Consider the following 288,358-nt stretch of genomic DNA (forward strand, 5'->3'; position numbering starts at 1 on the left):
TGTACTCCAAGCAGCTTTCGGGTATGTTTGAATCTTTTTCTTGCCCTTCCTTTCATCTTCCTGCTATTTATTTTTATATGTATTAATACCTCTGATGAAGAGGGATAGATTATAATCTTCGAAACGTTGTGTTATACCTTTTGCAACATATAATAATGGCAAATGTTCGAAACCTTGTTTTCCTTTTTAACCTTCATCGTCAATAACAAATTTCTAATAAAATATTAGAAATTTGATAATTTGATATCATGTATTGTGATAATGTAGCGTAATGTTACTTTATTATTGTCATTTGGATTTTATAGTCATTCTTCTCTTACATGTATTGTCGGCTACATTCATGTTTGTGACAACATGAGAGTCAAGGTACAGTAAGCCTTAGCGGAATGTAATTATAACCAGATTGCATTCCACTTACAGTTGGTACTGAGCTGAATTGCGATGTACATGTATCAAATACTCTACACAATCCGTTACTATATATACTGAGAACGGATAAAGTCAATTATAAATTAGTTATATTCACATAATTGAAAAAAAACAGCATATAATTTTATTATGTGGTCGCTGGATGTAAATGTCACCACAAGAATAAATGAAACGAATTATGTTTTGACAAAATGACAAAGATAAAGAAACATGAGTTATGTTTGATACGTTATTGTTTAATAGTGATGTAAAGTATTTCGATCATCCAATGATGATGTGGAAGCGGGTTTTTCATTAACCAGAGGCAGCGTGGCAGAGTTAACTAATCAAAAGCCGATGGCGGGGCAGGAGAATCCCTGACAAATGAGGTGTCAGGTTAAATGCGATCCCTACTCCCAGTGGGAGACGGGAGGGATCTGTGTAACCCTTCACTACCTGTCAGAGTAATGAGGACGACTGACATAATGAGTGTAGACAGCGTGGTTCAGCGGCCGTATTAATAACAGGTTGTAAATAACCACACCTGGGATCTGTCAGACCCTAGGCTTCTGCTGAGCGTTAAAAATATAAACTATATATAGTTTATAAACAATTAACTTCATTGATTTTTGGGAAGGTACTGTTTTAGAATTATAGTAAAAAATGAAATAATGCGGAAAAAGCGTATTTCACCTTATAGTGTATAATAGACGTAAATAGAATAGATTAGATTTCAAGTAATTACGAGTATGTGAAAAAGTGGACAACCTTATAGTGGATAATGGACGTGTAGAACAGGTAGGCCTACTTGCTCCAAAAATTATAAACCTAAACATTTTTGATGCAAATAAAACACAACGGAACTGCAATTAATTCTGTTCTGTTTATTAGGATTGACATTAGAACTAGTTTAATGGTATTCACTATCGTCAGAGTTTGTTTCGAGTACGGATACTACTTACTAAATAAGACAATTCCGGAGATTAATGGACCCCCGGAACGGCAATTATCTGCTGAGATTACAGCAGAGATGCTGTATGTATCAGGCCACGACGGTCTCCTGGGTCCTGTGTGTTTCAGAGTTTAATATGCAAGTTACGTGCCCAAGATATAAAGCACGTCTGCTTAGTCCCAGTTTTTCTAGAAAGTCTATAATCAACCTTAGGTAAATTTCGATAGTGCGATTTTTAATCGTTTTTGTAACAATCATTGTTGTTGAAGTATTTTAGTCCGTTACAATGACATGGCTTCTGTACCGATTATAACGGTATTGTAAGTCAGTGAGAGAATAGAATAAACAATAACATCTGTTAAGGTTCCAATTCCTTTCAGTAAAACATGTATGTAACTACTTTGGGTAGGGAAGGAGGGAAAACATATATTTCTGAATAATCTAAAGATCTTACTAAGTATTTATTTTTATTATCCGAACAGTTAAGTTGTCAATGATTGGCTGATCATTTAGCGAAGATCCTCAAACCAGTTATGACGAGAAATCCCATTTCTGTTTGCCTGTACGCACGATAATTGCCAAACGGGGTTACATAAATAGTTTAAATTCGGTTTAAAGATTTATTTTTACTATATCTCCAATGGTATAGTACACATCGATAATTCGGGAGTTTCAATTTCTGCCTGCAACAAAGTAACCTAATTCTTTCTCCAAAAAACCTCCACGAGTTCACATTCATTAAGTTAATTAAGAGATTAGTTCCATCTAATTGTTTATTTAAGCTTAAAGGGCACATATATGTATATGCATGTATGTGTTGTGTATATATATATATATATATATACCTGGGACTAAGCTGACGTGCCATATGTCTGGGGCTAGTAACTTGCATATTAAACTCTGAAACACACGGGCCCCAGGAGGCCGTCGCGGCCTGATACGTACAGCAGAGATCTGAGGGGGTAATTGCCGTTCCGGGGGTCCATTAATCTCTGGAATTATCTTGTTTAGTATCCGTACTCGACACAAACTCTAACGTTAGTAAGTATCGTTACATTAGTTTTAATGTCAATTCTAATAAACAGAACAGAATTAATTGAAGTTTCGTGGTATTTCACTTGCATAACCAATGTTCAGGATTTTAATTTTTAGAGCAAGTAGGCCTACCTGTTCTACACGTCCATTATCCACTATAAGGTTATCCACTTTTTCAAATAATTACTTTCTTTGACTATATAAGAATAAAATTATTTTATTTTAAGAAGGAAAATAGTAACTGAACATGAAATACTCATTGTCCTTCTTACAGAACACAAAGGCATATTTCATTGTATTTCACTTGGATCACAATGTTTCTATCTGTCATTAGAATATTAATAAATAATAAATTAAAAATTTCAAAAATTATTCTGATTTTAATTTTTGAAGTAAAAAAATATTTTACATACACATATTCTACACTATAAGTGAAATACCCTTTTCCACCTCGTTTCTTTCCTTGACTATAATTCTAAAACAGTACCTTCCTAAACATCAATGAAGTTAATTGTGTATGAACTGTACTGTCAACGCTTAGCAGAAGCCGTGGGTCTGACCAGTCGCGTAGTGAGGATTTTGGCGCCATGGAGCGGACTCAGTCCCTGGCGCCCCTCCCCCAACTTTTTTTACCTACATGATCAATCAGTGCCGACAGTTCACCTCACTACCGTAACAAACGTTTCTTGGCCATAATTTTATCAGCAATGTAAGGCGTCTTTTGACCAAAACATCATTTTTTTATAATAACTTACAGTCTACTATTCTTTATAAAGTTTTGTTACTTGTAAGAGACCTAGTTTACGTGTATAGCAATATGTATTTAAATCTCAATTCAATTCCATAGGGTTTAGAATGAAAGTACAAAATTTCAATATATTTAATAAATATGTATTGAAAACCCTAGTTTAAATTTGAGTACATTATCTAAAAACGTGAACATAGTAGTTAAGTAGTTACAAAACCAACTCGCATATTATATTACTATCTTAACTAATCTTCTTTCGTGACTTCATGCTAGCAAACTGTGTTATTGTGTCGTCCAAGTTGATGTGCCTGGCTCTGCTGCGCTCTATAAATATGGTTGCTAAGGCACTCAGACGTTCTTGGGACATGGTGCTGCGAAGATAGTTCTTTATCAGTTTAAGTTTTGAAAATGATCTCTCTGCACTTGCAGTTGTAACAGGTAGTGTCAAAAAAATCAAAGAAGCATTCACAACATCTGGAAAGCTGAAACCAACTTGAGCACGCACTATTAAAGTATCTGCAAGATCCCTTATACTTTTGTGTTTTTCCACGTGACTTAAAAAACAAGTTTTTAGCCTTACAAGCTGTGGACCTAAGTTAAGGGAGACGTCATCTTGGTAGTTTAATATCAAAATTTTGCTTGATTTCTAAGATTTCTTCATCACTTGCTCCAACTAAAAAAAGAAGGCTTCAGACATTGGAAACTACTAGTAATGTGAGTAATAGCCTCAAAACGCTCTGTCAGCTGTGTTGTGATTATGTCAAGGCTACGGGTTGAACACCTCAACCCGGAAACGTTTCTCATTGTCTTTAATAGGGTCATCAACTTGCACTTCATCAAACATTCTTGCCTTCTTTTTTGTTTCTTGAGTCAGTGAAATGTGGTACAACTTTCCATTGCAAACATAGCTTAGTTGCATCTGCTTTAACTGTTTGCCACTCATTCCTAAGTTTGTTAATTTTGTTTTAAGATTTAAGAGCATTTTTGTTGCGTGTTCCAAGTCTTCCAGCGTGTTCCAGCCGCCCACCTGTCACCCCCGCCCTGGAGCGGTCGCTCCACTCGCTCCTCTGTCGCTACGCCACTGGGTCTGACATATCCCAGGTGTGGTTATTTTCAGCTTGTTATTAATACGGCCGCTGAACCTCGCTGCCTACACTCATTGTATCAGTCGTCCTCATTTCTCTGACAGGCAGTGAAGGGTTACACAGATCCCTCCCATCTCCCACTGGGAGTAGGGATCGCATTTAACCTGACACCTCATTTGTCAGGGATTTTCCCGCCCTGCCAAAGGGGTTTAATTAGTTAACTCTGCCGCGCTGCCTCTGGTTCATGAAACACCCGCTTCTACATCATCAGTTAATGATCTTTCGATATTATCTCTGAAATATTTTATTTCGCTATTAAACAATAACATATCAATCATCAATCATTTACATCCGGCGACCGCAGAATAACATTCAAAAGACTTACATAACAGAAGAAAGTAAGTTTAACTTAATTAACTTGGATACTTCAAATCTGAATATCCTGTTACTCCAGAAGCAGGCGCTAAGGTTCTTTTATGACGAGTAAAAATATCTTGCTATATTTTTGGCTGGCGATGATTACCTCCGCTAAACAGCTATGCATTTAACCAATCATGTTGAAACTTCTAACAAAACAAAGATATGAGAAAATCTACGAGTACAAAGTTAACGAGGCCTTATAAATATAAAAAACACAATAACTTTCACTTGTATAAGACAGTATTTGTATTACTTTTGACTATAGTTTAACTTACAACACAAAATGGATATTTTCTGTAATCACAGTACTTTCTACTTTCAATACAAAATATAGTGTTTGCCTCTTTCACGATTACTTCCATTGACAACACAGTTTTTCTACCTTCCCAATAATTTCATACGCATTTCATACAGTTAATGTCAAATTTTCAGTTGCAATACAACTTTTGTTTGTCGTACGTCACTTGCAACGTCCAGCCTATACCTCAGTGTACTTCCTTTAGGCAAGTAAAATAACCCATTATTAAAGGGGAGCGTAAAATATTCAACGGTGTTGAGATTAGCGTGTATTTATGTATTCCAAATAAACGTAAATAGGTAATATAACTTACACAAGATTCCTAAAAGTATGATATATATGTATATATATATATATATATATATATATATATATATATATATATATATGTGTATATATATATATATAGTGTGTTGTATATATATATATATATATAAAAACAAATAATTATTATGTTTATAAAGATACTAGCTGTTTCCCACGACTGCACACTCTATTCGTAAGCTTTGCTCTTGCCAACGGCAATGTACAGTTTGCTTTGTTGCCACGATCAAGACAGTCTCTCAAAAGTGTATGTTTATAGACATTTTACACATTCATTAACTTTATTTTAAAGTGGTCTAGTACTCAAGCTTTAAGTTCAACAAGAAATTTATTTTAAAGACAAATATACATTATAACTTAGAGCCTTGAAATAGTGTTTGGCTATTTAATAATTACAATTCAATACTTTCCTGCTCAAAATAATTACAAGAACTTCAATTATAATAAAATAAATGTGAATCATAACAAGAGTTTTCTATATTGTACATGATATTTTTCACTCGTTTCTATTAATGTTGTATCAGTCCTGAAGCCAAAAAGTATACTAATACTACAGCAACAATAACCGTCTCGTAATTGCAGTTTATAATGTGTAGACGCTTTCAAGGCTTTTATCTTTTGCAGGGCCGCCTGGTAGCGAGTTACATAAATGGGAATAGCATGAAATATATATATATATATATATATATATATATATATATACATAAAACAGGATATTTTTATATATGACATTGATAGACTCAGAAAATATTTGACCGTTCATCATGAACATTTGTATGAACGTTGGCAGATATTAGAGCAAAAAAAGTTGCTACAATAATATAGACCTTCCCCCCTAAGGCACTGCTAGAGTAAAATTTTTTAATATTGTAGCATTTTACTTTATAATAATAATAATAATAATATTCTTTATTGCGTGAAACCATTACAATATTGCATGGCATGCGTCAACGTAACTACATAAAGTAAATAAGTACATCAGATAAATGATGTTGGTCAAGGTAAATACATACAATGTAATATAATTCTTGTATGTATCAGAACCGGGGATTCGTGGTTGTTGTTAATTTCAAAAATTTTCATCCCAGCGGCCCATCATGAACTCATCAGTTTAGTAAAATGCCTTTGACATAAGAAAATGTTTTAGTCGAGTTTTGAATTGTTTTGTTTCATTGAGTTGTTTGGTGCCCTCAGGGAGCCTATTGATTAGTCTGACTCCAACTTGAGATGGTAAGTGTTCGAAAGCTGCCATTCTGTGCTGTTCGACTCGAAAGTTATTCCTGCCTCTAGTCCCATATTGGTGGACATTCCTGCCCCGTACCAACTCGCATTTAAGTCGGCAGTACAAGGCCACCTCGAGAATATAGAGACAGGGAAGGGTCAGCAATCCAAGCTCCCTAAAGGCATATTTGCACGACTCTCTGGGGTTTAATTTTGAAAGAATTCTTACGGCTTTCTATTGAGATCTGAAAACTCTTTCAAATCTGTACTTGGAACAGCTTCCCCACAATCTCAAGCCATATGCCAAATGTGGATGTATCAGACCAAAATAGGCCATTTTTAATACATCCACCGAACAAAATTTTGCAAGATTGCGCAGGACATAAATTCCCGAAGCAATCTTAGAGCAAACGTTTTCAATGTGATCGTCCCATGTCAGCCCCCGTTCAAGGTACATTCCAAGGAACTTAATGGAGTCTGTTTCTTCCAGAAGGAAATCGTCCACCATCACCGCGGGTCGGAGCTCTTGTCCTTGTTGCCGAAGGCAAAAATGTATGACGTTTGATTTTGAACTGTTTGTTTTCAGATTGATTCTGGAGAAATATTCGATGCATGAATTCAAACCAATGAATGACTCCATTGCAAGTTCGTTTTTTGATTTTGATCTGATGCAGAGAGTCGTATCGTCAGCATATTGAATAAATTTTCCATTCTGGATTGCAGAATTCAATCTGTTGACGTAAATTAGAAAAAGGGCTGGCCCTAATATTGATCCCTGTGGGACACCGTAGGGCATTTTGACCTTGCCTGACAAGACACTCGCAATCTGCACGCACTGCTCTCTATCCTTTAAATAAGACGAGATCCAATCGTGCGGCAGTCCCCGAATACCACTTGACCACAACTGGTGCAACAGTGTTGCATGATGCACACAGTCAAAAGCTTTAGAGAGGTCGAGGAATATGCTTAGCACGTGCTCTCGCCTCTCTAGGCCCTCGACAACATTGTAAATTAGATTCGTTACAGCATCGATTGTCGACTTGTTTTTCCTGAACCCAAATTGTTCGGGACATAGAATCTCGTAACGATCAAGAAATTGTTCAAATTGTTTGAGGAAAGCTTTTTCGAAAATTTTGCTGAAAACTGGGAGTATAGAAATTGGACGATATTTGCTTGGAATGCAAGCATCGTCCTTTTTGAAAATTGGTATAACTTTAGCAATCTTCAATACCGACGGGAATACGCCTTGAGCAAATGAAAGATTGATCAGTCGGGTGATTGGAGTCAAGAGGTATTTGAAGCACCCCCTGAGCAACCACACAGACATGCCATTGGTGTCACTGGATTTTTTCGGTCTTAAATCCCGCACGATACGGGCCGCCTCCACCTCACTCACAGGAATAAGAACCATAGACGAGATCGGTCTCGTCAATGGATTATCGCGAGGGCTATCCGAAAATGAGTCGTCTGGTTCAGCCACAGTTGAAAAAAATTTGTTAAATTCGCTTGCCACTTCAAACGGATCATCAATTATTTTATTTGTTATTTTAAGTTTCGGAGTTGAAAATTTGGAAAAATTTTGTTGTTTTGTGCTATTTTTTATAATGTTCCAAGCGCTTTTTGAAAAATTGTCTGATTGTCTCAGTTTGGTTTCGAAATCTCGTGCCTTGGCCATCCTTATTTTTTTACGATAATATTGCTTGAAATTTCGAAAAAAAGTTTTGAATTGTTCGTTTTCGGTCCCTACATATATCGAATGATAAAACTTGAGCCTTTCTCTTGATTTGAGAATATCTTGAGTAATCCAGGTATCTCTTCTCCTTTGAAAACGTTCTTTGAAATTTTTGAATGGACAAGTGACATTTAAATGAAAAATTACTCGCTTTAAAAATATTTATAAAAATAGAATCCAGGAATGACCACGACTCCTTCCTGAGACAATTGTTGAAAAGATCAACGTTTGCAGACTTTACATCTCGTTTTATTTTCACGGAGGGAGGTTCAAATTTTGGTTTGGAGTAGGTAATTACGGCTTCCTGGGCGAAGTGATCCGATATGGCCGCGTTCAGAACAGAGACCGAAACGTCTGGGATGTTTGTGATGACGTTGTCGATGGCCGTACTCGACGCGGCAGAGACTCGTGTTGGTGAGTTCACGGACCATGTTAAACAGAAAGAAGATAAGATATCACTAAGCCGCTGGGCCAGGGGGTTAGCGTAGTCCAGAACGTCGATGTTGAAGTCACCAATGATGATGAACTTCAATAATTTTGAATGAAACAAATTTAGAAGTGTTTCAAAGTTTTCAAAAAATGTGGTGCTGCACCCATTTGGAGATCTATATAAGCCAATTACTGTGAATTTTCCAATGGATTTTTGATCAAATTTTACCCCAGCCATTTCAAAGTTTAGATCACTCCTATAATCCACTTTTAATGGCTGGTAATTTAGTCGGTATTTGACAAAGATTGCCACGCCACCCCCTTTGTAGTTAGTTCGGTTATAAACGCTAGCCAATTCGTAATTATTGATTCTGAACATTGCAACAGTATCAGCCGTGAAGCCATGCTCAGAAACAACAAATATGTCAGGATGCAGCTCTTCTGCCATGAGCATCAGCTCGTCGACTTTATTTGTGGTAGACTGTGCATTCTGGTGGACAACAGAAAATGCTTAAATTGAATTTTGAATTTTGTGAATTTGATTTGGGTTTTCTTGAGACTGTTTGGTTGCGTAATTCCCCGATTCTGATATTTTTATGTCAGATTCACACAATTGAAAGAGTTTTTTTGCTGATTCATGGCATTAATAAAGGTTGAATCAGGCTTTCTTACCGATGATCCGCTTTTTAGTGCCTCTGCGAATGAGTCATAGGGAAGCACGTGGGGATAAACAGCGACTGGCAGTTCCAAGGTAGTCAGCATTGGGGTAGTTGAAGACCTCTGTGGCCGTGTCGGTAGTGGCTCGGCAGCGGTTACAGGAAACCGGGATGAAGTTCGAGGATTGGAGCGATTCAACCTCCGCAGACAATCAATCAGCAGGTCCGCCAGAAGATGCTTGCTGCTCTGCTTCAAGTGCATCCCATGAGACGTGAAAGCACTTCTGCTTATTTGGTTGAAATCCAACACCACCGCCCCACGGTATCATGCGCATAGTTCCTCAATATATGCGTTTAATAGTGCGACCTCTTGATTAATTTGATGACACGGTGGTAAGTCGTGTCTGTGAGGCAGGGTGGAGACAACAACGCCGGAGGTCAGTAGCCTAGTCACAATGCGCTGTTCAAGGTGTCGGTAGACATTGCATTGCTGACCGGAGGCGACATCATTGGTCCCGGCGACGATAACACAGCAGCTACCAGGTGGAGGCACGTCGGACGTCGCATCCAGCAGCTTGGCTCCAGGTTTACACAAGCCATCCACCTTCGTCCTCCGGGCCACCTTCGGCCGCACATGGCCAACCAAACCACAGACGTGGCTGTCCCCTTCAATAAAAATTGAAGAAAGAGGCAGATTGGTTTTATGGTTGTTCTTATTTTTCTTCTTCTTGTTCTTCTGGTCTTCTATGGGGGTTCTGTGCATTGCAGGGGATTTCCATGGAGGTGATGCATGCCGTAGGCTTGAAAGTACTTGATATTTATTATCAGTTTTAGTCGGAAGATGTCTTCTTTTGTCGCTCACCACCGACCACTCGGAAGGCTGCTCACGCGTACATTAACCACTCCCCTTCTCCCTCAAGCTATTCAGCTCGCCTCCAGAACCTCAATTGTAGTCTTGAGGCCAGCCACGAGGTCCCTAGTATCCGCACAACGCTGATCTCCGCAGTCAGTAGGCAGGTCACACTGCATAGCGCAGTCCGCCACGGAAGCGCAAAGTGGTGGGTCGCACTGCACGGCGCAGTCAGCCACGGAAGCGCGCACGGGCGACTCAACCAACGATGTGGCCGCCACGAACACCTGGTTGGTATACTGCATGAGACGAGTGTCCGACTCAATAGAGTGGTCAAGGACGTGCTTGTATTGTTCTTCAAGCTGCAGTAAACGATGTTTCAGTTGTTGATTTTCAGCAACCAGGTCAGCCATCTCCATTGCCAACAAACACCGCGCAATGGATAACCTAGTCTAATAAAATTTCACACAATGCCTTAGAATGAAACCATATAAGTGGTAGTTACAAAATAGAAAAATATGAAGATTAATATAAACGTTTTATTTGTTGATATACTGTTCATTGTTTTTGTTGCTGACACTGTGTTCAATGATTGCAAGTTAGAAATAAAACTCCACTAGTACAATATAGCTACTTATTTAACTGACGAATTAATTTCCTCTTCTAGTGCTTACATTTTTTATATTGTTTCCTTAAGTAAAGTTCTCTTTTTACATGATCATTCATTAAGTACCTTCTTTCAGTAGCTCTTTTAACAGCTCTGTTAAGATAGGAAGAATATAAAAGTTAAACTAGAATTCAGAGGCTAACAATAAAAGATAAATGTTTTAATAATTAAATACAATTAATGAAAGCTTTAAAAACTATTTACACTCATAAAAAAGTACGCTAGTTCTTCCTTTCCTGCTTAAAATAATTACAAGAACTTCAATTTTCATAAAATAAATGTGAATCATAACAAGGGTTTTCTATATTTTATATAATATTTTTCACTTGTTTCTATTAACGTTGACTCAGTCCAGAAGCCATAATAGTATATTGAAATACTAATACCACAGCAACAAATTTAGTTATAAAAACACGAAAACACAGTTTATTTCATAAAATGAGTGTTGTATTCTTGGTGATTTAGATAAATTGTAGAAATTTACCTCAGGTTGATTATACAGGCTTGCTAGCAAAGCTGTGACTAAAGTGCGATATATCTTGGAAGCACGTAACTTGCATATTAAACTCTGAAACACACAGGCCCCAGGAGACCGTCGTGGCCTGATACATACAGCAGAGATCTGAACAGGTAATTTTCCTTCCCTGGAGCCCATTGTGCCCTGAGTTATCTTGTTTAACGGTGTGATTACATAAAAGAAACCCTATCATTATTGTTACTATTATTTTACTTGAACAAATGAAGTAGGAAAGTTAGCTACGTTACTTACAAACAAACTAGTAGAGGTACAATACTGGGAGATACATTAACACTTCATGTTTTATTATGCATTTAGAAGTCAAAGAGAATTATTTTAAACAATACATTCCAGTGTTCTAGGTTTACGGCACCTTCCAACTCAACTGCAGCTTTTAAAGTATCTAACTTAACTCGGAAACATGAGATCCGATTAAGACAAAATGTTATAAAAGATAAGCACTTATTACATTATTATCTTACTTTTATTCTTCATCGGGCGATCTAAAAAAATTCGGCATTAGTTACGTTATGGAGCTTTTATAGTCTTTATGTTGAAGTTTACTTTTGAGAACACTGTTTGAAATGTTTGATTTTAACACAGATCAAGCGGAACAGGTATTTTTATTTCCGCAGCCGTTACAAGGTCATTTTAACGCGCACCCTGCTATTAAATATATAATAAAACTTTTTTTAATGAATCGGATTCTTAGTTTTGGAAAAGCTTAAAAATACTAACTATAAGTATTCACAATAAGGTGTTACTTGCCTTCTTAGCAAGAAACAGAATCGCTTACAGTTACAATACAACAAGTATAGTTCGAAAGGAATGAAATGTCAAATAATACATGAAAGCACGAAGAGCAAGGTAGCCCTGGGCGACCCGGGTGTCAGTAAGCTGACACGGTCTCCGGGTGCGATATTTCCTAAGGCAAACTTTCAGTTGTTCAACTTTTCGCCTTTGTTTATTGCTGCTTGATGATATGTAAAAACTCTGTTGTTTTGATCATTTAAGACTCTTTTATGAATTAAATAAATTATTGGATTCGTTGCACTTACTATCTTAGTTAGTAACATCTCAGTAACAAAAACAGATTGAATATATCTATATTTGATACTTAAAATATTAAAAACTGAGACACATTGTATACATTTTGAGAGGATGACCAGTCTCTCATAGTAAATATGTTATTGAAAACAGCTAGTGGCTGTGTGTCAATAAGTCAGTGACTGTTACCAGTGCCTCTGCAGTATCTCTATATCACTACAACAACTCAATAACAACAGAAGCCGAGGGTGTGACAGATCCCAGGTGTGGTTATTTACAGCTTGTTAGTAATACAGCCGCTGAGCCGCGCTGCCTACACTCATTATGTCAGTCGTCCTCATTTCTGTGACAGGCGGTGAAAGGGAATTTTCGATTCCCAACCCCCTCCCACTCCCCGCTGTGAGCAGGGATCACATTAGTACCGACACCTCATTTGTCAGGGATCCTCCCGCCACCGGAGTTTAATTAGTGAACTCTCCCGCGCCGCTTCTGACTGATGAAACGCCCGCTTCTACGTCATCTAGCTGCAAATATTATGGCATTATATAAGAATGTTTATTATCGTTATAAAAGCCTGTACCAGGCAATTTACACTTTTTGCTGCTATATTATTTTACTCAATTGTATTTATTCTTGTGGTATTGTCATTTCCATCTAAGTGATAATAAATTTACAGTCCCTACTTCTACACCTGAAAAAGGTATACTACCTATGCTTTTATTGAGACATTCAGTAGTTTGCATTACAGGGCAGCTCCACACTGCTCTCATCTGCCTCATATATTATGATCAAGAAGCATGTGCCTATGTTTCGAGAAGAAAAGCATACACCCTACCTGAACCCGCTCCCTCCACCACACTCTGAACCTATAGGAATTCAATTTCTGGTTCTCTAATTCTGGGTAATTGTGGTTCGGATTTTGAGATTTTTTAGAAATAAGGTGTAATATTTGTGTCCAAATGGAAAATAGCATTATAAAAATTAACATAGTTTTCGTTATCGATTTGTGATTAAATCAATTAAAAATACTTAGATAATTAGTGACTACTACTATCTATTGCTAACTATACAAAAGAAAAGATAACCTAATGAGTTATATTGCTTGTGATGGACAAGCAAACTAGTCATAAGGTTCAATTCAAAACTTTTAACTTCTTTTATCACAATATATAGGAATAAGTATATGATTAGTGCTACCTTCCTAACAATTAATATTACCGAAAAGTAAAAGACGCTAATAGTAGCGTCTTTTATCATGTCTGCTATCAATAAGTATAATGTGTTACAATAAAGATAAAACGTATGTAAGAACAATAACTAAAAGTATAATTGGGAAGATTTAAAGCAATGCAAAGGATACAATTAATCAAGTGTAAAACACAAACGATAAATGCCAGATACCTGGACATCTCCTCGTCCCATGAGCAGCCAGTCACACCCAAGCTCGTTGTCAGCCTGCAGCAAGTAGCGTCCATCAGTCCAGAGAGCGGCCTTGGTCTCAGTGATCACGGCAACCCCGTAGCTGCCACTGAACCCCGAGATGTACTTCAATCTCTCGTCGTGCTCTGCTACGAACTCGCTCTGAAAAAATGTATTCAAAATTTAAAATTTCTATGGCGAGAATGTCGAATTACTTCAAAATGGAAGTATTGAAAATAATTCAAAAAGCACAAGGGAAGTTTTACAGTAAGATAATTAATTACGTTGATCTTTTAGGGTACCTTAATATTCTCTCGGACAGTGGTAGAGAACTCGTTGTGACCGTACAACAGTACTGAAGACGCTTTAGGTATCGACAGTTAAAATGTATTTGGATAGTGACAATAAACGATATGTTTTGTAAGTTTATTTTATACCTTGCTTATCATAAAACTAGTTAATGAACACCCAACTAGTGGAGCCCTAAAAAAGTATTGAAGCCCAGTCATGTATTACATTTTAAAAATGAGCCGTAATTATACAAGTGAATGGGAGAACAACACTTATATTATTAGGTAGTTTTTAAGTTTCTTAATAACAACAAAGTAATTTTGTAGAATTAAATTTGTAAAGTATTTTAAGATTCTACGACCATCTAATTATACAGAGCGTAATTCAAATACCTAGGGGACATTAGTTTTGGAGTTTCCTGAAGCGCCAATGTTGGACTTCATATTCTAACATATCAGTTAAAGTTCTAGAGCACTACTGTATTTTACTTATATGAACCGAAGGACTTTACAAGCCGGCGGCAAATATCAGTATTTCCTTGTTACTCCAATATTGAAACCATGGGCATATCTGCAGAAACACAGGTTTATAAAGCGAAAGGTATATCCCGAAAGTTGGAAAACTTTCGGCGTTAGTTGTATGTACTACTGGTCAATCTGATCTTGCAGAATAAAAAGGGGAAACAGGAAAGCTGAGGGCATTTTCGAACATCTTTAACCAGTCCAGTAAACCTTCAGACTCCCTCACCTCGTCTGGCGTGTGCAGGTGTATTATTTAGTGCATCGTTTAAGGAGTGAAATGTTGTTACTTCTCTAGTCACTCTGCACGCTCAGGTTGTTTTTGACGAACTACTTTTTGTACGTGGTTCCGGTGAGTTTATCACCACAAATTGACTAGTTTATAGTTTTTGAGTTTGCTTTATCTTCGAAAAGTAGTGTTATATTTTTGTAACATATAACGACACCAAATTTACGAAACTTGTTATCTTTCAATACCTATTCACCAAACAGAAGTCAAAACAACAAATAATTTCTCGTGCACTACTTTTGTTATGACGGCTTCCCACGATCTGTTATTGTCCCGATTTGTCTATTCTGTCCTCATTTTTACAAATGACTAACTAGGATGATGTTTAACGGACACTCAACGTTGTGTCACTAATGTTTTTATTAATTTCTCCTAAAGTTGCGGACTTGGATTAAAAATAGACTCCAAAATTTTACAATGGTTTATAAAACTATAGCTAAAGATGTTGTGTATGTTACACCATTAATGGAAAAGCACTGAGACGATGTATAACAAAAGTAATTAATCGTCAACACTTGTTACTTTCCTTGTCTTTGTTTCTAGTAAATACCTATTGACTGTAATTTCTAATCTCCATTCCACTTTAATATAGGTAATGGTTCTATATAAAGGTTATCTTTAATATGGAGTAAGGTTAAACAGTACAGCCATTTGAATATTTTGGTGGATGTATCAAAGTATCAAAGTTATGCTTTTAGATTATAATTGATGTTTTACTTAGCCTCTGTACTTTTAATTTATACCTTGAACGAGTATCTTTAAAATCAAATCGGTGTCGAACCAGATACGAGTATTCCGTGAAATAAAAGTAGAATATTTGCTTCTCATATATACAACTTTGTTAACACCCATTTAATGAACCTCGAAATAACGTGGGCTCAAATACGTGAACTGTCGCTCTATTACTGGCCTTTTCAGATTTTGCTCTTCCTTTTCAGCTTAAATAAGTAATCAGTTATGAATGGTTGAACTTAGTGAAAAGTGATTTTAGCATGTGGAAATAAATGCATAAAGCAACTTTAAAATTGTTTAGAAAATATAGTATGGAAATTGTGATGTATATTGGGTATATCGGCCATTGGAAGTTTTAAATGTGTGCTACGCAATTTTGAACAGGCTGCTTTCGAAATTTCCATCTTACAACGTAAACGTGACTACTGCTTGCGTACGGCACATAAAAGTTTATTTATTTCTATTCAATATTAAAAGAACAAATGTACAGAAGTACATATTTATTTTCCGCTTTGTCAAGCATAATTGTTAAATAAATAAAAATGCTTTCCCAAAAAATAAAACAAATTTACAGGTAAAAATATTTTTACCTAATCTCACATAGGGCGAAAAAAATGTTGTACTCCAGTTGTTTGATGGTTGTAGGGTAGAAGTATTACCATACAGTTAATCTTTATCAGGATAAATGTCAAAAATAAATGAACAAATAATAAATATATTCAGCTCCACAATAAAACATACTCGTAACATCCAAAAAGTTCCTTTAAAAAGAAACTCACGCATTATAGATGTTACTTTATTGGAAGAAATAGCGCAAATCAGAACTTGTTTTTCATTTATCTAAACCTACGATAATTAAAACAAAGTCTGCAAGATGCTTTTGGAAGCATCCAAGAGAAATATTTTTTTAAAGTGTGGAATATAAAATATTATAAAGCTAAAGAGCAGTACATATTGATAAAAATTGAGTTTTTATTTACCCGAAAATAATGATGTAGCAAATTTTATATGGATATGTAGCGTTTTTAAAGCTACATTGATTTATTTTTTTTATGAAAACTTAAATTAAATAAAAATTTTGGGATCGAAATATTGGGACTTAATTTTAGATTAGATTGTGAAATGTCAGGGTAAAAACGAACATGTAATCCTTTGGCAAGTTAGTACTGGTAGTTGTAAATTGTTAGGAAGGCAGGTTGACTGCCTTGAATTGATTAGAACTTGTCTTGTTGCGAGAATTGTTCTCCTGGTTTGATACAGCTGGACCAATGAGAGAGCACCACGGATGTCCTGCAAAGTTGATTAGAAAGGGAAGTATTTAAGCGCCCGCTCATAATTTTCGCCCTTCTTTTGGTTTTTTTCGTGAGTAAAGTTAATTGCAGTGCGCCGTATTTCTTAAAATTTTCCGCGAGTGATTTTGAGGTAAGCACCAAATTTATTGTACGTTTTATTGAAATAGTCATCCTGATCGGATTTTAAATGAATTCTGTTGTCTTTTTTATAGGAAAAAATTAAATTCAAAGAAACTACAGAGCATTCTGAATAACTTATTCTCGAAGAACAATAGATCATAATAGAATGATACAGGTTACATTTGGTTCATGCTTGCAAGAGAAGTTAATTAAAATTGAACTTTGTTAATAACTTTAATTGAGATTTGGAAAAGTAGTAATTTATTAATATTTAACTGGAACTGTTTTATTGTGAATTATTAATTGAAAATTAATTGAACTTTAATAATTGTTAGAGAGAGAGTTGTAATCTGAATTGCAGAGACTTGAAAGTTATGGTTCAAATAGTGTAAAGAGAAGTTTAAATTTTTATTTTGAATTTTGAGTGAACTTAGAAGTGAACATTTTTATTTTAGTTATTTCCAAGTGGTATTTCATTTTTATTTTCAAACTTTATTATTTTATTTTAAAAGAGAGCTCTGATTTTTATTTTGATATATTTAATTAATATTTTTATTTCTTGCCAAAGGAATTTTTAAATTTACTAAACGGTTTGTCACTTCTTTGTGGAGAATAGAGTGATAAAAATTCTGAAACGTTGAACTTATTAATTTGCCAGTTAAAAATAAATCCATTGTTTTTATTTAGAACTGTGATTTTTATTTTAGACAAACCAGATAATATTTAATAGTTAACAAATTTAGTAATACATTGTACTTAATATTCACTAGGATCTTTACTAATAAAAAAATATTTTATATCGTCTTGGATGTATTATTGATGATTTAAATATTAATACTCTGGAATATTAATATCAACAATCCAAGTCGTTATAGGATATTTCTTATAAAAATATCTGTAGACCAATATAAGCTAAGTAATTTTAAAAAGTGGGTTTGACGTATTGTAAAGTGAAAGGACATATTGTTAAATATTTCACTTATTTGGCAGAGAATAACCGTGTGGTTCTTTTTCCAAAACTGTCCTCGATGCCTCATAACATGTCTGGTGACACTCATATAGAGCAATGTGTACACCATTATTGGTGTAATATGGGTTTAATAAACGTAATACACATATTACAAATAAACATATTATTATTAAAATAAACATATTGCAGTCCACCTTCTAGTCGAGCTGGACCTGCTGAACGCCAGTCTCCTTGTTAAGGTACTAATTAGAATGTTGTAGATGAAGTACTAATTATAATAAGACATGTTACTAAACCCTCAATTACCATTAACAGATTAAAGGTCAATGTTACCAGGGAGAAATTGTAGCCCTGATGAAAGTACACGACTTAAAATATTCAAGAGCTCAAGTAACAACAGTTCTGAAATAGTACAGAAATGTTAATGAATAGTTCAAGATTGCCAAGGCATTTACCTCAAGGTAGATTCGAAGCAGGCTTAAAACGCGGAAGGCAACTATTATCTCGGTGACGGAAACCGTCTCGTTCCGTGTCACTTCGACGTCCATTTGTCTTTCTGGCTTGGTTTTTACGGTTTACTGATCTAACCTGAGAATGCTTCATGCGGTGTTATAAGCATTCAAGTGTACTATTTAAATTTAAGTTGAACAATTGTTATATCTACGAATAACATAAAAAGTGTTTACATGTGTATTTGATATATGAATGGGTGAGGCTCGTGTGGTAAAAAATGACTGTAACGGAACTCCAACTCTATTATTTATAGGTTCACTACCATAAGTTTCATTTCCGATTTTGGTGTATTACGAAAGCCTATTTCTCTTCGAGTACTAGGCTATCTCTTTTTAATTAACGTACTAAAACTTTGCAAAACTAATAGTAATAGTTTGAAACATTACGATACACACAGTTTTCATACACACGGCTTAGGACCTCTTCATAATACGTCACTAATTAAATCCTCTTAATTCTGAGATGTGCCATGACCGTCATATAAGATTTTCTAATGATGGTTTTATATACTATACGTAAAATAAAGAGTAATTAATTTACACTTTAGGTTAGCTTATAGGGTTTTGATTTCATATGTTTAACTAATAAATACCAACAAAACTTGAAGTTTCAGACATCCTTTATATAATGTAGCTGTTCACGCGCAATTTCAAAATCGAGACCCTTATTAACATACTACTTATTAGTAATACTAATCAGTAAAATCACTTATGATATAATAAGATGTAGTCGTTTCAAATTTTTTAAAAGGTACTTCCTTATATCAGGTACATATTATTGCAATTTTTATGATTAAGAGCATCAAAGTTTAACCTTAATATTGTATCCTTTGAGGATTTCTGATTCGCACTAGTTATATTTTCAACGCCACAGCTGAGTCGTTAGTTTCCTGTTCAAAAATAGAAACATATAAGTCTCGGAAACCTACTTCGGTAAAAATAGTTTACTTCTTGTACTTGTCAAGTAATTACGTTCTATTATATTTCCAGTGTCATGGTAGAGTTTGCCTTATTGACAGTGAAATATATGTACATAAGTAGGTCTGAGAAGCCTAATTAAATAAACCTTCGATTAAAATATAAACTTTGTTCGACCATATAAAATCATGCACGTTCCCACAGTTGATTTTGTCTTAATTCCCGAAGAAGAAAATATACATACATAAATAGAACTGAGAAGCTTATTACAGTCTAGGGGGAAATCCTACCTTCTTCTTACCTTTTTCCGGTATAAAGTTGAACTTATTAAGTTCATACAAAATAATCGTTTATAAGGATCTGAGTTCTGAGGTCTTGTTGTTTTTCTGACTATAGTCTGGGAAAGAATATATCTTTAAGGCATGTTAATGTCCATCGTACATTTATCTGCCTTAAGTCACTGTTTTAAAAGGCCATATTGCAATGTTAAGGAAGCCCACATATTTCGAGTACCGTATGTGAAAACATTCATGGCTTTGGTTATTAGATTTGGTTTTATAGAAGTGTTTAAATGATATCTACAGTGCATTATAATATGTTTTAAATTCGTCACTGGTACAGTTTGACGTAAAATATAGATATTATCTTTGTATTTTCTGTCTGCATCACACACCTGATCAAGCTCTGGACAATGAATATTTTTTAATAACTTTTAAACGTAAACAGGTGTTTCAACCAATTTGCCAACTTAAGCTGAAAGTGGTAACAGCTGTTAAGTTGCAATTAAATTTGAATTATGAAACATAAATAATACATTTCTCAAAATTATAAAATGTTCCTGGTAGCGTTTTTCATATCTTAATCTTCATATAAAAATTCCTCGGGTCGATCGAATTAGTCCAGCCGTTCTCAATATTTGCGCTTACCAACGTATTATGTATAATATAACTCATATTACTTAATATTAAAATTAATTACTTTGTAATTTAATGTAGATAATTTATGTATGTGTTGAAAAAGATAAACTACTGTATTTGTAATGAGTACGCTATTTTGTAGGAAAGATTTTTCATTTTTACAATAGATAAACTAATTAAATAAATTATATTAATATAGTATATTTTTGATTCATTTCGTCAATATTCAGAGTTAATTTGTTGCTTTCTATCCATATATATATAATGTGTTGAATAATTTATATGGTTTCAAGGTAACATAAATGATTTATGTGTAAGACTCAAACCTAAAATTAAAAGTTCTAAAATAGATTAAATTAATTTTTAATTCCAATTTTAAAATATCTTGAGAGATTAAAAGTCCTTACAGCATGACTTACTAAACATTTATGTAATTTTAGAAATGTTCAAACATTGATTACGACAGTGAAAATGTGGCGTGTGAGAACATTAATGAAACAAGGGTTAGACATTAAACTTTGTAAGATAAACGAAATTATGAAAAACTAATGATTATGTTCGAATCTTTAACGAATAAACCATTTCATTAATGAACACAATTATATTTACAAGTTCATATTCCCACTTGAACGCATATAAGATTAACCAGCGTCTCTGCCCGCATCGTGACCCATCGTCGGCTCGCTGTACTTGTTTCCTCGCCTTTGTCGTTGGAAAGTTCATGATAAATACTATATCTTCAATTTAATATTTCAAGATGGCGGTCACTCATAAAATCTTCCTTTCTTTAGATTGTGAGGGAAGGAATATTTAAATTTAAAGTTCATGAACATTATAAAAACAGACCGATTACACTTTATAGATGTTAATTTCTTGATTTACGACGAAAATACGTCGTAAGTTTTAAGTTATGAATGCTGCGTTTGGATCTATTTCACCTTTCACTTATTAAAGCGTTTGAAATGTGACGCTGACAGAAAATTGATTTCTGAAATCTGGAGTCCACGTCGGCCTGAAAGGATAAAAAAGTCGGCGACGGAGAGAAGAACGTCTCTTCGTCTATATTACACTTGAATTAATAGTGTAGGTGTCTTTGATGTAAAACGATGTAGAGTTCAATTTTAAGCTTCTTAGTCACCGAATTATTTGTTCAATTCAGACAGACGTGACTCCATATTTCAGGAGTCAAGTCTGTGACAGCGTTAAATTTCAGATCATGGACTGAGCAAAAGGTGAAATTGATCTAACTAAACCTTCGCATTGAATAAGCCCTTCTCGTCGGAATCTCGGAATCTAGTTGTCCAGTAAGAATGTTTTTAATGAATTATAACCTCAAATTCCTAATTAACACTCTTGTTTAAATTTAATTTTCTAATTGCAACTGAACCATTATATTTATAATGGTTGGACTTATCATGCTCTTTAATTCGATTATTCGTGTCCGATTCTCAAGGTAGTGATGTATTATTACAATGTATACTTATGTTTCATATTTCGTTCGGTAAGTATGTGGCCAAGGCTGTAATCGAGCTAAAATTGAGAGAACTTAGTTCAGTAAATAGTATTCTTCATTCGTTACATCAGAAGATTAATTTATGAATTCCATAAACAAACTATTATTCCAGAAATCGCAACTCACGTAAGATTCCACTATATTTACAGGAAATATTTATCCACTAGCCTACGATAGGCCCAAACTGCGACAAATATCCGTAAAATTGCATAAAATCAATGAAAAAGTTCAAAAGATTCGTTTCACCTTACATTACCGATAATGTAATTAATTTGGATATTCAACTTTATAAAATAAACTAATTTTATGGTTCACAATTATATGAATGGACGCAATACATGCAGACTAACTGAATATTCCAATAAATTCAATACTTCCCAGCGAGGGTCCCCGTGAGAGCTGCAAAGACAAATTAAACTCTACTCTTCATTAAATAACATACAAAACTTATGGTATTACATTCAGTTGTATTTGAAAAATTCATTTATATAAAAACATATGGTCGTTCATCATCTATTTAATGTATTATTACAATTCAACAGTCTTTTAAAAATTTAGAATAAAAATAAAATATAGTATGCTATAAGGTTCATATGCACTTTTTGTTCATAAATGTTGAGTGACAGATGTGCCCACTTACACAATAGAGTACGCACAAGTTTATGATGTCTTTAGATGACAGTAGAAAAAATGAAAAACCATTTTAAAATTTACACATTGTGCAACGACATATTTTCTAAGATTTCGACATTCAATTGATTTACTTTTTTACTTTAGGAAGGTTAATTTTCTCCGAAGGCATTGGTGGAATTAAAACTACAAGCTTGTATAAGTTCGTATACGAGAGATAAGGTGCCCTAAACTATATTAAGACAACGGTTAGAGTTATAACAAAGAAAAAAATACATCCCTCTTAATTACAGGAAATGAATTAAAAATAATGTTATCTCATTTAAGGGACAATATGTGCCAACAATGTAGGGTTTCATAGTTCAAATCTAAAAATAGATTCGATTTTAATTCAGATGTCAACTTACGACATACGGCACATTGTTTTAAAGCTCACATAATTTGTCAAAAAGATTATAGTGAAGTTTGTTTTCAAAAATATGTTACCGTTTCAAAATGGTGGTCCAGAACAGAACAGAATTGGAAAGGTCTGGGCGTTATTGTCTATGTATAGCTCTAATTATTGTCTTAATTACATTTTTGACACCTTCTCTGACTCAAGATGTTTAAATGTACATACCCAGAATATCCTGTTTTACCACTGAATTTTATTGACCACTGAAATAAGAAAAAGTAGTTTTGTTAGTTATCTGAAATTTTGAGGGGGGCGCTCTTTTAGTCGATTTTTGTTATTGAGTTAATAGAATAGTAACGACAGAATAAACTGTAATAATAGAAATGTTTTTAGAAATGGGCAGTGACTTCGATTACACATGTTCCAGTTACTGTTCTCCAAACAGTGTTACGGAGTTGATAAAAGATTCATATCCAAGTGCTTGGGGACTAAACGCTTTGCCAGTTGGCTGAGTAGGCTATATTAACGGCCGGGACGGTAGTCTCAGTGTGTTTGTAGTAGCTGCTACCTCTGTTGACTGGATTTGTGTGTCAAAGCTTGCTTGTGTGTCAACCAACTAATTATGCTCCCTCTGCTGTGTGCTCGAATATTAATTGAAACAGTTACGACTAATATCGGAGAGTGGAAATTTCAAAGACGTTGCAAAAATGACTTAAATACTGATAAAGCCAAGTTCAGTGTTCGGGATTAATTGCAATTTAGAAGCATTTAAAAGATATTCTACTTTAATAAACTGGTTTATTAGTCAGCTTTGAGGGTTTATTTATCGGTATACTTTTAATGACCTTATTTGTCATATTTTTACTCGATCCAACTACTGTTATTCTTTTTAAAGGAATGAGGAGGGAAGTTCTTGAAAGTGCACAATCAAAACTAAGTTGACTTTCAAATTTGTTAGTTAAGCCTAAAAGTAACTAAATTAATGAGTTACTTGTCCTGCCGTAATATCTAACAAGTTAATTAAAGGAAAAAAACAGTACACCAACATAAAGGACTTAAAAAAGATAGGTATTATTAAACATTTGACGTACAATAATTTTTTAAGTCAGTTAACATAATAGCACGTACGATTTTGGAACGTAAACAGTATTTATTGTTATCAGCAGTCTCCTCCTGATATATTAAGTACACTATTCCAGTTGTAGTTCTAGTTAACCTGGTATGTGTTCAGTGTGCACTAACTCAAGAAACCACAGTAACTGTGTTGAATGTAGGTTAAACTCCACATTAATATTGTTGTGTCACTGAGAGAACTAAGCTATAAATTTGTCTAGTCTCAGAAGTCTTGTGCTGAAATATCACAGTGCAATGTTTGTTCTGTTAACTGTGTAATGTGCAAAACTACAAATATACGATTAGATTCAGTTCAGTAATGTAGTTGGAATTGTGTTAAATGCCTCTACAATAATCAAATGCCATCCAAAAGACTGTGATTTATATGTTTTTATGTATATTTATACATAAGGTAGGAGAAGGCAACAACGTGTCATGTAGCAGGTTCAATGCAGCGTGTCAAGTATTATGCTCATTTCATTATTGCCTGATAGAATAATAAATAATCATACGGAAAACATTTTTCCATCCCTCGTCTCGTCAAACGAGGAGACACTGTGTCAATGACAGGCTTCAATGATTCTTAGTCAAATTCCAAGGCCCAGCACAAAATACCACAGAACACACATTCTTGTCTATATAGAATAAACTTTCAAACAAAATTTTAAGTATACAGATAAATACTTTCTCGATACATCTTACTACATAATGAATACAAATGTTTGTCCATTAAATAATGTTTCATGTAAATAATAAATATGAAGTCACTATAAACTTCTGTTGCATGTGTTTGGACAGTTAGGTTAACACGTTATATGTCACATTGTTAAATCACTTATTGGTATATTGTGTTTGTTTACTAATTTATTTATTCTGCTATTATCTGGTTAAGACCAATGCAAAATTATCCGTTAACACGCAAAATCCCATGTATATCAGGCACCCCAGGAATTACTTGTGTTCCTCTTACAGAAATGAAACTTCATAACAATTTCAAGTCTCTAGGCCAATTCGTTTTAGAGATATCATGCGGACAGACAGATAAGAAATACATTTATTTCTATCTCCAGGTACTGTGTGGTATTGGTATTTTGAGAGTGATTTTGGTACGTATAGCACCCACATAGTATGATTACTTGTTTTTATGTACCTTAACAGTGTGGTTTTATGAGTGGACATTATTAAAATGCACATGTACCTTTACAGGCTTTGCTGAGGTTACGTGCCAAATTTAAAGCATCTACCTATTTATTTTTTTGCTACATGTGTTACTACACCATAATATATTAAATGTCATGATTCAAACATTCCTGCGCTCTTCTCGTGCTGTAATGGTCAGTTCTTTCTCGAGGTATTCTGAAGACATACAGTCATTCATATAGATAGATGGGCTGATAAAACATATTTAATATTTCACACACACACAAACAAACACACTTTTCTTATTTTGTTTGTTAAGTTTGAGCAATTGATTTACTAGTTAGCTAAAAGCGCGGACTTTAATTTTAAATGAATGAGTTAAGATCGAAAATAGAATTGGGTTATCCGGATGTATTAGAACATATTAGTCTGAAAGTCTAGTCACACGTTGGTCTCAATCAATTTTATGTAAGGGGTTAGAGTTTGAACAATTAACAATCTTAAAAAATTACTATAAGGAATGACTGATGGGAATTCGTAACCATTTCTGTTCAAAACTTAAAACGGAGGTGGGGATGCGGTTTTCTTCCCTGTATTGTAAATCAAAACCCATTCAATGTCATTTACTCATAGCTGCAAGTCTGGACTTTTAGAAAGGTAAATAATGTTCTGTTTATAGAAAAAATGCATCCATGACATATTTTCAATAACATGTGTTGATTATACTTATGATAGAACATAAGTTCTACATTGGTATTCAATGAGTTTAACAACTGTATGTTGCATACTTTTATATAAATACGTATTTGTTTGGAAAGAAAGCCGTGTATCAAGGAAGCCACGTTATTAGTTTATTATCATTGATTGATTTATATTCAAGAATTTAATAATTTTATAAGATTTTTGGTGACGGTTTGTTTGGATTTGACTGATGTTATTGCAATATGTATAAAAATAGAAATTTGAAATCTGAATTTGCAGTGTATCCTCCAACTGAAGGAAACAGTTAATCTGAAACATTAATGTATCACGTACATATGTAGTAAATTATTTTGAATTCAAAACATTATCAGTAAGATTTTAACTAATTGTCAATGAGCTTCTACTCGTATTTTGACTCGTAGTTTCGTTGCATAAAATATAAATTACATAAATATGAAAAACTAGAAGTTACCCGCGTATGTTGCATCTGTATTAGCAATTTTGGTTCTTGTGAATTACATTTCCGACGCCAATTTTAATTTGCCACGATCAAGAAAATAATCCGGTATTGGTATTTCTTGTTGAAAATCTGGTTTAGCCACTCTCCCGAATCAAGAAATCAAGAGAATATATATACATACACAGCTCTGAGAAGCATACGTTTGTTAAAAGACAACTTAGATAGGTTTCACAACAGTCTTTTAATGTATAGTAACAGTTATACTACATTGTCTCTTATACCTGAACTGGTAGCAGTTACACGCTGCTTTGTACGCTATGTAGTAGGCGTTTCGCGTTGATGACCACTGCTGGTTCGAGTGAATTATATATCCAACGCCAATTTAGGATTTGCGTTCTTGCCAGGATCAATACAATACGTCAAAAAGTTCATAATTATGGGCACTGTAATTTATTTCGTTATTAGAATATTTTATTGTTCCATAGGCTTTTTTGTCTTGTTTCCCAATCAAGAAAATATACAACACAAATAGTAGAAGGCTACTTATGTCAAAAGAGAACTAAGATGAGTTTTATATCAATATTTACATTTACAGTAAAAGTTTTAAAATATTTTACAACATTTAGAGCTGGAATTGGTAAATTAGTTCAAAAGAACAGTCCAGCGAAATTTCAACTAGTATACGAGTAGTTCTTGTCGCATGCTTTCATAGTAGTCTTCGGATGTCAAATTCTGACCTTCTTATATTTTAGGACTTTTAGGATTTCCCGAGACATTAGTACCTACCTAATCGCTAAAATCTAAAACGGTGTTAAACTTATGGTTACTTATAATATAAACAAATTGAAAATAATAAGCAATGTTTACACAGAAAATTTATTACATTTTACAGGCTCATTCAATTAATATAACACAAATTTAGAGACCAAAATGCGATTTTTCACTGTGTTGAAGACCAGTAGGGCCTAGCCCGGAGGAATTTTTGAAATAAGAATAAATACATCTCAGGAACCACAAGAATGTCCGTACAGTTGCAGTACAGTCCATTGAGTAGTTTACAAGTGAAAACAATTTAAAAAAACAAAGGCATTTTGCATTCATAATATTATTAGGATGATTTTGATTTATCTGTCGAGAATTGCAACATACACCCTATGTTGGTAACAATCACTTAATGGGGCTGGAAATCACCCAATTTACAATTATGACCGGAACGCAAGAGATTAACAGCTACAAACTGAGGCATTTATCAATCAGAGTGCCACGGCTCGGGAGATAAATCACCGCCACGTGAGGTGCCAATGGACAGTTGATGTAACACATGTTTCTGGCGTGAATCCTCTCACTCCCTCTTCTTTCTACTCTTTAAGTTGTAGGGTGCTACATTCACGTACTGACACTGTTATTTCTTTAAGACTTCTAACCTTACCCATCGGTAATTTTTAAAAGCTAACATCCTTTTATGAATTTAAGCTGAATTATGAATCATTGGGATAAGAAATGAACAAACCACGAAGTAAGGTAAAAGTAAGGTAAAGTGGTTAAAGATGTAAGTTGAAGTGACTGTCAAAGAATTACGTCCGATATCTAAATAGTGTCCCTAAAAATATAAAATTGAAGAGGGTATAAGGTCGATCTCACTCTTGCAGAGTTATTACCTTAACTTTCACAATTTTACATAAAATTGAAACCTTTCAATAGGGCGTCCCTTTTTACATTCATCACTAAATCTATAATACCTGAGTAGCATACATAAAAACTATTGTTCCAATTGAGCAATTGGCGTGTATATAATGTTCTTTACAATTTCACTGTTTATTTTGTAAATTTTTATTGTATTTTTAATGTGCTAAAATATATTTATATTTCTGGGTTATGTTTTACGCTTGTTGTATTGTGAGATAACTGATGTTAGACAACTTATGTTTGTGTTAATTTCATGAATTAATAATTTTGTTATTTACTTTTTACTTGAAACAGTGCTTGTAGGGTCAAATATATAGTGTCTGGGAAAGTAAATGAAGATAGAAAGAACTATTAGAATTTTTCGTATGATTATTAAAAGTCAAAATAGTTAAGGTAAGATTTAAGGATAATCTTTTCTTAAGATTTACCGACATTTATGTTTAAGCCTATTTGTAATTTGAAAATTTCTAAGGAGTAGAGATCTGTTTTCAGAATATATGTTTTAGCATAAAAACTCTCTTCTTTAAAACATGTATTTATTATTAGTTAGAGGTTCAAAGTAAAATCTGAATATTAGAACTTAATTAACACGGACTTCTATAAGTCTATGAAGTTGGCTGAGCATTATTGAAGATTATCACGTGAGAGGCTGAAGAAATTTCATTTCTGCTTATCCACACGATATCTCGCAAACGGAATGATATACAAACTTGACATTTTTCATATGTCCTCAACTGCTTTTTGATATGAGGAACGTTGAATTTAATGATGGTACATATTATAAAATCTGGCTAAGTATTAGCGGATATGACAGCCGTATGATTAACCATGATGGCAAAGAGAAAATAGCAGAAAAATAAATTTGTAGACAAACTGAGTACACTAATATGAGACCTGAATAATAATACGTATCCACCTCAGCGAAACCTGTCACGTGATACGTGGAACGTAGTAACCGTAAATTGTTATTAAAATGGTTTATGAGTCGTTAGCTGAGGAAATCGTGATTAATCAACTTTTGGTAATGTTATAACTTTCTGAACAGGAACACAATAGTGTTTTCTTACCCAGTTAATTCTTCTTTTATAAATTTAAATTTAAGTCAATTTATTACACACGTGTCAGAGCCTTGGTTGTGAGAGTATAGAGGCAACTATTGTAGGGAAGCTACTCACAGGAAGGATCACTGAGATATTAAAAAAAAGTTTTACATGAATTGCGAAAACTACCAATAATAGAACAAAAGGAATGTCCTATACTGAATTCCAATCCCCAGAGCTTATTAACGGTTTGGCTTCCTCCAAGACCCACGATTAAAACATTAAAAAACGAAAAATAATAATATATGTCATCAGCATACTGTGTATGTTAATATAATATTTGGATTTACGTCGAACCTATAACAATACCCGTGTATATACTACGGCACTTCCAGTGAAGTGAGGAACACAATGAGTTATGGCAGATATAACTGGAAAATATTAAGGTAATTTGTGACTCAGACATACTGCAATAGCGTTTCATAGCCATGAATGGAAATATATTTTTTTTGCATTTGTTTTTGTACTAGACCTACACACACGCATCCCAAATAAAACTTGGCATCAGAAAATCATACGTTATATAACAGATAGTGCAAGACTATTCTGGTACATTGTATGTATGGCTTGGCCGCGACCCAGGAGACGTATTGAAGCGTTGATTGATACAAGCGTGTCTCACAGTGGGGGGGAAAGGAGTGGTAAGTTTTTGGTAATTATTGCGGTAATAAAGATTATCTTTTGAGAGATAAGAGTACTTAAATACTTTCCAACAACTGTGATTACTATTTGGTAGCCTTTGTAAAAAGAAGAGTTGTTGGTAGCATTTTAGATTTCAGGTACACTAACGACCAGAATCGTGTATTTATTTAGATATTGGATACAGAAAACTCTTCCTATTCAAGAAGTTCTCAACTAACTACATTTATTGCAGTTATACAGGTACTTTACAATCTTATTGAACGGTTTATCTGAAATGTTTAAGATACGATATATCGCAACAATAACAATATGTATGTGTCGATTGACTACCATAAATTTCCCTCGCATATAGCACGGGCCTTTGCTGAGGAAAAATGGGTTACATTATGACCAAAATAATACAAAAAAAGAAAATCTGCTGTCAAAAATAATAAGAAATAGAAAGGTAACAATCGCCAATTATAAACCTAAAACATATTACAAGTAGTGTACTTCCTTAAGAGATTATTATCACTTCTCAGGCCTAAAGAGTCTTTTCTCTTAACAGATGGGCTTCTTGGATATTGCTCTATTAAGCGTTGCTCGAGTACTGGCACAGTGATTGTTCAGCCAAAGGGGAATTAGAACGTTGAATTCGTCTTACTCAGGGATGTAAAACTGCAATAAGAACTCAGCAGTCAGAATTAAAAATATAAAAAAACTGCAAGACATGGAAATAAACTATACATTTTTAAGTAGAAAATGTAATATTAATATTAATTTCACATATCTGTTTTAAACTGAAAAATCGAATGCTCCTTAACACTTAATTAAATTAATTTTCTTTTTTTGGAAATATTTTAATAGAAATTATTTTAATAGAGAGACTATCTGGAAATAATACATGAAAATGTCTGGGACTGAATACTCTCTAGTCTCAGAAATTTACGTCAGTAAACAAGAACTTGTTGAACATGAAATTGTGTACATGATATTTGTACTTACTTAATGGTTTCTAATAATGAACGTATAAGTTGGTCATTAACTCAGTTTAAAATTATAGGCCGAAAAACTCCGTGCAAAATTACTTAATTTTTCCACTTTCAGTATTCAGAAAGGTGGGATGTGTGGACCGATGGCGTTCACAGTTTCTCCTTAACGGACTGTATCAACATAAATAAGAAAGGTAATGAAAGCTCCACGTTTCGTATTATATACCTTCAAGAGTATTTGACAGCTGTACGAGATACTTGGCTGCCGTTTAATAAATAATAACACTAAATAAGTTTGGATTACATAGAAACTTAAATCTTTAAGGGTTTAAAAAGCAATGTATTCATTGTAATGAAATATTAAAAATTAATATTTTATAATGTTTTACGGGGGAAAAGTATTTGTACTGCCTGAGCTCGAACCTGGATCTCCCTCTTGAATACTACCATAACTCCACAGAATACTTATTATTTTTCCATATTGTAACTAGTTGTTTCTGTCACACTTGTTTTTAAATTACAAAAACTAGCATGTGAACAGAAAAATAAATGTACTTTTTAAACTACCTTAAAATAAATTCAACCCTAACTTATTGAGGCTTGGATAAGATTCCGTAAAACCTCTATGTACAAAGGGCAAAGCCGCTTTTCACTCACTTATCACTAATACTCAAACTTCCCGATATGTTACAAAATTTAATTATGGAACTTTTATGCTCCATGACTTAAATAGAAAAAGTAAAGAATTTTAAGAATATAAAGCACCCCTATGGGCTTAATGGTTTGTAAACAACGAAAAAGCGTATGCGATATAGATAATGAAACAATACTGAGACAGTTACAAATGTAATCAATCGTGGCAGCTTGTTAATTTCTCCTATCGCATCGTTTCCAGTAAACACCCACTGTAGTTTTAAATCTCCATTCAAGTCCAATCCGCGTAATGCTTCTGTCGGAAGAGTTATGTGTTGCGCCATGGTTATGGAGTAGAGTTGAAAAATAAATGTTATTGATTGTGTCACAATAATTTAGGTTTATCTAAACGGTTGTTTTACATTATATTTATTTTATACGTAATATATGTGGTTATTGGATGGTAAATTGAAAGCGGAATCGTCGCAACCCATTTATAACCTGTGAAACCCGGGCGATATTAGCATAACCAATCGGTTATGAAAGGTTGAGTTTTTGCGATTTAACTTGTATAATTAAGGTCTTGCTTGGATTAATTACAGCAACACGGAAAATATAGCTAAATGGCTACTACAAATAGGTTAGGAAAATGTTTTTTTAATGATTTTTTTAATGTTTAGAACATCGTATTGTTTAATAGGAACCCATGACTCTGAGTCTATGATAACATAATAAAATACTATGTAAATAAACATTCAACAATATGTCTAACAGAATAAAACGTCCTTTGGAGTAACCAATATATAATGAATAAATTATAATTTCATTATGTTAATGAGGATTTAATATAGTTCAATTTATGACCTTGGAAGTATTGGGCAAAGAAACTAAGCGTTGATTTAGCATGGGTTGCGACTAATACTTTCGATCTAGTGACAACTTAACTTACACAGTTTTCCATTGCACTGTACACAAATAAAACAAGTTTTTAATGCAATTGATTTCAGAACAGTACAAACAACAATAGAAATATAGGTGTGCAATAGTTGATACGTCTTACTGATACTTAAAATATTCTACGTGTACTGTGCAAGAGGAACATTTAAAAAGTGTTAAAGATGAAGTGTTGAAGGCCAGCTGGTAGTAATTATTATTAAAAATGTCACTTATAAACAATAAATATTTACACAAATATAGTTTTTTATTTGTGTCATAAAAATACTTACCTCTGATCTGCTAATTGAACAGAGCATATACTAGTAAATTATTGCCTTATATTGTAATCAGTGCCTAAAACTGAAACAAACCATTTTACGCCCCTCTTTGGATGTCGGTAACAAAACGTTAGCATCTTAAATATTCCATTCTGGTCAATAATCGTACTGGCTTTATTCATGGCCGTCAACATTCATATTCAACAATAGTTATCACAGTTCTAAGTGTTACTCCTAAACATATATTTTACTATTGGGATGATTTAAAACAAAATATTTACTATTTACCTCTCCCTCTTACCACCCACTGAGAGATGAGATACACGTTCATCAATCAGCACTTCAATACGGCTCCTGGGTCGACGCCAAGCCATACATACAGTGTATCAGAATAGTCTTGCACTATCTGTAGCATAACGTATGATTTGCTGATGCCAAGTTTTATTTGGGATGCGATTGTTTAGTTCTAAGATTTCGCAAACTATATGTAATATATTGTACCCGTTGTTGCGAAATGATATTGCAGTATAATTAAAGCAGAAATGATTTTCGTTTCTGTTATGTCGTTTAAATCTGATTCGTTGTGAACTTAATTTAAAGTGTCTATAAAGGGTATCCTTCGTATCTAAAGAATTATGTCAAGGTCCTACCTATAGAAGTCTAAATATAGAAAAATTGTTTTTTACAATAACAACTATTTTGGTTTATGCTGATATTTCTAGAACTGGTGTATATTTTTACCACATTTCGTACCCAGATAACTCAATGATAATTAGTTTAAAATATTGGAATGTTTGATAGCTGAGGTAGGCTATAAATTTAACCTCATGTGTTCGAACTTCCGTACGTTACTGCGTAACAGAGGTAATCATTAATATTACAATGCAGATTTGTGTTCGCATTTCATCTTCGCTACATGATGTCAAAACGATATTATTATAACGTTTTCAGAGATTTGTTGACCGTTTTAAAGAATAATTATTGAGATAACTTAACTAATATTTGTTTTGTTTATGTTACGTTAGTTTTATCTAAATTATCATTAAGTTTTTATTTTTACTATACACAGTTTAAAATGTAATAATTATTTAAACCTAATTTATATTCCTCCTGAAAAATGTTGAACATTGGTTGAAAATATACGTAACTCCTTTGTAATGTTGTACTATCAACATTGGCTTCAACCAGAATATATATGAATGTTAAGAATGAAAGAAGACCCATGTAATTCACATGCAGAGAATCAATTCAAAGATATTTAATCCAATATAACAATATGTGCTAAAACTGGAGGTTCCTATTTTACGCTATTTTACGATCTATTTTACAAAACCATTCTTGTGATTTTGTTTCCAAAATAATTTTTCAATTTTAAAAAAGGGACCCAAAAATAACATAATTCAGATTCAAATTGATTCTAGGTTACAGTTGTAATCATTGTTCTGATATAGGTTTAGAACAACTTATCTCACTTATTCTGTATAAAAGAATTGGCCGGAATATCCCATTTGTAATTTTTTTACCCTTAAAAAAAAAAGAAAACGTACTCAAATTTTGGTTATCTGAGATGTTATAAGGGCTCCTTTCAGTCTATCTGTGTTATCGGCATAATAAAATAATAACGAAAGATTCAAAGTGTTATCATAGAAATGATTAACAAATGCTCAATTACCTCAATTACACGTGTTCCAGTTACTGTTCCCCAAACAGTGTTACGGAGTTGATAAAATATTCATATCCAAGTGCTTGGGGACTAAACGCTTTGCCAGTTGGCTGAGTAGGCTATATTAACGGCCGGGACGGTAGTCTCAGTGTGTTTGTAGTAGCTGCTACCTCTGTTGACTGGATTTGTGTGTCAAAGCTCGCTTGTGTGTCAACCAACTAATTATGCTCCCTCTGCTGTGTGCTCGAATATTAATTGAAGCAGTTACGACTAATATCGGAGAGGTGAAATTTCAAAGACGTAGCAGAGATGACTTAAATACCGATAAAGCCAAGTTCAGTGTTCGGGATTAATTGCAATTTAGAAGCATTTTAAAGGTATTACAGTTTAATCAACCGGTTTATTAGTCAGCTTTGAGGTTTACTTTATTAGTATAAATTTATGACCTTATTTGTCACATTTTTACTCAATCCAACAGCTGTTATTCTTTTAAAAGGGTTGGGGAGGGAAGTTCTTGGAAGTGCACAATCAAAACTAAGGTTGACTTTCAGCGTTGACAGTTAAACATAAAGGTAACTAAATGAATGTGTTACTTACCCTATCGTAATACTTAACGAGTTTAATAAAAGAAAAAAAATAGAGCAACATAAAGGACTTACAAAAGATAAGTATTATTAAACAATTGACGTACATATAATTTATTAAGTCAGTTAATAACATAATAGCACGTATGATTTTGGAACGTAGTATTTATTGTTATCAGCTGTCTCCTCTTGATATATTAAGTACACTACTCCAGTTGTATTTCTTGTCAACCTGGTATGTGTTCAGTGTGCACTAACTCAAGAAACCACAGTAACTGTGCTGAATGTAGGTTAAACTCCACATTAATATTGTTGTGTCACTGAGAGAACTAAGCTATAAATTTGTCTAGTCTCAGAAGTCTTGTGCTGAAATATCACAGTGCAATGTTTGTTCTGTTAACTGTGTAATGTGCAAGAGTACAAATATACGATTAGATTCAGTTCAGTAATGTAGTTGGAATTGTGTTAAATGTATCTACAATAATCTAGTGTCATTAAAAAAACTGGGTTGTATTTATTTATTGGCATAGGACAAATTCAATACCACACTATAATACTTTCAGGACTAATTTATAGAAATAAAAGACAGTTTCGTATTATTATATTAATATTAAATAAACACATTTCGATGCAATGTGTAAGATATCATAGTAAATAGTGAATTATTCTATCTTTTTGCAAAGATATATACGTACAAGAATGTCGGTTTATCTGGGTTCTTTATGCTATCTAAAATGTCGTCACTGGGATTGATTGCGATCGTCTAAATTCAAAACGCAGTTCTAATCCAGGTTAAGTTTAACTTAAACAGAGCGTTTTCTAAAACTGAAATATTCAATTACGTAATTTTCGAGAGCCATATGGATAAATAATCAAGGGATAATTTTTATATACAGTATATTTAAGATTTTTCTAAAGTAAAGTGTAAGGTTGACTGAAGTCCTCTATAGAAACCAGGGAAAATAAAAATAAAACAAAAATACTAAGCGCCTATACCCGTCTTTACTGAGTTATTTGCCCTGCCGTAATATTTAACGAGTTAATTAAAGGAAAAATACAAATACAAATGGTTGTTGTACGTTCCCAAGTTTTATGTGAATATCTTAAAGCTGGTAAGGATGTCAAAGATGAAATATATGTGTACTGAAAATAATAAAGAATATTCACATGTTTAGGTAGCGATCGTGTAAACACACACAGACCGTTTGCCACGGCTTCACACGCTTTTCGTAAGCTTTGTCCGTGTATGAGCACTTCAGGTTTAAGAGAATTATATTTCCAACGCCGATATAGTGTTTTCCTTGTTGTCACGATGAATAAAACCTGTCAAAAGTGTATGTTTATAGCCATTGTACACGTACATGTACTTTATTATCAAGTGGTCTAACAATCAAGCTTTAAGTTTAACCGTAAATTTAATTTTAAGACAAATATACATCACAACTTAGCCCCTTCAAATAGTGTTTGGCTATGTAATATACGTAACTGTCTCGTAATTGCAGTTTATAGTGTGCAGGCGCTTTGAAACCTATTATCTTTTGCAGCGCCGCTTGGTGGTGAGTTACATCAATGGGCATAGCTTATAAACCTTCTCCGTGGAAGAATACGTATACATACAAATTTTCATAATGGTCTGTCTAATATTTTGTGATTCCATAAAGGACAAACACACAAACATTCATTTTTATATTTATAGATATGATGACATCATGAAAATGCCAATAAAAATTGCTATGGAAAATACAGAACGTATGTATTATTTCATGGCCGGGAACCAACCGAGCATATAAAGGCGGACGTGCAGTGATAAACATATAACAGCCAACAACATCCAGGAAACATTTCCATGATACGTGGAGTCTGATTTATGTTAGACCTATGCTGTGGATCCAAGTACCATTTGGTATCAGTATTTTGAGAGTCCTGGTACGTATAGCGTATAGCACCCACACAGCATTATTAGTTGTATTCACATATGTTTACGGTATTTTTCTGGGACTACTATGGACATATTATTACATTATATGACACGTTTCGCTTAGCAGGCTTCGCTGAGGTTGCATGCTAAAATTTCAATTTAAGTTTATCACACAACTTGTGTTACTACACCAAAACATCTCAAAATAGCTTATGAATTTATTGAATTTGTGTAAAAATATATATATTGCGATCTTCTTATTATTATCATGTTACCAATAAGACCAATGTAAAAATGTTCGCAAACTCCAAAACCAATTGATTGACATTCAACATCATAACACTCGATATTGCTTACATATAATACAAATTTCATTCAAAATTTCAAGTCTGTAGGTCGGTTCTTTCTCGAGATATCGTGCGTGTAGAGGGAAAGACATACGGACAGATAGACATAAATGACAGTTTCTTTGTCTTTTGGGTGATAGGATTTTAGAGTTTATTTGATCGGAAATAATTAAATAAAAATGTACAAACCACAACCGAAGTTTTGACTTACTATTCTGAAACATAAAATTTAAATGATAAAATATGTTCAACACCTGAGATATAATAACTTCTGTAAAAACAATATGGTCACTTTAAAAATATATTATTTATTTATTTTAAAAGTGCTTGTTTTGTTTTAAATGTAGAATGAATATATAAAACGTTTATGACTGAAATGCTCAAAATATCTTCAGTAAAGAGTACTTCCTGAGAGTGGATTTCTGTAAATTGTCATACTTTCAACCACATTATGCTTGAACGTAAACATATTTATGATATCACGTGTTCCTTATATGTGATACCTGAAACCATGAAAAATGTCTTGATTCATGCAAAGGCTATAATTATTCCCAATAACTTTCAAGACATTTAACAATTTGAATGACAACCTACACTGGCATTCATCAAAGATAAATTGCATAAGGTCTTGTGCCTGCAATCGCGTGATAAAACTTTCGAACTGGAGCTTTTTAGGATTAAGTTTTGTAAAATTTGTGTTTCCAGTGCATTGGATATTTAAAAGTGTTTCAGATAGTAATTAAATATTATACAAAATAAACCTTCCAAATACAAATATTGAAGGCTGAACCAGAGTATGTAGGAAGGAATTGTCCAATAGACTATCTTCATAACTAATATTAGGTATTAGTGTTATTGGACCACGTCTGTGCTCATACATCTTCAAATATTCCTTTTAAATCTTCGTAATTGACTACAGATAATTTAAAGGATGTTAGGGTTCCCGTTACGTAACAATGGGAAATGATCTTAATCCTATCAAGGTGGCTTCGAAATGCTAGTTTCTAAATGTAAGAAAAAAATATTATTTTTAAAAGTGTTAATGTTTTTCCAATAAAATATTTCAAAACACACGTTGTAAACGACATTTTTCCTTTCTTCTCACGATTTTATAAGTATAATTTTTATACTTATAAAAAATTATTGTATATATTGTATTATTATTTCATATACTTTCAGCCAGTTTGTATTATGAAAAAGTTAAACATAAGATTTTGTGTATTGTTCCTAGTTTAACAATAATACTAGAGTAATTTGCCCTGTTCAGTTTGCATGTGAGTCACAACAGGAATAGATAGACAAAGGTGATGGCAGAGTCACAAGTTGCCACGAGAGTGCGAAGTGACTCACGTAATTGCCCTTTACTGAGGCGATTGACCGCAGAACTCCGGACCACTGGCTGGACTGAGGCCAACAGCGGCGGTTCACTATTGTTTGTGTTCTGAGAGTCTTTACTCTTTTCTAACCTGGGCTTGAACTTTTGTGGCTTTGACCTAACAGAGAAAGCTTGGATTATATTAATGTTTGTAGGATTTGTTGTTTATGTAGCCCGAAAACTAAAATAATCATCTGTAGCAGCTGTCGATGTTTTTAAATATTCACTTTTACTTCTTGTAACGTACTGTTGCAGATCTCATGGTAGAACGGTTCAGTGGAATTTATTAATTTGATATGACCTTTAGAAATGACTTCGTCATAAAAGAACTATGATCCTATATTGTAATGTGGTTAATGTATTAAGAAAAATAAATATGCATTTGTATAAATACATAAACATCATTACAAATTTAAACTCAGCCACTTTATTTGTTGAGAAAATATGAATTATTTAGTACAAAGTGGAGAATAACTTAATGGCAAAGTCGTTCCCTTCCTTTGGGTTTTACACATGTACCTTTTGATATGACGAAAAAAATTATTGAAAAGTCAAATATCCCTTCTCTCACTTATGACTTTATTAATGTTTATTATGTTGCAGTCTTTCTTAACTTGGCTGTTATCTTTGTACCCGGAGCAGTAATGAAAGCACATGTTAATTTCAATTACGAAAAATAAACAATGAATGATAAAAAATTATTAGTTAAACGTTAAATAATTTTCAGTTATATTTCGTATTAAACATTGGAGGATGCCACCGTCGTGATATACAATCGAGAAGGCATTAAGCCCCTTCGTAATTGCCGGAGATGTATATAATTTATATTGTGAACTTAAGCTTGTGAAGTATAGGAACTTACATTTCAAAACTGTAACGATGATTGTAAAATGATGATTAATAAATGATTGAAACAACCAAACGTATGGAACAAAACGTGCGGCGATAAACTACCCTTATCTGTTATCAACATCCAGGAACCGTTTCCACATGGGCAGTGATTTATAGTTGGTAGGTCTTTGTTTTGATCCAGAGATCATATGGTAAGCGTTTTTAAACTATACAGCATTATGATAGACATTATTAATTCATGTACCACTTCTTACCGTATGTACTTTTTTGTTCCATCTTATAGTGTCTATTTAACTTTTTATGTGATAAATTTTCGTTTAGTTTCTCAGTGAAGTTAATAAAGACTTTTTCCGGACATTGTTCAGTGATATAAGCAATTATTTATATTACGTTTCGAGATATATAATCTGATCTCTTCTTGAGGTAAATACTAACCTAATATATAATTAAAATCTAGGGTAAAATATACAAATCATACCAGAGTGTTGTGACACGCGTAAGTCAGGAATCACAACCACCACGTTGTGTATCAACTTCACTAACTCACAAACATGCACATCATAAAATTAAAACAGAACATTAATTGTTAAAACTGAACTACAGAATATAGGTCACATTAGGCCTGCATCCGCAAAACACCCACGACTGTGGTTTTTTCCTGAAGAAGAGTTCATATTCCAGATCGAACTGTTACTGATTTTTTGTATCACTGAACGATGGCAAATGCCCAGAAAAATCCTGTTCACTTCACAACCCTTCCATCGTCAAAAACAAACTTCTAACAAGGAAAGTTAATTATGTATTGAAAATGGCCAGAATATATGTAAGAGAAGATTATTAAGGTTTTTATTTAACCAAACATTGGTAAACTGTTTATGGTAAATAGCATAATTACCTGAAAAAGAATGTAATAACACACTGCAAAAAATTTAAATCCATGTATTTTGCTTGTATGTATTAAAAATTTATATTATTATAATCATTATTTGCGATATAAAAATGTTATAATAATAATATTGTAAATACATATATGCTTTTATTTGTTTGTTTTGCTTTCAGGCATAAACAGTTTAACTGATTGTACTGAACATATTGCATATTGTATGACATGTACATACTTATGCTTGCTGGAATAAATATAGGCCTATTTTCATTTCGAAAATCCTTCTGGGCTACCCCCAGTGGTCTCTAAAGCAATGAAAATCCCATCTTGAACTCTAAATTTCTGTAATATGATTTGAAAGAGCCTGATAAATCTAATCAACTTTTATGTGTATTTATTGTATTATGATATCTCGTCCATATGTTTAATTAATGTAACCACAATTTTCAATTTGTTTACATGTATAGAGTGAAAGCATAACAAAATTAACTACACTTCTTATTTTAACATCATGGCAAAAAGGTAAACCAATTCATCCAATGTATTGAATTTAATTTCCTTAGACATTGTGGGAAGGCATATTTACAGTACCTTACCAAACAAAATTGGAGGGTCTGCGCATTATCTTGATTCAACAAACCATTCGCTCAATGACTAAAATTTGAGAAAACAATCGAGCCCAGTGAGTCCGTTATTATAGCAAGTGGAATCACAAAGCAACACACTAGACATTAAATTCAATTTTTAGGGCAGAAAATCATCGAGGAGACACCCATTTTTCACTGATAAGGTATATGATACTGATAAGTTATATAAATACTGATGTAATTCCTACACTGGACCGAGAAAATAGTGCAATGTAGCGTACATGGATTGAGAGGCTAAAACATGTACTTGACTTTATCATGCATCATTTTAAATATGAATAACAACTGTCAGAATGTAAGTATTGAAATGTGTTAGTATTATTGATGTTGATTTCAGTTTTATATTTTCAATAATAATATCTATATCCATACAATTTAGAAAACTGTACTGTTTTGAATCCAACCACTTTAAAAAATTATGTGCAGGTATATTTATATTGTTTTAAATAGCAACTTCCAATTTTGCACATAAAGTATAATTAATTTAAACTAGAAGAGCAAAAAACTGACATAGAAATTACTCATAATTTTGTTTTATCTCTGATCTTCTGAATAACACAACAGAGGAAATTAGGAGGATAGTATTATACCACAAGTGCTTTCACTAAGAACTTAGGCTTTGGAGTTCCTCTACATTCGTATTAAATAGTTCGATTGTTGAAATTGGGGGAGCTGTTTAAATAATAAACGGAATGTTGCATAGAAATTGCAGGCGAAGACGCGTGATGTGCTAGTAATATATATATAAAATGTCGTCTACCCTACCAACAAGACGACATGTCCATAAATTTCAACGTACCGCTATTTTCCCACAACTATAGGGTAGCAGGACACGCAGTTAAAAAAGGTTAACTATATTCATTCTTTCCACTTCTGTTTAGTACACACATTTTCTGTATTATAAATGTCATAATTTTAGTATTTAAAAATATATATTTGCAAAGTTTTAAAATATTCAAAGTTTTCAATGTTTCACTCTGTTTCGTAAAAAATACTATTGAGATATGTTTATTTTAATGTGACTATTAAACGTAATACTAGTTTTGAAAAATGTATAAATGTTGTAGGATAAGTGAATCTATTTTTAAGTAAACACTAAGTAAATTACGTTTGTCACAACTTTCTCTTGTACACGAGTATATAATATTCACTATACATTTTATTAATAAAGTTTCACGAAAAATTGAGACATAGGTTTTAGGCTTCTATTAAGATTTGATATAAGTATAGATTACTTCCAAGTGTATTAATAAAAGTAGTAAAAACTGATAAAACCAACAAATAAAGTGAACTAATAAAAATAATTAAGGTAATTGGATATTTAAAACGATAATATCGAAGCAGAACAGATTTAGGATTCCAAATCTCGATGTTTGGATACTTGCCATTTGGAGCACCAGCGAGCCGTAAAAATCTCCCTAATGATATTCGTTAATTGTGATAATTATCAATATATTTTATCATAGTAAACTATACCTTATACTTTATAATAAACTAAAATAAAGTTCTAATAATATACAACCTAAATTCAATATTGTAATCAAGAAATCTTTAGCAAGGTTTTATATATAACTAGTTCCTAGTAAAGAGTTAATATGTGAAATTAGAAAAAACTTGAAGTTCACTTTATGTCCAAATTGTATGAAATCCAGGATGATAATGAATTTTAATTTAGGTCGATATACCCATATCGGTATTTGACGATAGTATAATGTAGTAACTTTATTTCCGTGTTAAACTTAGGTATAAGAGATATTTGCATGTCAGCAGGATCGCCAGTTGGGCTTCAGCTGATATGGGAAAGGAGTTTGTTGTTGAATCAGTTAATACGTTAGAGGGTAATGTACATTTAAGTAATTAAGTTTAAGAGCTAGTGAAAACTCGGACGTACATTAGTTTTCTGAAATTATACATACATATTGTCACTTTGTAAATAATCGTTGGATATTTTGTAAAAGTTAAAAGTTAAAAGGATACTTAAAAGTTCACCTCAATTCCTCAATTTCAAATGTTAAAAGACGTGAGTTAAAATACCTTTGCGGTATTATTCATTACCCACTTTCAATTATTTAAGATTTGTTTCAAAATTTCCTTACAGTTCTGAAAGAAAATGGTGAACCCTCAAATAAAAAAAGAGTACATTAAAAACATATCCATCGCCTTGATCAGGCATTTTATATTTTACGCGTAAAGTAATACCTTTAAAAAAATATTTACTAGACACCTGCTGTTCAGTAAAAATGTAATAATTTTGGTTTTGTTGCTCTCTTGTTTATACCTCATTCAAGATCTTTAACGACTCAGTGCTTACTGACAAGAACATATGCTTAGGCTGGATCATTCTGTAACTATACAATTGTAACTACATTTCATCTCGAACTGTCCTATCAATTTCCTGATTTTGTTTGTTAAGTTTGAACAATTGTTGCAAAAACTAACGGATCTTTAGTTTCAAAAGATCGAAATGGAGTATATTCTCCTGATGTCTTAGAACGTGTCCATAGAACGATTGAGGTTGTCCACAGTCACCCGTCTTTACGTGAGGAGTTAGAGCTTTCAACAGTTCAATTAAAGATATGTTATAAAATATGAATAATTTTATAACATGGAAAAAGTTGGAATACTTAACCTTTTCTTTTCAAACCTTAATACGGAGGTGGGGAGTTGTTTTTCTACCCTGTATTATGGATCAAAACCCATTCAATGATGTATGATGCACATTTACTCATAGCTGAAAGTTTGAACTTGTAGGGGGGTGGATGATCTATTTACAGAACAAATTTCATCTATGACATATATTACCAATAACACGTGTTTATGATACTTATGACAGAAAAAATATTGTCATTTAATGCTGACAGGAATTAGCTTTGTTATTAAATTATTTTAACTGTATGTTGCGTACTTTTTTATTAATACGTATTTTTGGAAAGAAACTGTTATTATTTTGAAAGAAAGCCAGGTTATTATTTCATTATCTATGTTATAAGTTCTTTTTTGTTACTGTTTGAATTCGACTGATTTTATCCGAAATATTTATAACATACAATTTGATATCTGAATTGCAGTTAATGCAACTTAATCGAACACAGTTAACCTGAAACATTCATCTATTACAAACATATTTAGTAAATTATTTTGAACTAAAATCATTATCAGTAAGATTCTAGCTCATTGTCAATGAGGTTCTACTGGTATGTTTACCAAAGGTTTGTAGCATAACAAAACAAAACAACACAAAACAAATAAGCAAACCTAACATGAACAACGAACAATAAATTACACCATTTTGATTTATCTGTCGAGACTTGCTACATACACCATAAGTTGGTAACAATCACTAAACGGGGTTGGAAATCACCCAATTTACAATTATGACCAGAACGTGAGAGATTAACAGCTACAAACAGAGGTATTTATCAATCAGAGTGCCACGGCTCGGGGAGATAAATCACCGCCACGTGAGGTGCCAATGGACAGTTGGTGTAACACATGTTTCTGGCGTGAATCCTCTCACTCTCTCTTCTTTCTACTCTTAAGTTGTTGGATGCAACATGCACGTACTGGCACAATTATTTGTATAAGACTTCTAACTTTACCCTCGTTGTGATTATCGGTTAGAGGCCTTGTCAATTTCAAAACCCAACATACTTTACTATGAATTTTAAGCCGAATTCCCAGTGTTTATTGTATGAAGAAATATTATATCCTGGGCCTCGGTAAACTGTCCGAAAAAGTCCGGCTTGAATACGGGCCTGCCGTATACTATATACTAGAATATTGAAGCTAATAAAATAAACAGGTACTCTGGGTTGGTTTGCTTTACAATGGTTGATGAATATTTTCATTTCATTTTATTTTTGATAGGTAATTATAATAAATTTGATTAGACATATAAAATTGAAAATTAAAATGTACAATGAAATGTGAATATGATGGTACAATATTGAAATTTGCAAATTGAGAACTGTAGTTGTGTAAATTAATCTTTCAATGATTGTCGTTCCAGCTTGTAGGTTGAAGAGCAAGCTCTTTACTCAGGTGGTGGTTGGTCTTACCGGCTTCTTTGTATAGTGTAATAAATTTATCATGCAGATTAAGAAATTTTGTTAAGAATTTGTTAAGAAATTTTATAAATTAAAAAAATCAATTAGTAAAAAGTCTCTCCAAAAGTCATATTTGGGTTAAGAAACGGTAGTGTTCTTGGACCATTAGAATTGGAAAAGCTGAAAGTCTTTGTGTTTAAAGTTGTGATGAAATAGTAAAGGTTGTTAGGTTTCACCAGAAAATATATACTCTTAACCACAGAGATTTTATTGTAAGTTTGTTCACTAGCTCACCCCAATTGAGAAGAAGGAAAATGTGGCAGGCAATTATTTATCTATACATTCACCTCTATGTTTATTAGTTGAAAAGTGTTGGTAGTAAAATATTGAAAAGGAGTTATTAATAATTTTCTTAAGAAGTAAATTAGGAAAGTTCGAAAATATGTAACCAAATTTATAGCCTACCTCAGCTATCCCACATTCAATTGTTTTTCACTAATTATCGTTGAGTTACCATTATATACAGTTTTGACGATAAGCTTTGAAAATATCTGCAAAATAAAATTACTTTTTATGGGCATAACATGTATGAAAAACATTGTTCTATATTTAGACTTAGATAGGACCGTGAAATAATTCTAAAAAATAAGAGGGACATCCTGTAGAGGCTATGACACGTCCATTGCAATGTAGAACACAAAGAACAATACTAGATTGAAATGAGAAAACAGAAAATTTCTGCCTTAAGTATACTATAATAGAGTTTCGCAACAACTGGTACAAAATATTACATATAGTGGTCGATATATATATGAGCTAAACAATAGCATCCCAAATAAAGCTTGGCATCAGACAATCATACGTTATGCTACAGATAGTGCAAGACTATTCTGGTACACTGTATGTATGGCTTGGCCACGACCCAGGAGACGTATTGAAGCGTTGATTGATGAACGTGTGTCTCATCTCTTAGTTGGTGGTAAGGGGGAGAAGTAAATAGTAAATATTTTGTTTTAAATTATTCCAATAGTAAAATATATGTTTAGTATTATAAAGTAACGCTTAGAACTATGATAACTATTGGATGGCCATTGTGGAAACCAGTTAGCAGAATCGACAGAATCAACAGAAAAGCCGCGATGTTTTCCAATTCCAAAGACCGATTTCAAATAACGGCCCTGTGTCTCGTCATTCTTTTAGACTTCGGACGCAATACAGTAAATTATATAAGATATTAAGAAGTATATCTTCCTGGATTTTTTAATGCTAGTTTGAAGAATTCATATTCAACCGTTGTGAGATATTTGACTGACGCAAGATGTTACAATGTACAATGAAATGTGAATATGATTACTTTGTGATAAAGTTGTAACTGTCGCAAGAACAAGAAATAAGGAGTGTTCGACTACCGTAGATTACCCTCGAACAGTAAATATGTAAATTTAAAAAAATAATACAACGAACAGAAAATCTGAAATTAATCAAATCAGATTAAGAACTTTTTTAAAGGTTAGTTTGAAAAACACTCTAAATTCAACATTGCGAAAAAACACAACTAAACGGACAAAAAACTAATAATTTTAATAAATTATTCTGTATTTTGATGTGCAACTATTTTATAAAATTTGGCCCCTGTTTAAAAATCACCATTATTGAGCTTATAGTGCAAATGAGTAATGTCTATGACATTAAAAAACAAATCATTAACCATTGAGTACAGTATATGTAACGTACTATCAATGGCAAAGAGAAAACAGTCAATAGTGTAGATTTTAAAGCACCTGCAGGGTTAGGTATGCACAACGGCAAATAAACTGTTAAAATTAAGTTAATGAAAATTAAAAGTACTGTTTGAACAAAAAAAAGTAATAATTTCATTTGTTAAATATTTTTAAAAACCTACATGTTCATCACTTCGCAAGCAGACTTTGTTCAACATGTAGTAGGATGGTGCAGTGTTGTCATTTTCAGCCAATGTCAAACATAATGGCCTGCGACCCTAACTTCTTAGTTAAATTTAGTACTAGATGTATTACGCCAGTCATTGTTCTCAAATACCTCACAACCGTATCTCTAAGATATTTTGTGGTTACATAATAAAATAAAATGTGATTACTTTGAAGTAACATTGCTAGGAATTGCATTTTAGGTATCATAATTAAAATATTTATAATTATAATTATTTTATTAGAACATAACATATAAGAATGCATTACTAAATAATGCCCAAGCGTTAAACCTACTCGAGGCACTGAAAAATTTGTATTTCTCTGTACTTTGTTATCCGCTCGATATCTAGAGAACAAACACTGACCTACAGACTTGATATTTTTCACGAAGCTTCAGTTCTATCATACAGAAGTACAAAGGTGTGTACAACAATAAATACATTTTTTCTATTAGAGTTGACAATAGTAATTTATTTGAACACTCTGTATTACAGACCGAGATTTGTCTGGGATGAAGTGCTAACTAACCCTAAAATTACAGGGTTAAAACATAGTCCTACATCTGTGAACATTTTCTTAATGTCAACTCAAAGTTTCGGAATAAATTTCCTAATCAAATTACTTTTGTACAACTGGACGATCGCATATCTTGCCTTCTCGAAGTAAAGATGGTTTCAATGAATGTTGTCGACAACGAAATAATGGTACAATGACTGTTGACCACGAACTTCCCCCCACTACAACCTACAACTTCAGCAGCCCCAAACTTAAAAGCTGAGGCATTTGCTAATATAATATAAACCAGAAGTTTTAAGCACGTACAACTTAATTGTTGGCTTGAATCTTCAAAATAGAAATGTAAGAACTTAATATCTTAGATAATTTATTGTATTATTCATATAGTGTTATATTTACAAGAAGCTCTTGGCTGCGTAACTAATATTAAACGCAAAATATTATTACTTACGGACAACGCTCGCGGCAATTTGTCTCCGTGGATGGGACTAGTTATTGTGTCTAATGGATAACCCCACACTTGTATCGGAAATGGAAATGTGTTATAACCCAGCCACGTATACAAACATTGGAGGTGTTCAGTTGTGATCGTTTTCCCGAAATGTACCATATTCAGGTAGACTATTTAGGCAAGATCAAGTCGATGATGGTACAATGTCCCTCCATGGGATTTGGCTGATCGTTAGTGAATATATTTACATTGATCTTATGGGTAACCACGGTGGCTACTAGTAAATAACAGAATAAATACATATGTAAATAATCTGAGTGTAATTATAAGAGATTTTAACATAAGCTATAGCAGTACGTTTTGCAATACACATGGACTTGAAATTTTACATGGAATATCAAAAAAGCCTGTTACGCGTCATGTGGTTTAGCGCGTTTAGGTCATAAAACATGTCGCGTCAGTAGGTGAAAAACGTAATTCCCGAGTGGTCTACACAAAGGTATGTCAACTTCCTAAACTTTAAGTTATAATAAGATTTACAATTTTATTTGTAGTGCGCAGATATATAAGACCAATGGCTCGATAGTTTTTCATGGAAACGATGACTGGAAAATTAATTATATGTTCGATCCTTTTCATTTGTCACAGAGCAACGTTTCAGCTTTTTGTGATTGGTTTCACACCACTCACTGTTTTTGCCTCTATCAATGTTTCTAGATGTTTATATATATTCTCTCGATGAGCACGTATTATTTGTTCAGTTATAAAAGCTTATCAGGAGTTTAAGAGATGATTTCAGAAAATTGTAGGGTCTTTACCATTTTAGTGCAATTAGAGACCCCCAGATCTTTGCACCGTAGAATTATTTCTCGTGTTTCCAGCATTTTTACGGATAAATCCCACTTTGTGAGAACTGTGAAAACAGAAAAAAATGTTATAGAGATATACATCATTTCTTAAATATTGTATTTTTCTAAAAGCTGTAAGTGAATATTTTAAGACCTACTTATCGAAGTTTAAATAATCAAGTTTACGTAATTTTATTTGTAATAAAAATATTAAAGCTTAAGCTGTACAATCCAACTTGGAATCATAGCAATATCGGATAATAATGCAGTTTTAAAAACAAAAACTATCACAAGCAGAATTCCAGTTTAGAAGCCTCCTCCCCGTACCACAATATACAAGTAATATTTAAGTAAGCATAATTTCATGTTGACCGTATATTTATGTAATAGCAAACTTAGTAAAACAGTTGAAATAAAAATGAAAATACATTTGTAGGTGAGGAATGTTTAAAATTCAAGGCAGGAAAGACAAATGGACGCTGAACAGAACAGAACGTGACGATCTCCGTCAACGAGATAATAGTACCGCAACAACAATCTGCTACGTGTCTGCCTTTTAATGAATGGCTTGGCTGTTGTCAACAATGAATTAATCTTCAACATTTCAGAACAGTTGGCACGTGAACCTTTGAATGTTTTAACTCATGGAAGAACCCTCCCCGCTACACCTGCGGTAATTCGAGCTAATAATGGCGTACTCGAGGTTTTGTAACATTCCATATTTTAATTAGTACGGCACGTAATTAGTGCCTTAACGAGGAAAACTGTTGTTCAGCGAAACCCGCTCGACTGAGGCTTAGACTGGAGTATTTAAGATGCAAACTTTGTTACCAACATTCAGAGAGGGGCGTAGAACTGTTGGTTCCAGTTTTAGGCGCTGAATACAATATCATTTCCTAGTATATGCTCTGTTCATTAGGCGGATAAACAATGTCGTAGATAAGTTTTATTTTTAACGGCCACAAATAAAACTATGCTTTTGTAAATATTATTCTTGAAGAGTCACAAATCGTGCAATTTTTAATTATCTCTTCTAAATAAATCTTGAAGAATTTTGTTCGATTAAAGGCAACACTTGCTTTTTACAGCTTTTTCCAGCCAAATAAACATGACACTTTGAATAATAAGTACTACCTGTGAACCTTCAACACCTCATCTAACACGATTTCAAAATGTTTCTCTTGCGTAGCATCCGTAGGCTATTTTAACTGTCGGCAAAACCTTTGATTAACCTATGCACAGCTATATTTATATTTTTGTTTGTACGGTTTAAAATAAATTGCAACTAAAAGCCTTTTTTATTTCCATGCAGAGCAATGGAAAACGTTGTAAGTTAATGTGTTACTAGACCGGAAGAATCTGTTGCACTCCTATGACAAATTCACGCTCGACTTATTTTCGCGGTCCAGTACTTCCAGATCTTTTCATTGAACTATATCAAATCCTCATTAACAGAATATACAAGTAATTAATATTTATTTATTACATATCGGTCAATTCAAAGAACGTTTTCTTTTGTTAGATGGATGTTTGTTTATCTTGTATTTAATTATAGTGTTTCCATCAACTCGGACTCATGGATTTCTATCGGAGAATAAGATATTCTAAATATTAGAAATCAATTAATATAGTCAATACAGATGTATCCAATCACAATTGTAGTGGGAATTTCTCTTACATTTTTTGTAATACAAACATTTATTTATGTACAACTTGACGTCCACAAGTTAAAATCGCAAAAACTCATACTATTCATAACTTTAATTATAATTTTGAGGTTTGAGGGATTATGGATGAGTTGTGTCATCACTCCGCGTTCAATTTTTTTTTAAATTTTTTTAAACTATCACTAATCGCTGATTTATGAGTCATAATGATAACTATTGATTAACGTACTAGGTTTTAAGTTAATACTATACATTTTACGTGAATGTAATAAATAAACTTTTAGATAAACCTAAAACTATTCTAAAAAAATTCAAGAGCATTTATTTTTCAACTTTACTCCATAAAGATGGAATAACACATAACTCTTCCGGCAGAAGCATTACGTGGATTGGGCTGGAATGGAGATTTAAAACTACAGTGGGTGTTTACTGGAAACGACGCTATGGGAGAAACTAACGAGCTGTAACGATGAATTTGTAACTCTATATCAGTATTGATCTATTATCTGTACCACACACTCTGAAATTGTTTACATCCATGTAAACAATGACAAAAATTCAGATATAAAGTAAATTAAATTATTTATTCCTGATCCTCACTCTTGAGTGCTAAAACTAGTACAATGACACATTTTAATATAGCCCGCACACAGTATTGACAATCTGTTGAATTTTAATAATACTTATATGAATTCAAAACTTTTCAGAGTTGACGTTCCCCTACTATGCCTGTCTTCTTTCTTTATATTTAAAGTATTATTTGATTACATAGCATAAAGTATAAAAGAAAAAAAATAAATAGTAAACTTTCATGTAAACCTTCATATATTTAGGATTGTATGTAATCAAAAGTTATTTAAAATTTTTAATAGTAATAAATAGTTATTAAACGTTAGCCAAACATTTCTTTCCTCTTTAAAATACTCTTTAAGTCAATAATACGAAACTTGTAGTTTTCATACATTTCTTATTTAAGTTGGTCCAGTCCTTTAATGAGTAACCAGAAACGCCTACGATCAACACATTCCATCTTTTCGAATACTTAGAGTGGAAAGAGTGTTTTGGCCTATAATTTTAAAACTGACTTAATGATCAAATTGTACGGTTTTATTAGAAAATTTAAATAAGTAAAAGAAACTATGCGTTGTACTAGTTTGTGTTCACCAATGTTCAAGGTCTTTAGTATTCAGATGAATTTCTGATATTAGAGATTTAGTTCCAAATATTTTATATCATTTCCAGATAATCTTGTCTCTCGTTATGAGATTTGTATATTTTTTGTAAAATCTAATTTGTTCGATCAAGCTTTCATTGCGAAATTCTATGTAAAACGAATATTTTATTAACATCATATTCACAGCTTCTCAACTTTCAACCCTTTGATTCTAAGGCTGAACAGCTACTATACCCATACCTGAGCAACAAGGACGGCTGATAAAGCGATGTCTAATAACCACATTGTTAAGAGACAACATCATTCCATTATTCATCAGTTCTGGAAGTTATCTTATCAGGAAGGCCACTTCTTGTAATATAGTTGAAGTTAAATGGTTGGCGATGGTGACCTTTCTATTTATTATTAGTTTTGACCTAACAGTAATATTTCTATCATTAGTATTATTTTGGTGATTTGACCTATATTGTCTTTAGCAAATATATGTGCTATGTTTGAGGGTAATCTATCTTAGTCGATACTTAAATTTTGTTTTTGTGGTGATCTTCCATATTTCACACAGGTCGGATAAACTGTTGAATAGAATTGCTGTAAACTACTGTACAATAATTTTATGGCTATAATTCGTGCCGTGCATTTAAGTGAAAAATTCTTGAACAGGAAGAGTTATCTGGAAAAAAAATAATACAAGACTCTGGTCTTTAGTGTAGTTAAAAAAGGAAAATGCTCCTTTCTGTTGTGTCTGGTGCTACTAATAACTCTTTTACAAAGGCTATCCCTAATTTTGTTGATATTTAAGTATTAACGGATAATATTTATTACTTAAATAATTTAAACAAACATAATAATTGTTTCTCCCACTGTGAGACACGCTTGTATCAATCAGCACTTCAATACGTCTCCTGGGACGCTGCCAAGCCATACATACAGTGTACCAGAATAGTCTTGCACTATCTGCAGCATAACGTATGATTTGCTTATGCCAAGTTTTATTTGGGATGCGTGTGTGTAGTTCTAATACATAGCAAACAATGATATTTCCTCTCGTAGCTGCGAAATGCTATTGTAGTATATCTGAGTCAAAAAACCTTACAATATTCCAGTTTAATTCTGCCATACGTCATTGTCTCCCTCATTTCATTGGAAGTTTACTTCATTGTTACTGCATTTAAAAATTGAGTTACCACTCTACTGATAAGGCCAATGAAAAAATATGCCTATGGTGTGACATGTTGCCTACCATTTTATATATATATATATATAATATATATATATATATGAAATTTATATATATATATATATATGAAATTTATATATATATATATATATATATGAAATTTATATATATATATATATATATATATATATAAATTCACTTCGGGTGTATAAAAGCTCTATTATATCAATTATTAGACTTCTTGATATAAAGTTCCTTTAATATTTCGGCTTTGCCGTTTTCAAAAAGGTATAATAAAAAATAACAACACAGCAACAAAATTTACAAAAGTAAATAAATAAAAATTGACATAAATAAATAAACAGGAATTTTTGAACATGTGATTAACACCAAAGGGAAATAAATAATATCATGAACATAGAAAGAATTTAGAAAAATAATGTAGACAAAATAATACATAATAAAAACAATTTATCATTTCATCTTTTATTCAGACCAAAGGGTACTTTTGATTTTAATATTAACTGATGTGCCCGTTCTAAATTTTCTAAGTCAATTTTGTTTCCATCTTCGGATACTTTGCAAATACCTTTCAGTGAATAACATTGTTCAAAATTTTGTTGGTGGCCTAATGCGTGTTGTGAAACCAATTTTTCATCCTGTTTTTTAGACGAACAACGATGATTATTCATTCTTATGTGCAATGGATTTGTTGTCAATCCAACATAATCCATTGCACAATTTTTACACGATAAATTACATTTTTACTTTTGTATGTATATATATTCATGAAGGTTCATGCAAGCCTGTAGGTCTGTTCGTTTTCGAGATATCGTGTGGACAGACATACAGACAGAAATGAAATTTCTCCACCCTCTCGCGTGATAGGCTTCGCTAATGCTCAGCCAACTTATGAGCGTAGAGATAGAAAATAGAAATGGATACGAATGGTCCCGAGGTGACTGCTCATAGGACTACCATTGTTTATATGAATACTTTTGAAATTTTCATCGGTAACCTTATGGACACATCATTCCCTACCCTAAAAGGGGCATTTTATATGCACACCCGACATGTATCATTTCAAACTTAGGTGAACACAGAGAAAAACCTAATATTTTAAGTTTCTAACGCTTAACGTTGATGTGATTCTAATGTGTCAAGAAGGAATCTTAAAAACACTATACTTTATCACAATTCTTAAGAATTCCCGGATCAATTTCTACCATCAAATCCCCTTTACCAATTCTCATTTGGAAAACAATCTTTTTAGTATAGTTTGTACCAGTTGTCATAAAACCCTTTTTTTACCAGTAGTCTCGGTATAAGCCCTTTTTTAGAAGTAATGTATTACATTCAACACTAAAAATGCAAAAGAAATTTCAGCGTTAATTTAGTTTTTGAAAACATCTAAATCCAAATAAATTTTCCTATCTATTTCTAAATAAATAAAAATCATTTATGAAATTTCCCTATATATTTCCTATGGACCTATAATATTCAAACATTCCATTGAATCCCTGACAGATAAGTGATACGTTTTTATATAAATAAGAAAGTTTTTATACATTGTTCTTAAACAGGCGTGTGACGGTCAGCCGTCACAGGCCTTGAAATATGAAATATAAAAATATAAAATCTTACCTTGACTATGTTTATATTTACAAATCATGCTTAAAAAATGCTTAAAGGTTTCTAATTAAAAGTCAATAACTAAATTATTAATTGGTAAAATTAAAATTCACTTGTCTAACATCAGGTATCTCACAATACAACAAACGTATAACGGAACTGAGTAATATAATATAATATAGCATATTAAAATTACAATAAATATCAACGTCACATGTGAAATAATAAAAAAAATAATGTACGTTTGCTCATTTGTAAAAATTGTGTTTTGAACATGCTACGCATGTACAAAAGATTTATTGATAAATCTAGAAACTGACGACCTTCTAACCAAGTTTTAAATTTTGTGTAAAATTGAGATTTATGTGTTCAATATAATAATAATAGTATAGAGTAATAGTATGCAAGAGCAAGTTCGAGAGTCTGCTGTATTGTCATTATCTAATCATCAGATGTAATTCTTTGATTGTCTTCATCTTTCGTTAACTTCACCTTCAGTTCCCCATACGCCATGGTTTATGAATTTCTTATCTCAATCACTCTTAATTCAGCTTGAATCCATAACCAGGTATGTTGGATACCTGTGCCAGTACGTGAATGAAGCACCCAACAACTTGTGAGTAGAAAGAAGAGAGAGTGAGAGGATTCACGCCAGAAACATGTGTTACACCAACTGTCCATTGGCACCTCACGTGGCGGTGATTTATCTCCCCGAGCCGTGGCACTCTGATTGATAAATACCTCAGTTTGTAGCTGTTAATCTCTCGTGTTCCGGTCATAATAGTAAATTGGGTGATTTCCAGCCCCATTTAGTGATTGCTACCAACATATGGTGTATGCTATAATTCTCGCCATATTCCAACTCCAAATAATTATTTATATTACATTAAATTTATTATTTAACCAGTTTTGAATACCTTTACAAAAGATTTCTTACTAGAAGATAGAAATAATATAGTGGCTTAGAACTCTTTAGATAGTGAGTTCAAAACGTGTGTTCAATATGTTACGTATGTTACAAAAAAGTCAATAGCTTCAAATATATACTCTAATAATATTTGTGTCTCAATGCGGCTTTAGCAAAAACAAAAATACTAGTACTAGTCACAATAATAAATATATCTGATGCTTATAGTAATAATAATAAGTGCTTCTTTTCATTGGTCCTGAAAAACTGTTGGTATCATCTAAAAAATCTTGCTGTTTGGACAAGTAGAAACAGTTCTAGTTAAAATTCACGGTCTAAAATAGAATTGGTTCATAAGCTAAATAAATATAAGAAATTAATCATTTCCATTAATCCAGAAGTAAATTTATTGTTATTTGACATGTATTATTACATTCTCAATCACATCTAAAACTTGATCGAATTACCTAATCATGGTCCCATTCCAGTATAACATAAAACTTGCTTATAATTATATCGTAGACTTAAATGTCCAAAGTGGTTCATGTTTTGGATTGCACACCATTTGAACATTAAGGGAACTTGGAGTTTTCTACATTTCATTTCAACTCTTTATTGGGAACTTGTTTAATAAAACTTACGGTATATCGAATACTATATCAAATTACAATGGGTTTATTAATGATATAACTATACTTGCATTGTACATTATAAGACAGTATTTTCATTGATTTTTAAGGGGGAAAATTACACCAAAAACAGCAAAAACTCACATTTTAAAAATTTAATTATATGTTCTTATTTTACATTAAAATATGAACATTAAATAGTTAAAAAAACTGTGATTTAATGTTTTTTGCAAAGATAAAATCTTTTAAAAATAGAAGTTTATACTAAAATTTACTACATTTGAGAGCCGTGTCATTATTCTGTTTGCCCTTGCTATATTTCATATTTTACTAATTACAGTGTGTAAATTATATGACATAATTATACTAGTAAGGTATATTATAAGACAATATTTGAAATGTTTATTTATAGTACAAAGTTTAGCTTAGTATACTATGATTAATTATCACCATTAATGAATCTCATTAGGTTAGTAATCAGCGTCTCTGAGATGGAGGTTTTACGGTTCGCTGCTGCTACAAATGGCGAGTATCCAACGTCGCGCATCAACTCGAGACGAGATCCTAAATCCGTTCTGTGTCGATATTATCGTATGAAATATCTAATTATGTTCATTATTACTACTCGTTAAGACATAATCCACGATAGTGCTTATGTTAATAACTAGCAGTTACCGGCGGCGTCAGACAATAAGTAATTTTTTATTGTCTGAGAGGAACGTTATATTTCTCTGTAATATTACATAATATTTGAATAAACAGCGTCAACAATTTCAGTTTCATTTAAACACGTGTAGCTATAAAAGAAAAAAGTATTTTAACTTTTACTATACATTTAAAGACAGTTATTCTATCTGTCTTAGTTGTCTTTTGACAGAAGGAGGCTTCTCAGAACTGTGTGTGTGTAAGAATATAAATTATAATGCCAAAATACGCAGTTTATACATATTTTCTCGGTCGTGCCAAGAAAGCAAATTCAACATTGGCGTCCAACATGTAATTCACCCGAATCAGAAGTGCTCATACAGGTGCAAAGCCTACACAATTGCGTGCGAAGCCTCGGATAAGTGCTAGTATTTATATATTTTGTAGTCTACCTGTCTCTGATGTCGAAATGCGCCTGCTCATTTTGCGCTTCTCGTCACCGATTTTTTTTATTTCTTCAGACGAACATAACTCCAGATTCCAGGATTCAAGTCTGTGACAGCGTCAGATTTCAGACACTGCACTAAGAGGAAGGTGATTTAAGGCTAAATTCAACATTCTCATTGAATCAACCCTTCCCACCATAGGTAAGTTATAAAAAATGTTTTCACACGTGTATAGAATGTCATCTTTCTAGGACATTTGGTTGGGTAAACAAAATACAGTTCTCCTAGTGGTCACACTTCATTTCAACTCTCATGGGTGGTTAATCTGTAAGACAATATTTATTCTTTATTTTTGTGAGCATTAAACACGCTGTATACAATTTAATCGTTGTAGGACATTGAAGTATTGAAAAACAAATATATTGGTTTTCTAGGGGTGCAACCCTATATCAACTCTTATGGGTAGTATCGCACAGTTATTCTAAGGCTTACAACCCCATTTAATATCCTAAGGTTGTTTGATCACTATGAAAATGCTTTGATTTTTCTATATAACGTATGTGTCAGAGTCATAAGTTTACTAAATTTCAGGAAGTAATAGAAAACTTGGAGAATGAGTTTTGAATATTTCAGAACTTCTATATTATACATTCTATAAGTAGGACATCTACAACACATAAAAGATGCGTCTTAACAGTAACAGAACGAACGGGGTGATGAAAGATACCATAGTTAAACCTTTCCTCCCCTGTTTTAACTCCGTATCCTGCCACCTGGTAGAAGTGGGACAGGGCGGGGCCAGAGGCCAGGGGCGGTACATTGACATTTACGTAGATCTACACGTGACGAGAGGTTTGGGTTGATAAGGGGGGGGGGCAAAGTTGATATTTAGTACAATTTTTATATATTCCTAACATGTATAACATTTGTAGTATTATACATCAAGAAGTTAAAATATCTTTGGATTTAATTGTTACTGTTGTATTTTTTATCTCAACTTATAACTGTATTAAAATTAATTGAAACTAATAAATAATTCTTAAGGATTCATAGTTTTGATTTGCTGAGATAGATACAGACAGACCCCATCGAGGGAACAGTGGGTTCGTATTTTAACGACGATTGTTCATATACCAAAAACGATACTGATTTGGTATTTATTAATTAATTTAATTTCTAGACTATACTAAGAAATAGGGATTGTATAGCTAACAGAGAATGGAAAGCAAGGGAATACGGTGTACCGTATCAGGTTTCATTCATATTTTTGAAAATTGAGTGAGAATGTGGAGCTGTAATTATAGAAATACTATTAATGTCAAACTTTGTGAAAATATTCTATCAAATATCATGGACAGTTGCAAGAAAGTCGATTTATTTCATTGCTACTTATAAAAACCGTCTCGCTCTCCGACTCCAGAGCGTCAAAATACTGCTGTAACCTTCAGGATACTGCTCACTTGAAATGAATGGATCAGGAGATTGGAATATATTCCAATGACCATCACTTATGACAGGGGTGTTTGGTATGCTATTTAAAATGGATATATCCAACTATGACGTTTGTTATGCTATTTAAATGGATATATCCAACTATAACGTTCCAGTCGTTTAGCACAACATTGCGTACGAAAGCGCTGATAACTGTTAGTATCATATAAACATGAAACAGGTGTTACATACTTCATTTTTAATAAAATTCCTAAGGAACTTTAAAATATTTTAATTTATTTAAGTGGTGAATACCCAACACATTAAATTGCCAAAGAAAACCATAGAAGTATATCATTTTTTACTAGAATAATAAATCGTAAACTAAAACCTTATGGAGTTCATAACATAACATTTTTTTACTAATAACATAATTCTTAAGATTATGTTTTGTCTAGTCAATGCCCTTGTCTATAATTTACAAGATTCTTTATTTTTACTCTAATAATTTCTTAAATTTATGGTATGGTAGTGTTACCACTCGTTTATTGAACTGTCTCTTTATCAAACTTTAAATAGAAGTTAATTAAACAACACAATTATTAATTTAACAAATTATTATTAACTCAGAAATATTTGAGTATTCAATATTAAATTGTTATCCTATTAGTTCGACTTATTTTAGTAAGTAACTGATAATCCAACAACACTGTTAAACTGTAACTCCAAACGCTAAGGAAACACTTGAGAACTTTACTGTCAATAAATGCTTTAGTTTGTAATGAAGGGCATTAAAGCACAACTGGCTGATGTTCCATTACACATTCCTGAACACAGAACCACCACACATCATTAGTCTCTTCTGCATGCCGTGCATAGAATCCTCAAACAAATTACACACACTGGTCTGGTCTACTACGGTTTGTGGTCGAGTTGAAGATAAGTTTTCGAAGTCAGGAAAGTTGTTGCAGTCAACATGAGCCTCTCCATGTGAATACATTTGCATCCTCACTCAGATTTCAAACATTAGTTTTCGTTACTGATCAACAACAACAATCTTCATTACAATATATACACACTATGATCAAATTTCTTGGAGTAATTTATTTAATTTGGATGAAATAATTTTTTTTAACCTCAATATTGTTTTTGCTTTTGACCAATTTATTTATTTTAGTTTTGATAATGCATTAACATTCACTTTACATACTTGTATATTAAGCTACTTTATGCCTTCTTTTCATATTCTGGATCATATGCCTTGTAGGATAGATTAAATTTATAATAATTTACATGAACTAATGATTAGATATTTGTGCAGTTTGTTGTTTTTTCTTATTAAGGGGTTTAGCAAAAAGAAGCTTTTATTTGATAAATTTAAAAAAAGTAAAGTAAATTTTTATTACACATATTTTGGTAATTTTAATATTGAATGATACACGATAGAGATCTTAAATTTAATAAGAACAATATTAAAATTTAAAAGACAATATATGATGCGTCTTAGAAGTGTATACTGTTATAGAGGATATACAAATTAATACTGCACGTTACAACCTTTTATTGTAAAAATTGTTTACCATATGAAACAAACACAAAGACCTTCCAACTATAAATCAATGCCCACATATACAGCCCGTGGAAACGGTTCCTGGATGTTGATGACAGATAAGGGTAGTTTATCGCCGCACGTCCTGTTCCATACGTTCGGTTGTCTCCAGATCATTTTACAATCATCGTTACAGTTTTGTAACGTGTTGGTATATTTAAAAAACTCAAGCATACAAGATAAATCAGTTATACTGAACGTTCGTAACTAAGCCTTAACGATTTAGTTGTAAATATTTGTATAGATCATTCTTAGAAAAGATTGCAATTAGTTGTCTAATTTCTTTATTTAAAATAAAAATATTTTGTATAACAGTATATCTATACTGTAATACAAAATATCTATACTGTTGCTTAGTACTAATCTTAGTACTTGCCAAAATGTTCCCATATTCAAATTATAACGAATTCTAATGTTTTTGAATTGAAACAATTTACTTTAGATAAAGAATAAATAACTAGTTTATATGTGGAAATTTCACTAGCTATAGTATACAATTTCATAATTAAACACTACTCTAGCTATTGTATACAATTTTATATGTAGACGTAACGCTGGCTATAGTATACAATTTTATATGTGAACATTGCTCTAGCTATAGTATACAATTTCATGATTAAGTAATACTCTAGGTATAGCATACAATGTTATAAATGCAACTACTCCAGATAGAATACAATTTTATATGTGAACATTGCTCTAGGTATAGTATACAATTTTATATGTGAACATTGCTCTAGCTATAGTATACAATTTCATGATTAAGTACTACTCTAGGTATAGTATACAATGTTATAAATGCAACTACTCAAAATAGAATACAATTTTATATGTGAACACTATCATAGGTGTAGTATATACTTTTAAAACTTTGACTAACAAGCAACACAGTGTCTATAGTTAGCAATAAATGTTCCTCTGAACTTTGGTAGCGAACGTGTTAGGAGACCATCTCTAAATTATGGCAATGCTCATAAGTTTCTCACGCATGACACACAAGCAAATAAACCCAGGAGCACAACTCTGTGACAGCTTATCAGTGACAAGTGAATCATATTAGTGTCACTGTCACAAGCCAGAGGCGGCGTGGCGTGACGCTTTATATGTTGATAAGACTGTAATAGTGACTACCTAGGATTACATTCCTACATCACATTACCTCACCTCTATTTATCATAATGCCGAACAGCAATGAAAACTGAGTGACAATTGGATTACATTAGTGTCACTTTTACAAGGCAGAGGCGGCGCGGCGTGACGCTTTATATGTTGATAAGACTGTAATAGTGACTACTTAGGATTACATTCCTACATCACATTACCTAACCTCTATTTATCGTAATGCCGAAAAGCAATGAAAACTGAGTGACAATTGGATTCGCATTAGTGTCACTTTTACAAGGCAGAGGCGGCGCGCGGCGTGACGATTTATATGTTGATAAGACTGTAATAGTGACTACCTAGGATTACATTCCTACATCACATTACCTCACCTCTATTTATCATAATGCCGAACAGCAATGAAAACTGAGTGACAATTGGATTACATTAGTGTCACTGTTTACAAGGCAGAGGCGGCGCGGCGTGACGCTTTATATGTTGATAAGACTGTAATAGTGACTACCTAGGATTACATTCCTACATCACATTACCTCACCTCTATTTATCATAATGCCGAACAGCAATGAAAACTGAGTGACAATTGGATTACATTAGTGTCACTTTTACAAGGCAGAGGCGGCGCGGCGTGACGCTTTATATGTTGATAAGACTGTAATAGTGACTACCTAGGATTACATTCCTACATCACATTACCTCACCTCTATTTATCATAATAATAGCAATGAAAACTGAGTGACAATTGGATTACATTAGTGTCACTTTTACAAGGCAGAGGCGGCGCGGCGTGACGCTTTATATGTTGATAAGACTGTAATAGTGACTACTTAGGATTACATTCCTACATCAGCCTTATCACATTACCTAACCTCTATTTATCGTACTGACAAAAAGCAATTACAACTCAGTGACAAGTGGATCGCATTAGTGTCACTGTCACAAGCAAGAGGCGGCGTGGCGTGACGATTTATATGTTGATAAGACTGTAATAGTGACTACCTAGGAACCTCACCTCTATTTATCATAATGCCGAACAGCAATGAAAACTGAGTGACAATTGGCATTAGTGTCACTGTCACAAGCCAGAGCGTGGCGCGACGCTTTATATGTTGATAAGACTGTAATAGTGACTACTTAGGATTACATTCCTACATCAGCCTTATCACATTACCTAACCTCTATTTATCGTAATGACAAAAAAGCAATTACAACTCAGTGACAATTGGATTACATTAGTGTCACTTTACAAGGCAGAGGCGGCGCAGCGTGACGCTTTATATATGTTGATAAGACTGCAATAGTGACTACTTAGGAGTACATTCCTACATCAGCCTTATCACATTACCTAACCTCTATTTATCGTAATGACAAAAAGCAATGACAACTCAGTGACAAGTGGATCGCATTAGTGTCACTGTCACAAGCCAGTCGCGGCTTGGCGTGACGCTTTATTTGTTGATAAGCCTGCAATAGTGACTACTTAGGATTACATTTTTAAATTAGTCTTAACAGTTTGCAACACTCATAATGGCCGTTAGGACGAACGGCAATAGAAACTCAATGACAAGTACAGACTACCTAAATACATTATAAAAGCTTCCTTACTTTTAATATTATATTTAATCGGAGGATATTCTATATTATGAATGTAAGGTTTGTAAGGTTGGTTTAGTTTATATTAAGGTTGTGAAATATTATAATGTATTGTGAGCAAGGGCTGCTGTGAGAGGATTTAATAATAGGTTAGATTGGCAATACAACACCCTCAAATGAACCAACACATATTTTATTCGTAATAGCATCTCCTTATATTGATTCAAATTTTAATTAACAATTGATAACGTCAACCGACATATTAAGCACAAATTTTAATACCTTAATACTTTGAACACATGTTTAACATTAAATTATTCATTACAATTTATGTTTAATTTAATTAACTATAACATTTACTAGTAATTTTTGTAGTGTAGGAATAAATATGTGTTCATGGACTAACGTGAGAAACTTTCTTTTAAAATATCTAAACATTTACATAACTTTACATGATTAAAACAAATGAGTGACTTTTCGACATTTAAATTAAATATATGAAATAAGAAAATATGAATTCCAATATTAAACTATTAATTTGATTTCTACACATTATAATCCTTTCTTTTCATTATTTAGGTTGGAATTGTAAATGATTAATGAAACCTAATATATATATATATATATATATATATATATATATATATATATATATATATATATATATATATATATATATATATATATATATATATATATATATATATATAATACTACGTCCCTAAAATTACTTAAATTTTATTGCACTTCACACTTATTACGCCTAAAAGACTTTTCCCCGCACACGAACACAAGCACTGACACTCCCGAACGTCGCTTTTCGAATCCCGTCCTCGACTTCCTCCTCTCCCTCGTTGTGGCGGTTTTTGATGTTGCCCCCGCCAGCTCATGACCACGCCTCTGCCAAATCTCTCCATCATAATTGGTGAGTACCTTACATCGTCGCACGGTTTTTAGAAATAAGCATTTCCGCTGCTTAAACAAGCATTTCCTGTTTGTTCATCATCGGTGTCTGGGCGGATGTGCGTATCCACTTACATCCGGAGGTTGTTTGTCTCGAATTGTAATACAAGACTTCCTTTCCAGCAACCATCTGTACATTGATTCTATGAATTTTATTATACTAATAATTACGTATGTCTTACATGAATAAACTATAGAAAACTTGGGAGACTGTAGTTTGATTGACAGTTTAATTTATTGAATGTCGCTGAATCCTTAGCGTACGTGTATAACTGTTGCTAATGAAACTTAACTGTAAAGCTGATATTTAATACTAATCAGACAATTAATTGGTTTAATAATACTGTTAATGATAATCTTATTTAAAAATAAAAGTCTAATGAACAATTCTGGAAATGGAGTTACATATTAAGCTTTGAAATGTAGCAAACCAATACCGATTCTTCAAGCTAGGTGTCAACATGTGTTACTGAAGCAAGAGAGATGTTGTTCGCTTTTGTAGCAAAAAGCCCTAAGCAACACGTGCTCCTACATGGTTGGTGCTGAACGAACTGTCACAACTTGTGATCCTTCAGCTATAGCAGCTACCGAACAGAATGTAATCGGTCCTTTTCATATAATGTCAAACATAAAGGTTCATTATAAAATTTATCTCATTTCAATACTGAGGTTGAGGTTCTAATCAGGTACAAGTTATATTGTTGTTGAAAAATGCTATTCCGGAATGAGCAGCTGTTGACGGCAATGGGGACAAGATTTAATATTTTGACTTTTATTAGGTATAAAACCAATTTGGTATATATCACACTCCCAAAAATTAATCCCAAGCCTTTATCATTATTTTAGTGATTTTAATATTCATCATTGTAGGGATATTTGTCTAATGATAGCAATAGCATGGATTTATTGAGCTGGGCTGAGATCAAAATTGTTTTACATTTTAATGAGAAACGTTTGGCATATATACTCTGTGAATGCCGATTTTAATTGCCACAGTTTTACTTTGATCAGGTGTCGAAACACACAGCTTTCTGCAGGGACCACTCCTGGACTGCAGGCAGATTCCTGGGGTCTTCACAGTTACAAAACAGGCGTGATCTTATATCAGTAAGGGTACATTTCTGTAAATAATATTTTTATGTAACCTTAAATAGCACTTTCATATAAAGATGATTTGGAGGTTTGTTTTTGTACGGTTTGTAGTGACATAAGATTAATACCTCCTGCAGTGGAGGAAATTAGGCTGATTTAGGAAGATACTTCTATATGCTGCTAAGGTGTGACTCAGAGTATTTCAGAGTTAAATACATACCTGGTTGGAGTAAGTAACTGAAATATAACTGATGCACTTCTTAATTCCTTCGAAAACGCTGATAGTAAGAAATGTATGAATAGCAAGGGAATGGGTGTTTAAAAGCAACTTAAAAATAGCTTCAGACAAGCTCGGTTGCTTCTGAAGAACTCTCTAACAACTCCACCCGCAATGTATGAACATTAGAGATCTACAAACTATAAATAATAGCTAGATGTCATTGCTCTCATCATCCGGGAAGACATATCGACTATTCGATTTTTCCAAATGTATAAAAAAAATATTACTAATACAGTTATAAACAAGATTCTAACAGTGTTCAGTAAAATCATTGACCCTGATGACCTGAGATGTGAATGAGATAAAGATGTACATGTTCGCACCTTCTGAAGACTGCTTTGAGTGTGTAGAGAGGCTGTTCCGAAACATAATCTTCCCCACAATCAAAGCAAGAATTCCTGTCAAGCTGGTTGGTGCCTGCAGTTATAATCTTCACTGATAATAGGTTTGAGAATAATTTGAAGGATTAATTTAAGGAAAAATCTATCTCACTTGGTCCTAGTAAAAGAATATCTACTCCTCCCTAACAAGGTTACCACTCTTGCTCACGTTGGTAGCTTATAGAAAAACCAGTGTGATCTGTAAGTTCCTGTGCTCTGATCTTCAAGGTGCTCAAGAAGAACACGTAAGCGCTGGGGCTCTTTTCCTTGTTTGTTGTCCACCACTCCTTTATGTGCTCCCCTCTTAATCTGCTTCTCCACAGATTCATCAGACTGGCTTGTATTTCGACCGTTACATGTTTACCGGAGCCAGCAGTGTCTTGTCGCTAATCGTAGTGCTATACGTATAATATAATATCTGGGAAGAAGTCTCTTTATGAAATTCTATAATCTTATTCCAAGGCCCATTCTTGCTGAGTCTCCATTCTCTAGTCTGTTGGCCAAAGTCTACATGGGTCATAGGACACAATATATGTACTTATGAGTACCTTAATTTTGTTTTCTGCCATTTGTAATTGTTTGCTTTTTGTAGTTATTTTATACACTGCCGAAGTTAAAAAAAACGTAGGAAATGGATATTTGTGTACTTGTATAATGGTTCTACACAAATAATTGTCAGTTTATTCTTTGTGTTGTACTCTGATGACGTATTATGTAAAAGGCTACAAAACATACATGTAATAGTTTTTGTACCTGTTAACAATTTCCCAATATAAAAAACCAATCTGGATCCCTCAGATTCTACTGCTACCATTGGCCGTAAGTGTTAGTAGTACTACTAAACGAATTAAAATCAAAACAAATTTTGAGTTGGAAAATAGTTAAAAACGCATTTAATACAACTGCAAAACTTGTATGGGAAAATTTCGATAAAATATGATTTATATGTTAAACAGTTTATTTATTTTACGTAATGATTATTAAAGCTTTATATAAATGAAATGTTACATTAGTATAGCTGCAACTAGTTTGAAATTGGCAGGAAGTCACAGTGCACTTCACCTCTCCAACTATTATTCTCGAAATAGTGCTACAGAGCTGATCTCAGACTCATATCCAAGTGCAAGCTGACTAATCGCAATGCCAGTTGGCTGAGTATGCTGAAGACCATATCGGTTTTAATGTCTATGACGTAGCTTCTGCCCCTGTTGATTTAAGTGCCGTTAAAAACTCATTCGAAACAATTTTTGAATGTAATGTGTGATTAATTCGTGATTACTATTGAGGCTGAGGAAAATTATCTCTGAATTAGCAGGGATGAGCTGCAATGTATAAACCTACGTTTTATGTACAGAAAGTGAGAAATCATTATTAAATGAATAAACGTTTTAATTATTCATTTACACATTTATCAGATTTTATATCCCTAAAATACACTTATTTGTGGATTTGAAATAACAAAAAATACAATTTTATAGATTGAGTTTTTACATTTCATTGCAATTTTACCAACTGGCATACTAATTAACTTACAGGTTTGCTTTCAGTAAAGGTATATACGAAATGAAACTATCGTTGTTTCAGTATGTTTCTTTTATTCATTCTCAGTGAATCTCTAACAAATGTTTAGTTTCTGACTAAACTAAAAGCAGATACTCATACTAAATTGAGTCGATTTTAAGTTTACAATTTTTAAGAAGCAACTATTTTCAAAATAAAACTTTGTATTTTGTTGTATTAAAATTTATTTTTTCTTTAGTTAGACCTTTAAAGTATAAAGCTGTATATAAAATTAAAATTTATTGCAACAAATCGTTCTCAAATTAAAAATATTGCAAATGAAGAATACACAATGGTGAGTGTAATGTAATCATTGAGTTTCAAAAGTTTAAATATAATATTTTGGTTCTTTTCTACCTAAACATTTCTATAGAGAGTTCTGGGATATCTTGTATAATATTCCAAACTTACTGTGAATTATAAGATCAATAACGTTTTTAGAACAAAATTATTTAAAGCCTATTACAACGATTCCTTCGAAACAAATTAGTGTTTCTGAACCCTAACCTATTCTTTCTATTGTCGTGAATAAAATTAATATTGAATGATTAAGAGAACGCTGTTCTTGAAAATAAGTGTTCATAAACAACCGTTATAGTTTGTCATTTCGGTAATCGTCTATGCCACACATCGATGTTTCGGTCACTTCACAAGACACATTTTCAAAACACAAGGAATACAACTATTTCTAAAATTTAGTTTACTATACAGTAAATAATTCTAAAAGAGAAGTATTGACATCCATTTTTATTCCGTAGTGTGAAAATAAAGAAAATAACACTTTTCGGAAAATGAAATGAAAGGTCTATCATTAACAGAAACTTAAGATAGTTTACACATATTGTGTGTTGCGCTAATGATGGTATACTATTTCATATGAAGCAATATTATATTATTATGTTACAAGTAATTTAAATAATAATTTATTGTTATAGCCTATAAAAATCTAGGAAGAGGACACTGGTAAATTATTGTTATTACCTTCCGATAACTTAACTGTCAGAACCAAACATTAATAGTTGGGTTTTGATTGGCAGAAATTTATAAAGAAGAACGCAGTTTATTTGGAAAGGATTCTATTACTATTAGATCATTAGTAGTGGGTTTTCAAATATGATGTTTCAATTCGGAATTCCTATGTTTCAATTCTGGAGCAATGCAGTTCCTATAATTCAACTGACATTGCATAGTATATATTTACACGACTATTTAATAGGGCAGTTGAGGACTCTTCCTTAATAGCCACTGGAATTACATCTGTAATAAACAAAAATGTTCTGAATAACTAACAATCACTAGAAGTTTGATATCGATTTTTATTATTTTACTCTACATTGCATTGAAAGGCTACTCTGATGAGCAAACACAATGAGTCTTCGCTGAAACCTATTCAATCGTTTATTATGAAAGACTGACAGGTAAATAATAAATTAGTCTTGCAAGTTTATCAAATTACAAGTACAAAAACGTTGTTCTTTATTCGTTACCTGTTTTAAATAAGTAAAATGTCAGCAAATATTTCAACTTTACACAAAATTAAGTAAAATGGGAACATTTTCGGACGTAAACTATACACTATTCTTCCAGACTAATATATTGGATCTATTATTATGCTTTGCGTTCTGATTTAAAAGAAATGTGTGATTATACGTTTCAAAATCTATAGTCCGATATCTACCTTAGGTGGATAACTAATGAGAGACTTTTTGTAATGGGCAGAATTATTAGTATAGAATTAAATTAAGAAATTAGTATTGGATACAATGAATGCACGCTTGCAAATACAACTATTTAATTCAATGTGTATGAATATTGAGAATTTTAAATAACATTAAAATTCTTCAGTAAGTGGTGTGTTAAATGTTTAGTGTAGAACTATATAACTTGTACAGTGTAATAAGTGGTTGAATACATGGTTAACTTCCCTTTACAAATGTTGTGTCACTGAGAGAACCAAGTTGTAAATTTGTCTCGTCTCAGAAGTCTTGCGCTGAAATATTACAATTCTGTTTTTGGTGTGTAAACTGTTTAGTGTGGAACGTCGTAACTAGATAAAGTGTAACAACTGTGTTGAATGTATAATTAACTTTCCCTTTACAAATGTTGTGTCACTGAGAGAATCGAGTTGTAAGTTTGTCTGATTGTCTCATCTCAGAAATCTAGGAACTAATTTATAAACATGGCATGTCTTTAACGTATCATGCCTAAATGATACTTCGCTAGAACAACTATGTAGCTATAGATAATACAGTGACTGTCTCGCAGCCACAACACGTGTGATGTAACAAGCGTCATTGAGGTTGCATGTAACATTTAAACTCTGTAACTCATTTCATTCTTGAGATGTCCTGCGGACAGATAGATAAATGCTCAATCAAACACAAAAGAAACTTTCACATTTCCAGAAAAAGAGCCATTGTGGCAGTCTACTGATTGACGGCACTGAGCCAAATCTCATGGTAAGACATGTTCCATAATATACCTATGCACAAATGAAGTTTAAAGCCAAATTTAAAGTCTATACACGAAATCCTTTACGAGACATCTTGCTACTAGTACACTTAACGTTTATGTTTATTAAGTTACAATAGTGTAAGTAACATCCCAAATTACCAAGAGATAATGTTTGTGTTGGGATAGTTGATGGATGTTTCTTATAAAAAGTTAATTGTTAAACTCTAATATGATTGTACTTTGTTTGTCTCAAATTTTTTAAACTACTTATCTTATCATACTACTATAAATAGTTTATCATATCATATCAAATCATTGCCTTTATGGCTGCGGATAGGAGCAGTTTAAATTTAAAAACGTTCGTTAACGATCTTCCAAATCTCAGCAATGTCATACGCCATCATCAAAATCAACTTTGTCTATCATAGACAGATAGAAATAAAACTTCATGCATACTTTCAAGTTTTATGTCAGTTCTTTTACGAGATATCTTGCGAACAGACAGACAGAAGTATGTTTTGGAGTCCCTCGAGTGATAGTCTTCGCTAATGCTCAATCAACAAGCAGGTCTTGCATTATGTCGTAATAAATATGTAATACTCTTTATTGATTATATAAATACTGTATGTGCAGCAAAGAACAGTATCGAGTCTTATATGTACAGGTATTACTTACTCCACTGTACATTAATGCTGATAACTCGTGATCTGAGCCATAAACTAAGCTCACCTCGGAAACTTCGTGTTACACTATGTTTACACTGGTGCAGGCAGAAGTGCAACTAGTGTAACCACTAGAGACAGTACAGTATGAGTTGCTTACATATACTAACTCATGAACTGTGCATCTGTGTTGTCTACGATGCCTTGTCCAGTATATTACTAACCTATGTCTGGGTTATTAGTTGCCAAAGTGCAACTAATGTAACCACTAGAGACAGTACAGTATGAGTTGCTTACATATACTAACTCATGAACTGTGCATCTGTGTTGTCTACGATGCCTTGTCCAGTATATTACTAACCTATGTCTGGGTTATTAGTTGCCAAAGTGCAACTAATGTAACCACTAGAGACAGTACAGTATGAGTTGCTTACATATACTAACTCATGAACTGTGCATCTGTGTTGTCTACGATGCCTTGTCCAGTATATTACTAACCTATGTCTGGGTTATTAGTTGCCAAAGTGCAACTAATGTAACCACTAGAGACAGTACAGTATGAGTTGCTTACATATACTAACTCATGAACTGTGCATCTGTGTTGTCTACGATGTCTTGTCCAGGATATTACTAACCTATGTCTGGGTTATTAGTTGCCAAAGTGCAACTAATGTAACCACTAGAGACAGTACAGTATGAGTTGCTTACATATACTAACTCATGAACTGTGCATCTGTGTTGTCTACGATGCCTTGTCCAGTATATTACTAACCTATGTCTGGGTTATTAGTTGCCAAAGTGCAACTACATAGCTAGTTACAACCCTGTAATTGTGTTGAATAACAACTATTATCTCATCTATAACGATGTTGCTATAAAGATATTATATCAATGGTCGTATTTATTATTTTTCAATCTCATTGGTAATTTGATGTGCGATATCGAAAATTGCCATGTAACATTTACCCTCTAAAAAAAGTCTAAATATCCACTTAAAACCTACATAGTGTGGGAATGGACTGTCAGAAATATGTATCACACCTGTCAGTAACATGACATAAGATTTAATCATTATGATCTATACTGAACCGGTTTGTCTATCCGTGTCCCTTGAAGATGTTTGCATTTTTCAACACCAGTCAGATAAGTAGATGACCTTACAGCAAATTTTATAAATGTATTAATAACTTTATAATCATATTCAAAAATTAACTTTAAAATTTGGAAGTTTATATCTAAAGTAGAAACAAAATATCGGGTGCCGGCAAAAATGCTTAGTTAAACTGCAACAATATTGTACTCTCCAAGTATTATTCTTTTCGATATTTGAATAATTATTGTTTCTATTCTACAGGGTTCCCTTATAAAAATGTTTCAATAGGCACTACGTTTATGGTATATTAAATAAATGAAAAACAACAATAAATATAAAAATATATAGTTATGTTTAAATAATCGTCGTTTTATCGCTAGTATTAATATTTATAATAGTATAAATATTTTGGTTGTAGATTTTTTTATATATTTCTAAAGTTTATTACAAAAACAGTCAATAACATTGACTGACGTATATGCTACATATGTGATAGCTGTCCAAAAACGAAAAAAACCTTCTAGGAACACAAAGTGTATTTGGAGTACAAATACGAAGGTAAATATAAATTTATAGGTTTCATGTCCATATAATAGTATTTTTCTTAATATTTCTCAAGATTAAATGATAGTATTTGATGATCAATATTAACCAAAATACTCAAATAAAGTTAAAATTTTACCTTATTGGGATATAATTTAAATTGGACATGCATGGTCAGAAAAAAACTTTTCAGATCATGAATTCAAGTTGTCGTCATATTTAATATGTAAAGTTTTATTGGAGTTTTTCTTACAAAATTTCTGTAAAAACTTATCAGTCCCTTCTTCTGATTGTGTAGGAAGGGCATTTACATTTGTTATAATAATGAAATAATATACATTCTCACTCGCATCACTTATGTTCTATATTATCAAAAGGATTTCTTGAAGATGCCAACAATCAGATATTAGTTTTATCAACGTCTATGCATTAATTTCCTAACATTTCAAACTTTACATTTATTTTTATTTAAATACGTACAAATAACATTCAATAATTAAAAATAAATTATAGTTTAATTTTTATATTTAACAATATTACTGGAGTAATTTATCCTGTTCAGTTTGCATGTGAGTCACAACAGGAATAGATAGACAAAGGTGAAGGCAGAGTCACACGTTCTCACGAGAGTGCGAAGTGACTCACGTAATTGCCCTTTACTGAGGCGATTGACCGCAGAACTCCGGACCACTGGCTGGACTGAGGCCAACAGCGGCGGTTCACTATTGTTTGTGTACTGAGACAGTCTTTACTCTCTACTTGAACTCTTTGGTTGAAATTTTGTTGTTTCGAATGAATTGATAATAAGTTTAGAAGATACGAAATAACAGCCGGACATCATTGCAAGATTTAAGTGTAGGAAATTCTTTCATAAAAATGGAAGCGATGAAATGAGACGTAGGAATTAAAGTGGAATGAAGGGAAGGTCTTTGAAACGCACAAAATTGACCTTTTCTAATTTACCCTCCCGCGGGTGTTTTAGTTAAATGGACCCTAACCTATATAGCACTTACAACTCTGGCCATCGGGTCATCTTGAGACACTGATCTGGATGTCTCGGAGATAAGTGTAAGGGATTTGTAGACAGTCAAGTCTATTTTCACAAATGAGACAGAGTATGAGATCCAAATTAATAAGTACACTGCAATTTGAGATGACTTGGTTCTGTGTATTGTAATTGCGGTTTTAATACCCAAAATAGTATTTCAGTATAGAGTCAGCCTCAATGACCGGTTATTCAGATACTTGGCTACTTTACTGGCGTGAAACACGCAATGGATTTTTGACTATCTTACTGTCGATTACACACAGGTAGTTAACTCGTACACGTCTGTTAAGGTTGCTCTCTCCTAATTCCCATCAACGCCCCGTAGTAAAAAGAACATTCCTTTCGTTTAGATGATGTTGCCTCCATCATAGTCCTCTTCTGTGACCCAGCCACCCTATATTTAGGCGAATCAGATTGGCTCTCTAAATATGTTTAACTCTACAAAGCCAGTCCTTCCCTCATTCAAATAATTCCCAAAAACTATTCTAATAGGTTCACATTACAAACTTCAAAACAAAGCCCTGTTTTATCCATTAATTCTAAATTCTAATGTTGAGTATTGTGCCGCTTCCTGCCTCGTCCAGGAACATTGTTAAGCTTACAAATCTGACCTTCCTTTTCATAATAAATATCTTGAACTAGTAAATACTCTGAACCTTATGGCATCCTTCTTTAGTGTCAACCGCTCTTTTTTCCACCAATCTCAGACAACATTGCAGAGAGAATGTCACGTATATTAACACTACTTGATGCGATCACTCAGAATTCAGTATTACGTATAAGACACAGACTTACTGACTAGTTATCGTAATACTTGGCAAAATCTACATGCAGATCACTGAACTGTCCACGTGAGTATCAAAATCACAAGTCGGCTCCACGTTTGCTGGTTAGAGTGAGCTTATGGCGTGCCTCAGCAACGTTCAGTAACTATCCTGTAATCCTCAGCTCTGTTAGAAAGTTCACAACTGCTTCGGCGTATAAAACATGTAAAAGCAATGCATTTGCTATTGTTTCCGTAGGGACTTTTAATGAATTAAAACTGTATTTTCGTGTCTGTATCTGTAATATTTTTGGTATGGTGCAAATTCAACACAATCTCCAAAATAAACGAAGTCCACCCAAGCAAGTGATATCATTTGGACTCTCTTTGAATTTAAGTCGGTCCGTAGAATTATGAAGTTCTATGGCCTAACAGAATCGTTGTAACTTATGACACTTCCTATATGATTATCAATTTCTCATTTTTACTTTCAACTAGTTTCTGAGTCAAATGGCACTTGCAGGAGATTCAAGGTTCTCACTAAACGTGTTGCACCCCTAACTCTAGCAAAACGTTAAAAATAAGAAAATTATTCACACTGCTAAACTCTAACTTGTAATATTTAGAAATGAAATGGAAACCTGATACAAATTTAAATATTCTTGACGATATACAAATGAGATTTGTATAACCGTAGCCAACGTAGGACTGGAGTAAAATAAATTCCCTTAAAAAGCGTTTAATAAAGATCAAGCTAAACTCGTGTCGCGTCGTTTTGACTGGCTAAACAAGATAGGACTTTTCAGTAATTAAACTATATTATTGATCAAATAGATTGTTAAACAAGTCATAAATGCCAAGGATGACAGGTGCTGGAATGTAATTTAATGCCTAGAAAACACCAGTTGAGGCAAATAATATTAGCAGGCAATCAGTTAGATATTACTTAATTCGATTCCATTTCAATTTAAAATAAAGGTTGCCCAGTTGGTAAGGATTCGAAGACAAGAAGTCAATAAGCTCTAAGTGTTGAATAGCCTTGCTTTGTCATACGTAGCATCTTGTAAATAATTCCTCATAAAATACACAAACATAAATATATGTGTGAAAACCAAACATTTTAATGACATGATTAGCAAAGAGCAAGCATACGCAGTAGGACATACAGCATAACCTCATACCAGCCATGTACATTCAGGAAACATTTGCACGAGCTTCATACGTAGACTTTGATTTATGTTTGGTTGGTCTTTGTTGAAAATCCAGGAACCATGCAGTACGCGTTCGTTTTAACAAAGTATTATAGTTTGAATTTTATTTGTATAAATAATGCTTTCCAAAGACATCTATCTCTTTATATGATATTCTACTTATATTAAATGACCAGTAAGTCAATACTCCATTGAAAATGAGCAAACTTTGTGAAAGTGGATTAGTCTAATGTTTACTAAATTTCGGACAAATCTGCCAATTCCAACCCTCATGAAAGAATTTCCAAAAACATAACCTGAGCTCGAAAACATTATAATTTTATTAATTTGTGACTGATTTAGACCGAATTTATTTGAATAAAAGTCACATACGCTTTGAATAAGGCCATTAGCAAATGTCATTAGATAAACAGTTTTAAGATGGTGGCCGTTCACATTTGTGCAGTCTTAAATTATATAGTACACTCCACAACTTAGTTGGGAACTTTGAACAATTAAATATATTTTTTACTTTTTTATACATATTCTTTGAAACAATTCTTTTTAAGTTAAAAGAGGTTGTCTTATCAAATTTTATATGGTATCAGTTATATTTCAGTTATCACGTACTAAGGAATAAATAACAAGTCTTAGAAATATCAGGTAATTTATAACAAAAACTTGTATTCATATACCTTTTTGGATCTCATATGACGGCAATATCTTGGCAGTGTAAAGAATATAAAGCATTTTGTCCAAAGTGATAGTATTATTTTTGGGTGGTTCCAGCTAAACGATTTTATTGAACATTTCCTGAACGAATTTTGTAAGCTATATCCACGTAATATACAGTTTCGGACGTCTTTCTGGGTTATTTCATGATACAGGTTCAATTAAATTGACGTATAATCATAGACAAAACAATAATACAACAGTTTTAATCATATACAGAACAAATATAATACGTTTAAAATAAAAAATAATTATATATTTTTGTTTAAAGATCGGATGAATACAAATAAACAATAGTCAACCGTTTAAAGAAATCGTCATAGAACATATTATAAATATGACGTTAAAAATAGGAATACAGTTTAGACCGGAAATCCAAATGAAATCGTATGGGATGGGATACTTTTATTTATTTAACCAATGAAACACGACATAAGCCAGGTCAAGTGACAAACTACAGCGCTCTTTCAGTAAAATATTTCTCGCTTGCACATGGTCACTATTTTACATGTTATCTATTGCGACAGACTTTCGGCCATTTGCCATCGTTATATTTTACCAGAAATTTTGCAACATATAACGATGCCAAATGTCCGAAATCCTGTTGTAATTAATAATAACATTAAATTTAAGAATAATTTTAAACAAAAATCTATAAATTGCGTTATACAAGCATGAAAACAATTTGTGCACAGCTTATGAAACATAACATTAAACGAATATAAAAATCTTTGGAAGTGAATTTGGAATTTAAATTTGGCTCAGACATCTATTTTTTAATCCTGATATAAATTTCCTTATTTTGTAATTGTTATTAATGACTTGCCACAAAAGTGATTTTCTGATATTTCAAACGCTGACGACATCGCTCATTTTTACTCCGGAAAGAAACATTCACCAACAGTGGACAAACATTTCATAACAGTTAGGTATTCTTAAAAGCTGGTGTGTTCAGAACAGAATGAAGATCAACACATATAAATCCAAATATATGAATTTCGATGCAGAGGTTTCAGATTTAAAAAAAGTTCAAACTTCACACCTCCAGTTGCCAAAAGAGAAACTGTGACTGTCCTATAATCGAAAAGTAAGCAAGTGTCAATATCTAAATTTACATAGGGAAAATAAACTACAGCCCTGAACACAAATTAGGAATCTTCAAAAGAACATTTATTTTATGAATAATATTTAACGAACACTTTGTAGATTAAGTAGATTACAATATTCTACTCTGTGTTGGAGGAGGGGGATTTTAAGTATAATATTGATAAATTACGAGTTACACAGAATTACTATATACTTTATGAGAACTATATTACTAAAAATAGACGAGAAAGTTTCTTTCCACTATTTAAAAAATAGTTTTTGTTTGCCAATTTAACACCTGTTTATTTTTAAAGTAGGCCATCATGAATATTTTACGTAATAAACAGAAATACTGGTACAAAAAAGCTGGTTTGCAGTACTAGGCTGATATGTCGTAATACCTTTCGCACACCTAAAGTAGAAAAATCATTTTTAGATTATCTAATTATGGTGGACTTAAATACTTGAATGAAATAAAAAATAGCACTAAATTTAAGCTATTGCTTAAAAAAGAGAAAGTTTGTTTATTTTTAAACGGAAGTGTTGAGTTTAGTAATTACACAAGCTATAACCATAAGATGAATACCTAATCTTTTATAGGGAGAAATAGAAGATATTGTTTTACTTTACTACTTTAATTTTATTACAATTTTTTAAATTTATTTATGTGAAGGATAACATACCCCAGGACGACACAGGCAGTAAGTGACCTTAGATTGAGATAAGGACTGGATCCAATTACAATAGTATTATTATTATCTAATCACACTGCCAACGCCTGTCCAGAATTGTTTTTGAATCGACGTCTTTTGGCGGGCCGTGGATGTATGTTTTGCACGGGGAAAACTCTCGTTTCCCGTCACGTCACGCATCACGCATGTTCGCTTTGTAGCCGCTAGGGGCGGGGCTATTGCTGCCATTTAGATGTTAGTGAGTTTCGCCGTTCCTATCCAGTTTCAATGACTATCCAGCCGTGCTAGTGAGAGTTTACTGTCGCTCCTTGTTGAAGTGATAACTTATTTTGGTGGACCAAGGATTTAAAGGATCTGAAAGAAATTAATTACATCTTTTCTATCAAAAAAAGCCGTAGTATAATTTGTCGTAGATGAAAAGTATTCTTTGTTTTGACTATAACTATAACTTTTACTCAATTATATTGGACCTTATCATACATTCACTTAAAAAGTAAATTACATAAAACAGATTTTAATAAAAATTTCGCTGAAGAAACGTCAAAACCATTAATTGGCTTTTTAAAGATAAAGTAAACAATGTCAAACAACAGAAACATAAGAACGAGATAGGGAACAACAATATATGCTGGGTTTTCAAAATCTTATTCCACATTCGTTATTTTTTATTTCAGTTATCATAAACCCATAATTTCATTTTTAGTATATAATGATAATGAAAATTAAGTAATTATTTCAGAAATACAAGATTGTAGTGAAAATGGTACTGACAAGATTATAAAAACTAATACAAACTGTAGTAAGGAAAATCTATAAAGATTTGTTAATTTAATATTTAGAAGTCAAAATTATCGTTGTAATATGTATACAAATAATAGAAAATATAAAACAAGTGTCTCATATTACTTTAAAATACAAAAAATAACCATTTCATAATTAGGAAACGTACTTTATCAATATATATATATTCACAGCCCGTTATAAGAAGTAGTCGCTTCTGTCGGCCAGTCCCGTGACTGCCCTTCCATTTAGATTTTTTATATGTTATTGTGTTTTTAAATGTTAAATAAATCTCGCTATCATTATTATTAAAATATAGACAATAATAATCTGAAATTATAACGTTGTGTTTTATATGTATAAACAAGTTCGTGTATAGTCAGTCACAACGTGGTATATATTGACTGTTGGAAATGAGTATTTTAGAAGGCTCTAGGTACAGGGGAGATAAATTATTTGTGTTATGTGCTTCCATGTTCTGGAATGTGGAAATGAGTTGTATCTGCGTCAGTTACACTTTGTGTCAGTTGAATGCTTCATTACGCTAACTTTTTATGCGCGTTTCCCGTAGTTCACAGTAATTACTTACAAATTAGGCATAATTTAAGTAAATGTATCAAATAAAAACTAAATATATTGAATATTCTCAATATAAAATTACAACATAGTGTATTATAATAATGTTATAAATGTAAAAGTAAGGATATATGGATGCTACTATCCGACAGCAGTTAGGGTTCCATCTACTAGCAAGTAATTTTTGCATTTAATTGAATAGGAATGTTGAAAATGGTCAAAAATTCTGAAAGTTTTTATTCATATTCCAAAATTTAGTAACACTTCTTACTTCAAAACATTACAATATTCATTACTGTTGTGTAAAATTGGGAATCCAGCTTGAGAGGAAATGTTTAATCCGAGTCCAATGGGCTGAACGTTACAGAAGCCTATCATCACTCGTTTAGAGTGCTAGAAAAATTCATTTACGGTTTGTCTGCCTCTGTCCACATGACATAATAATGTTCTCATAAATAAATATATACACTTGTAATTGTATACAAAGCATCATTTCTACATCACGAACACTAAGTTAGCGTAGTTGAAGCCCATCACTCAGTGTGTTGTTTTGACACAATTTTTTCATTTGTTTTCCGGGAGGATGTAGTTGTCGGTATGATTGCCTGTCGTTGTAACTGTCAAACATTAAAGAGCTAAGCACTTGAAATTTACATTGGACTTAAGGAAAACCTGTTACGTTACACGTAGTGCGGTGTACTCCTACATTGCACTGTAATAACTACAAAAACACACACAGTGCTTGATTAAAGTTTACCGCCAAACAGATGAAAGGAAGATCGTTTGAGAAATTTACAAAGTAATCGATCCCAGTCTGTGTGATTTGATGGGGGTCAGAATGAGAGGCTAATAAAAGGATTAAACATAAACAAATTATAATTCTTTATAGATGATATTTTTGGCGAAACACATTTTAACACCTACCAGCAGACACGTATATAGTAAAATTATATAGGCCATCGGAAAAAAGAATTAAAAGTCACCTTTTCGAGATAATTAATTCTTTGTATCTCGTTGGCTGATGGTGAGATGTGACCTATAGATAAAGTTATCTTTTTGTATTTTCAACTCGTTACCTGTTTACCACATTTCAACTCTGACCAAAATTGGTGTGTTAGGAGACTGACTCCTTTTCAATTAAAAATGCTCCATCTATTTCAAAAGATAAATTGCGCTTTTATAATGTGCAAATTAGTTATTGCTCAAAAAAGCAGTGAACTTAGGGGTAGAAAAGTAAGGACACACATATCAATCACACACCTTCAAACATTATGGGTTGTACTTTTAGAAAATGTAGGATACTTTTTTACTATACCGACTAAGCCCTGACAGTAAAGGCCTGGTGAGATTTTAGTTTATCTGCTTACTATAGTACAGTAGTATAGAAGAATCTTTAGTCGATAAATATCTTAAATTGTCTTATCAAAAACCCCTCCTCTCAGCAATGCTTGGCCAAGGTCGAGCAGTAAATTACTTTCCATTGATGCTACGTTGTATTGATGGTGTGTCGCCGTTATAGTGTACTTCGTGTCAATGGTGGTCCTGTGCTGTTAATGATGAGCTGAGCTCGGGAGAGTACCGATCAGAATTGACCGTGTCCATCAGTGCGGGCTTCGGTGGGCACTTCTGGAAGATAAAGAAAAACTTCCCTCAAGGTAGTACCTAAATTTTACCTCAAATCACATAACTGAAAGGTCGAAAATTGAAGAAGATATAGTTGTAGAGGATTATTTACAGAACACTTTCTTTTTCCCCAATAGGGTCGTGAAATGTATAATATAAATGAACCAAAAGTAAAGGTTTGAATATTTGTGCTTCTATCGCACAATTACCTCTATAAAAAATTTGTATTAAACTTTGTATGATCTTAGTTTAAATACTGAACTAATTTTTAAGTTTTAAATGTTTATATTTACGTTTAAAAATTATTATAATAACGCTCTAGTATATTATATAAAACGTGTTCAGTAAGAAAAGGCTGTTAACTATGATTTAAAAGCTTCTTTCTACTGGCTGTAATTGATCAATTAGAAACTTACTTACATATATTCAACCAAATACCATGCAATATTGCATATAAATTTAATCCATTACGTTAGTGTTATGGAATCTGTTTTGCTGTTTGACCTTAGCGCTCCGACATTCAGTAGTGAGTGACCTTTGGCCTTAAATATCTAATTACTCGAAAGTGGATAGGGAGATGGGAACATGTTTCAATGACCATCACCAACAAAATATGTCACTGGTGTGCCTTTTAAAAGAGAAATGGCGACCCTGTTATACTGCAATGATCGCGTGTATGAGCGCAGCTAATGTAAAATATAAAAATTATAATGACACATCGACCGTCCTTTTACCCCCCCCCCCCCGGCAAAACCTCTCGGCACGTGGTTGCTGATCGTAAATGTCAATGTACCGCACCCCTATCGGTGACAGGACACGCAGTTAAATAAATGGGGAGGAAAGGTTAAGCTCTGGTGTCTTTCATCGCTCCTTACATTCCAGTCTTTCTGTTTAGAAAGACAACCCTTATAAAATTCAAAATTCTAAACTTTTGAATATTTGGAAATACAATTTTGAAAATTCACTTCAAAGGCAACCCAAAGGTAGAATATTGTTTTCAATTACAATAATGCTACCTCAGTTCTGAATTATTGTTAATGGCTAATTGTTAATAAAACTTCTTTTTTTATTTATTTCATAGTAGTTTTTTTAGTAAAACATGAGGTCAATAAAGTCTGTATTGTTTTTGATACGTACATTCATTTTTTAATTTCGTCATGTTAAGGATAATTTTGAATTTTGAGGAATACCTTTTAGTTTTATATAATGGAAGATTAATATAAATAAGGTTGGAGTACACAACAATACGTATCGCGTAACTAGTTTTACTGTTTCACATGTAAATGTCAATGATTGTACACAGTATGTTTACAAATTCTTCTACTTCTTTTTTCTCGTTGCCCTCGTGTCATCGTTACCCGTAGACCAATGTGGAAATGTTTGCTAAAGCTCAGCCAAATCTCAAGAAGTGATATGCGCCGTGATCGATTTCGATGTTGCCTGTATATAAATTAATCTTCATGTAAAATTTCATGTCAAAATATCGAGTTGGCGCTGCAAAATATAAAAGTTTTCAAAGCGCCTGCACATTATAAACTGCAATTACGAGACAGTTACGTATATTAATTTGCCAAAGACTACTTGAAGGCACTAAGTTAGAATACACTGAGGTGCAAAAAAAGTAGGACACTCTATTTTCGTTTAATATCTTTTATTTTCTTAGTTTAAACCAAACTTGAACACAATATTACTCTCAAGAAATAACCTAAAACACAAAAAATCAAATCAGTTACTTAAAATGTATTATATTTTAATTAAAAAAAAGAAAAATAATGTTTTCATACCCAACAAAAATCCACACAATTGAGTAATAGTGTTCTTTTCAAGGAGTTCTTTAAAACACTTGGGGGGTTTTATGTTTTCCGTTTCAGAAAGTTCAGTACCTCGTATTTCCTCCCCGAGATCTGATGACAGCTTCCAGCCGCCTAGGCATGCTGTCAGTCACGTTCTGCATGTTCTGTTGACCAATATTGTTCCATTCTGCCTGTACAGCCTGTCGAAGTTGATCCAAAGTTAGCAGCTCGCCACGTTGACATCTAATTGCTCTCCCAATCTGGTCCCAGATATTTTCTATTGGATTTAGATTTAGGCTACGTGCTGGCCACTCCATCGTACTAATTTGCACATCCTGAAGATAGTTTTGCACCACTCTTGCGCATATCGCTCACCTCGCCTTCTCCACACCCTTTGCCGACCATCAGGTGATCTGAGAGAGAATCTGGACTCGTCAGAGAATAATACTCGATTCCACTGGTCAATAGTCCAGTTTAAGTGGTTTCTTGCAAATCGCAAACGAGCTTGCCGATGACGTGCGGTCAGTCTTGGGCCAGTGGCAGGCCGACAAGCATTTAATTGTCTTTCCTGCAACCTTCTTCTTACAGTCCATCTGCTAATATTCACTTCCCGAACCCTCCGAAGTTCATTTGCCAGTTCAACAGAAGTTGAAAACCGATTTCGTAGACTCAATGAAACAATAAACCGATCATCCCTAGCACTAGTTGCTCGGTTAGACCGGATCCGGGCCTTCTACCATAACTACCAGTTAACCTGAATCGAATAACAGCTCTATTTATGCTTGAACGTGAAAATCCTGCTATCTCAGCCACCTGACGCACGCTATTGCCATTTTCAACTAATGCCACCACTCTAGCCGCATTCACTGGTGAAAGAGGCATTTTAAAAGTAAAAAATGAACTGCAACTTAACAACTACAACTGTATTAAGTTACAATCAGAAACAGGAATGAGGATATGGTGGCCAACAGTGATATACAAAGGTCAAGATTTGGCTTGATAAGAATAGACAAGTACATTATTACAATAACAGACATGCAGAATGAGACTAATGAACAGGTTTGTGAAATTTTTATAGGGCAATTAGCGGTTTTCACTTAGAACTGGAACTCATACACTATATTTATTTACGTAAACACGATTCATGCCCAACAAGTTGATTTAAGCTAAAGGCATTTAAGAAAAACAGCGCGTCCCACTTTTTTGCACCTCAGTGTATATGTTTGTCTTTATGATAAATATATGGTTGAACTTAAAGCTTGACTGTTAGACTGCTTTATAATAAAATACATGTACGTGTATAATGGCTATATAATAAGCATACACAGATTTTCTTGATCATGACAAGGCAAACTCTACATCGGTGTTAGAAATATAATGCACTTGAACCAGAAGTGCAAATACACGGCCAAGGCTTACGTAAAGTGTGCGAAGCCACGGGAAACAGCTAGGTTTAAAATAAATAAGTAAGTAATTATTCTATACAGAATAATTATAACGAGTGTATTTCAAATTTATTTCGTTTTTCAATCGAGAATTTTATTAATATAAGGAAAGATTTCAATAGTTCATGATAGATGTATTTCAATTGTAATATGGTTACGTGTAAATGTCCGCATTCTATTCCCGATGGAATAGAAAATCAGAGAGGTACCTAGATAAGTAGGAATGTGATTTTGGCTTCAGGTAACTTGATAAATGACATTTGAAATTGTCAATTATCTAATGATAATGCAATAAATCAACGTTTAAGAAATTACAGCTCATGATAAATTTGGGTTACCTCCTAAAGTTAATTACTGTATATACTATTACTCTTTTAATCGTTCATAAGGTGATTAAAAGTACGTCTTAAATCTTAAGTTACTTCATGAATGACAATAGTCCATATTCTCAACCGTTAGGAACTTATTGGACATTACTTTTTTTGAATGTTCCAAAATCATCCTAACCGCCTTGAGATGAAAGGATACAACTGACAAAGTGAGTTCTATGTAAGGATAAGATCCAACGCGATAAATTCAAGAACAAGTGCTTGGTATTTGTATACTAGAGAACACTATAGCTGCAATTTAGTCACGATTTGGTTCTTAATACCGTTATTACTGGTACCGTATAATAAACATTTAAAGCACTTGAGGAAACCTGAGCTGGGTTTTAGAGGTAATGGACATTCTAATCCTTTTTGTTTAGTATCTTGTTACTGTTCATTGCGTTCTGGGGCTCTTTCTTGCTGAGTTCTCAGTACGTATCGAGAAATTTTCGGGAATGAAGCAGAGGGAACGGCTTTTCCTGTTGTCTAAAATATGCACCACACAATAAGTCTTATTAATTACTAGTAGTGCGCTCATTCGTCTCGTAATAGCAAAGTTAAGTCATTGATTGGGAAATTAATAAACTTGAGACCGATGCTCATTTCCGGTGTTCTGGGCTTAGGAGCATTTCTAGTCACCATAGTTTAGTTTGCTTCTTGCCCCGATCAAGAAGATATATACATATATAAATAAATTCACATAGATATATGAAGCTTACTTCGGTCAAAAAGAGTTTACTTCCGTACCTTGTAATCTGCTTCCGGTCTAAGGAGTAGAATGCAAAACCCAACTTCCGGCTGTGCCTTACTATTTAACGCTGAAGCTAAGTGTCTCGGGCCTTCATCAGGCCGTAATAGAGATATGTATGAAACACACACGCGCACACACACTGACATACACACAGACCAGAACCATTCAGATCGGCCCTATTTACTTAAAAGTAGATATTCCCAAACACTACATCATTGTTAAGAGCAGGTAATTTTGAACCCCATTAAATTAAAAATAGATATAAATAACTGAAATGGATTTTAAAGTGTTTATCATTCCCTCAGACTGGTATTTGTCGGTGCATTGGTGCATAGGAACCCTGGTCAATTATATAATCAGTCCTCCATATTCATTCATTGGCAAAAGTCTGAGATTTTTAAAAATACGCAAAATCTTTGAATATCCATACATAAAATGTCATCTTTCAAATATATCGTGCAATACCATGTATTGGGAAGACTTATAACAGATGAAAGACTGGCATTCAATCAATTCCTCAGCTCCCCTTACGACGTATTCGTCGGATGTTTCCTTTATATGACGAATACGTGTTACTTAAAATTGTGTCAAAGAAAACGTGATACATCATTTCAGATCTCATCAATGGACATGTTTTCAAAAAGCTTTGATTGGTAGCAAAAGAATAAAGTGTTAATCATAAGTTATATTGACAGTATGTCTGTGTGTATGTACATTCCTTTTTTTAGTTCCTTCTCAATGGCCTATGTAAAGTTGTATATGTAGATCGTATATTTTATATTGAACAGTTAAAAATATAATAACTCTAAAATAAATTATAAAATATTTGGGGCATAGTTTAAAGACAACATGAAACAAAGGTGTGCGGTTAAAATAAAAAAAAACATGTTTTATTAATATTTTTACTTTTAATACTTCATGTCTAAATTTATATTCTTTTTAATCATCGTATGCTTATCAAAGCTCTTGTAATTTTGTATTAGTACTAAATCTATGAGACTACTTCTACTAAAATCTATTATCAAGCAAATTGTAAAACTTGTCGTTGAACATAGCTATTGTAGTACGTTATGTACATTGACCTACAAATAGTAGGACAAAACCTGTAAACTAAGTCTGTCAAACATAAAACTGGCCAGTTATAAAAATACATCTTGGTACATGCTAGTAAAAGATAATGGTTTAAATAAGATTCCATTAGAAATTACCAATGCAAATTTTGTCGCGCGGAAATCACAAGATGACACATGCTGAAGGGAATAAAAACCAACCTTATTAAGTTTTTGCGCAGTCCACGAAGGATTAACAGCTTCAAAATGAAACAAAATAATATAAAACAACGTACCACGGCAAAGGAAGTTAGACACCCTCCGCGTGCGAATGGTCAGTTGTTGTAATACACATTTCTGCCACAAATCCTCTCTATTATCTCTGAGATGATGTGTGCTACATGCTTTATTCACAATGTTTCATGATGAATATTTATTTTATTCTATTTTCAACAGTTAGAAATGTTACATGTTAACTGTGAGGCGTGTTTTTCACGAAAGTATTCTTTGCTTCGTTTGTATTGCTTTAATCAGAAGTTGACTAAAATAAAACTATAGACAGCATTGAAATCATATTTTTGATACCAATACTTCAACCACTGGAATTAATGTTGCAGATGTCCTAAAATAATATACATGTGCATATATATATATATATATATATATATATATATATATATATATACATTAAACTGTATGAATGGAAATAGCCTTATTTAATTTCAATAAACATTGAATCACAAAAAGTACTTGCTCCGCAGGGATTCGAACCCGGATCTCTCACTCGCCGGGTGAATGTGCTACCATTACACATATATTATATATATATATATATATATATATATATATATATATATATATATATATATATATATATAATAGCAGTTGTAAGCTCCAAGTTTCTGGAAAAGTGTTAAAATAATTTATTATAGGAATGACTTTTATTTATTTGTGACTAGGTACATAAAAGACAGATATGACTGTGATGATAATAACTATCCGTAGTAAATGAGATGTTTGAACTTTTAGAGTAATTTGTAACATCATTAAAATTTCAAATATAACATTATGTGTTCATTCATACCTTCTGTGAAGGCTGCATAACTTGTGCTCATTTTGTTCGTAGTTAATTTTATATCCTTGTTGTTACTGAAACTTTAAATACCGGCGACTTACAATACTGTTAAAACAAACATTGGTAGCTCAAGAAACTGAAATGGCATTTCTCCACTATTTGCACTTATATCAATGGTTGTGGAATGCTGGAACTAGACAATCGTAATCTACACCATTCTTAGCATCAGACAATCATACGTTATGCTACAGATAGTGCAAGACTATTCTGGTACACTGTATGTATGGCTTGGCCGCGACCCAGGAGCCGTATTGAAGTGCTGATTGATGAACGTGTCTCGCAGTGGGAGAAAAGCTGGACGGGTTTTGGACTGGGCTGAATGATTGGATTGATAAATTATTCTAGTAATGAAAAATGGTTTAAAGATTTTCTTTATCTTAAATTTGATATAAACAAAATGGGTGTATGTGCTTGTACCAACATATTTTTAAATTAAAGTTTCTGCGTATAGTACACATCTGTAGGAAGATTCATATACATCTTTATTAATCGACTTTCTACTTTACATCTATTCATACCGTCGTTCTGTAATACACTTACTTTAGGTATATTTTGTTCAAATTTATGGGCAGAATAATTATCACTCTCAATCGACATGGTCACTATCGATTGAGAAAATCTCTATCATGGACAATCCGATTTATCTCTTGGTTATGAAGCATGATAATGAGGAAGTCATGTAGCTTTGCAGTGAAAATTTATCATTGTTGCCCTTTAAAGTAACATAATTATTTCATACACTTTTTATCAGCAATCGATATAAAAATCCAGTTACACGATGCGACGTTTCGAGATATGTTATATGTTCTCTTTCTCAGGCAGATACCTAAGCTTTCATATTACTATAATTTAGGTTAAAATATATTAACCATTCCTGAGCGTTTTGTGACGTATATTTCAAGACCATCAACGAGCAACATTGAATAAATTCATGCACACTGGTATCTCTCATAAACAAAAAAACTAATTATCAATTGAACTCAAGAATACAGGTTAAAAAAGGGCGTTTAATGATAAACCACTAACTTACTAATTAAATGGCCGTTAAAGAAGGACCAACAGAAACTCTGAAAAGGGTGGTAGGCCTTATTACTGGTTAATTTTAGATGATGATAAGCCGTAATTTTGTATTGGGTTAGTTATCCACCTGAAGAAGAAACCAGATTACACATCTCAGGTCATAGTGTTATTGTTTCACTAAAATATTTCCTGCAATACTAAATGGTAGGATTGGAAACAATTCCGTTACGTTCCAAACAGATAACTGTTGCTTTCTCGATAAAATAAAACAATTCCCCGTGAATTTTAATGGATGAATGATATAACGCCACAGTTCTTAATATGCGTCATGTACCATTAGAGTTTTAATAAAACTAGGCTATTAGCATTTTTTTACATATTATTTTAAAAGAAACCATTAAAAACGCCCAATTTTTGTCCATTCATATACACTAACGATGACTAATTTGATAATAATTTTCTATTTTCATTATCAAAGGGGCCTTTAAAGACATTCAATTCCAGACATTATTTTATTTATTTTGGGTTTCATAAATTAATTTTAGACAGTTTTGTTTCAGACCTATTATATTATTATTTTTTGGCAAGTGGAAATAGAATTCGCGACAAATTATATTTTCTACTTCATGACATCAATGTTTATTGTGTATTAACGTTTCATTCTAAATGAGCAAGTAGGCATGTCTTAAATTTCATGCGGTCATTTTTTTAAAGATTTATTTCGTGGATGTATTTAACATATTGAAAACCAAAATGTTGTGACAATGTGTCAAACAACCTCAAACACCTGAAATTGTCAAAGAGTTGAGAGCCTCAGCTCTTGGACTATAATGGGCTCTTGTTTTTGTCGCGAATGAGCCCGTTATTATTAAACTTATGTATTTTTGAATTGTTAACATACATTCATGATTAACCAAAACAGTATAGCTTTTAACAATAAACCCTATTGACCATGTCTGCCATAACCTTAGCTGTATGACCTATAACGATCATGACCGTTTTTATTTTTAGGTTATATTTTTTAATGTACTATACACTATTAAAAATAAGTCTGTGCCTACCGTTTAACCTTCAGGAAACATTTAACCGTGAGTATGTTAATGATAAAAATAAATGAAAATTGCTATGAGGATCATGATAAATATATTTTAAGCTTTAAACAATATTTAGTAGTCAAAATATATTCCTTAATATGAGATTTGTTATATCATCACGCCCTTTAAAATAATGTACAACGAGTCTGTGATATTTATTTCAAATTCTCCAAAAGCTTGAAGATTCCAAAAATTTTATTGCATATTAATATTACAATTATTTGACAGTAATTTAGGGAGGAGGCTCTTGTTGAAAAGTCCTCACTCTTCACAATCACGGCCTGGGCTCGGAACGGAGGGAGCGGAAAGAGTTATTCGCTACCATTCACTCTCAAGAGTCTTGTCAACACTTATACTGCACTCCCCGCCTAGCCTTTCAACCACTTCGCTCCTCACTATTGTACATCGTACCCTCTGCCTCAACCTGCATTTAAGTTCAAGAAGCTGTATTTTACATTTTAAATTACCGGTCCTGTGTACATCTCAGGTTATCTGCATAGTTGTAATCTATCGGTTATCTGTCCTCCTGCAGTCTCTGGTACAGTGTACACTATCTATATGAAAATAATTATAAGGTATATATATATATATATATATATATATCAGTATATATATATATATATATATATATATATATATGTATATATATACATATATACTGTATATAGATCTACGCAATGTAAAGATCTGAGTTCTTTTTTTTTCATTACATCAGTGTTTTTTTTTTCTGTGTCACTATCTTTACCTGTCACCTTTTTTCATGGAGTAAAAGCAGTCATATTGTATACAGAAAGAATATGTACATTACAATTGAAAGGGAAAATGTATTCTGTAGTGATAAACTACTGGTATGTAACTAACTTAACTTTTGCTCGGCGAAGTTAGGACTAAGAAGCGCGCTCTATCACTTAATCTGGGGATAACGGCCTAAAGCTGACTTCCCAACCACCACCAATAGATAAGTAAGCGGACCGCTTTCTACGTGATCACTCAGCGGTCACCCATGCAGGCTGTACCTGCTGCATTGCGACATTGGCAAACAATCTACACGTCTCCATTAAATATGTTTTATCTCTCTATGATATCTCTCTACCCTAATAATTAATATACTTAAAAAATAGAAATAATGAACGAATTTAAACATTTTATATTATACTTTCCAAATAAAGTCCCAGGTAAAGTTACATATACATAAATGAGGCTTCATGCAAAGGGTCAAGTCTCTAGGTTAGTCCTTTCTCTAGATATGGTGCGGACAAACACACAAGAGACACACAGAGAGACTGAAATAAAAAAATGTATTTCCTATAATAATAGGTTTCGCTAACGCTTAGTCAATAAAATATAAGTGATTTAAAAGCTTTTACGTAAAATATATGCCTGCATTTTAATTTATAATAGCTTTTATGAACTAAAATAGCTATTTTTAAAATCAAAGAACTAAGTTGCTCGGTCATTCGATTTTGTTTTAGATTTCCTGAGTGCAAAATACGTATTTAAGTACTTTAATAGCGTACTTTAACTTAATTTACTATAGTTTACATAAAGTTTATTTTTTTTGGGGCTAAATTCGTTATATGAGTTAGAACGCGATTTCATGGAGAACCATAAATTTTAATTGTGAAGCTATCACCTTTACTTGTATATTTAACTTATCAATACATACAAATTCATACTATTAATTAGTATTTTAGCCTAGACGTTATTCAATTTCTAGGTATACAAATGTTATTTGTAATTTAATTGATTACACATTGCCGAACAAAATTGTTTCCTTTAATCAAAATTATTTTAGTCAAATGTTTATTGTATTTTAAACTAGAGTTTGATAGACAATATTGTCCTAGGTTAGGACAGCTTTAAGCGTGTCGGGGCATTAACTCGTCCGCGTGTAAACCTACAAATCACCGCGGTCCAGATGGAAATAACCGTCAACAAAGAAAGAGCAGCTGCGCCTCGTCTCGTCGTCTCCTATCAGCTGGTAGCTGGATTCCCGCCAAACCCTCGTATGAGTCGCTGAATTGAATTTCATGGACGATTTGACCACTCAACACAGTTGAATATTCATTAGGAAAATGAATGATAGGAACTCATTAGTCTAGGATATTTTATTAGATCGTCAGTTAACTTAATTGCCATGTTGTCATATTCATGTAAGAAAGTAACGTTTAGCGTGAACGCGTTTAGTGTTTCTAATAATATTTCTCTTCTATACTGTAGTAAGGTAATAGGAACATACGCTCGGTCACTAGGTACGTAAAGTAATAGTACCTTTGAATACTAACTGTAGTGGAAACCTTTGATACATCACAAATAGAAAAGAAACTATATATAATACAATGGTGCTATTGTTAAGAAAAATGTATATTAGTACATGTCTTTAAAGATTTAAAAATAAATAGAAGAATACATTGATATTTAATTATAGTACGAAGCGAAAGTTCTTCATAATGATTTAATAAATGCATGAAAATTAAGAGTTGAATATCATACATTCTTTGTTCAATCCAAGAAAGCTTCAACTATCAATAGCCTAACCAGTTTCGAACGGATTTAAATTTAAAGCACTTAACCAGTAAATATTATCAAACGCATCTATACAGATAGAAACCTATCAATTATTATATTATAAATTAGTACGAACGCTTTAAAATTTTTTAATCTGTGGAAGCTCTGCAACAGTGGAGCATGATCAGATTTATAACAAAATTCTTTCTCATTCATATTTAAATTATGGATATATTTATAGAATGTATAGAATAATCGATATAAATATATCGATTATATATTATATATATGTATGTGTGTATATATATATATATATATATATATATATATATATATATATAGATTATATTTTTCATTATTATCTTTCTCGTTTATACTTGAATTATTGATATATTTATGGAATGTATTGAGTAATCGATATTATATATATAATGTTCATGTGGAAAATGGTCTTCTCATGCATAGAAAAAAATAAAATCTTGTTAATCGTATTCATCAAAAGACCGAAATACTGCGTATAGAAATATTAACATATCCTGTTACGCCCATCACCCCTCTATTTCTTATATGTGTAATCTATATTATTGGTATTAGTATAATTGAATATTTCATGTAAAACGTTAGATGTTTATTATATTTATTTATTTATATTGTAATAATTACATATATTACTGAAGTATATCTGAAAAGTTAAAATTATAAGGAAAGAAGGTAGTGAACTTGTTCTTTCATATTAATTACTAGTAATGTTGGACTAGAGTATAGACAAGCTATGAAGTGAAAACGTTTGACTTTACATTACTTAAAGCTTCAACATGGAAAATGCGTGTGAACAAAATTAGAAAAAGTAAACAATAGGCAACAAACATTAAACATCTCACTATTAATAACACATGGTTAAACATTATATTACATTCTTCACCTTCAGAAATGTTATCTTGAAATTCTTGTTTTTCTCCGGGTGTACCCTCATTCAAAAGGTGGATATTTCCTCTTGGAGCAATGCGAAGCAGATATATAGTTGTTTCACTGCCATCCTTCTTCCTAAAAAATTCATATTTGGGATTGGCTCTTATTCCTTCTGCTTCTTCTACCCAATAATCGTATTTGCTAAGCCGGACAGTCTTCTTTATAAGAACATTTCCTTGATAGAAGAGCGAAGAGCGTAAGTTATTTAAAGTGTGACGTAGTGAAGGCAAGGAATCGGTCGTGAGGTGTACGGTTGGTAGAAGCATATAACAAGGATCAAATGGCTTGCAGAGCTTCTCCATGGACAGATTCCCACTGAGCGCTAGGGCGCTGTTTATTTTTCACTGCACAGGTCACGGTCTTCCAAACTACTCATTGTACCCGTCAACTTGACCATTCCCTCTCGGGTTGTAAGGAGACGTAAGGTTTGTAGCAATTTCTTTTAAAAAAAAGAAAGCGTTCATGAGATAGGAAAGGAGGACCCTCTGTCTGAATGAATAAAAAAAGTTGGGAGGGCGAAGATGGTGAACAATTCAGTGAGACATTTTATAACTGAAGCAGAATTAACATCGGGAAAGGGAAAAACAAAATTTTACATGCTTATCGACTACAGTGATAATGTAATGATTACGAGAACTGAAGGGACCTTTGAAGTCGATAATAAGGCGTTCCATAGGTGCTGTTACTTGAAAAATACGACCTTGATGTTTTAAAATCCGCGGCTTAACCTAACCACAGACGGAACGATCTGATATCATCCTTCTGACTTCCTCCAGGGATTAGGCCAGGCATATTGTTTCGTGGAGGTAGTATAACTTACTTGAACTGGTTATAGCTCCAGACGCAAATTCTCAGATCCTGACCGGTAAATTATTTCAAAGCCTTCTGCAAGATAATTATAAAGTGGCGTCTGACACAGAAATCTCCATGTTGATCAGAATTTACGTTCCCAAAGTTACATTATTTGCTCAACGTATGCAAGAGTTCAAGTATCATATGACTGACTCACCATTTTGTTGTTATCGAATGGCTAACTGGTACCTAGCGAATATCTCACACGTCTTAGGAACATAAATCTAGACCAATACAGTCAAAGTCTCTTGAAAAGTTGTGCATTCACCTATTCGTTTGTAAACATCGGCTGAAACGTTACTTTCCAAGATTTTAGCAGGTCATCGTCCTCCATGTTATAAAAATCGATAAAAAACTTTCTCTAATGTGTTTTCATTTCTTATCATCGTTATGTAAGTTGTGATCAATTTCGTTCGAAACATTTTAGCGTGATTTACTTGCCCATCAAACAAATAGAAATAATTAGAATTGTGGTAAAAAAAATATAAACCGTAAAAGTTAGACTTTTCATTATTGAACGTAAAAAATAGGTGTTAAAAAATATGTTAATGTAAATAAAGATGACAAAAAGTAAACTTACAAATATTACAGAAACATGATTCAACATAATCTCACATATATAACCAAAACAGATTTTTATATAAGAATATCAAAAAAGATGGTTTGAATAATTTTAGTGAAAATCAGGGAGTTTGTTCACAATCCTAAATAATTTTCTGATCGTTAGCAATTATTTACACTGATCCTTCGTGTAACCATGATAGCAACGAGAAAATCGCAGGATAAATACTATATTTGTTAACAAACTGAATACATTTTTATATGGAAAAGAAACATGTGAAATAGCAACACATGTAATCTAATGAAATGAAATGTTGGGTTTAAATTCGGCGGGTAATCTCAGCGAAGCCTGTTATCAACCCGTGAACCCGTGGTGTGGCGTACTTCTTCCTTGCAATATATAAATATATATATATATATATATATATATATATATATAATTTTAGCGAAAACGATTTATAAATTTTTTTCTAGATGTTAGTTTTGAGCTGTCATGATTTCGTTTTGTATGAAATTGTTTCTAAAGGCATTCTGAAAAAAAGTTGTAGTGTGTTGCGTAGTCCCTAGGTATATGTTCTCAGTTTCTATGAATTGAGACCAAACGAAGAGCAAAGGTTTCGCCATCTTAGGCCTGCATTGTTTTGATAATTGATGATATTGGGATAACCTACAGAAAGAGTGGCCGAAATCAGAACTCTGATTCTTTACTTATGGTTACTTACTGGCTCCATTTTATGGTACTTACGATTGTCGCTACGGTATTTTATTGGCTGCTAATTTTCAGCGAGATTAAAAAACTACATTTTTATTTAACTATTATTTATTAATAACACACGTACTAATACATACTATTATGTACATAGTGAATACCATAGGTCGAGTTCTCTTACTTAATTTTACTGTAAAATACAATAAATATATGGGGGTTGTGAAATCAGAGGTTGTAAAACATTGTTTGGAATAATGTTACTGTCAATAAAATAATAACAGTTCAATAGCACTAAGTTTTCTCTAAACAATGTACGTAATTATAGTGTATTTACTCAAAATGCAGAAAAGTTCGGATTTCAAATTTTTTAACAAAATAAACCTAAAATTATAAATTTATAAAATGTGTTTTATTAACTCTTTGTATAATACATCAAATTGTATGAAAGAAATCATAATGTTTAATATATAAACCCGTAAGGTAAAGTGATTTAAAACAGAAATCAAATGAAAGGACCAAGCGCTATTCGATCACACCCTACAACAATAAACACCATTAAGGGGTTGTGTGTAATGGAAATTGATGGTTCATTATTGAAATGGACATTACAACATCCAGCGCTGTTTGTTCACGCTGACAAATGATCCAGTAGCGGTCCTGCAGAATTGGCCTCGGTTCAAAAACACATTTGCTATTAAATTATGTCATAAACTATTAAAAGAGTTCATATGATTTAAAACTCAATTTATTAAGTGGCCGGAAACGTTGCTTAGTCACTTAGTTATGAATAGTTAAGTATAATAAAATTCTGATTGTAATTAAGAAATATATTAAATTAGTGCCTAGTAAAGTTATGGATTATTTTTTAAAGAAATTTACAATACACAATGACAACAATAATGTGCTTTTCAAATTCATCTAAAACATAATATTTTTTATGAAATAAAAATGCATTGACTTAGAACAAATATCTGGCAATAAAACTCAGAGTGCGTATTAGAAAATAATTTTTAAACTCTCTCAAAGCCCAATCTCTTATGGTGTCATACGAAATATTATATTATTTATGTACTCAGAGACTATGTCCCTACTAGATAATGAGTTATAACTCAAATAACCCTACTGAGAACAGATTTAATAAGCTTAACACGTTGACTTCGATGGACGCAGCTTATTATTAACCCGTCTAACCTTAAAGTCAGTACATGACTCGTGTCGCAGTGAAGCTATTAACAACGTAGGCTATTCTGTAGATACTTTTTTTCATACTTGTATTTCTTTTTATTTAACTTATTGCATAATGTTCTCTTTCATGCAATTAGTTTTGTTACATAATTTATTGTAGGGCTATTGAGTATTAGGATGATTTTATGTTGTTTAAATTCCTGATATTTTTTATTTTTTTTTACTTCACTGTTAGTGTTATTTTTCAGCCATCCTCATGCTTTCTTGTAGAAATTCTTGTTCAGGTTAAGTTGTTCATAAGTTAATAATTAACTATAATTATTGAATTATTGAATATAATTATTATATTCACGTTGAATATAAAACGGAGAAGTGTATCCGTTGGAAATAAATAAATAGAGATCTATAATATTTTAACGCAGCTTAAAAAATAAAGAATATCAGACTCTGATGCTATCCCAATGAAGGATGAACAAACATCAGTATACAGGCAACAACGGCATGCCACTAAATATATGCCCAGTAACTAAAATGTGCACTTTCCATAATACTCACTAACGATAGCACAACTCCGTATGCAAGAATGTGCTTTCAGACATTTTTACCACGAATCAGTTCAGTAAACATGACAACCGTAAATATCCGTAATAATAACCAATTGTTATTTCATCATAACAAAATGGTGAAAACCCTCAAAGTAATTTTCCAGCTTATATTTAGTTTTGTATTAAGTGTTTATTTAATATTAATTAATTGCAAAGTTACGGTTATAGATAAAAAGGTAACAAGGCTCGGATAGCAAGAGTGAAATAATTCTGAATTTCGATCTTAAATCTTGATTATTGTACAGTTTTTGTAAATCTAGTATAATTGATCGAATTGTAACGTTTTCTATTCACTAACATAATTAATGAATACGGTCAGGTTACATGAGCACAGCATTAAACTAATTATTGTGTGAAAATATCACACAATATTCATATAAGTATCATAATTTATTTCATCGCGTATTGAAAAAAGCTGATATAAACTTTAAATTCTTGTAGTCGATCAATAAATTTAATAAGATTTTTATGCTATCAATGAGACGGTTAGAGCGTTATTGAGTAAATTACACATGTTCCTGTTGCTCCTGTTGCAATGTTCCAAATTCATAATTAATTCTACCAGGGTTGGGTTAAATGGTAGGAATTTGTTGTCAGAATTTCACTTTTACTCTGTGGAAAGGTCTACAGATTTTCATGATCCGATATCGCCAATGTATTCCGATCCAATAGATTATATCAACGCATTCGAGAGCAAATGTGTAATTAGCCAGGCAGCGGTCGCACTGAGTTGGCTTTGTTGAAACTGTACCGGAGACAAATCGGATTAATTCCTTCCGAGGCTTATTCGAAATAATGTGTTTGTTGCTATGATAGTGAGGCGTTATTCGAGATATTTGACAGTTAAAAAGATAAAGAACATATCTATTGAAATTCCTAACCTAATGCGACATTTAACAATAATAAACTTTTTATTACAGTTGTATGATACATTTTTCTACTGCAAAGTTTCCTCAATAGGAATAGCTCATTGTACTGTGACGAGCTATTTAATTAACTTATAATAATTATGAAAACTAATGATTTTGGAACAATTATTAAGATAATACGTTCTATTAGAACATTCCAGACAGATAGATTACTTTAAAAGCGCCGAATGCAACAACAATATTTATGTTACTAGACAACAATGCAAGTCTGGATTGTGCAAACAGTGTTGTTTATCAGCGTATAATACAATATCTGTAGATGTATCATAGTTTAATGTACATAGCCCTGAGAAATATTTAAATTACGCATAAGTATACAAGATCAATTTCTTACGATAGCACAATATTAAAATTATTCTTTTTAACTATTCATTGCAATTATTCTTTACATAAAGTATTAATAGATAATAAATCTAAACGGCCAGGCTTGCAATAATATGTCTCGTAATATATTATTTTTTCATAAGCCAAATCCATACTTTCTACGAACATAACTAGAGATTACATAGAGTAAAATCTGATTATATGGAACTAATTTCTTCCGTAAAGCTATTAAAAACCCCTAGTTAAAATAATTATCGGCATTGATGCAAGCAATGAAGTGTGTACGATTATTAAAAGTAAATTAAATTTATGACTGTATTGTAAATTATTCCCTGAGTGTTAGGAAAGCCTATCACTTGAGGGATGTAAAAAAATTGATTTCTGTCTGTCTTTCGAACAAGACATTTCAAGAACAAACTAACCTCTAGGCTTTAAATTTTTCATGATCCTTCAATTATATCAGTATATAGCCAATATCAAGTTTCGTGAAGGTGCATATCACTCAATGTGATGTGGCTGAGCGTTAGCGAACCATTTTAGTTTTATCGGTAGCCATCCATGATAATAGTAGTAGCAGTAAATAGTTGTAAAATAAATAAATTTGTAAATAAACTAAGTACAGTCATACGACATTTTATCATTTGTGGACCTAAGCATCCACAAAATAGCTCAAGAAAAATTAATCTTTAAACTCTGAATATTATTGTTACAATAATGTAGTTTACATATATCGTACTTAAATATTTGAAAGTATGTAACAATCTAAGTTTACTGCTCTCTTCTATCTCTTAAATGATTTCCTCGGAGATGGGCATTATTTTAGCAGCATTACTGAACTGGCGATGATACACATGCATGCTTCGGTTATCTCTCGGACCCAGTAAATCATGGACAAATTACGCTAAATTTCGATTTATTGACAAATACAGTGAGAGATAAAAATACAAATCAAAATTCAAACATATTCGTGAAAAACTAGCAGTTGATATTTGAACAGACGTTTCATAATAACAAGGGGACAATTGATTTATTTATCGTCAATGGACAGTGTCTGGAAGATAATTAAGACTCCACCTAATAAACTGGTTTGATTGTAGAACAAAGGACAACGATAAAGATGACATCTTGACACTTCCCCGGGGTTGTGTCGTGTAATTGAGTGAGGTGATTGACCGTATAACTCAACGGTAGACCACTGCCCCTGGCAGCCGTCCACGCTCAACAGCTGATTTAGTAGATAAAGTGCACACTGCGCTGCTCTCCTTGTCTTGATCTTTAGTCTTTGCTCCTGTTCAGCTGTAACAACCACTATTCTATTTGTGGGCACCCCTTTGAAGATTATTTCAAATATGTTAATGTGAATATACTAATGTACGGAGAAAAAGTTCCTTCTGTAGTATCACCAAATAGGGACTGTTTCTAAAATGCCAGTCTACTATCTATATAGGATACAGGATAACGTTACAAATAAAAAAGTCTGGTTATGGTTTTATAAGTGCACTAGATGACTAACAGGGTTGATATGCGGTAGGTTCTAATCCTCAACACTAACGCGCGCGCGCGCGGGTGTGTGTGTGTGTGTGTGTGTGTGTGTGTGTGTGTGAGTGAGTGGGATTTGCGTGCGAGTGGCTGTTAACTACCTGGAACTAACCACAGTCCCGGTTTGGTAACACTTTAAGCCTTATTTAAACCATTTATTAAAACAACTAAAAAGGTCTTTTAATGTATAAGTGCATTTGTGTATAATTTCAATAATGTGAGTAATGCATGTGTCAATAAGTCGTTCTGTCTACCCTGGCTCCAAGAACCAAATTTCATAGCTTACTCGGTCCTAATTAGAGGTTAGAATTGGCATGTTGAGCTATTTATGATTTTGATCTATAATCTATAAATATTGACCATAGAAATGATCTATATTTTATGATTTTTATGATAGATATTCAGATAGTGCACTGTGTACTGTTGATAAATGCCACGTGGGTTTGTAATACTGGGTAGTTGTGTTAGCTACTCTGGTGTAACTTACTATATTTACACTGTCGCGTATACTGAGTGTAAATTAAGTAAGGGACATGCTTAATTGTTTAGCACTGTAGCAATACAATGTAGGACTTTTACTAGAAACTACAAACCTAGTATTACCCTATTAAATATTCTTCTCCTCCTCCAAGACGTGACGACAACATGTTCGTCAATTATTAAGCAGAATAATTGAGCAAAATATTAAGCGTTCAATATTAAGCAGAATACCGTTTAAGTTTGTTTTAAGAAGTTGAAAAAATACATAACTAAAATAGTTTATATCATTTTCTAAGCCGGGATTAATATATTAGTTAAACAATTAAAAAACATTATAGTGTCACAAATAAATGCCCGAAAGTACATGCTTTGCCAAACGCTTTGTGGGATCCAAGGTAAAATAAATTGCTTATTAAGGAAACTGTACTTGTGACATATAATTTATTAACCCTCTTAATATAAAACTGGGAGAAAAATACTTCAACTGCCGTATTTTATTCATTTGTTTTATTCGGAAGAAATTATATCTTGACTTATTGTGAATTATCTACTATGTACAAGATTATTATAATAGAAAGATTCATTATTTATGTTAGTTAAAAATATTTTTTAGATTGTGAGGCATTACAAATAGATAAAAATTAATTTCCAACCACGCGTATTTCTGCGAATCACGATATATTCCGCTTAGAACGTTTATAGTTAGATTTAGTCAGCGAGATATTACGTTTACAGCGTACGCAGGGTTAAGTAGTTTTATTTCTTGTTATATTATCAGTTAGGGGTAGGGTACGATAAGCGGACCCGGTTTTTTTATATCGAAGAATTTAATCATCGATACCTAATATTCGCATCTCAAATCCTAGACTATCAATCGATATAAAAGTATCTACAGTCCTCAATAACAATCATAAGTTTTAAATTTAAATATGAATTTAATATTTACAGTAATTAAACAAATTATTATAACCAAAATTATGAAAACTGAAGACGACCATTTGCTCCTCTCACAGTTACAGTTGTTTCTTTCCCACAAATTTCACATAATGGGTTATTCGGTACGAGTCCAACATGTTGAAGCCACTAAAAACATGTATTATCATCTTTCAAAGCAATGTCGTGTAGTTTTATAAAATTGACTGCCATTTTTAATAATAAATGTTACTTATGTAAAATTTAAATTACCGAACGTGTATTATTTGAAAGTGTTTACAGCTGTTGATATAGATTTTTTAAGTTAATGGTTCAAATCAATTAATCAGTATCGATTGATTATATTGATGGTTGTGATTAAGTAATATCGTTTTCCAATTTCGATATAAAAAACCGGGTCCATTTATCGTACCCTACCCTCAGTTAGAACAAAGGCCTTATAAGGTAAATTACGAGAAAGGGAAATACAGCGGATATAGACATGAAGGTACAGTGAGGGCGTGTATTTGTGCTTGACATCATTCGCTTTGTTTGTAATAAGATTTATTTGTCTCAGGACAGTAACATGTCGATACAAAATTGCTTGTAGACAGTATCCCGATTAATTTATAGGATATTCGGTTTTATTTACTTCGTTTTATATAATTATTATATTACTATCTCAAAGATCCCAATTTGATGTTTTGCAATCGACATGTATTAGGACCGTCTTTAACTGGGAGTGAACTGTATTACATACTTATGTAATGAACAAATTAAAGCCCTTCATTTTAAATTAAGTCAAAAGTAAAAACTATGCAGAATGAGACAATATTCTGTAAATTCTAAAGAATTAAAACATATGGTATGAATATTAGATGATCATATGACATCAACCTAACCTCTTTGGAGGTTGGAGGCACATTACGTTACGATCAAATTCGAGGTAGGCATTTGAATAAAACTTTAATTGGCCAAGTGAGTTGTTTTGTACATTATTCTTAAATATCTTTTGACGTGATTATAAACTAGTATGATAAATGCAGAATTTACAAAATTAGAATTGAAGTCCATTTCATATTCTTCATCTTCAATGTTATAGTATACAACCTATGATTCATTATATTGAATAAAACAAGGTAGAGGTATGCCACACGTAACAGGCTTCGCTGAAAAACTTCATATCTATAGCTTATTTCATCCTCAAGATGTCTTGCGAACAGATACACGGACAGATAACCATTCAATAAAGAAGTTTACACGAAAATGACGCAAAAGTGTCTTGCAAATTTATAGTTTACATCTGAAATCGTTCTCGATATATATTTACATGACACATTAAGATTTATGTCTACTCACCAAGTCACTATAGAATGATGTGTTGGGATAGTTTAGGCTACATGTGTTAATATGTCACATGTTTAAACCTTTTTTGGGCGTATTATTTCATTAGAACAGTATTTATTCTGCTATTATAAAACCAAGGTAAAAATATACGCTAGCGCTCAGCCCAATCCCAAGGAGAGGCATATATCATCACCGAACTCATTGTTCCCCATATATAAATTAAGCTTCAAATCTATAGGTCAGTTCGTTTTCGAGATATCTTGCCAACAGACATGCAGATAGAAATATATATTTTAATACACTGAGTTACGAACGTTCTAAATTAGGGGTTTCCTTGCAAAAGTAACATTTTCAAATGTTGAGATGGGGCAACATTAGGAAAAAAGTAATGTATTTACTCTCCGAAGCATGCTAGAAATTAGTTGACAGCAAAATAAGACATTTAAAAAATCTAAAATAGTTTCAGATTTGGAAATTAAAAAAAGAAACACCAAGTATTTAAGACAAAGAGAGGATGGTCTGAGTACCTGAAGCTGCGCAGTTAGTTGCAGGATACAAACCCAGCCCGACACTGGACATCTAACATCCAATATCAGACAAAGCCACAGTCACTACGTCGCATACAGAACCGTGACATCTGACGAGTTCAGTGGCTACTCTGAGTCATTGAACCTACGCGGATAGTTGCAGGACAAGACAAGACAACCAGCCCGACACTGGACATCTAACATCCAATATCAGACAAAGCCGCAGTCACTACGTCGCATACAGAACCATGACATCTGACGAGTTTAGTGGCTACTCTGAGTCATTGAACCTACGCGGATAGTTGCAGGACAAGACAAGACAACCAGCCCGACACTGGACATCTAACATCCAATATCAGACAAAGCCGCAGTCACTACGTCGCATACAGAACCGTGACATCTGACGAGTTCAGTGGCTACTCTGAGTCATTGAACCTACGCGGTTAGTTGCAGGACAAGACAAGACAACCAGCCCGACACTGGACATCTAACATCCAATATCAGACAAAGCCGCAGTCACTACGTCGCATACAGAACCGTGACATCTGACGAGTTTAGTGGCTACTCTGAGTCACTGAACCTACGCGGTTAGTTGCAGGACAAGACAAGACAACCAGCCCGACACTGGACATCTAACATCCAATATCAGACAAAGCCGCAGTCACTACGTCGCATACAGAACCGTGACATCTGACGAGTTCAGTGGCTACTCTGAGTAACAGAACCTACGCGGTTAGTTGCAGGACAAGACAAGACAACCAGCCCGACACTGGACATCTAACATCCAATATCAGACAAAGCCGCAGTCACTACGTCGCATACAGAACCGTGACATCTGACGAGTTTAGTGGCTACTCTGAGTAACAGAACCTACGCGGTTAGTTGCAGGACAAGACAAGACAACCAGCCCGACACTGGACATCTAACATCCAATATCAGACAAAGCCGCAGTCACTACGTCGCATACAGAACCGTGACATCTGACGAGTTCAGTGGCTACTCTGAGTAACAGAACCTACGCGGTTAGTTGCAGGACAAGACAAGACAACCAGCCCGACACTGGACATCTAACATCCAATATCAGACAAAGCCGCAGTCACTACGTCGCATACAGAACCGTGACATCTGACGAGTTTAGTGGCTACTCTGAGTCACTGAACCTACGCGGTTAGTTGCAGGACAAGACAAGACAACCAGCCCGACACTGGACATCTAACATCCAATATCAGACAAAGCCGCAGTCACTACGTCGCATACAGAACCGTGACATCTGACGAGTTCAGTGGCTACTTTGAGTCACTGAACCTACGCGGATAGTTGCAGGACAAGACAAGACAACCAGCCCGACACTGGACATCTAACATCCAATATCAGACAAAGCCGCAGTCACTACGTCGCATACAGAACCGTGACATCTGACGAGTTCAGTGGCTACTCTGAGTAACAGAACCTACGCGGTTAGTTGCAGGACAAGACAAGACAACCAGCCCGACACTGGACATCTAACATCCAATATCAGACAAAGCCGCAGTCACTACGTCGCATACAGAACCGTGACATCTGACGAGTTCAGTGGCTACTCTGAGTCATTGAACCTACGCGGTTAGTTGCAGGACAAGACAAGACAACCAGCCCGACACTGGACATCTAACATCCAATATCAGACAAAGCCGCAGTCACTACGTCGCATACAGAACCGTGACATCTGACGAGTTCAGTGGCTACTCTGAGTAACAGAACCTACGCGGTTAGTTGCAGGACAAGACAAGACAACCAGCCCGACACTGGACATCTAACATCCAATATCAGACAAAGCCGCAGTCACTACGTCGCATACAGAACCGTGACATCTGACGAGTTCAGTGGCTACTCTGAGTCATTGAACCTACGCGGTTAGTTGCAGGACAAGACAAGACAACCAGCCCGACACTGGACATCTAACATCCAATATCAGACAAAGCCGCAGTCACTACGTCGCATACAGAACCGTGACATCTGACGAGTTCAGTGGCTACTCTGAGTAACAGAACCTACGCGGTTAGTTGCAGGACAAGACAAGACAACCAGCCCGACACTGGACATCTAACATCCAATATCAGACAAAGCCGCAGTCACTACGTCGCATACAGAACCGTGACATCTGACGAGTTCAGTGGCTACTCTGAGTCACTGAACCTACGCGGTTAGTTGCAGGACAAGACAAGACAACCAGCCCGATACTGGATATTTAACATACAATATCAGACAAAGCCGCAGTCACTACGTCGCATACAGAACCGTGACATCTGACGAGTTTAGTGGCTACTCTGAGTAACAGAACCTACGCGGATAGTTGCAGGACAAGACAAGACAACCAGCCCGACACTGGACATCTAACATCCAATATCAGACAAAGCCGCAGTCACTACGTCGCATACAGAACCGTGACATCTGACGAGTTCAGTGGCTACTCTGAGTAACAGAACCTACGCGGTTAGTTGCAGGACAAGACAAGACAACCAGCCCGATACTGGATATTTAAACATCCAATATCAGACAAAGCCGCAGTCACTACGTCGCATACAGAACCGTGACATCTGACGAGTTTCAGTGGTACTTTGAGTCACTGAACCTACGCGGATAGTTGCAGGACAAGACAAGACAACCAGCCCGACACTGGACATCTAACATCCAATATCAGACAAAGCCGCAGTCACTACGTCGCATACAGAACCGTGACATCTGACGAGTTCAGTGGCTACTCTGAGTAACAGAACCTACGCGGTTAGTTGCAGGACAAGACAAGACAACCAGCCCGACACTGGATATCTAACATCTAGATTTGCCAGCCTCTTACTTATTGGGCAGATGAATCACGGACCTTAATTTCAATCAAAATTCACTTATGACTAAGGCAGAGGACAACCATATTTCAATGGTTGTAATTGTAAGTAGGGTTGGCTTAGCACAACTTTTATTAAGTACGAGTATACCACGTACAACTATTTTCACCGTACTATAATCATTATTTTTTCTGTGAATAATGGTCTGAATTGAACCCTCGTAGACCGCTTTGGCACATCTACTCACAGCTTTATTGTTCGGACCACTTTTAAGTTATCGAGAGTATTCCCTAAGTGTACTGATCAGTTTTATCCATTTTTATTAATGCCGTTAATGTTATTATGCACGTCCTCTTCACATAAAATAACGATAATGAGTCCAGATATGATGTGCTTATGAAACGGTAATGCTACCATTTAAATATAAAGGGTCAAAAATTCAAATCATATCCAATACTATAAGTTGCCCTTATCCAGAATTGAGACCTATGTTTCGTGCATATAATATATTTCGTAAAGTTATTTCGAGTCAGGGACAGACAAGTAGAGGAGTTACAACGGCTAGCTGTTTTAAGGCCCCTTTTTCTTCGGACAGAAAATAATTTGTTTTTTAAATCCTTTTAATCCTTGTGAATTAAAAAGTCAAACTGTATGTCACTTCCGTCCAATAGTTTTATAATATCTTTCTTTATGACCTTTAAATTACATATAATTACAAATATTATTACATGTTTGTATACTGATTTCCTTGTGAGCTCTCACCTTAGTGTAAGTGTTCAGATAGTTTGTTGCCCATTTCCATCTAAAATAGATTTTAAGAAGTCTCGTCTTCAATTTTCACATATGAAATGTAATTATGAGCTAACCAGATCAATGATTTATATTTAAAATCATGGAAATTCAATAACACTTTTTGGATAACAAGAAACAGTACTCAGGAATGAGTTAAGGGCTTTTCCTCACTGGCCAAACATTTCGATATAACGGAATGGAAAAAAAGCGTAACCCATCCAAGTCAACACATACGAATTGAAATGATCATATCGACCATTTTAAATTCTACAGTTCAGTTTCTATTTTACTGTTACTAAAAGTGTAAATTTTAAACTGAACTAAGCTATAAAAAAGGTATATTGATTTATATAAAAGATGTAAGTGAGTAATTGAAATGAAATTTTAACCTTTTGTATTGTCTAGAATACGGAAACCAATGCTCTTTGTCTGCTCAGTTTTATTCTCAGTAACTCTCAGATACATACATTGTCTGTGTGAATGTGCCGGCCACAGCGGTAAAACTGGCAGAGTTGTGGTTTGACAAACATATAAGGTGCCAGCTGGTGGCGGACCGTGGCCGCAAGCCAATGTGGGATATCGGCTCACTCATAACTCTCCCTGGATTTATGTCATGCTTTGACGTTGGCTGTTCGTCTTTTTGTCGGCAAAAACCATCCATGTAAAAACAGCCGAAATGAAATGATCATATCGGGCGTTTTAAATTTTACAGTGCAGTTTCTGATTGACTGATAATAACAATGTACATTCACTCTGAACGAAACTATAAGAAAGCTTCAAACGTACATTATTTTAATCTTATTCTTATTTTTGTGGGTTTGAAACAAAATAAACGGAAACAAAATTCCGTTCATATAAATTAATTCCGAGCTTAACCACTTGGATGGAATGAGCTTAACTAAAAACGTTTTATAGTTGGCCAGTTCCAAAATGAGTCTTGTCCACAAAAAATCGAAAATGAGATTTTAAATGAGATGGCTTTGGATTCAGAATTTTAAGCTTCTTTGATTGGTTAATAGATTTTGTTCCAAACAAAATCCTGTCCCAGTAATAATAAGGGTATAACTTTGTGGTTATTTCCAAGATGAGTCTTGTCCATGAACAACTTTTTCAAAGTAAATCATGTCCACTTTATCCACATACACGTTTCAAACGAAGTCTTGTCCCATGAATACAGTTGTGACTTTAATATTTTTCCTGATTGCACTGAATAAGACCGGCTGTTTGACTTTATTACAGCACATAACGTGTTTAATTCTTAGTAAGAATTATTTTTACGCGTTGGCTAGCTTGCTGCTTGAGTATTAAAACATCTGATGCTGAAAACCTCCCATTTTTGGCTCTTCTTGTTTACTTTGCGAATAAATCTACGCTAATTAACATCATCTACTTATAAGATGGAACAAGTGGAAATAATTAGTGATTCATTTATTATATAAATGAATATAAACCGTGAACCACACGTAGAAGAAGATGATGTACCAATGCTAACACACATTTCTAACATTATTTAATTTTTAATATTGTTGCAGCTTTAATATTTTTAAGTATCACGTACTGTTTGCTCATTAATGAAGGCTACCATTTAGTACACCAAACATTTTAAAGCTAAAACTAATTAAATGCTGATGGCAACATTTTACATTGTAGAATAAAAGAATATTCCTTATGTTGACTATTTTTATTTTTCTGTATTTAATATGATTTGTTTCCATAGTAAGTCTTGTCCATAGCCAGCTGTTTCAAAACGAGTCTTGTCCAAAGTGACGTTCCAAAACGAATCTTGTCCAACATACAATTCGCTATAACTGCTTTATCTATATATGTAGGCCACTGAAAATTTATATAAAATGTTCAGATCATGCATACAAATATTTTAGTAAATAATTCAAAAAAACTTTTATCGTAGAATTAATTTTAAACGTTTTTTTTCGTTTACCGAAAGTTTTGGAAAGTGGACAAGACTCATAATAACTATTCTTTGGGCTTTAAATTGGTTGAAAACGTCAGTGTCTTTTCACATGTTTACAGGATAGCAACTAAAATGGTTTAAAATTACGAAGATTATGCTTTGAACTAGGAGATCGAGTTTCTTAGTGATCTATAAAGTAACAGAGACGTCGATGAAAACTTGTTCCTGATATTTGGTTGTCCTTTCATAGAAATTTAACAAAGTGGCGTACCAAATAAGCCATATGCGTTTAATGGAGTATGGTGCCTTGCGTGGTGATAGTATGAGTATTGTATGATCACGATTTTCAGTACTAATTCAATACTAAGCACTACATATTCTTCTTCATTTTCACGCACACACACTAACACACACACACACAATATGTATTTCCATATATACAGGCCTATGTAAGCCGCATAACAACTAATACGATTTAATCAGGCTGCATCAAAAATGTTAAATCCTTAGCTGCATGTCCTAACCTTAAATAAATACAAAAATGTCAAGTCTACAGATCTCTTCTTGATATATCGTGTGGACATACAGACAGGTAAAAGTAAAATTTTTCTAGGTTTGCTAGTGATAACACTCATATAATATTTTGATACTGGCAATGGTGTTATACTTTGATAATAGTAAAATGAGTGCTAGTACACTTTGTTTATACTGTTTTATATATATATATATATATATATATATATATATATATATATATATATATATATTATAATTTCAATAAACATTGCATCACACAAAGTACTTGCTCCGCCGGGACTTGAACCCGGATCACTCACTTGCGGGGTGAATGTGCTACCATTACACCACAGAGCCCTTACTTTTTCCGATTCAATTATTTTGTATTTGGCCGTATCTGTCACATATGCGTTTAAATAAGCAAACTAACAAACATATGATCGGATGACCAAATACCTGTCAAACGACTTTTGTTTACGTTAATAAAATTGGTGCAAATGGAATGTAAATTAAATTTACAATCTGAAATTAATTTTTTGAATTAAATTTTAATACATTTTATAAACAATCAAGGCTCTTTAATTGAAAATTTGATTAATAATTAATCATAACAGAGTTTTAGGTAGGACTCAGCAATACCAGATGTTAAATGACGATGTAACTCTTTTGTATTTTAATTTTCCTTTTTAATGGTATTTAATATTGTCTTAATTTTACAAAATGATTTTATATTCTAAAAAAACTAACATTGTGAATTTTCAAGATATTTATCGTGGCTATAAACAAGGCATCGTAATATGAGGCTGTATTGTTTTGAGTGCAAACATATATTATGCTACGTAAGCTAACAATAAACTTCCGTTCAATTATATTCAATATTTAATGCATTCATGTACTAACCAGTTTGTGGGTATTGGGCCGTGGGTTGGGGGATATTAACTGTATTAATAAACTACCCTACTAATTGTTGTTAAAACACTATTTATTCAATTATACCTTTGTTAATGTTGACTTTAGCTTCAGTTCACCTTCGTCTTGGTGCAGCGTCTGCAATCTAACCCTGCCATAGACAGGGAATCTGGCTGGAGTCATGTTTGTCTGAAGAGATCCAAAATGGTAGATGATGAAGATGAACGTCAAAGCGTTTGACGTCAGAGACACGTAAGACTACAAAGTATACTGTAATCTAGGTTAAGAGGTATTCTCATTGTCTCATCAGGTACACAATTGAGTGCACTACAATGTTTTAGGCAAGATCTAAAAGCACGGTGAACTAACCTAGTTTTCTACACATAAGGTATATATAGTGAGAGGAAGCAATAAGTAGGATGCACTAACTGGAGCTAAAACCAACATTCACATTCTATCAACCCTTCATATTACACCACTGTTGGCTGAGCATTAGCAAAGTCCACGATTTGAGGACAAATTTTATTTTTGTCTTTATCTCTGTCCGACCAATATTTAGAAAACTAGTCTATACATTTGAAAACTTAACATTTTGCTATTTATTCACTTTTCAAAATCACAATTCGTCTTTTCTGTCATTATAATTATTTTAGTTAAATACATATCACCAGTCTAAACATGAGTAGCATTAAGAGTTAGGTAATGTTAGAATTTTGTTATGTTTGGGTAATTACTGGAGCTTTTAAAAATAAGTGAATGTTAAATTATCATAACTGTGGAATCAGGTTGACACTCACCAGTATTATCGCAAAACGAAGAAAAATTGTGCGAATATTGAGTGCGAGAAATCACTCAAGTATGTTAGCCATCAATTATAAATATAAATTCAGGATTTAATTTATTTCTGAGCTATCCTCATTATATGAGTTTGAAGTAAATTGCTTAACTGTAGGATTGAGGGCAAATTGCCCCACTTTTATAATTTCTTATGAATTAAATATTTAAGAGTATTACTGTACTGTAATTTACACCGCTCGCATTGATTCTATTCCCATTTAACCAAGACACATTTTTAAACAGTAAATTCCATTTTAAAATATGTTACAGTACTTTAATTTAAATTAGTGTTTTTTTTTTTGTAATTTAAATCAGTATTCACCATTACATTTTGAATTAAAATAACAGTAAAAGTTTGGTGGAAAACATTGTCATAGGTTAGGATGGTGTATGCATCCCTGTCGAGGAATTAACTCTTACGCGTGTAAACCTACAAATCACTGAGGTCCAGATGGAAATAACCGTCAACAAAGAAAAAACAGCTGCGCCTCATCTCGTCGTCTGCTATCAGCTGTTGGTTGGATTCCCGCCAAACCGTCCTCTTACTTATCATCCACTGAATTCAATTTCACGGACGATTTGACCACTCAACAACTCGGGACCTGAATACTCGCTGAGAAAATTAATTAGCGATAAATTTACTTGGCTAAAAGTTTTATTTTCCTAAGTTAGCAATACACTTTAATGGTATGTATGAAAAGTTTGATTAAATAGAAAGCGAGTAAAGCCTAACTTTTAATATTATTTCAAACGTTTTGTATTAAAAAAGGGTAAAGAAGTTGATAATTAATCACTCATTAATAACTAATGAGAAGTTTAGATATTCTACAGATTAAACTTTAATCATATAATACATTACTGCACGCATGAAATTTTAATAACTCATACAATAACATTCCACGTATCGAATTATAAGTATGGAATTATTACAACGCCAAAGTAAATATATTCAGTATGCCCTTGAATATGAAAGGACAGCACTAACTTCAAGCTAAAGAATTGTATTCTAATATTTCAATTAGTATTAACATCAGAATATCATAATGAATGATAAAAAAATTATTTAACATTTCATTAATACATTAAAATAGAATTGTATACTTTTATATTACTGTTTGTTTTACTATTTCGATAAATGTGCTATTTATAAAATTATAATCAATCACCGTTCCAAAAGTACGTAACATGGAGAACTAGATCGAACCGATTTCACTTCTTTCGGTGGCATTTCTTTCACTTCTCAGCACATCGTATAGTCTTTAACAGTGGAAGATATTCTTTAGAACAAATTATTTTCGTTTTAAATACTTTGGATGCGAATGTAAACAAAATATGTTGTTTTCATGACTACTGAGTCTTATTTCCGATACTGAAAAAGATCAAAGGAGATGTTGAAGATGTTATTTGGAACATGACCTTTATAAAATGCCGTAGAAATAAAAATAAAAATTGTTTTTAACAAATGACATGGTCATAAAATTGATGCGATATTGATTTTTTGTTACTAACATTTTGATCAGTAATCCAACAAATTGATAAATCGTTGATACAATTCAGGTTGTCTTATTTATTAGTTTATTATTAATGTACATATTACTAAGACAAGGTTTTTTTTATTGCAAAATGTTTTTTTCCAACTTCAAAAATCTATTGTTTTACGTTAGTTATATTAAAATGAGTCCCAGTTTATAGAACAAAGTGTAGATATCAGTCTATGTATTATATAAAATTTAAATTAAATATAAAATATAGCACTTATAACGTTTAATCGGGTCAGGGATAGTTTATAAAAATATATAACCCTAAGACACCGGATAGAACAGTCGAGAGGGGTAAAATCCAGGGTTCGAAAGGGAGAGGTAGTTTCCAAGTTCAGCTCAGAACCGAATTAATGTGAAACCAAAAGCCGAAGCAAATACAGCACCGATGATCAACGGATCAACATGCTTTCATCATCGCAGACTCGGAAACGAAAGGGAATAAAGGGAAGGCGTCAGCATTTGCTTTAGGATGACTGTTCCACTACCTAAACGTCCCCGAATACGACAGTTGTTGGTTCAACTGAAGCTCGAAAACGAGGAACGCTGGAGCCAACTTACGACAAGCGACCCAGCGGCCAAAAAAGAGAAATGATAACTAAATAAATCTAAATGCGAACACTAGTTCGCTCGAAATCACACATAGCTCGACTCGAGCTCGAAACTAAGGAACGCTGGTGCCAACGTACGTCAAGCAACCCAGCGGCCTCGAAAAGAAACGATAAACTAAATAAAAACTAAATGTAAACACTAGTTCACTCAAATTCGCGCCTAGCTCGACTCGAGCTCGAAACTAAGGAACGCTGGTGCCAACGTACGTCAAGCGACCCAGCGGCCTCGAAAAGAAACGATAAACTAAATAAAAACTAAATGTAAACACTAGCTCGCTCGAAATCGCGCCTAGCTCGCCTAGAGCTCGAAACTAAGGAACGCTGGTGCCAACGTACGTCAAGCGATCCAGCGGCCTCGAACAGAGACGATAAACTAAATAAAAGCTAAATGTAAACACTAGCTCGCTCGAAATCGCGCCTAGCTCGCCTAGAGCTCGAAACTAAGGAACGCTGGTGCCAACGTACGTCAAGCGACCCAGCGGCCTCGAAAAGAAACGATAAACTAAATAAAAGCTTAACTAAATCAAAGCTTAACTAAATTACGTCCTGCCCGATGCTAAGGAACGCCGGTGCCAACGTACGTCAAGCGACCCAGCGGCCTCGAAAAGATACGATAAACTAAATAAAAACTAAATGTAAACACGAGCTCGCTTGGAATCGCGCCTATCTCACCTAGAGCTCGAAGCTAAGGAACGCCGGTGCCAACGTACGTCAAGCGACCCAGCGGCCTCGAAAAGGAACGATAAATTAAGTAAAACTAAATTAGATTACTCTTAGGCTGAAGCTCAGGAGCGCTGGTGCCAACGTACGTACGTCAAGCGACCCAGCGGCCTCGAAAAGAAACGATAAATTAAGTAAAACTTAATTCAAACTCTTTTTTACTAGTAATAGGATCTAATCCTATTCGTACTGATCTATTTTCTTGATACACTTTATATCTATAATTATATTCTGTTAGCAGCTTAAGTACGTAATGTCATGTACTTATCCTATCGTTAGTGACTAGGCAAGTTCAGGTAAAACCGTGTTTTGGCAGGTAAATAAGTACCTACTTACTTGCACCTTATCGTGGCGTGTATGGGGGCGGCGGCTCCGACTCGACGACTTCGACTGCTAGACACCGACCGAAAGACAGCGACCGAGAGAGCGAGGAAACCAGGCACAGCGTACTTACGTACTGTAGTTTATTTATTTATTTATTTCCAACGGACACACTCCATTTTTACATTCAAGATCAATAATTACAATAATTACAACTTAACCTAAACAAAAAATTTCCACAACAAAAACATGTGAAAGACTGAAAGGAAATATTACAAAATACTCTATTGCAAGGCATGACATATGCTAGAATAAATACGTATATAAATGTTTTAAAACTATAACAATACCATAATGAAAGAACGCAACAATAAATAAACTATAACAATAGAAATAACATAATAACAGAAATAACATAATAACAGTAATAACAGAAAAAACATAATAAACTATAAAATAATATAACAGGGATATTCATAACAGTGTTTCAAAACAGCAAACAGTAAAAATAACAATAGTAAATAGACAAACTATGACATACAATTAACAGAGAAAATGAACAAACATAGACATTAAGTGGAGGCATTTACGTTGGCAGCACTGCACCTTTCACTTTCCACTTCAATGTTCTCACGCCATCATGGAACAGGTCGACAGTTATAGGCAGTTTGTTGCCGGCCCTCTGCAGGCGTGCCACCGTGCTGTATGCTGCATAGTTTGTGCCATAGTGTTGCCTGATGAAGAGGTCATTGGAACGAGTGCTGGATGGTGTCTTGAAATTGAGGAGTTGAAGGACGTCCGGGCAAACCATCTCACCGTTCACCAACTTATGGAGAACCACTAAGTCGGCTACAGTCCTGCGAGTATCAAGATGTTCCAGTTCAAGTCTGGCGTACATATCATCAATTGGTACTTGTTGGTACTGGTATCCATTTCTGACGCCCACCAAACGGATGAAACGACGCTGAACTCGTTCAAGATCATCACAAAGGTACTTTTGGTGTGGATTCCAAACAGTCGATCCATATTCCAGAATCTGGCGTACCAGGGCACAGTATATAGTCCTCAGGGCTACCATATTTGTTATATGTTTAAAAAAACGGGAGATAAAACCAAGCATTCTGTTTGCCTTCGAGCAAATATTATGAACGTGAGCCTCAGGGCTAAAATTCTGTGTCAGAGTAATTCCCAAATCTCTCACCTCATTTACTCTAGCGATGGTTTCTCCCTGCAACAAATAATTGTACATTATAGGCGAAGTGCAACGGTAAAATGATATGGCTTGACATTTCTTGGCGTTTAGTGACATTTTGTTTATTAAGCACCATTCATATACGCCATGAAGACTATCTTGAAGTGATTCACAGTCCGCAACATGAGTAATTTGTGAGTATAACTTTACATCGTCCGCAAACATTAGGCAGTCACTGTTGATATTCAGAGGAAGATCGTTTATGAAGAGTGCGAAGAGATAAGGTCCAATGATAGAGCCCTGGGGAACACCGGAAAGTGAGATAAACTCAGAGGATATTGACCCAGCAAACTTCACTGCAAGCCTGCGCTCAGAAAGGTAACTCGACAGCCAACGAATTGAAATGTTATCGAAACCAAGTGCAGAGTTTTTTTTGAGTAATAAGGCATGGTCAACAGTGTCAAAGGCCTTGGAAAAGTCTAAATATATTGTATCTAGCTGTTTGCCATTAGCAAAAGCATTCTGCACCTGAGTCTGAAGTAACATTAAGTTTGATAAAGTCGACCTTCCTGGTGAGAAACCGTGTTGCTGAGGACAGGTTAACTGAGCAATCCCAAATCTTATTCGATCAAGAAATAGATCCTCAAAAACTTTGGATAAAGCTGAGAGGATGGAAATGGGCCTGTAATTTGAGGCGATGTCAGTAGGTCCTGATTTATGAATGGGGACCACGTAGGCTGCTTTGAACGCCTCAGGAAAAATTCCCATCGCAAGTGAGGTATTAAATATGTGGCAAACTGGAATGGCCAAGATGCTTCTACTGTACTTGAGTACACCTGGTGGAATCCCATCAGGGCCCCAGCCCTTTTTGTCATCAAGGTTTCTAAGCTTCTCCAATACTTCTTCAGGGGTGAACTCATAAGCAACTCCGTCTCCGAGATGGTAATATCCGCTTGGAACAAAGACCCCCGTAGGCTTCGTGAAAACCGAGGAGAAGAAGTCCTTGAATGCTTCACACATCGCAAGAGGCTCCTCAGCAACGACTCCATTGTGAACAATCTGAGAGGGCACAGACGAAGATTTTCTTGTGGAATTGACATGACTCCAAAATAAACGGAAATTGTTGGGGATTCCAGCTTCAACCCTTTGTATATGCTGGCGATAATCCCAGGCAGCCAAGACCTTGCTCTTATGTTAGCGAATCTGGAATAATTAGATGCTGACGGAAAGTGCTTGTATTTTTTATGTAAACATTTTTTTGTTATTATTAAGTTTTTTAAATAAGGTGAAAACCATTTAGGAAACGGAGAATAGCCAATTCTTCTTACTGGCGAGTTAGCCTTTACTATGTTGGAAATAGTAGAGATAAAGGAATTTGTTGCCCTGTTAAGGTCTGAGTTGGACAGTATTGCATGAAAGTCAGTAGTTAACAACGAGCGATGAACATTCATAAGGTTACACCTTTTCAGATCATATATGTGTCTTTTGAGTAAATGAGATTGGTTGATATGTCGGTAGTGGATCTCAAAGGATAAGGGTGGGTGGTGTCTCTCCTCAACCGGCAACAGATTATCACTCTCCAGTGATACATTAATATCTTTATTTGAACTCAGAATCAGGTCCAGTACTCCAGTGTAGTACTGGAGTTGTCCGCTGTAAGGCGCTTCAGCCCTTGAAGCGAACTCCGGCGGATGTATCCTGAAACTCCGCGTCTTACCCGGTCGAGCCGGACCCCGCCAGCTGACGTCTCCCGCGATGGCGTTGAGGTATTGGAGTATAATTGTAGGTGGAAGAAATAAAAAATCATAACATGTCATTAAACTAAAAAAATATTCTCCTCTCAAAAAAATAAAAATGCCTTATTTAAACCCCCTATAAAAATGACATGTTACACACTGCATAGTATAGAAATGCAGCGAAACAAAGTGACATATCTTATTAGGAATTATAGTTCTTTCATATACTTTTAAATATGACCAAGTTTAAAAATAAAAATGCCCCTACCGGAACTTGAATTTTTTGCAAAAGTTGTATTCATATTTTATCACAACAAAGAGACAGAATAAAAACTGTGTTAAGCAAAACTATATAAATAATTTAATCGTTCATCTTGATTTTAATTTATAGTTTAATAATTGTAGCTTGCTAAAAGTTTTATAAAACTGTTGGTGTTATGGCAAGACGCATTTGAACTCCAGACTAAAACATGGATACTATACCAGTTAAACATTCGGCTGCATGATGCCGAGAGCTAATTTGCATTGAAAAAGCACATGACCTGAATTCTTTTCACATCGAAATAGAAATTTATCCTTAGAAAATAAATAAGTTGGGGTTGTTACACATACGCACACCCCCACACATCGCATGCTAACATCTTGCATTACAATTGTAGATAAGTTGATACTGGTCAGTTTTGTTCCTTATTATTAATAGTTTCCTGTTTTCAATTTTAAAACCGAAGTTTTTTTAAAATAGTTTATATTATCGCTTTTAAAATTGTTCGCTGATTGCTATAGTAATAATTTGAGTGATATATATTATTTTTCCTCGTTATTTATCTTCTTATTATCTTTTGTCTAACGTCATTTTGTTGTTTTATATACATATATGTTGTTAATATTAGTAATGTTTGGCTTCTTTGGTAAAATTAAACATAATATGTTTCTTTCTTGTACTGTGATAGCATATAATTAACATTTGTTGTAAAATGGTGTATACCGTATATAAATAAGAAAAAAATAAAATAGAAAGGAATTGATGATCAGAGCGCTAGCGTTAGTTAGAGTCGGAATGGGAAGGCATCAAATATAAAGGTTTTTCATGAATGAACAGTTGATCTGAGATCATATTTTTCTAATCTTTACGAATTTAAAATCAACCATCATACATGTAAATAAATGTTTAATCAGTGTCATCTAACCATATACAGACTATTATAGTGACCACTTTCGATTATTTACATAATTTTCTGATGTGTCTCACGGTCGGTTTTAGATGTATCAAGCCAGAAATATGTATCTAAGAAAAACTATACTTTTCAGCATTTTGATACCTTCCGATTTAAATTATACTCTCAATAAAAATAAGTGCCACTAAAGGTCGATTTCTTTCTTACGAAAAATGCTTTCAGTTTCAAGTAAAGTCAGGTTGTGGTCCTTATGCAGTAAAAATTGGCTCTCGGCTCCTGAATTATAAGAGGGCTCCTGTAAGGTCAGAGGGTCGTAGACAACATATGATAGCACAATAACCAGGAGAGTTAATATAAGACTTTTTATGCGAAGCAAGTCATTTAAAATGTAAAATACAGCTTCTTGAACTTAAATTCAGGTTGAGGCAGAGGGTACGATGTACAATAGTGAGGAGCGAAGTGGTTGAAAGGCTAGGCGGGGAGTGCAGTATAAGTGTTGACAAGACTCTTGAGAGTGAATGGTAGCGAATAACTCTTTCCGCTTCCTCCGTTCCGAGTCCAGATTAAGTAAAATAAATTTCCATCAGGAAGAGGAAAAAAGGTTTCCTTCCCGGTACTTTTGAAGTGTAATTTTAATGATGTTATCAGTGTACACAAACCGATAATAATAGCCTGCAGATAGATATTGAAATTTCTTTGCATCTTTAAACTTTCACCTCTTTTAGTAATGGTTTACTATTTTCTCACCAGTGCATATTAAAGTTTTTCAAGTGCAAACGCAGTCAACACCAAATCTTCGCTCACACTACCTAATATAACATTAAGGGGTAGGAAATCTGCCTAACCTGATGTGCATCATCAGTTGTGACGATGTAGGCGTCAATAGGGGGTCCATGCACGACATTGTTCCGGCGCATCTCGGCTCGTAACCGTTGCAGGAGGTGAGTGGTGTTGACTCTCTCGGGCGGCTGGGGTACGTTGTCCATGGGTGGGCAGAGGCGGCGGTGAGACCCCTCGGCGGACTCGACGCCCTGTAAAGGGTTCACCGCCCAGGCTGGCAAGCACAGACCCACCACAGCTGTGGACACAAAACATAATGTGTTAATTAACGACAGAATTTACATGTTTGGTAATTCCTCGGAAGCGTTGTACTCAACATTATCTGCCAGTATTACTGTTATAATATTCAAGCGTGTAGTCGTCTTAAAGATCAAGATCAAAGCAGTACATCTTGCCAAATATCAAATTTAGAGAGTCGCCACGCAGGATTTCAAGAAATTTCAACTGTTAACTCTGCCATGTCTCTGAATATTGGAAACAACGTTGTATGACATACACATGTATGAAAACATAACAGCCCTTGCAAGCGGATGTTAAATTCCTCAACCGACTGCACAATTCAGTCAAAGATGCTCTAACGTAAGGCACTAAATACTCGTCTAAAAAGCTTCTTCGTGTCTCAGGCATGTTGTAATGTAGATGAGATTTTCTTTTCAACTGGGATACCGCCTAATTAGTAGACTAACCCCGCTGTGTAAGTGTGTATAACCCCGCATTGGCGATAATAAAGAGGCGTAATTGTAAAGATTGTTTTTACGAATGACATCTATTTTAGGAGTCCTTATTAACTGACGTTTGTCATGCAATGTAATATTGTCATAACAATAAAAATTGTTTTTGACAATATTTGTTCGTTTAATTAGTAAGTTTGCTAATCATTAAATGGTTATTTGTATTTTTGTTTAAATAATATGACCGAGCCAATTCTTTAATATAAAAAGTTTTCTATTTTCTATTATTTTATACATATTATATATTGTACACATATTTTTGCAATATTTTGTGCATTTCATATATTACAAGGGTCAGTGAATTTTATATATTAAAGTAGTACATATTTATACATTTTCATTATTATCGTTTATATTAGTTTCTATAATTTTGTCAGTGTAATTTTCACTACAATCTTGTATTTTCGAAATTATTACTTAATTTTCATTGTCATTATATTCTAAAAATGTAATTATGGGCTCATAATGACTGAAATAAGAAATACAAATTCTGGAATAAACTCTTGCTAAATATCTTGTAAACACAGCATCTATTGCTGTTCCATATCTCGTTGAACTTGAAGTTTTCGTTGAAAGTTGTGAAATGTTATTTATCTTTTAAAAAGTCAATTAATGGTTTTGACATTTCTTCAGCAAAATTTGTATTAAACTTCTTTTTCCGTAATTTATTTTTTAAGTGAATGTAAGTTAAGGGCCAATGTAATTGAGTAAAGTTTATAACTATAATCAACAGAAAACTAACCTCCTTTTAGAATTAAATTATACTACAGCTTTGCTAGCTAGAAAAGATCTAATTTATGTATTTGTAATCCCTTTTTAAATCTCATTAGGACGAAACTAGTAGTGAAATGGAATAGGAATTAATATTAACTGTATTAAATTCAGCATAGAATCCGATGAGCTTTTAATACTGCTATTAAATTATGCAGTAAGTTAAGCAATTATACATAGGATTTATTTATAAATAAATTAGTAGTTCGTAGATTAGTTCAACTAGTATTTTACCATAAATTTTAGTCCTTTTGCAACGATTGTTTGGTGATGGAAGTTTTTTATTCTGTTAAATACAACAAAGCTAATAGCATAATATTAATTTATTTTGCAAATTTTGACAGCTTTTAAATTGGAGCTTTAAACCTCACCTGAAAAATTCCATAAGGAAAGTCTGCAGAAGCAGGGATAGATCCAGACGACGAGATATTCCATTTTATTACTTGAGACATTTACACCAATAATAAAATGAGTCAAGTGATCGAACATCTGTTCATAGTTTATATATCTATATAAACAATCATTGTAAAACACTACTAACTATAGAACCATTTCGTTATTCTCCTTATCATATAAAACGTTGTATGTTATTGTGGTTTATATTTTCCTTTTAATCTTAACAGATTTTTTATTAAATTTTGTCAGTTCAGATCAGATGTTTATATAACGGTTCTTTCACATTCCGGTAAAACTCTTATTCTACGTACTTTTAAAGCATATGAAAAACATAAACATGCGTGTTGCGAGACAAAAGTTTATTCCCTATGCAAAACGCATCCATAGCCCACTAAAATAAGTAATTACTTCAATTAGAAAGATTTTATTTCAAATAGTCGTGATTTATGATTACCAGCATCAGTTAGTAGTTTACCAAACGGAAATAGATCTCACCAAACAAGTACAATCCTAACATTTAAATACTGGCTGTTTCAATTGAGTGAAATCAACACACGTTGTAACATTGATAATCGTTAAAAAATTAACCTGGTTATATTAGAGTGCCGTAACATTATAATTACTAATGATGAGCGAAGATAATACGTATATAAAACACGCAAGGTAAAAATTAATGTATTAATAATGTTTAACAGAGTTGGAAGTAATATTTTTTATAAAAAAGCAATTATTTGTTTCTAGAGTGTGTTATATTGTTCTGCATTTGTAGTGAGTATCAATGCATTTTATTTCAAATATTTAAATTTTACACCATTTTGGTGAGGAAAGAAGTACTAATAATAATTATTTAATGTAGTTTCGTTATAAACATACATGTATACAACTAATAAGTTTTTAATGTTGTTTAAGTTGTTCAAATGATGTTAGTTTTATAACATAATCTCTTCATTGTGTTGTAAAATTGCAAATTGACAAGTTTGAAGCATATTTATTCTTACTGGAGTTTCTAAACACAGTTTCTAAACAATTTCCATAAAGCCGTCAAGAAGTTTGTTGTATTAAATTATAAGAAAGGTAAATATTCTCATAGCTTAATAGTTTTGTTAGTGTATGAGAAAAGTAACGAAACTGTTGAAGCCGATGAATACAGACAGTTCAGTTACCTTTGCATTATTAATATTCTCTTTTATATTAACCGCAGTTTACTTTTCTTCCTTTTATATGGCTAAAGTTAATGAAGCTGAAGGGGCTGCAGAATTTCATTCCTTTCAGCTTGTCTGTCTGTCTGCTCGCATGATATTTCGAAGTGACGAAACTTTGCACAAAACTTAACTTCTATTTAGGTAACATGGTGTTTGGTGACGCATGTTACTCAACGGGATTTGGCTGAGCTTTAGTGAACATTTTTATATTGGTCCTATGGTTAGTCATGATGGCAAACAGAAAATAAAAAAAATAATTAAATTTGTAAACAAAATGAATATTATTGTATAAGATTTTAACATGTGAAACATTAACATGAGTGATTGGGTTACTCAGAGCACTGCAAAGTCTAAAAGACTATTATAATTTAAACAGTGCTACGAAATCCATCTTAAGAAGAAAAATTGAATATATCATGTGGCAAGAATTCAAAGAAAGATTTCATCTGTAGAAATTAGTTAAATTTTGTATGAAAACCAAATTCTCCCCCCTCCCTTCCACTTAACAAAGATGTTACATTCTGCTTAACTCAAACTATAATGCAAATTTTAATACCAGTTTCATACTCTATATAGATTTGTAAATTTTAATTTAGCTGTATGTTTCCTATACATCTATACATAGTAAGGACATAATTAATAATCCCGAAAACTCTTTTTTTGGTCTCAAATGCCGAGTTTCGTACAGACAAAGAAGATAACGATCGATAAGCTATCGAACTTTTAAGTGAGTTCCGCACTATTCAGGTGATGCTACAAACTAAAACGTTTCCAATTTCACCTAAGGCAAATTTTTCAGTCGAAAAAAACGTTCTGCTGAATGACTAGTTTTCTCAGGAACTTTCAAATTAAATAAACTACACACTTAACGTAAAATTAACCGTTAATTAAATCTAACCGTTTACGGTATATTATGATTATTAAATGCTGCAAAAATTGTACATTTTTGGCAAATGATTATCATTGTGACACAAATTACATTATTGATCATCAGAGATCAAAAATATTTTCTTTATATTTAGCAATGCTCATGTAAGTAAAACTAAAAATGACATTACTTTTAAGACTTTATCGATAGATAACTACATGCGTGTTATAAACGGCATTATATACAGACCTGAGAGACAAAACTAAGTAGCTGTCACGTTAACCAGAGTTTATGGATCGACCAACACCAACAAACTGTATCAACTGCATGTTTAACTTATATCATCGAACTGCCCTAACTTATCATTTGGAAAAGATAAGGAGTATGTTTTCCTCGCTCTACTGTATAGAATGTGCGGATTTCCCACTTCATAAATTCTAAGAAACGGTGAAACAAAACAGCTGCATTTAAAAGACTAAATATGGATTTTGTTTTAATAGATTTTTAAGGATAATTTTTAAGCAATGAATTCCAAAAGGTTTAATGACTATCATTAATGAATTCTTATGATTTTGTATTCATTTCGTATCATAATATAAAACAGAACAAGGGAGACACTATGTGGTTTATTATAAATAGCTTCGGGCAATAATAAAAATAAAATATTATAATATTTATACATTTGTTTCTCCATAATATAAAATATAATTTTACAAGATTAAATTGTTTCACATGTATAGCTGTATATACAGTTTCATAGAGTTACATGAGCTAGATAAAAATGTATCAGTGATTGCTCGTCTTGTCTCAGAAGTCACTACGTTTTGCCGTATCCCCATAGACACAATTGGTAGTAGCGTGATCTCGACATAGCGTCCCTTTTCCAAAATTCTTTATGAGAGTCTCTGGTGTCACCTCCTTATGAAGTCGCTCCTTTTGGGCCGAGCACATGGCGTTGTTTGATAAATGATAAATAAACTGTTTGTTAGTGTAGTATCGATGTGAGGGCTTTATATCCCACTCATACCCCTTTTAAGTGTAGTAGTTGTGGATTTTCTTTTAACCCTGATAGGGGGAGGAGAAAGTGGTATAAACCCACAAAGTCTTTGGAGGATAAAGTTCCATGATTTTTGTGAACTGTCATTGTACTCCACGGAGCCACATTAGTGTAAATAATAACAAGTGTCTGTATTATTAGACATAAATAATTCTTAAACTTATAATACCATATATAAAACCACAATTATTCACCGCTTTGAATATTAAACAATTTTAAATGTTTTTAGAACATGAATTCAAGACATAAAGATTATTTGATGGGTTGGTTGAAGAAGTCGATTGAATAGACAAACCACAATTATACGTGCACAAATGCGTCTTAACAGCGAGAACGAGAAGCCAGTTTATATATTTTGTTCCGAATGTACACGCTGCTTTCTAAACATGATAAAGATCACGTTGCCCTAAAAATGACCATTAATAATGTGATAAAGCTGAAGTAATAAAACAATTTGATCTAGGTAACTAAATATACAACATACATGGAAAATAACTCAATAGAATCACAATACTCATGTCACAAAAAACTGTTCTTATTCATCTAAAACAACCCGTGTCACTATAAAACAGCATTTTCGAATTAAATCATATAATTAAACTGGTGAATGTAATCGTACAACTCTGAGTCGAGCGTCTAGAATTAGATATCTTAAAAAATATCTGTAAGACTATTCTGGAAGTATACTTTACAGAATATAGTGAAATAAACAATAGAACCACTACGTATCACTATTGTGTATTAACTATTTTCTAATGCAAAATTAATTTACAACATATACATTTAATTACAAATGAATAATGGAGTATTCTATTTATATCTTGACTAGTTTTACTCTACTGAAACTAAAACGTGTTTAAGGCCTCTTTTATATATATATATTATACATTTTTAGGTAAAGGGCATTCACAAGAGTTTATGGTACAGTTCAGTAGTTCCCACGTCTAGTAATATTGCAGTAGTGAATGTAATGATTTTATAAATTTATACTTTGATAGAGATTGCAAGAGTTCTGAGAACAGTCGTATTTCACAAAGTTGTAAATGGTGTTTTACCATGCCAGCCAGCGTGATGGTTTTCTTCCAGCCAGAGCCGATCTGAGTATGTGTGAATAAAATAATGTTCCAAGAAAATCCGTAAAAGCTACATTTTTGCTCTTGTTCAAAGCGCGAAAGAAAACCATTACTATAGAATATAAAAATACGTTACTTTAAACATACGAATACATTGCATAATAAAGTATTTATACCAAATAAATAGCACATTACACAAGGAACATAAAGAATAGCACATTCATGCATCTTTATGCGTTTATGAACAAATTGAGGAAATATCTATACTATTGCATTTATTATTACTACCTACGGCTATAGAACCGTACACGTGGGCGAATCTAACACGCATGTGGCAATGTGGCACACGCGAAAGGAGATGGAGGAGCGGCACTGGTCTGTGACCTTGATGAGACTAAGATGTTCCTATTAGGTGGACTATTATACCAACACTGGTCTGCGCTCATGTCGTGATCTCTGGTAGTCTTGATGAGGTGGTCCTCTAAACTCCAGCAATCGTAGAAATTTATCAGGGTTGTGGGGAGGAACAATTATGAAAATAACTAAACTAGATCCCTAAATTCGCACACAGTACATCCCTCATATATGATCATTATTTCCATCGGTCCTGTTTGATCCTCGTATATAAAATTTCGTGTAGTCAAACTCGCTAACGCTAATTTTCAAACCCACTGAAACGATTTCTTGAAATTTTGTAGATATGTATTGTTTGGTCCAACTTAAAAGATAGGCTAGTTTGTATATCCATTAATACCATTGTTGTATTGCAATTTTAAGGATTTCTTATAGATGAAGGGTTGAATTCACTTCTAGAGCTCATTAAATTTAGAAATGCTCTGTATAAAGATAGGTTTATGACAGTACAAACATATTATGTTAAATTAATTTAACTAGAATTTGCAATTTATTTACATTTACAATTTTAAAGTAAGCTAGGTAGTAATAAAAGTTCCTATATAACAATTTCTGTAACCCCTGTTTAGCATAGAGTAAAAAAATATCAAAATTTTAAAATTATAATGTCTTATGAAAATATACTTTTAACTATACGTGGCATGGTTGGGATACAGTGCTTGGTTAGTACTTTAATATTAACATACAATACAAAGTTATTATATTGGTTTATATATATATTTAATATCTGCTATAAAACCCATCATAGTTCTCTTATAGTAGACTTCTCTGTCCTGTGTATGAATATATATTTTCTTGATCGAGAAACCAGACAAAATAGATTTCTCCCACGACTCTGTACCATCGTTCAGAAGGAAAGTGATTGCTCTGTGTGATGTTATCAACTGCTGGGGCCGTCGACTCCCCTCATTATAGTGCCAGTGCCTCCTCTTCAGTTTCTTTTTTAAGTTCTTTTCGTTGTTGTTTATTGTATATTTATTTGTTATAGTATTTATAGTCTTTCTGTTAGTTATATCAATTGAAATAGTAGCACTATTCACTGTTCACCTAATCTCTGTTTTTGTTATTGTTACCTGATATTTCTATTGTTGTTACTATATATATATATATATATATATATATATATATATATATATATATATATATATATATATATATATATACTGTTTATTTCTTAGTTATTATAAAAACTGCAGCCCTATACACTGTTGACTCAATCCCACTCTAGTTTATCCTACTGTTATATTAGATTCTTTACTGATGTTAGTCCTTTTTATATAGTTTATTTACTGTTTTTCCTTCATGGTATTTAATTAATTGTTGTTATTGCTTATTTTGATAGCTCTCCTTAGGCTCTATGTTCTATGTCCCATTGCTATAAAGTGTTTACTAGCCTTACAATTTCCAGTCTTGTACAGTTGTTGCTTATGTTGTTTGCTGGTCATGCCTCCTTATTGTATGTTACTATTTACTCTCTGTCTTGTTAGCTCCTAAGAAAACTTTAGTACATCTTGTCCATAATTATTTTTTGTTATTTCTGTATAAAATTAGCGTTTGCCGTTGAAATAAATAAATAAATAAAATGAACTATCGAACAAAAAATGTAAAGACCAGAGTAAATTACAATTACCATAAATATACACTTTTTGACAGAATTTTTGATCGTGGCAACAAGACAAATTTTAAATTGGTGACGAAATATAATTCATATGAACCAGAAGCCTTCGAAGTGCATCAAAATTTAAACCCAACTTACCTCAGAACACTAGAACAAGCACGCCAATTGGTTTTAAAGAGCAAAATTCCACATGGACTCAACACCAGGTAACTTAGCCAAAAATTTCGAAATTTGAAATAAGAATACGAAAGAAATATTTAGTTCATTTCATCTGTATTTATTCAGTTTATTTACTAATTATGTTCTTTTATATTTTATATAATGTATGCCTCCAAAGACGGTTTTTACCGAAATATAAAAAAAATTGTATTTACAGTTATTTCTTAAAAGTTTTATATATATATATATATATATATATATATATATATATATATATATTAATAGCCGGATTTATTGGCAGCCATCTCCATAAGAGCAATATGAGATGTATACAAACAGTATCCAAAAGATTTTTAATTTTTTTTAAATTAAGTTAACTCATTAAAAAGTTATCCCGTATACAGAACACTCAGACAGACAGAAGCGGTTGCATTTGTCATCTACTGGTGGTAGAGATTCCGCTAAACGATCAGTCTATGTGCTTTGTGCTTTTCTCACTGTCATCATTGTTATTCATAAGACCAATGTAATCAGACTCACATTTTAACCTTGAGACTCGCAATGAACTGATGTGTACCATTTTAAATACTTATATAGAGGTAGAAGACGTAGTTTCACCCTAAATTACAACTCTGTAGGTGAACTCGTTCGGCAAACTATAGTGCATACATACAGAAATCGCATTTCATTTATTAGTGTGTTAGGAGCAAACACTCAGAATCTTGACTTTGAACCGTGTATACGGATTCCACCATATTATATAGAGGTAGAAGACGTAGTTTCACCCTAAATTACAAACTCTGTAGGTGAACTCGTTCGGCAAACTATAGTGCATACATACAGAAATCGCATTTCATTTATGAGCAATTAGCGTGTTAGGAGCAACACTCAGAATCTTGACTTTGAACCGTGTATACGGATTCCACCATATATTATATAGAGGTAGAAGACGTAGTTTCGCCCTAAATTACAACTCTGTAGGTGAACTCGTTCGGCAAACTATAGTGCATACATACAGAAATCGCATTTCATTTATGAGCAATTAGCGTGTTAGGAGCAACACTCAGAATCTTGACTTTGAACCGTGTATACGGATTCCACCATATTATTATAGAGGTAGAAGAGACGTAGTTTCGCCCTAAATTACAACTCTGTAGGTGAACTCGTTCGGCAAACTATAGTGCATACATACAGAAATCGCATTTCATTTATTAGTGTGTTAGGAGCAACACTCAAAATCTTGACTTTGAACCGTGTATACGGATTCCACCATATTATATAGAGGTAGAAGACGTAGTTTCACCCTAAATTACAACTCTGTAGGTGAACTCGTTCGGCAAACTATAGTGCATACATACAGAAATCGCATTTCATTTATTAGTGTGTTAGGAGCAAACACTCAGAATCTTGACTTTGAACCGTGTATACGGATTCCACCATATTATATAGAGGTAGAAGACGTAGTTTCACCCTAAATTACAACTCTGTAGGTGAAAACTCGTTCGGCAAACTATAGTGCATACATACAGAAATCGCAATTTCATTTATTAGTGTGTTAGGGAGCAACACTCAAAATCTTGACTTTGAACCGTGTATACGGATTCCACCATATTATATAGAGGTAGAAGACGTAGTTTCACCCTAAATTACAAACTCTGTAGGTGAACTCGTTCGGCAAACTATAGTGCATACATACAGAAATCGCATTTCATTTATTAGTGTGTTAGGAGCAACACTCAGAATCTTGACTTTGAACCGTGTATACGGATTCCACCATATTATATAGAGGTAGAAGACGTAGTTTCACCCTAAATTTACAACTCTGTAGGTGAACTCGTTCGGCAAACTATAGTGCATACATACAGATATCGCATTTCATTTATGAGCAATTAGCGTGTTAGGAGCAACACTCAGAATCTTGACTTTGAACCGTGTATACGGATTCCACCATATTATATAGAGGTAGAAGACGTAGTTTCGCCCTAAATTACAACTCTGTAGGTGAACTCGTTCGGCAAAACTATAGTGCATACATACAGAAATCGCATTTCATTTATTAGTGTGTTAGGAGCAACACTCAGAATCTTGACTTTGAACCGTGTATACGGATTCCACCATATTATATAGAGGTAGAAGACGTAGTTTCACCCTAAATTACAACTCTGTAGGTGAACTCGTTCGGAAACTATAGTGCATACATACAGAAATCGCATTTCATTTATGAGCAATTAGCGTGTTAGGAGCAACACACTCAGAATCTTGACTTTGAACCGTGTATACGGATTCCACCATATTATATAGAGGTAGAAGACGTAGTTTCGCCCTAAATTACAACTCTGTAGGTGAACTCGTTCGGCAAACTATAGTGCATACATACAGAAATCGCATTTCATTTATGAGCAATTAGCGTGTTAGGAGCAACACTCAAAATCTTGACTTTGAACCGTGTATACGTATTCCACCATATTATATAGAGGTAGAAGACGTAGTTTCGCCCTAAATTACAACTCTGTAGGTGAACTCGTTCGGCAAACTATAGTGCATACATACAGAAATCGCATTTCATTTATTAGTGTGTTAGGAGCAACACTCAGATCTTGAACTTTGAACCGTGTATACGGATTCCACCATATTATATAGAGGTAGAAGTGACGTAGTTTCACCCTAAATTACAACCTCTGTAGGTGAACTCGTTCGGCAAACTATAGTGCATACATACAGAAATCGCATTTCATTTATGAGCAATTAGCGTGTTAGGAGCAACACTCAGAATCTTGACTTTGAACCGTGTATACGGATTCCACCATATTACGAGTATATCACCAAAGACTACACTACAGGTCCAAAACTTCCTGATCTCACAAAAAAGGCTAGTATGTTCCATATAAAACAATACTACAAAGTGCAAAAAGTACTGAATACAAATTCCAAACAAGCATTGAAACAAATACAGAACTCATAGTTTAGATGTGCATGAAAGCAAGTTGTACATAGTACACTAGCACATAATTTCAAGAAGTTCTCTACTTGAAGTTACATCTAAGTAGTTCTCTGCTTGAAGGCATGCTAAGGTTGTTTCTGTTGTCATCTGTTGCTAGAGTTGGTAGAGGGGATAATTTAACGTTGTCTTCACGCATGAAACGTGACTGTCTTTGGTTACAACAGGGAATGACTGAGAAAAGGGAAATGGCTATCATGTTTTGTAGTTATTCTTAAGTTTAAATGTTTAAAAAAAATTTAAGCTTATATATCGCATAATATATAAAATTCGCATATGTATTTACTGAAAATGCTAATTTTAAATTCAGCCTTTTTTCCAAGAGGCTATAATTAAAGGCTTTATGACTTTATAAAAAATTCCAGACTGTTGCCATTAAGGTTTTTTGGGTTGGCCTAACGAGTGCAAATAAGCGCAAGAGTGGGTGTAACGATAATATGGCTAGTTCATATTCCACTTCCTCAACGGCTTGCCTGTCCACAATGGCCGATTTCGGAAACTCGGAGATCATTTACAGCACAAAAATTGAAGTTATTCGTATATCTCTTAAAAAGCATTGAAAATTACAGGAGATATGTAATAATAATTTAATAACATCACGTCATGTGGGAAAACCTTGCCTCAGTTGAGCCTCGTCAATTAACCTATTGTAAAGGAAGTGCTCTCTGACCGGCAGGCAGTGTGTGTGTTAGATCAGTGTTTCTGCGTGTATAGAGATAGTGCTGAAAACCATGAAACAGGAAAAATTTATTGCGGTTCAGTATGTGATTTTTCTCGTTCTAATTCCACACATGGCATATACTGAAATAATTTTAGACGACCTATCCCCTAACTGAACGTTAACAGAATATTTCTCTTACTGGCCTTAAGAATAATTTCTGCCTTTACAATTTCACGGCTTCTTAAACGTACTGAGGTATGGAAATCTCCAGGTGTCTAATTACTATGTAGTTTCTGGCCTCTGAAACATCTTCCCTTCTAAAACATTTTGGTCCAGAGATCAGTATTCCATAGAAGCTCCAGTATCTTTGAAACTCGTAGACTCTTGAGTTTTTAACCGCTTAAAGTTTTTGGAAATCAAGTATTAACAACTTAGCTCGTTTCAGCTGAAAATCGCTTGACTCTGTAAATTCCTAGAATCTGCTATTCAGATTATTTTAAATATAAATAGATCCATATTTTATTCCAATTTTCATAGAAATAAGCATTTAAAATGAGAAGTCTAACAAAACAATCTGGTAAATATATGTTTTATTGGTATATGTTATAAAAGTGTTTAATTGTACCTATAACTAAAAGAATACAATATGTGTGTGTGTGTGTGTGTGTGTGTGTGTATGTTCATGACAATTCAACAAAACAAACAACGTAAGTAGGTTGCGTTTCTAAAACATCAATATTTCCCCATATAATTGAATCTTAACTTTTCTATTTGTTATAGAAAATTTAAAAATTAATTAGTTTTTGTTCAAAAATTGTCCAAGTGTTGATTAAAAAGTATATTAACAATTACTGTTTATCTCTAAAACAGGATACAAAGTGGAAATGTAAAATTACCAACATACTGCACTTTATTCCAAGGTAATTCATAATCCATTTCTGTTTTAAAAGTTACTAACTAGCGTATTGAATACCATACAACAAAGGCAAGGCTTAAACCCCACTCGAGTTACTGTTTTGGCAAGAGATACCCTGTTTTAAGGTCATCTTCCAGCTTCGTCAAAGGTCACATTATAAAATGGCACGCAGAAACAAAGGTGACATTTATCGTGACCACTATGAGCGTCATGTTCCTTCATTATGTTTCAGAATCATCAAAACTTGTTTAATAGGATAAAAATTCAGTGATTCTTATTTTAAAAAATACACATTAAATTATTTGTCTCTACAGAAAAAATTTTGTAATGCTTTAGCACAACTTAATTCTAATTTCCGATTGAAGTTTTATGTACTGTGTTGTTCTTGATCACACATAAAAAGGCAATCAAGTGATAACTACACTTTAAGGATGCAAGCGAAGAGTTATGGGATTTTTTAATGTTCTATTAACAATATAAAATGTGGGTGACGCTGATTATATATTTATTATTATGCCAAGACATTACAAAACCAATCAGAGAGTTTAAATCACTCCCCCTTTCAAATGATTCGTGAAAACACCTTAAAATTCATTAACTTTACTATCATCCAAAATATAATAAATTGTGTCAGCAGTTTCCTTTATAAACCATACTTCTTATGTGGAGAAATAAACAATTCTAAAGGTAATAGTTGTATTTATCTTAGCATCATATTAAACTATAAAGTCTAGCCATATGATATAGGTAAATTGTTTAAATAAAATGGGTTACATCAACAATATCATGAATAACTTTATATAGTAAGAAGAGATTAAAATACCCCCACGATTGTAAAAGTTTAAATGATCTTTCATAGGTGGAAATTATGGCAGATTTATCTCTGTACTTTTCTTTTATTAGTGACATCAATTGCCAATAATTCGAAGTCAGTACAGTCACATTTTAATATTCGATGTTGGGAGATCCGTTAAAAAATAAATAATAACTAATAATAAAAACCGCAATATAAATAAAACATGTATTTATCATACTCAATATTTATCATATAGAGAGTTTATGAACAATCCTGAAACATTATGGAGATTTGTCCTTAGTAGTATGTATGTATGTGTTTTCTTAATTTTGATGTTTATTTCATAAATCAAAGATAGAAAAAACTCAAATTTGGTTGAATGATTTTTATTGCAATCTGGAGTCAAGAGAAATTAATATTAAATTGTTGTATCACGTTTCAACGTAACGGATGGAAGAAGCTTCTAATCTTAGTTAGATTATGATATAATTTTACTCTTCATTAGAGACTGCTAAAAATATTGTGCCGATTTTCAGTAATGTGTCTTTTATGAAATAAAGTAAAAACTATAAAAACCGTACAGACAAACAGTCCTTAAACTAACCATTTCTAGCCCAATTTTTAATAATTGTTTTCTTTTTTGACACGAAAAAATCTCCATATAGCTTCCGGAGAGTTTGCAAACACTCCGTACATAAGTAATATAAGTGCGGTATTAGTTTCATTTGTCATCAAATTTAAGTAACCATACATTTAATGGCATAATACTATGCTAGTTTATGGATGGGAATTATAACAGCTTTGTATCATTATTTCAGTTTTAATAGTTCAAACCATGATGATATCAGTAATTGTTGATATGAAATTAAGTAAAGCCTCGTTTTAAGTAAGAAGATGCTACATTCCTCATATAACAAAAACAGTCAATGATATTGATTAAAGTTTACAACCTAAACTCTATAGAAACAGTCCATTTTGACAATAAGTTTCCTAAGTAAATCTCTATAGACGCTGAAACGGTTTGAAAACTGCATTCCTAAACAACTCTTATTTTAAAATACGAATTTAGTTACGCTTTGAACTACCGTAAGCCGGTACAACATATCGGTGTTTCAGCTACAATGATTTATGTGATTCGGCTCATTCGATGATGAAACCAATGCACTATGTATCACCAGGTCACAGGGACCACGCCTACCAGGGTGTGGCCTGTCGTGATTGTAGTCCTTAATAACCCTTGTATCGACCCATCGGAGCACCTCCACGGCTCATCTCTCCTAACATCGCGGGATATGACTCAGGAGATGTGTTCGATGGTTCGTTACTTCAGAAGATTTACTTCTGTGGCCTCGTTAAATGAGCGTTTGGTTTCAGCCTTAATAATCACCGACCAAAGTTATTAGTTAAAACAGGATTATCAGTACATTTCGTTAATATATCAAGCAATAGACACGATTCTTAATTTGTATAGGTCACAATTTTTATAAGATCAATATAGATACCATTTTTAATTTTTTTAATTACACTCCTAAATGAGATAAATCGTCTCATAAGTTTAATTGCTCCATTCCTACTCGTTTTGGGAAGATAGCAACACGTTTCCACCCTGAAAATGTCATATTACACACCATAACCTGACATTTATGTAAAGGTGTTTTCTATCTGTTCAAAAGTTTTTGAGTAAATAAAGACTTAGTTAGTTTCTAAAGGTTTTAAAAATGTGTTAATGTTGCATAAAGCTGAAAAACAATAAGGAAAGAAAATTTAGAAATTTTTATCAATCTCTTTCAATAATTCTAAGAGTTCCTTAGCATATAAATAAATAAAAATAGAATACATTAAGGAAAGAAGGATACTGATTTTTAAGGCAATGCAATTAAAAATTCAGTCCTTGAGCGCTCGCTTTTAAGGAAAGGCGTATTGTAAAACATTAGGTGTAAGTTAGTGAAACGCCTTTAAACATTCATATGCAAACGATTGTACATTTTGCATTTTGCCTACGTTGTAGTTAAAAGACGTTAGCGTGGGTATTAGGTGGATAATGTGCCAATTCCTTCTTAGAAGAAAAAATAAATAATAAAAAACGTTGGGATCCAACGGTTAAAATAATGTTGTATGGAAACCAAGGTACTTCTTCTTAATACTTGAAGATTTACATATTTACTACGACCGCATTTGTAAAATAGTTAAATAAAAATTAATTAATTATGATTCTTTATAAATAACAGTATATTTACTTATGTTTTCTGTACATATAATAGTATAACTCTGGTTAAAACTGTTTTTATTTTAATATAAATTACAATAAATAATCTGTATTATATTTACGGATATTTTTATAGAATGCCAGTTTAGCACGTCAATAATATAAATATGGGAATTAAAACAAGAATAGATTGCTCCTGATAAAATATGCCTTAATAACTTCAAATTGGGCACAACGTGATCCTTAGGCATTGTGTGAAAATTGAATTTTGCTATTTTTCTTTACAGACTATGAAATAAACGGTACTTACGTACTTTTTATGCAAAAATCTATGTATGTTCTGGATCAAACAGAATAATAGCAATTTTTAAAATCCAAAATATCGATAGCACCATTACACAAAAGTAAAATAAATCATTTTTAAAGATATTTATTATATTGTTAGTAGAGCGAGGTATCAAATTAGGAATATTCCCTTTCTTATTCAAATTCTTTGATCATAAACTCCAAATATGTGTTCTAAGCACTTTTATTGACAAAAATAATCAAATTCCGAATGGCACGAAGTTTAACACAGTGAAGTGGAGTATCATTTTAAGATTAGTTTTCAAGTAAATTATGGAATCTCACAAATAGCTTATACCTGTACTTAGAACTTAATTGAATTTTGTATAAACTTAAGGATAACTGTATTTTGAATCCAAATATATAAGTACAAATATATTACTGCTACTTAAAAATATTTGTACCCATGATCTCTGTAAACAAAGCTAACTCGGTTTTCTTGTATAAAACAAACTTGTTTAAATATAGTTGAATGAAGTTATCTAATTATGCTATTAAGTTTATTTGAAATTCGGAAAGCATTAAAATAGAACATACTCCGTTGTGGAAAAAGTACTTTTTGAATGCACTCGACGCAAGCAACCAATTTAGCGGTTTTGCTTTCATGAATCTATTATATGCAGATCCCACAATAAAAAATATATTTCCCCTTTTTAAAATAAAACTACATTAATATAAAGAATATTTGTTTGGATCATACATTTCAAAGAATTTGTTTTTTAAAAGTTAGTGCCCGTTTTGCTTCTATAGAGCGATGTCCCAACCAAACATAATTTAAATACAACAATTTTTGAATTATCGCTTTTAAATATTTTTTTGTTACCTGTGTGTCTTATTGGCATCCCACCCTTTAGAGACAAGCTGAATAACCTCGATGCTCAGAAATGGTTTTATCAATAAATTCTACCTTGACATTTATGTCGTACGTATGATAGAGGCTGTACTGAATTTACTAGCTAAAAGTTTTAGATAGTAATGTTAATGTTGTTAATATTCAGGAGCGCAACAATGAACGTGATCCTAGTTCAGCTATAAACTGTGACACAAAGCAGGGCAAGCCTGAGTTCCTCTTTGTACACAAAGGGCGTCAAGGGTGCATCGCGACGCGGCTGGGCGCCAGCGTCGATGTTTGTTACTGTTATATTAGTGCTTGTTACCTTTGCTTTGGCATCAAACCCTGTTTGATCCACATCAACTACCAAACAACGTGCCTGTTATCTAACTGCTCTCAATATTTATTTGCATTTTTATTTAACATTCACTGCACAATTTTAAAAGGTTACATTCGTATTTTCTTGGTATAATTAAGGTTTGCAAAGTAGTCATATAATTCCGAATTGCGTTTGATAAAAGAAAAAAAATATTAATCCTAAGCAAATCATAAAGTATCGAAAATCATAAGAAATTGTGTTTTCTTAAAACCGCTAAAGAGAAATAAAATTTTGACTTTAAATAAATAACAAATTTGTAGTTTTCAAAAATGAAGACATTGATATATGCAGTTGGGTATTTTCAACAAGTACATCAATTATTACGTGTATGATCAATTTTCTCCATAATTTAAATTTATCCTTATCACTTTTAACCTTAGAAATTGTGGATAAATTAACCTTAGCAACTGCAACAAATATTACGGTAGAAGCGAATTTGTGACTTAATTTAATTGAATAAAACATAAATAAAAATACTTTTTTTAGTTAAGTACGATAGTTCAAATTTATTATTACTTCATAACTTTGTTATTATTATAAACTTTATGATATTTCATAAAGTAAAATATACGTCTTACATCACACACATTTCAACAAATCCTTGGATTCTGGACGTTTAACTAGTAGCTAAAAGGTGACTTAATTACCTCATTCTCCAATATTTTTCCATTGATGTCTAGTTCCCATCCCTCCAGTTATTTAATTCCTCAGTATGACCATCTAAGTATGATATCATACTACATTCTATTACGTTATCTCCCCCTTCATTAGTCCCTTAATTATTACGTATGTAAATACATTACCATCAACTATTATAGGACCATTCTTTTATTGCTACTTCGACAATTTTACTTCTCTATTCGTATTATGGAGATGTAAAATGGTTTGTTCTATAATTTTAATTTTATTTATCCATACAAATAATGTCAAATTTTAAATATCGTGGTCAAGTTATTTTAATAATAAATACTCATACTTTGATAATTAATGTTTCTTTGCTTATAACTTGATTAAGCAGCACCTTTTAAAACACGTAATATTTCAAAGTTGTGACCCTCTTTGTAAATTTATAATTAAAACTGCTTGCATCAATTACTCAAGCAACCAAGTGAAATTTCCCTTCCCAAGCGTACGATAACAGATTTGTAATTGTATCAAAATTATTTATAATTAGAAACCTACTGTAAAAATGCTATTAGGTACATTTTATTTATGATAACAAATTTATTATTTAGAATGTTTAATAATAACGTGAAAAAACTTAAATAATTACGTTTGGTACCATACCACTGTATGCTATATGGTAAGTGTGAATGTATGAGCTGACATAGAGTTATAAAAGAATTGTAGCAAACTTGATAGATGACGGCCCAAGGGAGAAGATCGTCCATGAAACTATTACTGTGTGAACTTACTTGATTTTTTCCAACACTATAGAGGAAGCTTTAGAAACTGTTTTAAGCTATTGTTTCGTGTCAGTTTATTTAATTAGTGTTCAGTTCCTAATCTTGCATTTGTGATAATGTTTTATTAATTTTATAGCATTGTAAATAACAACAGATCAACTGGAACTATTTTTACTACCGCCATAAAAAGGTATTATTAAGTATTAAGCATATATTTCTAGACAACAACCCTTTCAACTAATTTGTTGTATTTCTTTACATGTTAAAGGAAGTCACATCTTCCTTTTAATCTTTAATTAGTTGCAACTTATACGATGTTTCATTACATTTTTTAAAGATAATACAACTCAAACCCATAAAACACATATTTTAACTAGAGGTGTTATGAAAGAATAATAAATAAGCGATACAGCTAGAAAATATGTTTAATATAATCAACGGTCCACAAATTACACAAAGGATTATAAAATAAAAAGGGAAGAGCTCGCAAGATCATCTAGCGCGTGATGGGTTTCCCTGAAGTTAAGGTATCCAACGAACACAAAAAGAGACAGAATATTAATTATGCTAGAACTCTATCTTTAATGTTAGGCTTCAATGATACTCAGCCAAATCGGATGGAAAGTCATTGACCATTATAGAACTTAATCATGTCCATGAAGAGTTTCATGCATATTTTAAAGTCTACAGATGTGTTCTATGAAAATTCACTAATCCCAACTCCAAATATCCATAGAAGAACACGCAACATAATTGAATTTGTAGCAATGTAGTTACATGCAAATGTGTTAAGTTCACATTTAAATTAGTTCTCGAAACATTTTGCGATAAAAAGACCACCGTATAGATACTTGGGTAGAAATGATGCCAGCTTTCTAACAATCTTCTTTGCTAACGCTTAGCTAATAAACCTGTCTAAGATTACATTTATTTGAGAAAAGATTACAACTTCGATTTGAGAAAATTTATCGATGTGAAAGCAACTTTAGAGAAACACTTGGTTGAGTTGTTTGAATAAAATATTATACAAAGCAAAAACTACCACTGGAGATTAAAACTTTTGTGCTACCCTTTGTTAAAGTGACTTATAAAAGTTTACGACATAGCCCTTAGCAAATTCAGCAGTGTCTTGACTACTTATTCCTATGACTATTTATTAGTATGAGTCAAACGTATGAATAAAATAATACAAGTTTCCTCAATTTCTACTAGCAGTGGTTAAAGTAAATCCATTTCATGTGATAGTCAAAGATGTATTATATATCTCCTTAACATTACATAGAAAGAGATACATTTAACTTAATAACGAATCGGATTTTCAGTAATCTATAGACAATATCTACCTTTAAATAGTCATAGAATCTATTTTTACACAATATGTCAATTTAGATTTTCATTGCTAATTCTGTGTTCAAAATTAACAGAAAGGAGGATATGTGCACTAATTTTACTACAAATCTTAATAAGCCAAGTAAATATTACATTTTGTGACGAAAGAAAGTATGACATTTAAACATTTAAAAGTATTAAGGGTCTCGGTTCCATATCGATCACGTGATACAAAGCGTGACAACCTAAGCGTTCTCTCTGTATACACAGTGGAATACGTCAGAGATACAATTGGATATTGTGTTACATATCAGTGTTCGTTACTTTTGGCTTGTTCCTTTGTTGTGATAAGCTTTGATTGCATTAGTTACATAAGAGATAACTCATATAATGCTATTAGTTGAGGAACGGAGAAAAATGAGACCTCAGCCTCTGTGGCGTTAGAGGCTGAGGTAGTAAATACGTGAATGGTTAACAATCAAAGTTACTGGGCGGAGTCCTAGGCGTGCTATTTCAAAACTAACTAAAATAATCCCCCAAACCTCAACAGTAAAATCTTGTAATTTACATTTTACACGCTCGCGCGTGCGTGTGTGCGTGTGCGTGTGTGTGTGTGTGTGTGTGTGTGTGTGTGTGTGTGTGTGTGTGTGTGTGTGTGTGTGTGTGTGTGTGTGTGTGTGTGTGTGTGTGTGTGTGTGTGTGACTATGTTACTCAAAAATATATTATAAAATTGGTTGTGTTTGTGAATATGATTGTAAAAGGTTGATTTGTTTGACTTACTATACAAGTACACCTTCCTTCTGTGTTTATATAAATAGAGTTCTCTACAATAAATAATGTCTCAATAAAACAGTTTCATGTGGTCTTATGGTTATGGTGGCGTGTTTCGGGAAGGTTATCCTTCCTCGACAGACTGCAGTAGCCGTGGTGGTAAATGGCTTTGTCATATAATTAACTTTACATAACACGACACAATATACATAAAATAAATAAATAAATATCATACGCACGTAGACACAATCACGAGTTTGTATTGGATTGACGGTAGGATTTAAAACCCGAGAATGTTGAATTGAGCTCCAGTTCACCTTCCTCTTATGTGCATCATGTGAAATCTGATGCTGTTAAAGACTTGACTCCTAAAATCTGGAGTCATTTTCGTCTGAAGGGATCCAAAAATAGTCGGTGACAAAGAACGAAGACGCTCAAAACGAACCCCCGCATTGTTTTGACATCAGAGACATCCAGATTACAAAAGCTAGTGCCATAAGGGTGAAGAGGCAATTCTCATTGTTTCATCAGGTGTACAATTGAGCGAACTACGATGTTGACTGATAAGATCCCAAAGCACGGTGGAGCAACACATAAAGCAGCTATGGTGGGAAGGACTGATTCGATGAGAATGTTGAATTTAGCTCCCCGTTTTGCTTGCTTGTTTCCACAAATTGTACTTACGAAGCGAATGGTTCCTTGACGCTTGTTTATGCCAACAAAGCCCTTCCTTCGTATTCCATGCTCTAAATGCAACGTCTCACAATTTAAAAGGAAATCAGTTTCTTAGTACATATTATGCAAACGTTTTGTTCAACAAATTGAACACAGTTACATACTAAACGTATTTTCTAAATTGACAAAAGTTTCTAAGGTTTTTGATTGGTCAAAATTATTACGAAAACCAGGTCTGAACTACACAAAAAATACTGTCCTGACTAACGAAAATAACGTTACATAATAAGAAAGCTGGAGTAAAAGTCTAATAAAACCATTGTTTAAAGGCGGTTGATCCAATTGTCCTGAGCTAAGACGACTTTTATAAGTTGACAACTTTCTCAATCAAATTATAGAAACGACTTAGGATCAAAACTTTCTTGGTAGTCTTTTCTTTAAAGGGAATTCTAAACCACTCAATGAATATTAAAACTATATTTCTTCATTGCTACTTCGTTAAACTACGTAGTTTAACGAACACTGACGAAACAGCCATGTTTTTATAAACTAAGAACTTTTTAACATGGGATTTTTAAACTTTTAAATTGTTATATGTTGTAAAACCAACAAATGTTTGAATTGAAGGTTCACGTTGATGTTGTAATTCTGTGTATCTTTTCCTCTTTAAAGTATGATAAACAAAACAATTAAAAGATTATGATTCTAAAAATGTTTCAAAATATTTAATCGAAATGTGCCCGCTTGTCTACAATTTTCCAGGATATTTTGTACATTCCAAAACGTAAATCCAACTTTCATTTGGAGTGAAGAAAAATTTATTTACGTCCAGCAAACAGAACGTCAGTCGTATCTCTCCTGGCTGAATAAAAATATGAAATCACCTCTCAAAACGACGTAGTTCATTCTTATGTAACACATTTTCATGACAACCTTTCTCTCAATCATACAAAAGTTCAGGTTTATTAATGGTATATTATTTAGTCTTGAGCAATTGCATTATATTTTTACAAACTTCCAGCATTCTTTTGTATACTAGCTATCACATTATATGAAATTAAATAAAGTTGTTTTTGGTTTCTTGGCGTGGTTATTCTCGTCCAGTTTTGTGAATTTCGTATTAATAAAATGATTTTTTACTTTTTACATTCTTAACTTTACCAATGTTGGTTTCGTTTAGGTTTTATACTCATAGTTTTTTTATTGGATTTACGAAGTACTTGCACCATAAATAAGACATCAATTAACAAGAAAAATAAAGTAAGGGTGTGACTTCAACAAATTAAAAATTTCCATTCTTGTCACAAGAAAATTAATAATGTCATCATATCACTCGAGATTACACTTATTCTATTTATAGGAGTGTACAGCTAAAATATACTACTTTATTAATGTACAGAATGTACTGTGGTTTTGGTGCCATAGATAGTTCCCGGAGCCCAGCTCCTGACCGCAGCTGCGTCTCCCGCGCCTCCTTCATTGTTTCCAATGTATGAGTGTTCATACTGAATTAATTTTCTCCCACCACAGCTGCCTGTTACAACTGAAAACAATGCTACACGCTTGTTCTATCTTTTCCTCTTTAAAGTATGATAAACAAAACAATTAAACTCTTATGATTCTAAAAATGTTGCAAAATGTAATGTTAATCATTAATATTTCTTTGTTATTAATATAAATGTTTAAAATGGTTTAAACCATTTATATTGGAAGAGTCTATTACACTATCCCACTTTCTGATGAATATAAATTAAGCTGACTTTAACCGTTTGCTATTCTTACAAAATGTTTAGAGCTAACAATTTGAAATCTTGGTTTAGTTATTTATCAGAAGCAAATTAGAACTATTTTTACTGTCCAATATTAGTTGCATTATCATGATCTTGTGTTAAATAAAATAGAACATTGTAAATGATTCGTTTGCATGTTAAAAAAAATTAACAATATTTTTATTTTCAATACCATAACTATATTTTTACACGCTATTATCTAGCATTATATTCGTTATTTCAAAATGTAATACAAGAACCAATGCAATTTTTTAAAGCACGATTTTTGTGTGTATTCTGTTAGCCCACACCGAACCTTGTAAAGTCTTAAATGGAAAACCATCACAGTGTAAAGCCCACGAGGTCTTTATCGACCTGTACAAACACAATACAATTTTAACGAACTGACTGATATGCTGCATATTCTGGGTATACTCGCGTTAATGAGGTTAAAACTGTACTTTTAGACACAGTGACAGTAGCCAGTCTCACTTAGTATACACCACCAGTGAACGTGTTAAATTCCTTCTTGATTCTACCAATTTATTTCCTGTTGCTCCACGTTTACCACTTACACGTTACGCACACATATGATCTTGCTTGCCATCCTATTATGTTACCCAAATGGCATTATGTATAATCAACGTTCTAAGTTATATATTCATTATAATCTCCATCTTCACAGGTCTAGTTAGAGCTTTGCTGAGTATGTGTGGATTTTGAATACGTGAGACGCTTATCACCTCTCGTAAACATATGAGTTCATATTTTTGCTATAAAAATTGTTGTCTTCTCTTAATGATTGTTGTGGCCAAATATTACGTGAAAATCCCAAATTACAGATTCATTAAAGAGTCGAGATTATATCTGTTTTTTCATATGAGGCTTTAACTTAAAGTTTGGAAATTCACTACAATAATATTATTGCTTCTTGCATTCGAAATTAAAAAAAAAAAAAAACATTAAAATGTACCTTGTATATGTAACAACCCCGTAATTGGTAAAATTATAAAACACAATAGATTTAATTTTTTTTTAATATTGTTAAACCATATCGAAATAGTTTCATTCAACTGCTGCAGCAGGAGCAAATGGCTTCAATAAACTGTTTATTTACCTTAGTTTACGTCTCCCCAGGGGAACTTGATATCTCCCGGAGTTCTCGCAATTACTAAAAAGATACGACTGATATCGCTCTGAAGTTACTAATTGTATATTCTCAACTAGCGTTCGAGTTTCAAGTTTGCCACACGAACAGTTGCTGCGTTAGGAATGAACTTTACCTTGGTTGTCCAGTTGTAACTGGAGTTGAGCAACTTGTTACAGATTACCGGAGCAGCTCTCCATATGACTGACTGATTATAATCTACTCGGCCTTGTTAATAATGTTAATGATTGCTTCACTATTCTCAAATAGCGCTCAAAGGTACAACAAGATAAGTATGCATTGAAACCAATTGAAAAGAAGCAGGTTTATCATATACAAAAAATATTAAGAGAATAAATACAATGATAATTCTTTAAAAATAGGTTGGATGCACGATGTACTCTTTAGAGAATTTATTATCCAACGTCTGTATTATTGAATTGTGTGCCTCGTGTCATCAGGTTTGTTCATTAGGACAAATCTAATCTTTTGATGAAATACATCTGACATTGTACCTATCTAACTTACGTTCGAGCGTAGCAACTGTGAGTTTTAAAATATTTATAATAACGTTTCAAAATAGAAATACTCGCTATAGTCCACTGTCTAATTTGAACTGCTACATCTATAAAAAATTTACCTTTACCTACACAACTGTTTTTGAAATAACATACAAACAATTTTTATAATTACGTTAATTACATTATCATTTATGTAATATAGATAACAGTTATGTGGCACATTACTAAATAGTGATTTATCTACGTGAGTGTAGACATCAAACTTTGTATTCTTTATTTTCTGAAAAAATAAATGTTTACGCACCAAATTATTCTCAATTGCATCACGCATTCACATGAGTGAGGTATTAAATTTAAAACTTATTTTTGTACCAAAATTCGCTGTAAAATTATGTTTTATACAGATATTGGTAGATAGGTTTCAAAATCAAGCACATTCTAACGGCTCAACCATTGTGGTGATGTATTCATAGAAAAATAAAATGATTGACTGTAAACAATTAAGAACTTCACATGATAAGTGCTGGCCAAAAATGTTCAAAATATTAAAGGGGGTGTTAGTATTACCAAATTGTATTATTGGTTTACCCATTAAGACCTCTTATCTCAGATTAAGTTCAAAATATTGGTCATAAACTTGGGATTCTACAGCTGTAAATTTAAGAGTATATGAATTTAAATTTATTAGGGTGCAGAGCAGTAGCTTTCTTTCCACAATCAACCTTGACGTCAGATCTCTGTAATAACATTATAAATAATTATTTCCAATCGTATCATCATAGTTGCAGATTACGAGGTAAGAATAGGCCCTACCTTGTTGGTGAGACATTTAGGGCGATTTCTGTACAGGTATGGTTGAAATAATAGCTCTCATATAGGACTTTACAATACAGGGAGGTTATTTGAAACAATTCATTGATGTCTGAATACAATTTATGCTAAAACCCATACATACTACATACATTTGGTCATGTTATGGTTTTGTCATTAGAAGAAGAGAGTAGTTGTGAGTTCTCGAAACGCTGTGTTTGTTGTTGTTACTGTACACTTACTGAAATTATCGTCCAGCAACTATCAAGCTGCTCTCCGTTAATAATTAGCCTCAACCAAATAATAAGATACACTAGACTGTACGAATGTGGTAAAAGTAATATCACAACGTTTTATCCTTGTGATGCTGTAAATTAATATTTTCTCATCTCGATTTGGCCCAAGTGTAATCCTGTTTGTATTTTCAATGGCTTTGTAGTTGCAGGATTGTGTTAAGCTAAATATTATTTAGTGATAGTAGAGAACGATGTAAATTAACGGAATATCCGCTAATCGGTGGTTTAAAATAATTGATTGAATAAAAACAAAAGCGCACTCTAGAATTTTACTTGCGACTGACTAGTCAGTGCAACTCAAGTACGGTGTCAATGTGCTCATGTAAAGAGTTAGATGTAGCCACTTGGGCACGTAGCTGTCAGAATAACCCAGCCGTTACGTTTCCTAAGTTTCCCTTATAACATGAGGACAAAATATCGAGTCTAGGCTTCGTTCCTTTACGATTTTTCCATTAATTTGTTTATCAAAATACTTATTTACGCTTTTATTGTAGATAGCTTTCCGAAATGTAGTACAGTTACTAACTGCTGCCAAGTAAACTTAATTTTGTATTATAGAATATAGTAAAAAGTGCTAAGAAATTGGATTTATATTACTTTTTCAATACGATAATTAAAAGTAATTATAAGTTGATTAAAATAAGCAATAAAGTAAATCCTTGTAACATTTACGACCCAGAAGTGTTCCGTAACTTTAATTTGCATGACAAAGTACGACATTAAAACGTAAAAAACACTTAGGTAGCTGTAATAATTAAACAATTTTGTAGTTAATTAGGGTAATGTGTAGCAACACCTGGCGCCCCTGCTGTCCTGACCTCCAGCAGCGCCAGGCTTCCTGACTTTACGGCCTTATGTATTAGTAATTATACTGTATGTTCTGTAATTTATTTTATATTAACTGCTGAAACAGGTATAAAAATGACGTAAACCTAAATAGTGAAATGTATGGTGTTTTTGCGAAATACCATAAGGAATATATACAAAGTGTTCGAAAAGTCTGAGTACGGCTTAATATTTTACAAACCATAGCAGATAACATCTATAAACTTTGCACAGTGTCATTATGGCTATGTAAACTATTTTTTCCTTGGTATTACCATGACATGCCAACCATGGGGTGACGGCCCACAGAGGAAAACATGGAAATCTTAAATGAAAGCATGGGTCGAGTGATGCTTTTGATGCCTCATTTGAAAGAGCTCAGTTAGTAGAGTTGAATGCCGCAAACCGCATCTCAAAAGGTTTATCCAATCAGAAATGGCGGGTTGTTTTAGTTACACATTGTGAAGTACATAATGCGCTGCCATTTATGACTGGATCGTCGTATTCTGATGCGGTAGGCACCTTGTAACACCTTGTATATAAACTGATGAAGAAGTGTTACTGACAATTCGGTTTCCATTTAATTAAAACAATAAGAATAACAATTGACTTCTACTTACGCAAAACCTCGCATAGTTTTGTAGGGGTAAAATAACGACAGGAAATTCAAATATAATATCGCTGAATACTTCAAAGGACGCTGAGATAAGGCTTTTGTAGCGACCCCTTCCCTAACCAAAACTACCCCATCACCGACGCTCTTGATTGGCCTCCGACTATCCATTCAGAAGGCTAGGGAAATTAATTGTGAACTGTACAACCCCTATTGTCACCCGTTATCAAAGTCCAATTCCAAATGAACCGTTGGCTTACTGTTCTGTTCTGTTCCTACGTTCGCGGACCCGTTCTTGAGAAGTTACACTTTTCATTTTACCTTTGTTGAGACAAATCTACTTGTATTCTGAAATACAACGTACGTATATATTTACTCCCATAATAGTTTGTTAATTATATTTTTATTTGCAAATGTAGCAAAAGATACACAGACGACGACAAATTTAAAGATATCGCAGTGATACATGCAACATTTTAAGGGCAGTCGGACATAAAAAAATTAAAATTTTAACAATTTTTAGATTGTTATATAATTGTATTATGCATTTATTGAGGAGTAATTTAACGTTTAAATTAACTCAATCAGATGAGTAGTTAGTGTTTTGCAGCTGTTGTGATGTAATGCAAGAAAACTGATATCCAAGTAGGCTATTCACCACTCGGCACTAAACATAGTATACCTCTATTAGTCTTATGTTATGTTCCCTACAATTTTGTTTCCTTGTGTTGGCAGTGACTTCCCATTTGTCTGCTTTATTGTTTATGTAGCTGTATCAGTCAGCTGTCAAATCTTGCTTGTTTATTCTTTTCTGTTAGCAATGTTTTACTTTGATATTGTTTGTACAGCATTTATCTGTTCTTAGTAAGTAGCAATGGGAAGATCAACTAAAGTTTTCAAAAAGCAGAAATACTATTGGAAGAAAAGTAGTTACAAATTACTTCAGCCCTCGCAAAATGTAAATATAGGCTTAGATATCCAATCAACAAGTGACGTAACCTCAAAACCTGAAGTTGCTGTGGGCCTACCTTTTGTAAGTGCATCAGCATCAAAGCTTACAGGCCAACTGAAATGTTATGAACAGTTTGATAATTCTGATTTTATATTTGATATTGTGGAGCTAAAATCCTTCATGAAGTCAGTGTTTGAAGTGGCTAGTTGTAAGAAGTGTGGCTCATAATGCAGTATGATGTGGTGAAGCGGCAAATATCACAGTGAAATGTACCAAGCCTACGTGTGCGACACAAAAATCTTGTTTTTTTCACCTAAACCTGTAGAACATCCTAATCCTCAGATAAGAAAATTGTGAAAATTGTTTGATGTCAACCTGAGGCTAGTTTATGCCTTACAATCAATCTGCAAGGGCCAGAGTAGCGCTAATGTGTTTTGTGCAGTTATGAACTTGCCGAAGCTATTGGCCAAGTTTTCTAGATATATGGCACACATTGTTCCTGCTGTAACTGAAGTTGCTAAAGAGTCTATCTATGTCTGAAGGTATAGAGGAAACTGTGGAAAAGAATGACGGTCAACGTGACATTTGTGTAGGGTTAGACCTGGCAAAAGCGAGGACATGTTTCCCTAAATGGTTTAGTATAGGCAACTAGTGTAGATACTGGCCATGTTGTTGACATTGCTGTTATGAGTAAGCACTGTGCTTGTCCTAAAAAAATCAGAACATACATGAACTTTCCTGCAAGGCAAACTATATTGGAACCAGTGGAGGTATGGAGGTTCATGGTGACAAAACAATTTTTTGTAGGTCCGAACAACTACATAATGTCAGGTATGTGAAGTATTTAGGGGACGGTTACTCTAAAGGTTTTGACACAGTAAGCAAGGATAAAGTTTATGGGGATGAAGTTACAATAACTAAATTAGAATGTATCGGTCACGTACAGAAAAGAATGTACAAAAGACTTTTAACATTAAAAACAAAACTTGCACATACTACTCTGTCAGACGGTAAAGGTATTTCCGGACGAGGTCGCCTTACGGAAGAGGCCATGAAAACTCTTCAGAAATATTATGGAATTGCCATTATATTGCATACAAATGGCACCCTAAATGAAATGATGCAGGCAGTCTGGGCAAATTATTTTCATGTTTACTCTTCTAATGAAAGTCCTAACCACGGGCTGTGTCCTAAAGACCCAGTTTCTTGGTGCAAGTTTCAAAAGGCTGTAGCTGATGGGGAAGAGTATGACCATGATAAGCATTTCCATTTACCGGAGGCCGTTATGCTTGCCATAAAAAAGGTCTATCTGCAGAGGAAAAGAATAATTTGACCCATATTTTTTGGATATTTATATTAATATCCGCAATAACAGTTGATAAAATGTAACTAAAATCCCATTCTGAAAATTAATTAATTTAAATTGAAAATGATTTTAAGAAACTCCGTTTCTTTTTTAAGTTAAGCTTAATATTGTCTAACGGTTGAGTTTGATTTCATAGTCTTAATCTAATTCTATAAAAATGTATAAACGTACGTTGGCTAATTTCACGACGGAAGGGAAAGCCAAGAAAGGTCACCTAAGCGTATAATCTGTGAAATGTGACATAAGTAATCCTCTTGAGGCACAATCTGCAGGATTATCTTCACCCGAGAGGTGTCTTCACAATCAGTACATACCAATACTTGCGTGATGGAGGTTAATAAGTAGGCGTAAACTACAGTTCATTCACATCAAAATATTATTAGGTATTAGTTTTCCGGAAAATATGTATTTCGTGTGTTATACTAATATAATACATATATTTCGTGTGTAATAATTTGTCGAGGTATAATAAATCTTTTCAAAGGTTCTACTTAAGATGACACATGCCCGTCCCGTGAATAATAGTAGTATTAGTAGTATCGACAAACGTGCAATTCTATACAAAAATTCAAAGATCGAGAATCTGTTAAATATGTCAGATAAAATTAATTGCATGTGATGGATGTTTAAAGGTTCGAGGAAAATTATGATTGTAGATACCAATCGACTTATTCTCAAAGATCAATGAAGTTCTGTACCATATAATAATATATAAACTGTGCGTTTTAATCTTAGATGTCTTTAGATGAGTATTGATTAGATGATTATTGTGAGAGTTGAGGTGAGTTATAAATGCGTTTTTAACAATCACGATTAACCAAACCACTCATACTTTTCTATAGCTTTGTGTGATTTATAATTTTATTCCTTTGCGTGATAGGGATTGTCTCGAGTGACACTTTCTTTCGTCACCATTAATGTGCTACCGCATTCATAAAAGATGAGGCAAGAACCTGACCATTCTTCTAAAAATGGGTAAATAAATATTTCTGAAGAATATAAAACCTTATTAACCCGTGTATACCTAGAATCTGGAGCATATCAATGTTAGTAAGCATACTGTTGTGCACGTAGAGAGTCGATACTGACGCAGTGGGTTTGTACAGGTTAATCAAGATTACACTATGGATTTTTTATATTGTGTAAGACTTTACTAGATTTGGTGAGGGGTAAAAGAATAGAAACAAAAACCTGCGTGAAAAAGTGTATTAGATGTAGTGTTCACCGTTGATATAACTAACAATAGAAAATGCGCGATGCTGGTGAACAGCGCTTAGGAATTCTTACATAGTCATCCGCAAGTTAATGGCTAAATACACCTAATGGTTACATTCAATTCATGTGTTACAGTGTTGACTTTCTTTATACAAGTGCGTTGGTTTGGTTGTAACTGAAATAACTATCGATCGTATGATGGATTGATATTTGACCAAATGTTTATCTGATATCACAGCATAACCCAAAGTTTGGTCCATAGACCAAACTAACTAACTAACAGATGTTACAGATGTTGATCTGTAACTATGATTACAGATTATGATATATAAATCTGTAACAAGCATGTGTTAGGGAATAGGAATAATTATGCATAAAATCATGTTATTTTTAGCAGATGTTCACACTTAATAAATTAAAAGTGACTTTCTTTTTTTATATTACAAATAAATATATTCTTGTAGAAACAAAATTTTTAATATGCCAACAAAACTTAGAAAAAAGGATGGAAATATATATTTATGACAAAATAAATGTATACTTCCTCCCTTATAAAATGACACAAATTGATTTTGATTAGAAATAATTTAAATTTAACTATATACTATTGCAAAATTAAATATGTATGTATGTATTGTTTATAGCTTGTAAACTATTTTTTTAGTAAATTTTGTTACTTCAGTACTCCAAAAATTTTTAATTAGTCTTATAACCAAATCTGACTTCGAAAGGTTAAACACCATTTTTGTTTTCACCTAAATATTAAAGACACAGTAGTAAAACAATTTTAATTATTTGAAATGCCAACCTCTAAATTTTTAAAATATTTTTTGTTAATTTAAATTGTTTAAATGTTACTCCTTTAATTGAAAAATGCCAAATAAGAATCATGACTAATACAACAAGGTGGGAATAAGCTACACCACGCGTGGCATATTCCCACCCCACCACTAGTGGTGCGTGTTGGGCAAAATTTTTTTTTCGGATATCGTTTTACGTCCAGAGTTGGCGACAAAAAGTACCATAAGTCATTTTGTAACCTCACAGGGAAGTAAGGGGCAGCGTTCAAACACGGGTACGCAAACTGCAGCCTACGTGAAAGGCTTTGTTGGACTTATATCATGTACTGACATAAAAAGGTATTGTGAAGAAATTGAAAATTCAAAAAATTAACCGACGCTGAGGACCCGAAAAGTTTTTTCGTTATTAGTTTTTTTTACTGTTTATTCCAATGAAACCTCTTTTAGTGGAAAATTTGATGTTAAAAAATGCAAATTTTTATATTTACACCCAATCAAGGCGTCGAGAGAAGCGTATGAATTTGGATGTACACACTGGAGGCCAGTGTGCACTACTTGAGTCCGGGTTTTTGGGCTTAAAACTCGTAAAGAATAAAAATTAGGGTTCCATTAGATAAATTAGTCCTATCATTTGTCACTGAAGACTAAAAAGGTGGCATACTGATTTGTGTTTCTCGGGATTTCAATTGGAAACTCTTAAGCATTGGATTTGATGGAGTTGGGCTTAAATTGGTTATAAATTTAAAAAATAAGATTCTAACTATGAAAGAGGCCTCTTTTAAGAATATACGTGACTAAGGACTCAAAAAGTACGATTTTTGGCGTTAAATTATTTTTAAGAGACTTTTAAATTGGAATTCCTTAAGATGGTGGTTGACTTTTGGTTGCAGCCCGGTCAGGGGGACGTGTGTGAATCAGAGTGACCAAAGTGGTAATTTTTCAAATCATCCGACACTAAAGACCTAAGAAGTTTGGTTTACATCGTTAATGCATTTATTTTAAGGAATTGCTATGTATTAAGAATGTGAGGTGATGGAGACAAATTATATTATAATTTTTAGGTTGTTGGTTTCAATACCGTGGTTAGTGGACGCATGAAAATTAGTGTGTTAATACTGGATTTATAGTATCATAGATAAGTCGGGCTTTTTGGGACAAGATATCGTCAAAAAGATTCAATATATAATTCCATTCATAAAAGAGGACACTTCAAAAAATATCCATATGACCGAAAAATAACGAATATCTTCATTTAAGTAATTTTTGAAAATGTTTCCCAAGGATACCAACAAGAGTGAGGATTGTGTAAAAATATCTTTTTAATGTTTGAAATGAATAATGTTATAGCAACGGTAGTTTGAATTTAGGTGCCTGAACTAGAGTATAAGGTGTATGACATATCAGATGTTTGATAAGCATTAGCAGCATAAACAATTCAGGATATGTGTGCTATAATCCTTTTTCTTCATTTTAATAAATCACCTCCATACGGGAAACGGACAATGAGGCGATATGCCTTTCAGAGTTACTAACGGTTAAATGATTGGTTTCTTTATATGTAAAATTACAATGTAGATATAAGACTAAATTAGCGCGTTCGTAAATACTAACTAACTTCCTAGGTGGTTAAGCCGATATCTTCACCAATGGGTTCAAGACGCACAGGCAAGCTGAGATGCGCACAAAATTTCAATTAATAGTTCATTATATTATATTGGACTTGTCCCTGGATTACATGTTAATTTCCATATGATAGTTTTCAGTGTATTTATAACTTATCCTGCCATTTTATTATCGTTGCCATCATATTTACCCATAAGACGAATTTCAATACAAGTACCTATGTGAGCTAAGTTCCAGTAAAATCCCATGACTGACCTGCATCACCATCAAACAAATGTTGTTCATATAAAAAAAGTTCACACAACATTTCAGTTTCAGTCTGTATAGTCGGTACGTTCACGAGATATCGTGTGAACAGCTTGTAGAAAGACGTACAGACAGAAATAGGTAGAATATTCTCTTACTTCGCTAACGCTCAGCCAATTAATAGGATGAGTTTTAAATTATGTCGAAATTAATAATTGATCATAACGCGCCTTTTAGATTGGTTCCTCAATACAATAACACAGTTAATGGTACTCATAAAAAGAATAATGACACAAATTTAGTACTACATTACAGAATAAAATATTATATGAGAATAATGACGATTACTTATGCTCATATGCACCAATTAATTATTGATCTCTTGTGATTTTACACCATGATGGTTCTCTAGTTGTGTAGAAAACTAGATTACCTTTTCCACATAAAATATACTGGTAAAAGCTGATTAGGTTTGTAAGTTTGCAGATTGTATTAAATGCCTGGTACAGCACTTTGCACAAGTGGGACCCTAGAGTCAGTTTAAAGCAATTATCTGGCCACCTGACCACATAATTGGTAGAGCGAGGTTACCCTGAGCGGGTGTGCGAGGGGGCGAAGGATTCACTGGACTGAATATCCGAGGTCTAGTTAATTCACAAAATTAATGTTCTATTCTTTTCAACTGAAGATACACTCATATAACTGAAGTAACATTGAGCAGTAAAATTGTTCTAACTTGTTTATGATTTTAAAATTAGAAAATTTAGCAAGCGATTTAACATTTCGGCAGAAGTCTGGAAACAATAATGAACTATTTAATCATAAATCGTTTAACCATCTTATACGATTGGTCATTTATTAATGATCAACATTACATTTTGCAAAATGTTTAGCAACATTATCATTTTATAATCACAATTTAAAAAGGAAAAGATAGAACAAGCATGTAGCATTGTTTTCAGTTGTAACAGGCAGCTGTGGTGGGAGAAAAGTAACTGAGTATGAAAACTCATATATTGGAAACAATGAAGGAGGAACTACAGTCAGCTGCGATCAGGGGCTGGGGTCCGGGAACTCTTTGGCACCAACACTAGGGTACATTCTGTACATGGTTAAAGTAGCCTATTTTAGCTATACACTCATATAATTAGAATGAGTCTAATTTTTTTAGGATTAAGAGAGATGTTCTCAAGAAAATGTGTAACATATTAATGAATACGTCATTTTAGAGAGCTGATATCATTTTTCTTCAGCCAGGAGAGACAAGCCTGACCTTCTGTTTGCTGGATTTAAATACATTTTCCTATACTCCAAATGGAAATTAAATTTATGTTTTGGAGATGTCATCAATACTCAATGTAAAATTAGACACATTTCCATGAAACAATTAACGTGAATATTCAATATAAACATCTGTTGGTTTTACAACTTCTTTAAAAAGTTTAAATAACCCATGCTGCAAGATACGTTTTCAAACCATGGAGGTTGTCTCGTCGGTATTCGTGAAGCTAAATGTGTTTTATAGTGGTATTGAAGAAATTCTGTTTTAAATTTACTTTAATTTGCTTAGTATTCCATCTGAAGAAAAGATTAACAAGAAACTTTTGATCTTAAGTAGTTCCTATAATTTGATTGTAAAAGTTATCAACTTATAAAAGTCGCCTTAGCTTACTCTAATTGGATTAACCTAACAATGGTTTTATTAAACTTTTACTTTAATTATCTTATTATAATAATGTTTTCTTTAGTTACGTCAGTATTTTTCCCCAATTCTGGCCTATTTTTATATAATATTTCGAAATCATTTTCCTAAATTATTTAATTATTTAGTCGTTTTAGAAAATAATTTTAGTATGTCAGGTGTTCAATGTAATGTTATCAAATTTTTCAAATTGGTGAATCTGCAAACGTAATGTATAAAAGACCTGGCGTCCTTTGACGTTGTGAACGTCACATTTACAGATTTTTTTAGGAATAGAAACTAGGAGATTTGGTGCACGTAGAAACAAACAATGCATAAGACACAACGTGCATTTTTCGTTAGAAGAAAAAATATAATAAGGAATAGTGAGTCTGCTTTAATCTGGTGGGAAGTACAATACTGATTAGGTATATACAAACTGGTTTAATTCCTAGACTGAACCAACTAAACTGAAGATATGCCAAGGACCTGAACCTAGTCCTAGTCCTAGTTCTAGTGTGTTTATCATGTTCACACTTTGTGAAGCTAATACCGAGTGTACACACAAATAAAGTGAGTAGAGGCCCTGGAAACACATATTATGTGGGCTTTTTTAAGGGGTTAAAAACTTATTGGTAAATATAAAATGTTATGGAAGTCTATGTTCTGGTCACGCAAAATACATGTTATATACCTTGGCGTTGCGATTTTTGTATACTCTAATATGCCTACTTCCTTGCAGAAGAGTATCATGGGGTATACAATACACGTATCATACGTGCTCTCACTAAGAAAGTTACGGACTCCGAATTTAGGTCTAAGCGTATAATCTGTGAAATGTGACATAAGTAATCCTCTTGAGGCACAATCTGCAGGATTATCTTCTCACCCGAGAGGTATCTTCACAATCAGTACATACCAATACTTGCGTGATGGAGGTTAATAAGTAGGCGTAAACTACAGTTCATTCACATCAAAATATTATTAGGTATTAGTTTTCCGGAAAATATGTATTTCGTGTGTTATACTAATATAATACATATATTTCGTTGTGTAATAATTTGTCGAGGTATAATAAATCTTTTCAAAGGTTCTACTTAAGATGACACATGCCCGTCCCGTGAATATTAGTAGTATTAGTAGTATCGACAAACGTGCAATTCTATACAAAAATTCAAAGATCGAGAATCTGTTAAATATGTCAGATAAAATTAATTGCATGTGATGGATGTTTAAAGGTTCGAGGAAAATTATAATTGTAGATACCAAATCGACTTATTCTCAAAGATCAATGAAGTTCTTTACCATATAATAATATATAAACTGTGCGTTTTTAATCTTAGATGTCTTTAGATGAGTATTGATTAGATGATTGTTGTGAGAGTTGAAGGTGAGTTATAAATGCGTTTTTAGCAATCACGATTAACCAAACCACTCATACTTTTCTATAGCTTTGTGTGATTTATAATTTTATTCCTTTGCGTGATAGGGATTGTCTCGAGTGACACTTTCTTTCGTCACCATTAATGTGCTACCGCATTCATAAAAGATGAGGCAAGAACCTGACCATTCTTCTAAAAATGGGTAAATAAATATTTCTGAAGAATATAAAACCTTATTTAACCCGTGTATACCTAGAATCTGGAGCATATCAATGTTAGTAAGCATACTGTTGTGCACGTAGAGAGAGTCGATACTGACGCAGTGGGTTTGTACAGGTTAATCAAGATTACACTATGGATTTTTTATATTGTGTAAGACTTTACTAGATTTGGTGAGGGGTTTAAAAGAATAGAAACAAAAACCTGCGTGAAAAAGTGTATTAGATGTAGTGTTCAACCGTTGATATAACTAACAATAGAAAATGCGCGATGCTGGTGAACAGCGCTTAGGAATTTTTACATAGTCATCCGCAAGTTAATGGCTAAATACACCTAATGGTTACATTCAATTCATGTGTTACAGTGTTGACTTTCTTTATACAAGTGCGTTGGTTTGGTTGTAACTGAAATAACTATCGATCGTATGATGGATTGATATTTGACCAAATGTTTTATCTGATATCACAGCATAACCCAAAGTTTGGTCCATAGAATTAAACTATGATTACAGATTATGATATATAAAAATCTGTAACAAGCATGTGTTAGGGAATAGGAATAATGATGCATAAAATCATGTTATTTTTAGCAGATGTTCACACTTAATAATTTAAAAGTGACTTTCTTTTTTTATATTACAAATAAATATATTCTTGTAGAAACAAAATTTTTAATATGCCAAAAAAAACTTAGAAAAAAGGATGGAATATATATTTAAGACAAAATAAATGTATACTTCCTCCCTTTATAAAATGACACAAATTGATTTTGATTAGAAATAATTTAAATTTAACTATACTATTGCAAAATTAAAATATGTATGTATGTATTGTTTATAGCTTGTAAACTATTTTTTTAGTAAATTTTGTCACTTGAGTACTCCAAAAATTTTTAATTAGTCTTATAACCAAATCTGACTTCGAAAGGTTAAACACCATTTTTGTTTTCACCTAAATATTAAAGACACAGTAGTAAAACAATTTTAATTATTTGAAATGCCAACCTCTAAAATTTTTAAAATATTTTTTTGTTACTTTAAATTGTTTAAATGTTACTCCTTTAATTGAAAAATGCCAACTAAGAATCATGACTAATATAAACAGGTGGGAATAAGCTACACCACGCGTGGCGTATTCCCACCCCACCACTAGTGGTGCGTGTTGGGCAAAATTTTTTTTTTTCGGATATCGTTTTACGTCCAGAGTTGGCGACAAAAAAGTACCATGAGTCATTTTGTAACCACATAGGGAAGTAAGGGGCAGCGTTCAAACACGGGTACGCAAACTGCAGCCTACGTGAAGGGCTTTGTTGGACCTTATATCATGTACTGACATAAAAAGGTATTGTGAAGAAATTGAAAATTCAAAAAATTAACCGATTAATACGCTGAGGACCCGAAAAGTTTTTTCGTTATTAGTTTTTTTTTTACTGTTTATTCCAATGAAACCTCTTTTAGTGGAAAAATTTGATGTTAAAAAATGCAAATTTTTATATTTACACCCAATCAAGGCGTCGAGAGAAGCGTATGAATTTGGATGTACACACTGGAGGCCAGTGTGCACTACTTGAGTCCGAGTTTTTGGGCTTAAAACTCGTAAAGAATAAAAATTAGGGTTCCATTAGATAAATTAAGTCCTATCATTTGTCACTGAAGACTAAAAAGGTGGCATACTGATTTGTGTTTCTCGGGATTTCAATTGGAAACTCTTAAGCATTGGGATTTGATGGAGTTGGGCTTAAATTGATTATAAATTTAAAAAATAAGATTCTAACTATGAAAGAGGCCTCTTTTAAGAATATACGTGACTAAGGGACTCAAAAAGTACGATTTTTGGCGTTAAATTATTTTTAAGAGACTTTTAAATTGGAATTTCCCTAAGATGGTGGTTGATTTTTGGTTGCAGCCCGGTCAGGGGGACGTGTGTGAATCAGAGTGACCAAAGTGGTAATTTTTCAAATCATCCGACACTAAAGACCTAAGAAGTTTGGTTTACATCGTTAATGCATTTATTTTAAGGAATTGCTATGTATTAAGAATGTGAGGTGATGGAGACAAATTATATTATAATTTTTAGGTTGTTGGTTTCAATACCGTGGTTAGTGGACGCATGAAAATTAGTGTGTTAATACTGGATTTATAGTATCATAGATAAGTCGGGCTTTTTGGGACAAGATATCGTCAAAAAGATTCAATATATAATTCCATTCATAAAAGAGGACACTTCAAAAAATATCCATATGACCGAAAAATAACGAATATCTTCATTTAAAGTAATTTTTGAAAATGTTTCCCAGGATACCAAACAAGAGTGAGGATTGTGTAAAAATATCTTTTTAATGTTTGAAATGAATAATGTTATAGCAACGGTAGTTTGAATTTAGGTGCCTGAACTAGAGTATAAGGTGTATGACATATCAGATGTTTGATAAGCATTAGCAGCATAAACAATTCAGGATATGTGTGCTATAATCCTTTTTCTTCATTTTAATAAATCACCTCCATACGGGAAACGGACAATGAGGCCGATATGCCTTTCAGAGTTACTAACGGTTAAATGATTGGTTTCTTTATATGTAAAATTACAATGTAGATATAAGACTAAAATTAGCGCGTTCGTAAATACTAACTAACTTCCTAGGTGGTTAAGCCGATATCTTCACCAATGGGTTCAAGACGCACAGGCAAGCTGAGATGCGCACAAAATTTCAATTAATAGTTCATTATATTATATTGGACTTGTCCCCTGGATTACATGTTAATTTCCATATGATAGTTTTCAGTGTATTTATAACTTATCCTGCCATTTTATTATCGTTGCCATCATATTTACCCATAAGACGAATTTCAATACACAGTACCTATGTGAGCTAAGTTCCAGTAAAATCCCATGACTGACCTGCATCACCATCAAACAAATGTTGTTCATATAAAAAAAGTTCACACACAACATTTCAGTTTCAGTCTGTATAGTCGGTACGTTTCACGAGATATCGTGTGAACAGCTTGTAGAAAGACGTACAGACAGAAATAGGTAGAATATTCTCTTACTTCGCTAACGCTCAGCCAATTAATAGGATGAGTTTTAAATTATGTCGAAATTAATAATTGATCATAACGCGCCTTTTAGATTGGTTCCTCAATACAATAACACAGTTAATGGTACTCATAAAAAGAATAATGACACAAATTTAGTACTACATTACAGAATAAAAATATTATATGAGAATAATGACGATTACTTATGCTCATATGCACCAATTAATTATTGATCTCTTGTGATTTTACACCATGATGGTTCTCTAGTTGTGTAGAAAACTAGATTACCTTTTCCACATAAAATATACAGGTAAAAGCTGATTAGGTTTGTAAGTTTGCAGATTGTATTAAATGCCTGGTACAGCACGTTGCACAAGTGGGACTGGAGAGTCAGTTTAAAGCAATTATCTGGCCACCTGACCACATAATTGGTAGAGCGAGGTTACCCTGAGCGGGTGTGCGAGGGAGCGAAGGATTCACTGGACTGAATTATCCGAGGTCTAGTTAATTCACAAAATTAATGTTCTATTCTTTTCAACTGAAGATACACTCATATAACTGAAGTAACATTGAGCAGTAAAATTGTTCTAACTTGTTTATGATTTTAAAATTAGAAAATTTAGCAAGCGATTTAACATTTCGGCAGAAGTCTGGAAACAATAATGAACTTATTTAATCATAAATCGTTTAACAAACCATCTTATACGATTGGTCATTTATTAATGATCAACATTACATTTTGCAAAATGTTTTTAGCAACATTATCATTTTATAATCTCACAATTTAAAAAAGGAAAAGATAGAACAAGCATGTAGCATTGTTTTCAGTTGTAAACAGGCAGCTGTGGTGGGAGAAAAGTAACTGAGTATGAAAACTCATATATTGGAAACAATGAAGGAGGAACTACAGTCAGCTGCGATCAGGGGCTGGGGTCCGGGAACTCTTTGGCACCAACACTAGGGGTACATTCTGTACATGGTTAAAGTAGCCTATTTTAGCTATACACTCATATAATTAGAATGAGTCTAATTTTTTTAGGATTAAGAGAGATGTTCTCAAGAAAATGTGTAACATATTAATGAATACGTCATTTTAGAGAGCTGATATCATTTTTCTTCAGCCAGGAGAGACAAGCCTGACCTTCTGTTTGCTGGATTTAAATACATTTTCCTATTACTCCAAATGGAAATTAAATTTATGTTTTGGAGATGTCATCAATACTCAATGTAAAATTAGACACATTTCCATGAAAACAATATAACGTGAATATTCAATATAAAACATCTGTTGGTTTTACAACTTCTTTAAAAAGTTTTAAATAACCCATGCTGCAAGATACGTTTTCAAACCATGGAGGTTGTCTCGTCGGTATTCGTGAAGCTAAATGTGTTTTATAGTGGTATTGAAGAAATTCTGTTTTAAATTTACTTTAATTTGCTTAGTATTTCCATCTGAAGAAAAGATTAACAAGTAACTTTTGATCTTAAGTAGTTCCTATAATTTGATTGTAAAAGTTATCAACTTATAAAAGTCGCCTTAGCTTACTCTAATTGGATTAAACCTAACAATGGTTTTATTAAACTTTTACTTTAATTATCCTATTATAATAATGTTTTCTTTAGTTACGTCAGTATTTTTCCCCAATTCTGGCCTATTTTTTATATAATATTTTGAAATCATTTTCCTAAAATATTTAATTATTTAGTCGTTTTAGAAAATAATTTTAGTATGTCAGGTGTTCAATGTAATGTTATCAAATTTGTGAATCTGCAAACGTAATGTATAAAAGACCTGGCGTCCTTTGACGTTGTGAACGTCACATTTACAGATTTTTTTAGGAATAGAAACTAGGAGATTTGGTGCACGTAGAAACAAACAATGCATAAGACACAACGAGCATTTTTCGTTAATAGAAAAAAATATAATAAGGAATAGTGAGTCTGCTTTAATCTGGTGGGAAGTACAATACTGATTAGGTATATACAAACTGGTTTAATTCCTAGACTTGAACCAACTAAACTGAAGATATGCCAAGGACTTGAACCTAGTCCTAGTCCTAGTTCTAGTGTGTTTTATCATGTTCACACTTTGTGAAGCTAATACCGAGTGTACACACAAATAAAGTGAGTAGAGGCCCTGGAAACACATATTATGTGGGCTTTTTAAGGGGTTAACTTATTGGTAAATATAAAATGTTATGGAAGTCTATGTTCTGGTCACGCAAAATATATGTTATATGCCTTGGCGTTGAGATTTTGTATACTCAAATATGCCTACTTCCTTGCAGAAGAGTATCATGGGGTATACAATACACGTATCATACGTGCTCTCACTAAGAAAGTTACGGACTCCGAATTTAGGTCTCCTCCACACTGGTCTTAGACAGTTTTAGTGCTACTAAAATCATTTCAGGTATTCAATCAAATATAATGGTATGTTGCACAGATATTCAAGTCGTGTAATAAGAACAGTGTCCCTGTCCGCATACAACGTTTTTGTTATTGCTTAATCTTATATATTTTACCAAGCGATATGTTATTTTTTAAGTTTGAATTTATTAATACTATTTATTTTAGAGAACACCATTTATATAAATAAAAAATAAGGATATACTCGTATGGTAAGTTCAAAAGCTCAACCTTTTTGTAATTATGTTAACAAAAACAACAAATTTTATAATATTATGGAGTTTAGTATATAACATTAGATTTAAGGCAATCTTTAACATATAGTGTTTGAAATAAAGTTATTAGGAAATAATAATATTATTTTATACTATACAAATAATTACAAAAACGTTTTATGCGAATTACAAGATTTTACTGGTTACGACAGTGAATAATTTTCCTATTATGTAGTGCAGTTAAATACATTTGTATTTGGTGTATAGATGTTTTATGAGTATACAAATGACGAGACAATACACATTGTCTAAGGTGAAATTAAATAATTAACTAAAAACTCGATGAGTTATTAAATTAATTACTGTTAAATTAAATTAATTAATCTGTCTACCCTTTCTTTGTAATTTTAGGAGTTACATAATACTTCTTTGACTATTACATACAAATAGATTTAGTTTAACTACTACTATTGAAAAAGCGCGGAAACTGTTTTATTATTTTCTTTATGCATTTGCCCCATACGTGGTGGAATAAATAGTCTAGACACAGTGCTGAATTTGTTGAGAATTATGTCTTACAATTTTAAAATTTACTTTAACAAAAACTATCTCAAATTAATCTCTTACCAGTTCTACAATTTGTTTAGGAAATAGTTGTAAAATACTTCTTAGGTTAATACAATATTACATTCAAACAAATTTTACTAATTATTTCTTTAAAGTTGCTTGCACGTCAATCAATTTTATGGCATCAGAGTTTATCATTGACACGTTTATTAGCAAAGCGTTAGCTAAGAAAATTAATAGAAAGCTGACATCATTTCTGTTGAATCTGTCTTCCTAATTGTCTATACGTTAATCTACTTGAAAACTAATTACTCGAAAACTAATTGAGATAGCAGAGATTGAGATTGAGATTCGACAAGGGGAATCGGACATGCCTATCTTACCCATGTTAAATTTGCATATTTCGTGTCCCTTTTTCTCAAAAAATTTTCACATTAGAGCTATGAACTTTTTACTGTGGTTTCTGTACATAATTGTCTTGTGATTGACAGCTTTTAGTAAGAGAATATTAAACATTTTTTTTATTAGTTTACCAAATTATATATACATACTTTGTTTAAAAATATGTGAAATTTATTTTTTATTTTATATAACATTCAACGGAGTTTCACAAAAAGTTGTCAATTTGTACATCTATGTGTGTTATATGCGTGGTAAAAGTTTCACCTTGATATCTTTAACAGTTTTTGAAAAAAGGTACAGATCAGTAACAAAAACTACTTTTCGGAAAAAACGCATTGAAAGATAAAAAAATACTTTTATTCTTAACTTACATGTTACTTGTGGTTTTTTAATATAATCCAGCTTCATAAGATGGTTTTCCAGGGCCTTCTTCCTCCCTATACCACTATTCAAGCTGTCTTTTTGCCTTGGTTCTTGATTGACGGGCTTTCTTTTGAAGTTCTAACAGTTCTTTCTCCGATTTTTGGATGCGCACTATGTCAATGTTTTTTAAAGCCGCAGCAGATTCTTTCCCTACAGGTAAACCTAACTTTTGCAGAACCAAACACTTGGCAATATTACCTTTGTTGAAAGATGCAACTGCATCATATGCACCAAGAATAAGTGTTTTAGAGACACAAACACATTTTTGGGTACACGAGTCCATAATGCATTATTGCATGACTCATTAGAGTTGTGGCTTTTCCCATGCAGGTATTTCTTCAACAACTCAGGGTAGGCTAAATCTTGATAGACCTTTTTTATGGCAAGCATAACGGCCTCCGGTAAATGGAAATGCTTATCATGGTCATACTTTTCCCCATCAGCTACAGCCTTTTGAAACTTGCACCAAGAAACTGGGTCTTTAGGACACAGCCCGTGGTTAGGACTTTCATTAGAAGAGTAAACATGAAAATAATTTGCCCAGACTGCCTGCTTCATTTCATTTAGGGTGCCATTTGTATGCAATCTAATGGCAAGGCCATAATATTTCTGAAGAGTTTTCATGGCCTCTTCCGTAAGGTATAACTGACCTTGGGCGTCCGGTTATAACTGGAGTTGAGAAACTTCTTACAGCTTGCCGGAATAGTTATCCTTATGACTGACTGATTATAATCTACTCAGCCTTGTTAATGATTGCTTCAATATTCTCAACTAGTGCTCGAGTGTAAGTTACACATAAGTTTGCCACACGTACAGTTGTACCGCTAGTTATGAACTTTACCTTGGGCGTCCGGTTATAACTGGAGTTGAGAAACTTCTTACAGCTTGCCGGAACAGTTATCCTTATGACTGACTGATTATAATCTACTCGAACTATTCCCTATAATTATACATTTCATTCATATTTTTAATAACGACTTATCATTCACAACCTATAGAGTAACAGTTATGTGGCACATAACTAAACAACGCATTATCTATGTTAGTGTAGACATCAAACCACATATATCTTATTAATTGAATAATTGTACTGAATTCAACAAACTCACACGAGGATGTATTAATTTTTACTTTTCTTGTCTAATCAAACTGTAGTGAGAAATCACTTTATGATATATAATGCTTAAAAATTCTTATATCTAAATTATATACTTATAGTGGTGGTTAATGCAAAAATAAAATGATGCACTGCCTAACAGGTAATAACCTCAATTACAACTAAACAGCGGTTTTTGAAATAATAAAAAAAGGTTTTTTAAACAAAACAAGATAGTTACATTTGTCTATGCAAATAAAAAAACAGTATTCTTACTAGTTGATCTTGAATAAGATTACTATTCCTACAATTATAATATTGACTCAAAATTGTTATCACTGAAATTTCAGGACTTGTCGCATACGCCTGCCTTTTAATTTAAGTTGTACAATTACATTAATTTTATTATCATTAAAGAACTATAAAATAACAGTAATTATGTAGCATACTACTTAACAGCGTATTATTTACGTGAGTGTAGACATCAAACTGCATATACTTTGTTTATTGAGTACACAACTTTTTATGCTTCTTCTGCTGGAACTTTATTTCTTTATTATCTCAATCAAAAATCTTTAAAACCTAATTACCTACAACTTAAAAGGCATCTATTGGTTTGATAATCTTATGATGCAGAAATCCTATTTTTACCTTAATCACCAGACCCTTAAAGTTTAAGGGGCCTAGGACACACAGTTACTTGAAGTTCAATTCTATAGATTAATTTGTAGAATTTATAGATGTTCAATTCAATTCTGTTTAGTTCAGCATTCACAGCTTTTTTCATTTAGCATACACCTAAAAACACAAGAATAATGTCAGGATTTTAATGCATGTCCATACTAAATAAAAAAACACGAATGTACGAAGAATATCACGGGAAATATTATTATCTTAATTAAAATAATATTAATATCAATTCACACCTTAGAAATATACAAAACTTTGAATATTTACATTACATGGCTTCAATGCTTATTGAAGAAGGAAACATTGTGGATATATCAGACAACAGTGATAATTCAATTTGCAACAGGAGGAGGTCTGCGTTATATCAGTTGAAGAATTATTATTCTTAACGAGATTGCATTGCACGGTTTATGTTATTAAGATTGGTATCTCTCTCTTAAAATGCTTTGCTTAGTGTACTATATACATTAAAGTACAGTAATGACACATCGCTTATGTTATTATTATATTTTTGGAATAAAGCCAATGTATCATTTCCATAATTTCTCCTAAGTAATTCAAATGCGAGTATTAATTTTAGTTTATCTCATGCTCTTAAAGTAATTTGGTTTGTAACAGATTATATATCTTATTGATCAGTCTCTAAATATTTATCAGTCTTATGTTCAATAAAATGAGTTATTTCATGAATGAACTCGTTTTTTATTGATTTTGTCCTCTCAGAACTGAGCTAAGTACTACCGTTTTTACTATGGAAATTAAAGTTGGCAGCCCTTAACATGTTTTATACACGAGTAATTTTACACGTAAAATAGCCTTTATACTTTGATTTCAAAAATATGTTTAATGCCATGGTTGAGTATGGATGTAGGAATTTAGCTCTATAGGAATATTTATACAATTCTGTATCCCTAGACATACAAATGATTAAGACAGAATAACTACTACGTACATTTTTATAAGTCAAAATCCTCTTTCATTTCTTGTATTCTTTTTTTTTTGGTAATGTTGTTCTGTTTAACCCTTGAGTTGATGTTTCTTTAAACTGGTGTACTGTTTATGGGCGATTTTAAATTTTTTTCTAAAACTTGTAATGTATATATATACATTAACTTCCATTTACACAGTTGAATAATTTCAATCGCACTTTACACAACATTTAACAAAGACATAACTGACACACAGTACGCCAGCATATGTTCAAATACGTGTATGCGAAGAAAAGTTATTAAGTAAGAATGAATAAATTTGATATACATAATTTCTATAAAATAAATAAATTAGAATAGCTGTAACAGTTGTAAGAACCACATTTATATCATATTAATTCACCTCGATCCGTCTGTATGTAGGCTACACGACATGACTGTTGGTTCTTGCCCAATGCACGGAAATTAATCGTTTTTGAAAACATGTTTGAATTGTACGTAATATTTGTCTACCTCTTCCGATAACCCAATATCTTTAATGGTTATTACACAAATGGATAGGAATGGGTAATAACTGATAAGACTAATGAGTTACTTAGTTGACCGAGTCTTTTGACTATTCGCCATGGTCAATACCATCGACCTATTCACCCAATTTATTTACTTTTCTTCAACTTTTCAGTTTATCTAAAAGCTTAATCAACAGAGTGTTCTAAATATTTAATAGTGTTATGGGAATGATGTGTTGTATTAACTTATAGTACTAATCAGACAATATCTTTTAATCACTCCAAATTAATAATTTCACTGTTGTATGTATATTATATACCAATTTTCACCACAATTAAATTTAAAAATACTACGTTAAGGACCTGAAAGATAATTAAATGTAATTATGTATCTCAACTGTAGTTAAATATAGTTATATAGGGTCCCGCTGACAAGTATTGTACTTAGCGGGGCCTCAGAAATGTATAATTTCTTGAATAAACGCAATTCAATTCAATTCAATATATATATATAGGGAGTAGTATCCCTAGAAGAAATATAAAAGATTTTTGTAAGAAGTCAACGTTATAAGCATACAGGAAATTCTAAAAAAATAAAAGCGCGTAGGATTGTATAGGTACCCAAAAAGATTTTTATGTGAATAAAATCAAATTTTAATTATCGGAGTGGCTATATGCCCGGTCACCGGTCTTGGTTTCAAAGAACGGGAAAGGACTATGACGTCACAGACTGTGACGCCAAAGGTTTTGAAGTAGCTCTAGCACTGTGCATTGTTATTAAAATGGCGGGTTATAGAAAGTTTAGTTCCTTTTGACCAGGTTGAACAAATTTTATCAATAATAAAAAAAACAGTAGCAGTCGTGGGACTGCCGATAGAAGTGAAAACGGAACTATTAAGTTGATAGTAATTAAAAGTATATGCAAAAATTATATGAAATTTTTTTTATGTTTTATTTATTAGTTACATATGATGGGTTTAAACAAATCATGAAACAAAATATAAATACAAAGTGGTTGAAAAAATAATTAATATACAATTATCTTAACAATATCTTAATAAAAACAATAAATGAACATATTTCATAAAATCTAAAATTATTATAACATTTTTTTAATTTTCCAATTTTAAAATCCACGAAAAAATATTATCAAATAACTAGAAATCTATTTTTACCACGCTAGTAAGATAAATCTTATACCGTAATAATACTCATTTCATGATGAAGAGGTTAAATATTAAAAACATAATTAAAATGAATAGTGCTAAATTTTAAATACAAATATTCGTACAAATATTAAAAATGTTTTAAAAAATATATTCGGTTGTTTTCATTATTCATTTATCTGTATAACTACGGATAAAGTATATAACTGCAATAACAATTAAAACCCACAATATTTTAAAGACTAATAAATTAGTTAAATTAACTTGGTTCTTTCGTAAAGGTATTTTTATTGCACAATAAACTAATTTATTAATACGGTATCAGTGAACCAAATGCGCCAACTACAGTTCCGGCAGAAACGTTCACTCATCCACTTCATACGCTACTACAGGCTTAAACTAAACTTCCAATAAAAAAATGATAAATTACAAAAAAATATTCATATATTTTCACACAACTTTCTCGCTGACAAATTTTGTCTGACTGACCAAAAAATAAAAAAAATCCTCGCTTACTACTTTTTTCTTGTCATTGTAAACGCTATGTAAAATGTAAACAATAATCAAAATTATTTCGAAATTTTTTAAAATATTTAAAAATGTAACCAATAGACAGGGCCGCATTTACAAATTCGGCGCCCCTAGGCCTACAGACCAAAGAGCGCCCCCCCCCCCCCCAGAGGACTCTGATTTACACTGACATAGAAATCCAGTAAATTTCTTAATTACGTAATTTTGATGAAAGATAATTACAATAGTATATATATATATAATATATATATATATATATATATATATATATATATATATATAGGAGTGTTTTTGAATAAATAAAAAGCAAATGAACCAATGAATGAGTCAACGTCGCACCCCGGACCTAGTTGACCTTGGCCACCCGCCCCGCCGAGCGCCAACACCACCCGCCGCCGCAACTTTTTTCTTTTGTGTACTTTAAAATTTATGCGCCCCCTAAAATTTTGCGCCCTAGGCCTGGGCCTAGTGGGCCTATAGGGAAATGCGGCACTGCAAATAGATTGCCAATATTAAGAGCTTTAATTTGACGCATCTTACAGAATTGTACGACATTGGCTTCACTTTTAAATCGCGAGAGGAAGCCGTAAAGGTCACTGATTTTCGCAGTCTGTTTTCATACTCCGCCGGGACAGTTTTTAACCACAGCGAGACTGAATTTTTCATGCAGGTTAGTAGTCCGCGGCCAAGTCTACTATTATCATTAGCATGTCGGTGACGCGAACCGAGGATTTTACCCTCTACCAAAACGCTCAACGCGCCTAAAAGAAGTTTTCACTTCAATAAAGAAAATACGGACCATATTCAATTAAGAATAAGTGATTCGAGATATGCTATATACTTTAAAACTATACCAATTATCCCTTCTATAAGAACTTATAGTCCTGCTAAAGTTCGATTAATACATAAGTGATTAATAATAAAACTATTTTAAATCGGTAAATGGAAGAATTGATTTCAAATATCTCAAGACGAGAGATTAATATCCCTCTTACCACTTACATACAGTATACAATGAAATCATAACCATTTGAGTGTTATTAGTAAATAAAACAAATGTTCCAGTTATTTTATGCTATTAAATGACATACATATTTAATATGACAAAAATTATTTATAATTAATTATGATTTCTCTTAATGACTATTAATTGAAACATTCCAGTAAAATTGAGAGAAACAAAAAACTATATCTTAATAAACTACGAAGTGTAGATTCTGGTACATGGTCAATTTTTAGTTGTATATTTCTTCTTTTTTAATTTATTTAAGCGTACACTTTTATTACATTACCGTTCAATACATTATCAATGCATAATATGCAATTAATAAAATAGTCTACAAATTATTGTGTTTTTTTATATTTTTAAGGCAGTGGTGTAAAGGTGACAGTTTATGCTGCCCTTTCGTGACGTCACGGTTGACGTCACCACTCATCGCCCGTCTGTCTAATCTACAGACGAGGACGGTAGCCGGTCATATAGCCACAGCGTTTAATTATATATGTATATATAATTAAAATTTGATTTTAATATATATAATATATTTATATATAATTTTTGATATATATTTTATATATATTAGTTTTATAACATATATAAATCAATTATTTAACTAAAAATAACTAAGTAGCAAATTTGAAATTATGCTAAGAGAGTGAGTTACTCGTCGTTACAATATAAGAACGAACGAATCGATAGATATTGGTCTCTGGCTTCTGTCACTGACGTCCAAGTTGTTCATAGTGTTACAAACGTGGTTTATACTGTAAATCTAACGTATGTTTAGCCGTATGAGTCCTAAAATAAGTGATCATAGAGAACGACGTAAATTAACGGAATATCCACTAATCGGTGGTTTGATAACGAAGGATTGTACAAAAACAAAAGCTCACTTAGAATGTTACTTGTGGCTGAATATTCAGTGGAACTCAAGTACGGTCTCAATCTGGTCATATAAAAAATTATATATAGCCACTTGGGCACGTAGCTTTGTCTCTCTAACACAACAGTTATGTCCTATGTTTCCCTTCAAACCTTGCGACTGAATAGTAAGTGCAATTCAAGCACGGTCTCAATCTGCTTGTAAAGAGTTAGATGTAGCTACTCTGTTTTTCTAGCCCAGCAGTTATGGCCTATGTTTCCCTTGAAACCTTGCGACTGAATAGTAAGTGGAATTCAAGCACGGTCTCAATCTGCTTATGTAAAGAGTTAGATGTAACTACTCTGTTTTTCTAGCCCAGCAGTTATGGCCTATGTTTCCCTTGAAACCTTGCGACTGAATAGTAAGTGGAATTCAAGCACGGTCTCAATCTGCTTATGTAAAGAGTTAGATGTAGCTACTCTGTTTTCTAAACCAGCATTTATGTCCAATGTTTTCCTTCTGACCTTGCGACAAAATATTGAGTTTAGATTTTGTTCTCTGTATACTATTTTTACATTAATTTCGTTATTATGTACGTTTTCATGTTTATTATATCTGAGCCAGCTTAACAATTTAAGTACTGTATTTAAAGTACTAAGAGACAGTTTTAATCTTTTTTATGAGATAATTAAAAGGAATTCTTTTTTTAGTCTTTTGAAACTTTGTTAAACGTAATGATGAAGAACGCTAACAACGTTAGTTTAAAATAAGCTGTGAAACGGCAGTAATGAAGTATAACTTTTTATAACATTTACGACCCAGGAATGTTCTAAAACTGTTATTGGCATGAAGAATTACGGCATTAAAACGTTAAAATACTTAGGTAGCTGTAATAATTAAACACTTTTGTAATTAGGATAATGTGTAGCAACACCTGGCGCCCCTATCGTCCTGGCTTCCAGCAGTGCCAGACTTCCTGGCTTTACGGCCTTATTCTTAGTAATTATAAGGTTTGCATTGTAATTTATTTTATATAAACGGTTAAAACAGATATAAAATTGACGTAAACGTAAATAATGACAGAGTGTAAAGGTCCGTTTTAGAAATTCCATAAGTAATACAAAGACTAATAAACAATAGCGGAACTTTTTGTCTTTATTTAAGTGAAACAATAAAACTAACCATACATTTCAACTCTTGAATTTACTAAAAATAACAAAATGTATTTAGTGCTTTTCGTCAAAAAACTCTCACAATAACATTTTACATTATCACGTCCATATATTTTATTCTGGAATTACAGTTGGCTGAGCGTTAGCAAAACCTATGATCACTCGAGAACCTGGGGCATTTTGATTTCTGTCTGTCTGTCTATCCCAAGAAATTTCGATATATGGCATGAAGATATTTTTATTTAGGCAACATAAAGTTTGATGATTATGCATAACACTCCATTGGATTTAACTGAGCGTAAATAACATTTTTATATTGGTCTTAATCACGATGGTAGCGATACAATCACTGAATAAATAATTTTTTAAAATAAACTTGTTATAAATAGGGCTTCAAAATATAAATTTCATGATAATATGTTGAAAATGTTATATTTCAGAATTCAATATAACACACTGAAATCTACTTCTATGGAAGCCGACGTTGTTATATACCTCCTCGTGTAACCACTCACGATGATATTTGTGTCACATGAAAATAAATAACTTTAAAACTTTTAAAACTTCTACCACCCTTCGGTGTGCTACATCTTGTGTTCATAATATATGAAGATTATATCAATGTTTATGGATTTAAATGTTGTGGACGACTGCATAGTAAGTATATTGTGTTAGGGTTTATTCACAGTTTTAGAGTAAACAGTGTAAGTTTAAAGGCAGTCAGGATGTTGTGTCAGCGCCGTAGTAAAAGCGTTTCACATTATATTTGTAAGAAGAGCTTTAAAATAATATCATTTAAATTCTACAAGATTTTATCACTTTTCTGAAAAGGGTTTGAAGCGAGAAATCCAACTTGAGAATATGAAGTATATTGCTTATTGTTGATATACAAGATTTACAAGATATGCACAACACAAAACTCAATTCGAAGGGTTATAAACTATATTATATAAGTTTTAATATCACTGTAAATATCACTGTGTTTGACAATAATATTTTAGTAAAATATGTTTTATGTCGGTATGATATTGTTTATTTTATTAATATAGCCAATTTATTATTAATGTATACGAATTTTATTGTAGCCTCCTTAATTTTAGACAACTATATAATCTAAAGAAAAGCTATATTTAATGTGTTTTAATATATTTTATGTTATGTTTTGTGTTGTTTGTTATATATTATATTTTTTGTTTGTGTTTTTATGTGTTTTATGTATTTTATTGCTTGAATTTTGGCTCAAATAAAGAAGAAATACATTTTCGTTTGCAATATACGTCTATAGTTATGTTTGACTGTATGAAACGCAGTACTCGTTCCTTCTATAGAATAACAATCACGTTAGTAAATAATATTTTGTCATAAACGTACATATAGACGATGAGTTTTATCAGCATTGATCCTAAAAATATATGGTTTAGTCTTCCTGTGATGTTTGAAACCAATATCCTCTCCAGTTGAATAACGAGTGCATAATAAAGGAGGGTAGGAGAGGAGTATAAAGAGCAGATTTAAACTGTCAAGCTGCTAAGTTCCTCAGCAACTGAAAATCCGCTGCTTGAATATTTTCCACATTCTGCAAAACATTTCAACACTGCTTTTTCGTTTATAATCAAATACAAACTATACGCGTTATGTCATAAAATAAGTCTATCTTGTGGTTAATTTATTTATAATAGTAACCTAAAGGCGTAGTATCATAATATATTATTTAACATATATTAAAATAAAATAGGTGCAAAATACTCAAGAAATATAGACCTTTTTTAAAGGTTCTCTCCACGATTATTAACAGCAAACGTAATTGCTGCATTATTAAAACTTTTAATTGGGTGGAGGTGATTTGTAAACTCGTTCAGGCTTATTAAATGTAACAGTGCCAGGTGTAGTTGTAATTAGATAGGAAACGTGGAAGTTATCCTATTCACTCTCATTGATGCGTGATGATGTATTTCTCAGAAATGTGGCTGCCATCATGGCCGCTTAATTGATACAGAACCATTTCATGTGTAACAATAGTTGTTTTAATTGGTTTACAGTTTATTTTAAACGCATCACTTTCAGACAATATAATATAATGACTGAGATAAACGTTTTGTGTAAATGCAAATGTCATCCACGAAACAGAGTTAATTCTATACGTCAGGTTAACTAATAATTATTTACACGTGTGTATCATTTTCTAGTATATCATTGATAAATTATTATTCACGACCTAACCTAGTGTGTCCATCAACTTTAAGGTTCATGAGACAACGAAACCTTTCAAGAACAACATATTTTGTAAATAATTTGGATATTCCGCGACTTTTTTCAGTTTTAATATAAATATATATATATATATATATATATATATATATATATATATATATATATATATATATATAAACTACTACCCTCCTCCTCCTTCCACTATTTCCTGGTGATTTACTTCTACCTTGCAACCTTAAAATTTATTAATTTCTATTTAAAAAGAAAGAATGGTATCAACCGAGCAGAAGGCAATAAATAGTAAGTACTACTTAATACTTTAGCAATCAATGATAAATTACAGTATAATTTCTCTAAATAGCCAGCGTTATATTGATTAAGCCAATGAATGTACATGGTATAATATGTATTATATTATACTATAATGTAAAAAGTATATTATAGTATATGTATACTATATTATATTATGTAAAAAAACCATATAAATATCATCGAGTAGATTGCATAATATTACACTCTAATTGTTCAAATGCTAGTTAGTTTTAATAGGTTGTAAGCGGCAATATAAGAAAACATATTTTTAAAAGTTATTGAAGTTAGCGGATTCTGTTCAAATAAATTTTAAGGCTACAAAGTAACGATTTCATTCAAAACAGGTCTTAGGAATAAACGGAAGAGATATTAATGGACCACGGAGCTGTTAAGCGAGACCAATCAAGTTACATCAGACTTCAAAGCTGGTAACTAACAAGGATGGATGTTCATGTATTAATAGGTTTCCATTTGGCTGGCCAAATAACCCCTTTTTACAGCTTATAGGGCTATATGACGTTGTATCGCCAATCACTCTCCACACGCACACAGTTAGATTATAGGATTATTACTTTCTAACACCTTGTCTGTTGATGTTTTGGGACGTAATGCTTATCCAATCCAATAACATCAGTCACAGTTGTCAATATTTACAACAGATTAATTTCCACGTAGTTCAATATTTAAAAAATAACTAGAATAAAAGTACTATTGTGAGAATTATAATTTACTCAATCAATTTGTCTAGAGAAGACTGTAATATTTCAGTAAAATATGTTTTATGTCGGTATGGTATTGTTTATTTTGCATTTTCAATATTATTTTCAGTATAACAAGATAATAGTTGTCACACCACATGTCACGTAGTATGGTAAAGCATAATTAAGACGATTGTAAGATTTATGCAACTAACTACTAACACAAATATTTGTAAATCTTTCAAAATAATTTTTAAAGTTTTAACCTGTACCTATTAATAATAATAATAATAATTAATATTAAGAGCTTAGAGTCAAAATAATTATTTATGTATTGTTTTACTGACTCGTGTACCAGTATTTGAATATGATTACAATATGCACCTATTTTCTAATATAAGGGAATGTATTCGATATTACACACATTACGTAGTAGAGTACTTGTACAGTACATTAAGGTGGCACTCCTTAGTAAATGTATGGTATAATTTTGACGTCATATAACTCCCCGTGTTCGAATATTATTAATATGCTGAGGATGAGGGCAAATTAACAAATCTATAGCTACATGCGTTAATCCTAAAATTTCATATGTAATATCACAGAATGAAGTTTTAAACAAAATGTTTGCTGATGAAATACATCTCAAGATATCTCACGGATATTTAGATTACATTTTACAGTCGCATGTTAAAATCTCATATGATTGAACTCAATTTCCTTACAAATTTAGTTATTCTGCGAATTTATAGTTGCCATGGTTACCCATAAGACATATAAAAATGTTGCGTAAAGACACTTAGTCAACTCGCACCCAGCGACATGCGCCATCATCGAACTCCGTGTTGCCTATACAGAATTGAAGCGTCATGCAACTCTTTTATTTTACAGATCAGTTATTTTTTAAAGATATCGTGCGGACAGAAATACATAAATAAACGTTTGCTAACGCTCAGCCAACATTATGAATGGCATCACTCATTTAATTGGATAGTGAAAATAGAACTATCCTTTTTTATCGATATTACATTATATCTATCGACAGATAGCAATACGTAGATCATAAGCAGATAAAGAAGTCGTATTATTACAAGTCTTAAACCGCAATTGTCTTTTGATAGTTTGAAATATGAACAAGTATAATCCTTAGAGATGTCGCCTCCTTACTTTCTGCCGCACTTCTTTCTTTATAAATCATACAAAAGAGTTTAAGATCATTAATATTTAAATTATTTTCTATAATGTCATATTTATCAGGTTTCAACCTGATTGATTACTAATAGTATTACAATACTAGAATACACAGGACAATGGATCACTAACTAACTAATGATAACTAAACTAAGGATCAGTTAGATCTTTATTTTTGTGACTTTTTAATTACTGAATTACTATTGCTATACCCCGAGTGTTTGTGCGTGCATAGGTGCCTTTGTAGTTTATTAACTATTCTTATATAACTATTATTGTTTTGTACCCATTGACTGACCTCATTTGTCGCTTTCAGAAAATATACTCGTAATACAGAATGACAGTAAGATACATGAACATTTAAGTAACTTCATATTTAGGTACCGAATTTTTTGCCAGTTGGTAATATTAATATTAGCTTAACTGTCATGCTAATATTTTGTACGTTTCTATATTTCACAAAATATGTTTAATTTATAATAATACTATACAATTGATGTCTTTTAAGTGGCGAAAACACGTTATACAGACAAACGTTATACACGTTTATATCGTGATATGAACAAACGTTGTAAGATCGTATAGATAAACATGATTCAACGTAGAACTTAATCAACTAAATGAATCAATTGTAAGATAAAGAGAAGTGAATTAGTATTAGTACTATACACTCCAATTCACAGTGGTATATAATATGGTGTAGTATTAAATTTATTTAATAACGTTATAAACCATTATCTTTATAAATAACTCTAATATCAAGTTAAATGCCCTATGTGGACAAGAACTGTTTTGGTAAATATTGTTTGCCTTGATCAATATTCTCACTGACAATTCACACAACTTTTCAAATTGCAACAATTTATTTAATAATTTTTATTACTGCAGTTCTACATTCGAGAGAGTGGGTATGTTATCTTTGTGCAATGTGATCTTTCCAAGGTAAATAAGCTTATATCGCGTAGATTATGAAGAATTTTTAACAATGCAGTATGTATGATAGTAATGCAGCTCTAATTAAGTGACACTAAGGATGGAATTAATAGTCAGTAGACGTATGAGAAAAGAAATATTTGTTGCTTTGAAATATAATTTTAACACATTTTACCACTTCCAGGAAATCATATCTGAGTTGACAAAATAAGACTGTATTATTATTTAAATGTGATTTTTATTATTATTACTATCAAAGATATGATTTGGTAAGCAATAAAAAAAATATGGAAAACCTTATTCATGTGATTTATTTCTTCAGGTGTACTGCCAGTAGGTGTATGTCAAAAGCATTACCACGAGAGCTACCTGTGGCAAAATATTCTTATAATCTTATCCAAGTAGTTCTACCAAGGTAAGCCACGGCTAAGATACGAGTAGAAACAGCATAAAGAGCATGCTAAGCTGTTAAGCTGCGTTGGCATCTCAGCCTTGGCAAAATTCGCTGCTTGAACACCTTTAGCTTCAAATATCATCTCTGTTAAATGTTTCAACCGTTGAATATTTCAAATCTGTCTTTTCTTTAAGAAAGCCATTTTATACATATACCGCATATACCTTATTTTGAAACATCCAATACTGTTAACAAAAATATGTATACTGTATAAAAACGTAATTTTGTTTCGCTTTATATATGGTTAACTGTTTACTACGAACTTTATGGTAAGGTAGTGTAATACAGTTAGTATTTTAAAATAACTAAAAATAATACGTGATATGATATGAAAATATTGTCGCTGTTACTGGTGGAAGTCTTAGAAAGCTGATTTTAAAAACTAGGAGGACAAAAAGTTCAATTTATTCGTAACGCATAACTAAGACGATTGTAGGGTGTTTTGATGAAGGATGCATCTAACCACTTTCATAAAATCTTGAAACTGTTGTATCTTTTCAACATTATCTTTTTTACTTTTTATCTATATGTATTTTATTTATTTATTTTTTTTTATTTTACATTTCAACGGACATCTCCATTTTTACAGTTTTGAACAATAATTAAACAATGAAAGTAAACAACTACAGTGACAAATAGAGCAATAACGAGTAATAAACTATTTAAGTAACGAAACGGATATAAACTATGAATGACAATAACGTAATTAATTATTAGTGTACCGTGATTTGAACTATGGAAAACAACGAACAATATCAGCAATAAATTAGCACAAAACGATGAGAATAAAACCATGAATAAACAAGAATAGACAAGAATTAACAAGACACAATATAAAAATAACAGCAATGCGAGACGTACAGTTAAAGTATAAGAACGAGCGTCTTCCCTCATTGTGCAACTACTAGGCAGATAACTCATGCAGACCGGTGATCCTCCTCTTGAGCACTGGTATACTGTCCATAAAAAAGTCAACGATATCGGCGATGCTATCACCAGAACTCTGAAGTCGCTACATCGTATTGTTTGCTGCGTGGTTGGTGCGATGTTGCTGCCTAGCGAACAGGTCTCTGGAGCAAGTGGCTGAAGGGGTCCTGAAGAGGATCTGGCTCAGCATATCGGGACAGTCGATCTTGCCGTTAAGGATCTTTGACAGCAGTACAACGTCAGCGGAGAATCTGCGATCTGCAAGAGTCAGGAGTCCCAGATCACGAGACATTTCCCCGATGGGAACCTGACGATAGAGAAGACCACTCCTGACACCCACCATTCGAATAAATCTTCTTTGAATACTCTCTAGTTCATCTATGAGAAACTTCTGGTGGGGGTTCCACACTGGAGAGCCATATTCAAGGATTTGGCGTACCAAAGCACAATACAAAGTTTTTAAAGCCGTGTCACTTAATATTAATTAATATTAAGAGCTTATATAATCAACATAATTATTTATATATTTTTGACCGACTCGTATACTAGTGTTTGAATATGATTAATAACAATTCACCTATTTTCGAATATATGACAAAGAATTCGATTTTACAAGCATTACGTAGTAGATTACTCGTACAGTATATTAAATTGGCACTCCTTAGTAAATGTAGGGCATAATTATGACGACAGATAACTCCAGTAGTTAAACTTATCAAAGCTATAAACATTATTTCTTTTCCTGAAACTCCGGAGACGTTCCAAGTCGACTGTAAATTTTGCTGATTTTATATCCGTTATCAAGTCATAAACTACCGAAACGCAAAGTATAATGTAGTTTGACGTGTCTATGAAAACTGTCAGGTCAAAGAGTGTAGTTAATTTACAGCAAAAATATAAACGAGTTTCCTGACAGTTATAGACTACTAACTGTGTAATGAAACACTGTCTAGCTTCACTGCCAGTGTCTATCAAAGAGAATGGCTTGCTTTTGATGAATACTGAATTGATTGAATATACTATTTTATAATTTGTATATATACATATATAATATATAGCCTATAAAATATTGTTATATATAAAACAACCTCTATAAAAAGTGAGTTACACTCTTATTATTTATTTTATTAGAGTATTCAAAAAACGTACTATTAATACTACATTTAAGTATGTCAATTTTTAAGTTGTAAATGTTACATTTTTAATGAACATAAACAGTAAGTTTCAAAAGAAACAGCTCTAGAGGCAAACGGTTGTACGTTAGGTACATCTAACACGAAAAGAAGTTGCTGTTTACTCGAATTTTTAGAGTTACGGTGTAACGCTTAACCTGGGAACAAAGAAGTCAAGAAATTATTGTAATGATATAGATAACTTAAAAAACTAATGCTCTATTATATAGCCTTTTTTCTCATATTAAAACTGCCATCAACGGTTGGAACACATGGGAACACATCATCACTATTCTGTACGTGTCACTCAAGAGAAGCTCTCATGTGAAATCCCAGCCAATATGTCAATCAGGCGTCTCCACCAACACAACATGACGCCCTGACAGACGGCTTTCTCTGTTAGGCGGTGTTTTAACCAGTAGTATTTGTTCATAGATGAAACATTTTGTAAAGTTGTTTCCAATCAATTATTGTTTGCAAATACGACACACGAAGTACGACGACATTAATTGGACCTTCTTGACTCTGATTAAATAAGAGCTACTTGTAAATGCAATATCAACATCCGTCGTAATGTGCATTCAAAACTGTATGTGTATGTTTTTACAAACCCAACCGTGTTGCAGCTGTAAACTAGCGTACCACAAAAACAACATTGACCGCCATTTTGAAAAATTTGCGGCAATTTATGGAATTTTGAAATACTTATGTTTAAAATAAGGAAAGTTTCCTCATATACAGTTTCCCCTCAGATTTGCAGTTTCCAATGTCTCAATTATCGCCCATTCAATAAAAACACCCTGGATAGTTAAAATTCAAGTTTGGATTAAACTTTGTGTATTTCATCAATGGAGAAATTATTCCATAATTGTGCTTTTAGTGGTTTAATTATTTAATGCTACACTTAACGACACTCAGCTTAGTAAAGACAATCAACTTCTTAGTTTATCACGGTTACTATCATTTAATACAAAGACCAAGAAAAACTCGTCAACACATAAGTACGATCAATGAGTGCTACAGTTTCTAATTAACCAAAGCACGAATATACAAATTTATGATGTTGGCAACAATTATATTACTACTCTCAACATGCCACTAAGTCCGAGCCACAAGCCGATTGAAAATGAGACAAGTTAAGACAGAATAAAGAGTGGTTAAGCCGTTCATAGCCTTTCAAAGCAAAGCTTACTGAAATCCCTCTTTGTGTGCTTTCAGCTCAGAGTTTAAACTATTTAAAACATCTTTGTCACTAATAGAAATTTCTTTTAATTTCCACTAACCATTTTGAATTTACCTTACTCTTCAATATGTAAAATGATCATTTAAAAACTTATATTTTAATACAGAATAGAGTATATTATCCCATATATACTTACCAAATCTTTCGTCAGGAAGCATGCTTCCCGATGAAAAATCAATGAGAAAACCATTGTGATGTGAAATCGTTTCTAATTCATACATCGAAGTGTATCTTACTAATTTGCAAGCCGAAGACAATTATTATAATACTAAAAGGTGTTGAATCGTAATAAATGTAGGGCATAATAATTACGACGTCATATAACTCCAGTGGTTAAACTTAGCACAGCTATAAACATTAATCATTTCCTGAAACTCCGGAGACGTTCCAAGTCGACTGTAAATTCGCTTTTATGTTCGTTATCAAGTCATAAACTACCGAAACGCAAAGTATAATGTAGTTTGACGTGTCTATGAAAACTGTCTGGTCAAAGAGTAGAGGGAATTTACAGGAAAACTATAAACAAGTTTGTTGACAGTTATAGGCTACTGTCCAATGAAAGACTGTCTGGCTTCACTGCCAGTGTCTATTGAACAGAATGTTTTTGTTGTCGACGATCCTGGATGAAATCTGCTGAACTTGGTTATATAAATTTGTATTTGGTAAATAGAACTTTAACTGCATCCTATTATACTATGTAATGTATTCTTTGTCAGCTGCACTTATCCAAGATCAACATTTGATGTAACTAAAACTTTATAATTTGTATATATTTAATATAAACCTTATAAAATATTGTTATATAGAAAGTCTTCTATCAAAATTTAGTTTTTGTTCTTAAAATATATTTAAATGAAAATGAAATATTGATAAAGAGAACACTCTTCTCATTTATTTTTTTAGCGGATTCGCCTATGTAATGTACCACTAATACCACACTTAAATACGTGTCTTTTAAAAATTAAAAATATTATATTTTAAATGAACATGAATAGTAGGGTTTCAAAAGCTCTAGAGGAAAAGGCTTGTGCGTTAGATACATCTAACACGATAAAGGAGTTTCTTATCACTATAACTTTTAAAGTTAAGATCTTACGTTTAGAGAACATAGAAGGCAAGAAATTACTGTAATGGTGTAGATAGTTTAAAGAATGAAAGCTATGTGATAGCCTTTTTTCTCATATTAAAACTGCCATCAACGGTTGGAACACATGGGAACACATCATCACTATTCTGTACGTGTCACTCAAGAGAAGTTCTCATGTGAAATCCCAGCCAATGTCAATCAGGCACCTCCACCAAAACAACATGACGCACTGACAGAGGGCTGTCTCTGTTAGGCGGTGATTTGACCAGTAGTATTTTTTCATAGATGAAACATTTTGTGAAGTAGGTTCCAAACAATCTCGAAATTGTCGCAATTATCAACCACGAAATCTTGGTTGGACCTTCTTGTTCCAGTACAGAATAGTATCATCCCAAATATAGTTACGCAATAAAGCTGAATAACGTGCGGTTATATGGATATCGTCAAGACCTGTCCACGTGATTCGTCTGGCTTCCGTTCTTATTACGTCTATAACACCTGATATAAGCAGTAAAAATGTTGAGCATCCAGAAAGAACAGTATGTCAACAACAAATTTAGTCTCAAATTAAACATTTGAAATGTTACAACAAGTATATGGTGATGAATGTTAATCTCGAATTGGCAGACCATTATCATCAAAAACTGATGCTAACATTGAAAACGGTAACCATGTTCAGCTTGATTACCGTGAATTATTCAGCCTTACTACATTAGCGTCCTGACTACCCTACGTAAGCGTGCATAGAGAAAACTGAACGATTGGTCAAAAAAACAAGTCAGGGATCCTCTACCAGGACAATGCTCAAGTTTACAAGACTTTACAAGTGAAGATGATTTTGGCTAAACACGACATCCCCGTCTTCGATCATCCATCTTACTCTACTCCGGCCCCCGTTACTTTTTTGTTCCCTAAAATGAATTTGAGACTGTTGAAGCTGTAAACGACAAAGCGACGGAACTCATGAACAGGGTTATGGAAAATGGTCAACTATGGGCGGAATAAGTACGGGAGTCAGATGAATCACGAGGGGGGAGAGTCATGTGACCGTCCATACAATATTCAACCTTATTGCATTAGTTCTGTTGCTAAAATACGTAAATCTACGAGTAAATCTAGTTTTAGTTTTAGTTAAAATTTAGCAGTTTTAGTGTGACTATTGCCCAGCCAACTGCACCGTAAAAATACTTTGAGATACATATAAATTGTTTAAACTTAACAATCGATGGTACAGGTTCGTCAAGCAAGGTGGAGGTGTTTTGGAGAATTCAATGTTTGAATGGTATTGATTGGTTAGCCTTCGCCCTATTGTATAAAATATTACCAACTTACTAGATAGGATATGTAACTCTCAATCAGCATTATTAATTTGTCTTATTATAATTGCAAGCCATAGTGGATTACATTAAAGTAACGTTTTTATTGTTATAGTTTTTTCGTAAGTATTCGATTGGATTTGTATTTCCCACCAAATGGGTTTGTATGTTTTTCTCATCGGTGGATTTAAAACAACAAACTACAACAAAAAATATCAAAATTTTATACATGGTAACTTAAAAATTAAGTTGCTTATTGTGTATTATTAATACAATATTAAAAATACTATTCAATCCAAATATATTTATTACAATCTGGTATACATGAATTTTTCACTCAGTACAAAATAGAACATTGTCCTAATTTAAAAAGTCAACCCGGAGAATGCCAGCGTAGGAAGCCGATGTTGGCACGTATATACCATCTACATTACACCGGCATAAAGTGTTTGAGATCAAAGACCGAATAAACAAACCGTACAAATCGGGCCGGTGTTGACCCGCAAACCTTCATACTAGTTCTATTTAAAACCGTTCTAAAGAGACAAAAGTGTACTCAAAGTAAAATTGCCAGAGGCAAAGACATGCTGTACTTAAACAGTGTTTCAAAGTGTGAAGGCAATGTTCAAAGATTCAAAGAACCGTTTTACAAGCATGAAAGTTTCATAGCATCTTATTATGTACTAAACGTTTTATGACTATTAGCTGCTACAATATTATGGTTTTGTTTCACAAGAGTTATTACGTAAGAGCAAGGGTCTTCTGTATAAACACTTATATTGCTATTCTGTTTAAAGTAAACTTTACTGTCATATATAACCGTAATAAATCTTTGACAATAGCAAGAAAACGTAAATTATTTTTACGATATAAGAATGATTGTGACTTTAATGCACATTTCAACGTGGATAGTTTAGTTGTGACCTTTTTCTGTTACTTTGCCTCCCATACGTATTTTACTTTCAAAATACATTAAGTAACTATTTTATTGTTTCGTTTTATAATTTTAAGTACGGAAATTTTGGAAACGTATTTTTACTAATGGGTTCTGACACCGGAATGAATTGTTTTAAATACAATTCATTATGTTTATTTAATGATTATATCATTTTAAGTGTTTTATTTTGAAAATATGCTTTTTATTTTTTATACTTTCGGGTTTAAAGTTTATTTACTATTGTATTATATAGTAAATAATATTAGGAATACTTTAATTCTTCCCGTAATAATAAGTGGACGTATTACAACATGTAAATTATTATTAAATCTAAAAAATATAATAGTCTCCTTTTTGTTTATTGACTCATGAAATGTTCAAACTGTTCATTGTACACTAAATGAGGCAATGAACACACCTCTTCATGTAGACTTCACAGATAGCTTCTGAGTAACCAAAATGACTGCTTTGTAGCTTACGTGTCTCTGGCGTGTCGAAACGATGAAAGGAGTTCTTTTGAACGTTTTCATCGCCGACTTTTAATAGATTTGATTTCTTTAGAGAGACGTGGACTCTAGTGAACTTGGGTTTAACTCTATATTCGGATTTATAGAAAGCCTTATCTCTCTACTTTATACTATATCCTAATTTCAAGATGAATTATTCTTTGACTCCTACAGAGATGTCAACAAAGGCCACAACAAATGTAACAAAATATTTCGTAGCATTCTTACGTAAAGTGATGAGCACCAATGCTTATCTTCCAAAAGATATGCCTCTATCCGAAACTCACCCGGAAGTGTAAAATTTAAAAAAGTAGAAGAAGATCATAGACATACACATTTGGTAACAATACAATTTTTTTCAAGATTTACCTATTAATCCAAATACACAGTTTTTGTTATACAAATAATGTTTCAAAATAATAAAAGTAATTTGTAAACAAAATAAAACTATTAAAATATCCTTTTTATTGTAGGTAAAATGTATTATTTAACATAATGCTTGTAATATTTATGACACACACTCGTTCAATAAAAATGACCCACGTTTTTTACTGTGATAGATCCTTATATTCTCGTCGTAGTAGGATTCACATAAAAAATTAAGATCTTTTGTGGTTTTATATGTTCTGTTTCAAAAAAATTCTCAAAGTGATTAATTTACTACTTTCATCCATTAATGAGCTAAAACACGCGTTTTCGGATATTGTAAGAAGATATCGTATAGAAGTTGTAAGAAAGAGCTCACACTTGAGGTTTGTCAGATAAGAATGAGTTATGACTGTGTTAGGAAATATATCTTCCTTCTGCTCGTTTTGGTTATTTACTTTTATATCAATCGAGATCTTCAACTTCTTTGGGAAGCTTTTACCTAATTGGACTTTACAAAAACAACTTGAACATTAAATATTAGCATATAACGGTTGTGAGTATAATATTTAATAAAAACAATGTAAGATATCTTAAAATTAAACGTTTTATTTTACGTTTAAATTTTGTAAACAAAATCCTATTCAAAATTCTATACTTGTAAAGTAACATTTCATGAAAAGCCTCTTATAATCGATTTTAATATTCTCACTTACCTTATAAAAGATTATACTGCTGTCACATGTTTTTTTTTCATATTATAAACTGTATGATATAATCTGTCACACGCTCTTTCAGGCTATTTTCAACAATATAGCATATGGATACAAATATTATGTTTAATAGCTAAAGCTCTGGATCTAGTTATTAATGTTTTCTACAGTAATTGACATAAAATGTATTCTTTTTCACATAATAAGGAAATTTAAGTAATTAAACAGTTATGTATTTAAGAGATTTGAAACTTTTTCCTGATTGACAATTATTTCAAATGGGGATGACAATGGTTTATTCGTATGCCAACGTATTCGGAGGGTTTACATCAAAATGCTACTAAAATTTTTCTGGAATTAAGGAAGTAGGCATGTATATTTAACTAATATTTGAAGTACATTATGTAGTTCCTAGATGCTAAGCTATATAAAGATATTGGGGCCTATCGACGGTTCCAGGCAATCGAGAATTCGTGAACTAAGAGTATGATAACTGTGGAATAAGATGACTATTACAGATTACTAGAGAAAGGAAACCGTATAAAGGAACAAAATTGAGAACTGCTCCAGGGCTCTAAATAATCTAGGTACAGCACTGATTGCTAATGCATCAGATTCAACATATCAAATCACTGTCGTGTTTCCCCTCGCCAGTCGATGAGGGGTAATAATTCATCTGCTTACATTGAATATGCAATTCACAATCAATATTTCAATGCAACAACTGCACCTTATATCAACTTTTACAGCAGTGCGCTTTAAAAAAAAAAAATTTTTAACTATGTTCAAAGATTGTATTTTTTTTATTTTTAGATATATTGGCACTGAATTAATATTAACTTAAGCTATATGACTAGCAACTATATCAAATTAGACCTATAATTTGGATTATTTCTATTCCAATTACATTTTATGTCAGATATGCTTTATATCTTTTGCAGAAAAGTTGTTGAAAAACAATACAGAAAATTCCTCATATGATAAAGCAGTTCCCAGCTGGAAACTCGAGCCTTCTACATGAGTGTTACAGGGTACTCTCATCGCAAAGGCATGATGTTAAAATATCCCTGAATACAGATACTTTTTTGAAGAAATACTAATCTCTACAAATTATCCCATACTCTACTAGGTTTGAATTTTAAGATCTCAAAAATTATCGTTAATGATAGAAGTTTCAGAGTAACAGGTAATGTGTACAGTTACTGGTTACTAGTACTTGAATTTATTATTTCCACTAAAAGTTTCTCTATTCATAAGTCTCTTTACTCATTTAAAGACTTACACATTTTTATTATGAACTGTTAAAAGACACGGTTAAGACGATGAGATAAAAATTTAGTGCATCAATATTTAGCTTTACAAACTAAAAAACAAGTACGTAAATTTGTTCGGTTGTTTGGGTACATTAACCGTAAAACAATTAAACCATCGGAACAGTGTTGATTAATTACTGTCCACTGTCCACGGAACAGTGCAGCTAGAAATAGCAAAATACACAATGGCATTCGTCAAGCTATTCCAAGGTGAGCTTTTTCATACAAAGATTTATATTCTGTAAATAATGTTGATGGTGGACAATAAAAGTTAATGTTATATACTTTTTAAATTTTTTTATTCCGGTTTAGCATGTTTTCAAGGTCAATATTGAAATTTGCGGTTTTTTGCGAAATTTGAATGTTTTCAAATGATTCTCACGTATAACAGAAATAAATAGAATTACTGTAACCACAATGTTGTATTATTTACATATGGATATCAACCTTTACCATAATATTTCAGATGTATTAATTTTGCACCTGATGAGACAATGAGAATATCCCTTCACCTAGATTACACTATATTTTGTGCTCTGATGTCGAAACTATATAAAGGGTTTATATTATCTATACTGTATTTATGCTATCAATATGGAATGGAGGAGATAAGTAGAATCCGTAGTAAAGGTAAAGTTATTTACCAACAGCAGCTAACGTGTCTATATACTGAGGCGCAACTTTGTGACATGTCCGGTAAAGGTCTGTCAGGGTTAATCGGTTTACTGAAACTAATGCCAATTCCTTGCATTTAACACCAACACACAGACACCATTAGTGAGCTGGAAGCCGTATTTATTTTGATTAACTGCGAGCATTGTATTGGATGAATATATTTTATACGGTCTACATGCACTTTTGAACTAGTATGATTTAACTTTCGTTTGCAACTAATTTAATATATTTTATAACCGTTATGAATTTATTTACCAAGTTGTAGTAATCGTTTCTTCTATAAATAGTCGGTACTTAGTTTCTGCTTCTTATTGGAGTTTGTTTATTAGAAATGATTAGTGCTTTTTCTCCGACTTTTGATGACAATATGTATTTCAATTCAATTTATTTACTTTTATATAATAACAGTATTACGTATAATGGCCGTGACCTCGCTATATGGATGACACAGCGATTTAATCTGATATTGTTATTTATATCAACAAGATTTAAATAATCCAATGTGTCGTGTAACTGGTTTTGATGAGGTTAGGTGTAAAATCTTGTCTATACGTCGACAGACACTCATATCCTACTGACAAGAAATATGTAAATGTTCCGTGGTAGACAAAATAGAAATTGTGTCACCCTAGGCTTCATTGAGGGAAAATTTAAAGTGTACTGATAAAATAGTTTCGAGATAATTTACGGATACTTAGGATTCATATGTTTCTATATCACATGTTAAAATTATTGTACTCAGTTTGCTTACAAATTTATTTTTCCTGCAATTTTTTTGTTACCATACAGGATACCCAAAGGACTAATATAAAAAGGTTTATTAGTTAATTGCTAAATCCTTGGTGAAATTAGGTGAAATGGTGACAAGCACCATATTCGAACTCGATGACTACATAGAAATAAAGCTCCAAGCAGAGTTAAAGTGTATATGTCAGTTTGTTATCGAGATATCGTACGCGCAGATATTCAGACAGAAATCAAATTTGTCCAGTCCCTCGAGCGATAGGCTCAGCCAATAACCTCGTCAAAAGTTAGTTTGTCTACTGTCTAGTTCGATAGAGGCACATAAAATTTGAATATTGCACGCGGGAGGCAAAAGAACAATAGTATATATGGAATGTTATAAAACCAAGCAAATATTTGCTGTATTACAGAAAAAGGGTTGTAGTAAGTCAAAGTCCATTCATAAACTATTCATGAATTTTAGATATGTTTACAATTTAAATCTGAATTAAATTTCATAAACCATTAAAATGACAAATCCTTAAAAAATTCAATTAGTAATTTCGGAACAACAATTTTTATACAACTGGTGACATGTAATGATAACATAACACCAAAAATGATATTACTCGAAAATAAGAATTGTTGTCATAGTTTAAATACATTATGATAACTATAAAAACACAAGGTTAAAGAGACTTACGGAATGAATCATATCGACGTACTATAAACTTCAGAGACGTACGTAATGAAACAATTAATTAGAATGAATAAACACAAGTTAGGTGAAATTGTGTATATTACACTGCAAAAAAAAAGATTGTTTATTTTAACAATTTGTTAATTGTATAAAATAAATTGCCATTTATAATCAAAACATATATATGTATAAACAAGTAACAATTTTCATCTTTAAAAAAAGTACGATACAACAATTCTTACTGAAAATTGTAATTAAAATCGTCAGACATGAATAGATTAAAATAGAAAACATTTGTAACTGTTTCCAATAAATAATAGAATGAATTGGAATACATTTTAATTGTAAATTATGTATAATTATTTTTGTATAAAATATATATATTTTCAAAAGAGTAAGAATGCGGCTAGAATGCAATGACAGTGAATGAATATAAGTTGAAGAACAAGTAATATCAAATGTTATTCGTATCATTTGGTAATTTCTTATGTTTAAACTGAAATTTATCAAAATTATGCTATTTAATTACGGTGATAATGTTGTACACTGTTTTATCTACAACTGTATTGCGAAATATGTTGCAAAAACCTTTTTATTAAATGCTAAATAGTTCTTTTTTATTTTACAATGACAGTCCATCATCAAAGTGAACTTTTACAGTTTTGCGATGGACAAAAGCCACAATCGCAGTGGATAAAGATGTTGTGGGAAAACATCCGTTTACCTCAAAGTAGAATTATTTAATTGGCTCTACATTAGAGTTGCCAAGACCAGTTATTGGCTCCATAGGCCAATTATCTGAACAAGCTCGTTCAGTCAGCTAATACAATTAATTAACAGCTCTATTGTTTCCAACTCACCATTTTTAGTAATGTTGACATTTGAGCAGTCTATTGAAAATTACTATCCTGAGACTAAATAAATATAAATGTTGTTTAAAATATTTAAGGAATGTTCATTAATTAAAGGGTAAGTATGCGCTTTGACAGAATCGTAAAATTTAATTCATGTGGAAAAGCAATTTTGACTAAGAATGTATTCGCCTTCTTCCTGATATTATTGTTAAAATAATGTCATTAAATAAAATATATAAAGACGCTTATAAAATATTACTTTTGGTTCATTATTAACTGAATTTAAATTTGCTTAAGTTATAATAGATGCCATACTTGAATGAAATGGTGTACCAAGGGGGCCAATGACGTGGCCGAGATATCTGTAACATATTCTTTATAAAGTTTGAATCGTAGATAGATTATATCATATCATATATATCAATATATATATATATATATCGAAAAGATAATTAACTATAAATTTAGATATAGATAAATGTATTTTAATTTTTTATTGACATAAATGACAGAGTTGCGAATACTTGCCGAGCTTAAACGACCACCAGTGCGGTTGAATTAGAGTACAGAGCTGTCCAGTAAACTTAATGGTAATGATAAGATCCATTTTTGTTTCAAACTCTCTATATATATCTGGCACCCGGTATGTGAGAAATCCAAGTTCGAGTCCTGGCGGAGCAAGTACATTTTGGAATTAAATTTTATATAATACCATATATTGGGCATTAAATTCAATGTATCGGGCTACTACAACAAATAAAACCACATACGAGTACAAGTATTTCGGTAACTATACTATTATCACAGTAACATTAAAACCTCGCAAATAATTAAAAACAAATAAAGATAGTAACACATATGGTGAAGATAATATATAATGAAAATACAACTATCTTTAAAATGCAATATAATTATTCTTTGCTGCTAAATTCTACATTGAGGATTACTTTTTTAATTTAATATTTTGTAAATATTGGATCATTATACTGACTTTTATGGTACTTACTATTTTCATTGGATTCCTTTTATAATTTAAATAAATTTTAAACATTTTAGTTCTTCCTTGGAATATAATTTGTACCGTTTTCTGAAACTTAATAATTTCAATGATTTCCTTAATACTTTTATAGTAATGACTGGTTTTTAAGAAATTTTATGCTAAACTAGATTTCATACTGGTTGCGTTGTTTGATTTTAAGTCTTGTGTATCTTCCTTAAATCTTAACTTGACATTGTGACTCATCTGGCCAATATATAATTTTACAATCACTGCATTTTGTTTTGTTAATTCCAAAAATGTTTGTAAGAATAATTCTGTATTGTGGTTTCGTATAACTTTGTATTAATAAGATTTAAACAGTAATTTATTACTCTATAACTTATGATAAATGTATGTATTTTCAAATGTTTTTCGTGTTGCTTTATAAAAGGTAGAACAATATATCCTCTAACATATTTATTTTAATTACTATCTACTTTGATTAGTTTTAGCCACGGATAATTTTTTGGCTGTATCCACTTTTTATTGCCAAGTTTATAATTACTGTCATTTCGTTTTCGAAATCAGATGCTTTCATTGGAAATTTTGTTAACCTGCTCACCGTTGAGTTAAATGCTGCTATTTTATGATTCCAGGGGTGATTAGAACATTTTTGGATAAGAAGGTATGTTTGATATAGTTGCCTGAATATTTGGAATTTATGATTACCAAATGGGAATCATGAATTCCAAATATTCTGTTTGTTATTTTCTAGTCATTCTTTTTTACATTTATTAAGGTACATAACGAATTTAAAAATGTTGAGAAATCATTTATATATTTTTAATTACTTAAAAAAGACACATACCGTACTGTAAAATGTCATCACATAATAATATGTGTTGTGACAATAAGTTAATACATTTATAACAACCATTAAATCTTTTCTCTAGTGGTCAATATTTAGTTTTGGATATTTAAACATATTTTGTTCTTTGTATTTAGTCTTTAATACTTTATTGAAATAGAAAATCTGACATTCACTATTATTTCGAGGTATTAAAGAGTCATGTTTAAATGTATTATTTATGTAATACTTACATTATTTCAATGTAATCCTCAATTGACATTTCAAAACTTTTACATTTTATTGTATTAAAATCATTCTTATGTTCTTCTAAAACTAAAAATATTTTAATGGCACTGTTAATGTGGATTTAAATTATGCACAGTGGGTATATTGAAGTGCATGTAAGTTTGAATGTGGTAGTTGTGTGGTATGAGAGTTTAAAATTTAGAAATAATTATGACGTTTGCCATACAATGTGAACAAATTGTTGCGAGCAATTAAAGATTTGATTTGAAAATGAGATAAGTAACATTATAAGATTTTAGTAATAACAATGAAAAACAGCACCAATAATATTTTCATTCTAACACTGAAAAATCCTTAGTGTAAACACAATATTACACTAACAAATGTGCGCGCGCGCGCGCGTGTGTTTGTGTGTGTGTGTGTGTGTGTGTGTGTGTGTGTGTGTGGTGTGTGTGTGTGTGTGTGTGTGTGTGTGTGTGTGTGTGTGTGTGTGTGTGTGTGTGTGTGTGTGTGTGTGTGTGTGTGTGTGTGTGTGTGTGTGTGTGTGTGTGTGTGTGTGTGTGTGTGTGTGTGTGTGTGTGTGTGTGTGTGTGTGTGTGTGTGTGTGTGTGTGTGTGTGTGTGTGTGTGTGTGTGTGTGTGTGTGTGTGTGTGACAAGAAATTAAAACTTATGGGGAAACGTGAGTTGAAAGTAAACATTGGCGCATCCTATTGTTAGTATAAATTTAAAGTAAGCATATAAAATTTATTATTACAGTGCTGCTTTGTTAAAAATGTGTTATTCACGATGGTCCATTTGAAAGGAAAGCAAGAATTTAAACATTTGCCATTGTTCTGTGTTACAAAAAGAGAACACTACGTTTCAAAAATTGAAATCTAGCCTCTTCTTCAGGTGTAACAATGTAGGATTAGGCAAGCAAAAATCAATATACGGTGATAAATTTACCTAAGTTAAAAGGATTTAGAGAAAAAGTTTTTTTTAACCGGGTTGACTAATGTATATAAGGACTAAGTATAAAATTTTGCATATCACATATATATATATATATATATATATATATATGACAGAGTGTATATATATATATATATATATATATATATATATATATTCTGATATTCTGTCAGACGTATTTTGAAATAAAAGGAGTTTAATCTACCTCAATAATTGGTTTAAGCTTTTGCTTGATTTTTGATAGATGAGTAACCTAAGCAGATTTAACGTACAGAAATATTTTAATGCACATAAAATGTTTTATAATTTATTTATATTTTACAATTGCAAAGCATAGTCCATAGTTATGACGGAAAGATTGTTCCAATAAAGGTTTAACAACAAAAGTTTATTTTCTTTGTAGTTGTTAAACGTGTTTGTACCTTCTTGCAAAAAAGGTTTAAATGGACGATTTAAAAAATTCATAATCGGTCATGGAAGTAAATAAAAGAGTAATGATTTACAAAATTCTTAATTAAATTGAGTTGAGTTAAGCTCACCGACTATGATTTTATAGAATTTTTCGAGTTGAAAGTTTTAAAATGCCCTTAGATTAATTTCTGCGCTCTGGTGTTTGGTGAAAACATGCTCGAGCAGGAGGCTAGCGAAAGCACTAACGTGTACAGTTGGCTTCTTGTTTACTGCACTAATCGTGTCCTAGGCTCATACCGGATGTTTCTCAAGTCGTTAGACCAGTTTTATAAGTATAAGTCGCCACCTCAAAAATATCCCAGGTTTGTTTCAAACATAAAACGTGTAACGTGGATGCGATGGCAAGGATGGTTTCACCTTCCAATTGGTGAACCTCCAGTTCACATCCAGCTATGCACCTGATTAGACAATGAGAATACATTTTCACCTAAATTCACTATGTTTTGTAGTTTAGATATCTATGATGTTGAAACGATGTAAAGAGTTAATTATGAAGTTCTTCGTCGTCGACTTTTTTTGCATCTCTTAAGACGAACATGACAAATTCCAGACGGTGCACTAAGAGCGAACTAACATTGACATAAAACGTGTATAGTAATTTAAAAAGTTTCACAAAAATGTTAGTTTACATTTGATATTTTAATATCCAGTACAAAATGTCAGTATATATTTGTTTTTTGGTACATTGTGAACCAACATAGTTTTGTATAAAAACCTTGATTCTGTCACAGTAGGGTGTACTGAGAAATCACGTATACGAGGATTCTTTCTGTTATCAACTCCGTTCTGATGTGATTTATATGCATGTTGATTTCAATCCATTCCACATCAACATGACTGTGAAATGATGTTGATTTCCACATCAACATCATTCTAATGCTAAATAGTCTGATACTCCAGTAATTGTTAGCAAAATCTTGGTTTCTTCAGGGTCACAGTTCAGAAAATATGCAGTTCTTTTACTACATTCTATCAAAATAACCAGTAAAACCGTGATCCCAGATCCCAAAAATAATTCAGAGCATAGGGGTAAGGATACGGCTATCTCACCGAGAGGTCTCGGGCTCGATTTCTTAAAGGTCTATAAATACTCGTATTTGTAAGTGGATTTGGACCTTTTTCCTGTAAAAAACGTTTCATATGCTCAATTGAAATGCCGTTAGCGTAGAAAGAACCCCTTCTAAAAAATCACCAGAATTCACTCGTTTGTAGTGTACTAAAACCTTCCTTTTAAAAGAGTTTAGTTATCTATATTAGTATGTTCTATATTGCCAATATTTAAAAAAAACTTGTCTGCACAGCTTTTAGTAAAATGTAAACTTATGTTCAATATAAAACTTCAATTTTAAAGTTTAAGATTTGTAAATATACTTACATAATACCTAAAATATACCTAAATAAATAAAAATAATAAAATAATACCTAAAAATATATACCTAATCTAGAACTGTTAAAATATCTTGAAGTTGTTAACTAGGCGGTGAGTCATAAGTATGCTGAATATTAGTATTGTATTGATTTTATATTTAATAGAAAATATATTACGTAACTTACGTATATTGGTAAGCACTTAAAATTTACGTAGCTGAAATAATTACCTCTTACATTTCAAACTCTTTAGTGGTTATACAACTCGCAATACCAAGATGCATTCAGCGAGTTATTTTACACGTAGGCTACAGTTGGCTCTGGCACCACGCAATTTACTTCACTAATTATGTTCTGGCGTCATACGGGATGTTTCTCTCTGGTCGTTAGTACAGTTTGATAAATATAAGTTGCCACCACAGAAATATCTCAGGTCCATGTCATAGGCCGAGTGTACAAGTTATATGTGTAGTCTTCAAGAGTAAAGTTGGAGAATCGTTCCTACGTAATTTTTTTATAAACAGTCCATTTCTTTATTCATTCATTTTATTCAACTTTCCTGTTTTATTCATTAAAAAGTAGAATACGTGCCTGTACTGTTCAGAGGCTTCATAGTGAATGAGTACAGGACAAAGCGGTGCCACGGGGCAGTGAGCTAGAGGGAATTCAGTTTTCAACATGTTGTTAATAAACGTTCTGAATTCAATTACACATTTACACACGGTGAGCGTGACTTTAATTAAAAACTAACACAGGTGTCTATTGACAGAGCCAAAGAGTTTATAAATCACACCTCTCACCTGCGAACATGCAAATTTTTACTAAACTGATACATGTATCGTGAACATAACTATATTAGTTAGTCTTAAAACTTTTAATTAGCAAACTATAAAGTACTCTGAAGTTCTAATTTGTGTTTTAGTTCAATATTTAATTTAAATCTATTTATTTGCCAAATATAAACTCGTACCAAAATGAATTTATTTAATTTAATACATTACAGAAATTTGAATATTTATTTATTATCACTGCAACAAAAGACCTCATGGCTATTTTAATGAATTTATGGTCATCATATTTCATTAATAAACTTCAGTTACCAATATCTTTTGTAAGTTATTACCAAAAACTGTTATGCTATCACAAGATAGTTTTACAATGTATGTTGGCTAAAATATATTGTACATACAATCAGTCTCTTTTTTACTGAAATAGAAATTTCTGATTTAGACCAAGAACATACAATAATATATATATATATATATATATATATATATATATATACAGTATATATGTCCGTCGGTACCCAGGTTAGATGTTAGAGAGGGCTTCTTAGCCCTAACTTCACCTGGTAAAATAAAATAAGACATATTTATTTTACTTTACCTTATATCACCTAAGGATACTGGTTCTGGTTTATGTAAACAATCAGTGCAGCAAAATTCACTACACAAAATTTAGGATGTTGTTCCTCGGGTGAAATAAATAAAAAATACCAATGGCGTTTTTCTCTCTTTCCGTTTGCCATTTGTTTTTTTATTTATAAAATCGTATTTTAAGAACTGATCCATAAACTTTTACCAAACTTTAATAAATTCATTATGTTCGCAATATCTATAAATAAAAAATTTGGTCATGTTTGCAAATTCAAAATGACAGCCCCTACAAATAATTTATCAAAAATCTTAAAAAGAACTCATTTTACAATAAATTTACAAATATAACTGTTTCCCTCAAATTGATCAAAAAATCCTATAAGCATATTAAATCGGTTGAAAAATTTCAAGTTTAGTTCAGTCATGCATGTCTATCTCTTGTGACGTTTCTTCACAATAAGATAACTGTTCGACAACGGATGAAAGTTTAATGTGTTAATTTGATCAGATTAAACTTTGACTTAACTTCTTAATAAATATATCTTGACAACATTAAGAGTATACTAAAGTTTGTCTAGAGTTGGTTGGTTTATGTTTATAATATATGACATTTTTAAATACAAAACACAGACAAACGGAATAAGGTAGACCATTGGCTGCATTTGAGACTTGATTCATTTCACCCAAAGAACATTACCTTAAGTTTACGTAGAAAGTTTTATACTCCCTATATATATCTAGATATCCAAACCTAACCTATCTATGTGCCTTTGGGGTGGATGGTTTCGGTTAGATTATAGATTAGACTTTTAGCTTCAGAATACAACCAGTTTCTCTTTCCTTTCGGGGAGCTTGGTTTGATGACTTAACTCCGCCTCTATATTTGTTTATATAACGGATTCCAACATGAATTAATGAGGGTAGTGACATAACACTTTTAAATTAGTACTCTTCCTCTCCTTCTTACACTATCCTCTAATTTTACGAAAGTTACTTAAATGAGAGAATTTGCCTTGTGGAGTTGCATTTTTAAGTCATTATATAACCATGCAAAAAATCTTGTTCTACTAGCTTTTTTCTGGAATGTTACTTTTTACAATCAAGGGAATAAGACTGCAAAAATTTGTTAACATTTCTTGATCTTTCAAATCATTTGAAGTTGCATAGTTTATAACTTTTGTCGACTCCATAAAACAGCATCTACATTGCACTTTCTGACATCCAGAACAACACTCTCTCTCCCAGAACTAGAAGACAGAATCACTGAATTCAAAGTTCAAAGCAGGTTGATGTCTATCACCGATAAAATATTAAATCCATGATTTGTACTATAGTATACCGTTATATGTTTCATATTATATGTAAATATAAACCCAACGGGACATTTATAGTAGACTTATTCATGTCTGTCCATTGTGTATACTAGGCAAGCAATAGCTTCATAAAAAGCATCACAAAAATCCGACTGGATTTGAGCATGTTGGTTTAATGGTATTCACTGTAAAGAACAAAGTGAGAAAATAACACAATAAAAAACACATTCAGTAAAAATAACGGTGACAAAAATCTTTTTCCTATCGTAAGAAATCGCGAACTGCCAATAGAGTACATCCTCCTACCAACTTGTTCCTCGAGACCACTGATCTATCACATCTAAACCAATTAATTATATTGGTGATGCGATCCTTACGATACAATGCTCAGCATCCTTAAGTCACAAGTAAATCTTTTCTGTCATAGGTGTGATATTGTACGATGAAAGAAGTTACTTTTGGATTACTGAAATAAGTTTAATTCTCAATCCATTCGCATTTTGACAGTAACAAGTCATTGACATGGGAAAAACGATAATAGTTAATCCGTGTTTGCATTATAACAATGTAGCGTTTTTAAAGCTACATTGATTTATTTTTTTTTTTATTAAAACTTAAATTAAATAAAAATTTTGGGATCGAAATATTGGGACTTAATTTTAGATTAGATTGTAAAATGTCAGGGTAAAAACGAACATGTAATCCTTTGGCAAGTTAGTACTGGTGGTTTTAAATTGTTAGGAAGGCAGGTTGAGTGCCTTGAATTGATTAGAACTTGTCTTGTTGCGAGTATTGTTCTCCTGGTTTGATACAGCTGGACCAATGAGAGAGCACCACGGATGTCCTGCAAAGTTGATTGGAAAGGGAAGTATTTAAGCGCCCGCTCATAATTTTCGCCCTTCTTTTGGTTTTTTTCGTGAGTAAAGTTAATTGCAGTGCGCCGTATTTCTTAAATTTTTCCGCGAGTGATTTTGAGGTAAGCACCAAATTTATTGTACGTTTTATTGAAATAGGCATCCTGATCTGATTTTAAATTAATTCTGTTGTCTTTTTTATAGGAAAAAATTAAATTCAAAGAAACTACAGAGCATTCTGAATAACTTATTCTCGAAGAACAATAGAGCATAATAGAATCATACAAGTTACATTTGGTTCATGCTTGTAAGAGAAGTGAATTAAAATTGAACTTTGTTAATAACTTTAATTGAGATTTGGAAAAGTAGTAATTTATTAATATTTAACTGGAACTGTTTTATTGTGAATTATTAATTGAAAATTAATTGAACTTTAATGATTGTTAGAGAGAGAGAGTTGTAATCTGAATTGCAGAGACTTGAAAGTTATGGTTCAAATAGTGTAAAGAGAAGTTTAAATTTTTATTTTGAATTTTGAGTGAACTTAGAAGTGAACATTTTATTTTATTTATTTCCAAGTGGTATTTCATTTTTATTTTAAAACTTTATTATTTTATTTTAGAAGAGAGCTCTGATTTTTATTTTGATATATTTGATTAATATTTTTATTTCTTGCCAAAGGAATTTTTAAATTTACTAAACGGTTTGTCAATTCTTTTTGGAAAATAGAGTGATAAAAATTCTGAAACGTTGAACTTATTAATTTGCCAGTTAAAAATAAATCCATTGTTTTTATTTAGAACTGTGATTTTTATTTTAGACAAACCAGATAATATTTAATAGTTAACAAATTTAGTAATACATTGTACTTAATATTCACTAGGATCTTTACTAATCAAAAAATATTTTATATCGTCTTGGATGTATTATTGATGATTTAAATATTAATACTCTGGAATATTAATATCAACAATCCAAGTCGTTATAAACAATTAAAGAAATGATTATCTTGACCCTAATTTCCGGGTTTTTCCAATCTCTAGGTTCCTAATTCTCCACAGTTCCATCGCAACATCAAATCAAAATGTAGGCTATTTTCAGGGAGAACTAAAATTTAAACTGTGAACACGATTTTAGTATCCCTGCGTGTCATTTTTTTGTTTGTTTTAACCATAATTTATGGGTTTAATGTTGCATTTTCATATACTCTTTAATTCCCGATAACCCGGCACATTAGGGTTGCCATAAACGCAAATTCATCTCTATTCTAATTTCCTGATCTAGGAATGATTCTTTTGCTTTGTTTGCACCTGTTTAGACGCAGGAAGAGATCACATTGCATATCTCGAAACTTAGTGTTACTCATTTCTTGTATCACTGAACGATGGAAAATGTCGAAAAATTCCTGTTATCTTAACGATCCTTCCATCGCCAAGAACAACTTAAAAATTACAATAGACTAAACCTTCAACTGGAACAGTATGAAATACGCCGTTGTTTAAATGGTGAATAAGTTATCAAAGTAAAAGGTTGTGTGTCTTCTAAGACACGGTTTTCGAACTACGAAATATTTTGGGGATGTCCAGAAGGCACAAAAACTTGTTACCTTGATCACTTATCCACCACTAAAACAACACAGTATTTCAAATTACAATGGTGTGCTCCAGAGAATTGAGATCATGCTTAAACATCGTATTGCACTCAAGCGTGCACCTGGTGAAACAAAGGGAACTTCCTACTATCTAGTTTTGCACCAAATCAAATCAAATCAAATCGTTTAATTGCAGTTGACAATATACATTGCATAGCAAACGTCAATAATTTTCATGTCTAAATTTTTTCCATTCATCCCACATCAAGGCCACATCTAAACTTACAACATTCAAACATTCACTCCCCATTCATTCCATGCCAATTACGCCCACTTTCGGCGCTGGAGTCAGTTTCCTCATCGCGTGGTCTCCCAGTTGAATGCCAGAAACTCATCAACACTGTAGAAAGCGTTTGACGCCAGGCAGAGTTTGATACGAGTTTTTAACACCTTGGGCGTTGAGGCATTTTTAATTTTGTTTGGCAATCTGTTTATAAAATGAACACCTGCCTGCGAAGGCAAATGTTCATAAACCACCGTTCTGTGCATTCCCGAACGGTAGTTATCTCTGCCTCTTGTCTCATATTCATGTATGTCTCGTCCTCTGGTTAAGGCACATTTAGACAAACAATATAAGGTTGTTTCTAAGATGTAGAGACATGGCAAAGTTAACAGTTGCAAATTTTTAAACGCTGTCCTGCACGACTCTCTGAAGTTTAAATTAGCGATAATGCGAATTGCTTTTTTTTTAATTTGAAAACTCTCATAAAATAGTTGTTTGCACAGGCTCCCCACAAAACGATTCCATACGAAAGGTGGGGATAAATTAGCCCGTAGTACGCCGTAATCAGTACCTGACTTGGGCAGTATTTTGCCAAAGATCTTAAGACATAAACTCCTGAGGATAATTTGGCACAAACATAATCAATGTGATTTTTCCATGTCAACCCTCGATCAAGGTGTATTCCAAGGAACTTTGAAGAATAGACTTCTTCCAATAATGTATCTGCAACCATAACAGCAGGACCTCTTTCAATATCTATAGAGCGCATTGAAAAGTTTAGGAAATTTGATTTTGATGAGTTTATTTGAAGATTGAGGCTATTGAAATGTTGGACACAATTGTTAAGGTCAACAAAGGTCTGTATTTCTAAATTTTGTTTTGTACCTCCTCTAAAACAGAGAGTCGTGTCATCTGCGTACTGCACAAGCTTTCCATGCAGTAGTGATGATTCAATGTCATTAACATATATCAGGAAAAGAATTGGACTGAGTATTGATCCCTGGGGAACTCCATATCTCAGTGCAGTAGGTTTTGAAATTTGATTCGAAATTTGGACGACCTGTGTTCTATGGTTTAGGAATGAACTAATCCATAAAAGTGGCACGCCTCGAATGCCGTGGGATTCTAATTTGTCAAGCAGTGTTTTGTGGTCAACACAGTCAAATGCTTTTGAAAGATCAATAAATACACTTAATGTGTGATTATGACCTTCAATTCCCTCTACAACCATATCGACAAGATTCACTATAGCGTCAATTGTCGACTTTCCCTTTCTGAAACCAAATTGGTCGTCTGAAAGTTGGTTGTGTTTGTTTAAAAAAATTTAGCATTCTTGACAAAAAAAGTTTTTCGAATATTTTGCTCAATACAGGCAAAATAGAGACAGGCCGATAGTTATTTACTGAATTGGGGTTATCTTTCTTATGAATTGGATGCACTTTTGCCAATTTTAGGAGAGAGGGAAAGACTCCTGTTAGAAACGATAGATTAACTAATTTGGTCAGTGGCTTCACTATATGCTTTGAGCATTTTTTTATGAGCCACATTGACATAAAATTAATGTCATTAGACTTTTTGTTTGGAAGTTGTTGAATTATTTGATTAATCTCTTCCTCAAACACAGGAGCCAGCACCAATGAGGTTGCTGGGCTCTGTCTACGCCTGGGGTTTCCTTGTGGAAGTGATTAACGAGGATCTCGCCCACCAGCAACAGATGCAAAAAATCTATTAAACTCGCTAGCGACCTCTGAGGCATCACTCACAAGTCTATCCCCTATTTGGACTTTTATTTGATTATTTTCGCGACTTTTGTTGTTTATAATGTCCCAGACAGTTTTGGAAATATTTTTGGAAAAAAGAATTAATTTAGAAACATCATATGCTTTCGCAGCAATGATTACTTTCCTATAAGTTCTTTTGTAAACTCGAAAAAAGGCTTTAAATTGTTCGTTGGTCGTGGTTCTATTGATTTCTGAAAAAAACTTAAGTTTTTCCCTTGAAACAAGGATGCCTTTTGTAATCCAAGTATTTTGCGTCTTTTTTGTACCGATTTTAACTGTTTTAGTAGGACAACAGGTGTTGAAATGGAAATTTAAATATTCATTAAAAGTTTTAAACTGCTGTTCTACCGGTTGTATCGAATTTAGAAAATCCCATTTAGATGGCTTCTAGCTATCAACTAGATACCAGAAGCTCTATTGTAGGCTAGATATCTCTGATGTCGAAACGATGCAACACTTCAGTTCAGACAGTTCCCTCTTGAAGCTCTAACAAAAAGTCAATGCCCCTTGACTGTGAAGACTCTGTTTTTGCCAGCAACCACATCGCTGAGAACAAGTAACTAAATGTTAAGGTTTTTCATTGTGTAAATAAATTGAAAATAAATCTATCGAGTCTTTAATTTGTCTGAATACGTAAATACATTTTAGGAATTAAGTTGGAATGGAAATACTCGATACTAAGGTTACAAGCATAAGGTTTATTTGGGTTTCGTTATGTTTATAGAGCACACGTGTGTAGTTTGTAATTGAGACTACGTTCTACGACAATAGGTGTTTAATCTAGGACAGAGCATTAGTTACAAAACTATTGAAAAGTGTTGTATTCCTTGAAGCTAATACAACACTTATACTGCTGTATACAGTATGCTATTCATTACAAATATCTTGAAATAAACATACTTATAATAAACCTTAAAATCAGCACAACAATACACCTAGACGACATTTCTTAAGAAAAACTATGAAGAGAACTTTCTACGACATTATTCTCTGAGAGTTACTCAAGTAGAAATATCACGAGTTGCTTCGTGCAAATGTGTCCGGGAACGATCACATGTACACACGTCCTAAAACACGTCTGAGATATTTCAGAGGCGGCGACTTATATATTTATCAAACTGCACTAACGGGCAGACAAACATCCGGTATGAGTCCGGAACATAATTAGTAAACTAAACAGCGTGGTCTTGGAGCCAACTACATTCCGCGTGAAAAATAACTAGCTAGATTGCATCTCGTTAATGCAAATTGTATAACAGTGAACATCTGGCGCCTCAGAAATGTTTGACCATTTCTCATACTTAGCTGCTTTCGCCCAGCCATACACATTTTGACGTTAAATAGTTTTCTTAAAATCTTGTATTACAATCCTCTGAAATAGCTATAATTGGCTGATAGCCTTTTTTTCGAAGCCTAAAAGTCGAGATGCTGGACAAATCTCATTTCTCTCTGTGTATCTGTACAAACTGACCAATAGACAAAATTTTGCATGAAGCTTACATTTCTATATAGGCAAACTGAGTTCGATTTTGATATATGTCACTTTAAGAGACTTTGCTGAGCGTTAGTGAATTTTTTCACATCGGTTTTACGGATAACCATCAGGACAACGTGAAAATTGTAGAATAAATAAATTTGTAAAAAAACTTAGTACAATCATATGTGATTTTAACATGTGACGTTCTTATAAAAATAAGAAAAATAGTAGAGTAAAAATTTAATATGGAAGGTTAATGACAAAACTTGAGTGCAGCGCTGTTCCTACCTTTCCAGAACTTTTATTATTTGAACTTTACTACGAAACCTAAATTAATGAAGAAAATGAATATGTATAACGTTGAAAAATATCTCTAGAAAGATTTCATATTTAGAGTTTCAGTGTTGTATGAAACTTCATTTTTACAAAGACAAGAATAAGTTGTATGATCTATCCGTGGAAATTGGCTGAGCGTCATTGAAGCCTATTACTTAGTAGACACTATTTCTCTATGTATGCAGGAGGATATACAGTCTATCTATCTGTCCACAGCACACCTCAAGAATGAAATGAGTTATAGATTTAAACTTTGTATGCAATCTCAGCTAAACGTGTTACGCAACACGTGTTGTGGCGTACTTCTACTTGCTGTAGGTCTAGATTTAATAGAAACCTGTTTATTACAGTCGCCTTCATGACAGAATTCTTACAGATTGTTTGCGTTATATTCGATCAGAGTTCTTACACTTATCACTGCTAAAAGATTTAGATATAGCATATTTTATCTTTGAAAAATAGTATATAAAAAGTATTTAAGACGTGTCGCAAATCTTTTGCATGAATAACGTTTTCAGATTTTTAATTTTGAAAACTTACTTTTAAATGACGCTTTTTCATAAAGGAAAGTGATATTATTTATTTTAATATTTGTTAATATTTCTTAGGCTAGTCTAACATAACTGCCAGGTTTCTTAAGTTATTCGCACTGATAGTTTTTGAATTGTTAGTATACAATAAATTGACAACCACTGAACAACTTCAATATATATTCACTTTCGACTGTTTGTATACTTTGTATTTCATTTTCGTAATTTAATTCGTATTAAATCGTATTTAATTCGTACAATATGTACAGTAGATTAGTTTTAGTTTTGTGTTATCTTCTAAGATAGGAAGCTTAGAAATGCACCTAATCCTAAAAGAACCTTTGCGCTGCTTCCGGAGTGACAGAATATTGAAGATTCGTAAGGTTGTGGGTAAGGGCCGCCTTCTGCCGAGATCCACGAGGAAGAATTTAGGGCACTAATATCGACATATCCCCTCGGATTAAGGGGAAGCCAGCTCTGAAACAGCCTCTCCAGTCAAAACCAGGCACACCATTATGTCTAGGCTTGCAAGAACCTTTAACTCTTAGAGATCGACCCCTCCAGCTCCAACAGTCGGTGATAGCTCGACTAGATCTGTCGAATAACTCTTGCACACAGAATCTCGACATTTGCTGTTAGTGATGTGCCGCTCCTGGACATCCATAAGGATGTCCAAATTTGACACATCGGTTTTTGCTGTATCCAGTGTGAGTACAACTGGAAAGTATACAGCAGCCAGAAATGAATCCTTCTGGGGCACTGTAGATTAGTTACATATCTTTTCCTTATTGAAATTTAAACTTTCGGCAAAAAGTGTGATTGTGCCTGATAATACAATGAGAATAACTCTTCATCTATTTTTCAGGCTATATTTATCTGATGTGGAAACTACGTAAAGAGTTCATTTTGAGCTTCTTCTTCACCGACTTATTTGGATTCCTTCAGACGAACATAGCTCCAGATTCTAGGAGCGAAGTCTGTGATAGTGTCAGATTCCAAACGCTGCACTGGAGCTAAACTCAATATTCACAAGTGAGTTTGGAAGTCCACTCGCGTGACCAGCAGGAGGAATCAGACCACGATCATTAGGTCTACATTCTATATTATATCTATTCAAAAACGTATCAGTAGATTGGACTATCTTCCAGTGGCCATTACTTGTCTTAGGAATGTTGGGATTTCACCTGAAAAGGATATGCCTATAATGTCTCATTTATTTTACAGAATATCGTACGGGTAACTCATATAGTATGTTATAGTTTATAAAGAAGGAATCAGACCACGATCATTAGGTCTACATTCTATATTATATCTATTCAAAAACGTATCAGTAGATTGGACTATCTTCCAGTGGCCGTTACTTGTCTTAGGAATGTTGGGATTTCACCTGAAAAGGATATGCCTATAATGTCTCATTTATTTTACAGAATATCGTACGGGTAACTCATATAGTATGTTATAGTTTATAAAGAAGAAATTGCTAGCTAGCTCTCTAAATCAAATTCTCTGAAGAGTACAGCATTGGTACATATAGTGCAGTCATTGAAGCGAAAAATACGGTCTTACCTCAGAATTTTTTTACTGTGAACCGATTTGCACGAAATTTTGGAATTAGGCGCATCTTACCCTTAACTTCAAAAGTGAAAATGATCTGAACTCCGCCTATTATTTTTAAGGGGTGTAAACAACCCCTTCATGGAAAAATTGACATTGAGCCATTTTATCGCTAGAAAACATGTCTAATAGTAAGTAGTGAAATTGTAAAGTGTTTTCTAACACAATTACCTCATATTAAAACCATTTTTAACCCCTTGAAAATCTTAAAACCCTTGCAACAACCCCTAAATTGAAAAAATTACAAAAAAATACTTTGGTACGACATAAAAAGATGTAAGTATAGAGTAAGTAATATTTTATATTCTCTATAATAATAATCAAATTTTTAACCCCCTTTCAACCCTTGAAAACTACCCCTTGATAAAAAATTGTTAAACATTTTTTTTAATAAAATGAAAAGGATTTAAATATTATTCCACACTCTCGAAAATGATTATCATATTCTTATGCTTTTCTACCCTTAAAACTACCCCTAAATTAAAACAGTAAATATATATGATTACATATTTAAAAATAAATTTAATTTAGAGTAAAAAATTGCCATTTATTGAATAAAATATTTACAAATTATATAAAATTCACTCAAATGTGTTATATATATAAATACAAGAACGTTGGTATGTATTCATGCCTACGTTTCCAAAATATATGAGCCATATTATGTTTACATATACACATTAAAATAGTTTTGGGTCTCTATTATACTGCGTACTTTCACATTGCTTTAAATATTCACACTCCGAAATTTTCAGTTACTAAGTAGAAAAAAATATGATAAGTTTTTGGATCATAACTCCTTTACTTTTCATGCCATCGCAATTTATAAAAAAAGATTGTAAAGGTAATTAAGAGAGCTACAACATCCTTCATTGCAATATATATTAAAAAACCTTTTTCTCAAACGGTGAAGGGTTAATGGGCTTAGAGAGGTTGTGATCGCGCTGCCACGCGCTCTTTAACCAATCATATCTCCGTCAATTTTTGTTTGACAGAAAAAACAAAAAAACCAAATTATTTTTCAGAAAAATAACTAATTTTTTATCCCTACACTTTTATACGTATCTGTCGTCAGTTTTAAGATATTATGAAAAAAGTTGGTTTTTTAATATTTGAATTTTTTTTTTCAATCGTGACTTTTTTGAAAAATATGTGTTCTGAAGCAGCCAAACTGATACAATCTATCAAACCCTTCATAATAAAGTTAATTCTAGGCGGAATACGGTTAATTTTAATTTTAGTGGAAATGGCGCTTATGAAACCCATTGATTTAAAAGAAAAAAACATTAGATGCTCCTCTTATTTGCAATACGGCTCACTTATTTTACGTGCAAAAGCCTTTTAATAGTGCTCATTTTAAAGCTTATTTCAACCACTACAAAACCATTTTTTATTAGAATGCCTAAAATGCATCTGCTCGCCGCTAGATGGCATTAACATGGCGATTACATTTCAGACACAATAAAAAACTGCTTTGATCTTTAATATCTAGCTTAATATTGCACTTAGAATACTTTATAAAAAACCAAATTGTTAATTGTTTTAGCTGCTACAATTTTGTTCTTTATAAAGTTTTCGATAAAACGTACAATTTTGGAAATATTTGCAAAAAACCGATGAAAAACGTGAAAAAATTGCGAATTTTCAATTGCCAATAATTTGAAAAGTATTGGATTTTTCGAAAAACTTTATAGATGATTTTTTGCTTAAAATTAGGCCTTCTACCGATATCCGAGGCTATTTTGAAAAACAAAAAAATCACCCCCGAGAAGGGGTGGAAACCACCCCCAGGGTGGTTGCGGAGTACAAATCATTTTCACTTTTGAAATTAAGGGTAAGATGAACCTAATTCCAAAATTTTATGCAATTCGGTTCACAGTAAAAAAATTCGGAGCAATAATGCTTCAATGACTGCACTAATACTGCAAATAACAAATATAGCAACACTATACATTTTATACAGTTGATTACTATCTTGATAGTTTTTCTTTTTTTTACTCTTTCTTTAAAGTGTTTTTGAAGTAGTTTTAAAAGCAATTAAATTCTGTTTAAACATAATGTAGTTATAAACAAAAATAAACTCACGCGTAATACATGAAAATAGCGTAAATTAATGGCGAAAATGTCTGTAAGAAAGTAGATTTATAAAACAACACTCCATCGCGAAGACAGATTCTTCACCATTATGTACATAAGATGGCGCTATACGCCATTTCATTCGTAAGTGATAGCGTTTGACTTCTGCTTTTCTTTGTTATCGGACATTTACTGTTTCATTAAAATGCCAATACATAATTTGTTTACTGTATTATTTTGTTTAAACATGAAATTTGATTACGTTGTCTTAATACTTTGCTTGACGTAGTTTAGTTCAAAATGTACAAAGAAACACAAAATTTGCATTATGACAAATAGAAAAAAAAGTTATTTTCTTCCTTTCAAACTTAATATTACGATATGCTACTACGATTATGTAACTGTTAATTTTGTTAAATTTTATAAGAATATTGTACAAACATAACAACATTAACCAAATGCACACCCCATGTGTATAGCTCTTTAAATTAACAAGTAAAGAACAATGAATGAAGAATTCATTTTCTAGCAATTCCAATACCAACACTGAGTGTTATTTAACTGACCTTATCTTATTATAATCATTATACTCATAATTCGAATCTCTCCATCAAAATTATAGAGAACGTTTTTCCTTTTGTCAAGAAGTTTAATGAGACGTAAAAAGTTCTTTTGTTACACAATTTTGAGTAAATAGTAATGTTCACTTCAAGAAGTTAAATATAAATTTTATTAAATATAGACGTTACTATTAGTACCCAAAGTCCAAAACGAAATATACTGAAATTCACATTTGTTACGAATGAAATCAAAGGCATTCCTATATTTTAAATTTTAACTAGTAACATATACAATCCTACCTATTATGTTCTGTCGAATTATATTTTCAATAGTTGTGAGTCCATAAGTACCAAAATAGAAAATGTGTAAAGAATCATTTACGTTTCCACCTCTTTAACTATATGTCATAACATTTGGCAAAAAAATATGTATATTGCTGCTCCCACTTGAAGATCTTAAACATTAAGTATATTTTTGATTACGCACGTGTTTTAGTTTATAATAAACACTTGATGATTAGATGTTGCAAATAGCTTATAAATGCTTTTTAAGCCTGTTTTCTTAGTTAAAATAATTACTTGCTATAATACATTACGAATGACTGACAATATTTTGGCTGAAAAAGATTTTCTAAATTAAATTAATAAATCATGTATTACATGTAAATCATATTCACGGCTGAACAAAGCTTTATATAGAAACCATCAACAACTAAAAGTTGTATGCTATGATTACGATTTTGTATATATTATTTTATAATGTTAAATTATTAGTGTTCATTTTCGTTAATTGCTCTTTTGAACATGGAACTTTATTTATAAAATCTCCTCCATATTGACATGTTTATGTGTCCTACATTACCCCATATTTTAAAGCTTAATTAATAAACTATTACTGATAATGTTACCTAAAACTGTGGCTGTGAGAAACATCGCGCAGGGAGATTAGCGAAACTAGCGACACTCGACCACTCGCAGACCGCGCCGCGAACAACACTGAGAGCCTGAGAGCGACACTGGCGCTACAGCGGCGCTCCGGGTAGTTACTCAGATTGTATTGTTGTCATTAGTTACAGTTACTCAGTCGCACTCAACAATGTGTAGGCTCAGTTAACTCACATATGGTCGGTTCATGAATAAGTTAGGTACTGCTCCGAAAAGAAAGCTACTCAAACTACGTCGCTTCTAATTTCCTGAAGTTGTTTCACACCTAACGTCAAAGATTGAGCTGAGAAAAACATACTTCTTTAAATGCTTTAAAATTTCCTTTATTGAACTGCCTTTGCACATAATTTTATTTCTTACACTTTTATTACTCATACTTGTATGTAACGTATTACATAAATAGGTTAATATTAAATGAATTAAATCGAAACCTATAAAACAACCGATCGCTTATAACGGAGTCTTCAAAACAAAAATAAAAAAATGTATAGATTTTTAATATAACAAAATATAATATCAATACATCAGGAATGTGGTAGATGTTGTAAATTAGCACCTACTATTGTATATTTCCTAATGCATTGGGATTACCACAACACGAAAGCGTTATAATGGTATTTTTGGTATTTAATTGTAAAATGGACTGCAATCAATTTTTTTCTTTACTCAATGACAGAGTGTGGTGTAATAAGACGGATAATACATAATTAACAACTGTACATTACCGTGTTATTTACTGTCAAACAGTTACAGAACATACTAGGTGCGTATATTACACCGTTAATTGTAACAAGTAGTTCCAAATCCAAGAAAACTAGCTATGGCGACCCCCCTAGCTAGATTTTGTAATATCTGATGTATTAATAATTTTCTGACTTACATGTCATCAATATCTCGAGCTGATCGTTATACATAAAGATTGTTTGTTACAAAAAGTTTACGACTTGTTATAAGCACTCCGGAACATATTTTTTTATCAGCGTCCTTAAGTAACGGAGTTATGAGTTTTGTTCATATATATGTGTGCTACCTAAAATCAAGCTCTTACCAAGGCATTGACTAGCAGAACTAAGTAGCGTTTTATATAAATATTCGCTATTTTAGACAAACTATAAAAATATAATAGTTATTATTGTAAAAAAACCAACATATCAAAATATTTAGTTATACGTAGTTTTCTACCCGTGAGCAAGGTGTTACATTTTTCTTGAGACATATTTGTGATGTTTTTGTTACCATCTTCACATTTTTAATTATATGACTACAAATATGGACATAGGAGTATTTGTAAAAGCGTATGTTTACAATTACTTAGGATAAGTTATTTTTGGTTTAAATATATATCAGAATCAGTTACCGTTAAAATAAACAACAAAGTTTGAAGCCGGTTATGTTATAAATTTTCACGGAGCAATGTTTAAAGGTTTGGGGAACAAACTAATTGGAATCTAATTCTAAATAAACTTTGAACTGATAAAATACAATTCTTTGCGAAAAAATCTTGGTGTAAAAACAAAGTATCGTAGCAACTCCATATGTCTAGAATTTCATTTCCTTATTTTGGTCACATAATGTGCAATAAAAAACTAAATTTCCAATAACGGTAGTAATAAATGACCTTTCCAACACTAAGGCTGTTCCAAAACGCGGTAATTTGAATTCTGATTAAGAATAAATTATGGAAGTGAAAATACTAACGATCACTAATTAAGCGCTAATCACTAAATTAATTGCCAATTTCAGTACTCTTTATAATGCTTTGTGTGGTGCTAGCTTTGTGAAATTAGTTCCGTCAGTTGTTAGACCCCAAATCCGCCAAAATATGGTTAAAACTAACGTTAACAGTTGAGGTATAAACGATAACTAGCGAAACGTTAACCACTGACACATTTTACTGCAGACCCCCCCATGACGGAGCGAACATTGATTTTTTACATCAACCTGCAGAACATGCATAAATCCAGCGAACGCCTTTTTCAATTTTTATGAATGTACTGTGCTCATTTCTTACTCCATATTATGACATTGACAATTGGAGAACTTAAAGTAAGATTATATAGTTAAAAATTTTTAAAGACTTTTTATATTATTATTTTTTATTAAAGTTGTGGTCGTTTCTGTTAATACGTGTAAGATCGCTTTATTTTGAAACTCCAAATATATATTTACTAATACGCGTTATTATACATTACCGAATTTGGATATATTTTGTCCAACTTTATGGGTGAGTAGAGTAAGTATCGAACTTCAATCACCAAAAAGTTTAGAATAAGTCATGGATAGGTCACAGTGACCTTTTCATGCCTTTTGATAAAAAAACACAAGTTAAGCGTATTGTGATAAAATAAGTAACTCACGGTTTCGTTCAAACTTTCCTGAAGAATAACAGGAACCTTAGATACATCCTTTTTAAATGGCGGAACAAACAATTCCTTAGATAAGTGACCGGTCACTGGAAAATGCTTAAATCCTGACCATTATTAGAATAACTGGATTTTAAGTTTAAAGGGGGGATTTTCAGGATTCAGAGACGGAGAATATTTATCATCATAAATTAAATAAAATTAAATATATAAGTGACATTTCTGTACATTTTCTGATAGCCCATTCAAACATATCCAACCAACTTTTGATTTCAGTAGCACTTTTTAGTAGAATTGTAGTCCTGAATGAAGAAAACCCTAAATTTCAGTCCGTTTTTTTTTTTTTTTTTTTTTTTTTTTTTGGTGGAAGGGTTTATGATATTGCAGTCCGAAGAATTTTGAAACGGAAGTATCTATATTTTTAGGTACATAACTATTATGCTACAGTATCACCCCCATATTTCAAAAATATTTAATGTGGTAGCATTTACATGACAAAAGATCAAACTTCTAAACTATCAAATATAAAAAAATTACGGTTAGTGCAATTTTCTTAAAGAAGACATTTCCCTGTTTATATTTATGCAAGGCCACTTGTCTTGCTTTTTTATCCTCGACATTCGTTCTTTTAATGTATGAATATCTGTTCATTTTTTTCTTTTAATTGTGTGATTTCCTAGATTTAGTGAAAGACGACAGAAATATTTTCTGTGTCTTAGCAAGAGAATTATATACATTTTATATGCGTAATCAATATCGTATCGCTCATCAGTGCAAATGAACCCTCTATTTTCCTGAATTCCATTTACAATAGTAACCACGGGCTCGCTTGCGCTTGCATGTTTCATCAATGGAGCGAATTGTTCGTTAAGTTATGTTAGGTCTACAGTAGGTTCCTTCGTTTTATTCCATCAGCTACTGTAAATATGTCGCTACACAATGGCAAAAGAAAAGAAGTTTTGAGCACTTACTTTGTTAAACATATGTTCAGGGTCTTTGGTTGAATTGAATTGTATCAATAGTTGATAAAGTTATATTTGGAATACATTAAATGGTTTTAATTCGTTACTGTTCCCATCAACTTAATAACTTTGGTTTTCTAGAGAATAGATTGCATAGATCCATATGGGTATTGTGTTACAGAAATGTTCTTCGGTAAACTAGTTATGTGTTTTAAAGCTACCTTACCTCTACAATACTAAATCTTATATTCAAAGATTTAAACAACTAAAATTTTCAAGGTGACGGTCATTTACATTCAAGCAAAAAGTTTAATTCCACAAATTCACAACATAGAGCTAAACAGATACATTTAGTATATATAATATGCAATTATATATTAAATATATTCTTTAACTTTTTCAATATCTCTTAAGGTTTCAGAATAGTGGCTACAGACAGTTTGAAAAAGGAATGGAAAATATATTTATATTTTAACACGTGTTTGGTATTCCGATCATATGTTAGTTTGGTTATTGCAACGTATATGTGACAGATACGGCCAAATACAAAATAATTCAATCGTAAAGGGTAAAGGCTCTGTGGTGTAATGGTAGCACATTCACCCGGCAAGAGATACGGGTTAGAGTCCTGGCGAAGCAAGTACTTTTTGTGATTGAATGTTTATTGAAATTAAATTCGGCTATTGCCATTTATACAAATTTAATGTAAATAAAAGTTGTTTGACACGTGTTTGGTCTTCCGATCATATGTTAGTTTGGTTATTTAAACGCATATTTGACAGATACGGCCAAATACAATATAATTGAATCGTAAAAAGTGAAGCTCTGTGGTGTAATGGTAGCACATTCGCCCGGCAAGTGGGAGATCCGGGTTCGAGTCCCGGCGGAGCAAGTACTTTTTGCGATTAAATGTTTATTGAAATTAAATTCGGCTATTGCCATTTATACAAATTTAATAAATGTAAACAAAAGTCGTTTGACAGGTATTTGGTCTTCCTATAATATATTAGTTTAGTTATTTAAACGCATATGTGACATATATGGATAAATACAAAATAATTGAATCGTAAAAATAAGGGCTCTGTGTTGTAAAGGTAGCACATTCACCCGGCAAGTGAGAGAGCCAGGTTTGAGTCCCGGCGGAGCAAGTACTTTTTGCGATTTAATGTTTATTGAAATTTGATATATATAAAATTATGTATATATCAGTTATAGTTCATTATAGCACAATACAAAAAGGTGTTTTAAAATTCCCAGATTATTTACAATAATGTTTTTCTAACGTGATTTTTATATCACGCATGGTTTCCAGATAGCGGATGACGAAATTTTAACATTGCTGTAATAACCGTGAAAGCGATAATCGCAGTTCTCAATAGATACAGAGTCTGAATATTTACGTAGTTTGGACGGGTTCGGTAACCAGTCCTACCCATAAAACGTTTCAAGATAAGTTATTCGCATTTAGGAAGTATTTAACACGATAAATCTAAATCGAAAGCAGGAAACAATATTTATCACTGTGTAATTTGTCTCAATATTGCTTCATATGTTTCATAGCTTTCTGTAATATATATATATATATATATATATATATATATATATATATATATATATATATATATATATATATAAAATTATGTATATATCAGTTATAGTTCATTATAGCGCAATACAAAAAGGTGTTTTAAAATTCCCAGATTATTTACAATAATGTTTTTCTAACGTGATTTTTGTATCACGCATGGTTTCCAGGTAGCGGATGACGACATTTTAACATTGCTGTAATAACCGTGAAAGCGATAATCGTAGTTCTCAATAGAAACAGAGTCTGAATATTTACGTTGTTTGGACGGGTTCGGTAGCCAGTCGTACCCATTAAACGTTTCAAGATAAGTTATTCGCATTTAGGAAGTATTTAACACGATAAATCTAAATCGAAAGCAGGAAACAATATTTATCACTGTGTAATTTGTCTCAATATTGCTTCGTATGTTTCATAGCTTTCTGTAATATATATATATATATATATATATATATATATATATATATATATATATATATATATATATATATATATATATATATAATTGGCGTTTCTTTCGTTTTGTCCTGGATAGCGTACATCCCACTGCTTTCAAATTATACCAGATTTTAGTTTGGACGTAATACCTTGTCTTGAATACGTGATAAATGCTAATAGTTATAAAATACTACTGCTAAGAATATTTATAACACACTAAAAAATCTGGATATCCCCCCCCCCGAAAAAGTACTATATATATATGGTTAATATTCTGAAATAAAAATGTTGCACATTTGATTTTATATTTATAGTGAACAATTTTAAGCTAATTTAAACAGCTGACTAGTAATACAATACATTAATGTGTTTATTATAGTATTAAAGTATTAAAGACTACGATACATTTCGAGAGCTTTGTGCAACGGCTGTATAACTCAAAATCTAATAGTGATTTAAAATTACTGAAACGTCCACTAAAGACGTTTTTACTTCAACACTTTCCTATATGGTAAATGTATATATTTATATTAGTAACAAATAAAGATTTTGAGGCCAATTGTGGTCTTGTGGCGAGAGTATCTCGAGCGTTTGTTGTAAGAGATAATTGTGAAAATGTCAAGCGACATCTAAGCAAATTTGGTAGTTTAAATGGTTATCATCAATACTTTTCTATTTCTTGATCTAACTTTAAACTGCCATTGTTTCTGGAAGCAAAAACAGTATTATAATTAGATGTGTTATAATTTAAATTGTGCTATCGTTGAATAGTCAGATCTTTCCACAAAATTATCCACTATATTCAATACTTTACACGATCCGCCTAATCATGCTCGCAATATTATCTCATAAACTCTTGTCGCTTAGAGATGTGTGTGTGTGTGTGTGTGTGTGTGTGTGTGTGTGTGTGTGGTGTGTGTGTGTGTGTGTGTGTGTGTGTGTGTGTGTGTGTGTGTGTGTGTGTGTGTGTGTGTGTGTGTGTGTGTGTGTGTGTGTGTGTGTGTGTGTGTGTGTGTGTGTGTGTGTGTGTGTGTGTGTGTGTGTGTGTGTGTGTGTGTGTGTGTGTGTGTGTGTGTGTGTGTGTGTGTGTGTGTGTGTGTGTGTGTGTGTGTGTGTGTGTGTGTGTGTGTGTGTGTGTGTGTGTGTGTGTGTGTGTGTGTGTGTGTGTGTGTGTGTGTGTGTGTGTGTGTGTGTGTGTGTGCAGGGAAGAGACGAATAGAATCAGCATGGTAAGCAGATTTAAACTGTCAAATGGTTAAGCCGCCTTGGCAAGTTTGTGAATCCGCTGCTTAAATGCTTTCAGTTTCAATAAAGCAATCCTCTCCATAGCATGTTTAATCAATTGAATGCTTTAGAAATAGTGTTTCGTCATTCAAACCAAAAACAATCTTCTCTTGTGGGTCCATACACGTTCTACCTTAAATTAGGTGCATACGTTTAGTATTATTGAAATAAATGTTTATATTATACTTTATTTTTAAAAGATATTTAGGGTATTAAATCTCTAAGGAGCAATAACATGTAATTTTCGATATGGTGGAGTAATCATTAAATAGTATAAAACGTTAAAATAATGTTATTCTCGCCAGCTACATAAAGTAGCTATTTGCTCCTTATATTGGATAATTTATACGGGTACACTACTGGTATTCTTATACAATACGGTATTCTTATACCGTAAAAGTCATTGTTATTATAACAATGTATTACGAATTATATTTTAGGGTTAGACTTACAGATCATTTATAAATATTTTGAATGAAGATATTTGATGAAACGTAGACAAGAAAAACTCTATTTCTCAGTGTCAAAATGCAAATATTTTTCAAACTAGCAACTTTATCAATACAATTAGTATATTGTGCTTCGTAGAACATAGTAAAAAATAATTTAATTGTTTTTATACTTCCTCAGTTATATTACCATAGATTTGCTACAGATATCAAAATTGCACTTAGTTTAGGACAAAATAAGAGGAAAACTCAAAACAACAATACATGATTTATATTTACTACACATAAATTGATAATACAAACTTATGAATATTTTAATGCTACTATGCAGTATTAAAAGCACAAATAACTGGAAGGGGATTACCGCTGCGATGGTTGATTAATCCTAATCAGTGGAACTACCGCAACTACATTTTAAACAGCTTATACTAAGGTACTGGTTTATCAATTATTTTTTAAAATACACATCGGTTATTCCCTCAAATTGATTCCCTTGATTTCTTTGAACATTCCTTGGTTCCATGAGGGAAATTAATTATCCTTATATTGGATAATTTATACGGGTACACTCCTGTTACGTAATGTTCAATCACATACCATTCTGTCGAATATTGTCAGATAATATTGTCATTAGCCACTCGAGTGCTGAGGCGCCAAACGTCTATTATTCCTTTATAGATCTGTGGCTGCGTTTTAATCACATACCATTCTGTCGAATATTGTCAGATAATATTGTCATTAACCACTCGAGTGCTGAGGCGCCAAACGTCTATTATTCCTTTATACATCTGTGGCTGCGTTTTAATCACATACAATTCTGTCGAATATTGTCATTAGCCACTCGAGTGCTGAGGCGCCAAACGTCTATTATTCCTTTATAGATCTGTGGCTGCGTTTTAATCACATACAATTCTGTCGAATATTGTCAGATAATATTGTCATTAGCCACTCGAGTGCTGAGGCGCCAAACGTCTATTATTTCTTTATAGATCTGTGGCTGCGTTTTAATCACATACAATTCTGTCGAATATTGTCAGATAATATTGTCATTAGCCACTCGAGTGCTGAGGCGCCAAACGTCTATTATTCCTTTATAGATCTGTGGCTGCGTTTTAATCACATACAATTCTGTCGAATATTGTCAGATAATATTGTCATTAGCCACTCGAGTGCTGAGGCGCCAAACGTCTATTATTCCTTTATAGATCTGTGGCTGCGTTTTAATCACATACAATTCTGTCGAATATTGTCATTAGCCACTCGAGTGCTGAGGCGCCAAACGTCTATTATTCCTTTATAGATCTGTGGCTGCGTTTTAATCAAATTTTTAATTGAGGTAAAATTGCGGAAATATGTTCTTCATACCCACCAAACATTACTGGAGAAATTAGACAGTCAAACAATATCATCAAAGTTAAATGGTCAATATTGTCACTGTCAGAACAACACATAGCCTCCGACCACTGATGACGTGTATGTACCAGTTACACCGGACCTCTGTTGTCATCATATTTCACATCATTGTGATCATCATTAATTTTGAATGGGTTTTCATCCAATGCCGGTTCCTTTCCAATTTGCTGAGTATGATTTTATTAGTAACACACTCCTCGTACATGAACTCATTACTTCAGACAAGAACAAAGGTACATGATATCTTCAGTACTGTATTTAAATTAACTTACAGTTGTATTAATATTATGTAAAACCTAAAATTATTTATATAATAATATCAGGATAGTCGTGCATATAATTTTTACATGAGTTTTCAAACCATATTTACTTAATCGTACGTTTTTAGACAGTATTATTTACAGTATTAGAAATTGCCTAACTCCATTGAACTTGCTGTTATTAAAAATTACTTCAGTCTAATGTAGTGCAGTTATTCTAGAAGAGTGACCATTCCTTGGAGGTTCTTTCCACAATATTAAATAGAAGGAGAGGCGAAGAGCGTTTCATTTTGTACTAAAGGTGATTTAGAAGTAAATTATGACAGAACATGTTAGTTTAAATGTTATTAAAACTCAAGAAGCAATTAAATTTACGTGTAAAACTTGACCAAATAACTATATCCGATTACTTTATTGCGATGCAAATTCAACTAGTAAATCGACATTTATCTTTTTAAATTGTTGAATCCCCAGAATTAACATTCGAATTGATGAATTCCCTAATTACAACTGATGCATAATTTGGTATATTTTCTACGATTAACTCTAATTTACAAGTAAACAGTTAAATTTTGGAAGTTGTTAAAATTATTTAAACAATTAAACTATAACTCTATAGTTCCAGTTCAGACCATTGAATTGAGAGAAAATTAAAAATATTATTTACCCAATTTGTTGTCTAATAATAATTCATCTCTTAAATGACGGTCTAACTATACAAAAACGGGCAGGTTTAGATTATCGTTCTGTGTATTTTATTTAATCTGCCTTTCAAAAATGTATATTAAAATTAAATTTTAATAATTTTTCTTTTTTTAATCCGTTGTGACACTAAATAATTAAAACATGATATTAATATTATCACTATATTAATACTAATATCAACATTGATATTATTACTACTATTACTGTTTTTATTATTATGGCTCAAGCATACGTTGGCGACGGTATAAGTGAAACTATAGCTTGTTATATTAGTAAAGGCAAGAATGTTCACCAGAAGGACTTGGTAACAATGATAATACTTATGAACATCGCATAAAGCCCGAGCCGCAATCCCACCGAATATAAGACAGTTAAAGTCTGTATATACCTTTCATAGACTTTAAAAGCTTACGTTAAACGCTCTTTGTGTAATTTCAGCTTAGACTTACTCGTATACTAATTTAGAACTGTTTCATCTCTAAACACATTTCCATAAAATTTTAAAAACTTGTAACTAAAAACAGTAGTTTTTTATTTTAATTGCTATTAGAAAGAGTAGAATTATTAATCCCATCTCAGAAATTTTGTATAATCATTTTTTTTTTAATATATTATTTGACGAGACGAATGAAGTGATAATTACTCTATGTACCTCAGAGAGTACAACAACACTTTAATTTTTAGATCCGTGTTAATTCTTTCTATTTCAATTTCTAAATTTTGGAGTTAAAAATAGTTGAACTGCAGTAGTATTATACTGTATTTTCAAATGGGCTTATAACCTAAAGTTATAGACATAATTGGAAAAAATTCAACTCGCAGTAGTTAAGATAACTAATAGAAATACGCAGAAATTCTGCTTCTTTCCTCTGTTTCAACATGGGCATTTTCTGTTGTCAATGTGGTTTCTCACCACTCTGTAAAAATTGTTCAGACTCAGCTTTTTGAAGAAACTTTTATGAAGAACTCTCAATGCTTCTGACCACAAAGCTAATCAATCCCTCGTCGGATACGTCAAGAAACAATCTGTCATCGATTATGACTACCTGAGTAAAGCAATCCTGCCTAAATTTTAGCCTCCATTCTTGTAACAACTGGTTCAATGTCCGTACCATTTACCATTTTCGACAATTTATACTCATTATACAATGATTTGTAATATGTTAACTCTCATTATGATAATTCTTTAGGATTCTATAAACTACGTGGTTTAGTAACATATTGCAAATAATCATGAATGATGACACGATTGCATCATGATCAAATCAATGAAATTGGTATACGAGTACGTGGCATTTTCTGTTGTCAATGTGGTTTCTCACCACTCTGTAAAAATTGTTCAGACTCAGCTTTTTGAAGAAACTTTTATGAAGAACTCTCAATGCTTCTGACCACAAAGCTAATCCCTCGTCGGATACGTCAAGAAACAATCTGTCATCGATTATGACTACCTGAGTAAAGCAATCCTGCCTAAATTTTAGCCTCCATTCTTGTAACAACTGGTTCAATGTCCGTACCATTTACCATTTTCGACAATTTATACTCATTATACAATGATTTGTAATATGTTAACTCTCATTATGATAATTCTTTAGGATTCTATAAACTACGTGGTTTAGTAACATATTGCAAATAATCATGAATGATGACACGATTGCATCATGATCAAATCAATGAAATTGGTATACGAGTACGTGGCCACTGGTATTGTAGTAGTGTCTGTGTAGCACCGAACTTCAGTTCCTTCGATAGCTCAGTACTCTACACTCAGTTGAAAAATTAGAACATAAAAAGAAACCAATTCCAATAATAATAGATTGAAAAAACTAAGGATGTAGCAGTTGTTTTATTTGACTAATGTAAAAGCTGCAAATTACTTAAATTAACTACTTATTTGCTTTAGACCAAGTCCCCAGGGCAATCTGCTATCTCCCGGAGTGTCTTAATAGCTAACACGATACGGCTGATATCGCTCAGAAGTTACTAATTGCTTCAATATTCTCAACTAGCGCTCAAAAGTTTGAGTTGCACATAAGTTTGCCACACGAACAGTTGTACCGCTAGTTATGAACTTCATCTTGGGCGTCCGGTTATAACTGGAGTTGAGCAACTTGTTACAGCTTACCGGAACAGTACTTCATATGACAGATTATAATCTATTCGGCATTTTTCATGGTTGATTCATTATTCTCAACTATCACAAAATCTAAGTTTCACAGTTCTCAATATGGCAGTATACTGATGTGTTATATATATATATATATATATATATATATATATATATATATATTTATAAATTATATGTTTTATAAACATTGAAACATATAAAAACACAAAAACATACATTGTCCGGGAATCGACCCCGGCAAGTGAGAGATCCGGGTTCGAGTCCCGGCGGAGCAAGTCTTTTTGTGACTCAATGTTTATTGAAACTAAATTAAATTCGGCTATTGTAATTTATACAAATTTAATTTATGTAAATAAAAGTCGTTTAACAGGTATTTAGTCTTCCGATCATAGTTTAGTTTGCTTATTTAAACGCATATGTGACAGATACGGCCAAATACAAAATAATTTAATCGTAAAAAATAAGGGCTCTGTGGTGCCCTTATTCACCCGGCAAGTGAGAGATCCGGGTTCGTGTCCCGGCGGAGCAAGAACTTTTTGCGATTCTGTGTTTATTGAAATTAAATAAGGCTATTGCCAATTATACAAGTTTAATGTAAATATCGTATATATAACTTATAAGTTATGTATATATAACATACCACTCCTTTTAAACGAAATAATTTCAAATCTAATACCAGTTACCTCGGCTTCTAGTTTGTGTGTTAATCAATCTAAAACCAACTATTGTCTTTCGTATAAGATATTTTTGATAAATTTCTAGATTTTAATTTGTTTTATTTTATGAATACCGATAAGCAAGTTATATTATTTATTGAAAAGTTTGATTTTTTGTGCTTTCTATCCTCAGAACAAAAATTAATCATTTTTAAAGATTGGGAAATCCGTTAAAATATCACAAATAAGAGTACAACTAACAGTATATAAATAATTTGTATTTTGAATACAAATCATGTAAATCCTCACAACTGGAAATGCATGCAAAGATCTAGAATACTGGACAAAGATTTCATTTCGTTGTTGTCCATTCTTCTATTTTAAAACCCGTTATATTCTACATAGAGAGAAATACCGTTTTACTTTGTATGACCCTATACTGGATTTCCTCCCAAATTTGTGACGAGATAAAGACGAGGTTCAGTGTTTGTCTGATACCATTGAGTTAAATATGTGGACTTGTTATAGTGGTCGTAGGTGGTTAGTAGACGAATGAAGACGTATTGTGACCTGTATTCCGTAGTTCAGTTTTAATGATTAGTGTTGTGTATAGTTTTTTATTAAGTGCATGTTTATAGAGTTAGTGAAGTTGATAAACAACATGGTGGTTGTGATTCCTGACTTAGGCGTGCCACAACGATTTGGTAAGATTTGTTTATTTTAACCTAGTTTGTAATTATGTATTAGGTTAGTTCTTTACCTGAAGAAGAGATCAGATTGCAGATCTCGAAACGTAGTATTACTGATTTCTTGTTTCACTGAACGATGGCAAATGTCCAAATGTCCAGAAAATCCTGTTTCCTTCACAATGCTTTCATCGTCAAAAATAACCTTCAAACAAAGGACTTGTTATAGTTATAACAAAGTAACTTGGAAGGGAAATAATAGGGTAAGTTTGTACCAATAAACTCAATGCTCAAACCGTTACTAACCAACAAACTGCTACGATTGGATAAACTGTTACTGAATCGTGAACTTCTCAGATTAACATGTAGTAAAGTAGTTCCAGTGATAATACAGTTAAAATGGCGATCTTATTGAAACTACCGTGAGTTTCCACCCTATAACAACAAACTTAAACTTTTAACACAATTACAGGCTTGTTTTTAATATATTGTTTTAAAGTGGTTAGCATTTAATGAAAACTAATTTTATTTATTTTTAAACTTTATCTGATATTAAGAGTAAGCACATGAACTATATTTGAAATAAGTTTTTTACGGAAACTAAGAAAATCTAACTTACAATTATTCTGAAACGTCTCTGCAAGTTTCAATGTTAAACAATTTTGTAATTAGCTAAAGTAAGCTACCACCTGCCACCTCCTCATTCTTAGTAATTATATAGTTTGTAATAATTTTTTTTAACTATTTAAACAGCCATAAAAATGATGCTAACCTAAATAATAACAGCATCAGTAGTAAGGGAATTACTCTACATTTTATAAGGACGCAAGGTTAATGAAATGCTGCTGACTTTATAATTTTATGTAAATCGATTTGAGTAATATTAATCCTACTCTTGACATTATTTGAAATTGAAAGTTGGCGTAATACTTATACATTAATGCATAAGTATCAAACAAACTTCTCCAAATGAAATAGATATTACAATGTTAAAATATTTCACTCTGAAATTTAAATTACGTCTATATAACATAATAGGAGCATTAATTAAAATCTCAGGGGAATATTTTTTGTGCTATATATTTTTGTACGTTAATATAACATTCTGGAATCTACTTCAATTTTAGCTGAGATATTTATGCCTCCTAGGGTGACCACTCGACGAACAAAACACGTCTTATCTACGGTCCTGAAAAAAAAAACATTTTTATGCTCATTCTTGTGTTGTTTTTTTAAATAACTATGTTCATATAGTTGTAAAAATGGTAATATTCATAATCTAACTTTTTTTTAAATCTTGTTCCGGAATAATGCAAATTGGTTACATTAAAATAAGGTACTCTTTACATTGAGTACAAGACAAGTATTATAATATAATATAATATAATATACGCGTATGTATATGTACAAGTATATGTATGTATAATTATGTCGTATAGTATGAATGTATATGTATTTCATTTCATATTGAAAATGAACCTCCTGATAGTGCTCCTGGCATGTTATCATGTATAGGGTATTTTTTTTTTAAGAATATATCTCGTCATCAATCTTTTACTGACATTAGGGTATGTATCACGAGGACTTCACATATCCAATACGAGGAGAGTATAATTGTATTGATATATTTTATAAAACCGATGGTTAGTCGGTAAATCGAGAAACTTGTTCTACTTATAAAAGTATATTTCATCATCACTCTTGTCCTGACAGTATAGAATGTATGTATCACCAAGACCTCTTCTACCTAGGACAAGAACAGTATCACATTGAATGAATATATTTTATATCACATAACATGAGTCAGAAAACCTAGAATATCTCGCACGCTATCTGGCAAATGCTAGTATCCCCTTATATGAAAACTGTTAAATTTAAACTTCATTTTATATTTCCAGATGGCAAAGCATTCGTAAAATAAACTATCTTTCTTGTCATTATGCTGGAATGGATATGTTTTGTAGTTAAAACTATTACTAATTGTTGGATTATAGATATTCTGATGACTTTCACATAGAACTCATGAGTATGATCAGCGAACGCCGCGAGTGCGCACTTACTTGTGTGACCTATCGACTTTCTGTGTGAATAAAAAGTCAATATTGCTCTATGAGTGCACTCTTGTTCTAGAACCAATTCTCTTAATACTCGCTGTTATGAGGAGGACATTAAATTGATCCCTATGCTTTAACAATGCTGTTCCCTAAAGCTCTCATTTGTTTTCGCCTGCAGTTTAGATTTGCTGAGTATAGCAATTTACTAGCTTATTCTGTTCGTTTTGACATTGAATCCTATGGCTAATAAAAAACTTCTCATTCCTAAATATCTCCCGTGTTTGATCATATACGTTTGTAATATATTTAACGACTTAAAAATGGCAAGGATTTCACTTCTCGTAAGAAACAATCTTGACTGTTGGAGGATTTTCAATTCCATTATTTTTTTCTTACATAATACTCTCAGTTGGTTGGTGTATAATAACAAAGTTCTTTTCTGCAACATTCTCTTGTTTTAATATCATTTCTGTAAAAATATAAATTTTACAAATATTCTTTTCCTATACATATACAGACAGGCGAACATACAGACAGAGAGAAAAAAATGTTATACCAGCCTCCAGTGTTAGGAAATTTAAATTATTTCAAAACTATAAATACAGTTACACATGTTATTACATTTCAAATATTTTGCATTCATATTATATTATGATATCGTCTATGGAAAATCAATTCACAAGAATTACTAACATCACTTCACATCAAAGTGAAAATCTCAGATGATTTAATAATATTAAAAATATTTTAATGTCAGTAAAAGTTTTCAAAGGCCGTTAAACGTAAGGACAAATACAAACAGAAACATATATAATATGATACAGGAAGATACTAAAACAAGGCAGATTATATTGCTAAACATGTAAATTGCATCTGAAGTTAATTATGTCGTTTTGAAGTATCTTCAGCTATTCAAATTCTGCCCTTAGCTCTTTGACAGACGTTCCAAATCAACCATGTTAAAGGAGTCACATCCAATGCTCACTACACACATGCTATATGTATTTTGCATTATGATTATGATATATATATATATATCATATATATATATATATATAATGAGTATATATATATATATATATATATATATATATATATATATATATATACTCACTATTGTTTTGTAGTTATTAAAGAATAAAGATACATAACAAGCCGCTGAAAACATGTCATTCCTTGTGGCCAGTCATGTAAAAGCCTTGTGTCATTAGATCGTGATCATAATTAAAGAGCAGAAATAGTCACACAAAACAGCAGTTTATTTGCTGTGATATTCATCTCTAAATACAAAATACGATCTCATTTACCGAGGGTCGTTACGATCTGTGCCGACACTAATGTGATGTTTATGTCATTATTGCGGGCGGTTACCACATTTCTAGATTTGACTGCATTCAGTTTACGAATGTAACCTTATAATAAACTTTGAATTTCTTTGAGTCCGTATATTTATTATTCTTATGTGAAAAATCTTCAACAGCTTTATTTTTTATTACAATAGTATTTATTTGTACGTTGGTAAATTTCTACGAAAACAAATTTTTAGAATAAAACCATCTGTTGTTAGTTACAATTGGTAACAACTATTCTGTTAACCTTTAACATGTGATATTTCATGGATTAATTGTTAAAACTTTCCTACGTTCTATTGGGTTTTTCGATAATCCGTAGTTTTATTTGTATATGGGAAAATATAGTGTTCGATAATGGTGCGTGTTTCTTCGTAGGGTTTGGCTAAGCGTTAGCGTAGTCTTGTTTGATAATGAAAAGGTCCCTCTCTGAATTTGTTTGAGCCTTTACGTAATCTGACTATCAGCAGAATGTCTCGAACAATTTCTTTCATAGACTACAATTTTTCATGAAGTTGTTCCTTCATAGACAGGAATTCATAAACTCCTTCATAAATTCTATGTGACTGCATGTCCATTCATTGGACCTACTGAGTGGCATTGAAGTTTTATCTTCTGTTGGCCTAGTTTTGTAAATTCTTTTGCATGATAGTACATCTGCAGGAATTGAGTCCGTTAATTACGATGAGCTATTTTACTTTCCATGCAACTTCGGCGAAGGTAAGGGGGACTCCATTTTGTTGTAATTTAATAAACATTATTTACTCTGACTTTTGTAATAATAATTTATTATAATAATCTTTTTTAACGATTTCTTATGTTTTAAAATAACATCATTACTACAAAGCGTCTCTTTTGGAACTATCCTCACTATATAAAAGTAAAACAAAGTTTCGGTTACTATTAACAAAACATTTTGTACGAAGTAAAAGACGAAAAGGATCTATTCAAGTATTCAAAGAGGTGTTTTGCATAAACATTGTATAGCGTTGCACTAGCGATGTATTCTGCTTGAAAAGTTTGCTCTCTTATAATATATTTAACTTTTACGACTGGCTGCTGGGTGCTTAATGAAAAAATAATCAAGGGAATACAAATGGCTTATTAACAAACATATTTTATTTGTAGTGGAACGTTTGCGGGTTAACGATAACAAGGAGTTGGCCATGAATATTTTAAGGCCAAACTTCTTATACATTCAATTACATACAATTCTTTAACATTCAAACTTATTTTCCTACAAGTGGTCTGGATTGTATTATAATGTGAAAAACAAAATGACTTACTCCTTATTTAAGCTGTATTGAATACTTACTGTTCATTATGAATAATATTTTTAAATATAGTGCTATTTATGTTTATTTACTGTACTATTTTGTTATGTTCGTTCTAAATGTTTGAACTGATCTTCAATTTAGCATTTCAATATCTACAAAATTACTTATTTGAACATCATCTTAGAGTATAAATAATTAATACAAATGACACTTTTAACACATTTTAAACATGATTTACTACAAAACGAAATAAAAGTTAGCTAATTACAAAAACAGTTTCAATAAAAATTTTTGTGTTCAATGCATTATGGACGTACACATTTCAAATGCCAAATAAGACACTTTGTGTTTTTACATTATTTAGATTTTTAATATTCCATGAATAAGTGTGCTTTACATAAAATTATTATACATTCTAGAAGCAGTGTTCTTATTGGAATTAGTTATTAATTTAATACAAACGCTCCAATAATAATATAAAAAGTATATTATTAGAGTGTTTGTTTTAAATTAATAAAATCATTATATTGACACAAATTGCATTCTACATTACGAGATTAAAATTCCAACTTTAATTTTTATTGAAGCATAATATAAAGGGACAAACAATATTTCTCTGATCTGTTATCATAGTTTTAAAAAATTTCAAGATCAGTTCGACAATTCCAATTACTAGTAATTACCTCGCAATATACTGAGTGAAACAGTATTTATTCGAATTTTACCCCTCTTTTATCAAATTTACTGTAAGAAGTATTAGATTTCGTACAGATTTTGTATTTGTAACAATAAACAATATACGGGCTATGAAAAAGGAAGCTAAATATTGGAACGAAACTGAGAATTGCCCCGGGATTCCAAATACTCTAACTACAGCCCTTGAGTATTGTACCACTTTGTCGCTGGTCGTTAATGCATCAAACCGGAGATATCAAGTAATTTAATGTTTCACTTATGCGCCAGTAGATGTGGTCAAAGAATCAAATTGTTTGTCTCAAATATACAATTTTATTCATAACCAAGATTATTATGCAAGAGCTTTACCACTGTTTTGAAGACAGTTAATTAAAATTAGTATTTAGCTGAAAAAAGTTATTGTTTCGACATTTCTCAGCGATTAATTTCAGGGCCCAATTCTCAGTCCAATTCACTTCCTGATCTATGTCTATGACGTAGGTTCATCACTTCTGCACTGAAAACTTGTGCAGTATGTGCTGATGACACGACTCTCTGTTAAACTAGCAAATTAAAATTTATTCTGGAACAGCAGAGTTTTGTTGAGATCAACAACTGCGTCCAACATTTCAACAGCCTCAAACCTTAAGTAAAATTCTGCAAAATCTAATTTTCTAATTTTTGCAGGCATGACGAGCCAGCTGTTATGTTGGATGACACAATGCTGGAAGAATTACATACACAATATGACACAACACTGCTCGAAATTCCTGGGAATATACCTAGATCGACGGTTGACTTGGAATAATCACATCGATCACGTTTGCTCCAAATTGGCCTCAGGCATTTATGTTTTGACGTATCTAGCCAAATACTGCCTGCCCTAGTTAGGTTCCGATGATGGCGTATAATGGCTTGATTTACCCCAACTCACCTACGGGTTGGTCTTGTGGGGAGCTTGTGCAAACAATCAAATTATGAGAGTGTTCTAGCTGCAAAAACAAGCGATCGGCATTATCGCTCAGTTGAAATTTACAGAGTCGTGCAAGGAAGCCGTCAAAAATTTACAACTGTTGACGCTGCCCAGTCTCTACATCTTGGAAACAACTCTGTTTTGTACATCTAAATGTACCATGACGAATGGCCGAGACACTAGATGCAGAGATAACTACCGAACTGGTAGTTACAGAACGGAGGTTTATGAACGCTTGTCTTCACAGGCAGGTGTTCATTTCGTCAACAAATTACCAAAATTCAATAAAAAAACGCTCCAACGTTCAAGGTGTTAAAACCTCGTTTGAAACGCTTTTAAGTGTCAGAAATATTTTATAATGTTGACGAGTTTTTTAGCATATGATTGAGAGATCACCAATTAAAAAGACTGACTGATTCCGTCGCCAGAAGTGGGAATGATTGGCGTATGAATGGATGTATATAAATTTGCAAATTGCATGCTTGAATGACATGTATTGTGGGGTGTATGACAAAATTTTAGCAAGTAAAAGGTTGAATTTTGCCATGCGTTGTAGAATGTTCCGGCAATTAATTGATAACTAGTAGCTTCTTACTATAATGGCTTAAAATATACGATTTTATATTAAATCTACTCATAGCTATGATAAGAGTGCAGAAAGGAGAATCAAGATCTTTAAAAAATGATCATTACTGGTCTGATTAATTTAATACCATACTTAATGTTCTGTAAAATTCATAAGGAATATTGCGGAGTGCTCTTTTGTAAGTTTTGCTCAAGATTTAGTAGAATTGCTGGGTCAATTGTTTGCTTTTAAAAACTTGTATGTTAAGTTTAAATTTTGGTTTTCATTAATTATTTTTTAACCCTTCAACGCAATATTTAATTTGAACTGAACACCCCCTAAGTGGTCCACTTATTTTCTTGTTTTTCATAATTTTGTGACAACATTACCTATACATACATTAAATGATTTTCTGTTAAGCATATACTTGTAAAAGTGATTGTATTGCTAAAATATAAGTATACCCATACAAATATGTACAAAATACCATTACAAAATGTTTTAAAGACATGTTTACTGGAAGTTATTTGCTGTATTTATATTAGAAATTTGCAACTGTGTGATATGTCTTGAAGCAGTCCTCTAGGCATAGGACAGCCCCACATTGGGGACACCAGTAGATTGTGTCCCTTCTTCTGCCATGTTTGTAGCAAACCACACATCTCCTTTGAGGCTTTGCTTTTTTTTCCCAGTTGGTGGAATCTTTTCAATAAAATGTCTTTCAGTTAGACGCATTGGTGGAGGCTCAGTGGATGGTCTGCCTTGAACTGTTCTTGGTACCTCTTGTTGAAATCTTTCCAAAATTTCTTTTACTAGGCCTAATCTAAATGTTAAGTGATCAATATTGTTGTGTTTTGACTTCCAAATGATTTATGAGTTTAGAATAATTGTAATGTTTAGCATGCGCTTGAAGACTTTCATGTACCATTTAGTACCTCTTTTCCTTTCCAATAGATAGTTCTCTAACATTTGATCTCTAAGGTCCACACCCCCCATATTCTTATTATATTCTACTACAATACCAAACAAATAAACAGCTAAACAGAAACAATAACATCGTCATGCCAGCAGACAAAGTCGTTTCACAGTCAATTGCGTAGTTAGAAACAGCTGACAGCAAGCGCCACCTTGATCGATGTTTTTCGTCTACTATAAACTAAATGTTGAACGGCTTTCAATACATAGGTATCGATACACCGATAGTTCATTTCATCTTCTTTCCAATGATGTATAACTCGAATGTATTACACCGAAAATAACCGAAATATATTCGTTATAAGATCGGACTGCGCGATGCGTACAGCGTACGTCGCGGCTGAGTTCAGCGGTAAACACTAGACGTACGGCGTACATCGCGGTGCGTTGAAGGGACGTACTGTATATGAGTAAAAATTACCACAGGTACAACTTTTCCAGAATAGATTTATTTCTACTCCATTTCAATTCATTACTGCTGTCAGCTAGAAGTTCGAGCCTTCAGAGCTGTTTTAGTGTATTATCACCATAAAGATACGATTATTAAAACATTCCTGGAGACGGGTAGGCGTTGTGAGGAGTCAATATTTTTGCAACCCATGTTTCATTACAGTCTTCTGTAAAATAATTAGTATTAAACTATTTTAATAATTAATATATAAATAAAATATTCAATTTATATTATATTATGTTATAGAACAATAACAACATCCGTGACCTCAACATATTCGCGGTGCCTAGGTGACTTTGTTGTTCACGTAATCGGAGTGTTCGTTTGTTTTCTTCATCGATAACCTTATTTAAAGTTAGCAACTTGGTTTGGCTTCATAGTTCACTTTAGAGGCAGGGTCCAACCATACCTTATGGATGAATATCGTAGTCATAAATTATATCACAGACTACAGATTTCTACAGGTCATAGTATGCTATACTATTAATCTGGAAATCCATTATTCTAACTGAAACCCCAGTCTTCACATTTATATTTAGATACACTTTGTATTACCATTGAATAAATTTCTGAATTTCAAATAAAACGAACCGAAACTATATTTCATAATACTATTATCTTTCTTTACATTCAATAAGTGCATCATACAATATGTTCCAAATACGATTTGTATAAAACTTATGTACATTTGGTTTTCTGTAAAACGCATAGTATACGTCCTTTATATGTTTTTCGAAGCGAATCAACCAAAGGAAACGCCGTCGATCTTTATAGGTAATTATGGGCAAGCGTTTGTAAATGATGTGTAACAGCTGTTAGCATATAGTCCGAGTCTCAATTTAAGCTATAACTAAAATTATTTGCTTATAATTATGACTTATGATTACGTAAATAACATTTAGAATGTACTAAAAATTTGCTAGGACGTAGATAATATGTATACTAATTGTTAAGCTTTACCCGTTGTATGCTGACTGAATCGACATGATCTAAGTAAGTAATGAAGGAAGAACACCCGACTACACCTACAAGTAGACTCAGGAATATGGTTCTACAGTCGAGTTATAAAGATCAATTATTGGCTCGGCTGGCCAATTATCAGCTAATCTAATTAATCAACATTCCTATCGTTTAATACTCTAATACTAATTATTAGTGTCGTTAACAATAGAGCAGTGTAATGAAAAGTACACATTACGCTTCAGGAAATTATTTTGATAACGTTCGTGAATTGTTTGTTACTAATTAAGCAGTAAACTGGAATTTGACAAAATGTTTGCGTACAATTCATGTACGTAATTGATTCTAATTATAAAAGCACACAAATTTAGCCTAAAATTACAAAATATTTGTAAAATAAAATGTATTTATACTTTTTATAACTCAATGAATGTTACACATATAACATTTTATATATTGTACGAATGCTGAGTTCACTTCCTTCTTACCTTTCAAATAGTAATCTAATGCTGTTACAGACGAGATTCATGGAATCTGAAGAAATACAAAAAAAATCAACGGCGAAGTAGCCCAAAACAATTAACACCATTTGTATATAAGATGGTGTTATCTAGAGAACAAAACCAAGTGCAACAAAAATGGGGAGATGTTCTTATTATAGACATTTTAGGATCATGTTGTGCGTCAGAAATAAAGCAAATTATTATGCCTTTAACATTATCATTTACATAAAGCTAATGTGGCATTTTTAGGCTAATTTTAGTACAATCTCTCATATTACAACACAATGCCTAATGTCCTGTAATGTCCTAAGTAATATTGTTTGTTTTTTTTTCTTTGATTAAGTTTTTATAGTTTTAGTGAGTTAACTAATATTTTTAAATTTTCATGCTACACCTTTATGTTTCAATGTACTCATTAAAATACACAATATCGAGTAAAACATTACGTAATTACAATATAAGTTTTTGTTTATTTTGAAGAGATTTTGTATAATAAAAACTATAGGAGATAATTTCGGTAATTTAAAAAGTTAAAAGTGGTTATCATAACACTTTGCAAGGTTGTTTTCTACTTTTACTATCCAGAAAGGGTGCAATAAATTCAATTTCTTGTTATATTTTTATGTTATTAAACTGGATACTACTTTACTTAAGTTGATTTAAATATTAGAGTTAATAAACAAATTATGTTCACTGATTCTTCAGTTATTTGTTTTATGTAGAAAGTGCATTTTTTGAAAGGATAAGTTGCAACAACAAATGGAAATCTCCTGGAAACATGTACAAGTGTTTAACCTAATATCAGCCTTTTAAGAAAATAAATGTATTTTAATTTTTGCTATAGGAGAGATTGAAACCGAAATGTTTTATATCTCAAAAAAATCAAGCAAGATCTTCAATGCAGATTCGCGAAGGCTTCTTGCACTTCATGCCTTCCCTGGTTATTATTACAGGCTTTATTTAGCGCATGAAAAATCTTCATCATTAAACTGTGATTGCCTGAATGCGATGTTCTTTAGTGTCTTCTGGAACACATATAGTTAGTTACAACTTTGTTTGAAAAATTAGTCTGAATTTTATTTTGTAGAGCAAAGCATAACAGTAATTGGCACAACTATTATGAAAAATTTAATAAAGATTTAATTTAATCAGCCCTCACAAAACTACACCCACGATACACCAATAATTTCATTTTAATTAGACCAGCTTCATAGTAAGACATATAAAATATTTAAATGTCTAAGTAATTTACAACAGGTAAAACGCATTGTATAGTTGTATAACATGATGTAATATTGGTTCAACGACTTTATCTGATTGCTGAATGACACTGTAGCAATGACTGTAACTCTAAGTTACTTTTCCAAATTGTTACAAAATTAAATTGTGAACCAAGTATTTTTAAATACCGTTCAGATTCGGATATTTGTGTTAGAAAGGAGAAGATGTACGCAATCGAGAAATAACCTAGCGAGAGCACTTAGTGTACTGTTAGTTCCGTGAGTACGTGGTTTACTTCACTAATTATGTTCTAGCCTCATCATATCGGCTGTTTCTCAAATCGTTAGAAGGTGTTGTTAAAAATAAGTTGCCACCTCAAAAGTATCTTGGGTGTAATGTTAAACATATTTCATACATAATGTTAACACGTTTCACATAACCGTAGCTTCAAAATAAAGATGGTAAGTGTAAAGTGAGTTTTAATATAGTATATTTTAAAATTTAAATTGTAATATTTAGTGAACTAAAATAGGCAGAGTAGTAACGAATCAACCACGAACTAAAAACTGGTAACTAAGGAACCAACATTGGTTTACATCATGTTTCCTTGTAACCAACTGCACAAGGTATTGCTGGTTATTTTAGGCCCAAGTTTACAGCATTTATGAAAGGTTAGGTCTTACTTGAAACAAGTTGAGTGTGATGTCCAACTTTATTGTCATAAGTGATCAGAAACATTTAAATGGTTAAAATGTCTGTTATGCCAACTAATAATACAAATTTTAATATAAAAATAAAGTGACTTAAAATGTGAAAAATATTACTAACAAAAACAATGCAATTTTGTAGTTGAAACATGATGTAATTTTTATTATGAAAAAGGCAAGCTGTCAAAGCGGAGAACATAACTTTTGTTGTTTAAGCCAATGCCAAAATTTATATAAAAGCACCATAAAAAGTATTTTTTTAAATTATCCGTTATATACACATTTCCACTTTTTTAAGTTCTAACAATTTTATAACGTGTAAATTTATATAAGTAAGAAAATGAAACCTCCATTAGTGCATTGTAATCATAATAATAATATCAAAATGCCATAATTAGAATATTGGAACTTAGATCAATACGTTAGCTATAATGAACACCTATTTCTGTATTAGCCGTTCACTAGCGAATATCATTATACTACGTGTTTATTAATAAAAAAAAAGGAAAACTCCCTTAGAAAGTACGGTTAATTTATGGAGGCATTAAATCTACCTTGCCGTTTCTCGGTACGTGTCACGAAACCATGAAGCTGGAGTTACTAAATATTCCCAAGCGTTCGAAAGGCAAGAGACAGCAATTGGAAGAAACCTACATCGCTTCAATTATTCCGTACCGTTATCACATCTACGTGTAGTCCCATATAGCACCTCGGAGGTAACATAAGCTATATAAAATATTCTCATCTTGACAATGTATTCTGTCTCACTGCTCCAGCATGGATTTCCATCTCGATGTTTGTTGTTATCTGAAAGGCCTCCTAGAGGGGTTTTCTGCGGAGTCCCAGGAAAATGGGACATTTTTAAGGCATCCCTGAGATTGTTCCACAACGGATTTCTTATAGCCTCTAACAGCAGCGTTATCCTAATCCAAACACGAACAACTCTGTAAGGCCATCTCACAATATATGTATGCAAGCGTAATGCTATAAACAAAAATTCTTAATCATTATAAAATGTCTTATATGTTTGTAATTATAAGACATTGTAAATATTGTACGCTTACTACAAAATCTGCGGTACATCAAAGAATATAGCGTTAGTGAGTCGTTGGCGGAGGTGTCTGTAAGACGATGGAAACGTTTAGTTCAGAAGAAAGGATTAAAGATAGGATAGGTTCAGGAATATATTGTGCTCTATTATCGTATACGTTGTCCGTTTCATACTATTTCGATCACTTCCTGCTATTTGAGTTTGAGTGCTATTGACGACAGTATTAACCTGACAATCTGTTATATCCAAAAAGTGCTCAAGTTACGTCTACTCATTATGAAAATACGTGGTAGTAGTCTATATACTGTTTTAATTTTTTGTTATTACTAGTTAGTAAGGCCAATAACTATTACTTCTCGTTATAGTGCTATTAGTTCGGTAATTGTTTTAAGGTATTTAGAAAATTGGAAAGAAAAAAATTCAATCCGTTTTACAAAATCTATATTTGATGTGAATGAAAATAAGGCAAAATAACAGAAATGTTGTTTGATATCACAAAACTGTTTTGAGAAGTGCGATTTTTCTTTTATGTATATTAGATGAGGCAATAAGTTATTTGCATACGAAAATGGTAACACAGTAATGATGTTTTCGTGTTCTCGAGGCGGAATTTTCTCTACTTTAGTCAACTTGAAGAATAAGCTTTTCTGTACAATCTTGGCCAGATCATAATATTAAGATTATAATTTTTTTTTATCTTCAAGAACATACTGAATAAATACTACAAAATATAACAAGTATTCAATAGTCTCGTGTTTTATTCATAACAAATAAATGCATAAATTAAACACGTGGATTCCACTACCCGAAGACTTATAAGAAACGTTTTAAAATAAGCGTTGATAAACAAGTGAGTTATTATTTAATGCTTTAATTTCAACTTAAAGGTTTCAAATGTGTTTTATTCCACTATACATATTTAAAAATAGTATTTCTTCCTAAAATGAGTAGCTTTACTTTTAAATGTGTATGTATTCATGAATTCAGTATTAGCATTAAAAATAAAATATACGATACATGTTTTTAAAGTAAGTACCATTTTTAAATTACGCCGCCGCAGCGCTGCATTTGCCGTTTGTTTACGTGATTTTAAAATGCCGCCGACTATCGAGAATCCCGCTGACTGTGAAGTGCGTGCTGTGATTCGTTTTCTCTGTGATAAAGGCTTAAAAGCAATTGACATTCATCGCCAAATCAGTGAAGTTTATGATGAAAACATTATGAGTGAATGAATGGTGCGAAAATGGGTTAGGGCCTTCAAAGATGGCCGCACAAACGTTCATGGTGAGGAACGAAGTGGGCGACCTTCAGTCATTACCGATGATCTCATTCAAAAAGTGGACTGTAAAGTGAAAGAGAACAGACGGTTCACAATTTCGTCCTTAGCTGAAAAATTGCCTGTTGTATCAAGAAGTGTTCTCTACGAAATTGTGTCCGAACGTTTAAATTAACGGAAGCTGTGTTCACGGTGGGTACCGAATATGTTGAATTATGAGCACAAAACCAAACGATTGGGCAGTGCATTGAGGTTTCTCGAGCGTTACAGTAACGAGAGCGATGATTTTAAGCCATATCGTTACAGGCGATGAAACGTGGGTAGCATACGTTACACCAGAATCAAAACAACAGTCAATGGAATGGCGACATTCAACATCCCCTAGGATAGTCAAATTCAAGCAAACAATTTCTGCCCATAAAATTATGTGCACTGTCTTTAGGGACAGACAGGGTGTGTTGTTGGTAAATTTTCTGCCTCGTGGTGAAACGATTAATGCAGCCGCGTACTGTGAAACTTTAAAAAACCTGCGCCGCGCAATTCAAAACAAAAGGCGTGGCATGCTGAGTGCAGGTGTCGTTTTGCTCCACGATAATGCTCGTCCACATTCAGCAAATCGAACGTAAGAGCTTATCACTTCATTTGGCTGGGAACAATTGGAGAACATCCTCCATACAGTCCCGATCTAGCGCCTAGCGACTACCATTTATTTCTGCACTTGAAGACGCATTTGGCGGGGAAGCGTCATTCCAATGACGAAGAAGTAAAAACGTCTGTCCTATTGCTCACTGTTTTAAAGTAATTTTGAATATTCGTAAATAACCCTTTCCGAACAAATATTTGTTAAGCATTAAACCAGTCTAAAGCAGGAAATTGCCTGCAGGAATGTTATTCAATAACACAACACTTAGTCGTGAAGTCGGATTCTTCACATATATGAACATTAGATGGAGCAATAAGCTATTTGCATACGAAATCCGTAGCGTATGCATGGTAACAGTCAGACTGCTCTGGAGTCGGATTGTTTACTACTTTATTCAACGGAGGTTTTCTATATTTGAATTGAACTTGGATTCACTTGTTTTAAGTATATCTTTAATATGGCTGATTGTAATCCCAAAATAAAAACAAATTGACTGGTTATTTTAATAGTAATCGAATTATAAAATAATGCCCAAGATAACACCTTATTTGCTTATTTTATGTGTATATATGTATGTATATTATTATGATAAAAACTTCATTTCGTGCCATTTTAAAACAATTAATTTTCAGGAAAATAGAAATTTGTGAGATATTTTATGAGTTGCTCTTTAGAAGTGTCTACAAAATTGAATAAATATATTATCATGGACATAATCAAATTATTAGTTATAAAATACTACAGCTATCATTATTTTCGGTATACAAAAAAGCTGGATATTTTTCTTGAAAATAGAAAATTACTATTAAAATTACAACCATATTAGAGTAATTAAAACATTACGTAATTTTTGGTTAAATTCCTAAATATATATATATATATATATATATTTATTTATTTCTATACATGTAGTGAACAATCTTAACCAAAATAAAACAGCAGATTAGTGATGTAATACATAAAAGTGTTTGAAGATTATGGTATTAAAATGTTAGATGCTAAGATAAATTGCGAGATGTTTCTGCAACAGTTGTCTCACTCGACATATATACGTGATGTGTAATGAATGAAACGACCACTCAAGACGATTTTACTCTAACACTTTCCTAAATAATAAATTTATATTACTAGCAATGAAGATTTGAAGCCCATCATGATTCCGTTCCGGGAGATTTTCGAGTGTTCCGTGTAAGATATTATTGGCAAAAATCTCAAGTGAGTTCAAAGCTAATTTTGAGAGCTTATATGGTTTCAATAAATACTCATGTTTTTGTTGACCAAACATTAAACTGTCGCTATTTCCGAAGCTAATAACAGTGTTATAATTACTTGTTATAATTTCAGCTATGCCATATACAAAGAGGCAGCATTAACCACTTTTTTCAATAGTTTACACGATCAGCATTCCCTAGTAAGCACAAGTGTTATTCTAAAGATTTATTAGGGATAATTTTAAGATATTTTAAAATGTTAGGCACAACAACGCTTACGTGAAGATAATTTCTTATTTGATATTCAGTTCATACATAAATTTGTTAAAACGTATTAAGCATGTCTAAAATGTTCGTGTAAAATAAAATTTCATAGTCTCGTGTCGTTTAGAGATCTGCGGAAAAAGAGACTTTAGGGAAGAAACGAATAGAATCAGCATGGTAAGCAGATTTAAACTGTAAAATGGCTAAGCTGCCTTGGCAAGTTTGTAAATCCGCTGCTTAAATGCTTTCAGCTTAAATGAAGCTTCCCTCTCTATTGCACGTTCAATCAATCGAATGCTTTCCGTGTTTCGTCATTCAAACCCAAACCAATCTTCTCTTGGTTTTTTAGGTTTTAACCTTAATGGTTTTTTCAACTAATTGATGATATTTATTATTTATTTGTCTATTTTTTAAGATACTTATGACATTAATTTATTAAGGAGCAATAATATTTATTTATGTTATTGTTAATTTTTATTAATAGCCTACTTTATTTAAATAGTTTGAAACGTGATATCAGTCTCTAAACTAAAAAATCATGGAAATGTATATTAAAATAATATTATTTCCGCCAGGTATATGATATTTACTGCTTCCATAAACAAAGACTGAGTTCTTACTTTACTTCGTAATGTGAAAAATTTATTTTTACTCTGCATGTAATAAAATAAAATTGCCCTTTTCGTTACTATTAGCATATATGCTAATTGTACTGCTAATAAAACAAACAATCCTGGACCACTAAAGATACCGTAACAGTTATTGATAGTTACAATGAATTATGATTCAGATTATAGGTTATTATCAGGTATATACGTACAGTTTATTTATTACAATTCTGGATAAAGAAAATTGAGTAAATGTCTCAAGAGAATAAAATTGTAACCCTCAGCTCTGTTTCTTCCGATCAAACTTCAATCTCAGGGTGGACAGGCATAAATCAAGAATGTGTATTAATGTTAATTTTTAAATGCCAAGAAAAAGACCTACAACATTATTGCTCAACGTTAAAATGCACTTTAAAGGCACGCTTTCATAAGCTGGGATCAATAAACATGCCACAAATGGGATGCATCAGCAGATTGTACGTATATAATTTTTATAACAATAATTTATATATAATAAATAATTTAAATTTACTGTATGTAACTGGAGGGGGTTTATCGCCGCAAAGAGTGATTAATGGTTCCAATCAGTGGAATAACTTGAACTACATCTTAAACCGCTTATACTAAGCTACTGTCTCAGAAATTATTTGGTAATAAATGCACACCGGTTATTTCCTCCCCTTTTGATTCTTTGAAAAAAATAATTATGCATATATTGGATAGTTTATACGAGAAAATAACTGTTAATTGTGTCGAAAATCGTCAGATAAAACTGCCTTGAGCCACTCTAATGCTGAGGTGCAAAACATGTAATATTCCTATATAGATATGATTCTGCGTTTCAATTAAAATTGTAAACGAGGTAAACTTGCGGAAATACGAGTGTTTATAATATTCACCAAACGTTATTAGAGAAATAGAACAGTGAAATATTGTCACTGTCAGAACAGCACATAGCCTCCGGCCACTGATGGCATACAGGTTACACCGGGCCTCTGTTGTCATCATATTTCACATCATTGTGATCATCATTAATTTTGAATGGGTTTCCATCCCCTGCTGGTTCCTTTCCAATTTGCTGAGTATGATTTATTAGTAACACACTCCTCGTACATGAATTCGTTACTTCAGACAAGAACCAAGGTACATGATACCTTCAGTACTGTATTTAAATTAATTTACAGTTGTATTAATTATAAATAACACTAAACTATCTATATAATAATATCACGATAGTCATACACATATTTTTAACCTGAGTTTTAAACCATATTTATTTAATTGTCCGTTTCTTAGAATTTTTAACTGTCTATCTCTATTGAACTTCTTTGATATTAAAAAGTATTTTCTCCTTCGAGGTTCTGTCCACCATATTATTAATAGGAGGAGGAGGAGAGCGATTTAAACGTTTCATTTCGCACTGAAATTGATATTGTAAAGTAAATTATGAAAGAACGCTTAAACTAAACGAAAGAAGAAGTTATGTTTACGAGTAGAACTGTTCCAAATAACTATATTCAATATATTTCTTGATTGCTATTCAAATTCAACTAGTAAATCTGCATTCTTCTTTTTAAATTGAATTAATACATTTCCAATTGCATACATTCTTTAATAGCAATTTACAATTTATGCACAATTTGGTATATTTTCTATGTTCAAAATCTGATTTTGCAAATAGACAGTTTAAATTTTGGAAGTAGTTAAAATTGATGAAACAATTTAACCATAACTCTATCAATAGCCTCAATTGATATAATAATATTAGGATAATCATAAACATATTTTATAGTGAATATTAATACCATGTATATTTACTCATACGTTTAAAAAAATATATATCATTAACTTTATACCTCCATTATATTTGTTTGTTATTGAAAGTTATTTGTTTAGTTTGGTCCAGTTATTTTAAAAGATCTACTATTTACTAGAGGCTCTTTTCGCCATATTAATGGTAGGAGTGGGAGAACGAGCCAAACGTAAGTTCCAATCACACTGTGTATCTCAAATAGTACAACACTTTTATTTATATATGGTCTTCACGGTACGAGATTTTTGTCCCTAAACCAAAGGTTTTTTATTACACAGTTTACATTTCTTTTTAAACAAATGAAATGCGTTTTGTTTAATTTTTAAATTTTTGTATTGAGATATTTAGACTGCAGTAAATATGTAACGTTGGGTATTTTTAAATAGGCTTATAATCTATAAAAACACAAATCTTGTTATTTAAGATAACTATATAGAAATAAGTGGAAGTTCTGCTTCTCTTAAAAAATGGGTATTTCCTCCTGTCAAAATGATTTGTCACTACTCTGTATGAATTGTTCACCTTCATGGAGAACCCTCCAATACTTCTGACCACAAAGCTAATCTCTTATCGGATACGTCAAGAAACAATCTCTCTTTACTGTCACCCACTGCACGTTTCATGTCCATAACTGCATCCATTGTGACTACCTGAGTACAGCAATATTACCTAATGTCCAGCCTCCATTCTTGTTACAACAGTCATTGGAGCCTTGTTCGTTCCATTTTCGAATTAGGAGTACTCCACAGTCAATAAAAAAAAATATAACATCAAGGGGAACATCGACATCCATTAGCATCAATTTCAATAAGGAGAAATTTAAAATACTAAGGACGTAGCAACTGTTTTATTTGGCTGTTGCAAAAATTGCAAATCACTTCAATCGACTGCTTATCTGTCTTGGTCCATTCCCCCGGGTAATCTGCTATCTCCCGGAGTTATCGAAATATCCAACTCAATACGACTGATATCGCTCAGAAGTTACTAATTGCTTCAATATTCTCAACTAGCGTTCGAGTTTGAGTTGCACACAAGTTTGCCGCGCGTTGATTTACAGGTATGAACTTTATCTTCGGTGTCCGGTTGTAATTGGAGTTGAGCAACTTGTTACAATTTACCGGAATAGTTCTCCTTGTGGTAGGTGACTGATTATAATCTACTCGGCCTTGTTAATGGATGCTTCGATATTCTCAACCATCACAAGAATCTTAGTTGCACAGTTCTCCATATGAGTGTATGCTGAGACAGTCTGGCTGATTATAATATACTTGGCCCTTGTTAATGGTTGCCTCAATATTCTCAACTATCACAAGAATCTTAGTTACAAAGTTCTCTATATGGGAGTATACTGATACAGTCTGTTTCAGTACATGGCATTGCTAATGTTTGTTTGCGATAGCCAGTGTTTGAGTGGCTATACTGTTGGTGATCAAGCAAGTTGACTATGCAGGCGAAATTGACTTGGAAAAGTCGGTCATTAAGATATTATAGGACTATTTGAAGTTTCTCACTACAATTTAAGTTTCAGATTGCAATTGTTTCTCACTTCACAACAAATGACGTAACAGAACCGTGCAAAAGTATCATGAATATCTGCGGTATGCTCGCAAATATAACTGCAAGTGTTCGCAAAACAATAGCAATATAAAGAAACGGAATGATCTGCTTAGTTATATATATATATATATATATATATATATATATATATATATATATATATATATATATATATAATATACAGGGTGATTCATGAAGTTCTCCCCCCACTTCTACAGCACATTTTACTAGTAAAAATAATGAAAAAATGTTGTATAAACATAGGTCCGAAAACGCTTCGTTAGCGAGTTACAGCTAGGGAAAGATTTCGCCTGAATTCCTGGGTAAAGAGTAAAATAAAGCCATACTGAACTTTTGGAAAGGTTAATTAAGTAAGAAATATCGTGGATTCTTATGTATTTTTACCTGATAAAGCTAATAAAATAGGTTTCAGAACTGTACCTGTAGTAGTTTTTGAGGGATTCAGGGTTAAATGCAAAAAATTGGGGCACGAAACAATGTTTTTTTTAAGTTTGATGTACAATAACTTTGTTAAATTGGTAATAAATACATAAAATCAACAAACATTAATTGTAGAGAATTTAATTCTGAGAAAATTGATATAATCAAAGTCTAAAATAAAACAGAAATAAGTACCAAAAAATCGATTTTATTCTATATATATATATATATATATATATATATATATATATATAATATAGAATATATATATATATATATTCTATATCAATAGAATATATATATATATATATATATATATATTCTATATCAAATTACATTTGTCATATTATATAATATCATTTTAACTAATTAATTTTGAATCTAAAACTTATCATTTACCACTGCTTCTAGTTTGCGTATTAATCGATCTAAAAGAAATTTTTGCTTGCCGTATATTGTTTTTTATTATCGTCTAGTTTATTTTATTACTTTCAGTTACACGATAAGTATCAATAAATTATATCCCTTATTAAAAAGCTCAAAGATTGTGTGTTTTTATCCTCAGAATAAAAATAAATTATACATAGACTACCCTATTATGAGAAGTAAAGTTAGTACCGGTTAAATTTCACAGATAAGAGTATTATTATAACTGGCGGTTTATAAATAGATTATATTATGAATGCAAAATAAGTTAAATCCTCACCACTGGCTAAATATGCAAGAATAACTCCTAACGTTAATCCTGGGCAGTCAAAGATTTTGTTTTGATATGTTCAATACTTTTGTATTAAAAACATATTTTGAATTCAAATTTTAAGGGACAAATAACGTTTTACTTTGTACCCATAATGGGGCTTCTCCCAAATTTTGTGTGAGACAAAATGAGGACGAGGTTCAGTGTTTGTTTATTACCAAGGAGTTGGATATGTGGACCTGTGATAGTTATAACACAGGTAACTCGGAAGATAGTAAATAGGACAAGTTTTTACTAATACACTGAATTTTCAAACCGTTACTAACCAACAAACTGCTATGATTGGATACTCTGACACTGAAACGTGAACTTGTGATTGGCACGTAGTAAAGTAATTTCAGTAATATACGAAAGACGGGTTTTTCGAAAATACCATGAATTCTACTCAAATAAAATAATCTCAAACTATTAACCCACTTACAAGGCTTATTATTAACGTACTGTTTTTAAAGCGGTAAACAATATTAATAAAAATTATTTTTATTTATTTTTGCTCTTTATCTGATATTATGATTAGGCACGTGAAAATGTGTATGTTTGAAATAAGTTGTAAACCGGAACTAATAAAGTCTAACTTACATTTAATCAGAAGTGTCTCTGCAAATTATATTTGGAAGAGAAAGAACGGCATTAAAACAACGTTAAAGTACTTAGATAGCAGTAACCAATAAACAACTATGTAATTAGGTAATATGTGGCACCACCTGATGCCTCTACCGTCCAAGCCTCAGCCACCTCCTCATTGTTAGCAATTATCAATTGTATCAAAATTTATTTTCTACAAATTGTTTATAAACAGCTATAACAATGACGCTAACCTAAATAATAACAGCATACGTGGTAAGAGAATTAGTTCTCTCTAAGCTCTAAGTTTCATAGGAACGCAAGGTGGAAGATAATGAGATGCCGCTGACTTGATAATTATGTAAATCAATTTGAGTAGTGTTAATCCTACTCTTGACATTATTTGAAATTAAAAGTTGGCGTAGTACATTAATGTATTAAGTATAAACATTAATGCGTAGGTAATCAAACAAACTCCTCCAAATAAATAAATATTACAAAAGTATGTGATTATGTACTTCCATATATCATAATAGGAGCATTAATTGAAATCTCAGGAAAATATTCGTTGAACTGTATGTTTTAGAAGTTAATACAACATTCTAAAATCTACTTCAATTTCAGCTGAGATTGTTATGCCTCCTGGGGTGACCACTCAACGAACACGTCTTAACTACGGTATCGCAAAAATAAACATTTTGGTGCTCATTCTTACGTTCTAGTTTTGTTATCAGCATAACCTGTTACCACTTAACAACCATAAAAAATGACGCTAACCTAAATAATAACAGAATAAATGGTAAGATAATTTCTCTAAGTTATATAAATAGCATGTTGGATAATAATGAAATTCTGCTGATATTATAATGATGTAAAGCAATTTGAGTAATTTTTAACACAATAGTAATCATATTCATGACATTATTTGAAAAATTAGAAAGGTGGCGTTGTGTTTATACAGTTTTACGTTTAGAGAAGGTTGTATAGTTTAACCTCTAAACATTTATAAACTAATTTCTCTTCTCAATATTAGAGGATATAAGTATTACGAGAGCATCTTTTATTCAATAAAAGGAGAGTATAATGATGCATTAATATATTGTATATAACAGAAGGACTGACGGTAAACCAAGAGGCATGTTATCAATTATAGGATCTCCTAATAAGACCATATTTCTTCATCGATCTCTTCCTAAAATTAGAGAATGTAAATATCACGAGAATCTCTTCTATTCAACATAAGGAAATTAAAATGTTGTACTAATATATTTTATTCCACAGATGGAGAGTAGGTAAAACGAGAAGCTTGTTATCAGTTATGAAGTCAACTTATATAAGTATATTTCGGCATCAATCTTTTCCTGACATTAGAGTATGTATGTATCACGAGGACCTCTCATATCCAACACAAAGAGAGTGTAACCCTGTATTGATACATTTTATATAACCGAAGGATAGTCGGTAAACCGAGAGACTTGTTATCAGTTATGGAGTTTACTTATAAAAGTACATTACGTCATCGAGTCCTTCCTGACATTAGAGGATGTATGTATCAAGAGGACCTATCATGTTCAATACAAAGAGAGTATAACGTTGTATTTATATAATTTACATAACCGAAGGATAATCGGTAAACCGAGAGGCTTGTTATCTGTTATGGAGTCTACTTATAAAAGTATATTTCGTGTCGAGTCCTTCCTGACATTAGAGAATGTATGTATCAAGAAGACCTATCATGTTCAATACTAAGAGAGTGTAACGTTGTATTTATATAATGTACATAACCGTAGGATAGTCGGTAAACCGAGAGGCTTGTTATCTGTTATGGAGTCTACTTGTAAAAGTATATTTCGTGTCGAGTCCTTCCTGACATTAGAGAATGTATGTATCAAGAAGACCTATCATGTTCAATACTAAGAGAGTGTAACGTTGTATTTATATAATTTACATAACCGAAGGATAATCGGTAAACCGATAGGCTTGTTATCTGTTATGGAGTCTACTTGTAAAAGTATATTTCGTGTCGAGTCCTTCCTGACATTAGAGAATGTATGTATCAAGAAGACCTATCATGTTCAATACTAAAAGAGTGTAACGTTGTATTTATATAATTTACATAACCGAAGGATAATCGGTAAACCGAGAGGCTTGTTATCTGTTATGGAGTCTACTTATAAAAGTATATTTCGTGTCGAGTCCTTCCTGACATTAGAGGATGTATGTATCAAGAGGACCTATCATGTTCAATACAAAGAGAGTGTAACGTTGTATTTATATAATTTACATAACCGAAGGATAGTCGGTAAACCGAGAGGCTTGTTATCTGTTATGGAGTCTACTTATATAAGTATATTTCGACATCAAGTCCTTCCTGACATTAGAGTATGTATGTACCACGAGGACCTCTCATATCCAATACGAAGAGAGTGTAACCCTGTATTGATACATTTTACATAACCGAAGGATAATCGGTAAACCGAGAGGCTTGTTATCTGTTATGGAGTCTACTTATAAAAGTATATTTCGTGTCGAGTCCTTCCTGACATTAGAGAATGTATGTATCAAGAAGACCAATCATGTTCAATACTAATAGAGTGTAACGTTGTATTTATATAATTTACATAACCGTAGGATAGTCGGTAAACCGAGATGCTTGTTATCTGTTATGGAGTCTACTTATAAAAGTATATTTCGTGTCGAGTCCTTCCTGACATTAGAGAATGTATGTATCAAGAAGACCTATCATGTTCAATACTAAGAGAGTGTAACGTTGTATTTATATAATTTACATAACCGTAGGATAGTCGGTAAACCGAGAGGCTTGTTATCTGTTATGGAGTCTACTTGTAAAAGTATATTTCGTGTCGAGTCCTTCCTGACATTAGAGAATGTATGTATCAAGAAGACCTATCATGTTCAATACTAAAAGAGTGTAACGTTGTATTTATATAATTTACATAACCGAAGGATAATCGGTAAACCGAGAGGCTTGTTATCTGTTATGGAGTCTACTTATAAAAGTATATTTCGTGTCGAGTCCTTCCTGACATTAGAGAATGTATGTATCAAGAGGACCTATCATGTTCAATACAAAGAGAGTATAACGTTGTATTTATATAATTTACATAACCGAAGGATAGTCGGTAAACCGAGAGGCTTGTTATCTGTTATGGAGTCTACTTATAAAAGTATATTTCGTGTCGAGTCCTTCCTGACATTAGAGAATGTATGTATCAAGAGGACCTCTCATGTTCAATACTAAGAGAGTGTAACCCTGTATTTATACATTTTACATAACCGAAGGATAATCGGTAAACCGAGAGGCTTGTTATCTGTTATGGAGTCTACTTATAAAAGTATATTTCGTGTCGAGTCCTTCCTGACATTAGAGAATGTATGTATCAAGAAGACCAATCATGTTCAATACTAATAGAGTGTAACGTTGTATTTATATAATTTACATAACCGTAGGATAGTCGGTAAACCGAGATGCTTGTTATCTGTTATGGAGTCTACTTATAAAAGTATATTTCGTGTCGAGTCCTTCCTGACATTAGAGAATGTATGTATCAAGAAGACCTATCATGTTCAATACTAAAAGAGTGTAACGTTGTATTTATATAATTTACATAACCGTAGGATAGTCGGTAAACCGAGAGGCTTGTTATCTGTTATGGAGTCTACTTATAAAAGTATATTTCGTGTCGAGTCCTTCCTGACATTAGAGAATGTATGTATCAAGAAGACCTATCATGTTCAATACTAAGAGAGTGTAACGTTGTATTTATATAATTTACATAACCGAAGGATAATCGGTAAACCGAGAGGCTTGTTATCTGTTATGGAGTCTACTTATAAAAGTATATTTCGTGTCGAGTCCTTCCTGACATTAGAGAATGTATGTATCAAGAAGACCTATCATGTTCAATACTAAGAGAGTGTAACGTTGTATTTATATAATTTACATAACCGAAGGATAGTCGGTAAACCGAGAGGCTTGTTATCTGTTATGGAGTCTACTTATAAAAGTATATTTCGTGTCGAGTCCTTCCTGACATTAGAGAATGTATGTATCAAGAAGACCAATCATGTTCAATACTAATAGAGTGTAACGTTGTATTTATATAATTTACATAACCGTAGGATAGTCGGTAAACCGAGAGGCTTGTTATCTGTTATGGAGTCTACTTATAAAAGTATATTTCGTGTCGAGTCCTTCCTGACATTAGAGAATGTATGTATCAAGAAGACCTATCATGTTCAATACTAAAGAGAGTGTAACGTTGTATTTATATAATTTACATAACCGTAGGATAGTCGGTAAACCGAGAGGCTTGTTATCTGTTATGGAGTCTACTTATAAAAGTATATTTCGTGTCGAGTCCTTCCTGACATTAGAGAATGTATGTATCAAGAAGACCTATCATGTTCAATACTAAGAGAGTGTAACGTTGTATTTATATAATTTACATAACCGTAGGATAGTCGGTAAACCGAGAGGCTTGTTATCTGTTATGGAGTCTACTTATAAAAGTATATTTCGTGTCGAGTCCTTCCTGACATTAGAGAATGTATGTATCAAGAAGACCTATCATGTTCAATACTAAGAGAGTGTAACGTTGTATTTATATAATTTACATAACCGAAGGATAATCGGTAAACCGAGAGGCTTGTTATCTGTTATGGAGTCTACTTGTAAAAGTATATTTCGTGTCGAGTCCTTCCTGACATTAGAGAATGTATGTATCAAGAAGACCTATCATGTTCAATACTAAGAGAGTGTAACGTTGTATTTATATAATTTACATAACCGAAGGATAATCGGTAAACCGGGAGGCTTGTTATCTGTTATGGAGTCTACTTGTAAAAGTATATTTCGTGTCGAGTCCTTCCTGACATTAGAGAATGTATGTATCAAGAGCACCTATCATGTTCAATACTAAGAGAGTGTAACGTTGTATTTATATAATTTACATAACCGAAGGATAATCGGTAAACCGGGAGGCTTGTTATCTGTTATGGAGTCTACTTGTAAAAGTATATTTCGTGTCGAGTCCTTCCTGACATTAGAGAATGTATGTATCAAGAAGACCTATCATGTTCAATACTAAGAGAGTGTAACGTTGTATTTATATAATTTACATAACCGAAGGATAATCGGTAAACCGAGAGGCTTGGTATCTGTTATGGAGTCTACTTATAAAAGTATATTTCGTGTCGAGTCCTTCCTGACATTAGAGAATGTATGTATCAAGTGACCTATCATGTTCAATATTAAGAGAGTATAACGTTGTATTTATATAATTTACATAACCGAAGGATAATCGGTAAACCAGGAGGCTTGTTATCAGTTATGGAGTCTACTTATAAAAGTATATTTCGTGTCGAGTCCTTCCTGACATTAGAGGATGTATGTATCAAGAGGACCTATCATGTTCAATACAAAGAGAGTATAACGTTGTATTTATATAATTTACATAACCGAAGGATAGTCGGTAAACCGAGAGGCTTGTTATCTGTTATGGAGTCTACTTATAAAAGTATATTTCGTCATCACTCTTTTCCTGACAGTATAGGATGTGTGTATCACGAAGACCTCTTATGTCTAGAACAAGGACAGTGTTACATTGAATTAATTTCATTTGTATTATATAAGATGAGTCAACATCTAGAGCGTCTCGCACGCTGTATGGCAAATTTTGGTATCCTAGTACTCCTCCTATCTAAAGACTATTCAATTTCAATTTCATTTTATATTTCCAGGTGACAAAGCATTCATAAAATAATTTATCCTCCTTGCGATTGTGCTGGAATGGATATATTTTTTTAGTTAAAACTATTACTAATATTTTTGGGTGTTCGTTATAACGTTCAGATAGAACTGATAATTATGCTCAGCTAATATCGCGAGTGCGTACTTACTTGTGAACACTTTTAGTGAAATGAGGAATCCAAGGAGCTATGGTAGATCAAAATTGACTATTGTTTTGTAGTTATTATAGAATAAAGATACATAACAAGCCACTGAAAACATACCATTCCTAGTCGCCAGTCATGTAAAAGCCTGGTATTGTTAGAACGTGATCAGAATTAAAAAGCAGAAATAGTCAAACAAAACAGCAGTTTATTTGCTGTGATATTCATCTCTAAATACAAAATACGATTTCATTTACCAAAGGTCGTTACGATCCGTGCCGACACTAATGTGGTGTTTATGTCATTACTGCGGGCAGCTACCACATTTCTACATATGACTTGTAATGCATTATGTTTATGAATGTAACTTTATATACTTTGAATTTCTTTGTGGTGTTTTATATATATATGTATACAAATGTTTTTAATAAAACCATTTCCTGTTGGTTACAAAGTAGTAACAACTTTTCTGTAGCAGATTAGTGTGATGCTATATTAGCTGTTAATTACAAACAAACAAACATAAAAACTCTATGAATAAATTTGTTTTACCAACACAATACTGTTATAAAATTCATCCCAAATTACGCACATCAAAATTCAACTAAAAGTTTTATTAAGTCTAAGACTCTAAGTGTTATTATTTGTTATAATTTGAATAAATTTTAAGAGCTTAGCATAAATTTGAAAGTAACAAAATGCAGTTAGCCTGCAATATACTGAGTAAAAAAGTTCTTATTACATTGATGTCCCTATTTTTTCAAATATACTTTAAGAATTATATTTCAAATAGATTTTGTATTTATAACGATAAACATATACGGATTATGAGAAAGGAAACCAAGTATTGGAACGTAACTGAGTATTGCCCCGGGGTCCAAATACACTAACTACAGCCCTAGAGTATTGCATCAGGTTTGTTAATGCATCAGACCGGAGATTTAAAGTTACTTCATTTTTTCGCCAGTAGACGTAGGGAAATAATTAAGTTGCTTGTCTCAAATATTCAATTCAGAATCAAAAATATTGTGGAAAAGTATACCTTATACTACTGCTTCGAAGGTAGTCAAGTAAAATTAAGATTTCTCTGGTAATATGTTTTTCGTTCATTGTCTGTGATTAATTTATATTTGTTTCAACATATACGATTATCTCGTAAATTGAAATTAATCATAGAGAGTAAAATTAATAAAAATCTCGTATTATTACTATTCTATATAAGTTACAACATACTTTATAAAATATTGCAGAAAGACTGCGATATGCTCTTTTATGATTTGCTAAAAAGTTTTCAGAACTGATGGATCAATTATTTACTTTTTAAAACTCGTAAATTCAGTTAAAAGATCGGTTTTCAGTCATAATTTTCCAAAACGCATTCTTTATATGAGTAACAATTACCACAGAGAGAACTTTTCCAGAATAAATTTCCTTTTCTTCTCTAATCAAATTCATGACTGCTGTTAACTAGAAGTCTCGAGCCACCAGAGGTGTCTATCGTGCATCGCCACCGTACAGACACGATTATAAAAACATCCCTGAAGACATTAACTACACAACGGAGTGGCGTTGTGAGTAGTCAATATCCTTGCAATCCATCTATCATTACAGTCTGCTATAAAATCATAATAAATAAACTATTGTAATAATAATTGTATATTACAATAGTTTATACGTATACATGTAATTGGAGGATCCGATTGTTCTGTCTATCGATAACCTCATCCATAGTTATTGTCTGGGTTTGGGTCCCTAATTCAATAAAGGCAGAGATGATCCAAACCTCTCGGAAGAATATCAAATCATAATTCTATTAATCTGACAACAAATCCCATTATATCAAATCGTCGTTTAGACACGTATATTTTAATATACTTCGTTTTATAATTGAATACCGTTTAAATTACAAGTTAAACGAACCAAAACTATAGTGCAGTGTATATAATTAGAATATTTTATATCACATTCAACAATTGTATCATATAATGTGTTCTAAAAATAATATGAACAAAGATTACGTACAGCTATGCATGTGCTTTTGTGTAAAGCCCGTATTATATTTGCTAACAATCAGAATGCAGTGAAAAGTTATTTGTATAGGTGATTATAAACAAACCTATTTTACTTTGTATATAACTATGTATGCGAAGGCTTTAGCAGTTGTGTGCTGATTGAACCGACATGATCTAAGTGAATGAACAGCATGGAGGGGGGACACTCGACTACCTACAAGTAGAATCATTTAATTGGTTCTACAGTCGAGTTACCAAGACCAATTATTGGCTCGGCTGGCCAATTATCTGAAAAGACTCATTCCGTCAGCTAATCCAATTAATCAACAGTTCTATCGTTTCCCACTCTCCATTATTAGTGTTGACAATAGAGCAGTGTAATGAAAAGTACACTATACTGTTCAGAAACTCTCGAAATGGAAATTGTTTTGATAAAATTATTGATAGTGTTGTTAATTAGTCGGCAAACTGGTATTTGAAAAAATATTTTCATACAATTCAACTACAGGCTTAGTTCTGATTACGAATGTATAGTAATTTTATCTCCAGTTTTAAAGTAATTGCGCCAAATTAAAGTTGTTTATACTTGTAAAACAATAATGTTTACATATATTCATTTTTTTATATTGTGCGAATATTGGTTTTAGCTCCTTTTCGCCTTCCGTTTGATGCAGCGTCTGAAATCCTACTGCAAATATACCGGATAGAATATGGAGTCTATGTTTATGTGAAGAGATCCATAAAAATTCGATGACGGAGGAGCTTAAAAGGAATTTTTTGCCTCATTTCAAAATCAGTAACACCTAGCCTACAAAACCAATTGTAATATGGGTGGAGAGGTTTTCTCTTTGTCCCATCCGGTGCACAATTATGATTCCATGAGTCATGTCTGTGACAGCACCAGATTTCAGACTCTGCACTAATTAAAATGTGAAAAAGTACTGCTCTTGTATAACTTATCACCGCATCAAATCCCCAGTCATATACGTGTACTCCATTTCTGGTACATCCATTCCACGGTCCCAGTGTATAAAAAACCTAGGCGTTATATTTGCCAGCGACATGGGATTTTCTGGACATATAGACCACATCAGTAGCAAAGCAAACAAGATGCTTGGTTTCATAGCAAGATTCTCCAGAGGCATCGACAACCCTTCCGCTCTTCGCTCTCTGTATTGTTCCCTTGTGAGACAGCTTGTGGAATATGCAAGTCCCGTGTGGTCGCCTTACACTGTTGGCAATAGGACGAGACTGGAGGCTCTACAAAGGCGTTTTCTTCGCTTGATTGGTGTCCGGCTGGGTTTTGCCTATCTTGATGTGCCTGTGGAGGAACTGTCCAGCAATCTGAACTTGCCACCTCTTGCCCTGCGACGTGACGTGGCTGATGTTGTCCTTCTCTGGAAGATAGTGAATGGTCGCATGAACTGTCCAGATCTCCTAGCTGAAATCGACCTCAGAGTTCCGGCAAACACAAGATCTCGAGATCTGCTGGGTCGAAGATACCACTCAACCAACTTCGACTTCAACAGTCCTTTCGCAAGGTTTATTCGCCTGGGAAATCAGGTTGCGTCTGGGTGTGACCTGTTCTTCGATGGACTTCACCAGGTTCGCCGGCAGGCCTTCTCTCTTCTTTCTGTGAGGGACTAGTGATTAAGACCTACAGTAGTTAGCTTTAATCTGTGTTAAGTGCATGTTCATTGTATTATATGTTGTATTTATTTAATTTCACTGTTATTTGTTAAATGTTATATATTATATTTTAATTTATTAGCACAATTTATTTATGTTCGCTCCATACTTGAATAATTATTGTTGTTGTTAATCTTTATTTTTATTTTTTGTTATGTTTTGTATATTTATAACTTGTTACATCTTTGAATACTGATTATTTATTATCAAATTTTGTATGATACCTATTTTGTTACTTTATGTAGATTTTTCATCTGTTCGTATTAATTTTATTTTTCCGCTGTATCTACTATCTATGTTTGTATTTGTAAATTGGCTGCTGCCGTTGGAAAATAAATAAAATAAAAATAAAATAAAAAGTGCTGACGCCATATCTGCATTAAATCAACCCTTCCCATCACACCTACGTTCTGTATTGTACTCGTATACCTATACAAAGTTATGAATTAAAGATCTTTTTGAAATTACAGAAATACTTTGTGTTTAAAAAGTAGAATGTATTATGAACTGTTAAATGTATAAATAAAAATTAATATAAGTCGAGAGCACAATCACGTTTTGAGTTTTATATAAAACAAATAACTATGCCTTTGACATTGGCATAAAACTTATATTTTAATTTTTAGGCTTAACTTTTACTGCGTTATTTGACCTAAACTTAAGTGGAGAAGGGCGTGCCGCCACCTGCCTACTAGAGAGGTGGGTTCAAATCTTGCTTCCTTTTCATCCGAGGGACTGAGTTATTGTCCTAAATCCATCGTGATGGGTTTTTTACAAGAGGCGGCCCCTACCCCCAACCTTACCTATCCAGAATATCCAGTCACTTCGGAAGCAGCGCAAAGGTCCTTTTAGGACTAAGTACAGTTTCAAAGTGAACAAAAAATCTGGGTTACTTTACAAAATACTTACTAAATTGAAATGTGTACTAGGTGTTTAGAAAATCCACTGATATTCGGAACCTGAAAATTCCTTGAACTTGTTCTTGCCCTAATGCTTGTGCCAGTAATATAGAATACAGTACGTATGTAATTGAGAAATAAACTAACGAAAGTGTTTTGATAGTTCTGTACCACGTAGTTTACTTCACTAATTATTGCATCGCCTCATACCGGATGTTACTCAAGTCGTTATAGGAGTTAAATATAAGTCGCCACCTCAAGAATGTCTCAGTATGTGTTAGTATTTTATATGTAATGTTAACACTTTTAAAATAAGCATAGCTTCAAAAAAATGTTTAAGTAAAATGTGAGTTTATAGATTCTATGCATTTCTATTTTAAGATCGAACTTATTATCACACAGTACTTTAACCTAGTATATATTTTTATTTAAATACGTATCATTATTAGTGAACTCTAATAATAATAACAAATCAATCAACATATAAAATTAGGTAGTTATGGAACCAACATTGATTTACATGATATTTCCTTGCCCACAATTGCAAAAGAAATGGCAGGTTATTTTAAGCCCAAGTATACAACATTTATGAAACATTAGGTCTTACTTGAAACAAGTTGAATGTGATGTTAGCCTAGATCAAATATATTTAAATGGTTAACAATTTTTGTAATGCTAGGTGATATAACACCAACTAATAATAAAAATGTAGTATTAAAATTAGCCCACTAACAATATTACCAACAGAAGTATAAGTAACAAAATGAAACATGCCTTAGTGCATAATAATATCAAAATGACTGAATATTGGAAATTACACCATTCGTTAGCTATAATGAACACCGATTGCAATATCAGCCATTAACTAGCGAATATCATTATACTGCGTGTTTATGAATATAAACACTCGTAGAAAGTACGATTCATGAATGTAGGCATTAAATCCGCTTTGCCGTTTCTCTACGTGCCATGAAAACGTGAAGCTCGAATTGCGTTCGAAAGGCAAGAGATAGAAATTGGAAGAAAACTACATCGCTTCAATTATTCCGTATCGTTATCACATCTCACATGTCTTCCCATATAGCACCTCTGAAGTAACGTAAGCTATATAAAATATTCTCATCTTGACAATGTATTCTGTCTCACTGCTCCAGCATGGATTTCCATCTCATTGTACCTTGTTGTCTCAAATGCTCTCCTACAGGTTTTATGTGAAGGTAAAGAAGAAAATTTCCCACAGCATTCCTGAGATTGTACCACAAGGGATTTTCCATAGCCTCTAACAGCAGCGTTATCCTATGCCAAACACGAAATAGCTCTTAGCACCAAAGGAATAGTTTTGTTAATAAAAGTTTTAAAATATCAAAGTAACTTCCGCCGTTTCCCTGTGAATCAAAAGTATGATTCCTTATTTCAACCCACTCTACAGCAAAAGTTGGTTGAAGATTATAATGTTGTATATAAAGGTGTGAATATTATAATAGCTAATATTAAGTGCCATACTTCAGAACAAATACTATGTTATCTATCAAAACGAGAAGAAAATCCTCAGTACTCCTCAGATGGCAACGAAACTATCAGGAACTCATGCAAATTGTGACGTACACGTCCTTTCTAAAAGACTTTGATTCCATTGCAGTCGTCCTACGTTACCAGATCTTAAAAACTATATATTATTTCAGCATAATTATACAATGGAATAAAACTTATGAAATAAAAATTAAAAACTATAAAAAATATATTTGGTGTAGTAGTAATAGTAAACGTAAACTACGTTTAGCGCCGACACCACAAGATTTATTCTATTGATTATGTCCTAGCAACATACTCGATGTTTTCCATCTTGTATAGTATGATCAATTTAACTTGCCACCACAGAAATATATCAGTTTTGTTTTTAGGCCTAGTGTATACGTCATGGTTGTCGCTGTTCGAGAGTAAATGGAAGTACATCTTAAGACCATCATTTATGGTAATAATCTAGTTCTATATTGCAGGGCGAGTAACTTTCCAAGATTACAAGGGTTACGGGTACGTGTTTCCTACCGATGCATAGTTTTTCTCAAGGACTCCTATTCATTGAAAAGTTTATTTTACGTCCGAGATTTCAAGTGAGTGGTGTACAGTACAAGGTAGTTTTGCAATGAGCTTGAACGAGTAGATAGTGTTTAATCTGTTGATGATAAACGTATGAATTCCATTACTCATTTACACCCAGTAAACGTGATTTTAATTAAAAACCAACACAGGTGTGCCAAGAGAGCCAAACCGTTATAAATCACACCTCTCACATTGGATTATATTGTTTTCATTCCATGATAGACGTTTACAACAATATACGTATTCAAATACTTACTAATTAATCTTTAAAATATCACTGAATGTAATAATGTTTGTAACATTATTGATTAGTACAACTTTAAGGTACTGTAAAGATACTTATGCTTTAACTATAAGCAATGTAACCCTTTAAGTAATGCTTACTTTTATGCTTAAATAGTAACCACGTCTTCAGACGTTTAAATATAATCTACCGTAGAGGAGAAATCACGTCTTGAGCCGTTTTCATCAGGAAATATTATGGTTTGGTTTATTGTTTTACTAATTATACCTAAAATATCTAGTAATGACCATACAACTCTTTTGTAGAGGGGCTGGACAATAAAACCACTAATAGTGGGTTATACTCGTATTTCCTCCAATCATCATTTATAGAGACTCTTACTTTGTCTCTATGTCAATAATGTTGCTATCTTATGTTAAGTTGCGACAATAAAAAGATCTTTGGTTTTCCGCTAGGGTGCATTCATGATGACGGCATGTTATTCATATTTTGTATTGAAAACAGCTTTTCCAATTTGCACCTATTTTACTGTTTAGCTAAGTAATGACAACTCAAACTTAATTTTTAACGACTTTTTCAACTTTTGAATGTAAAATGCATATTTTAATGATCCAATAGTTATATAAAAATGATTTCATAAAAATAGCATAAAGTGAAAACTCTACTCTTAAGACGTATTTTAGTGTAAAATTAACTATCCTCCACTTGTTAAACATAATCACTTTTTAAGCCGTGATTACTCCTGAACAGGTTAAAACGCTTCCTAAATAAAATAAGTTCATTTATTCTATTAGGACAGAAGACCAATTCATATTTAAAATAACATATGACAGAAATATATTGGTTTAATGTGTATAATATGGTTTAAAAATAGTAACTTATCATGTAAACCTACAATGAAATTATTCAATTTGGGAAAACAACATTTTACAGGACAGCTTGCTCTCCTAGTTGACTTAAATAGTGGAATTCCAGAACATTTACACGTCATGCAAATAATGAGTTGTGACTCCTTTCACCACCTTCCACTTAGTGCAGCGTCTGAAATCTGAAACTGACACAGGTTTATAATTCCTAAAATCTGGAGTCTACGTCTGTTTGAAGAAATCTAAAAATGTTCGCGACAAAGAGCTTCTTTTTACATCACTTTCACATCTAAATAAATCCTTCACACAACATATAGAGTACACGATGACTGATCATTTTAGTATAAAATATATTATCGTGTCATCCAGTACAAATAAACATAATTTAAAAACCTTTTAAACTGTGTTTCAATCAAATTATAATTTAAAACTCCATTAAATATATAAAACAATAATAGCTGTGGAATAAATATAATGATGGTCAGTGAAAATAACAACATTTTATCGTTTTCGTGATTTGAAAAACTGCATACTTACAATTTATGAAGGATGTTTAACAATGCAGGTAGTAGCTTGCAGCTAACTTTTATCGCTGTGCCCCCTCCAACGCTTTAAGCCGCTCTCCTAGCCGAAGTGCGCGTTGATTTTTTTACATTTGACACAACATTTTAAGAGCTTGATTGCTCTCAATCTTTAGAGTTCCACATCATTCATTTCTATTCATAAATGCACTTTTACATTTTTGAAACTGAGGAAAGAAAGGTTATTACAATTTTAAACTATCCATCATTTGGCGTAAAATACTGTATGCCTCTAAACTTAAAAATTGGTTAGCCAACGTGTATCTGTATTCATCGAAATATTACTAAGAGTCTTATCCCAAATAAAGAGTACCTACAGCCGCCCTGTTGGATTTCAAGACCTATGAAGTAACCTTAATCTACGCCACAAGTTTCCGATCTTAGTGCAGTGAACCACGGTATAACTAAGATATATGTAAGAACATATCGCTATTATAGCACGCGTAATTATAAACAGTCAGTGTAAAATTTCATAGTTATTTTAAATCAGTGCCAAAACATAAGTCCAATATGAAAGCTACCACAGTACATGGATGAATACAACTTTAGTGCGTCATTGGCGGGGGTTTTTGCAGCACGATGGAATTCTGGCTATGGGCCGAATGTCTTCTAGGGTTTAAGGTAAATAGATAAACATAGCAATATTATAGCTTTGTTGAAGAGGATATTGTGTTTTATCAATGTATACGTAGTCCGTTTCCTAGTATTTACATCACTTCCTAGGGGTTAGTGCTATTGACAACAGCATTAACCTAATTATCTGCCATATCCCATGCGTCACTGTTGTACAAGTATCGCCTATTCATTAGCAAAGAGCGTGATAGCAACCATTTTTTTTAATTCTTTGTTATTGTTAGTTTTAAACACTAATACTGTCATTCATTCTTCTCGGTATAAGTTATATATTATATATTAGTTCAGTAATTGTTTAAAGGTTTTTCAAAAATCTGAAACAAACATTCAATCCGTTTCATAAAAAAATCAATATTTATATGAATGAAAATAATCAAAGAAAGGGAAACCAACAGAAATTTTGTGTGGTATCACAACAGTATTTTGTAAAGTGGGATTTTTAATTTATGAGTTTTAGTTTTAGATGAGGCAATAAGCTATTTGCATGTGAAGATGGTAACACAGTAATGATGTTTTCGTGTTCTCGAGGCGGAATTTTCTCTACTTTGGTCAACTTGAAGAATAAGCTTTTCTGTACATTCTTTTTTTTAATTGCGCCTCATTATTATATGTTGATATTACAGTTATGATATCATATATACTGATATTAATAACATACTGAATAACAACTTTAAAATATAATAAGTTTTCAATAGCCTCATTCTCTATATATAATTATAACGTAGCGACTTATATTTATCAAAACTAACGAGCAGAGAAACTTCTGGAATATAATTATAAAAATAAAGTAAACCAAACTACCTGGTCTTGGAGTCAACTCCAGTCCATGCGTAAAACAACTCGCTGAGTTTTACTTTAGTAATAAATATATAAATATTTTTTTTAACTGATAACGCGGAGTATCTAGAAATCCTTAAATGTCAAGATTTAAGATCAGATTTAGTGTAAGAATGCGCTATGCGGTCCTAAACTTGTCTGAATAAATACTTTTTTCATTTTAAAGATTTAAGGTGTAGTTTTTTTATTCTATTATGCATATTTTAAAATATTATTGTTTTCTTAAAAGTAGAATCACTTCTTTTAAATGTGTACATATTCACGATTAAAGTGTTAGACATCTATTACTTTTTATTATTTACTTTCTATAATACAAACAGTCATCGTATACTCAGCACACAACCACTCAACAGCGACCTTATAAATAACTTTTAATTTTTACACCGTTTAAAAACTGTTACCACAGTTGTAATTACATTCATCAATAAATTATTGTCTATGATTCACTCATTTGGATCAGACCGTTGGGCCTTAATCATTCAATTGTTAAAGCTGTACTCATATACTGTATCACAGAAAAATGTGGGCTATTGATTCATGTAACGATACTTTGATTCAATCAAACACCCCCATTATTTAAAGGGTTTGTCGGTATACATACAATTGACAAATATAACGTACTCGTAGATAGAACTGATATATGTTTTATCCAAACAATCATATTCTAAACTTTCTTTCTGATTTAATAACTATTTTATTTCAGTAAAGATCGCTCAAAAAGATCTTTTAAATACACGTAAATAAACCCTTTCCAAACAAATATTTATTAAGCATTAAGCCAGTCTAAAGCAGGAAAATGCCAGCAGGAATGTTATTCAATAACACAACACTCGGTTGTGAAGTCGGATTCTTCACATATTTGAACATTAGATTGAGCAATAAGCTATTTACATTCGAAATTGCTAGGGTATGCATGGTAAAATTCAGACTCTGATTTTTCAATCTGGAGGATTGTTTGCTAATTTATTCAACGTAGATCACCTTAGTATCGTATATCTAGCTTAAATGTGGATTTCTATTAACTTCTTGTAAGTATATGTTTAATATGGCTGAATTGAATCCTTAAACAAATGAAAACTGACTAGTTATTTTAATTTAAATCACATTATAAAATTGTCAACATGAAAACATTTCTAATAACACAAAATTTATTTATTCATCCTTATTGAATGTCTTGAACATAAACCACACAACTACTACATAAGGTGTACTACATACACTTATGCGAGGAAATACATACAATATGTATATGTATGTGTACATTATTATAATAAGAACGTCATTTAATTTAAACCATGCAATGTAATGAATATAGTAATTAGTGCACCCCTTTATAATTTAAAATTTAAAAAAAATTGTAAAAATGGAATAACAATATAAACAGCAAAACTTGTTAACGTAATCCATATATTTCTGAGCTCTGCTATTGGGTAGATGTTTAATAGAAATCTACCTATTTTAATCACCTTAATGACGAATTTTCGGGCGGTTATCTAGATATTCTCCCATCATGACCCATGTACATTGTAAGTTTTCACGATAAGTTACTATTTTTAATCCATATTATTTATATAACGCATAAATATCATTTGTTATTTTAAATATGAAGTTGTCTTCTGTCCTAATAGAACAAATGAACTTATTTTATTTAGGAAGCGTTTTAAATTGCTTAGAATTAAAGCATGATAACTGTAATTTTTTTTAATATCCAGATTTAACTTGGTAAAAAGGCTCACATATACAGTACTTACATATACCTTGGATGAATACGTAAGTCAGTCTTAACCAATGAACAATTTTAAGATTGCGGTCATTTACATTTAAAAATATGTTTAAACCAACTAATTCCCAACACATACTTAATCCAATACATTTATTAGGTAATTAAAAAAATATTTATTCTTTAAATTTTTCAATATCTCTTAACGTTTCAAGATGGCGGCAGTTCAAAGTTTGGAAAGGAGTATATAAAACGTATTGTGCATAATAGCGCAAAAATGTTTCTTATGTGTTTTTCATATAACATATGGTTTCCGAACAGTGGGTGTATACAGTGTTAAGTACGAGTAGTATGCAATATTGAGGGAATAATTAATTGTGAACACGATAACTGCCGTAGTTCCTTATAGATTCAGACAAAGTTTGGTAGTACATAGACAATATGTAGTTTGGATTAGATTGTTGGCCAGACTTAAATGATAAAAAGTTCCAAGATGACGGTCACTCACATTCAAAAAATTATTAACAACTAATTCCTAAAATAAGAATTTCATACTGGATACGTTTTTTACTTCCATTTCGTACTTATAAACAACTTTTAATTTTTCAGTTTATTCCATCTCTTAAGGGTTCAATATGCCGGCTGCTCAAAGTGTGGAAAAGGAATGGTTATATCTAAGGGTTGCTATATATTTAAGAGCGAACAAAAATTGTTTTAGAGTTCTCTGGTCATTACAAATAATCTTTCTTACGAGTATGTGTTTGTAAGGATCTCAATTATCGATCGTGCAACGTTAGTGGTGAACAGTATTATTGCACAAATAATGGCGAACGCTGTATTGCCGTTATCTCTAGCCGATCTTGGCAACAATTTAGTAATTATCTAATGCTTGAATGAGTTCTTTAGCTAATTCTAAACAATAATATATTTCAAAATGGCGACATTCAAATTTGTGGGAAAACTTTGCATTTAGGTATTTCTCAACATAAGTAAAACATTATACAATTTATCCAATTTTCAACCAATGTCTAGCAAATAATTGTTTGAAATTCATTCAAATCTGGGTTTCAAATGTGACGACAACAAAAACCTTTCTTATTTGTAAGAAGTGAATATATTTTCGAACATAATTCAGTGTTAATAATTAAATATAGTACATAATCATACAAAAAATCTTTATCCTTGTAATAATTTTTGTCCTTTAGGTTTCAAGATAAGTGAGTTTCTAATTACTTGAAAGTACTACGATTTATTATAACGATAATAAGAATTTATAAATGTATAAATTCTTCTTTTCAACTGTCCGACCAGGGTGAGCTGATCTGACCTTTTACGCTTTTACGCTACAGCATCCTGCTACTTTTCTCTACTCTGTAACTAAAGGGTCCTCTGTTACCCCAATATCTTACTCCTTCTATTCTTTTCTCATCTTTATTTCACTCTTTTATCTTTACAGTAGTGACCGGGAGGTTATTAAGTATCCATCGTGTGGGTATATGTTTAGCAGCACAAATACCGAGCTGGAGACTATGTAGTTATATACGCCGAGGGAGTATCAGGCAATGGTGAGTGGAGCGACTAAGCCACTACACTTTAAACCGGAGTGGATGGGAGTTTTTGAAACTAACAGAGTGAAAACGTGCAGATTTTGTACCCTACGTAAGTAGCTATCCAAATAGTAAATACCATACTTCGCAAGAGAGCTTTCGGGGAGGGAAATATTTTCCTTAGTTCATAGGATCTATGTAAAGACTATGCTTCCCCTAATACTGTTCATGATTTGGAGATTATGAAGTTAGAGGTGGTTTGTAGAACTTATCTCACTCATCTTTCGTTTACCCAAAAGCATTCTAGTTTGATTCCCGCAGGGAGAGACTTTAATGTTTGCTATCCGGTGTTTCAACTGACTATTAACTACTGGTGAGTCGAAGCTGAACAGCTAACTGACAAGGCTCTTGGTGACGACTCAGCAATAACAGCTTGGCATGGAGCTTGACAATTCAGTCGGAAAGATTAGTTGGTGAAGTCCTCGACTGTGATCTTTATATTCCATTTAGGTATAAAAGACGTTGGACTGCCAAATACAATAATTTTGAGGAAATAGGTCATCTAGGAGGAAGTACAGGTTTTGAACCCAATTCTCTGCTGTAATTTCAAAACGCGTAACAACACCTTGGGAAGAAGGGACACAGATGTAATGGATAATCAACAGATAAAGTACATTATTTGTTCTAATTTACTGATTACAAATATTGGTAACGAACTTAGTTAAGCAAACCGTACATATGTAACAAACATATATGTAACTTGGGCAATAGAGTTCATAGCATTCGCCCTTTTTGACAACGATCTAGGGTAACAAAACACATTTTGTTTAAGGTAAGTTACTTCTCTAGTTTTATTCCCCTAAGGATATCCAGAAGTATTTACTGGAGATTATTTGGTGAGACACATAGGGATAAAACTAAGACTATTTTCTCCACAATCATAGCGTAGCACCAGGGATCTATAAGTATTATCTGACGATGTCAGAAGGGCTTTAGCCTCCTTTCCTGAGGAGAGGTGCCCCATGTCGACTAGTATACAAACTGGTGAACATGCTTCATTAAGTGAAAGGTTAAGAGCCATCTTCAAGATAACTCACCTGAAAGGCGACATATTTCGGGTAAGTATAATGTAATGCGTAAATTTCTGATGAACAGTATTCTCAGCCTTGTGAGTAATTGGTGTTCAAAGATAAAGTTAATAACTCTACAATCAATTTCATCCCTTTCGTCAGGGTAAACAAGATGGTTGCTATTTAACCCGTGATGATGCAACCAATCATCTGAAACTACCTGAAGTTCCAAAAAATTATTTTACACCAGGGTTTTCAATGAAATCAGCATGTTCACAAATTAAATTATTCTCGTAGATGAAGTCTATATTTTGTAGGCTTCTTACCTGAAGTTTTGAAGTCCAAATTTTTGCTTTAGTTATATACTTCTGTGGTGAAACATGCTTTGTTGTGAGGAACTTTAATTTGGTTGACCATAACAGAAATTAGCTTGGGCTGTAAAGGATTGCAAAAACTTGAATGTCTCATCGTCACAGACAGCAGCAGTGTGCTGTGTGCTGTGTGAGCAGTTGTCACAGAGCTCCTCTGGATTGTTTATTGGACTTTCGGTTAACATACCTGCGCATTAAGTTGGTGATTAGGAAGAGTGAACATCATTTACAATAGTAAAACTAAGGTACGCTCCAAGAGCTCGTGGATATATCAAAATTATTCAGGATTTAATTAGCAATAGGGTTTTCGAAATGTCAATGGAAGACTAAATGAGAATTCGGTACTCTTTCAGTAAACCATTTAAAGTCATTATTCCTTTAAGAAAGGATTGTCCTAAGGAAAGGAGTGATCTTTCCAGCTGTGACCTGCAATAGTTTATACTAATCAATCCAAGAAAGAGATGGGAACTGGTGCTGGATGATTCAGGAGGGCACTCGTGCAAGTTACCAAACACTATCAAAACCTTTTTGCAAATACATTAACAGAGCTCCTTTTACTTCCCAATCTCAATTAATTAATTAAATTTAAGCAGGTTTAAAATTAAATACATTACACCTAGTTTCTTATTAAAAACTTTTATTATGTATTTGACGAGTTTTTACTTTTGTTGTGTTTCATAAATGTAGAAATAAAAAGTGTATTATGCATTACACCTTTTGTAAAATGAATGAAATGTTACCTTCACAGTTGCAAATCTAATCATACAATATAAATTTATAATTTCGTAGTCTGCATAAATAAAAGAGTTTGTAGTTATGAAAACCTTCTAATATATAGTTTTATGCTCAAATAATTAATTGATTTTATAAATGCTTTAGAAACACCTTGAGATTTTCCTTTATTATAAATTTATTTTAACAGATTTTCGTAATCGTAAAAGTATTTTTATTTATGTAAATATATCAGTAAAACGCAATGATACTTATATGTCTACAGTACATTTACGTATGAACGTAAGAAGCTATCATAAATTTAGCTGTAAACAATATGGTATTAATACGCTTAAGTTAACATGTTTCATATTATTTTTGTTACGTTTCTAGATTATTATTTAATGTATAGGTAAATAAACTTCACGAAATACAGAGGACAATATGTCACTATGTATTTAGATACTATCTGGACATTTATGTTCCCTGCATTAATTTATATTATCAGATTTAATGATAATGTACTGAACTGTTATTATATGGAATTTATATTTATAAACTTTACAAAGTTTCAGATAGTAAAAATGTTCATTCATGTTTTAGATTGCACCATGTTGTAAAGCTTAGTTCATAAACTATTACTGATAATGTTACCTAAAACTGTGGCAGTGAGAAACATCGCGCAGGAAGATTAGCGAAACAAGCGACACTCGACCACTCGCAGACCGCGCCGCGAACAACACTGAGAGCCTGAGAGCGACACTGGCGTTACAGCGGCGCTCAGGGTAGTTACTCAGATTGTATTGTTGTCATTAGTTACAGTTACTCAGTCGCACTCAACAATGTGCAGGCTCAGTTAACTCACATATGGTCGGTTCATGAATAAGTTAGGTACTGCTCCGAAAGAAACGCTATTCAAACTACCTCGTTTTTGATTTCCTGAAGTTGTAAAACTCCTTACGTCGTTCAGCTGAGGTAACCAATGTAATCCTTCCATTTGTAACAAAATCTTCACAAACTAAAATCAATAGAATTTATTGATTTTTAGTATAACAAAATATGGTATATGTCGTAAATTAGCACCTAACTTTTCCTGGTATTTTGTGGTTACCGCAACACGCGTTATAATGATATTTTTGGAACCAAATTTTAACATGAACCTCATCTTAAGTTTTGTTTCTCTGTGACAGTGTACTGAGATTGTATATTTGTCATTAGTTACAGTTACACTGAACAATGTATGTTATGGTTGATATTGATAGATATGAGATAATCTATTTGTACATACACATACAATTAAGTCACTAATGTGGTTGTATTTTATTAAAATATATTTATTGAATGCGAGTGTTTTTTTCTTTGATTCAAAAAATTCAATTTTGCCTGATCATTAAACAATATAAAAATTATAAGAATATTGAACTGAATATTTTCTATATTTTATGTGTGTGTGTGTGTGTGTGTGTGTGTGTGTGTGTGTGTGTGTGTGTGTGTCTTTCCCTCTTCCAATTTACATATTTTCTCGCCAGGAAACTGAGAGAATGAATCAATTACACTTAATTGTTTAAACGCAAGTTAAAAAACATTTGAAATATTACTGAATGTGTAAGTGAATAGAAACAACGATACAACGCGTAAATGGCTGCATGCTCATTTCAGTAGGAATAGTATACTATTGTACTTGGTTTGTGTACACATTTATTTATTCAGTTATTTTCTCGTTGTCATCATGATTACCTACCAGACCAATATATAACTATAGATCAGATCGCTAAGACTTAGACAAATCCCATGGATTTACGCACAATCATTAAAATTTATATTGCTTATACAGAAATAAATAAAGCTTCGCACATGATTCCCAGTATGTACGGTTTGCTAGTTCGTGCCGAGAGACAGAAATTACATGTTTCCAGCCACAGGAGTTGACATGGTATTACAGCGTGTATTAGTTCGATGACACTCAGCGATTGAAGCTTTAATTGGATAAATGCTTAATAACATAATATTTTGAGTTTAACAAAGCCTCTGTATTGATTATTAAAGTATATTTTAGTGGGTATATTTCTGTAGCAAGATTTCGTTGGTTCAGACAGAAAGGAACAACTTCTTACCATGAATATATCTGAACATTTCCAACAAGAAAACTGTGTGTATCAATGTGCTCGTCTAATACGATCATGTAAAAGATTAACATAGTTCTATTAATTATTGTTTAGTTGCAGTAATTTGTTTAATGTTGCTTCTGCCATGCACGTGCGTAAAATGAATCGAAACAAGTTTTACGAATAAGTTTGCTTTATTTTGAAACCCCCACACAAGCGTGTTTTACCAGAATATATGAGTATAAATAATTTTATATATTATTTTCAAATATGTATTAGTTACCACATTATTATGGTCAAATCTGAATTATAAAATATCATAATAAATCATTAATTGAGTAATAATTGTATTTATTAAAACGAATTTACGCCATAATGGGGTTACGACGTGGGTCGTGACTTGACCCTTTACAAACAACTAAGACTTCTCCATTAAGCATGTTGCAAATAGTTCATAAGACCCTTTTTCAAATCGTAATGTCGAAATGGATAAAGGTTTTTCACTTCTAACATTAAATTACACGATTAAATGTTTTGATATACATAATTTTTTGACCGAAAAAATAATTTAAATTATTGTTTTATTTATCAAATCATTGTATATTATTTAAATATACCAGTGTGAAAGATTTTGCTCAATCTAATTCGTACATCTCAAAATATGAGAATTTGTAACAAATAAAGTATCTTTGCAAAATCTGCAAAGTTCATCCAGTGTCCGTCAACAGCACAACAATATGTTTATGGGCCAAACCTTTCTTGAGGCAGTAGCCAAATACCGTCAGGAAATCGAGACTACTTTATGTAATATCTCCCACATTATTATTACGAATATACTTTCAAATAAACGTCAAACTACATTATACTTTACGTTTCAGTATGACATAGTTTATGACTTGATAACGGATATAAAATACAGTACATTTACAGTCTTATTCTCAACTTGGAACGTCTCCAGATTTCCAGGATGTAAATTACGTTTATAGCTTTGCTAAGTTCAACCAGTGTCGTTATCAAATGTGAGGGTTCCGTACACAATACATTTTTCTAAATTCTTAAATCTTGAGGTATATTACATAAAAGTCCTTATAACAAATTATAATTATTTAAAATTTAAATAATCGACACTCAATACTAAGAAATGTAGAGTGTATAATATTTAATTTTTAATTTTTAAACTATCGAAACTAATGTTCATCTTTTTACAGTCATTTGTTAAATTCTTAACGGATAGCATAAACAACCTATAAATTCTTAATTCAGACATTGGGGAATAGGAATTTTTATAGCTCTGATACAAACAACTTAGGGAGAAATTTTGTGAAAAATCTAGTTATTTTCCTTAACGATGAAATACTATTATTCCAAACATACGTTTTAAAGATTGCCTTTTAGTAATTAATACAAACTAGACATCGGCATTAAAAGCCGAAGTATAAATTTTACTGGCTCAGCTTTATATTATAAGTTTAAACCATTAAGGATCAGAAAGATTTAAGGATTGTAAGTTGTAATAAATAATATAAACTGTAATATTTTACAAGAAACATTACATAGAATTAATAGACGATTGTGAGCAATACGATTTATCCAACTAGAATACAGATATATTCACAGAGAGTGATCTCCCATTTAAAATTAATCAGTAAACATTGGAAATTTAACGAAAGTACAAAGGAAATTCTATTACTGACAAAGCAGTTCTAAAGTAGTTCAAGTCTAAGCTGAAAGCACACAAAGAGGGTTTACAGTAAGCTTTGAAAGTCTATGGAAGGCTTAGCCACTCTTTATACTGACTTAACTTGTCTCATATTCGGTCGGCTTGTGGCTCGAGCTTTGTGCAGTGTTCGGAAGTATTATCGTTGTTACAAAGTTATGCGATGAATATTCCTGCCTGGATTGGTTTAATTAATGTAACACCCAATGGTTTCACTGGTTTAATGACTTAGCACACGTCTTACGGTTATGGATACATAATATAACAGAAACAACAACTACAATAATGATAGTAATAGAAGACAGGACATTTGCCATCTAGTGTTACAAAATGTGTAAGACAACATTTTGGGGATTGAAATATGCTCTCTTTTTCTCGAGTTTTATGTTTTAATATATTATATTTTCTGCCTACTTTTACATGCCTACTAAATAATCTAATTTTCTGAGGATCGCGGCATATAAGGATGTTGTCTGGGCACAAGACCTTTCGTTTGTTAAGGAATTAGTATGTGACTTTGTGTGGCAGGTTGTAGGTTTACCTGTATTTTTTTAGGGTTTTAAGCACATGTTTATGTATCAAGTTTTCTACACATGAGAAAGGTATTATTATACAATTTGTAATATATAAAGATGTCAAATGTCCGAACTCCTATTATCCTTTTAACCAACCATCATCAATAAAAAATCCTTAAGCAAAGAGTAATAGGAATAATAATATCATTATTATTATTATTATTATTATTAGAGAGCCTAATTTAACCTCTCACACACACCACTCACTAATTATGAACTACAGGTAACGTAGTGATTATTTTCTACTTTACCTATATATTGTAACCCTTAGGCTATCGAAATCACTTAAAAACCTGAGATTGAAAGTAGAGAATGTCATAAAAATGTTTATAGATATGTTATAAGTTTAATAATTTAGCTAAAGCGTTTGGATTTAACCTCGTTAGTTTATTACTTTTCTACTTCTCGATTTTAATTTTTGCTTTTGATAATATATCAACAAAATTATAATACTCCAATAAAAATCTAACATGGAATATTTTTAAATTATAATTAATCTCAATATAAGCGTTATAACTGAACACAATTTGGCACGTTGTTAGCTATACAATTTTGTAGGAAGAGAATCTATTAATTTCTCTACTTTCAAAGTGACCCGAATTTCCTCAAATTAAAGAAGAACGTTCCTTCCTTACTGTAAGAATTGCAACATAAGCTATAATATCCGTAAAACAGTTTTGTTGTATAGAATTCTTGCATAGAATTCTACTTCTAAAATCTACTCTCATATTCTGTACATTATTAACATTTACGACTGTATCGTCTGCTGAAATATTTTGGTTTTGTTACACAAAATAAATTTTCGACAAAATTATCAGGGCAGGAAAATCCAGTCACAATTTATTAGGTACAACAGTTAAATTGTAATATACTGTTTTACAATTTGCAAATTAGGTCTGGAAACTGTAATTTATTATTATGATGTTTATAATAAAATTATAATATTATTAATAGTATCTACCATTGGAGAACATGGTGAGTTAGCCTATGTCAATGGATATACCGTAACCTGTTTCTACTCACACAAGTTACGTTATGACTGACATCTTCAACTTTGTAAAGCCCCTCTTAAACATCTTTGCCATATAACATGATAACTATAAAAAGAAGTATGTCGAGTAATAAATGTTGTTTACCACTTTTATCATTGCCCAAAATGTATCTAAAGCATGATATTCGTCAAATATTGTTCTGATAATTTAACATTCTCAATTAAAAACCAACCAATTGCATACGATGAGAGTTTGACTCTTAGAGAAATTGGAAATCAATTTATTGTAATTCAATTTTTGTAAAAGGCCTTTCAAGAAGTTGAAAGTTGAATCGTCAGGTGACTCCACAAAAAGTAGCATTCATTTTTTTAAATTACGAAATATATTAGAAGAGTGTTTAACCAAGTACTATTTTGTTCCATAAGTTGCTTCAATTTTATAAAGCAATACCATTACGTTTTATAAAATTTATTTTTTACATCTGATAAATAAACTAGGTAAATAAAATTCCAAACATATCAAATTTACCTGTAAACAACCATACAAAGTAATATATAACCACTTCGTATTTAGTTATGACGCTATAATAATGTTTTCCTTGAAAGCAAAAGGCCTAACTATCGGCCTTCAGAAAATAAAATGTAACTATCGGATGGTTTGAGTTTTAAATTAATGAAGAAAGAGATTTTTAAGAGTGTGTTTTCGTTGTGGGAGTTTAATTCGGTTTTCTCCACCCCCGCATGGAATCTGCAAGCTTACACAAGGCCTTAGTGGGTAACTCTTGTCTTTCAACTTGTTTGTTGAATTAGAATTTTAGCATTTTTTTATGGTGCATCACAATCTTTCAGCCCCATACGGCTGGAGTGACCCCATAATATATCTTGCACTTCTACCTGAAAAATAGTCTTGGATTCTCCTAATGATTTAGAGTACTTGGTTTTGTGGCCCCCTTCGATCTTCGACCCATCTGTTAACTACTTTATGGAATACTCCATAAGCTCCTAAGCTCGGCATTTTTTGAACATTCCTTCTCGATGCTCAAACTCATATGATGTAGTTTGTCTAATAAATGTACTTAGCTACCTCCAATATATCGATATCCTGTGCAGATTTACTGTTGTTTTATGTCCATAAGCTTATTATATCCTTTATTCACCTTTACATGATCACGAAAAGGCAGTTTAAACCAACAAAGTTTCAACTGACTTCTTTTTATTTTTTACATGCAATAACTTGAACTCCAATACAGAGAATTTAAAAAGTCAAATATTAATTTTGATTACTTTTTTCATCATATTTTTCTTTAGAAATATGTTTAATATTTTGGCGAAGAAACCGAAAAACTCTTTACAGCCACTAGTTTTCTGAATACTGTGCTTATACTCTTTTAACCTATGACTTCAGTCCTTACTCACGAAAATTATCGTTTTAATTTTTACTGCCAATGTATTTATCTCTTCAATTTTTTATCAAAAACTTCAACGACATTTAGTGTTTGTAAAAGATTGTTTTATTTAGTACTTTGAAGGAAGGAAATTTAAACGCAAATATAGTTTTATTATACATACGTTACAAGTTTAATTTATAATAAACATATTCTAAATCACTTAAAGGCACTATATAAATATGATCCATTATATAAACATTAATAATTTAATTTATAATCAACATCTTCTAAATCAAGTAAAGGCACTATATAAATATGTTTTATTATAAGGTAAACCGTTTTGGTATTGCATTCTTAAAATGATGGAACACAGAAAAATCAGTCAACCAGTTTTGTTTTAATTCCTCCTTAGCTTGTAACTCCGTTTAAAGTTATTCATGTTTATTGATTATTTTGATTTATTGCGTCATTTTCAGTCAGGAAGTGAATAGTTAACTTTAAAAACCAAATTTTCTAGTTAAATTTCCACCACTACACCATTTTTCTGATATATTTATTATAATATGTTATGATGATATTTTGTTAATGTTGTGAATAGCCTAAAAATAAGTTTACATGAATTTGTAATTCACCTAGATGGTCAAGGCAACTACCAGCCACCTCACTGCCCAGAACAAGATATCTGATCAACACATCCATTACCTATCAGTGACGGTGAAAGACTGATGCCTTATGGTTTTGAAAACTGATAAAGAGGAAAGACTAAAATTCTCGAAACGTAGTATTCTATTTTGTAACATTACAAATTTCCGAAAACCTGTTATACTATAATTCACCATACTGTATGATTACTGTCATACACACATATCAAACTTTTTTAAGTCCAAAATACGTACACATTATTTTATTAAATTAAATTGAAAAAGTGTTAGATATCTTTTGTTAATGCATTATTATAATGTTTATATTAACTTACAAAGTTCAGAAAATATTGATCCGTGAGTTAATTATTTCATACAGAGTAGTAAATAAATAAATTAACACACATTTCTGAATATTTAGAGTACAGCTAAAAAAAAAGACAAAAGATAATTACTACTTTATTCAAGTTTCTTAATTTGAAATATTTCAACTGTGTATGGAAACTACCATATTGCCAGTTGAGTTCAAACTCTATTTTTAACCAACAATTATATACATAATTCACAATAAACATTAAATAACAAAATGTACTTGCTCCGCTGGAGACTCGAACCCAGGTATCTCACTGCCGGGTGACCATGTTACCACTACACCATAGACCCCTCACTTTTTACGATTCGGTAATATTTTACATAGTTGTTTCTGTCACATATGTGTTCAAATAAGCAAACTAACATAACATCAGCAAACTAACTATACTTGGCTATTGCCACATACGATCTGAATCAGGCTATTTCCATTAATACAATTACATATACTTATATATATTTACCCGCACAAAGCAGATTTAAACTCGTAGTGATGCTGCATTTCGAACTAAGTAAATCCCCGACTATAATACTCCCAGCTTAACCTCTGAATATTTTAGAATTCAATTTCCGTTTTCAGAACTGAACAAACTTTGGTTTACTTTCTTATCCCACTGCCATTATACATTGGTATTTAATTAATCTTCTCTTGTATTTTTTCATTTTTCAGTTCATTTATATTGTTACCTAAATTCATATTTTTGTCTCATCGCTATTGTCACACAATAAAGAAAATACGTCAAAAAGTGTACATTTATGGCCAATGTAACTTACTTCGTTCTTAGTATTTTTGGTTCGATAGTTTATTTTGCCTTTGTTAACTTTGTCTTTTATATTTAGTACTTTTTATATATTTTCTAAAAAAAACGTACAGTTTACAGTACATTAAATGACACTATTTCGGTATTTGCTTTCTTATAAACTGAAAAAGTTTTGATATTTTATAACATTCAGAGCTGAAATTTGTAAATTAGTTCAAAAGCACAGTCCAACGAACTTTCATCTACCATAGTTGCCGACTACTTCAAAGGGAGTCTTTGGTGTCAAGTTCTGACCATCTCATGTTTAAGGACATTTACAAAGTAGATGAGACTTCACTTCTGACTGGCACATGCACAGCAAAAACCGATGTTTCACTTAAATCTGGGTAACCTTACAAAAGGATTCGCCTAGAAGGTTCCTGATATCTCCTCTGGAGTGGGACATGTAACCGCAAATGTCGAAAGTCTGGGGTAATTCGATATTTCTAGTGTACTGCGATAGACAAATACTCGTAATATACAACTATGTATATTTACTACCCCACCTTTGTAGTTGGTGGGGTTCGTTTCCTAAGAGTATTGCTAGTCATTCTTGCTAGACTAGACTTTAGTGGTCAAATTAATTAAAAATATGGTTGTGTTGTCATAAAACAACGTTTACAAAGAACAGTTGATTACACTTAACAGGCTCTTTCATTTAACATTTTACAACTTTAGAGGCCAAGATGGGATCTTTCACTACTTTTAAGACTAGTGGGGCGTAGCCCGGAGGGAATTGCATAATAAGAATATGCCTATATTCCACCCATGGACCCTAAGAATGTACTTGTAAAATATCAGTACAACCGTTTGAGTAGTTTATGCCTGAAAGTAATAACAAATTCGAAAAATAAACAAAGGCATTTTCGAGTTTATAATATTATTTGGATGAGACTGTTAATGAAAAAAAGTTTGTCAACACATTTGGTGACTTAAGTTTATTCAAATTTGCACTTTGAACTTAAAAATAAACTTTTCTAAACTCTTAAGATTTTAACATTAAATTTAGATATTAACTCTTCGGTAAATGAAGCTATCTCTGTCTCTCTCTGTGATTTCAGCTTTGAATGTAGCAGGTCTGGGTGCACTCAAACTCTAATGGATTTTATATGTATGCAAACTAATTTGAAGTTCAAAATACACTCACATGAATTCATCCATTTCTTAGAAACGTCAACTATGTATATTTACTACAATTTATAGAATATAGAATGTGTACAACAATCCTGTGTGATACATTACCCACAAATTCTACGTAAAATTAAATTGTTAATTCAATTGATGCCATATGTTTTGAAATTCATTTTTCTTCGATTGTATTTATTAATAATCAGTTATTTTCCCTATTTTATGGAGTTATTCTTAATCCGCATACATTATATATGACTCGTTTACTTTGTTAATAGTTTTAAACACGTTATGCAATAATAACAGTTTTAAAATTATATTATACCCAATTCCTTTAGTACGTTATGCAAAATTAATGTCAACTGTTATTGGGTTATACACCATTAATACTACACGCAATTAGCGAGTTATGAATACTAACAATAATGAAATTATTACATTTCGCAGAGGTCAGCATACCAACCTATATAACTCTAATTTAGTGCGGTGTTAAAAGCTTCTATAATATAATTGGAACGATCATTCATAGTAAAAACTAGTGAATAAGCATAATTGCTATACATAATAATGAACATTTCCTTCTTCAAAATCTGTTTTGACGGCGAAGGATTGTGAAGGAATCGGGTTTTGTGCACACATTTGTCCGAATTAACATTAACACGGTACAGAGGTACAAGAAATCATTAGGACACATAAAAATTGGAAAAAATCAATATTACCAAATGATAACAAATTACTCATTATTACCAAAAAAAAAATACTCATCTCTATTTCCTGATTTGCAGCTATATTGTTTATTGTGTCGCGATGATCGCTAATTACTGTTGGTCTCTGGTTAGTATTCAATTGTTGTCGTTCAGTGTAAACGGGTATTGTGGCCCGTATTTGTTAGTTCGGTTTAGAGAGCAAGGAGTTGAAACACAACATGGTTGTTGTGATTCCTTACCTATGCGAGTCACAACGCTCTGGTATGATTTGTTTATTTTAACCAAGATCGTTGTTACATATTAGGTTAGTTATCCACCCGTGTCAAAGATCAGATTGTAGGTCTCAAAAAGTATTGTTAATTATTTTTATATCAATTTAAGACGTAAATTTCCTGAAAATTATGCTTTATTCAACATTCTTTGCTATAAGCTTGCATTACAACTAGATCATGAATATTCTTCCCCTACCCGAAAATGCAGTGTAATAGTACTTGTCGTTATTATTACTTTTAATTCTTATGTAAATAAATGAACTACTGTTCTGTCTCTCGCAGTAATTCTCTGCTTATAGTCTCATATTTGTTTGTGTATGACTACTTTTACATGGCATATTTAAATGTCATAAAATTACATCTAAATGTGTATGTTGAAACATACAAAACAACTTTTCCGTAGCTAAGGTCAATATATATATTGACCGATTTGGCTAATTGGGTTTTAAATTATTTGTGGGAGTCCAAGGAAAGGTTTGAAAGATGAGTTAATATGACACAAATGCTAGGAACTTAATAAAAACAACAATTTAGTTTTTCCTTAGAAATAGGGATGGTCAATTATCATTTATTTTCGATGATCATTGATGTTCGGCAATAAAACATAGATGTTTTAAAATTGATTTTCCGTTATGTAAAACATCGTAACAATTTCTCGGATTAAATAATTTCTTCCCGTGAGGACGACGCGAAGTTTGCAAAAAAACACCGATGTTATCAATAAATATCAATGTTTGGAGGTCGAAAAATCGTTATCAATTTTCGGCTATCGATGTCACTACTTTGTCAAATATTTGATTGCCCCGTCGTTCAGAAATCAGTTCAAATTGAAGGAATAGTTTAAAATGAATAAAAATATATAATTATTCTAATTAGTTATTCATACATATTAATTCTCAGGAGGCAAGAAATGGCTAACTTCAGTTTTTTACTATCTATCAGATTATTTTTATGTAGATTAATAAATCTTAAGTTCAGTCACAAATTAAATTTGTGAACGCAACCATAATAAATTATGGATGTGAACATTTGTTAACCAATAAATAGGTCGATTCTTATTATGACAAAGAGTGCTTCCTTCTATCTTTGTGAGTGACACTTTACCGCTACGTGCGCGAGAACTTTTCTCACTTTGATTAATTACAATTTACGATGCCGAAGAGAAGACGACCTGACTTAGGTAGTCGCAGTCAATCAAATGTGCGAAGAGCTACCTCACGTGCTAACCGCATTGATGACCAGAGATACACATATCGAGAGAATAGTCGTATTGCTATGTCAGAATTGCGTTCTTTAGTGAGTGACAATGAAGTAGATCGACTTAGAATACAATGGGTTCTCGCACATCAAACACAACAGCGAGCACGGCATACTGAAATTGAGGGATCCCGCAGACGCAGTACTCCTGTGATCCTGGAACTAGTTGCATTCCACTATGATCCAGCAATTGTGCCGACAAATCTGTAAAAAACTGGGGAAATGACAATAATTTTTAAACGGTAAGTAAAATTGCCACAATTGATTCCACCACCAGATCCCTAACGCTTTTTAGTTTCTGGGATGGGAAATGATTCTAAACACTTCTTGGCCAACATTCAAAAATATAACAGCTGTTTCCAGATGACATCGTTTGGCGCAATACATATTGTACAGAACAATTTCATGCCCACTTTCAAGGTATTATGCCACAATAGTTTTTTTTATAAAATTCAAGTTTGTATTGGAATATGTATCAGAAATAATTATTTTACAAATATTTAAAGATTACAGATACAAGGACAAATTTATCACTTAGGGAGAGGACACTGATACCACTACCAGATGCAGATCATCAATTTTTACAAATTTATTTTATGGGCAATTCAGATAAGCGATGTGCTCACAATTCAACAGTGAAGAGAAGCATTGTCCAAGAATTACAAATGTTTCTTCATCAGAACAACAAACATATCATTTTATTATACTTTTTAAAAATAGCATTGGATCGGATGCCATCCGACAGCCATATGTTGTTACATATTATAGATCGGATTACATATTCGAGCGGACAGAACACCTGCCGGTGAACACACAAGGAGGTTTAAGTCGCCCACCATTGAAGAAGTGGCTGTTGTCATTGTTGGTGAAAATAAATTTTAGCTTTTTTATTTATCAATTGAGGCAGTACGAAATTTTGGTTCCTTTCGCGAAATCGCTCAGTTGATACACAGGCCTGTAATTACACAGTACTGACACAGCCAATCCTTTATATCTTGGAAACGAAGTTGTTTTGTATTTAAGGTCAAGTGAGACGGTTTAGAACAAGCATGGTCATTGCAGGTCGAACCTTTATCAAGTTACATTTAGAACTGTATATTTACTCCAGTATGGTATCTTCTGTCAAGACAGTTGAACCATATTTTCTGGCTACTGGTCGTAAAGCAATTTAGAGAAATTCTCTTTAGAATCATTAATCTTGAGATTAAGGTTATTGTCATTAGTTGTCAGCTGTCCAAGCTCTGATTTTGATTCACTAGTAAAACAGGGACTCGTGATATCGGCGTGGCATACTGCCCTATGCTTGACTGACATAAATCAGGAAGAGAACAACTCTCGTGTCGTCTTCTTTCTTTACTGATGTCATATTCCTTCTTTATTTCTCTATTATTCTTGGACAGTAGTGTGTAAGTGTTTAGTCGTTGTTACCGTTCATTTATACATAATGCACACACATATTATTCCTAAATGCGATAGAATAGTGAGGATAGAAACCGCTGTATTGGCAACACCAAAAATTTCAATTTTTGTGCAAGGAAATATAAAAATATCCCCAATCTTATTGTAAATGGATATTAATAAATAACATATAAGTATCCGTAGTTTTTGAACTATCGAACATAAACGTTACCAAGTGACCTGCTTTCTGCTTAAGTCATAGATAAATTATAAACTATATATACTATACTAATCGTTATTATTGATAGCTAAAAAATATAGTTTAAAAATAGTTTGAAATTAAATCAATAAAATACAGTTATTATTGCTGATTATTAATGTACTACTTAGACTATAACTATTAAAATCAATAAGAAATAAACACCTGTTTTCATATTACGTAATACCATCCTTTCTAATCACGCTTTATAAAATCACCAAGAAGAAAGGATCATTCTGTTTTATATTTCCTACCGAAGAGTTTTCGGCTACATTTTTCGACAAAAGGAAATGTAATAAACATTTACAACCGCTGACTGGCGGAAACTCTGTTTATAGGTTTGTCTGTGGGCTGATACTTTCCTGCGCATTCACAGATATTACTTTTTGTTTACATTTACAAAGTAACTGGTTGTTATGTTTGTGTTTAATTTATTTTAGTCTTTTTGTTCCTTTCAAGATCATTCCATGCCAATGTAATATTATACTAGACCACGTGTCTCTAAAAAGTGTAGCTTCTTCTTTAAAAAAAAAACAAACCCCCTTACGTCATGTACACTATCTATATACAGAAAACTGAACGGTTTAAAACGAACGTAAAACCCAAATTGCAACAATAGCTTGTGATTTCAGCCCCAAGTTGTTTACCACCTTCGCTTAATCTGGGGTAAACAGCCTCAACGCCCTTCCCCTCTAGTCCCGTAACCATTTGCATAATTACATTGTGACACTGAAGTAGCTTTATAGTGCGTAACTTCTCAAATATCTATGTATATGAAGTTATTAGTAACAATAACTTGGCTTCACTTTTGCGTCAACTAAATTTTAATTCAATATATTGTATCGTTTTAGTATTTAAGTGGGATTATTTTAGTTAAAACAGCATTGAAAAGAAACGTACTTGGCCATGAAAGGAGAGGTTATGTACAGTTTATTTTATTAACTCTATCCAGGGAAATACTGAGAATGTTTGAATTATAATTTTTTTAATAGGCCAGTCACTAGATTGATACTCTTAAACCCTAAGGCACACAATTAATACTCGTAGTTTTATCACTACCAAACAGTTAGTTAAAGATACTGAAACTTGTCACAATAATGGTATGCTTATGGTTTACTGATGCTTATTAAACTAAATAATCTATTTACTGTCTAACGATTGGCTCAAGTATTTAAAGCTAGGAAAAACATAATCTGAGAAAAACTTATAATTCCGTATTTTTCCCTTTTAGATACTTTCCCATTTTGACCTCCGCCAAAACTGGCAATCAATCTCTTAATCAGATTCTCTTCTCAAACGAAAATTCTCTATAAATTTCAAGGAAAACCAGCTTGTTTCCTTATACATGCAATCAATACTAGCTATTGGTTCCTATACTATCGGTTTATAGTACCATAGCAGTAATGGTATACCTAAAGCTGGTTAATTTGTCTACACTGTATATTAAAATTATATTAATAATTCAATCATTGGTACACTGAATTATTACAGCTGTAGTTAGCTTGACTTATGTGGTTTATAAAGTGCGAATTCAGCTCACTTCTATTGGAAGAATAATACAAAATTAGGCATTCTTCCACCTATATATTTGGGAATTTTCTAACTCAGGATGGATTATAATTTAATACGAATCTTGACGATAACAGGTGAAAGTAGTAAAATAAATATTTTAAGAAGTAAATGAAATATTTTGAGCCAATTTAAGAGTTTGATAGTTTACTGTCAGTTGGTAATTCATGAAAGTATGACGATAAAAAACAAATTAGTGTTATTCACAATTTTCAAATTTAATCTTCGTAGTCTTGCTAATCAGTATTGCTTGTTAAGGTTTACAATGCACTTTTGGGATCTTTTGATCTTGAAATTTCACTTTTTCAGTCATTGAAGAGTTTTACTACAATGCGCTTATATAATATTTTTATAATTTCAAATTTTTCAATAATTACTTTATACCTTATAAAGGGACGTATGGAAAACGCTTTCAGGAATTTGAAAATTTATTAGTGTTTCAATTTTTTTAGAAGTTTATAGATTTATACAATGTGTAATCAAACTAAATACAATAATATATATAAATGCTTTTATTTGTATTATAAGACCTGAGTCAAAATTATTTTTCGGAAATTTAAGAACCGAGATTTTGCATTTTCTATTCAACTTGTAGGTTAACTTATTGTTTTTATTATTCTCTAAGCAAATATTGGTTTATGTACTCTTACATGAAAAATGTAATTAACTGCAATTATTATGACTTTATAAATCAAGCAAGATAATTGTTTTTAAATATTAAAAAACAATGAGCGAAATCAAAATAAAACTTTATCAAACAAAAGCAGTGGGAAGAATGAGAAATCCAGCAAGAATGTTGTTCAATATCACAAACAGTCTTTGGCGCTGTGATACCCCTTGCAGTTATGTATATTAAATGGCGCAATAAGTTTTTTGCTCCTGCAAATTATAAAACATGATCTTTCCTTTCAGAATTTACTTCTATATTCAACTTTCCTACTTAGAATGAGAACTATTTAAGGTTGTTCTTTTTATTAATTATATATTTTATATGTGCTATAACAATAAACATACACAATTTTAAATATATGAAGTATAAATATCGAAAGTAAATGTCAGCTCTGTGAAATAAGTGAGTGAATAGCAGCGAAAGATAAATGACTGAACATTTCTTGTACAAATGCTAAATGTCCTTTAGCTGACATTTATCTTGATATATAATCCTTGTAGACCTGAGCTCAGTAATTATGTACCTTGACATTTCAGACAAAAACACTCTTCTTACTGAGAACACTTATCTACATAAAGACATCCAAGAGGCCGTTTTGCATTCTTGAAAAAAGAATTCTAATAATGTATAAATACGTAGTGAAAGTTTTATTAAGTACATCATTTATGTAATAAGTATATATATATATATATATATATTTTATATATATATATATATATATATATATATATATATATATATATATATATATACTTATGTATATATAGAATATACATATTATAAATTTAATGTTATTCAACAGTGATTTATTTATTGAAATATGCACGATGCATATCTTTTATGTTTATTATATTTCAGAAATATTTGTTTATTTACAAATGTGGTTAGTATAATAGCTAGAAAATGTATGTACATCTGCAGCTTTAGTATCCTGGCTATCAGACTAAAAGTTAGTTTTCACGTTAATGTTCTTGTCATTTATAATAGTTACAAGGCGTACTTACTTATGTTATACTGCGAGAAAAATATCTTTAAAAAAGAGACATTAGGCCATATCAAAAGAAAACAAGTAAACAGTGTAGAAACTAGACCATACTAAGGTTTCTATCTTCGTTGAAAGTTGTTCTGTTACAATTTATAGTTGAAGATCATACTTTGGTGAAAATTATGAGGTTAAAAGATTTCGTGGAGACTTTATTAAAAAAAGTATCTTTAATTTTACTAAAAATAGTACACGAAAACTTAACTTTTCGTAAAACCCTTTTAATCGATTTGCAAATACTTTATTTGTATCGTCAAAATAGCTCGCAAACAATTAGTAAGAATCATGACTATCATAATAATACAGACCAGTGTAAAAAAGCGTTGATTGTCTCAGATGAGTAATGAAAACTTTAATAATTTGTAAATGCAAATAGCTAGTTTACTTGAATTCACTATTCGCTGTGGTGCAAACAAGGCAAATTCTTCAAGCGATAAATCTTATAGTAGTTTGAATAACAACTGAGATTCTACGGACCAACTCGTTATATTCTCATGGAAGCTAGGGATTGAGAATCTTAATATTAGCCGTTAAAAGTTTGTTCTTAATTTTCAAGGAAATTAAAAACTATAACAATTCCCCTCTATTGACAAAACTAATTCTTTCATTATAGTGCAATGTAGACTTGCACATAAACAAACTTGTTTTTCATGTTAGCCTTTATCAAACTCATTTCTGTCTAAAAGAAATAAATCTCACGAAATTATAAATATGCTGAAAGGATAGAAAATGTTTCTGAGTTCGTTTGCCGATGCAAAGTATTCTACAATTGGGTTGACAACTGATTTCCCAAGACCACTTACTGAAGTGAGTGTCCACTCTTGTGAATAATCTCAACCAGATAATAGAACGAAAGATCTACTGTCCTTACCGGAGTATTCTTTGGCATTATTAATATGTGTGTTTAATTAGCTAATTTTATAACCAAACTTTTATAGATTTTGTACACTATAATGAAATAAATATTGAACACATTTGTAAGGATAACATAAAACTTTTAAGAGACATCCTAAAACTATTACTTTCAAAACTAAAATAAACATCTGAAGAGGACATACTACCTACTTGTTCCAGTATTTTCTATTGTAAAATTTAATATTATTACTAAAAACACAAATTTATTAAGAGGACTTTTAATCAGGTAGCCTCGGCAGAGTAATGACCAACTAAAATTAATTTTATGAATTATTTTTAGACATTTGAGGCTCTCTATAAGGGAAGTAGGTACCTGCAATTATTATACGTCTTGACCCAATGTAGGTTCCCCAATGGTCTGGTAGAACTTCAGACACACTACCGTAATACATGTCATAAAGTATATTTCGGTCATGTTTGACTGACACAATACATGGCCCACATTCCATTGGTTTACGAACATAAAGTTGGGAGCAGTAAGTTAGTACTGCCTCCTTAATCAACGCGTGTTAGTTAATGCTTCTTCCTCGTAATCGGGATTTATGATTAGTAAGAAATTATTTTAATGTATGAGAACATTCATTAAATTACTTTTGACATAAGAAATTTTTTTAAATGCAGCAAATTCTTTGTGATTTATGATACTTCGAGGTGATTTTATAGTTTCGCCTCGATCAAACTTTTAATCGCATTTTTATAGGCAAGACCTTGCAACTCTGAACTCTCCTGGCAAGAAAACCCCACAGAACTTGATTGACGATTTGTAAACTAGCACAGAAACCTTGAATGGGTTTGGGATTTCTAGTTAGCTCCATATTCCGTGTAGTGAGACAAAGAATGTAGGAGATAAAATGTAAACTTTTAAATATTTATTTAGAAACTTAATTTCGTAAAAATACTATAAAAACTAAATACTAAATACTATGAAACATAATGGTAGCTGTGTTTATATTATGTTTAAATATTATGTTTTATATAAATATCATAGCCCATTCAAAAATTAACGATATGCCACAAAGTTTTTCGAAAAGTATAGAAGTGAATTTTTATTTTAATAGTTAAGTACTATCACTATTAAGTATAAACCAGATTTAAAATACGATGCTGCCATAGGCATAGTTATTTTTATGTTTAATTTGTCGTAGATTTAAATCTCAAATGCAATACTGTTTATATTTTAAATTTTAATGTATTTTAAACTTAATAGGTCATTATGGCTATCTTTATAATTCCCTTGGTGTTAAAACTTGTTTTTTAACTATATTTCTCGATATAATTTTTTAATTTTACATTTTAATATTTAATCCTTAGGCCTTTAAGTTAGTTTCCCTAAAAGTGCAAAAGATCAAACAGCTTTTATAACTGTACAAAGATTTACAGGTTTGTTATTCATGAATTAAATTTAAAGGGTGAAGTAGTTGTTTTGAATGAGGACTTCTAATAAGTTTCAGATTACAGCATTTCACTGAGTTTCTAATGAGCTAAAATGGTATGTATTTACATTCAAACTGTTATAGCTGTTTTTAAATATTTTACACATAATATTTTTTCATAATTTAGTTAGAGTATAGTTGGTAAATACTTTCTTGTCGTAGGGATTATAACTAATAAAAACACTAATATATAAAAAACCTGTTTGTTTTATTTAATGGAATCTCTTATTGATATTAATCACACAGTTTAAAAATTTAAACATGTCACAGTATAGTAAAATTATAACAATATAATTAGCTTACTTTAATATTATATTAAATATTATCACATCACTCCGATTATAAGATTATTATTACTAACACAATATGAACGGCTAAGACTTGATTTTTGTCATATAATAGTCAGTTGTGGTATTTATGTGTACAAAGACGAATATATAGCTAAGACATTAAATTTAATTAATTATTTTAATTGCTCTAATTGCTCCAGTTAAAAACTTTTAATTTCAGTCACAGAATTTTCTGTAACGTTTGTGAAGACAAGGAGAAGTAAAAAAGGTTATAGTACGATACAGTAAAAGGTCTTCACGATACAGCTTTATTGGCTGTGCGTTACCAAAGCCTATCACTTAAGGGTCTGGAAAAATTAAATTTGTGTCTCTCTGTCTGTCCATCCGCACGATATCTCGAGAATAACTTGACCCTGAGACTAAAATTTGCATAAAGCCTCCTTTCTATTTAGTCAACGTCGAGTGGCGTATGGTGCATACCATTCTTTAGGGTTTGGTTGAGCGATAGTGATTCATAGATCTTATAGATAACTATGATGGCAACGAACAAATCGCAGAATAAATATTGTTAAGCACACTGAGTACGTTTACATTACATTTTAACATTGTGTAACATGTGACACGTCATCAAGACAAACTATCCGCAGTCATCTCGAGAAAGATTTCATCTGGAAAATGTGAATATTGCATGCGATCTCAGCGAAGTTTGCTACGCGACAATCGTTGCAGCATATTCCTACTATGTGTACAAGGAGTTGTAGGCATCTCAAGAGTAGTATTTGGAGATACAATGTAATTGGGCGCACGGTAAGAGGTCTCAGATAAATAACTAAGCTAACATATAATTAAAATCTATGTTAAGTTAGTTATTTACCTGAAGAAGAGATTATATTTCAGATATCGAAAGGTGGTGTTAATGATTTTTATATCACTAAACTACGGTAAATGCCCGGAAATTACCCGTTTCTTTCACAATGCTTCCATTGTCAAAATAAAACCGCAAACTACTTTTCATGGTTTTGCTAAAAAAAATATACGTATCACTCCTGATGGAGTGGAAAAAATACTTTTATTTTTAAGGAAGTTACCTTAAAGAGTTACCCATAACATTAAAATTAAAAATTTCAATCAAACTTTTTAGTGTTATTGTACCGCCTTAAAGAAAGCACGTCTTGTAGTTTTAACTTTAAAAAAATAACAAGTACTTTTTACAGCGTTTTTATACTACAAGCCATATATTTTATGTTAAATTAAATGGTTTAGACAATAAATACATCTAACAGTAGATATTATGTCTGCCTTAATTTTGAGATTACGTAAACAAATAATGTTTTGTCCAATCTATTATAAAAATATTATCTGCATTGAAAATGAGAGATTTGCAAAGAACTTGTTTTCGTCTCCCACCAAGCTTCTTGACATCCTTGTCACTCCTTGTGCTACGAACTTAAGCATTTGCATAATTACATTGTAATAACTTAGCAATATTTCCTTGATATTATTTAATGTATATTTCAAATCAGCAGATACTTTACTTACGCACACCTAGCAAATATCGACGGCTTCGCCCGCAATTGCAACATTTATTTCATTGAATAGATCCCATGATTTCAGTAATACTTGAACTATTTTAGACCAATTTAGAGGAACTCCAAAGCTGAAGTTCATAGCTTTCTTAGTGAATGCACTTGTGGTTTAATACAATAGGGTCCTAATATATTTTTTAAATGGAATTAGTCATTATCATGCTTCAGGTAGGTACGCATTTTTCAGTCTGTATTATTAAGAAGACTAGAAGTTAAGCAAAATCAACTTTTACATTTCTACTTTAAATTAATTATATTTCCAACGCAAAATTGGAGGTTGTTATTCTACCCCAAGGAACAATTTATAGACCTATATATAATTCCTTAATGAAGTTAAATTCAAAACAGTACTTTTTTTTAATTATAGAGACTTAAATATTGTTTTTGAAAACTAAAAACTAAATTCAACATCAGTAATACTAACAATTTCAATACTTTATGCATTGTGACAGTTGTCAGCCATATATAAATATGATAAATTATGTAGTAAAGAACAGTTCTTGCTTCCCAATTCATATTTGCAATACCATACTGTTTATTTAGTCCAGTTTTAGAATTATATCACTATTTATACACCTAATTAGTATCGTATAATTTATAAGTGAGGAATGGATACGGTGTTTATCGTTTTGAGATTGTTTTGCCTTTTAATACCTAACAAATGAGAGATCAACTGAGTGGTGCTTAAAAGTGACAGTTTTTAGCTGCCCCAAAAGTGAGTTATTCCTATGTTGTAAGTAGTTTATTCTGGCTTATACAATTTTCAATTGGCAGTCATTTTTTTACTGGGTTAAGATGGAGACCTCTAGTTTGCGTTGTTTGTTTTCTTTTATCAGGGGCTTGAAAATGACAGGTCACTTGATGGGGTTTTACATTTAAAGTTTTTGAGCTGCCCCCAAAATCCCCCATTTTGGGTTTGTGAATGAAGCAGTAATTATGCCCAAAAAGTACCTCATAATATAACATAAATGTGTGGCGAGTTTAGTTTTTCTCGTGTGAGCCGTTACAATATTAGTCGGGGGTCTCCAGATTTTTTATTAACCCTGTATATCATAAATATGTTTACTTTACCAACACGACACAATTGAGAACGACCCGGTAGAAAACCAGCGTATAAGTAGGAAAAAAAGCGATGTATAAAGATATATATCATAAATATGTTTAGTTTACCAATAAAGACACATAATAATGAGATCGACCCTGTAGTAAACCAGCGTATAAGTAGGAAAAATAGCGATGTATAAAGATATTTATCATAAATATGTTTAGTTTACCAATAAAGACACATAATAATGAGATCGACCCTGTAGTAAACCAGCGTATAAGTAGGAAAAATAGCGATGTATAAAGATATATATCATAAATATGTTTAGTTTACCAATAAAGACACATAATAATGAGATCGACCCTGTAGTAAACCAGCGTATAAGTAGGAAAAATAGCGATGTATAAAGATATATATCATAAATATGTTTAGTTTACCAATAAAGACACAATAATGAGATCGACCCTGTAGTAAACCAGCGTATAAGTAGGAAAAATAGCGATGTATAAAGATATATATCATAAATATGTTTACTTTACCAACAAGACACACAATGAGAACGACCCTGTAGTAAACCAGCGTATAAGTAGGAAAAATAGCGATGTATAAAGATATATATCATAAATATGTTTAGTTTACCAATAAAGACACATAATAATGAGATCGACCCTGTAGTAAACCAGCGTATAAGTAGGAAAAATAGCGATGTATAAAAATATCATGAATATGTTTACTTTACCAACAAGACACACAATTGAGAACGACCCTGTAGAAAAACAGCGTATAAGTAGGAAAAGTGCTTTTTCATGTTTACCGTAACTCGACAGCTGATAAGTTGATTTAATGTAAAGTTGTATAAGTGAAGAGTCTCGGCGCTAACCACGGAAGCGGGATTTAGCTTGGGACCGCGGGTTCGATTCCCGAGCCTGACGTTAGGGATTTTTGCGGTCTGGTGTATATTTTTAAGTGTCAATGGTCTGTGCAACGCTGGTGGGAGGGCCCATCTTAAACGGTGGTCGACTTGTGTGGAAGTTGACGGGATTACAAATTTTCCTATATAAGTGTACCAGAGTACAACACTTTTTGCAACGTTTTTGTCTTTACTATTAAGTCTATAACTACTCAATCTGTGTTATATTATATTTGCCAAGGCATTTACTATTAATTCATAACCATTGATTTTTTCTATATGTTTTAAACATTAAAATACTTCTTTGAATACAAAATACAGAAACGGATGAGGTAAAATGTTCATTAATAAATATAAAACTTTATTTGAAAGCTTTTTCGAATAGTACATTATGATAATAACTAATTTTCCTACATAAAATATTCAGAACAATTTTCATCTCTCTATAATTATTAAAGACAGAATCAAGTAAAATGAGTTAATATGTATTTCTTGCGCAAATCCTGAGTGCTATTTAGCTTACTCGTGTTTAATGTAATGTTTTAAATACTGAGTTCACTATAAATTTGACTAAATAAAATTATTTAACAATCTTTGAAGTTCTTTGTTTTTTGACGATGGAACGATTGAGAAGGAAACAGGATTTTTCCAGACGTTTACCATCGTTCAGTTATAAAAAAATCAGTAACACTACTTTTCGAGATCTGCAATCTGATCTCTTCTTCAGGTGAATAAATACAGGTATACTAACATATCATTTACAATTTTTTTTAAATAAACAAATCATACCAGAGCGTTGTGACACGCGTAAGTGAGGAAACGTAGTGGTACTGATTTTTTTGTATCACAGAACGACGGCTACCGGAAAAAAATTTTTTTACCCGGAAAATCCTATTCAACATTATTATTATTATTATTATTTGCGAGTAGGTAGGAAAGCGCCGTTTCTAGGACTCTTTCGGAGCCAACAGTAAATCAAGGGAAAAATACTGTTTAAAGGACAATAAACGAATCTGTAAAATCAAACTCACGAATGAAAAATTACCGA

General features: G+C 32.4%; 1 protein-coding gene across 1 annotated transcript; it reads right to left on the minus strand.

Annotated features, from left to right (window-relative positions):
• Nucleotides 1-10,232: 10,232 nt before the first annotated feature.
• Nucleotides 10,233-208,265, minus strand: LOC124361045. Its single transcript, XM_046815082.1, has 4 exons — nucleotides 208,187-208,265; nucleotides 118,219-118,451; nucleotides 13,791-13,970; nucleotides 10,233-10,520 (listed from the first exon to the last, which is right to left on the minus strand). The coding sequence occupies exons 1-4, from the start codon at nucleotides 208,209-208,211 to the stop codon at nucleotides 10,233-10,235; spliced, it is 726 nt and encodes a 241-aa protein (XP_046671038.1). The 5' UTR covers nucleotides 208,212-208,265.
• Between the last annotated feature and the right edge of the window lie 80,093 nt (nucleotides 208,266-288,358).

Source organism: Homalodisca vitripennis, chromosome 4 (genome assembly GCF_021130785.1).
Source record: "Homalodisca vitripennis isolate AUS2020 chromosome 4, UT_GWSS_2.1, whole genome shotgun sequence".
NCBI lineage: Eukaryota > Metazoa > Arthropoda > Insecta > Hemiptera > Cicadellidae > Homalodisca > Homalodisca vitripennis.

Excerpts from the sequence above, each read along its gene's own strand:
- LOC124361045 (XM_046815082.1), bottom strand. The coding sequence starts at position 208,211 with ATGTTTCTCACAGCCACAGTTTTAG. Across the intron at positions 118,452-208,186 it reads TCTCACAGCCACAGTTTTAG|CTGTGGTGGGTCTGTGCTTG; the intron begins GTAACATTATCA and ends TTGTGTCCACAG. Across the intron at positions 13,971-118,218 it reads CAACTGATGATGCACATCAG|AGCGAGTTCGTAGCAGAGCA; the intron begins GTTAGGCAGATT and ends ACATTTTTTCAG.